The sequence below is a fragment of the Taudactylus pleione genome, unplaced genomic scaffold (genome assembly GCF_031769625.1).
Source record: "Taudactylus pleione unplaced genomic scaffold, aTauple2 ptg000573l, whole genome shotgun sequence".
Classification (NCBI taxonomy): Eukaryota; Metazoa; Chordata; class Amphibia; order Anura; family Myobatrachidae; genus Taudactylus; species Taudactylus pleione.
In genome coordinates this window covers 2,362,230-2,636,461 of record NW_028284975.1, presented here as the reverse complement: position 1 = coordinate 2,636,461, position 274,232 = coordinate 2,362,230, and the positions used below count along the sequence as shown (strand labels likewise).

Below are 274,232 nucleotides of genomic sequence, written 5' to 3'. Positions count from 1 at the left end.
TTAACCCCCTATTAAGCCTTTCCCTCATAAACCCACCAATTCCCACTGAGAATCCACTAACATATTCCTCTTCATTCCATCATCATGTCACCCTTCCAGCATCCAGTAACACTTTCATCCCCTCTATCAGTGAATATAAAGTTCTCCCCATACAGCATGCATCAATCTATTTACTCATTACCACCCCCACAGAGCACCTAATAACTTCACTCCATCCACCCATTAAGCTATCATGTCACACACATCTCAGCATCTATTCACCCTGTCAGCACTCATTTCCCTCAAACACACATACACAGAGACACACCTATACACACACACATGCATACATACACACACACACATGCATACATACATACACACATGTATACATACACACACATGCATACATACACACAGCACACATACATAGATACACATAATTTCTCCTCACCAAGTAATCTGACAGCAGCTCCTCGATGTCCTCATGTAGTCTGGAGGGGTGGAGCTCCAATCGTGATTGACAGGCTGGATCTCCCAGGTAAGGAGAAGACCAGAGGAGAGGGAAGGGGTAATTTTCCCCCATTTTCAAACTATTATAGCCCTGACTGTTACATCTTTTGCCATCTCACTATTTTGTGGCCTTAGACAGTTAATTCTATTTAGGTTTGTATATTGGGTGTTCACAAGCCCTGTAATAAAGACTTGTAGCTGTAATATAATTAAAAATAAACATTGTTTTTTATATATATAAAGTTTAAAAATTGTATTACGCCGAGGTCTTTTGAAGATATTTTCTAAAATCAACCTGATTCCCGCTGTTATGAATGTCTTATATTCAATAGTGAAGCTCTCCTTATTTAAATGATGGTCAACTCTCTTCAGACCCAAATCATGTTTTATGACCGTGTAAAGTAGGGGTGGGCAAAAGGCAGCCCCTATATGTTGTAAAACTTCACATCCCAGCATGGCCTGCCACAGTTTTGCTATTTGGCCATGCTAAAAATGCTGCAATGCATGCTGGCTGGAATTTGTAGTTCTGGCATCTGAGAGTTGTCTAATGATCTCCATGTTGTAAACCTCTCTATTGAGTAGAACAGCTCCCTTATCTGTATAGGAGGGGACCTAATCTGCGGGATTTATTGATACTGCCTAATATGACCCTGAGAGATGAGAATGAAAGCTGGCTACCTACAACCAAAACCGGGTGCTTTAGATGCCATAATTGCATGACCTGCAGAAGCATGAAAGCAGGAGGTTTTTTTCTCCCACTCACACAATTGGATTGCCATTAAACATCAACTTAAATGTTTGTCGGACTTCGTGGTCTATATTCTTATATGTCCATGCTCATTGGTATATGTGGGCAAAACGGTTCTTCCGTTTCGTGAACGAATCGCTCGTCTATAAGATTGGCTTTGAAAACTGGCAATTCTGACAAACCAGTGTGACACCCTACCTTCATCGCAGATATCTGGCAGGTGTCTTACCACACAACGTGAGATCCCTTTAAGGACACTCATCCGGCTGGTTATCTTATAACAGAATAGAAAGCATTCTGATCGCCAAACAATATATATCAGGCCATTTGGTACCAGGAACTGTGGTATTTTATTAATGGTAATAGTCACATCTTATGTATCTACTATATAACTATAAATTGCCAAGTCTCTACAGTTCATGAATTGCTGGCCAACTATATATAGGTGGTGCATGGTGGTCGACTGCGGGATCCTATAGTCTCCTGAGAAATGTATATAAATAGTTGAATTTAGTAAACCAGAATATATTCCGATACTGCTTCCTGTCTCTCTCTTGGAATCTGCACTGTTCAATTATTCACAGTTTAATCCTGTTCTGTGCTAATTACAAAGTTGCTAATCTCCAAGGATTGGTCCGTTTACTCTGCACGGACTGCAATGCTAATGCTGTATGTAAGGGTAAAGATTGCTGTAGCCTCACTTGCTTTGAGTAGCAGTTAAAGTGATATTCTCAGTTGCTACATCAATAATATTGCTTCTGTGAGGGCTTGTAAAATCCAGATATGGGGTGCTCTCTACGCAAACAATAAGTGTGGATAATAAGGCTGACTGTTGGCTGTCACTAAGAATTGTTCTGCTGAGCCTGTCAGTTAATACAGTAGCTGGATAAGGCACTGAAGCAGTCTGTGATGGGGCAAAAGTAATCCTGATCTCTTATAGTAGCTGCTCCTAGATTTCAGTCTACTCAACAGAACATGCAGGACTCCCGGCCCTAACAATTAAGTTGCAGTGAGGATTGGCCCTTGAGGGAAAGCTATTGGTTCTATGGAACTGACAGCTTATGACTGAAGTAGTAATGCTCGGTGGTGCTGGTTTTATTTTCAGACCTCTCCTGCAGTAGTGATGAAAGTCTCTCTCACCACCCCTTCCAGCCAGCTCCTCCGTTCAGGTCCCAGCCTCCTTACTTAGCCGCCGCCCCTGACTTGCCTCCAGTCAGCTCCGTCCTTCCCTAGGCTGCCTCTTCGACTTGGCCACTGCCTCTGGCCCACCTCCTTACTTGGCAGACCCGCCTCTCCTCTGCAAACTCCAGAAGCCTGTCTCCGATGCCTTGTCTGCTGTGACAGTGCGGAGTCACTGCTTCTCCAGCAGGTCTCCGCGGTCCGCCCAGTAAGTGCGCTGACCCTGCGCCTGACTCCACTGCCGCAGGGCTCGATCCCCGTAAAGGGGTGAGTCCCTTTTACAACTAGCGGTCATGTGCGGGTCCTCTTCCCGCTCACCCACACACCGCTCCAACGCGTCACTCTCCTTGCCATAAGTCTACTATAGGGACAGTTCTCCCCTGTGTAGGGGTTCATGCTAGCGTCCGGTGCCACGCTCCATTCATTTCTTATAGCCCAGGGAGGGCAGCCTGCTCCAAAGTCCCCCACAGCGGGGGGAGGAGATCAACACCCGAACAAATGGACTGACAGCTCACTTTTCTTTTCACAAGCACTGTGCAAACACATCAACCAGCATGACATTAAAACCACTATGCATTCTATACACTATTATGTACATACATATATGGTTGAAAATTAAACAATATATTTACATATACAAAAGTACTCAGCATAAGATACTCCCAGGTTCTGGGCTACCATACCAGTAGCGCAACATTTTGTGCAAAACCACCATCAATTGTCTTCACTGCGCTGTATGATTATCGATAGGGTGCCTCCACCACAGAGGGGTTTGATAGAGCTAAAATGCTCCTACGCAGGGACGCTCAGTGGATATATAAATTGGACACAGTCTGCCCAAAAGGCCTGAATGATTCTATACATCTAAACATCTTCTTGTAGAGGGCACTCTCAGACATGACCAGTCAATGTGGTCCAATTGATTATTGGAATCCTTTTGCAGTCTGTATCTCTTCATAACAATTTTTCTACAATTTTTCTATTTTTACAATTTTTCTATTTTTATAATTTTTTATATTTTGTTTCTATTTTTAATTTTACTACAATTTTTTTCATTTATTTTTTCAGTATATATACTTATTTATGTGTGGCTACTTATTTGTATCAAAAATACTATTGTGGTCTATAGAGGTATAATGTATATCTATTGGATAATTTATTATTGTTGTGATATATCTATATGGTTGTCCTGCTATATATATATCCTATGAAGCTACCATTTTCTCCTGATATTATGTCAAATAGAATATTTGTTTGCTGTATGTATATGAGACCTTCTGTGCTTTATCCATAGATCCACACACTACATATGTGTGTTGTTGCCTAGCGACTACAGATCACGTGATGAGTTTGTTGTCATGCTAAACATCTACAAGTGATGCACTTATAGGTCGAGTTGATAGCCTATTGATGGTGGCAGCCTAGCGATGATGCGGCATTATTTGCCGTAAGGTATGCATCCTCTATGGGCTGATCTGTAGTGCACATGTGACCGGACGACAGGTGATATGCTTTCAGTAGCGCGTGGTCCATCGGCGCGGCACAGGTAATGACAGGTGCTACACGAGGCTTGATGTGTTCATATAAGCCCTGGATCTTGGATGCACATTTGATTGATCTCATATATATTGAGTATATGGTAATTGTCTATATATATATTTATATATATATATATATATATACACACACAAAACATCTTGTGCTTAGATATATTTAATTAAAACATGCAAATAAAAATGTCAGCACAGCAAGTAATATAGCAGAACTTACAAACAATTAATCTGTGCCCCCAATAGGTCCAGCCCTCCCTGTCTCTCACCCCCAAAGTAGCTCCACCCACATCCACAGCTCCGTCCACTGCGAGGGAGGCCCTGCCTAATTTGTCAGTCCCGAGCCCCACCATTTCTGATGGCAGCCATGCCTTGATGTATGGTCACTTTATCTATCTTTATTATAATATGATGTTGTTATTCTGACCATGTTCGTACGTGGTTGATCGACCTCAATAAAAATCTTTTATTTTAAAAAACTAATGAGGACATACAACACACACCAGCATCCATAAATTTGGATGTCTATCTATAGACTGCTGAGAAGGGGAAGTCCTAGGAGATCCAATCACCATGAGATGAATTGGGAACAAGTTTTTTTAGAAAGAAAATGAATGCTACCTTCAGTTTAGGTAAACCCTATAAATATAGGAAAAGGGAAAAGAGAGAGGGTGTTCATTGGATGTTATCTGAAAAAAAAAAATGTCAAACAGAGACAGGAGAATACCAAACAAAAGTCAAGTGATGTGAAAAGGAAATCAACTTTCTTTCCTCTGTATAAAAAAGGTTGCTTCATTGACACCTCTGAGAAACTGGTCAAAGAGGACTTAATCGAGTGATCTGCAGATATATCTGCAGATGATTCATACACACTGAACGACCATAATCTGTCTCTTTCACCATGGGTCCGCTGGCTGGGGACAGGTCACGGGTATGTCTGTCCCCCTCCCCGCAGCCTCTGCTGCAAGTTTGGGTCGGCAGTCCGCTCGTACACACTGGCCGCTGGACAGATATATCTGTCCATCAGCTGTGCAGCAGAGCCGATGCAATATGTCTGTGATTGACATTGTTCACAGACATATGGCTGGTACACACTGGACGACAAGGTACCCAATATATTGGCTTATCAATTGATCGGCCAATATATCAGCCAGTGTGTACCCAGCATTAGAAAGTACAGTCTTTAAGAAAAATAAGAAAGTCAATCTGACTAGGGGTCAAAAGAAAGCCAAGGAGAATGATCGTGGTGATTAAGCCTGCAGATAAGGGGGGAGTTGTTTTACTCAATAGGAAGGATTACAACATGGAGACAACTCTCAGATGCTGAAATTTACAAGAAATTAAGAGGGGACCCCACTAGAAAAATACAGAACAAATTAGAGGTATTTCTGCTCTTTATACATCAAAACAAGTTATCATGGAAGAGGAAAAGGAATATATGATAAAAGAGAAACCATCTATACCTGTTTTACACATATTGTCTAAAGTGCATAGATGTACTAACAAACCGCCTGGATGCCCTATAGAGGCGGGTGTCGATTCGATATTCTCGTATTTGTCCTGTTTCCTTGATCATCAGATTCAGCCCCTAGTAATGAAACTCGTTCATATGTTAAGGATACCATTTCGGATATTAATAGTTTGTCTGAGGTGAAATGGGAGTCAGGTTGGTTCCTTGTAACTGCGGCTGTAACGTTCCTTTACATGGTCATAAAACATGATCTAGGTCTATAGGGAGTTGAACATCATTTAAATAAGGATAATGTAACCATTTAATATAAGAAATTCATTATTATTTTCTGGAATGAGGGGGACTTCTTCTTACAACTAATGTGCACAACTATGGGTACCTGACTGGCCTCCAGCTATGCCAACCTCTTCATATCCCATTGGGAGGATTTAGCAGTGTGGACTGGGCATGAGCTGGGGTCCAGTCTGGTACTAAGGATCAGACACACAGATGACAACCTGTTTCTTTGGAAAAGAGACAAGGCATCATTGGTTGCATTTTGTAATCACCTAAATCTGAATGAAAAGAACATAGAACTCTCTTTTCAGATAAGTGAAAATGAAGTAAATTTCTTAGACTTAGCAACATATATTGAAAATAAACATTTGTTAACAAGAAATTATACAAAACCCACAGACTGCAAAACTTATATCATCCACAAGAATAACTATCATTGTAAATGGATACGGAGTATCCCTTATGGTCAATTCCAAAGATTGAAGCATAATTGGGCTCAAAACTGGTGGTTTTTTATGATCAGGCTAAAGTCATGAAGGAACAATTTTTGGATAAAGAATATGATCCAAAAATTGTGGACGACGCCCTTAGTAGAATTAGGTAAATGACAGGACACAGTACCTCAAAATATCAAGGTAAGCATGGAAGCAACATCTTTATTACAAGATACACTAATCAAGACAAACAATTAGAAAAACTTATAAAGAGACATTGGGGTATACTGAATAGAGACCCTCTCCTTAAGGAATACATCACTGAAAGGTCAAAATGTATATATCGTAAAGCTAACAATCTAAAGGATATGCTAGTAAAGAGCACTTTATCTGCCCCTAAAAGGTTAATTCCTATAAGTCTAATGTAACTGAAGAATCACAACAGATCATAGAGTTCATTACCTGCAATAGCAAGAATGTAAATTACTTATTAGGGTGTGAGTGTGGAAAACAATATATTGGTAGGATAGGGAGGACTTTGAAAGAAAGGTTAGCAGAACCTAACCGTAATATAAAAAAAGGATACGAAAACCACAGTGTAACCAATCACTTTAGAACATTTCACAATTGTGATATAAAGCATCTTAAGTAATTTTCTGGGATTTGTAAACCGCAACTTGGCTGGAGGACTAATTATACAGAGAGGGCTCTAGCTAAGCTGGAAATGAAAATGATTTATACATTGAGGACCTTGACACCAATGGGTCTCAATCTGGACTTTGAGATCAAGTGGTGTTTATAAGTTTTTTATATTATTGGTATGTAGGTCTTCTAGCTGATTACAGTAAACATATATTTTGATCGAAAATGTTTGCGGCTCTAATATGTCCTATTCCCTACAAGTTCCCTATGAATTCTACACCTTAGTTTTTATGTTTAACATTCTACAGGTAGTAATGTTTGATGAACAGGATGTATAGCGCAGTAGTTGTACTTTTCCCTTTTTTTATTCTGTGTGCTCAGTCGGCAGGAGTATCAACATATATGTAGGTATTCCATCTACTTACCTAGACATTCATTTAGTGAACTTTTTGCTTGTCAAATTGAACATCTTGCCATATTTTAGAAATAAACTTTTTTTATAGGCTCTTGAGTAACACTATTGTGAGATACTCTTAAATTAGTGTATAAATGTATGTTCTATTTAATGTCATACTAGTTTGTCTGTTAGCTTTTTATATGGTATTGTTATGTGCAAACTGCAGGTTTTCTGGTTAGCATATATAGTAGTGATGCAGGACAGGGCAATAGGGTGTCTTCTCTCATCTAAATAGAAGATGATTTCTCAGTCGGGGACCCTTATGTGTACATAGGGCATTGTTATATATGTCAGTTTTTCATTCCAATTCTATAGACCTCTTTGGACCCAAAACCACACGGTTAATATAGGAACTGTGCGTCTGAAAGGTTTTTTTAGAGTGTTGGTATTTACTTATTCATATGTCCAGTTTCTTTGACCTTAGTGCTGATGTCCTCTATATGTTAATTTGGAAACAATAGATTAATGTCAAACTCGGAGGGTACCAAGCCTGAGGCCAGGGCTCAGCACACCCTTTCCCATCTAAGTATGCACCAAAACCCGCAGAGTCCAAAGCATCTGTAAACAGCTGCAAACAACGCTGGCCATGGGCAGACCTGACCAAACCCTAACCCCATAAAAATCCCTCAAGAATGAGAACCACATAGTCAGATCATCCTTGACTTCCCTAGATAACCTTGTGATGCGGGGTAGTAAGTCCAGCCATGGCTCCTTCTACTGTAGCTTTCTACAAAACATGGTATCACAAGGAAAATGCTTTAAGTCCAAAAGAGATTTCACCTCCTTAAGCTCAACCATCAATCTCTGCACTTTGTCCATTGGTAACCGACAACATCCTTCAACTGTGTCTATTATACCTGTATGTTAGTGCATGTAGTCTGAGATGGCAATAGATGGCTACATCAGGCTGTGTGCGCTTTTAGCAGGTCTCTGAAATCAATACAGAAATTGAAGCATGTCACACTGCATATTTGTTCTCAGAGTAGTGTTTGATTGCACACAGCCTGCAGCACATTATACTGGGGGGTTGGATAACAGCACAGTTATTTTTCCTTTACTAATTAGTACTGTAGGTAAACAGAAGCAAATCAGTATACCTATACAAACACTGATCACTTAAAGCAATTTTTTTAGGCATAACTTTTAAAAGACAAGCATACTACCTGGAAATCACAGTGAAAAATGACAATGCAGTAATACTAGTTCTCTCCTCTTATTCTGTGTTTGAAAATGGGTATCTTACTATTTATTCATGTTCTCTGGGCTTTACAAGCTAATAGTTTTATATGTATGTAAAATAGATAAATTTACATTCTAACCAAGACTAGCAAATGTGTCATGATGGGTATAGCAGCACATCAATGTCCACCTAGATAGAGCTTAGATACAGCAACAAACCATCTCAGTCTGTGTCTGGGATCATTGCAGTTCACATTAATAGACCCTTCCATTTGATCTGACTGCCTGTATAACCATAGGCGAAACCAGTGCCAGATTATGGTCCACATGGGCCTGGAGCTGAAATTTATGAAGGGCCTATTGTGTGTCATTGCTTGGGGTGTGACCAGCACCATAGGGGTGTGATTAGAGATGTGGGATGTGTGACCAGTATTTTTTGAGGTGTGGCCTGTACTCTAGGGTGTAACTAGCACCTACCTTCCCTCCCTTCTTTGCTTATATCAACAGTGTAATGCAGGGCCGGACTGGCCATCGGGCACTTCTGGCAAATGCCAGAAGGGCCGATCGGCAGATGGGCCGATTTTGGCTGAAGCGCTGAGCGCAGGCTTACCCGGCCGGCGCTGCAGTGTTCAGCGTTTCCCGTTATTTACATATGCCGCGGCTGCATCATAACGTAATGACGGCATGACGCGGTAGCGTCATGACATCATTGCGCTGGCGGCGGCCGTGTGAATTGGGTAGCTTTATCCAGCTCCCGAGAGCTGGCAACTTGCCGGGTAAGCGGGCAGCGTCATGACGTGCTGGGCTTGATGCACGGCGGGGGCGGGGCATGCCTTGTGTGAGCTCAGCTGAGTGTAGGGGGGCGGGTCCGACTGGTGCACAGGCAGCGCGACACCCACGGCGGTGCCAGCGGTGGTGTGACGTCATTACACATCTGGCCCAGGCGCTCAGGGATAAAAAAGCGCGGCGTGGGCGGGAAGCCTGAGTGGACTGGATGCCATTTTGGGACTGCATGAGTTGCCAGCTGAGAGACGGATGCCATCTGAGACTGCAGCAGAGACCCCAGTGCCCAGTGAATCATGTGTGCAGTCACATTGTCAAAGTGAGTGTGCACAATTTTTATTCCCCTTGGTGTGGTGGGTGGGCTGCTCTGTGCAAGCTAGCAGTGCCTGGCCAGGCAGTAGTCAATTGGTGTGGTGGGTGGGCTGCTCTGTGCCAAACTATCAGTGGTCACTAAGGAAGTAAACTACTATAAGTACTGTAGGCTACAGTAGTGTCTTGTATTTACTGAGGCTGTCAAGAATTCTGTCACTATTTCAGTTCTAAACCTTGAACTTGGTTTCTCTAAATGGAAGTGTAATGGTTGGTTATTTAATAAAGGTATAATCTATTACTAACATATGCATATTGTTAGAAGAAGAATATTGTATGTTTTGGTACCTAACCCTGCTTCGCATTTTTATTACCTGGTTCTCTGCATAACAAGGGAATTGAGAGGGGTGGGTAGAAGATCTAATAAGCATGTGCCAGGACCAAAACTAGGATTTTAGTCACCTGGGGCAAGACAGTAATTTGGCGACCCCTTCAGCAGTGCACCTATAGTAATACCCCCTGAGGTAATGCCCCTGTAGTATTACCCATATGGTAATGCCCCTGTAGTGCCGCTTTCAAAAAAATCCCCACAATACTTGCCTTAAACCCCGCTCCTGCCTCTGCCACCATCCGGTCCGCCCAGCTGCTCCTCGGAACCATGGGAGAGACGTCATGACATCTCTCCCATAGTGTCCATGGGGAGAGCCGGAAGCTGGAGTTCAGGGGAGAACTCCAGCCTCCGGTTATCATGGCGCTGCAGGGAAGGAGCCAGGCTCCCGCTTTTTTCTCTCTTTTTCTCCTGGCTCCCCCCTTTCCTCCTCTCTTTTTCCTGTCTCTCTATTCCTTTTAGTATGTTGCTATTTCAAACCTGCAGATCCATGTAGTATTAATATTAATTGTATACAATATATTGTTTATTATATTTCTATTTTATAATCTGTGCAAATATTCATATATGTGTATGTGAATAAGGGACACTATTGTGTGACATAACGTGAAAAAGGGACACTACTGTGTGACGTAACATGACTATGGGGCACTACCGTGTGATGTAATGTGAAAAAGGCACACTACTGTGTGACGTAACGTGAAATATTAGGTGGCTACGCCCCTTCCCAGCAAAACTACGCCTGAATTTTTGTGCGCGTGCTATCCCTGCTTCCCCTATGGTCGGCGGCACAAACGCTCTTTTCTTAAAATTTGTAGCTGTGGCTCTGCTTTGGTGTGCACAGAGGTGTCCTCTGCATTCAGCACCCCTGCCCTAAAAAAGTCCTGCAGTGAACACTGGCCCTCATTCAGAGCCGCACGCAAGCGGGCGCACGTACGTTAGGCGTACGTACAAAAATATTTAAATTCAATGGCTCGCTCGTATTTTCGTTCGCATCTAAAATTCCTCCCTAAACTCTGACGACCCCTCCTCTAACTAACGAGCGTACGAAATAGCGAGCGTACATCCCCGAAATGGCTTGAAAGGAACGCACGCACAAGTATAAACAGGAAGTGGCCTTGTCAGATGTCGATTACCTGCTCCTTTATTCTGCCTACCTCCATCAATCGTATCATGCCAATCAATGTATCAATTAGCTTAATTGTTTGTTTTTTTTCAACACAATGCAAGAAACTTTACTCTTGTCTGTGTTTGTGTTTACCCGCAGAATACGTACGGATGAAACATTCGCTTTTATTGTTTAAAAAACATGTGAACCACAATTAAACAATTGTACTATTGCTGTGTATCCCCGCATATTTCCCTGGGTTCATTTCTTTATTTAAATTTGCTTACGCATGTCACTGCATCAAGCCTATCCTAACTCTCCAGAGATTTCTGGCCCTGTCGAACACATGACTCATACACTAACCAATAAAATTGCTCCTGTTAATTTCCAAAATACATTAGCCAATCAGAAAATTTTTACACACTTTATCAAAAATGATTTTTAAGAAAAACACCATTGCCATCATGAGAGCCTCCGCATTCACCAGGCGTGAGCTGCTGGTGCTTACGGAGGTCATGGATCGCCGGATCACCAGCCAGCCAGAACCCATGACCAACCGGCAGAAGCGCTCCGCGTATGCGGAGGTACGGTCCCGCCTGCGGTCCTTCGGATCACGCCGCAACATCGGGCAGCTGGAGCGCAGGTGGTCCGACCTGCAACGGCGAACGCCCCGCTTGCTGGCATGCTTTCGCATGCAGATCCTGGCAAGTAAGTGTTATGTATTGTGGTTTTAATGTTTGTGTTTGTGGGGCAAACTGCGTGTGCATGTTTTCCTGTCTGTTCTATTTATTATTTGTACTCATATCTGCGTGTGCATGTTTTCCTGTCTGTTCTATTTATTATTTGTACTCATATCTGCGTGTGCATGTTTTCCTGTCTGTTCTATTTATTATTTGTACTCATATCTGCGTGTGCATGTTTTCCTGTCTGTTCTATTTATTATTTGTACTCATATCTGCGTGTGCATGTTTTCCTGTCTGTTCTATTTATTATTTGTACTCATATCTGCGTGTGCATGTTTTCCTGTCTGTTCTATTTATTATTTGTACTCATATCTGCGTGTGCATGTTTTCCTGTCTGTTCTATTTATTATTTGTACTCATATCTGCGTCTGCATGTTTTCCTGTCTGTTCTATTTATTATTTGTACTCATATCTGCGTGTGCATGTTTTCCTGTCTGTTCTATTTATTATTTGTACTCATATCTGCGTGTGCATGTTTTCCTGTCTGTTCTATTTATTATTTGTACTCATATCTGCGTGTGCATGTTTTCCTGTCTGTTCTATTTATTATTTGTACTCATATCTGCGTCTGCATGTTTTCCTGTCTGTTCTATTTATTATTTGTACTCATATCTGCGTCTGCATGTTTTCCCTCTTTTTATGAATTTTTAATTCTACTGCTATTTTTTTTGGTTTTATTTCTTTTTTCTTTTTTTTTTTTTGTTTGTTTGCCCGGATTTGTCCATAAACTAAACGCAATTTATTTGACATATTTTAGGGGGACAGCCAAGACTCCGCCGTCAACGTCGGCGTTCCCGCCCACTCTCCCCAACCCCCAGCCAACACTCCACCCCAAATCTTTCGCCTATTCCCCACTCCTCCCCATCCTTCCCAGACCCTCTCCCGGAAATGTCGGGCCTCCTTCCCCTCCGTCCCACTTCCCCCTCTCCTCCACCCACCCCTCTTCCAATTACCCCCTCCCCGGAGTCCAGCATAACTCCGCCCCATTCTTTGGGGAATGACGGATCCTCCGAGGAGGATCATGGAGGTTTTGCCGGAGCTCCCGATTTGTTTCCCGGTATGTTTTTTATTATTTTTTTTTAAAGCACAAACTGTTTGTATGTAATCATGTGTCGTGCCTTTCTTCGTGTTTTTGTGGCTTGACTTTTGTTGATTGTGAAGGTTTGCCTTTACCTCTTCCTGGTGATTTAAGCATACACATATCATACCTGTGGGAATTTGTACCTAGGCCTTGTATTTTTGCCAGCCCACCCTTTTTATTTATGTTTTTGGGTTTAGGAGTGATTTGTTTTTTTTTTAATGTTTTTCTGTGGAGTCCCTATTGTTGTATTAACCCACACACTTTTCTCACCCACAGAGGAACAGAGGCGTCGGCAAGAGGTGGCGGATGTTGTGGGGCAGATGCGCCACCATGTAATCGGCCTTCTGGTGGCCCTCGACCGGCTGTCTGGCCTCCTTCGGCATTAGTTTTTTTTTTTTTGTTGTATTTGCCAAATAAATTTTTAAAGACAAATATACGTTGTGGCTCATTTTTAAAAACCAAAACCAAGATAGTTTAGCCTGACATAAGTTCCTGCAAGGATTTCCCTTTTTTAAAAGTTAGATTGTGTTTTGTCTTTGTATGTCAAACAGACACCAGAAACACATAACAGTAACAATGTAATTTCCCTTTTTGGGTGTAGTGTCAATTTCAGATTTCTACATTTTCCAGGTTCCTACTTGGTGCGCAAGCTGCTTAGGCCAATCTTACAAATCCCAAGGTTGGGCCAGGCTTCCTTTTGGTGTGGATTGGAAAGCTGAAAACATATTTCAGTTTTGCTCAACTGGCGTCAGTACTGGTTTACCCCTTAGTCAAATGTAACTTGTGTTAACCTGGTTACACTTGCTGTTAACGTCCCAAAAAAGGAAGACCATTTCACTCTTCAAACATTTATTCACCACATAACAGAGAAAACAAAGTGGTCACTCCCAAAAAAAATACACAGTGATAAATTCAAATACAACACATACCAAGAAAAAAATAAATAAAAACACAAAATCAAGAACTGGTTGACGAAGGACCATGCCAACATGATTCCACAAACATGGCGTTGCGATATGGGTTCCAGAATATATGCCCAAAAGGACCAGATCCAGGTTTGGTAAGGGTAGCAGGAAGTAGTGAGCGTTGGAGTGCCAAAGATTATGTGAACAAACAGAAGATGGTGAGAAAATTAAAAATAAATTAGATGTTTGCCAAAAAAAACAAACACATTAGGTATAAACACTGGAGTTTTGAACAAACTTACCTAAAAAATCTGGCCACCACATCATCGCGTATGGCCCCCCCACATACTGACCTTCGACCAACCTCGGGGGGGCCATCCTCAGGTAAGGCATCCTCTGGCTGCATTGGGACACCACTCCTTATGGCAATGTTGTGAAATATCCCACACAGGACCACAATTTTAGACACCATATCCGGCACATACATGAGCTCGCCACCAGAGCGGTGGAGGCATCTGAATCGGCCTTTTAAAAGGCCGATACAGCGCTCCACCACTTGCCTGGTGGCTGTAAGTGCGGAATTATACTCACTTTGTGGCCCTGGTGTGGGAGCCAAATAAGGAGTGAGCAGCCAGGACATGCAAGGGTATCCACTGTCTCCTGTGAACAAAAATAGACCACATCAGGAACACTGTGTATCAAGCTTAACATTGTTATGTACTAAAGGTCTCCACTTACCCAGAAGCCACGCATCACCAGCTTGTAGGTTGGTTAATTTCTGCCATATCCCTGATTGCCGGATGACGAAGGAGTCATGTGCACTTCCTGGTAATTTAGCATTCAGGGACAGGATCTGGAGGGAGGCATCACATACCACCATTACATTCAGGGAGTGATAGTGTTTCCTGTTTCTAAATATTGCCTCCAGCCGTGCTGGAGGCTGAAGTGGTATGTGAGTACCATCCACAACCCCTATGATGTGTGGGAAGCCAGCTATTTGGTAAAAATTGGCCTTGGCCACACTAAGGGCACCCATATCCAAAGGCATTTTAATAAAATGATGGAGGTGCTTGAAAAGTGCCTCCATCACTGCCCTCAGGATCCGGGAAAAGGAGGATTGGGAGATGCCCGCCACTATTCCCACCGTTGTTTGAAACGATCCTGAGGCACAGAAATGTAACACCGCCATAAATTGCGTCAGTGGTGGTATTGCAGTTGGACTGTCAATTTGCCGCTCAAGATCACTTTCTATTAATGAGAGAGTGTCTATGATGATTTTGGGAGGTAGACGGTAGCGTCTTAAAACCTCATCATCGGGCATTCCAAAAAGGGTGACACGTGTTCGAAATATCTGGGGCCTTGCATGCCTACGATGCCTACGCCTGGGACGAGTTTGAGGTTGGTCGTCTTCCGGGAGCAGGGCCAGAACAATTCGCCCCAGATCTACCTGAAATTCAAAGTTTACAATGTAAGGCTTTTGACCCACCCCAAAAGTAAGAAAAAACAACTTAGCTTTCTGATACCATCCATAGCTGCTTACATGCCGGGGTATTGTCATGATACGTATAAACTGTAAAAAAGGCAACAATGAGACTTCAAAAATTTAGAGGGTCTTTTTTTTGTTTAAAAATTGTTGCAAGCCAACACAGAAAATAGCGGAAAAACACATTTGGCCATCGATGAAAACTACATTGCACACCGTACGTCAAATAGGGTTCAAATGGACCCAAAAAATGGAAAAGGGAAAAGCAAAACTGGATTATATGATGAATAAGCCGTCAAAAATGCGGTAAATTATTCGCAAATGCAAGTCACTACACCAACAGTCAAAAATGCGGTAAATTATTCGCAAATGCAAGTCACTACACCAACAGTCAAAAATGCGGTAAATTATTCGCAAATGCAAGTCACTACACCAACAGTCAAAAATGCAGGAATTCATTCGCAAATGCAAGGCGCTACACCAACAGTCAAAAATGCCGTAATTCATTCGCAAATGCAAGACAAAAAATGGACTTACCCAACTCGAATATATAAGATGTCCTCAAAAAACTTCTTTGGGTCCAAAAACAAAAAAAAACTAAAAAAGATGAAATGAGTGTTAAACAAATTAACTAACCACAAAACAGAAGAATACACCAATTGGCCACAAATTTGAATGCACAAAACTTACCAAATCAGGAAAGGATGTTGAAAAAATGAAAAAAATGCGAACGGAAAAACCAAAGAAATGTAGCAAAAACAAACAAAAAAACAACTCTCCAAAATCCTCCAAACGCAACCAACCAACCAAATCCAAACCACTTAACCGACAACACTCCAACAACCCCACCTCGAATCCACACACACCAAGCCATAAATAGTGTTTATTTTCCCGCACAAATTAAGGATGAATCATAGGGACGCACAATCAATGATGCGGCCGCAAACTAACGACGCATGTATAAATACGTCACGAAATCACATAGAATTTCTGGATGATTTCATGCTGGAAGCAGAGACATGGCTTCAAACCAGGGAAACAATGGTCAAAATTGCGGCGGTAAGGCCTTCATGCATTTTGTGTCAATGAGTATTTTAAAACATAATATTGTGCAAGTTGTGAAGTGGCTAAATCTGCATATTTACCCAAATAGGTGAGGAGGATGACATGGAAGAGACTGCTGGCCCCAGTCAACCCGCCAAAGCTGCAAAAAAAAAAAGGCAGCCACATTTCACAAGCAAGGAGATGGAGGTTTTGATCCAGAAGTGCGTTGACATCCTGCCCCAGGCAGCCAGGAATATGAGCCAAAGCCAGAAGTGGAGAATGTGGGAGGAGGTCGCCGTTGCTGTCAATAGGGTGGGTGATTATGTCCGTCTAGCCCGGGATGTCAAACGGCGGTAAGTAAACACTTTCCCATCCTATAAACAAACCCCATTGTAAAAAAAAGGATAATGGTTCCAAATTCATTCCACAGATGGGCAGACTTCAAATATCGTCTAAAACAAAAACTTGCCGACAGGGCTAGGCATGCAAGGGGGACAGGTGGGGGTCCCACCCCTGTGTCATTGGAGTTGACAGACTTAGAAGAGATGGCACAGGGGTGTGTGCAGGCTGTGGAGGTGTTTGGCGTGTCCAACATGGATACGGACATGCCAGACTTTGCGGCTCCTCATGTTGGCCAAGGTAAGTCTTGTGATGTCACCAACTCAGAAATGCTATTGTGCCAATATGTAGATTCTAATGTGAGTCTTTTCTCCAATTTCCTAACAGAGACAGAGGCGGATGAGTCTGCTCCAGAGGGGAGCCTTGGCCGCAGAATTTCTGCTGACTCTGCAGGGGAGGAACCAGTACATCAGGCTGAGGACCCTGCAGAAGCCAGTCCAGGGCGTGCCCCCTCGCAGGCAGTGGGCCTCCTCACAGAACTCAATTTTAAATCGGATTGCCATACGGAGATTCTGCAGAGGATGGACGCCAGTCTGATACGGGTGGCTGAGGCCCTGGAGCAAAATGCTGCGGCCAACGTGACCATTGCTCAGGCCCTGGCGGAAAATACCAGGGCCAACATCCGCATCGCCGATGCCCTGGAGCAGCTCGTTCGCCAGCACATGGTGGAGCCGACCTCCCTTCCTGCCGGAACATCCAGATCCTCTACCTCTGGCACAACATCAGGCAATCCTCCAAATGTGCCTAGCCCTGTGCCTAGTCCAGAGGCCACAACATCTGCCTCTGGACAGGCCAGCCCGATGGCATCCCGGACCCGGTCTGGCGCCCACCCGCACCCAGCCAAACGGGCGAGAAAACGGTGACAGCAATGGCGACTTTTCCCACTTTCCTTCTGTGCTTGGCTCATATTCCTTTCTGGTCAAAACTTCCCTCTCCTTTCTTGTGAAATGTTTTTAAATTTTGTATTTACGCTTATGTTAGTAGTTATGTTTTTTTTTTTTTTTGATCAAATATCTTGGCCACAAAAAAAGGCAATACAATATTATGCCAATTTGTTTGTGTGTAAACAATAAATTAAAAACAAAACACTGACATTGTATTGTGACATTATTGTACAAATGGGTTACATTTAATCCTGGCCTTAAACGCAAAAACTGACCCTCTTTTTTAAAAAAAAAGGCCTCTTTAAGGAACGTTTAAAAAAACACATAGCGATGCAAATTCCACAGTAAACCAAAAAAAAGGGGAGCTAATTAAAAGATGATGACATTATTGTTACAATAGGCCATAACCACCAAATTGTGGCCAAAATAAAAGCCCAAAAATGTACGCTAATTGATTATGTAATCATGACATTAGCAGCTCTGATTTCCACCTGCGTACGCTTTTGTGCTATCCCAATAAACTGCTTTCCAAACACATACCAAGCCGGATTTCAATCCAACACTAATTACTTTACTGACCAGCCACGATTAATCGCTGCACCATCGTGGAGTCCCGGGACGGAGGAGAAGGCCATCGCCAATGTGGTCGAGTAATCCTGACCCTAAGCTGTGCGAGCATTTTGAAGGGAAAGCGGATGTTTCAGTGACGTATGAGACGGTCCGAACACATTTGACGTTCGCATCTGCTAATGTATGTACGCCCCAAAAACGCCTCGCCACGCCTGCGTTTTTTCATCTCCACCCCCGTCAACACCCAAAAACGCCCTGTTCTGTCAATCACATTTGACATGTCACTTCCTGTACGCTATTTTAGGAACGAGAGAAAAAAAGCTCGCAATCTGCCGTACGCACATGCGCGGTGTAACACCGACGCATGCGCGGTTAGTCAACATCGGAACGCAACGAGCGTACTGTTGTTAACGTGCGGCTCTGAATGAGGGCCACTATCTAATCTTCTACAAATGTTAAACTATCGCTTGGGAAAATGCTTTCCCCTTTCTTGTGTATGACCTACACCAGTGAAGTGCCAGCTTTACCTATAGATATCTGTCCAATCTGTCTGGTGGGAAAGAAAATCTGGTCCATTTTCCAGCATCTGGGAGCAAATTGCTATTGTTATCTGCTCCCACACATTCCCAGATTTTCTGTCCCACCACACGAATTGGACAGATATATCTATAGGTGTCTGCACAACTTAACAGAACCAACACAATACCAAATGTTTGACTCCCATGCAGGATGTGCTCTGTTGTATGTATTTTAATAGATAATGATGTGTACTTGCCTGTTGTTCTAATATTAATTAAATTTGTAAGAGCATAGAATAAGAAGTGGGAGGGGTCAGGAATAGTTTGGGGAGGAGTCTATGCCAGGAGTCAGATGCTGACGCGAGGTGGGCCTGTGTGCTCTTTAAATGCCAGGGCCTATTTTTAGTCCCAGTCCGGCACTGGTGTAATGTGAAAATCTATTAATGAACAAAGGGAAACAATCCTTGTTAACGTGTCTGTAATATGACAAAAAATGGCACTTAATAATGAAGCACATGTAAAACCCATCTACTAAAGAACATACGGGTCACCTAGTGATATTCATGAATGTGAAATATAAAAAAAAGACACCTTACCTTATTATAAGCTACTGGGGTATATTAATTAAATTATGAAATTTGCCCTCTGAAAATTAAGAATCTTTATCTCCTCAAGGGTTCTATTTATCAAGCAGTGAAAGCGGGGAGAAGTGGAGAAGTTGCCCATAGCAACCAATCAGCGCCTGCCTATTATTTTATAGACTGTACTTGATAAATGCTACTTCAAAGCTGATTGGTTGCTATGGGCAACTTCTTCACACTTTTCACTGCTTGATGAATAGACTCCCAAATCTCAGCAATAAGGATTCTTGTTCCATTTTAATGCATCAATCTTAATCGCCAGGACAAGGGCTCCGATGAGAGCCTGTCTGTGATCACTTTACTTCTATCTATGGACCCCCTTAAGGCTACTGCAACTTTCCAGCTGTGCGATGTGGAAAAAGCTGCAAAACACTTTGGGACGTCCTGTATCCCACTAGAGGGATCACAAGATCCACTCCAGCAGGGTAACCCCATAGCAGGTAATGGGCTGACGCCATCCTGCGCATGAAAAATCTGCAAAGCTTTCCTTTGTGGATCTTATTAAGTACCCTTCCAATTAAAAACTATGGGAACAGCTGCTGTTCAAAGGGTATGATGTCAACATTGTTCAACTGTTGACAGGAAATATATCACCATCTGCAGAATGTTGCCATGAATTTTCGTCTTTGGTAGAAGGGTTAGACTACGGGGGGGAGGATTAGGGGTAGCAACTCACAGCTTGGAACACTGCATCAGCTGATACCCAGACAACACCACTGCACTGACACCCAGATGACACCGCAGCGCCGCCAGACCAGATAAGAAGATTGCCGCACCACAGGGACTATAATGTTGACATTATTATCCTTTATTTATATAGCGCAACAAGTGTTCTGCAGTGCCTTACTCAGTACATAACCATATAAGTGAACAAGATACCAGTGATTAATGGTGTCCATCCAAAAGGCGATTAGACCTAACGATTGAGCTATAACGACCGTCATTATCACTCAATCGTTTGGTAATCGCCCACAAATCGTGCAGTTTAATGTCTAATACGACCAGCGATGCGCGTGCATGCTGGCTGTTTTGGACATCTATCATCGGGCAGATCAGCATGTTACCAGATAATTGAAGTTCCTACACTGAACATCTGCTCGTTCAGTGTAGGCACATCACAGACATAGAAACGACAGCATGATTACAATTCGTAAGCGTGCTATCATTTCTATGTTGTGTAGTGGATGGGCAGCATTAAAGTACAATACAATGCAGGACAAGAACATGGTATTATACAAATTGCTGCATTAGCGATTAGAACACTCAAAATAAGCAGCAGGGAGTCATCAATCAAGTGTTAGGTGCCCTTGTGGGGAGAAAGGAGTAGAAGAAAGTATGAGGATAAGCACAGGAGGGAAGAGGGCCCTGCTCATGAGAGCTTACATTGCAATCATGTTGACATTTCATCAGTGTCAACTTGATGAATGTCAACTTAATATACCAAATCCATATGTACAGTATATGTAATGTTTAGATCTTTCCCCTTCAATTCGTATCTGACATGCCCCTTATGGGCTCCTCAGTTGTCCCCACATTCCATCACACCGCTATTCATGCCCCTGCAAAGCCCAACCAAGTAATTGTACAGACCTCTGTGTAGTGTTCAGGCAGAGAGGGAGAAAACCAATGGCCACCAGAGAGGGGACATGCAGGTTGCCGGGACAGTGAAGAAAAGGTGAGATCAGCCAGCCACACAGAGGGCCTGATTCAGACCCAGTCGCAAGTGCTGAGCGCTCGCAACCGGGTCGATGGTGGCCCAGAGCGCATGCGCATGACCGAGCCAGCTCCGTTGTGCGCATGCGCGAGACCCTGATAGCGACGGGCAATCCGTCGCTCCGGGTCTCGCACCAAAGGGGATGTGCTGTCGATGTTGAGTGACAGCGCGCCCCCTTTGGTGGGCGGGCAGGGGGGGTGGCTGCCCAGACAGAGGCGTTCCCATGAGAAAGCCTACATTTTGGGGAGGCCCCACTGACATCATAAGTGATGTCAGTGGGAGAGCTTTCGGCTCTGTTTGAGCCGAAAGCTCTCTGGGGCTTGCGGCCACGAGACCCTACCACAAGGGTCTCCTCGCAAGCCCGATGGTCGCGATGGTCTTGACCATCACGACCATCATCCTGGCCGCTTGCATTAGCTGTGGAGGCCGCTCCATACAAAAAAAAAAGACGCCCTGATTCAGAGCGAACGCTCGTTCAGAGCGTCCGTCTCTGAATCAGGGCCAGAGTCCATGCATTCCAATCTCCTCTGCACCTGTAACTAATCCCAGCGCTGCCTGTTAAACTAGAACATATATATTGGTGTTCTATCTAATTCATCCACTGTATATACAGTACATATATATATATATATATTAGGGGTGTGCACCGGCCACGTTTCGTGTTTTGTGTTTTGGTTTTGGATCTGGATCTTTCTTCGTGTTTTGGATCTGGATTGGTTTTGCCAAAACCACCCTTCCGTGTTTTGGGTTCTGGGTTTTGTGTTTTGGATCTGTATTTTTTTGAAAAAAAGCATAAATACAGCTAAAATCACAGAATTTGTGGGTTTTTCTGCTCCTATGCTATTATTAACCTCAATAACCTTAATTTCCACTCATTTCCAGTCTATTCTGAACACCTCACACCTCACAATAGTGTTTTTATGTCCAAAAGGTTGCATCGAGGTAGCTGGATGACTATGCTAAGAGATACGAGTGGGCGGCACAAACACGTGGTCCATCTAGGAGTGGCACTGCAGTGGCAGACAGGATGGCAGTTTGAAAAACTAGGCCCCAAACTATACATAATGCAAAGAAAAAAAAGAGGTGCAAGATGGAATTGTCCTTGGGCCCTCCCACCCACCCTTATGTTGTATAAACAGGACATGCACACTTTAACAAACCAAACATTTCAGCGCCAGGGTCTGCCACACGACAGTTGCTGAAATGATTGGTTCGTTTGGGCCCCCACAAAACAAGCTGGCAATTAATCTGTCCCTGCACAAACTGGCTCTACGGAGGCAAGATGTCGTCCTCATCCTCCTCATCCACCGATTCCTCACCCTCTTCAGTGTTGTGTACATCCTCATCCTCACAGAGTATTAATTCGTCCCCGCTGGAATCCACAACCACAGGTCCCTCTGTACGTTCTGGAGGCTGGTCTCCCTGGAAGAGTTGATAATTAATTTTATGAACATCATCTTCTCCACATTTTGTGGAAGCAACCTCCTACGCCTTTCGCTGACAAGGTTCCCGGCTGCACTAATCACTCTTTCGGAGTACACACTGGAGGGGGGCAACTCAGGTAAAATAGAGCCAGTTTGTACAGGGACCTCCAAATTGCTTCTTTTTCCTGCCAGTACAGGTACGGACTGTCTGACATGCCTACTTGGATGCTGTCACCAATGTAATCCTTTAACAGACAGACGCACGCTTGTCGCTGCTGCTTTTAGGATGCAAGTGCGGCTACAGCCCACACAATTCACAAAGACAGAAAAAAGAAGAAGAATATTTTTATTGTTTGTGTAGCACACTTTGAGGGTGTCACCACCCTTTAACAGACAGACGCACGCTTGTCGCTGCTGCTTTGAGGATGCAAGTGCAGCTACAGCCCACACAATTCACACAGACAGAAAAAAAAAGAATATTTTTATTGTTTGTGTAGCACACTTTGAGGGTGTCACCACCCTTTAACAGACAGACGCACGCTTGTCGCTGCTGCTTTAAGGATGCAGGTGCGGCTACAGCCCACACATTTCACAAAGACAGAAAAAAAAAGAACAAAATTTTTATTGTTTGTGTAGCACACTTTGAGGGTGTCACCACCCTTTAACAGACAGATGCACGCTTGTCGCTGCTGCTTTGAGGATGCAAGTGCAGCTACAGCCCACACAATTCACAAAGACAGAAAAAAAAGAACAATATTTTTATTGTTTGTGTAGCACACTTTGAGGGTGTCACCACCCTTTAACAGACAGACGCACGCTTGTCACTGCTGCTTTGAGGATGCAAGTGCAGCTACAGCCCACACAATTCACAAAGACAGAAAAAAAAAGAACAATATTTTTATTGTTTGTGTAGCACACTTTGAGGGTGTCACCACCCTTTAACAGTCAGACGCACGCTTGTCGCTGCTGCTTTGAGGATGCAGGTGGAATCTAGACGGGATTTGGAACTGGGGACACACTACCTCCATCAATTGTCTAAATCCCACTGCACTAATGGCGGATACCGGACGCACGTCTAACACCAACATAGCAGTCAAGGCCTCAGTTATACGTTTTGCTTCAGGATGACTGCTGTCGTACTTCATCCTCATCGCTAGGGACTGTTGGAGGGTCAATTGTTTAGTAAAAGTAGTGATGTTCCTACTTCCTCTCTGGGATGATGAACAACTCCCAGCAGCAGCAACAGCACTAGGAGGAAGTGGTTCTTGATCTTTCCCTAATTTATTTTTATCGGAGAAAGTTTGGTCCTCCATTTATGTTATATTGATATATACGTGCGGCTAAAGCGCACACAAACACAGAAAATATTTTTTTATTTTTGCTGGAGAGTAGTGCACTTTGTGGGTTACACCACCCTTTAAGAAATGAGCCAACCAGCTCTTTACTTATGGGACACAGGCGCACGCTTGGCGCTGCTCCTTTGTTGATGCACGTGCAGCCACAGTGCACACAATTCACAAACACAGAAAATAATTTTTTTTATGGTTTGGACTGGAGTGTACTTTGGGGGTTACAGCACCCTTTAATGGTCAAGCCAGCCGGCCCTTTACTTATGACACAGGCGCACGCTTGGCACTACTTTGTTGATGCACGTGCGGCTACTGCGCACACAATTCACAAACACAGAAAATAATTTTTTTTTTAGTTTGGACTGGAGTGTACTTTGGGGGTTACAGCACCCTTAACGGTCAAGCCAGCCGGCCCTTTACTTATGACACAGGCGCACGCTTGGCACTACTTTGTTGATGCACGTGCGACTACTGCGCACACAATTCACAAACACAGAAAATATTTTTTTTTTTAGTTTGGACTGGAGTGTACTTTGGGGGTTACAGCAGCCTTTAACGGTCAAGCCAGCCGGCCCTTTACTTATGACACAGGCGCATGCTTGGCACTACTTTGTTGATGCACGTGCGGCTACTGCGCACACAATTCACAAACACAGAAAATATATTATTTTTTTAGCACTTGGGGGGAGCACCCCTGATGGACAGAGCACCCCCTGGACAACACTACAGCACCCTTTAGGACTGGGACACTGCACAGGACTTTGGAGTGGACACAGCCCCTATGGAGAACTGACTGCACAACACAGTCCAGCCAGCCCCTATGGACTTTGAAGTAGTGGACACAGCCCCTATTAACAACAGCAGCACAGCACAACACAGCCAGCCCCTATGGACTTTGAAGTAGTGGACAACAGCAGCACAGCGCAGCACAGCACAGCACAACACTACTCTGCACTACACTACACTACACTACACAGCCCAGCCAGCCCTAACTCCCACCCTCCCTCTTCACTGTCCACAGCCGAATGAGAAAATGGCGCCGACACAGGTACCTTATATAGGATCCAAAACCCGCGAGACTCGGAAGGCGGGATGATGACGTTTTGCCTCGATTTCAGATCCGAGTCAGGCGGGAAAAGTCGAGCCTGACTCGGATCTGCCTCGGATCGGTGGGGCTCGGGGGGGTTCGGATTTCTGAAATCCGAACCCGCTCACCCCAAATATATATATATATATATATATATATACAGCACACAGTGTGTACATATATATAAATATATATATATATATATATATACACACACTGTATATATGTGTGTATATATATATATATATATATATATATATATACACACACTTACATATATACTGTGTATATATATATATACATACATACATCACAATATAAATACCTTTCATTACTAAAATCTTCAGCCAGAGTCAGTGGCAGAAGGAGCATACCATTACTGAGGCACTGCAGGACACCCCATCCAGAAACATCAGCAGCCAGCAGGTTGTCCTCGATCACCATCAACAGCCCTCTAAAGTCAGAGCTGTGGCAGTTAAGTCACTCACGATCACCTGGGCCTCCTTCCCGGAGCTGAACTTGGCTGCTGCTGCTGTTCAGCACTGTTTTGGGGTGGCGCTCGTATCATGTCATATGGCATGTTGTCACGGAGCAGGGGAGGCGCGCCACAGAGAAACTATGCAGCGCTGTGAAGGGTTGCATTGTGCTGCCACCATTAGCAAATTTATTATATCCGGTATTTCAACCTCAGATGGGAGGGGGAGAGGGCTTGGTGTTGCGGGGTATTAGGGGCTGCAGCTTGATTGGGTGCGGCCACCGGCGGCTGCTGCCAAGGTATAACAGGATTTGTTTTTCCTGTCTCCAGTGCAGCACAGCAGATGCTGTGGGCCTTTTTTGATGTGGGGCCTGGAGCTGCAGCTCCACCCGCCCCATTGTTAATCCGGCCCTGGGCGAAACTACGAGGTGGCTGTGCACAGGACCACCCATTAGAAAGTCAGATCAGGAGAGCTATGGGCCATCTGGTTGTCTACTTTCAACACCCGGTCACATATGTCACATCAGAAACTAATAGCAGTGACTCGGGTTGGGGGACTCAGCAGACCTGCACACTGCACTTCCTACCTCATGGTGCTGTTGCTATGTGCTGTGACTGCACTGCTATCTGTCCACTTGAATCCCCTCCTTCCTTCACTGGCAAGGCAATGGGAGCTCACCACTTCCTAGGCAGAGCCGGCTTAAGGAGGGGGGTAGTGCTTATTTTCCCTTCATGCTAGGGACCTGGAAGTGACGTGAGTGAGGGCGGAAGTGCTGTTCATGCCCCCTACCCTCCAACGTGACCCCTTCCATTAGGTACAAAATGTTCTGCTCCTGGACTTCCCACCTAATTAATGATTGCAGTCACCTGTGTTTAACTAGGTAATTGATGAGACAGGTGTTTCAGCACAGGTGGCTGCAATCATCAATTAAGAGGGAAGTCCAGGAGCAGAATATTTTGTACCTAATGGAACGTGTCATGTTGGGGGGTATGATGCCCATGAAGGCCAGCTAAACAAGTAAGTTGTACCCACTTATAGAAAAAAGTTGTCCCCTCTCTATGCTCGCCACGCTTCGGGTTTGGTTGGCTCTCTACACTCGCCACATGGTTATATTCCCTCTCTATGCCCACTTGGATTGTAGGGAATGACGCTGGACACTGGCTGATGACGTCAGGGTCCTCTCTGTGAAGGGGATTTAGACACTACCTTGAGGAGAGGGGCTCACCTTGCTGCTGGCAGTTTGCTCACTTGTTATTAGTACTGTAAAAAAAACGGACTTATGTCCAAGTCTAATTACGTGGTTGATGGGGCCAGATCAATCAGGTCTCCTGGGACTCCCCTTAAAGCTTTTTTGGCCAGCACAGGGCTGTGCAGGATGCTTGACAGTCTGGTCCATCCAAGGGGACCAGTCATCTCAGTGCATGCAGCAGCTCTCTCCATTCCTGCCTGCTCCTCTTTGTGAGTCTGTGTCTCCACCCCCTGACAGCAGCACACACACAGTCACAGTCACTCAGGAGTACGGACAGCAAGAAGAGAGGCAGAAACGTTTCCTTTGAAATGTTTAGTGCTGCATGAAGAAAGGTAAATGTGGGGCTCTGGACCTGTAAAATAATCTTATGAAGTGTGTGGGATCTTAAACAAAGGCTTGTGCTGGTGAAAATGTTGCAAATGACAAAAGTCAAATTGGAGATAATGGAGCCTAATCACATTCAACAAATTGACTTTTTAAAATAGCAACAAATAAAAAAATTAAGAATGAAAAAATTACAACCTGCTATACAGCACCCTGTATCTGTAAACCATCCCCACAGATAATATTATGGAAAGGAAACGGTGTCCTGTTAGTGATAGATATCCAACCCAGTAGTTTTGGAAACATACTTTCAGATTAAATACAGCATATTTGGGAACTCAATTGAATACATCCATGTGTCCCTTTGGTTACATAGTTTCAAATAGAAAGGTTGGGCAGCACAGTTTGTTACCATAACTGCATCACACACCTCCCAAATGTTATGTTTGAGGAAGCAGGATATCTCGTGCGCTGTAGGCATGTGTCCAAAAAGGGAGTAAAGCCTCGGGTAAAGGGCGCAGAGCCTCAGGGAGATGGAACGGAGCCTTGTGGCACCCCTGTTCACATCACTGTGGGGGCGTGCCCAGCACTCTCAGAGACGCTGGGCTACCCCCAGGCTCCCCTTACACTGTGAATAGATACCGTACGCATGCCAACATCGTCTATTCTCCCGCTGCTCTGTTATACGGAGCAGCGGTGTGAGAACACTGCCCCACTGTGGGGACACTAAGGGCCACGGGTGGGACAATGGGACAGTCCCAGAAAAATGGGAGGTATGATATCATGAGATCAATTCCCGATCGCGGACTATGGGGCATATCCAATTAGCAACAGGGTTTACCCCGCGGCTAATTATCGCGCAGGTCCGGATTCAATTAGCCCGAGACCCCACCCACGAGTCCCCGCTGTCAGGCTTTACCTCGCACCTCATGTATTTGGCCTCGCACGAGCATGAATAACACACTGATTCCGCAGTTCTCTTGCGGAATCAGTGTGTTCTCGCGTGGAAGTCCTGTTTTTAGACGCGAGGAAAAAGCTATTTTATTGAATAGCTTATCCCCACGCCGCGGGACTTTTACCCCTCAATTACTCGCGGGAGAATTACCGCGGGTAATTGGATATGCCCCTATGTGTGTGGAATTTGTGTGTTCTCCCTTGTTTGTGCGGGTTTCTTCCGGGTGCTTCAGTTTTCTCCCACACTCCAAAACTATGCTGGGACATGTCCCCTGAACATATTAGGCAGAGAATGAATGTTATTAGAGTCAGTCCTAATGAGACAGAAACAACTTCATTTATTTAAAACAGAGCTGTAATGGGGTTTAAATGGATCCTGTGCCGGCCTCCTCAGTATCCAACATCATATAAGTGACTGGAGCATCCTGAGGACGCTTTGATCAGCTGCACAGACTGCAGAGTGTCTGTCAGGAGCATCTAAAGGAAGCATCGGCAGCACCGCAGCCATTCCACGCACCCAACTAGACAGAAGCAAGGCCTGCGGGGCATCAATGGTGCAGCAAACAGAGCCCTGGGTTCTGCAATGGCACTGGTCGCACATCTATAGCTACAGTCGTGATTCAAAAAATCAGTTATTCTTACATACAAATATTGTACGCTGCCTATCATTCTTAAATCAATCAAAATAGTTAAAACCCCAATGGTGTCTGAAAATTCAAACGGGGCACCTATGGTATAACCTCCGCATTGCAGATAGCATATACATTTCCGTTATGGTGGCCATCTTCCTCGGTTGTTAGAAGAATAGTATTGCGGTGTAGGCAACGTGATCCTGAGCTCAGCCACAGCTATTTCCAGGTTGATCACAGGTTGTATGTTGTGGATGAGACACATAGGTTGATAGAAGCAGAGACCGCTGTTACGCTTCAATGCCGTTCAAGGAGCCTTTCTCCAAGTGGGTTATTTTACATCTTATTTATTTATGCTGACTGCCAATGCAAGTATTAATTAATGTTGGTGAGGTCAGCTCTTAACCTCAGTGTCGTTATTGGTGGAGTCCGCAGGTGACATTAGTGTCAGTGTTGGTGAGGTCAGCTGGTGACCTTAGTGTCAGTTTTGGTGGGGTCCACTGGTGACCTTAGTGTCAGTGTTGGTGGGGTCTGTTAGTGACATTAGTATGAGTGTTGGTGAGGTCAGCTAATGACCTTATTGTCAGTGGTGTCCATGGGTAGCCATCAGTTTAAGTGGGGTCATTGATCTTAGTGTCAAAGTAAGTGGGTGACCTTAGTGTGACTGTTAGTGGGGCCCATTGGTGACCTCAGTTGCAGTGTTAGTGGAGTCATCTGGTGACCTCAGAGTTGGTGGGTCTGCTTGTGTTCCTAATGTCAGTGTTGATAAGGTAATTTGATAATATGGTCCTAAAATGTGTACAGTAAATCTGCTCATCTTTTTGGAATGATGATGCTGACCATTTCCTGAATGTAACATGCTTCAGTATCATTTTTGTTTAGAATATAGATGATTATTTGATTATACAGGTTGAGTCTCCCATATCTAAATATTCAGAATTACGGAATATTCCGAAATATGGAATATTTTTAGCATGACTGAGATAGTGAAACTTTTGATTTTTGATGGTTCAATGTACACAAAATTTATTAAGGCACACAATTATTAAAGGTAAAGTATAAAATGACCTATAGGCTGTGTGCATAAGGTGTATATGAAACATAAATGAATTTCATGTATGTACACAAACTTTTTTGAGCCACAAAATTATTGAAAATATTGTATAAAATTACATTCGGGCTGTGTGTATAAGGTGTATATGATTCATAAATGCATTCTGTGTTTAGATTTGGGCCCTATTCCTAAGACATTTCAGTATGGTATGCAATTATTCCAAAATACGGAATATTCCAATATCCAAAACACTCTTTTGGATATGGGAGACTCAACCTGTACTATGCTCTTCATTTTGGATTATAACCACCCCCCCCTGTATTAAGTGCCCTGGGCCCCCCAAAGCCCTGTTCCAGCTCTGCAGACGAACTAGAAGCACCTATATGCCTTTGTCTACTGTCTCACAATTAAATAACTACATGTGCCTGATTCAGAGTCGCACGCTATGCTTATATGAGTGCATTTGGCCGATGTACAATTGTTACTGCACTGAGATGTAGACCAAATTTGGATGCAGGGAGTGTGGATTTTAGTGGGCGTTTGTGGGACCTGGCGTGTCACAGGTGTGTCGCAGATAAAATGTGGGGCTGAAGGATTTGGGAGCATTGAAATCTTATCAGATGTGGTGGGCTTTGCGAATGACGGGGTAAGAGGAGAATGTATATTCTTGTGAGCACACATTTGGGTTGTGCGGGCTGAGGGGTTGGAACTGAGACCACCCATTACCAAAACTCTAGTTTCGCCTATGTCTATAACCTGACTGTTTGGTGATTGGACCAAGCATTAGGACAGGCAACTTTTATATCCCAATACAGGGCCTGATTCAGAGATGGACGCACATCAGAAAGCTGCTGCATCTTTGTGCACAATGGCTGTGCGATAATATGCTAATGCCGCAGGAGGCATCCTGTGTAAATAGACGCCTTCTCTGACCAGCTGCTGCATCTGAGGATGCAGCATTGGATCATCTGCATGAATACTGGTTATCTGAGTAACTCTCAGCTTTCTCAGCATGGTCAGGAAATTTACCCTGCACGATTTTCTTTGAATACATTCCTTATTTGAGAAGGAAGATCTGTTACCACTGAAGTACACCTGGATCACTTCAATGGGTTCCTCAATGGGAAAGTCACAATTTTCATACATGCAATTATCAATAAGTTTAACAATAGTGTAATAAGTACAAACAAAAGATCAGTTCCTTGTGCATTGAATGTAGTTCATTTGAAATGATCCACCACCTTTATCCTAAAATGATTCTATAGGGAAACCCTGTCATTGCGCTAGAGGTTTGTTGATTCAGGTCAGAGACCCTTGTGCTAGCTGTATGAGCTGAAGTGAGGATGAAGCTGGGTGGTTTAATAATGCTGTTCCTCATGCAGGTATGACTGCTGCTAATATACCTGCAGACTGTAGACTATAGACTGATGCTGGAGGATGGTATTGCAGACAGATGCAAGTTAACAAGATTACCTGTGACTCCAGCATAATGTAGAATTTTCAGAGACAATGGCCTAGAACTGGGTGCTGGAAGCACAATTGAGGCAGGCTGCAATCCAATATGCTGTGAAGGAGTACTAACCAGTAACCACCAAAATCAGGATGATTGGCATGTCACCCTCTAAAAGCATCTTGGGTGCATGGTTACACCTGTAAATGTCCCCCTGACCTCTTGGTGAGCCAGTTTGGATCAGTATCTCTGGCCTCCCTGCACCACTGAAGTCTCTATCACTGTATTATATTTCAGTGATGTTTTTCATTTTTTAGACATTGATAAACAATTGGAACTAAACTGTGAAAACATCTTACTAATGCTGGGCATACACGGCAAGATAAAATGCCTGTCAGACCGACAGACATCTTATCTGGCCGGCTGCCAGCCGCAGATGTCCGCAGCATACACTGTGAGAGAAATCTCACAGTGTATAGCCCGACATCTGCGCTCCACCCCCGGGTGAGGAGACATTTCCCTGTTCCTTCCGTAGGAAGGAACACAGGAAATGTCCGTCTGTCGGCTGCGCTGGGCATACACTGCCCGATGCGGCCGACAGTTACCGGGTAAATATCGCATCGGACGGGCATGCTGGACAATCCAGCATGCCCGACCGAGCAATATTTAACCCTCGGTCGCCCACCCCCCACGCTACAATTATCGCGGCGATCCGCCGATATCGGGCGGATCGTCCCGATAATTGCAGCGTGTATGGCCAGCATAAGTAGTTTTATTTCTTTGCATCCTATGTTATCCAAGATCTCTGCAGAATCTCTGCAACATTACCAAGCCCACTCATAATTGCATAAAATTATCCCAGCAATGAAAATATAATTTAAAAACTGTATTTTCTCATAATTGCATACTTTCATCTAAGTATCAGTTGCTAAATGTAAAATGCAAATGTAAATAGACCAGCTAATGTTATCCAGTTATACAAATTTATTGCAGTAAGAAATCTTAAGAAGGCAAATGAGGTTTTCAAGGCATTGTTAAATTTAGCAATCAGAAAACCTGCAGTATAAGCAGTGGAGAACAGAAACCTCTCTAATGTTCAACAAATATTAGGACTGTTCTGTCATTAATGCAAACACTAACTCTCACATGGGTTTTATTTCTATAATAAACAAGAAAGTGTGTGTGTGTGTGTGTGTGTGTGTGTCTGTTTGTCCTTAATGCACGGCCAGAGCTTTGTACCTATCTCCATCACATTTGGCATGGTTGTATTGTTTGACCAGGACTAGGTTTTTGGCTATGTTTGAAGTTCCTCAGGGCCATGGAGGTTCATGGTGCCCACCAAGCAGAGGCGTAGCTATAATGGGTGCAGGGTGTGCGGGGTACAAGGGCCCCTGGGTCCAGGGGGGCCCTGCACCGCACACCCTGCACCCATATTGTTTAAAACTCACCTGTCCGTGGTCCCGTGTTGGGTGTCAGCGCTGCACAGACCACCAAAAGAGTCAGCCGTGGCCATTCTTCTGGCGTTCTGCGCATGCGCAGAAGACCTGGGCACACTCTGGTGTCCAGAGTTTACTGCTTCTGTGGTGGCCGGCCAGCCGCGTCAGTCAACTACCGGCCGCTGGGGAGAGAGGAGGGGGCCCTGCACGGTGAATGCACATGGGCCCCCTCATCTCTTAAGACGCCCTTGCCACCAAGAAAGTCTCTGATTTGAAATTTTTGTTTAAGCAAATTCACCCAGAATGTTTTCCAGTGCCTAAAAGGCACAGGCTGATATGTACCAGTGGGAGGCAGGCAGAGCTCCAACAGAAGAGCAGTGAGTCGGAGGATCAATGATCTCTGTTGCTTTCCTGGGGCAAGAAAATGACAGCTCTGCCCCTAGTAATGCCTTGCTAGTTGATGTAGTCGAGAGAAGCGCCAAAACCCTGTTAGCTGTCATTGCTGACAAAATAGCTGAGGGTTTCATCATTTATCGTCCACCTGGACCAGCCAATCAATTTCTGGAACATTTTTCTGCCTGGCTCCCTCACTTCCTATCCTCTGACATCTCCACCATTATTATGGGTGATTTCAATATCCCCATTGACAGTCCAAAATACCCTCATGCCTCCAAACTTCTCTCCTTAACATCCTCTCTCCCAATGGACTGACTCCTCTACTCATCAAGATGGCCACTACATTGATCTTGTATTTACCAGACTATGCTCAGTCTCTGATTTCACTAATTCTCCTTTCCCTCTCTCAGATCATAATCTTATCACCTGCACACTCTCCTCCATTACATCAACCTCAATGCCAAGCAAATCAACCAAACCTCCTCAAACCTGCAGAGATATTAATGCTATTAATTTTGAACAACTATCCACCTCTCTGCAACAATCACTCTTACCTATTTCTAATTTCACTTCTCCTGAGACTGCTGTATCACACCTGAACCAGACCCTAGAACTAGCCCTTGATGAAGTAGCTCCAGCTACCCATCACATTCCGCGTAGACTTAGACGTCAACCGTGGCATTCCAAATTCACAAGACACCTACAAAAACTCTCACGTAAAGTAGAACGTCAGTGGCGAAAGTCTCATACTCCAAGTGACTTCCTCACATATAAGACGATCTACCACTCTTATCGTAATGCACTGGATAATGCCAAACAGACTTATTTCCAATCTGTTATCTCTGCCCAAGCCTCTAACCCCAAGTGACTTTTTAATACATTTAAATCACTTCTTACCCCTCCATCACCCAACCTACCTGCTACTATCAGTGCACAAGATCTTGCTGCCTATTTCAAAAACAAGATTGATAATATCCGAAATGAAATGGTATGCACTTCCTCAGCCAGGGTCTTGTTCAATTCCCTAGCTGAACCCAGTGGCACGTTCTCATCATTTGACCCCACTAATGAAGATGAAGTAGCTACATCCTCCTACTCTACTACCCTCCTACTCTACTACCTCTCCTCTTGATCCTATACCCTCACAAATCAGCAAAGCTCTGTCTCCTGTGCTCATCCCACCCTTAACTAAAATCTGTAATCTCTCTTTCTCTACTGGTATCTTTCCATCACTGTTCAAGCATGCAGTGATCACTCCCATTTTGAAAAAACAAAATTCTGACCCTAACTCTCTCTCAAATGACCATCCTATCTCCCAGCTACCTTGCCCCTCCAAGCTACTGGAGAGACTTGCCTACACTCACCTCACACACTTTCTTAACACCCACGACTTATTGGATCCACTTCAGTCAGGCTTTCATTCCCAACACTCCACTGAGACAGCACTGACTAAGGTAGTAAATGATCTGGTCACTGCCAAGGCTAAAGGCCATTATTCACTTCTAATTTTTCTAGATCTCTCAGCTGCCTTTGACACTGTTGACCATTCTCTTCTCATACAAACACTACAATCCATAGGTCTTCACGACACAGCCCTTTCTTGGTTGTCATCCTAACTATCTAATTCTCTTTCACTGTTCGCTTTTCTGATTCTACCTCCACTTCGCTACCTCTATCAGTTAGGTCCTCTTCTTTTCTCAATATATACCACCTCTCTTGGCAAACTAATCAGCTCTTTTGGTTTTCAGTATCATCTGTACGCGGACGATACTCAAATTTACCTATCCCCCCAGATTTGTCACCATCTGTGCTGGTCCTTGTCACTGAATGTCTCTCTGCCATTTCATCTTGGATGTCATCTCGCCACCTCAAACTTAATATATCCAAACAGAATTAATTATATTTCCACCGGCCAATAGCAGTTACCAACCTGATATCTCTATTACTGTTGACAACTCGACAATCAACCCCACCCCACAAACTCGCTGCCTAGGTGTGATCCTTGACTCTGAACTGTCTTTTGTTCCCCACATTCAATCTGTCTCTAAATCCTGTTACATACATCTAAGAAACATAGCCAAAATTCGACCATATCTTACGCAAGACACTGCAAAAACTCTAATACACGCACTCATAATTTCCCGCATTGACTATTGCAATAGTCTCCTTATTGGTCTTCCCCAAAACAGGCTCTCCCCACTACAATCCATTTTGAATGCAGCTGCGAGGTTGATCTTTCTCACCAAACGTTCAGTGTCTACTGATCCACTCTGTCAGTCCCTCCATTGGTTGCCGGTTTTCTACCGTATTCAATTTAAAATACTTACACTCACACATAAAGCTATTAACCAAACCACACCAACATACATCTCTTCACTTATCTCAAAATATCTTCCAACCCGATATCTCCGTTCTGCACAAGATCTGCGTCTCTCATCCTCACGCATTACTTGTTCCCATACACGGTTACAGGACTTTTTTCGGGCTGCACCCACCCTGTGGAATGCCCTCCCATGCACAATAAGACTTTCCACTAGTTTCCAAACATTCAAGTGTTCTCCGAAAAGTCACCTCTTTAGACAAGCTTATCGGATTCCGAGACCACCCACCTAACCTTTTATAGCTGCCTATCTAACTCTCTTCTTATAGTAAACACCTATCACATCTTCTCTTCAATTTAACATCCTCCTAACCCTAGGCCAACTTTCCAGTGTAATTGGATTATACAGCCCACCAAGAACATCTGCTATCGGGCTGGACCAATTTGCAATATGTAGCACCTCTCCTTGTGTATCAACACCTATTTCCCTATAGATTGTAAGCTTGCGAGAAGGGCCCTCTTACCCTTATGTATGTCATGTATGTATGTCTTTTACAACCCAGTATTATGTTAATCTTGATTCAAATTGTAAAGCGCAAATCCAGCCAGTCAGCCTCCTGGCTCTGCTCTCTCTCTGACAACTTAGGAACACCATTTGGCAACAAACCAGCCTTTTTACAAGCTCTGCTTCTCCGTTTCCTGTCAGGTCTGACTCTGCACACTCTCTGCCCCTGCATTACTCAGCTGCAAGTCTGTATCAAGTGGAGCTGAAGGCCTTCTAGTAGCTAAGCAATGACAATCTTGTTGTAGTACACACTTGTTGTAGTGGACACTAAGGGACATATAAAATTGGGTGGGAGGTTTAGCAAGGTAAAAAAAACCTTGCACCCCATTTTGGATTAACACGGGTATGCTCACTCCTGAGACCCGCTTTATCCCATTAAAAAAAGTGGTCACTAAAAACCCTGGGGTGCATAAAAAAAAATACTATAATTTTCAGGGGGTCTCCGGTGGTCTCTGAAGCTCCCAGTGGCCTCCCCTCCATCTTGTCACTGGGCAGGGGGTGCTGGGAGGCTCTGGGGGTGCTGGGGTAACTTCTTTGTCTTATTCTAATAATTTTTATAGACAAAACTCTGGAGTAAAAAGTGTGTGGCAGATGAGGCACTGCCTCCCCTGTCTACCATTTCCGCACATCCCTGATCAAAACACACTAAATTTCCAGCACTATATTTCCAGCACTATATACTGCTGCACCTTTGTATAATGCCCTGGGGTTCATATATGTATGTGTAAATCTGGCTCTGATACTAACCAGTGCCTCCCCAGCCATTTACCTCCCCGCACGTCACTGGTACACACTTACGCAACAGGGGGGGGTCACACACACCAAGGGTCACTCGCACACACACACACTCACTCACTCATACACACTTAATTGAACTTCCACAGCCGCTGAAGTCTTCGACATACAGTTGCTGAATGTCAAAAGATCCAGAAATTGTTATGGCCCCAGACAGCATCCCCTGTATGCCCCTTTCATTTTTTTAAACAATTATGAACCACCAAATTGATTGGGTGGGCAAAACATGGAGGATTTTTAAATGTACCCAGATTTTTTCATTGTACCCCTCCCCCCCAACCCAAAACGGTTGCTCCAGCACCCTGGTGAATTGATAGACTGTAATAAAAAATGGTTCCGCTCAATAAACGCCTGCCTCCTTTGTATGTAGGTGACTCCAAGCAGAGTACATGGATAATGTAGATGGTGGGTGTCAAGCAAGAAACCAGAAATATGAGCAGCAGTAGAGAGAATCTTCCTGCCAGGATGTGTGCAATAAAGTGCAAATACATTTAATACAAAAATTGGTTGTGTATATTGGTCACATACATACAGATTTACATGGTACATACTGTGTGTAAAGCAGGCTGAAGTAACCTGAGGCATGCCACCCGTTGACAAACAACTTCCAGCAGGCCCGGCAAAGAGCACGGATGCTGGGAGTTGTAGTTCAGCCGGAGAGCTACAGGCTGCTTTCCTCTGATGTAAACAGCAAGTCTTTGTCCCTTTATCCATAACAACCTGCCTGAGCACAAAGTAAACGTCTGTTTACAGTGTGTACTATTTACCAGCACCTCCACAAGCAAGGCTACCACATTCTTTTTAGATGTATAAAAAACCTCCTCCAGATAAAATATTTATTTCAGGAACTGAAGAGCTTGATCCTACATTGATCCTCCCTCATAAATTTTCTTCAGAATCAAAACTTTACATACTAAGCAATCCTTCTGTCCTTTCCGTATCTTCAGTCCATAAACATGCTCCAACTCCCTCGGGTCTCTGACCTAGTTCTTAATTAATGTAAACTTCCTATGGGGTCGTATAGTTTATTAAACTGCCATCCTGTCTACCACTGCAGTGCCACTTTGTGCCATGTTGGAAGCTGAACTACCACATGTTAGTGCCGCCCACTGCTGTCACTTAGCTTAGTCAGCCAGCTAGCTCCATGCAACCTTTTGGCCTAAACTGGATGAAAACAAAACTGTGAGGTGGTCAAAATTGATTGGAAATTACTGGAAATAAATGTTATTGAGCTTAATTATACTGCATGAGCAAAAACAGGGCCAAATTATGTGATTTCAGCTGTTTTTAGAAAAAATATAGATCCAATACACGATGGAAATACAGATCCAAACCAAAACAGGGGGGGGTTTAGGGGGGGGGGGGTTCAGCGCACATCTCTAAATATTACATACACAATTTCTTTGCTTAATTAATGTCTCAGAGTGTCATTTCTTCTGCAAGTGATATACTATATATATATATAAGTATATATGAATATATATATACAGTATATATATATATATATATATATATATATATATGTTGTATGCGTTTAGCTTGGAGCAAATAATCTTACTGAGTGTAAGATACATTAGCACTTGAGATAATGTCAGCACTCACATGGTTAAAAAATTATAATTTTATTAAGAACAACACGTCTACACGCCAAATGATTTGAGCTTCCTGTGAAGAATTTAAACAATACATCCCCCATGCCCTGAACTCCCAGCGGGAGCTTGTGCATTTCCTCCAGTTCTTTATCAGCCCTAAAATAAGCAGAAAGAGGCTGTGCCTGTACACACCTTTTCCACATGATAATTAAGTCCTGCCTTGCCTCAGAAAAAAAAAACTTAAAGAGACAATGTGAGTGGGTGTCACAAAGAGCCATGAAGCCCATCGGAGCTGCTGTCTTGGTCCTATGTTTCATAAACCTCCACACAGGTAATGCTCGAGAATTTGCATATAGCTGTCTCATGTGCTGTTACTGTACTGCATAAAGCCATCTGTTCTCACTTCCGTAGTCTAAATTACTAAATAAAGTGTGCTGGAACCATCGTTACCCCAAGTTACAAAGATTTATATTTATTACTTCCAACATTGTATAGATTGTTCTCTTACAATATGACAGTTAAATATACTATCTATATATGTGGGGTTATTCCAACAGGCATCCACTGTGATCGTTCTTAAATATGGTGATATGGTAAACTGTCTGCCAACCATATACTATATTGACCTATAGCATGGCAGGAGTCAGAGGCAGCTACAGTATGTATCTAGACTGTAAGCTCTCCCCTCTGTCTCATCTTCTCATCAACCTCATTAGTCTTTTGCTGTTTCCATGTATTATGTTTTAAATGATGTGATTTGTTGTAGAGACAGTCTGCTGCTGCTGCAGTGTTATGGTGGCACCTTATATGTAATCAGTGGTGATGAACAGATTAGTTCATTACATTATTATTTTGACTTTAAGGGAGATAACTGACAAATTCACAAAAGTTGAAGTAATTAAAAAAAAATTAAAACAAACTTTATTTTTAATAAAAATGTCAGGGTTTAGGGTTCACTTGAATAACTGGGATGTGTTTCTGAACTTTACATCTGTAAGTGCTCAACTTTAATGTGCAAAATAAAGCTGAAGCATTTTTATAACATTTTATTTTAATTGTGATATACAAAGAAAACTTTTTTTATTGTGAATTTAACTGAAAAGATTAAATTTTTTAAAAATGAATAAAGCAACCTTTACAGGCGTAGCTATGTATTTTTCCAACCGATATTTTTTAATAGGAATTCAGAAACAACACAAATAGTAAGAAAGGAACAGAACAATATTATCCCATGAAATCTAGGGGAGAGAGAGTAAGAATACTGTATATCAATATGTGTGAGTACAATTCCTAACAGCTCTGGGTTGATGTGTTTGATTCAGACCAAATTCTGCCTGATAGGAGTTGGTATGTTCTCCCATTATTTGCATTGATTTCTTCCCACAGTTAAGCTGGCCATACACAGTGCGATATGCACCATGCGACGCGACGGGGGATCCGACGTCTGACATATCGGACACATACGGTGCGATCAGGTGGCCAACTGCCCAATATGCTGGCTCCCCCATCCCCTACCCACATAGCACTGCATGGGATCACACATCGCATCCCCTGATCGACTGAACCTACAGTAAGATCTGGGGGTGTGATGTATGACCTCACGGGTGCACGCACTATCCGATATCATGCCCACACATGGTACGATAGAGCAGCCAAATCGCACCAATCCATTGGATCAGCTGATATATAGCACTGTGTGTGGGCACCTTAAGATAACTGATAGGTTAATTGGCTTCTAACAAAATGAACCCCCTCGTATATCTGTGCAAAAAGGACTAGAGTAGGTAAATTATGCAAATATACCCGGCATACTATGTTGTCTCCTTTGCTATATATGTTCTCTGGCAGACTATGGGGGAGGTATATCAAAGCTTCTAAAGAATACAGAAGTTGCCCATAGCAACCAATCAGCTTCTGTTTATCATATTTTAGAATATACTTGATAAATGCTAGCTACAAGCTGATGGGTTGCTATGACTCTTCCACCTGTCCACTTCTCTCTCTAGAACATCTGATACATTTCTCCCTATCACTAGTGTCTAGCTTTCTTGAGTGGGACAGGAATATTCAGTCTTCTGCCTACTACCTGCTCCACATCTCAGACTCAGTGGCTTCAGGAAGTGAATTGACTTTGACCAGATTGTGATAGCCATCCAGGTGGGTGTAGACAGAAGACTGAAAGATGAAGAAGCTACAGGAAAGGTAAGTACTAAAACATTTGCTGCTCCTCAGTGAAGATAATTTTATTTATACATGTATATCACAGCACAATATGGTTTTGCTTAGGTGTAAAATCGCTCTTACTAGGTGAATACATTCCAAATTATGAATCTTTATTTACCCAAAATTCAGACTTTTGATGTACTGTTGGTATGTTTTACCTAATTTAGAGCCTAAAATAAATGATAGGATGGACTCTGTGGCATGATTAACTGGCAGGTCACATTGGTGTCCTTGTTTTGCATCCCAAAATTAGTCCTATGTAAAAGTAGTTTACAAAGCTGCAAAAAGTCTGTGCTGTGCAATATCTATTTATTTTTATTCATGTGCCTTTGTCCCCTAAATGCAGAAGCCTTAGCACATACTAATATTTATTCATAATTTATACACTCATTAATGCAGTAAGGTTATATTTATAAAATATGCATTGTTGTCAGTGTAAATTGTGCAGTCATAAAGAGTAAATGTCCAGGACTGTTATTACAATTGGCATATAATAATAATGGATGCAGGTAGTATGATATAATACCGCTGCTCTCCTTGGCCCTCCCAGCACATATTATGGTGCACAACTACTTATTCACTTGAGATCTGACTTCACAAACTAGAATTGTACCTCAATCTGCAGAGAAGCTGAAGATTCTTTACAGCAGTACAGTATATCAAAGTCTTATCTTCTTCTTATTTATTCTAATGTATGGTTGAAATTAATCATGAAACTTTGAGGATATACTGTAGAAACTGTCTTTATTACATCAAGTCTTTTGTTTGAAGCCTTTTATTACACTGCTCCGAGTGCACCGAGAAATGTTCTTCTACACCAAAGTGTAATATTGGAAATGGAATGTAAAACATCATATTAGAAATGTAGGTGATTAGATATAGATGTGACTTGTGCCATCTTAGAGCATTGTTTTATTGAGTGGACATGATGTGTCTTTCTGCTTGCTGTGGAGTACTAATGAAAATGCCCCTTTCTATCCAATTATCAAATTACATAAATTTTGACCGACATAAATTTTGACCCACAAAATGAAATCTTATTACTGCACGTCCGCTAACCCTGTGTGTCTATTCTGTATTTTAGAAGTAACACCTCAACTGTGTCCAAATGTTCCCCTATGCCTGTGAAAACTGATGCTCCTTCTCTATTTCATCCAGTTTGCTGCGAATAGCTATGAACTCTAAGGGGCACATTTCCTAAAGTACAATTTTTAGAAGTGGAGATGTTGCTCATAGCAACCAATCAGATTCTACTTAACATTGATCTAGCTCCTTCTAGAAGATAATAGCTAGAATCTCATTAGTTGCTATGGGTAACATCTTCACTTCTAAAAACTCGCACTTTAGTTTATATACCCCTAGGTGCATTTGCACAAAGCTGGCTCAGTATCCAGCAATGGTTTAGTCAAGGTGCCATTAAAAAGAGGAGAACATACAACTAACTTTGATGAACTTTAGTGCAGAAAGCATTCTTTAAGACACAATGATGTTATAGAGGAGGTTGTTGTAAACAAGCAGCATTTGTATTACTATTTTTATTTTTTACACATACACTAATAGTATGGTTATTTCAAATGCAATTTTCACTACTTACTGTACTCTTGAGATATTTACATTTCTTTGGAAAGTGCCCATTCAGAATTGTATCCATTTATGTAAACCTACTTTGTAAGTAAACCATTCAGAGAATGAACAATGTAAGTAAGTGTTTAAATAGGTTTATGTAAGATGCTCAGAAATCGTTCAGCTTTTCTTTAATCTGAGAACATTGTATGTGTAGCCATAGAATCAAAATATATGATTAAACAGAAAAGAAAGACTGCCTTTATATCATGTTGGTATTAAATCACACATATTTTAGATTACCTTTCCTTCAATTGTTAGTACATGAATCTCTCTATTCAAAAGGAAATCTCTTAAGTACTGCCAATTCTTGAAGCTGGCATATATTTTCCTCTTTCATCTTTTTGTGTTATTCACAAATAATATAAAAAGGAACAGAATACAAACATGTATATAACAAGAAAAGCTATTTTGTAATAATCAGGACAGCTGAGAAAGGCACCTTAGTGTAGGATTTAGCTAAATAACAATTGTACAACAGAGCCTGGCAGCGGTACAGTTTTATAGACTTGTGTAGTTTCAATGATATCATTTTCACATTCCTCTTTTGCTACAGCATTTGATGGAATGCCATTCCACATTGTGATTTGTAAATGTACATGGAGTTTGTAGTATGTGAATAGAGATGGGCCATTAATGATAAATTGTACTGTTTGGCATGATTGAGGGTAGGATTGGGAACAATAAACATCAAACTCTGTTGATGAAATTCTGCGAAACTTTGCAGCCAATAACCAATTGCAGCAACGAACGGTGTAGGAAATGTTGTTAATCTTTACACTACGGTAAATGACCTTCTTATAATACAGTCCTGCAGTAAGTCTTTTCTTCTGTCATTTTACTATTACACTTCCTGGCATCTATAGATGATGTTGAGCAGAAAAACGACCTGTATGGCAGGGTGGCAAGGATGCCTCTTTTGAAAACATGCCACACTCAGACATGTTTGCACATTGCAAAAAATGTCATGTGGCAAAAGGTTGAAGTTCAAATAAGACCAAGATGGAACTTTATTGTCTGAACTACAACCACTATGTTAAAAACCAAGCACAGCACACCATCCAAAACACACCATACCTACAGTGAAGCATGGTGGTGTAAACATTATGTTGTGGGGTGTGTTTCTCTTCAGCAGGGACTGTGCAATTGGTCAGGATAGAAGGGAAGATGGATGCTGCCAAGTACACCCAAATTGTTAAGGAAAACCTGTGCTTATCGATAGGAATATAAATATCCTTGAGTGGCCAAGACAGAGTCCACATCTAAATCTGATAGAAAATCTGTGGATGGACATCAAGAGAACAGTCCATCACTGCTCATCATAAATTTTAACAGAACTTGAACAATTTTGCAAGGAAGAATGTTCTCCAATCTAGGAGCTCAAAGCTGGCAGAGATATATCCAAACATACTGATGGCTGTAATTACAGCAATAGGTGGCTCTACAACGTATTAAAGCAGGGGATTGATCACTTTTCCAACAGTATTACTCAAGTTTAAAAAAATTTTACTAAGTTTTTAATTAGTTGAATGTTGTAAGGCAAATGTGTACATGAAAGTAGAAAAAAGTTTGATTTCTTCTTCCTCCACTAGGGGTCACATGGAGGACGATGGGTACAGCCTAGAGAGGAGAGTCTGGGAACTAAACAATTAAATTAATTGCCCAGCAGCACAGGGCTCTCTCTCCCCTATACCCCGCCAATGGCCAATGGGCAGCCAGTTTGCAGTTTTGTGCCAGCAGGAATGAGCATCGTTTGCAAGGGGAATGCTTGTAAGTGGTCCCCTATTATCTTTTTCTCAATAGTTTACGGAGGGGCAGTGAAAGACGACCTATGGATGCCCTCACTATCACTCCAGCAACCCAAATGCCAGTGCAGCTGCACCGGAAACTGGGTTGGTGGCTTGGTGACCGTGGGGCTCCAGAGAGGATTGGACTCACCTTTTGCAGCCTGCAGCCACAGTCAGATACAATAGGGGCAGGTAATACTACTGGCTAGTGTTTGTCCGGAGGTCCTATCTCTGTACACTAGACCACCAGGGCATTTAGAATGGGAATACTGCCTATAGTGGTGGTGGCTATAACCCTGTTGAGGCAGGCTACTCCTGGTAGCCCCTCCCCACACCTGAGCACACTCCCTCAGTGGAGACAGGCTGTCTCAGGTGTTCACTTCTCCTCTCTCCACCAGGTGACCAGTTCAATTGCATTGCCTGATTGGCACATGCAGGAAGAGAACCTTAGACTCCTGTCTCCACTTATACCTTGTTCCTAGTAGCATGGTTATAACTTTAAGGTCCCTCCTGCTGTTGCTGGATTGTTGGGCAGAATTTGTCCACTATTCTAATGCATTGAGTAGTTCTGTGTGCTTGTCAGAGTTAAGTGCTTTGGGCCTATGGCACTGATGCAGAGCCGCTCGCTATTTGCGAGCGCTCACTCTGTAACAGAGCGGGACATTTTTTTATTAACCCCAGAGCGGGCGGCCTGCTGATGGTCTCGATTATCGCGACCATCGGGCTTGCAACGAGACCCTTGTGTAGTTCACTAATAACATCACGTGTGATGTCAGTAGGGCCACCCACAAATGGCAGGAATTCTTAAGGAAATGCCTCAATTTGTGCAGCCACCCCCCCCCCCGACTTGCCTACAAAACGGGAAAAGCTGTTGATCAACATCGACAGCCACCCCGTCTTGTTGCGAGCCCTGGAGCGAGTGATTTCTCACTCGCTCCAGGGCTCGCGTGTGTGCACTGCCCGGCCATTGACCTGCTTGCGAGCGCTATGCGCTCATGAGCGGGTCTGAATCAGGCCCTATGTGTGCATTGCTGCTGTATACTGGTCATACTGAGAAACTCCAAAGGTCAGTTTTATTTTCTTATTTGTGCAGGCTATTTATGGTGTATTGGACCTGCTTACTGTATTACTCATACTTTATACACCACTGCTTCAGCTTTTGTGTGTTGGGACACCCCTGAATTACTATTACTATGTATTCTAGAAGAAAGCTTCCAAGCAGGTTAATGCTCCTGTGCCACGCACCTGTCGGACCTGTGTTAACATAATGAAAATTGTGAATGTTGCTACATAGGTAAAGACAAGGAAACTCCTTCAGCTGTGGTGTCTGGGCAGGCTGGTTGCAGAGTGGGCTAGGTGGGAGTCTCCAGTTGATGCTCACATTGCTTGCCTTGTTAGAAGTTCCATTCTTTCTATTCCTAATATGGCTTCTCTTTAGGGATCCTATGGATAGGAAGACGGAGAGATTTCTTAAGCAATCTATACCAATGTGGGGGCTATTTCATGCCGCACCCTGGCTTTAGCTTGGATGGCCAAGTACGTTGTCAGCTGGGCAGAGGCATTGGACACTGGCCTCAGCTCTGGTACCAGCAGAAAGGAATTATTGCCTCTTGTGGAGCACATTAAGAAGGCGGGTTCCTACTTGGGTGAGGCGGCCATTGGCATGGAGGTCTTAACCTCTAAGGTATCGGCGTCTATTTTTGTGGCTAGGAAAATCCACTGGCTACATTTCTGGTGAGCTTATACTGATTCTAAGAAACCACCAGAATATGCTCCCATATTCTGACAACATCTTCTTTGATCGGGAATTGGACAGGATTGTTTCTACAGTGGCAGCGTCAAGGATGGCCTTTCTGCTTTAGGTGGCACCTCCAAGCTCCAGAAGTCTACCTTTCATTCTATTCATCCACAGGGAAAGGCCAGAGATCAGTTGTCATCTAGATTTCAGAGTTCCTCCTCCAAGGGATCTAAGCCACGTGGTAAGCAATCTTGGCCCACCTGACATCCAGCTACCAAGCCAGCTGACAAATCAGCTGCATGATGTGACAGACCTCCACCTAGGGGACCCCAGTTTGGGAGGCTGGCTTTTGTTTTTCACCGATGTTTGGATGGGACTATTACAAATGCGTGGGTCAGGGGTGTAGTCGCTCATTTGTACACACTCACTTTCCGAAGTGTCCTCTCACACAGTTGTTTTCCACAGATTTCCAGCAGATCCAGGAGCAACATTCTCTTCTGGCTTCCAGGGTCATCACACTGGTTCCCCCATCTCAAAGAGGTACGGATTTCTACACCAGCCTGGTCCAGAAATCGACGTGTCATTTTGGCCCATCCTTAATTTGAAGGCACTGAACATATATCTGCAGTTTCCCAGATTCCACATGGAGTCTCTTTGCTCCATAATTCTGGCTATGACTGGGAGATTTTATGGCATCTTTGGACATCCAGGATGCCTATTTACACATCATCATACTAGTCAGCCACCAGCACTTACATCAGATTTGCGGTGTGGTTGGAACACTGCCAGTTTTAGGCAGTACCATTAGGACTGTCCACAGCTCCTCGTGTATTCACAAAGGTCATGGCATTCATGACAGTGCACCTTCATTGTGGTACCAGCTTTCAGTTTTTTAGGTTCTTCACCAGGGGAGGCCTCCCTGGATATGATGAGGGCTCTCTGGATTTATGTAGACAGGCCCAGAGATGTTTGTCTTTTATGATTTTCACAAGCAGGGCTTTACAGCCTCTACACAGACTTAGCCAGATGGCTCCACTTGATTTTCCGCCACGCCTATGCAACATGACACTCCCTGCAGATTTTCCTGCCCCTGTCATGGTAACTGCTCATACCACTAGTTCAGTGGCAGCCTCATGGGTAGCTCAACATGGCACTTCTGCAGAGCAACTATGTAAGGCTGCCACGTGGCCATCTGTCCATACTTTCATTTGTTTCTTTTCCTTTGATACCTTCGCCTTTGCAGATGCAGCCTTTGGGCAACAGTGTTCTTTGCACATCTCAGAAGCATCCCCTCCCATAATGGGACAGCTTTAGGATGTCCCATCGTTCTCCCTGTGAAAAATGATAATCAGCATGTGTATTTCAGTGAATAAAAGTGATTAGTGTATTTGGGGGGTACATTTCAATGTTTGTATTGTGTTTATACAGTTTATACAATATTAGTAAAATATTAGTATATAAAAACATGTGCAATCAATACAAGGCTTGAACATGCATGTCCCCACATCATTAAACCCATCGCTCTGCTTTTCAGGAAAAATATTACAGGAAAAAATGATTTGTCTTTATTTGTCATATTTTACGGTTTAAACACCTTTAAATACTGTATAATTCATTAGGAGGGTTGTACCAAAAGTAGTGCACTTTATCCTGATATTTTTATATTAAAATAAAGACTTTGATTCTGTTCGATAACTAATTGCTGGCACTATAGGGGCAAATCATGCATATCGTTTTAGATGAACTTACCCTAAACCCACAAATGTTTCCAGCCTCAATTAAACAATGACTAAAATATTTTGCTAGCCTGTAGCTATTACAAAGGAACTCAGGGGGTGATTCAAGCTGCACGCAGACAGTTTTGCAATTTCGTCCTTGCTGATATGCAAATGCAGCAGAAGATGTATGACACCCCCTGCTGCATTTGTGATCCTATCACTGCGACCAAGGTCGCAGGCTGGGATCACCATCGCGACCATCAGCAGAGGCATAGCAGGGGCTGCGTGCGATCGCACAGGTCCTGCTCTGCGCACACGCAGATTCACGATAATTCCTCAGTACCTAGAAAATAAACTCCTGCAATCAGTGGATTGCCATAACTATTCACTCACCCAAATGTAAATAAGTCCTTTCCTGTCACAGGATGATGTTATGTAAACTTAATAAGAACTACATGTATTCTATGTAGCTGTGTAAGCACGCAACATGCTTATGTATTTTTCATGCAGTGTTATGAGCAAAACATGTCCTTATACATTTGCCATTACTGTATATTGTTCATAGAAAATCATTTGTGTTATCAACTTAGCAGAAAGTTTGTACATTCATTACAAGTGTTATCCTTTTATGTTATGATATAATTGTTGCCTTTCGATTTTGTATTGTCTAAAACTGTTTATGCAAAAATTCTCTTTTTCTCATTTGTATAGTATCAGCAAATACTATCACTGGCGTAAGCTCTACAACTGCACAAACAACAACAGGAGGTATTTACTAATCCTTAGTAATTGTCATTTTGCATTACTGTAATAAAGATTCTGAAAATATAATATGCTGCTATGTGAAGCAAACTAATTATTACTACTTGTGGCCAGGGACCTGAGCCATGTAGCTAAGATGGCCACTACTGCATAAACTGCAAGGGAAAATGTTAGTGCTAAATACCTAATATGGACGTAATATATAAAGCTAATGTTGTGCAAAGTAAGTTTAAATATGTACATCTTTAATAATATGTTAGATTTATTGATTGGTAGTACTGCTGTGAGGAATAGGGTATTCACTGCTAGTGCTGTGCACAGTTGTAGTATTGTATAAACATTAGAAATGTGCGTAAACCTCAGTTTTTTGGATTTAATTTTAATTTAAATCATAAAAGTGTTTTGGTTTTGGCAAAACCACCCTCAATTGTGTTGGATTTACTTTAAAAAATGAAAAAGAAACAGCTAAAATCGTGTAATTTGAACCTCTTTTTTATGTTCCTACAGTATTATTCACATAAATAACATTAATTTCCAGTTAATTTTGATCAGCTCTCAATATTGTTTTCACCAATATTGGTCAAAGGCTGCAGTGAGCTGGCTGGCTAAACTAAGTGACAGAGTAGCGGCTCAAATACATGGCAGTTTAAAAGAATATAGTACATCTATGAAACATAGTGGCACTACAGAGGCAGACAGGATGGCAGTTTAATAAACTATATGACCCTATAGAATGTTTTCATTAAGCAAGAACTAAAATAGCCTAAAAGTAAAAGCCTAGTAGAAAATATAACATATTACCAACATGCTTCTCCAAACAGCAAATCACAGGCCTCAGGCCAATACACTCAAGTCAAACCAGAGTAACAGCCTAGTAGAAAAGATAATAAATTAATAAGTTAATTAATTAATAACAAACTTCTTCAAGCAGCAAATTGCAGGCATTGGGCCAATACAGGTGATTGGAGGTGGATGGAATTAATGAATCAATTAGGGGGAATATAAAAGAGAATCTCATGACCAGAAGGCCATTATTAGTATTTCCATTAATATGGTTTAGCTAATCTGCTGACTTCTTTATCTGCCATAATAGTGTACACATATTTATACTGTCACTGTCACTATTCACATTCACTGTACAAAAGCATAGTGGTGATAGTCACGTGGAGACTTGTAACCTTGTGTTCATGTGGTCAGAATTTAGCTTTGCAGTAATATCATTTTGGTTCAGGGCTAAACTCCCCCAGTAAACTACAATAATATACACTGCCTGACAGACACACACAATATAGGCAAAGCCCATAATGAAAGTGGTGCACAATGGAATTGTCCTTGGAAATATTATTTATATATTGTATGGGCCCCTGTCAGCATCTCCTACATGTACCTGTCATTTTTTAAGAAATTCAGAAACACCTGGGACCTGATTCAGAGCCGCTTGCAAGCGCTGTGTGCTCGCAAGTGGCCTGATGGTATGCGAATGCGCATTCACACGCTTTGTTCTGCGGGTGCGTGAGCTACTCTGTGCGAGCGCAAACCACTTGCTCGCCAAGCAAAGACAGGCCAGTGAAATGAGTGACAGGAGAGTCCATTTGTGGATTTTAACAAGGGCAGGACACTAATAACGGGGGAGTGGAGGTGCGAACGCAGGCATGCCTGAGTGTTCCAACGCCATTTTAAAGGCGTGCATAATTAACAGGCAGCGTCATAGTACATGTCACATGCCTGTTTTTTACACCTGAAGTCCTCGCAGTGCTTGTGGTAGGGTAATTCAACCACAAGCACTGCGTTCGCTTCCGATGGTCCTCGATGTACCAATGTCTTAAAACACTTCCTGGAGATGACGTACGCTAGTGGGCATCTCAACATATGCTAATGGGTGTCTGCATACACAGAGCGATCGCTTGCACAGCCAAAGTGGGCATGCTAATGCCTTTCCGAGCGAGCGCCTGCCGTGACATCACTTTGCCGAATTTGCATACTCTGGATGCGAGCGATCGCTTCTAGCGAGCAGCTCTGAATGAGCTCCCTAGTTTATTGTGTGTACAAAACATGGTACGCATTCAAATTCACCCATTTGTAATGCTGGTACAGTCTTACTTGTGTTATGGAAATGACAAACCTTCAGGAGAGTCAGAGTGGGGTAAGCCAATCTGCTGTCTCATCTCTGAGTTTTCCAATAGATTAACACCAGTTTCTTATTGACACCAGTGATACAGAGAGTAGTCTGCCAGTGAATGAGCTGGCATTGTGTGTGTGATACTGTTGCTGCTGAAGGTGATACACCCACCCAGTGGACTATCACAGTCATGTCATCCTTAGTTTGACCAGTGCCACCTGTCCACATATCTGTAGTCAAGTAGGTACTCTGGGCCTGATTCAGAGCCGGACGCTCTGACAAGAGTGCTTGCTCTGAATCAGGGCTGTCCTACCTATTATTGGAGCGGCCTCCTGGCCGCTCGCATAGCTGTGGGTGACCACCCACAGCTTATGCGAGCGGCCAAAAAGATGGTCGCGATGGTCAAGACCATCGCGACCATCAGGCTTGCGACAAGACCCTGCGGTAGGGTCTCGCTGCCGCAAGCCCAGGAGTGCTTTTGGCTCTATCAGAGCCAAAAGCACTCCCACTGACATCACTAGTGATGTCAGTGGGGCCGGACCCATAGGAACGCCTCCGTCTGGGCAGCAACGCCCCCGGCATGCCCACCAAAGGGGGCGTGCTGTCACTCACCATCGACAGCACGCCCCCTTTGGTGCGAGACCCATAGTGACGGCTATTCGGGTCTCGCGCATGTGCACGACGGAGCTCCCTCCGTCGTGCGCATGTGCACTAGGGCAACATCGACCCGCTTGCGAGCGCTCAGCGCTCGCGAGCGGGTCTGAATCAGGCCCTCTGTACAATGGCATTTTCTAGACGAAGAATAACTTTTTGTTTTATGTTCCAGTACAGGTGAGGAATTGCTGTTCTGGTAAAATAGAATCTAGATGGAATTTGGTAGCGTGGAAACATGACATGATATTGGATGGAGATCCAATGCAACATTACTTATATATTGATTATCAGTTATTTATATAGAGCACACATATTCTGCAGGGCTTTACATTTGCCATCATGGCTTTAGTGATCTGCTGTGCAACAGGATGGCTGCTGTCATACTTAGCTCATCATGCAAATGATTGTTTCACAGCCAATTGTTGAGTGAAACTACTAGACTTCTTGGTCCCCTTTAGTGATAAAGATTCACCCCCAGCAGCAGCAAATCTTGGATATGGGAGTAGTCAGTATGCCTTTGCAAATTGGATGCAGGACTACCTCCGATCATTAAAGAGGAGGTGTTGATGGTAGAGTTTGCCTGTGCTGGTAGCAGATGCTGGACTGCTTGTTATTATTTTACATGATTTTTCATATTTTGATAAATAATTTGAATTATTTAACAGATTAGAGGTGCATAAATGCAAATGGCTTATCAAGGAAGACGTACATTGTTGGGTAACATTCCTACCTCTACTTACTGTGGCACTATAAATGGTACAGATACACAATTATCCCACTCATCCTGTTGCACTTCCACAGTAGGTCCTACTTTCATTTCTATGTCTAAACCATCTTCATCATCATCATTACTATTACTAGTAAGCCTCACATTTGTAGAGTGTTGAGAAATGGTGGAAGGAGGCTTCTCTAGGATTTCATTGTCAGAATCAGCAATGTCAGCCTCGCACATTTAACTTGTTGACACCCTTAGAGACTCCTCGGGATCTGTGAAGCTTGTGAACACACAGTTTGTTCTTCAACCTTAGTGTTCTTTTTGTGCACTGATTTGACTATTTTAATGGTGACACATCTAAACTCAGAATGAGAAGGTGATGCAAAAAGCAGTAGAAGGACCACACCTCACAAATAAAGTCTATGGTCTGAGCCTTTCCTTGCCACTGTGTATGGTGTAAGGTGTATTTGCAATTTTATGGAATTTTGGTAGTAACTATCACATTTTATACAGGTGATTGTCAAACACTCTTTAAATTTGGAGTGTCCTTTTGTCACAATCCGGTGAAAGTGATCCTCTGTGGAGGACGGTGATCCGGGAGGTTCAGGTGACTATCGGAGTGACTGTGGCTAGGTCTCCTATTTGCGGCTGAACCCAGGTTTGGCTAGACCTGTCTAGAGGCGCGGAGTCTAACTCACTTGGTGGTTTTCTCCAGTGACCCCTCCAATTGGGATTTGGTTTTCTGCTGCACCAAGTGAGCAGGTCGCGGCCCTCTGGACAGGTACCTGGGAATGGCAGAAGACCGGAAACCATATTACGTTAAGTTATTGCTAGAACACTGGAGATACACTGGAACACAAATAGAAATCCTGATCACCGGCTTGCATGAGATTACTGAGAATGTACTGAGAATCACTAAGAAATCCAGGAGCTGACTAGCTCAGCAGCTCAGGGAGATGTGGACACAGGCAGGTACTGGAGTTTGCTAAATATGCAGGAAAGCACAAACATATACTGGGGATTGCACATACAAGAGTAGAGTGGACTCAAGGAATATATTGGGAATGCTAGAAATGTGGTACTGGACAAAGGCCAAATACTGGGAGAGCTAGAAATGCTGGTACTGGGCAAAGGCAAATACTGGGAATAATTATATATGCAGGTGCAGATTGCACAGACAAGACATATAGAGAAGATAGGCATACACTGGGAGAGTGCTAACTGCAAGTGCAGATTTGCACTGACAAGACACAGAGCAGATTGACACAGACATGTGCTGGGGGGTCCAGCTGTGAGCTAATTAATACCAGCAGGTAATCTGACACTTCAGTGATACAGGGTAATAGCCATAGGAAAGCTGCAATAGAATTAGCAGCACATATACAAAGACACACAGGGAAGGGACATGAAACACTGAAGTACTGTGAGAAAGCTAAAGTCTCAGAGTACGGTTTAGCATGGAAGCTAATACAGGAAACTGGGAAACTGTGAGCAGGCTGAAGCAACACGCTGAAGGATTTAGCACAGAGCAACAGTGGGAGTAACACAGGCGCTTGGAATAACGAAGTTGATCAGCAACTTCCTGGAGTTCTGGAGGTGGATTTATACCCAGAGGTAGCAGATTACTGGAGCACAGCATCAGCTGACTGAAATCATGCTACCATAGGTTAGGAGTACTGTCACATGAGAGGAACTGTCATGGCAGCACCCATGATGGGAACTCTGATCCCCAGCACACACAGCCGACCATGGAAGCTCACAAAAAGCACCTAAGGCAGAATACTCAGCCCCACATCCATCACTGCACCAGACGTCTGACCGCAAGGAAGTCAGGGGAAGCCGGTAAGGAGGTGAGAGAGGCCGATCCTAGGCTGAACCCTGACAGTACCCCCTCCTTTTAGGGTGGGCACTGAACACCCATAAAGGCTCAACTGGAACTCCTCAGAAAGACACAAAAAATATACTTGAAAAACACAGGATACTCCAGCAGACTAGAAAAAATAACTTTTCAGATATCCTCCCAACTTTCGTATCTGTTTTTAGAGACTGGAAGTACTGGAATACTACATAAGGAGGCTTGTTCAAGAAGTAACTGTTTGCTGAAATAAATGTCCACCAATTCAAAAAATGTATCCTCATTAATGACTTTGACCCCCAAATGTTTTGCTTTTGCTCGCCTGGATCTCCAACCATCATGACCCAAAATAAGATAATTGATTTTACTGCTGAGTTTCTCAAAAACTTTGCCTCCATAAGTTTCTATTAAAGATTTGGCTTTATTATTCTCAACAGATTCTAAGACTCCCGAGATCACAAAAGACAAGTCCTTTAGGCAATTATCTGTTCCCAAAAAATTTTGCTCAGAGATAAGGTCTTTAGTTGAAGAACTGGTTTTATCCACAGAGGAAGGTAGGGGAACTGGTTGTGAGCATGAAATTTCTTTGGTCTTTGATTTAGGGCTTTTCCCTTTTGGAATTGAAGATACCTCAGACACTTTAGTTGAGCATACTGGAATGGACAAAACACAGTTAGGAGTGGACATGGAATTATACTGGAGATCCATCGATTGATAAACAGGAGATGTAATTTCATTAATTGATGTTCTTTATCTGCACCAGAATTAAAAAAATTGTTATTCTCAGGGATTATATGGTCAGTACCTACTACGTCATTGGACGAAGAATACATTAATTCAAACAATTGGTCCTCATCGATGACCTTGATACCAAGATTTTCTGCCACTTTTGGTTTAGATTTATCACCGTTGGGGCTCATGTTGAGGTCATTGGTTTCTTTACTAAGACTTTCCACAACTCTACCTCCAACTGCCTCAACTAGAGACTTGAGTCCTTTTTTCCCCAGAAGCCCAGGGACCTCTGAGATCACAAAAGTCAAATTTTTCAAGTGGTTATCAATCTCCTGGGAAGTCTGTTCAAAAACGCTAGACTCCGATTAAAAAGAGCGTGAGGCTTGTGAAGATCCCCTGAACATAGGAACAGAAGAATTTATAACTGGGATGGACAAATTAGCGGAAGTTGTTCTTTGAAGTATATTACTCCAAATCCCCTCCTGGGGAATGACACTGGGAACCCCATCCTGGAGTGAGACACTTGAAGTCCCCACCTGGGGAAGGACACTAGGAACCCTCTCTCTGGGTAAGAGGCTTGAAACACCCTCCTGGGGTGAAGAACTTGAAACGAGGATTTCCTCTTGGGGTGTAACACTTGAAATCCCCTCCTGGGGTATAACACTAGAAACCCTATCCTGGGGTGAATAACTTGAAACAAGAACTTTCTCTTGAAACATAACACTGGAAATCCCCTCCTGGGGTATTACACTGGGAACCCCATCCCGGGGTGAGACACTTGAAGTCCCCTCCAGGGGAATAACACCACGAACCCCATCTTGGGGCATTACATTGGGAACCCCATCTTGGGATGAGGCACTTGAAATCCCTCCTGGGGTATAACACTGGGAATCCCATCTTGAGGAACAACACTTGGAACCCCATCCTGGGGTGAGATACTTGAGGTCCCTTCTTGGAGAATAACACTTGAAATTCCCCCTTGGGGCACAACACTGGGAACCCCATCCTGGGGTGAAGAACTTGAAACAAGAACTTTCTCTTGAAACGTAACACTGGAAATCCCCTCCTGGGGTATTACACTGGGAACCCCATCCTGGGGTGAGACACTTGAAGTCCCCTCTAGGGGAAGGACACTAGGAACCCTCTCTCTGGGTAAGAGGCTTGAAACCCCCTCCTGGGGTAAAGAACTTGAAATGAGGATTTCCTCTTGGGGCGTGACACTTGAAATCCCTTCTTGGGGTATAACACTAGAAACACCCTCCTGGGGGATAGCAATTGAGGCCCCTTCCTGGGAAACAAGATTTTAAACCTTCTTTTGGGGTGAGAGACTCAAGGCCCCCTCCTGGAGTACAGAACTTGACACTCCCTGTTGGAGTATGGGACCTAAAACCCCCTTCTGGGGAAGCTGACTTGGCTTTTCCTTTTGGGGTATGCAATATGAAACCCCCTTTTGGGATGCAAGAACAGAGACTTCCTCCTGGGGTGAGTGGCTCAGAACCCCCTCTTGAGGTATGGAACTTGAGACCCTTTCTTGGGGAGTAACACTTGAAATTACGGTCCGCTCCTGGGGCATAACACTCGAAATGAAGGCCTCCTCCTGGAGCTTGAAACTCAAAACGAAGGCCTCCTCTTGAGGCATGTAACTCGAAATGAAGGCCCCCTCCTGGGGCATGAAACTCAAAATGAAGACCCCTCCCTGGGGCGTGAAACTTGAAATGAAAGCCCCCTCTTGGGGTACAACACTTGTAACCCCCTTCTGGGGTGAAAGATTTGAAACCCCCTCCTGGGGCATGAAACTTGAAACAAAGGCCCCCTTCTGGGGCGTGGAACTTGAGACCCTTTCTTGGGGTGCGAGACTTGGGACCCCCTCCTGGGGTGCGAGACTTGGGACCCCCTGCTGGGGTAAGGAAGTTGAGACCCCTCCTGGGGCTACTGACTGGAGTCCCATATTGGGAAAAGCAGAATCCGGACTGGGACCGGAACAGGCAGAATCCGTGCTGGGACTGATGGAAATGGAATCCGGGCCGTGACCAGTAGAAGTGGAATGAGTAGTGTCCCTGACTTTAGAAGGTTGAAATATCCTCCCAATATTTCTTAGACGAGGGTTGAAGCATCTTGTAGCAGGGCCCCAATCGAAAACTTGAACTTTATTTTGCTTAGTGGACATCACCTCCTTATCTGTAACTGAAGAAACGGGAAACACTGATGGATGATGGGGAGAACTGAAAATGCAGACATTAGGAGTCACACACTTGTCACCACTTCTCAGTGGGCGTAGAGTACAGTCCTTAAGAAAGTGATCGTCATAACCGCAATATAAACACAGATGCAGTTCCCGGTGTCGCTGACGTTCAACCTCAGTAAGTTTAGGGTGCAGGTAACTTTGATGCTTTACTTTAGTTTGCTTGGAAAAGCTGTTAGTCAAGTCAGGAGTGGCACTAGAAAGCTTGGCAATAACTTGAAAAATTTTGGGACGGAGATTTTGTAGTTGTTCTAGAAGCCAGTAGAAACTCTTGAAAGGTTCAGGGTCACGAATATCAGGAAATTGGGGAACCAGAGGACACTTGAGAGGATCACTAGCTTGCACAGAAAATTTTTCATCTGTAGGGGTAATTGAAACTTCGGAACGAAACTGTGGAGAATTCACTGGCTGAACTTGTGGTGTGCCTGGGGACAAAGCAGCTAGAACTGAATGAATAACCATCATTTGACTAGAGAGTTCTTGCAGCTGCTGTTTGACGGATTGCAAAGCTGTCTCCTGTGCAGACACACGAAAGAGTAAATCCTGAAAACCTGCTTCAACCTGGAACCCAGTGGCTTGCATATTAGGCTGTTTAAACTGTCACAATCTGGTGAAAGTGATCCTCTGTGGAGGACGGTGAGCCGGGGGGTTCAGGTGACTATTGGAGTGACTGTGGCTAGGTCTCCTATTTGCGGCCGAACCCAGGTTTGGCTAGACCTGCCTAGAGGCGCGGAGTCTAACTCACTTGGTGGTTTTCTCCAGTGACCCCTCCAATTGGAATTTGGTTTTCCGCTGCACCAAGTGAGCCGGTCCCAGCCCTTCTGGGAATGGCAGAAGACCGGAAACTATATTACGTTAAGTTATTGCTAGAACACTGGAGATACACTGGAACACAATTAGAAATCCTGATCACCGGCTTGCATGAGATTACTGAGAATGTACTGAGAATCACTAAGAAATCCAGGAGCTGACTAGCTCAGCAGCTCAGGGAGATGTGGACACAGGCAGGTACTGGAGTTTGCTAAATATGCAGGAAAGCACAAACATATACTGGGGATTGCACATACAAGAGTAGAGTGGACTCAAGGAATATATTGGGAATGCTAGAAATGTGGTACTGGACAAAGGCCAAATACTGGGAGAGCTAGAAATGCTGGTACTGGGCAAAGGCAAATACTGGGAATAATTATATATGCAGGTGCAGATTGCACAGACAAGACATATAGAGAAGATAGGCATACACTGGGAGAGTGCTAACTGCAAGTGCAGATTTGCACTGACAAGACACAGAGCAGATTGACACAGACATGTGCTGGGGGGTCCAGCTGTGAGCTAGTTAATACCAGCAGGTAGACACTTCATTGATACTGGGTAATAGCCACAGGAAAGCTGCAATAGAATTAGCAGCACATATACAAAGACACACAGGGAAGGGACATGAAACACTGAAGTACTGTGAGAAAGCTAAAGTCTCAGAGTAAGGTTTAGCATGGAAGCTAATACAGGAAACTAGGAAACTGTGAGCAGGCTGAAGCAACACGCTGAAGGATTTAGCACAGAGCAACAGTGGGAGTAACACAGGCGCTTGGAATAACGAAGTTGAACAGCAACTTCCTGGAGTTCTGGAGGTGGATTTATACCCAGGGGTAGCAGATTACTGGAGCACAGCATCAGCTGACTGAAATCATGCTACCATAGGTTAGGAGTACTGTCACATGAGAGGAACTTTCATGGTGGCGCCCATGATGGGAACTCCGATCCCCAGCACACACAGCCAACCATGGAAGCTCGCAAAAAGCACCTAAGGCAGAATACTCAGCCCCATATCCATCACTGCACCAGACGTCTGACCGCAAGGAAGCCAGGGGAAGCCGGCAAGGAGGTGAGAGAGGCCGATCCTAGGTTGAACCCTGACACCTTTCTTACATCTTCTTCTTACCCCTTGACCTTCTTTAAAAGTAGATGACGAAGGAGTACTATGACTGTCATCATTAGTACTGGGTTGTTCCTGTTCTTCTATCAACTAATCCATAATTGATTTTTACACTAGGACAGGAGTAAAGCTACTATAGTTGAACATAACTGCCAACACAACAAGTGGATGTACAATGAGATAGGTAAATAAGGGACTGTTACCTTTACCATTCAGTTTTATAAAATGACTTGTGGTGATTTTTGATACCAGAAAAAAAAATCTTTTTTTGCACTAATTATTTTTGGAGTACAGCTGATAGGGACATTACCACACCCAGTGAGTACAGTAATATATGCTGTCTCTCTAAAACACACACTCTAGAAATATAATTTAAATGTATTTCTAAAAGACTGGAGATTTTTTTAGGCACCAGAAAAAATTCCTGTTTTTCACTTATTATTTTGGGGTGCCGTTGACTGGAACACAACTAAATTCATTAGGTACAATAATTTATGCTGCCTCTCCAAAATACACAATATTGAAATATGATTTAAATTCAAGTATAATAGACTCCCAGGTAAGCTGGCTCTCAATTCGTATGAATTTATGTATGTGCCTTTATCATGAGGCCTTACATTTGCCAAAAATATATATGTGCCTTTATTATGAGGCTTTAATTGGCATACATTACATTTGGGGTGAGCGTTTGGGCGTAGGGCCCCCGAGGCTGCTCTGGCTGGGCCTCCTGAGGGCATTACCACTTAATACACATAGTTACTTTTCACATCACCTTTTTATGTTTGTTTATTATTCATGTAATTTTTCACATATATTTTAACCCCTTAACACTTAGTAATTACTTGCACACATCTATACTTGACACTGCACTGTCACTCTTTTTCCATTTTTCATGTGATGCCCTGGGGGTCCTGGGCTGGACTTTATTTTGGGGTGCTTTGCGCCCCGGATGTGAACCGTTTAGTGTATTGACTGCTAGTGACAGAGAAGCCTTGACGAGGCCTAGCAGCATCCCATGTATTTGCAAATGCATGCAACTAATATCTCTGAAATTCTATTACCATATAGTGTTCATATATTGTTGCTAGTATAATTCAGTGTGCTGAGGAACAATAGGGGGTTAAACCCCCCTCTCTTTTCTATGAAGGGCCGCTGCAGGGAGTGTGACAAGCTCTGCAGTGATGTGACTAGTGATGTGGGGGCATGACCAGTGTGGTCTACATAGGGATGTGGCCTGTGTTGTGGGTGTGGCTACCTCCATGGAAGGCATAGCTAGGGCCTACTTACAACCACTTTATAGTGGGAATATAACATGAAAAAATGTTTAGGTTTTTTTTTGTGAAAGGGTGTGAATTGTATTGTCTGCCTTTCCTAGAGTTCTAGAATAGTTCAGATTAATAAAAAAAAAAAGAAAAATAAATCCAAAATTGTTCACTGATTATTGGCATATTTATATAAATTTTCATCCAACATCCCTAGCCTCTGCATTAAATTAATAACTGAACTGGCCTCTTAAATTGGGTACTATAATACACCTTTCACATTGGAATGCTGGGTCACACCCGGGATTTTGTTCATCGGTCCATCCTGGGTGCAAACCGGCAGAGACCCCTTTCAGACGTGGCCCGACCTACCACTGATGCCAGGTCAGTAACATCACCGATATCACAGGCTGAGCCTGCAATTGGAGATGAGATCATCTCCAAGTGCCAGCTCTTCCTATGCAGTGAATGGCACCCTGGTCGCATCTACCTGGGTTATCTGTTCACAGGTAACCTCTAGCTGGGTTGAACATGTGTTCAACCCTTCTCGTGACCATGGTTAAAATACTATGTTGGCTTATTTCAACCAGGCCCTTTCACACTGCATTAACCTTGGTTGTTTTGCATTCACGTGCAATAAACTGGGTTATTGTTTGCAGTATGATAGGGGCATTAGATAAGTGATATAAATCCAATAAATGCTCTTATTAGACAGAGTGATTATCAGATCGGTGTGCACCCATAGACACTGAGCAATTTCTTAGTCAATGTGTACTTTCTTTTGATTTCTTCAATAGGATTGGGAAGTCAGGAATAATAAAGTGTGTGCAGCATCTGACCGTTGCAGGCAGGGGCATATTGAGAGAGGTGGGGGGCCCATATGCAGTCTCCCCGGCGGCTGGCAGCACACCGAGCGCAGCGGAAGATTCTGGGCAGTAGTCTTTGTATAGTCTACTGTGCATGCATAGGTCACCGGGAAAATGGCAGGGCAGCCATTTTTCTGGTGATTTCCCTACTGTGCATGTGCAAAACTTTGGGAAAATGGCTATGGTGGCCATTTCCAGGTGATTTGTATGGAGCTGCTACCGCTAACATGGGACTGCACTGTACACCCTGCACCCATGATTGATATACCCCTGGTTGCAGGAGCATTTGAAGCTGTATCCTGCATATACACAATCTAATTATTGGGCCAATCAACCAATTATAAGCTAATCAGCCCAATAATTGGATAGTCTGTACCCGACTTTAGTCGTTGCCTCTTTTAAAAAAAATAAATAAATAGCTGCAATGGCAATACTGGAACAGGCTAGTAAGGGTTAAATACAAATAAAGTTTTAAATAAAAAATATTTAACATGATTAAAAAAAAAGTCAAAAGTCTTTTATATTTTTAATAGATATATTTTTAAATGCAAACTGTTATTGTCATCCTGAGATAGCACTAACAGAACAGGTAATGCTGCATAATACCAGTTAATTAGGCTTCCCTATGCAAAGACTGTCCGAAGCCTTCACCAGGTAGCAGTGTTATCACATACCAGTGGTAACTTTCATGTTTATAGAAAAAGTCACTGACTAGGATTCTTCTTCTTTTTTTCTTTTTCTTTTTCTTCCCCAAACAGTGCATGTTTTCCATGTCCCCTCACAGAATCACAAGTGAAATAATGATCTCTATCTGTGAATCTTTTAAAATGTGTCAGTGAATTCTGAATACATCTGTGCACCTGCTGGGTGACCTGGAAAACGTAAACTGTGTGGAGTCCTGAGGACTGAGTTTGAGAACCACTGGTGTAGCCCAATGAGATCAACACAATACTACACAATTGAAGCTTTGTAGTAGACCAAGTTTTTCAAATAAAGTAAAGGATTCTCACATCTAAGGATTCTTTCGTTTTCAGTGGGATGATGTTAAATGTGATCTTCAGTTCACAGATATCAATTGTACAGTATCTGCATTCAGATTGGTCCTGTAGTGAGACCCTTAGGCACCCAAAGAAAAATGACCAAAGCCTTTTAGCATATAATAATCCAATTCGATTTATTTATAAAAATCTTTTGTTCAAAAATATAATAAAAAGCTTCTAGATACATTTTCTGACCTGTTGCGGACAGGAGATCTAGTGCTGCCTATTTATTATTTTTATTATCAGTTTCATATAGTACTCCAGGGGTGGGGGAGTCAGTTATTCAGGTGACAGGGGATTCACACAATATGGGGGCAGAGCTTCGCGTGGCCCCGTGGGTAGGTGGGCCTCAAACAACCGTGGCAGGGTAGGGATGGATTGATGATGGTTCGGATGACCGGGAGGTGAGTGAGCTGGGCTGTTGGTGGTGACAGGAATAAAAAATATATATTTCCTGTCAACACTGTCTGCTCTGCAATGGATACTGTGGGCCTATTTTCATGGGGGGCCTGGACCTGCAGTTCCACCTGCCCCATTGTTAATCCGGCCCTGCTACTACTACTATTACTAATGATAATAATAAAATATATGCAAATATTTTAAAACTAAGTTACCCAAGAAGAGCACATTACTTCTAGACCCCTGAATTATCAAAATAAATGTATCTGTCATTATTAAAGAGGAAGTTGGTGACTTAACAAAAAAAAGCTCCTGCGATTAGTGGGCTGCCATAGCTAGTCAGTCATTCAAATGTAAATAAAAGATTTCCTGTCACAGGATGATGTTATGTAAACTTAAATAAGAACTACGTTATTTCTAAGTACCGATGTATGCACGCAACATGCTTATGTTTGCTTCTGTGCACTAATGTGAGTATAACATGTCCGCTTATACAGTACAGTACATCTACAACTAGACTGTTAGACTACTAGCAAAAATGTGACCTATATGATTTCAAAATTACTAAAACAGCATAGATAGTTTGTAAATTATTTTCAGTATTTTGAGTTTACAGTGTTATACCTGTTACATGATGATATAGTTGTTGCCTTACTATGATTATATTGTATGAAAGCTTATTTGAAAATGCTCTTTTTCTCCATTGTACAGTATCATCAATTACTTCCTCTGGAGTAAACGCTGCAAGTTTACAATCAACAACCCCAGGTATTTGCCCGTACTTAATATTTTTAATTTTCCATTACTATCATATTTGCTTTATTTTCATTATTCCTATCATATACTGTTATATGAACCTAAAAACACCACAATTATTGATAATTTAAAATGCTAATAATAATAAATACATGAGAAGAGCATGTATAACCCTTTCAAGACTAATGGTAGTTTACACCTCTGTGGCCATTCCATTTACATAATATTCCGGGAACTCATTTCAAATTTCTACTACAAGCCATTCAAGTTTAATAGTGTTTTTGAAGACATTTAGGAGTTTGCTTTGGTTACACAATAGTAGATACATTTACATTTTATGGACCGACCTCATTTACAATTTGACAAACAAAAATAGGAACAGCGCTGTGTGTTAAAATCACTTTAAGCCTAAAAACAGCTATATCTGTGTGGAACTTATCCAATTTTGGAATTGACTTAAAACAACACTTATTATTTTCCAAACTGCATATAACAAATGATTATTAAAAACACAACATGTGAATTAAAAATTAATACCATATAGAAAAATATATGCAAAAATGCACTACTATAAACTAGAGATGAATGGTTAGGTACTGCTGAAAACTGGACACACCCGAACTCTTGGGTTTTGAGTCCTGGTTCGGGACTTCCCACAAGTTGGACCTCTGATCTAAATACCAGATCATCTGGTGTTTCTGGTTGCATGTAAGTCTCTGCCTCATGATTTCAGGTGCCAAAATTGGTAAAAAAAATAATTGCCAGGAAATTAATGTTATGGATGTCAATAATACTATAAGAGCAAAAACAGGTACAAGCTACATGATTGTAATTGTTTTTATTAATTTTTTAAAGAAAATCAAAACGGAACCAAAACATTTGAGGGTGGTTTTGCCAAAAACAAAATGACGATGATTTCGAACCATAACACGGGAGTCTGTGCACATTTCTACTACTGTATAAACTGTCAATCCTAAAATCACCAAAACATAATAATTAGAAACTAAAGAAGTCCTCAAATACCAAAATTAAATAATGTACTGTGCAAACTCTGTGATATAAATAACTTGCTTAATATTAGAGATTTGCACCGACCCCCGTGTTTTGGTTTTGGATCTGTATACCTCTTCGATCTGGATTTGGTTTTGCCAAAATCGCCCTTGCATGTTTTGGATCTGTATTTTTTTTCTAAAAAATCATAAAAACAGCTAAAATCACATAATTGGGGCCTGTTTTTGTTCAGTATTATTAACCTCAATAACATTTATTTCCAATCATTTCCAGTCAATTTTGACCACCTCACAGCTCACAATATTGATTTCATCCAGTTTAGGCCAAAAGGTTACATCGAGCTAGCTGGCTGACTTAGCTAAGCAACAGCAGTGGGTTGCACTAACATGTGGCAGTTCAGCTTCCAACATGGTACAGAGTGGCACTGCAGAGGTAGACAGGATGTCAGTTTAAAATACTGTACGACCCCATAGGAAGTTTAAAAACCAAGAATGTTTTCATTAATCAAGAAATAGGTCAGAGGCCCAAGGGAGTTGGAATATGTTTATGGACTGATAACAGGGAAAGGAAGGAAGGATTGATTGGTTTTTCATTTATTTATTTTAATGTTTTGATTCTGTAGAAAATTTATGAGGGAGGAACAATGTAGGATCAAGTTCTTCAGTTCCTGAAAGATATCTTTGATCTGGAGGAGTTTTTTATACATCTAATAGAAATGCAATGACCTTGCTTGTGGAGGTGCTGCTAAATTGTACACACTGTAAAAAGATGTTTACTTTGTGCTCAGGGAGGTTTTTAGGGATAATATGACCAAGACTTGCTGTTTACATCAGAGGAAAGCAGCCTGTAGCTCTCTGGCTGAACTACAACTCCCGGAATCCGTGATGTTTTCCGGGCCTACTGGAAGTTGTTTGTCAAAACGGGTGGCATGCCTCAGGTTACCTCAGCTTACTTTATGCACTGTATGTAACATGTAAATAATATGTATGTATGTGACCAATATACACAACTAATTTTTGTATTAAATGTATTTGCACTTTATTGCACACAGCCTGGCAGGAAGATGCTCTGTGCTGCTGCACATATTTCTGGTCTCTCACATGATACCAACCATCTACATTATCTAGTTATTCCTCTTAGAGTCACCTACATATAAAGGGGCAGGTGCTTATTAGCTGAACTGTCATTTATAATAAAAGCCTATCAATTCACCAGTCACTATTCCTGGGGCAACCGGTTGGGGTTGGGAGGGGGGCAATTAAAAAAACTGGGTAAATTTGAATATCTACCATGTTTTGCCCACCCCATCAACTTGGTGGTTCAGATTCTTTTTAAAAAAATGAAAGGGTCATACAGGAGATGCTGTCTGTGGCCATATTTCTGGACAATATCATGTAGAATATTTCAGTGGCTGTGGCAGTGCGACTTCCAACATGGCACATCAGGAAACAAATGTTTTCATTAATCAAGAGGCCTGAGTGAGATAGAGTATGTATGTAGTTGAAGGCATGGCAATGAAGGGCTCATTTGTAGTAAATTTAATTTAAGTTTTGAATTTCGAAGCAAATTTATGAGGGAGGAGTGGAGTCATTTACAAAGAAAATTAACTCACTCACATCAGTCCTTGCTCCAGTTGAGCTCTTCAGTGGTTCTGCATTTTTTTTTTTAAATGAAAGGGAAACAGGAAGGGGGCCAAGGGATTAAAAAGTCTGGTACTAAACACACCTTATCACTGTGCTTCTGTGATTATGTATGGAAAGGCTGGGAGGAGGGAGGGGAGAACATCTCCAGATACCATCACAAAATAGCCTCTTTGGTGCTTGAGTTGCATCTGACCAAACATGGCAGTTATGAGCAGCGGCACAAAAGCACGACAGTTTAAAAAATATAGGACATCTATGAAATATTTGGCAGACAGGATGGCAGTTTAATAAACTATAAAATTAAAAATGTCAGGCAGCAATGTCCCAAACAGCACATAATGCAAAGTAACAGGTGCAAGATGGAATTGTATTTGGGCCCTTCCTCCCACCCTTATGTTGTATACATTAAACAGGACATGCACAGTTTAACAAACCAATCACTTCAGCGACAGGGACTGTAAATTGTGGCTGAAACTATTGGTTTGTTTTAGCTCCCACAAAACAAGCTACCAATGGGCAGTTGACATTGCTGGCAATGATCTCTCCATTCACAAACTGGCTTTACAGAGGCAAGTTGTTGTCCCCATCATCATCCGATTCCTCACCCTCATCAGTATGTACATCATCTTCACACAATATTAATTCGTCCCCACTGGAATCCATCATCACAGGTGCCTCTGTAATTTTGGGATGTATTTTGCATTTTTTCCACATTTTGAGGAAGTAGCCTCCTACGCCGGTCACTGATAAGGTTCCCGGCTGTGCTGAAATTTCTTTCTGAGTATACACTGGTGAGTGGACAGCTCAAGTAAAGCAAAGCCAGTTTGTGCAAGGACCTCCAAATTGCCTTTTTTTCCTGCCAGCCATCAAATGGACTGTCTGACATGCCTATTTGGATGCTATCATTAAAATGGTCCTCAACTATTCATTGAATGGTGACTGTATCAGATGGAGTCACGGTAGAGGTCTCATATATCGTAGGATATTGTTTTGGACCCAACCAGATGTCAAAAATTGGTTGTGTTGACTCATCTGCATCACCAGTGGGTCTATTGTTGGGAAAGTTTAGGTTTTTCTTAGCAGAAGGAGCCACCACTGCATCATGTGCCACTTGAAGTGACAATTTACTTACCAACAGATCTTTGCATCTCTTCAGATCTGTGTCCATTGAGAAGAAAGACATGACATATAACTTAAACCTAGGATCTAGCACGGTCGCCAAAATGTATTGATCTGATTGGAAGGTCCTGACAACCCCTGTATCGTGGAGAAGCGAATAAAGGACTTGATCTACAAGTCCGACATACTTAGCGGAATCACTTTGTTTCAGCTCCTCCTTCAGTTTTTTAAGCTGCTTTTCCAACAGTCTAATTAGGGGAATTACTTGAATCGAGCTGGCAGTGTCTGAACTCACTTCACAGGTGACTACTTCAAAGAGTTTCAGCACTTTGCACAACACGGAAAGTATTTTCCACTGAGATTGAGTAAGGTACATTCCTCCTCCTCTTCCTATGTCATAGTTCATTATATAGCTTTGGATGGCTTATTTCCTATTCATCCATCCACTGAAGCATATAGAGGGTGGAGTTCCACCTTGTAACTACCTCTTGCTTCAGCTGGTAGCAGGGCAAATTCAACATTTCTTGCAGGTGCTGCAATCATCTACATGCGCATGCTGAATGGCAAAAATGTCTAGAAATTTTTCTGGCCACAGAGAGCATCTCCTGCATGGCTCTGTCATTCTTTTAAAAATATTGCACCATTCCAGAAATCCTAAAACTGATAGACTCCTTTAGTAAAATCGCAGGATACTGTATTAATATTTCTAAATCTGAATTATTACACTTAACCAACCTAACGACACGAATAATCTTAGCCCCCTCTATCCATATTCAAAATGGCTCCTAATAAACTCACTTACCTGGGGATCCAGATTACAGCCAATCTCTCTAAGCTTTATGAAGAAAATTTCTCTCCCATGATTTCTAGGGTACTGGGGATGTTAAATAATTGGTAATTACTCCCTCTTTCACTCCAAGGCAGAATGTTGGTACTCAAAAGCATTATCTTTCCAAAAAATTTTTACCTATGAGGATGTTACCAATTTTCCTGAAAAAAAAAGACGTTTTTGCTTAGATGCAAAGAGTAGATGTTGGCCACTGTATAATTGCTGGATTTGGGAAGTTTGAGTGTCTAGTCGGGAAGCTGGAACTATTCCCGAACGCTGTGGCATCATACTGCATTCCTACAAAGCAAGTCTGCAAAACAGACTTGGCCATGAATAAGTTTATGTGGCGTGGGAGAAAACCAAAAATAGCTATGACTAAACTCATAACTCCCAGAGGAAGGGGGGGATTGGGAGTCCAAGATCTTGCGTCCTATTCTATCTCAGTGCTAGCTAGATATGCGATAGACTGGATCTTAGGAAAGAATACATACTCCACTCAAAACCCTCGCAAATTCCCTCTAACATCCTTCAAAATATACTATTTTGTGACATTTATTATACATGGATCTCTCTAAACAAGAAATTTAAACAAGACCCACTCTACTCCGCATATATTCCTCTATGGGGCAACCCAGCCTTCCCTCCTTCCCTGTCCAATAATTACTTCTCATTCTGGAGAGAGAAAAGCCTAACAAACTAATCTCAAGTATTTGACCCGGGAGGACAAATATATAAATTTTCAGACATTAGGGAGAAATACAACATATCTCAGTCACACTTCTATATGTATTTACAAGTGAGCCATTACCTTTCATCGGTACAATATATAAAAAGCAGATATTTCACAAATACTGACTTATTACAATCCACCATAAGCCTATGCGAAAAACTCAACTGTCGCATTAAATTTATATACCTCCCTCTAGTTAACAGCCTCGCGAGTTCTGGTGGGGACAGAACGATGAAACAATGGCAGAAAAACCTCCCAAATCTATTGTCTTCAGACCAATTGCTTGATCACTATGACTCGACGATGAAAATCCTTAACTCCTTGTACCTACAAGAAGTACATCTGCGTACTATACAAAGAGCATATACCTCTCCTGCACAACGCTCCCATTTCTCCCCACACCTTACAGGAGAATGCCCTAAATGTCAATGTACACTCGCATTTTTCTTTCACTGTTTCTGGACATGCCGGAAAATTAAACGTTTCTGGAACAAAGTTATAGCCTTTATTAATGAGTTATTATCCACTCGGTTTTCACCTGACCCTCTAGCCTGTCTATGTGTTGACCTCACCAACTGGAACATAACCCACTCCACTACCCCCCATATTTCTATTATTACTATGATAGTGACGATATCGAAAAAGATCATATTGACACATTGGATTTCCAGATCCTCTCCCTCTCTCGCTGAAGTTAAGGTAAAACTTCTCCAATTTATGTATTTCGATAGGAAATCCACACAACCACATATAGAAAGAGGGGCTGTGACCTTTTATAAAAAATGGGGTCTCTATATTGATAAATTGGAACAATCTACTCAAACACAAATATATAAAATTTTTGAGAGAACAGAGTGGTTTCTCCACCGACAGCTTTCGATAGCCCCCTAACAACCTCAACTATATCAACAATCTCAAGAGCATTTTATATGTGATTATTCTTCATTGTAAGGTCACAATTGTGGAAATTCTCAGGCCTCACGTCAAGCCATCTTTATTAATATAATGTTCAATCCCCTATCTTCCCCCCGTGTTCTTTCCTACCCCTTTCTATATTTGTCTATATGTTGCTTTACTATCCTGGGTATCTTAATCAATTACTTCAGAATATTGTTACTCCTTTAACAATTTACTCATTTTTCTTCATACATCGGAATGTAAGATGATACATGCCAATGAGGAGTCCAAATATTATCTGTCTTAGCTAACACCTTTTATCCCTCTGGGACACTATGTTTATGTTTATTCGAAACAGACGCTCAGCAACAATAGGATATTATATTATACAATGTTATTATTGTTGTGGCTTTTAAGCAATATCTCAAGCAACTATGTAAACCCTATAGTAACTGTAACTTGCTATATGTTTCTCTTTTATTTGCTGTATGTCTTATATCTTTGAAAAACTTGAATAAAAAAGATTTAAAAAAAATAAAAATATTGCACCACCAAGTTGATTGTGTGAGCAAAACATGGGACATGTTGGAATTCACCCAGCTGTAATACTCTCACAATATTGGTGGCAATGTCAAAAATCACAAATCCCGAGGAGAGTTCAAGCGGGGTAAGCCATTTTGCAATGACTTCCCTGAGTTTTTCTAAGAGGTTGTCAGCAGTATGCCTCTTAGTGAAACCGGTTATACACAGAGTAGCCTGCCTCTGAATGAGCTTCTTTTTCTTAGATGCTGCTGCTGCTTTTGGTGCCACTGAAGGCAATACACCCACCCAGTGGGCTGCTACAGTCATATAATCTTGCATTTGCCCTGTTCCACTTGTCCACATATCTGTGGTTAAGAGGACAGTTGGTACAACGGCATTTTGGAGGACACTAATTAAGTTGTTTTTAACGTCCCTGTACAGGCTGAGAATTGCTTTCCTAGTGAATTGGAATCTAGATGGGATTTGGTAGCGAGGACACAGGACCTTAATTAACTGTCTAAAACCCACTGCATTAATGGCAGATATTAGATGCACATCTAATACCAGCATAGATGTTATAGCATCAGTGCACTGTACAGCTGTGACTGCTGTCATACTTGCTTCCCCTTGCAAAGGATTATTTAACAGTCAATTTTCTTTAAACTACTACTAGTAATCTTCCTGGTCCCCTTACTCTACCAGCAGCAGCAGGCGTAGCGCTCAACAATTCTTCTGAGGAATCCTGGATAGGGAAGGACTGAGTTAGCCTAATCAAATTGGATGCAGGACTACTTCTGATCATGATTAAGGATATTGTTGATGAAGGTTTTGGCGTTGAAGATAGCAGGACTGCTTGTTTTTTAGCCAAAGTTTCTGAATTTGGCAAAAACTTTGGATAGATGTACTGCAGATAATGTAACAGGGAGGAGGTTCCTAGGTGGTTAAGGTCCCTACCTCTACTTACTCTTGCTTAACAAAGGGTACAGATGGCTTGGCAATTGTTGTCTGGATTTGGGAAGAAATAATTAAACACATAAGAAGTGGACTTTTTTGTCTTATGCCCAGGCATGACAAAGGGCTTTTCCTTATCACGGTTAACAACTCTTTCCAATGGAGCTTGATTTATATAAAAAACGTCCTCATTAACAACATCGTTATCATCAACATCCTTATTAGCACCAGCTGCACAAATATCCTTCGCATCCTGGTGCACTTCCATAGCAGCATTCTCGATTTCTATGTCAGCATGTTGACTTGTGCTGCTCATCCCCACATTTACAGATGGTACACAAATGGTGGAAGGAGGCCCCTCTTTGAGTACAGTATTGGAAAGGTCAGGCTCACACATGTCACCTGCAGACACACTTGGTGCCCATCAACTTGTAGATGCGGGGACAATGGCATGATTACAACATCATAATTATGCCAGCATCTCCAGTGAGGTGAAGTGCATACACTGAACATTCAGACATTCAGTGTATGCACATCAATCATCCCCGAACATGGGCAACCTGACGACGGTCATCAGGTGGACCATCATGTTTGGGTGATGATAGATGTTGGAACCGACCAGCGGGCGCATGCCTCACTGGTCATTCAAGACATTTAAATGCCTGATTTGCAGCCGATACCTGAGCAATTGCACTAATACAATGTTGTAATCGTGCAATCACTCAGTATTATTGGCAAGTGGTTGGGCACCTTAAGACTCCCCTCAGGGATTTGTGAGATTTCTGAGCACACAGTTGGTTTCTGTGCCTTAACGATTTTCATTTTTTTGAAACTTCTACAGGGAGAAGTGCTTACATCATCATAAGAGGCAGAACCACCAGTCATAAATAAAGTCCATGGACTTAGGGCCTGATTCAGAGCTGGACGCTCTGACCAGAGCGCTCGTTCTTAATCAGGGCCCTCCTCCATTAAAATGGAGCGTCCTCCTAGACGCTCGTATAGCTGTGGGTGACCACCCACAGCATATACGAGTGTCCAAAAAGATGGTCGCGATGACCATCGGACTTGCGACAGAAACCCTGCGGTAGGGTTTCCCAACCACAAGCCCAGGAGTGATTTTGGCTCTATCAGAGCCAAAATCACTCCCACTGACATCACTAGTGATGTCAGTGCGGCCGGCTTCAGACGGTAGGCGTTCCCATGGGAACGCCTCCATCTGGCAGGCACGCCCCCGGCACACCCACCAAAGGGGGCGTGCTGTCAATCAACATCGACAGCACGCCCCCTTTGGTGCGAGACCCGGAGCGTCAGCTTGGCTGTCGCAGTCCGGGCCTTGCGCATGCGCACGACGGAGCTCCCTCCGTCGTGCGCATGCGCAGTGGGGAACATCGACCCACTTGTGAGTGTACTGCCGCTTGCGAGTGGGTCTGAATGACCCCCTTAGCCTTTTCTTGCCACTTTGTGTGGTGAAAGGCATATTGCCAATTTTGTCTTTCTGCAGCTAACTTTCCCTTCGATGTTTTTTTCTTTACCACTGTAAAAGATTGGCTCTTTGATTTTATATACCCTGATGTGTATTTTACAACATCAACAAAAAACTTGTCTTGACCAAGCACATAGCAGCGAAACGTGCATCGGCACGTTCGCTGTGTGCTCCTCTGGTTCTCTATGATGTTGGTGTTGTAAAATATGTTCAATGTGTACTGTATACTACTGTAGCGGAGTGGTTAAATGTGAAACAGCACCACATAATAAGAGCAATAGATTGGTGGTTTATGACTACATTAGTTACCACCTGAGTGAGACAGCAACATTGTTGCCAATATATCCTTGCTGCACAGATTACCATTATATGCATGGAGGCTATGTGATATGACAACTCTTTAATAGCAGCAAAGGGAGATGGAACATCTCAAATGAATAATCAATGATAAGACACTAATTGATAACCCAATAGGGAATCAGGAAAAGATATAATATGTTTTAACCTCTGAAAATAATCAGACCATTTTCACTTTAAGCACCGATGTTGGTTTCAATATGTATTAATTAATAATTGAATAATAAATCGTGTGTGAGGTCTGGAAATGAGAATTAGTGTGATCATATACGAAAATATCAAGGAAATGGTGGAGACCTGTGCTAGGATAGTTATGTGGCTGTATATGTTGCAGTGCTTGCTGCGGACCTCTCTGGGGATACCCACCCCAAATTATACAGGATAAACAATTGTGGATTAGAGGTCGGCGCTACACTTGGTGTGGTACGTAAAACTGACACAGTGGATGAAAGTATAAAAAGGGATTTGTTTATTAATTAATAAGATAGGGGGTCACAATGCCCCTTACGTATATAGCTTGTTGCAGAGTGGTGAATCTCAGTGGGGGAACTGGAATTCGGGGCAGGGGATATATAAGATGGCGATGAATCTCAGTATGGGAACTGGAATTCGGGGCAGGGTATATATGAGATGGTAGGGGTATGTATAAGCTGGGATGCAGAGCAGTCAGTGATACTACCTGGGGTAGTGTACATGGAAGGTGTAGCTGTGAGTCAATCGAAGTCCTAAACGCGGGGTATCCAAGTCTGTGTCTGGCGGGGCGGCGTCCCGTATCCCCCAGGTGCACAAAACTTACCCTCGAGGTGCTTATCTATTCACCTCCGGGTGAATTAAGTCCTCTTCTCCCGTCTGGGGTCCTCCGGTCCTTGGCTCCACTGTGTAGGGCAGCGCGTGTCAGGACGCGCCGCTGGTGAGCGGTGTCCCCACCGGCGGTCCGCGAGACTTCCGCGGACCAAGGTGGGGGAACAGCAGATCTCCATTCATGCACCAATATAAAGATTATTTAACCCCTGAGGAAGGCAAAAGCCGATACGCGTTGGGAACTACACACCAATCACACCGATCTGATCAGAGACTCATCACCACAGCGGAGTCCCACTCCTTAGTCTCCTCGCGGCAACGAGTCGAGCCGCCGTGCAGTGTCTGCTGAGCCCAGGAATTGCACAATCTCGCGAGAGTGCATACACCCGGAAGCCTCGCGGACCGCCGGTGGGGACACCGCTCACCAGCCGCACGTCCTGACATGCGCTGCCCTACACAGCGGAGCCAAGGACCGGAGGACCCCAGACGGGAGAAGAGGACTTAATTCACCCGGAGGTGAATAGACAAGCACCTCGAGGGTAAGTTTTGTGCACCTGGGGGATACGGGACGCCGCCCCGCCAGACACAGACTTGGATACCCCGCGTTTAGGACTTCAATTGACTCACAGCTACACCTTCCATGTACACTACCCCAGGTAGTATCACTGACTGCTCTGCATCCCAGCTGATACATACCCCTACCATCTCATATATACCCTGCCCCGAATTCCAGTTCCCGTACTGAGATTCATCGCCATCTTATATATACCCTGCCCCGAATTCCAGTTCACCCACTGAGATTCACCACTCTGCAACAAGCTGTATACGTAAGGGGCATTGTGACCCCCTATCTTATTAATTAATAAACAAATCCCTTTTTATACTTTCATCCACTGTGTCAGTTTTACGTACCACACCAAGTGTAGCGCCGACCTCTAATCCACAATTGTTGATCATATATGAAAACAGAAGGATTTTCCTTCATCATAATAGTTAAAATATATACACACTGGTCAATATAAGAGGGTACTATATCGAATCCCTAGGGAATTAATCAATTAGGAGTACTGATAATAATTTATATTATATGAATTGGTTAACTATTCATATGCCACAAAATATCAAGTGGTAAATAATTATATGCCCACACAATTTAGAGGTTTCAGTTGAGTTGTCTCTCCATTTTTTTATTTCTGTAGTATACAAACTTGTTATCCTTAATAATACCATAGAATTAATAATACAAGAGGACACACAACAGTGGTTGACCTGACCTGCCGCAGTATTTTGTCAGCTCCCTGTGTACAGCTTACTGTATGGCTGCGTATTCTGCTGCACTGCCTTAGTTATGCATGCCCCTATAACAGTGTTATAATGCCTGCGTTTGCCTGACCACCCCCCATCACCACCCATAAACAGCACTTCCTGTCAATCAATATTGGAAGGGTCTGCGTGCACACTGCGTGTAGTCTGCGTACCATGACCCGATTGCACTGGCTAGTTCATGCATGCGCAGTGCAATGCATATGCATGTGCAGATCAAAAACATTGACCAAGTGCATGCATTCTTTCCTTTGCATTCCTTGCTGAATTAGGCACCTTGTCCTTTACATCTGTATAAGTAACCATCTGCCTGCAGTCTCACTCCAGCTAGTTCCAGTAGTGGAAGGACAGCCACTCCTCATCTCTGCCTTGTTTCCAGTCAGTAGTCCTGCGGCCTCTCGTCGGTTGTGTAAGGCTCTACTGCTGGAGGCTTAAATCCAGATGGCCACCTAATTACTGGTGTCAGTATAAATCACTAAGGGATACAGTGGGTGGCTGTTATTGGTGGGAGATCCTCTCCTTGGCTCTAGAGGTCTTACACAACCGTGCGAGAACCGTAACACAGATGGGTGAATAGGAGTTTTCATTAACCGTTGTCTATTCTGTTCTTTCAGGGACTACACGTTTTTTATGAGAATTTAGGTAGCTATCTGTTTGGATTAGACTTTCTTTCTCAGTATGGATAAGCCAGACAAGGGTTCTAAGAAACAAAATGCACAAAATGTGAGAAAATATTTGCAAAAGGTACACAGGAAGAAGGGGAATTGGCTTATGACTGGGAGGACACATTCATCAGTTTCTATGTTGATAGACAATGTCAGGGGAACTCTGCAGTTACAGCAGATAGGAGGCAGCTAAAGACTACTGCAGTTTCTTTCTTTAAACGTAAGAAGAAACATGTTTTGAATCTCCCAGAATTTTTACATTTTGAGGAAATATTAAATGCCTGGTTAAAGCTTGATTCCAAGTTTCGAATTCCGAAATAATGTAAGGGTCTTTATTCATTTTTGGAAGAGGATACCAAGCTGTGGGAAATTCCTCCAGTGGTAGATGCTCCTATTACTAGGTTGGTCTGGAATATGGTTATTCCCACTATTCATTCTGTAATTCTTTAAGATCCTATGGATAGAAAGAATGTGGCTGCTCTGAAATTTTTGTTCTCCTTGTCAGGAGCCTCGCTGCGCCCCAATTCTGGCCAGCACCTGGGTGATAAGGCTATCGGTCCCTGGATGAATCAGATGATTACTGGTTTTCATACAGGGGATAAATCTGCAGCTGATCAGATTTCAGACGCTCTAACCTATATAGGTGACACTTTATTAGATGATTCAGGTACAGTCTCATATTTCAGCCTTCGTTGTTTCTGGCAGGTGTTCGCTATGGCATAAAACATGGAAGGCAGACATAGAATAAAAACATTGCTTTAGAGGCATTTCCTTTTGAAGGAAGTTATATGTTTGGTCCAGAGTTAATTAAAATTATATCTCAGGTTACAGGAGGAAAAAGTCCGTACCTTCCTGTATCTACACCTAAAACAAAATCTTCTAGGTTTTGTTCTTATTGTAATTAAGTCAGAGGAAGCCTTCAGGCTTTCCGAGGTGCACATATGGGTCCCTGAAGAGGGACTTTTAGGGCACCAGGTGGCCCCAGCACCAGTCGGCCTGCTGCTAAGCCAGCAGGTAGATCCACATGACTGTCACGGGACTGGGACCCATCATCTGGTGGGAAGTCCCTTACCCAAGTCCCCCGTAGATTGGATCCTTTCCAATCCAGATTTTTTTGGGTCAAATAGTCACCAGGGGTTACATTTTGAATTTTGGAGGGTCCTGTTCCAAAAAGATTTTTTTCCACTCCTCTCCCTGTGGATGGTTGCAGAAAGTCATCTCTCATGCAATTTCTGCGCTTTCCGACTCCAGAGTAATTATTCTGGTTCCAGTACTACAGGAAGGCCTGGGTTCTACTCCAATCTTTTCTTAGTAGACAAATCAGACGGGTCATTCTGACAAATTCATGACCTCAGGGTGTTGAATGATATTCTTTACTTGGAGAAATTCAAGATGGAGTCAATAAGGTCAGTCATTTGTTCTATAGAGGAAGAGGATTTTCTGGCCTCTATAGATATCAAGGATGCCTATCTTCATATTCCTATGTGGAAAGGTCATCACCATCTTCTGCAGTTTGCAGTAGGGCATCTGCATTTTCAGTTTCAGACCCTGCCATTTGGTTTGGCCACCGCCCCCAGACTATTTACAAAGGTTATGGCACACATGATATTCCTACTCAGGAGAGGGAGGATAAATACGTTGGCTTATCTGGATGATTTATTGCTAAGGGCTCCCTCAATAGCTCTATTGCAACAACATCTTCAGATTACTATATGATCCAGAGATTTGGCTGGACCATCAATTTTCCCAAATCAAATTGAGTTCCATCCCAGAAGATGGTATTTTTGGGTCTTCTCTTCAACACATTCAATTTGGAATTCCACGGGTATGTACACTCCCGATACCCGTGGTATCCAATTAAATAAAAGTGGTCACGCTCCTGATACCTGCAGTATCCAATTAAAAAAAAGGGGTCACTGGGTTTTCAGCTCTGAAAACCACGAAGAAAAAAAAAATATTCTGCACTTACCTGCCTGGGGGTCTCCAGTGGTCTCGGCGGCTCCCTGTGGCCTCCTCTCTATCTTCTCACTGGAGAGCGGGCTGCTGGGAGGCTCCAGGGGCTGGTGGAAAGGACAAGGACTGCTGGGAGATATAGTTCTCCCAGTGACCATTCCAGGGGGCCACACTGACACTGGGGGGACACACATACACCGGGGGTCACACACACTCATGCACACACACATTAACTCATACACACTCACGCACACTACATACTCACCGCTGGATGCAGAAGACAGCACTTCGGAAAGTAAGTAATTACTGACTAATTAAGTTAATTGGAAACTTCCAAAAGCTTAATTAGTCATTAGGAGGGGGGACGCAGGGGTCCCAGAGCAGGTCCCACTGATTTTTCCTAAAATTTGCGATTTTAGAAAAAAATCACACTTGCTCTGGAGGTGCGAATATAAAAACCTCCCAGCGCTCAAAAAAGAAAAAATGATCATTGTGGATTTGTCATCCTAATAAGAGGACCCTCTATAGGAGAAAAACTTCATGCATGACCATAATAGTGTGACATATTGAACCAAATGACAATCTGTGTCTAATACATATTGGAACGAATTATAATATAAATATAGGCAACACATTTTTCTTTTAAATCACTTTATTATATTTGTTTGTGTGTGTTATTTGTTTATATTTCGCCAGTAATTTTAATTATACTAATAAAAGCTATTTTTTAAAATAAATGTTGACTCTCCGATGATAAATATCATCATTAAATACTAATTCTTGACTCATGAGTGCCCCGTGTAGGAATACTTCTTTTTCTTGTTTCAGTATACTTTATTCCTGGGTGCACCTCCGTAATAATATGAGAGGTACATATATTGATTAATAAATGCAAAAATATATAGGATTATAGGGAAGAGCTGAAGAAATATAAAAATTTAAAGACATATTTAAGTCTGTGCGGGTGTTGTGTGTTTTTGGTCGGTGGTTCTTGACAGACACATACAAGTGCTTTGGTCTGTCCAGGAGACCGCTCTTCCTATCAATATACTGGAACTAAGGGCAATTCGATATACATTGATTCAGGCTCAATGCTATCTAAAGAATTTACCAGTACGAATCCAATCAGACAATGCCACATAAGTTGCTTACACAAACAAGCAGGGTGGCACACAGAGCTGGCTAGCAATGACAGAGGTTTCCCACATCCGTCATTGGGCAGAAAATTGGGTTCTGGCTATTTCAGCAGTTTATTTTCCAGGGGTGGACAACTGGGAGACGGACTTCTTATGTTGCCACAGTGTGCACCCAGGAGAATGGTAATTACACCAGGAGGTGTTTGCAGAAATAGTTGCCAGATGGGGAACTCCAGAGAAGGATCTAATGGCTTATTGTCTCAACAAGAAGCTTCCATGGTACAGATCTCGGTCCCGTAAACCTCAGATAATTTGCATCACTTGGCTTTGACGGCATGTTTCTTGAATCCAAAATTCTGAGGGCCAAGTGGTTTTCAGAGTCTGTGGTGAAAACCATGATACAGGCTCGTAAACCAGTTACTTCCCAGATCTATCATCAGATATGGAATATATATAAGCTCAAACCAGAAAAGTTCTGAGTGTCTCGCTTCTTGTCTTTTCTGCAAGAGGGGTTGGTTAAGGGTCTGAGTTTGTCCTCTCTTAAGGGACACATTTTGGCCTTATCGATCCTGTTTCAAAGGAAATTGCCCACCATTCCAGAAGTTCAGACCTTCTTGCAGGGGGTTCTACGCATACAGCCTCCTTATGTCCCTCTGGTTTCTCCTTGGGACTTGAATTTAGTTTTGGAGGCTCTCAAGAAGGCACCATTTGAGCCTTTGGAGACTGTAGAATTGTGATATCTCACTCTGAAGGTTGTTTTCCTTTTGGCCATTGCCTCAGCCAGAAGGGCATCTAAATTAGCGTCTCTATCCTGTAAAGCTCTGTTTATTATTTTTCCATGAGGATAGGGTAGTGTTACACACTAAACCTTCCTTTCTGCCAAAGGACAATATCTTGATTTCCACATTAACCAAGATATTGTCCTTCTGGCTTTTTTGCGAGAATTCAGTGACTAGTGAAGCTTCTTCCTTAGCACTGTTGTATGTGGTACATGTGTTACGCATTTACCTGAACCGTACTGCATCTTTGAGTTGTATGGATTCCCTGTTGGTGTTGATCAATGCACCAAAAAGAGGCTGGCCTGCCTCAAAAGGCAGACATATTTGTCCTTGAATGTGACTGTTCCGGCCTCAATTCAGGCTCACTCCACTCATGCTGTTGAAGACTCTTGGGCTGTATGGCATGGTGCCTCAGTTGACCAGCTCTGCAGAGCAGCTACCTAGTCATCTGCACACACAAAATTTTAGTGCTTCCATACATTCAGCGCAAGTGATGCCAGTGTTGGGCAGAAAATTCTTAAAGCGGTCGGTTCCGATGCTCCCCCTCCCCTTAATTGGCTTGCTTTGGTATATCACCCAGCTGGAAGGCATCCCCCGGGTGGATGAAAAAGAAAATACAATTTTTACTTACCATAAAATCTCTTCCTGGGAGTCCATGAGGGGGATACCTAGCACTCTCCGTTGTTTGGCTTTCATACTGGATACCTGTTGATCTCTGGTTTTCTCAGTTCTTTCCGTGGCTCTCCTCTGGCTTTGTTACACATTATACTGAGCTTACGGTGGAAAGGGAGGGGATATATAGGGGGTGGGAGCTAATTTTCAATTAGCTAGTGTCTGACTCCACCCAACACTATACATAAGCCAGATGTAAGGCATCTTCCAGTAGAACTCCAAGGAAGAGATTTTATGGCAAGTAAAAATCTTATTTCTACAGCCCGTAGATGGACAGCACACCCCTGGATTGGACACACAGCTCCCCTGGATGGAGCACAGTACACCCCTGGATGAGCAACACGCCCCCCCTGGACAGAGCACAGTGACAGCACACCCCTGGATTGGACAACAGCCCTGGAGCACAGTGACAGCAGCAGTACACACCCCAGGATTGTACAATAACTCCCTTGACACACAGCCCCCGATGGTGTGGTTGTGGAGCACAGCACAGCCTGACAGTCCAGGACTCAGCAAAGAAATGGGGCCAATCACTGCAGGGAGGGACTTATATACAATCCAAAACCCACGAGAATCCAATAGTGGGAGGATGACATTTTGCCTCGTTTTGGATTCTGAGTCAGGAGGGAAAACCTGAGCCTGACTTGGAACCTACTCTATCCCCTATGTTCAGGTGAGTCCAGTTCTCTGAGAACCGGACCCACTCATCTCTACTGAATATACATAAAAAAAGAAATAGTATGTCATGATTTGTCATCAGATGTGTTTATTCCTTTTATTTTCAAATGTAATAAGAATTCTTAACAAATTACTAATTAGATAAAAAAAAAAAAAACCTTTGTCTTATTGAATCAGGATATTTTAAAACCATTACTTGAAGTTGGACTCTTCTAACTGTCATTTTACAGACTGCTTGAAAAATGACAGGACCTGGTTGGTTGGTACTTCCTCTCTCTACACCTTGGGGTAAATTTAAGTTCAATTTTGATTTTTGAGTGATTTTGCATTCGATTTACATTCGATTTTGCATTTGGTTAATTACTAAAGGCCAAATCGAATGTATAATCAAACTTAAAACTGAATTTTACTGAAATCGCACTCAGGGCCTGATTCAGAGCCGCTCGCTAGATGCGATCGCTCGCACGATGTGTATGCAAATTGCATAGGCAGTGCTACCGCACTGCAATACTTTAGCATGCCCAGTATTTCTTAGCGAGAGATCACATAGTATATGCAGACATCCACCAGCCTGTTTTAAGATGCTCACTTGTGCACGTCATGTCCAGGAAGTGTATGCAACCATCGGTACATCAGGTAACAGCGGATGCTATCGCTGCGCTTGAGGTTGACCATACCCTGCCGCAAGCACTGCAAGCACTTCAATGTAAAAACAAGCCAGGTGACGTGTACTATGATGCTGTTCTTTTAATTATGCACACCTCTAAAATTCCATTGAGATGCTCAAGCATGCCTGTGTTTGCACCTCCACTCCCTCGTTTTTAATAGCCAGCCCCTGTTACCACCTACAAATGGCTTCCCCTGTCACTCACTCTGCTGGGCTATCTATACACAGCGAGCGAATGCATTGTGAACTTTCACTAAGGTATGTGCATGCATACACACTGCACACCATCGGCAGCAGTGAGAGTATCAGTGGTGTAACTAGGGCAGGACGAGCAGGGGGCGTGCCCTGGGTGCCTTGGGACCGGCGGCGTGGGGGGGCACCGTCGGCCATGGTCCGGCCCACCCTAGTTAGCCACCAGTGTAGCGCCAACCGCAGTGAGTGCGGTCAGTGGTACACATTTACACAGGACCGGCGCTAGGCTTCCAGCACCGGTCCTGTGCTGCACACCTGAGCCCGTTCCCTCCCCCTGAGCGCTTGCCCAATAGCGCCAGGAGGCGGGCTCAGGCTGTGCATAACACACGCATAGCCGCCAGCGCTGGCGGCGATGCGTGTGTTAAACAGCAGCCAATGAGAGTCAGATAGACTCTCATTGACTGCTGCAGCACCCATTGCAAGAGCCGGACTTCCGTCCGGCTCCTGCAGTGGGTAATGAGACAGACATCATGACATCATGACGTCTCTCCCATTATGCTGAGCGCGCCTGCCCGGGAGGACTGGCGGGCAGCGGCGGCGGCGGGAGCGGTGTCGCAGTCCAGAGCAGCAGTGTGGATTCAGGTAAGTATGCTTTTATATTTAAAAAAAAAAAATAAACCTGTCAGCACTACTGGGGGCACAACGGGGGAAGGGGGTGGCTACTACTGGGGGGACCTCTACTGGGGTGGGGGCACAACAGGGGGGTGGCTACTACTGGGGGCACCATTATTGGGAGGACCTCTACTGGGGTGGGCTATTAGTGGGGGCACCATTATTGGGAGGACCTCTACTGGGGGGGCTATTACAGGGGGCACCATTATTGGGAGGACCTCTACTGGGGGGGCTATTACAGGGGGCACTTAATCGGGAGGGGGAACCTCAACTGGGGACCACTACTTGGGGGGGAACTACTACTGGGGGCATTATAAAAGGGGCCTACTACTAGGGGCACTGCACTAGGGGGACCACAACTGGGGGCAATAACAGGAAGGACCACTGCAGGGACCACTGGATAGGGGGGGTCACTACTGGGGGCCTGCATCAGGGGACCACTACTGGGGGCACTGCATGGGGGGGGGGACTACTGCTGGGGGCACTGTATAAGGGGCTTACTGCTAGGGGCACTGCGGGGACCACTACAGGGGGCACTAGATAGGGGGGATCACTACTGGGTGGCTGCATAAGGGGGACCACTACTGGTTAAACTGCATGGGGGGGACTACTGCTGGGGGCACTATATAAAGGGCACTGCATAAGGGGATACCGCTACTGGGTGCACTGCATTGTGGGGACTGCTACTGGGGGCACTGCATAAGGGGGAACACTACATAGGGCACTGCATTTGGGGGGACCACTACTTGGGGCACTGAGTAAGGGGAACTAATTGGGGGCTGTATAAGGGGGACCACTACTGGGGATACTGTATAAGGGGCACTACTATGGGCCTGCATAAGAGGGACCACAACTGCATACTGGGGGTACAGTATAAGGGGTACTACTGGGGTTAAGGTGCATATGGATAGGAATGTTCAGCATGAAAATAAAGGGGTGTGTCATGTTGACACGCCCCATTTTTAAGTGACCACGCCCATTTTTTCCCCACACATCTCGGGATGTTGGGGGGGGGGTCCCTTTTCAAATTTGCCCTGGGCTCCAAATACCTTAGTTACGCCACTGGAGAGTATGCATCTTAGCAAGCGGGTCTGAATGAGGTCTTGAAATCGAACATCGGAAAAACATTGGTGCTTTTACATAGATCAACACACAAATCTGTTATTTACTATTATTCGATTTGAAATCGAACACAAAATCGAATTTCAAATCGAGCTTCAAATCCCCAAATGAATAGACCTGCTTCATGCTTTCGATTTGAGCATGAGCAGGTCAGATTGACACAGATACATGCATACATGTATCTTACTGTAAAAAGCTTAGAAAGAGTTAAAAAAAAATGTAAATTATGTGGGGTCCGCCCCTGCAACAGAAACAGCTCTGGACTTTTCATAGGCAGTCCTGGTTGTCTATGTACAGGGGAAAAATTGCATAGGGTTCCCCTGTAATCTCCAGAACCAGCCCTGAACCATTTCTAATGGGGGGCTGATGCCACAGCCAGGGGAGCCCTATCACTGGGCCCCCCAGTCGCAGCATCAGCCCTGACCGCTAGTCTGCCCAGGCCAGGGAGTTGGGGACCCCTCCAACATAGGGGGACCCCTCCAACATAGGGGTCCCCCTCTCCAGGGAACCCCTAGCCTAGGCTAATAGCCCTGGGCTATCCCTGTGCTATCCCCGCCTCCCCTGGGCGGTGGTTGGCAGTTTAATAGTGTAAGTGTAGTGTAAAACTAGAAAATTGTAAACATTGCCTTTACAGTAGAACTGCAGGTCCCAGCAAGCCTCCCCCACATGCAGTTATTTTGGGAATTCCCAAGTACCAGCATGTGGGGCATTAAGGGCCTGGTGCTACCTGTAATTCGCCTGTAAAGAAATGTTTAAATAAACACAAGACACACACACCGTGAAATTAAAGTTTTAATACATACATACACACTCACACATACTCACCAGATTACCTGGAGTGGTCCACTTCTCCCTGTAGGCATCCATGGTCTTCTTAAAATAAAAAAAAACAATAAAACCCGAACCACGCACTAAGTAACAACCACGATGGTCAGTGGCAAATGCAGGATTTTGAAGTGGGGGTTACCGAATACAGAACCACACACACTGACACAGACACACTCTGACACAGACACACACATACACTAACAGACACTGCTTTCACTTAAAAACATGAACGCAGGCAAACAAGCATAGCATAATTTATAAAAGAACCATGGAAACCCGCCACCAGGTGACAAACTGCGCTACCAGCAGTGCCAGATTAAGGACCACATGGGTCTGGAGCTGAAATTTATCAAGGGCCTACTGTGTGTCACTGCAAGGGGTGTGATCGACACTGCAGAGAAGTTCTCCCGGGCGGGCAATGGGAGCACATCACAACGCTACCGCTCCACACTACATCACAACGCTACCTCTTCACACTACATCACAAATCTACCTCTCCACACTACATCACAATGCTACCTCTCCACACTACATCACAATGCTACCTCTCCACACTACATCACAATGCTACCTCTCCACACTACATCACAACGCTACCTCTCCACACTGCATCACAATGCTACCTCTCCACACTACATCACAATGCTACCTCTACACACTACATCACAACGCTACCTCTCCCCACTTCATCACAATGTTACCTCTCCACACTACATCACTACGCTACCTCTCCACACTACATCACAATGCTACCTCCCCACACTACATCACAATGCTACCTCTCCACACTACATCACAATGCTACATCTCCACACTACATCACAACGCTACCTTTCCCCACTTCATCACTACGCTACCTCCCCACACTACATCACAATGCTATCTCTCCACACTACATCACTACGCTACCTCTCCACACTACATCACAATGCTACCTCTCCACACTACATCACAATGCTACCTCTCCACACTACATCACTACGCTACCTCTCCACACTACATCACAATGCTACCTCTCCACACTACATCACAATGCTACCTCTCCACACTACATCACAATACTACCTCTCCACACTACATCACAATACTACCTCTCCACACTACATCACAACGCTACCTCTCCACACTACATCACTACGCTATCTCTGCACACTACATCACTACGCAACCTCTTCACACTACATCACTATGATACATTCATGCACTATATCACTGCACAAGCTTCCCACACTATATATACCTACACTACCTCCCCACACTATATAACTACACTACATCACCACACTAGCTGTTGTGTGTATATCAAGCTATTTAGCCCTAAATACACTATGGCAACTGAAGATGGTCACAATTTGATTTTTTTTTTATCATTTAAACTTGACGCTAACTGAACAAGTTATAAATAGTTATAGAAAATTGTTGCTTGAAGATATCTTTGCCTTTCTGGGCAGAAAAGCTGAATTATGATTGGTTTATGACTAAGACCCAGCACCTTGCTTTATCTGGAAAAGTGGAAGAAGAAGGAGCACTGCTTGATATGGAGTGATCTGTGTAGTAGTGCTAGGTATGAAGGGTCAATTATTTAGGGCTATGTGATGTAGTGTTATTTAGGGAAAAATCAATGATGTAAGGGGGTAATGCAGGAGTCAGGGAAGTGATGCAGAGAAGTAGTGGAGTCTATGAAAGTGTCAGGGAGGTGATGCAGATTAGTATTGGGTGGGTATGGAGGGGTCAGGGAGCTGGTGTAGGGGAACACACAGACTTTGGAGCAAGCTATGACATGGCTCCACCTTTAGCTGCATGTAAGTTAGTGACATGTATGATAGGTGACAGTTACACCTAAGCCAGACAGACACTAGTCACAACCCTCCCCCTTCCCCAATGATTTCATGCAGGTGGGCAGGGGGTGAGAGAGTGAAAAACTGAATGGGGAACATTTTGAACTGGAGTCAATTCCACATGAATGGGGCTGAGACTGCTGGGAGAAGGCTCGAGGTACCTGTTGCTGCTCTGCATGTGGTGACAGGCTGGGAGGAGGGGTCTGCGTCTGCTTGTGTAGGAATGGGGATCTCTGCTTGTGCCTGTGCATACTGTGCCTCCCCTGTGCATTAGGAGCAGCTACTGGAACAACCAAATTACAAGCATCTTACCTGTAGATTTCACTTACAGTTGCTACTTCCACCCTGCTCCTTCTGCCTCTCTGTTCTCCTCCGCGATGGCTGGATGCATGTCAATATGGGCGGGCACTGTGCAGGCAGCTTTCTTCCAGCCGCCAGCGACACAGTAGTCTGAACTCCGGTTGCTCCTTGTCATTATGATGAAAAAATAAAAATCCTTCAGCTGCATGGTGATGGATTGGCAGCCAGGGGGGGGTTCCAGGTACCCCCCCCCCTGCGTGCGCGTATGATGGTTGTTACATCCCAAATGAAGCACTCAGATGCTGCTTCTGCCTTTGTAGAGCCGTATCTGAGCATTCATTGGCTGAGAAAGGTCAGCCCATGCCTCTCAGCCAATGAACGGCTCCCTCCATTGAAGTCAATGGTGGGAACCACAAAATAAGCTTTAGTTACCCTGCAGCTCTCCATTGACTTCAATGGAGGGAGCCGTTCATTGGCTGAGAGAGGCAGGAGCTGACCTCTCTCAGCCAATGAAAGCTCAGATACGGTTCTACAAAGGCTAGAGCCATGTCTGAGTTCTTCATTTGGGAGATAACAACTATCGTGGTTGTTATCTGTTGCGTGGCTTGTGTTTAATCATTTTTTTATTTTAACAAGATGCCTATTTTGGACCGAAGAGGACAGATCCGTGCATAGGAGGTGAGTATGTTTTTTTTTACCACAGGTATCCTGTGGATAATCTACTGAAGAAGGGGACTGATGCTACAGAGATACATAGGTGAGTATGAGTACATGTGTGAGTGAATGTATGTTTAATAAACTGATACTAGTGTAACCCAGGTGTATGTATATATATATATATATATATATATATAAAAATACACACACACACACACATATATATATATATATATATATGTGTGTGATTATATATCCTTATATGTATCATACGCTATGTAACAGGGTGGATTGTATTCCCAGAGAGGGTGATTAAAAATTCCCCCATTCAATTCATTTCAATGGGAATATTCTAGAAGGGGTGCATGGGAGAGAGGGAGCCTAGTGTGGGAAGCAGCAGGGAGAACCGTTAGCTGGACAGTTGGAGGATTAACGGCAATCAGACTGAGAGCTACGGGTCCTGCACCAGCAGCACCAGCAAGTCCTATAAGCTTGCTTTCTGGAGTTTCAGGAAAAAATAAGAAACTTAAAGCAGTGACTGGGATTAACCCACCTTTAAAGCCCAGGATGGCTGTGAGCAACGGTGATGGAAGAAATACACACTTCAGCTGGCGGCTGTGAGCAGCGGTGACGGAGGTAGTGTAAACCTTGGCTGCAGTCAGCTACAGAAGCCAGACTACGGAGCCAGGGCAGGGGCTGATACAGTGACACAGAGTGTGAGACAGGAGGCGGAGTTTGCTGTGAGATCTGCCTGCCAGGTGGAGCTGATAAAGCCCTATCAGCCAGGAGTGGTGAGCAAGTGATACACTTTGTCACATCGCCTAATATCAGGAGAGGAAGGGGAAATTACTATACAAAGAATAGATAATTAAATGTGAAGGGGTGGAATTGGTCTAGGTTTATCTTACCCTATTAACCACTCTCTGGTATTATAATCCACCTTCAATTGTCCTTATAGTTTAGGATTGTTTAGAGAAGATAGCTATTTAAACATACAGGTTCTTATGAATAGAGTCGCTGTCATCAATACTTGAGTGGCATTTACCCTTGGAGCAACAAATCGTTTGTCCAACAGTAACTAATGCCCTAAAGTGTAACAGAGTGAGACTGGACTCTTGAGACTTAGGGCCTGATTCAGACCCACTCGCAAGCGGCTGTCCGCTCGCAAGTGGGTCAATGTTGTGCACTGCGCATGCGCACGACGGCGGGAGCTCCGTCGTGCGCATGCGCCAGACGCGATGAGCGAAGGACTTTCCTTCGCTCGTTGTGTCTGATCAAAGGGGGCGTGCTGTCGATGTTGATTGACAGCACGCCCCCTTTGGTGGGCGTGCCTCCCTGACGGGGGCGTTCCCAAGGGAACGCCTACCGTCAGAAGCCGGCCCACTGACATCACTAGTGATGTCAGTGGGAGTGATTTTGGCTCTGATAGAGCCAAAATCACTCCGGGCCTTGCGGTTGAAAAACTCAACCGCAGGCTCCGGCTCGCAGTGGCGATGGTCGCGATGGTCAAGACCATCGCGGCCATCAAACTGCACGCTCGTATAGGCTGTGGGTGGTGACCCACAGCTATACGAGCGTCAAGGAGGACGCTCCATAATTATGGAGGGAGGCCCTCATTCAGAGCATGTGCTCTGCTCTGAGCGTACGGCTCTGAATGAGGGCCTTAGATCAAACCTAGGAACTTCTATAAAGAAAACCCAAACATAAAGGTTGGATTACTTGGCACCCTGTAACCAATGGGACCACATTGAGGAGCACAGATAACCAATAGCCTTTTGCAACCTTTGCTCAGACAGGACTGAACTGCTTACAGATGTCATATGCTTTAAATGGTATGTAATGGTTTCATGCGGGAAAGTGAAAGGGTGAGTTATAATAACCTACATGGTTGTGAATCTTGTGATAGATATATTTGCATGTGATGCTCTGCTATATTCGCATTTGAATAGAAAGGTGTTCAATGTTATGTCATATGTTACAATAGTTTGATGCACCATATACTGTATAGAGGGAAATTTAATTATTTGTTGTCCTAATGTTTAATGGCTAATATTGAAATAAATTGTTACATTTATTCGATATATTAAATTTACAAAGTTGAAACTCACCTGAATACCAGGATCGACAAGAGAGAGAGATGTGACGTGTAAGATCTGTAAAAGAAAAAACAGTATTAAGATTAGTTAGCTATAATTAGCCTATATTAGTGAAATAAATAATCTGATAATTTATATGATTTATTATTAAACTTAGCTTGGGTGGAGGCCCTAAACGGAACGGTCACCCTTATAACAGGGTTACACTGTGTACAGTGTGTGTGTCTTGTGTTTTTTTAATATTGCTTTAGCAGTGGAACTTCAGGTACCAGTGGGCCCGTAATGCCCCTAATGCTGGTACTTGTGGTGCTCCAAGTACCAGCATGAGGGGGAGGCTTGCTGGGACCTGCAGTTCCACAGCAAAAGATAATATTTGTTCTCCCGCCACACACCGCCCAAATTGAATTTGGTTGAGATTTAATTTCAATTTGATTCAGTTTGAGGTGAGTTAAATCGAACTTCAAAACGAAAGTAAAATCAAACTTTGATAAATATACCCCTTTATCTCTCTCCAAGCTTTGATAAATCTCCCCCTATATACCTTACTAGGGTTTATTTGGGAAATTTCAGATGGAACTTCTTGAAAAGATAAGGGACATGAATATTTAAAGAAAGTACAAGTGCACAACTCCAACATTACTAATTATATATAATACATTATGCAATAGAATTTTGCAATACATAGAGGTTTTAGCATAATCATGGCCATGGTTATGGGCCTACCCACCGCGCCCAGGTAACCTCTGAGGGTAGGTCCCTAACCTACTGGGGTTGAAATCCAGAGCACAGGACCTACCCTCAGAGGTTACCTGGGCGCGGTAGGTAGGCCCATAACCATGGCCATGATTATGCTAAAACCTCTATGTATTGCAAAATTCTATTGCATAATGTATTATATATAATTAGTAATGTTGGAGTTGTGCACTTGTACTTTCTTTTCTTGTGTTTGCAAAACTTTCTCTTGAATACAGACAATTTTATTGGAGGGCTTCTGTTTTACAGCACTAGACAGCAGCCCATACCACTCTAAGCATGCAGATTTAATAATGTCAGGAGTGTGATGATCATGAGTAAGTACATCATCCACAAGCAAAGGAAGTTAAAACATCCTGCTGTAGACCTGTTTGCCTGTTAGGGATGAAACAAAATGAGCACTGCCAGGCTTCTATACACAGAACAAATAAGTGACAATTGAGGGCATACTTGAAATGTGACATAAATAAATACGAATGGGTAAATGGGAATATTACAGACATAAAATATTTAACAGCTGCTTAAGGAAGTAATACTTCTATTACAATAAAACAGCCTGGGGAGTAAGCAAAACAGGAGCAGGGCACTATTTCACCATTAAGATGGCTCTTGTACTCAGTCATCCTACAGCACGATACACAAACTCATGTATTTATTTTAACACAGCCTCAAGATTTTAAGCAGATCATTTTTTAATTAGTTCACCACAAAAAAGTAGGTAGCTCTTAGAGAACAAGCTGGAATAAAAGAAAAATAGTGTTAGAATGTGAATACAATGCACATAAAGCCAATTTTATGCTGCCGAGAACAGAGCATATATTTGTGAGAAATATTTATCTGCACACAAATCTGTAATATATTTATATATATATATATATATATATATATATATAATTATATATATATATATATATATATATATATATATATATATATATATAATGTACCACAGGGAGTAGAAATAAGGTCTCATGACAGTCAGGTACTCGGTAAAGCATTGTCTTTAATGGCAGCAGGCACTGCACTTTATCAAACATAGGCTTAGGCCTGGACACATAGGTACATAAAATAAATAAACAGGTGAAAGTAAACATCCCAGGACTCCCAGTGCTAAATGCTTAGTCTGCTGCAATGGCCTGCAGCCACAGTCTGCCATGTCTTTTAGCACAGCCACTTATCAGTCCCTGGCACTAAAGAGACTTTGGCCTACTAAACTGGCCGCTAGCCTATGTCAATGCACAGAGTACTGGGTGTATGAGAGTTTTAAACTCTTCTTGTTCTCCAGTGATGATTCCAGTTGGGTTTGTGTAAGTCAGAAAAACCGGAGTTCCACGCCTCCACTGCTACTGCAGAATGCACAAGCTTCACTATAGCCTCCCTCGGAGCGAGATGATACCAACAGGAATGTGGGCAATACAGGTGAGAGACAAGCCCTCTCACCACAAATATATATATATATATATATATATATATTATATACCCATGAGGTACAGTGTGTTTTTGTGCTAACAACTTTGGGTCTCAACTTGTCAAAAGGTTTATGTGCTGATATTGAAAGATATGGGGAGGTCCAGATCAGATCTCACCTGATACCAATGCTGTTAATTGCAGTTTACATGTAAGCTTCTATTACATCTCTGTAACACTAGCTCTAGCAGTGTGCTAAGGAAATCTACCAACTCCTCCTCCTACTGTAAAATGTTTCTTACAATATAAACTAAAAATGCAAAAAAGATAAATATATTCACTATAACATAAAAGACAAATTCATGACAATTGGAAAAAAACAAGAATAAAATTAGCTCATTCTTTCTCCAATCCTTTCCCCTTCCCTCATAGTAAAACCAGTCATAATTATTAATAAATATAACTGCATGAATGTCACAATGAATGATGGTCGCCACAGACCTTCACAAATGGTGCTAACCAAGGTTTGTGCTTCTGGGTACATTAGGCAAATAGGTACATAACATAAAAATATATAAAATGTACTTATAACTTACAGTATTTCCTGAGAAATTACATTTATTTCATGTGGAATGGGCATGTTCTGTCCTCACTATATGTTTCCGTTTTGTCTACATATAATTAGACAGACATCCTAACCACTCCTACTTTTTAATAATACAATCTAGAGGTGAAGATCTGAAGAATGATGTTTATTGTAGTAATAGGATAAATATGATAAAACTGTAACTAGCAAAGAAACATTCAACGAACAGTATGATTTTCATGAATTACAAACATAAAAACTAACATACTGAACTGTAGCTAGTCTAATGATGGCAGATTTAGGTTAGAGTCCTTACCATCGATGTTGTGCTGAGGGGAGGATATATAGCATCTGTTTGCAGTACCATGAGGAAATCTAAGATGAGATAGAGACCTCCTATCCTCTACCCAGGGCGCATTGGGAAGATTACTATGGAGGCTTGAAAGGTTCAATTTAATCTGATATAAGGCTGGCCACTAGGAGGAGTTTACACAGAAATAAATGCATTTTACAAAACTTACGCTGAAGGCAAGACCAGGCGATTTACCAAAATTTGGTGAATTGGTCTGGTCAGAAAGTGATTAATTAAAGAATTGAAAGTCATTCCTATTGAAACTCAAAACTGGAAAAAGGGTCATGTCTTTGAGGTTAAAATTATTTTCTTGCGTTTAAAGGAGTTAACAGATTATATATTTTAAAAATCCTAGAATTGCTTTGAGTTCTGAAGATCTGTAAAATGACTTCTGAACTTTGTCTTTTATATATTCACTCATTGTTAATTAAATTACTTAAATTATACATTTTAAACAGAAAAATGACACAATTTAAAGGGCATAATAAGTTATGCATTATAAATTGTGATCTTGTGCTGTTATTCTTAAATTTAATTAGCTCCTTTCTAACACTAGTTTGCCAACTTTTAAAATGTTATATCCAATAAATCTTTACTATAATGAAGCTCTACAAATATCTTCCTAAAGCAATTATATATGACTGGAAAAATTGCTATATATTAGTCTCACTGCATTTATTACATTACTAGCAAATGAGACAAGTACCTTGAATTGGAAACATTTATAAGGATATAAAGGTTGTCAGTTGACGGAATTCACTTCCTTTCCCCATGACACATTTATAGTCATCATGCTTAAGAATGGGACAATGAAGTCCTAACATCTATGCTGCCATCAATACATGACCTCCATGGTGGGAAAACATGGCTTCTCACCTTCCTTACTGATATGAATATATATATATATATATATATATATATATACATATGTAGAAATTAAAAGTTGTACGTTTTTTTTTGTGCTTAATCACAGCCAAACCTTTGAATTGATTGACTTGAGAATTCACATAAGAATATTCTACAGGCCAGATTAGAACATGGGCTATGTGATTTTCCTTACCTCCCACTCACATTTACATTTTTTATGCACTAGCATACTAACTCCAACCTGCATGCACTGCAAGGAACCCGCCACACAGAGCACATAATAGAGAGATCTGTACTGCTGCCAGTCGCGCAGACATTTATGTGTGACCCAGAATAGCTCATTTGAAATATAATGCACATTTTAATCTACACATACAATTAAAGATATATACATACCAAACATGTTACATTCCAATGACTAATGCCATCCCAAAAAAACATTTAGCACAATTAAATTGTTAAAGTTAGTTTGTATCAGAGAGATGCTAAGGTCAAGTAATAGATACAGTATATACAAATACACAGGTTTTAGGCAATGTGCTGCACAGTAGTAAGTAAGTCTGATATTGCTTACCACAGAACTTCAAAATGGAGTAGCTGCATGTAGTAAAATTCACATTGTTTGTAACTTATAGTATTTCACCATGTATAGGCATCTGCTACAATAAACATGTAATGTTTACAGATTGTTGTTCATTATAGATAGTGTGTAGCCATCAATGGACATGGAGATACTGTCAGAGACAGCTATTCATGAAAGCTACAAGCCTCACAATGAAGATAACTTGAAAGTGGCTCGAATTACAAGGAAATCCTAAGAAAATGTGGGGCTCTTTCTAGAAAAACTGTTGACACAGTCCTGGTACTTTGCTCGCAGCTGCAAGAAATCTGCCAGATGGCAGTGCTAAGGAGCACAAACAGTATTCTGCCATCAAGGCTCGCTGTTCTCATTCACTTTTGGAGATACTTGCGTACCAACTTCAACATGCATGTGGCTCAGACCCCTCTACTCAGAGCACATAATGAGAAAGTCTTTAGTGTTGACAGTCGCACGCCCATTCACATGTGAGAGCGCAGTGACGATGCACGCCAGCCCTTTTCACTTTGTTCAAATTTTCACAGTAACCATTTTTTATTTATAGTTTTTACTACTTTAAATGTCACTCAGATGTCTGCATACAAAATCCCCTTTTAATTTCATTCCAATGATGTTTGTTTTCGGATTTGCCCGGGAAACGCCTGGAAAAACAGCTAGTCTATGGCTAAAAACAATGAAACCCACAAAGAACAATGACCACTAAACAAAACATTGATGTTTGCTAAATGTCAATGTACTATATCTGGCTGTCACTGTCTTCTCTGAGAAGGTACTGTAGATAATAAATACGCAGCAGGAAGGAGAAAATAAACTAACATCTGAAAAGCAATGAAGGAAAAATCAACCTCTCACAGTTGATGGGTAAAAAAATTACAGATCCTTCAACATGATCCGTTCCATTAGGTACAAATTGCTCTACACCTGGATTTCCTTCTTTATTGATGAATGCAGTCACCTGTGGTGAAACACCTTTCTCATCAATTAACTAGCTCAACACAGGTGACTGCAATTATAAATTAGGTGGAAGTCTAGGAGCAGAGCATTTTGTACCTGATGGGAGGTGTCATGTTGGAGTGTAGGCGGACTTTGTTCTTGGAACATCAATGCCCGTGCACATGGCCAGTGTTTGTGTCCTCCGGCACACATTTACTGGCCAAGTAAGTGGGGAAGTAGGTGGCCATTCTGAAAAAGCTTAGATTTACTGATTGTTGCAATGTTGATTTGATCCTGCATCTCGGAGCTGAGATGCAGACAGATGCAGCTGATGTGCAAGAGCGTCCATCTTGGAATCAGGCCCTGTGTTCCTCTCATTTACCTAATTCAGAGGTTGATGCAGTTTAGATTCAGTCACAAATGACAGATGTTTTGTGGTCTGTATATGTGTCAGAGCTGCACTGCACAAGTGCTGCTATGGTATTGCGATGGCGATCGCAGTATGGATTAGGATGCAGGGTGATTGACAGACAGTGACCATTTAGTGGAGGTAACGAGGGAGTGGCAACAAAAATTCAGGCATGCCGCAACCGTTTAAAGGGCATGCCGCAGCCAGCGACTGCATCTTCGGACACAATGTCATTGGCCATGGCGTCTTGCATGCCATAGGGTTGCTCAGAGGTCCACTGGTGCAAGTGATGTTTTTGATGTTCGTCTGATGCAAGTTGTGGATATGAGAAGCTGGCGGCAGACGTCTCTTCTATGTAAGAAGAAGAGAAGTAGATGCGCCCAGACCACCGTGTTTTAGTTTTGGCAAAACCACCCTCAAATGTTATGGTTTTGTTTGCAGTGAATTTTGACCAATTTTGGCACCTGAAATCATGAGGGAGGGACTTGCACGAGAGGTAAATTTTTTTAAATCCAAGATCTGAATTGTAGGAAGAACCGAGCTGGGACTTGGTTCTACTCAGAACCTCAAACCTGATACAAGCCCGGACTCAGTTTGACTCGGAACCCCAACGTTTGATGTGTTCTGTTTTCAGAAAATCTGAACTGCTCACATGAACACCTAGAAAAAGGCCAGCATGGCTGAAATGCGTTGGAGACCTAAGACCCACTCTACATCCAAAGGAGAAAACCCCCATACGAATGTACTGCAATCCCTTTATTCTTATATGCGTGACTGAAGAATTACCATGATCACGTGACTAAACCCGGAAGTATCAGATGGATCACAGAGGACAGGACACGATCACATGATCCAAAACAGAAGACCACCGAGAGGGAGAAAGAACACACGCCGAAAGACACCACAGCCAGCTAGAGGAAGGAGCAGTCAAGCGACAAGGCACAGGAAGGTAAGTCTCTACTGTGGAGGAGGTGCACGGTGAACGGCTTTAGCGAGCCCTAACCGTAACATCCCCTCCCTAGTTGCAGCAGCAACTCCAGTGTGCACTAAAGGCAGGCGTCTGGGATCAGATGTGCTGCCGGCAGATGCATCAGGAAGGAAAAGCTCATTTTTTAGGTTAACCCTTCACTTGCCAGTCAGATGCGTACTACCTTCCTCGAGAAGATCATCCCGGGCGATCATCAACTAGCGCTGCACTTATACTGTCAATCACCAGCAGGACACCGCTGGTTGTCACTACTACTCAGGACTGCATAATCCTCTCCCAGGACCTAGGTCCTCCGCTGTGCAGTATGACTTATTAGACCTACCTGGACTCAACACCAGTTACAAGGTTGCGGCCCATTGAACAATTTTTAACATAGTTCCATATATTGGTTTTCTCCTTGGGTTATTGGACTTATTTTGATACTATGACCCTCATTCAGAGGCGGTTGCAAGAAGCGAGCGCTCGCTCTGAATGAGGGCGGCTGCTTGTTTTTTTAAGTGCGGCCTCCTGGTTGCTAGCTGAGCTATGGGTTACAACCCACAGCTTTAGTGACCGACCAGGTTGATGGTCGCGATGGTCAAGACCATCGCGACCATCGGGGCTTGCGACGAGACCCTAAGGTTGGGTCTCGGCAACCGCAAGCCCCAGGGAGCTTCCTGCTCTGATCGAGCAGGAGCTCCCCACTGACATCACTGCTGATGTCAGTGCGGCCGCCCACAAAACGCATTCCTTAAGGAACGCCTCAGTTTGTGAAACCACCCCCCCCACCATGCCTACAAAATGGGGCGAGCTGTCGATCAACATCGACAGCCGCCCCCTTGGTAGCGAGCCCCAAAGCGAGAGAAATTTTCTCTCGCTCCGGGGCTTGCGCATGCGCATTGTGGCCACTGCGCATGCGCAGGGCATAGACATCAACCCGGTTGCGAGCACTCATGTATATGTATTTGCATCCCATATATTATTTATTTATTCATGTATTTATTTAGTGCTATTATGCCATTTATTTGTATATCAGTAAAGCATTTTATTCTTTCACATTTTTTCCTTCATATTTGTGATTGAAGTTGCTTATTCCCCCTCCCCCTCTTGATATTAGTAGGGGCAATACCTGCATTAGTATATTCACTATTAATCCCTTCTCCCCACTACCTCCCACAATCCACCAGGGCGAGCGTATTATAACATTATAGTGCTATATTGCACAAACGATATTTCACATACTTAAGGTGCCCACACACATTGCGACATTTTACACGATCTGGCCGATTTCGACGAATCGTGACGACGAATCGGGTATAAAAAGTACAAATCGTGAGTTTATACTCACGAGCACGATGCCGATGCGCGTCCCTGCTCGTCGTACATCGCATCTTCTGATCTGCCGTGCTGTAGGGCAGATTAGCCAATCTGGGATACAATGCATTGGCTGCAAGATAGATCTTTAGTCAGATTGGACTATTTTAACTCCAAATCGTGATCACGACGGCAAGGGAGCTCCCGTGAAAGTTCATGAGGAAATAGGCCATAAAATCGTATCGTGAGGACATCGGTATGTGTGTGGGCACTATTACTACATACCTTACCAGAACATTCTAGTATACCGTATCACCAGGGTAGATAGAGCTGAGAACAGTATACATTTCTATTTTGATTTACCTGCTTTATAATAGAGTCAGCTATTATTCCCTATACTGCAGCGCGCAAAAAACCCAATTCATTCTCAGTGCGCAGGCATCCACCCCTCCTCCTTTTTTACAAATATAATAGCAAAACTTGAATTACCCTCAGTAAAGGGAGATAAGCACAGTAAATAAAATGCAATCATACCCAGAAGGTTACTGTTGGGACCCACCTGCCAACAAGGCTCTGTGAGTTCAAGATTTAGCTATGGAATGGAAAGGTGGGTCTCAATGCATAAGTCTTCCTGATATTGTCCAAAACATACCATTGGGTAAATGATGCAACCCTGAGGTGGCCCATACACATAATTCCTTAGCAGTTGAAACAGTATCCTCTGGTAACTAGGTGGAAACAATACAGTGGAAGACTGCAATTATATACCCTATGGACTCACTGAAAGTGCCACAGATGTCAAATTGAAAGCAGCAGCACTGGGGTAATCCTCAAACCATTTCCCCAAACACTAGAAATACTGTATATTCTTTGGTAACTAAATATAAGTGAAAGGACATTGGATAAACCCTCACAGAGTGCCTAAAACACCCGACGTACCATACCGCGGGTACACATTTGAGCGACGTAATGAACAACAGAACAATCTCTTGTTCCATCCTTCATTACTTGCAACTAGGTCACATGCAATATTGTCTGGTTGGACGTGCAACGCGGGCAATTGGGCAATGTCTAGGGAGCATGCATATTGGCCGTACACACTGAGCGATGCAGCCGATATGTCGGTCTGATTCAGCCAGAAATGACGTATCATGCTGATATCATGTTGGTGTGTACCTAACTTAACTGAGTTCTCATCCTGCCTCCCCACACTCTAGAATTTGTGATGTTTTGATGTTTTGAAAACATAAAGAAACGTTGTAGAGATAATAATTGGATACAGTTACAAGTTACACCTCAAGTTTTGAAAACTTGAATGAAACCCATTAATGCAATGTTTTCTAGGGGCCTATTCATTATGTTAATTATGGGGGGGCTGGACAGCCCCCGACAATTATCCAACTCACTGCGCATAGCAGCAGTGGATACACAATCTCCGGAGCAATTCAACATTGCTCCGGTGATCCAAAAATCAGCTGTCCTCGCGATCCCCTTCACTGATACTCCTGTATTGGAATTGAGAGGTAGGCAGGAGATATCCATGATATCATCTGTAATACCTTTATAATGAATAGTCCTGATACTTAATTTCTACAAAAGTAGGTGAAAAGGTTCATTTTTACATTATTATACTCTTCTATTCATGAGGAAGGTAAACTGAAATGATGGTATAACCTTTCTTCTCATTATATTTATTAGACATCTACTGCTATTTAATTTTCTACTACTGATTTAAAGGTTAAATCCACATTATACCAAGAAGAGAAATTTCCTAATTTCCTCTGCACTTTGCATACTGTATACTAATTCTTTTTGTTTCCAGTTTATTAGTTGCTAACACATTGGCACAAAGAATAAGATACTGTTAAAACAATTCAAGATGTAAAAATGAAAAGTGCTATTACTGGTAAAACAAAGTAAAATAAATAATTTTAATGGCCTTAGGAATTCAAAATACACATGGAAAATACACTTCACATTAACTACAACTTAAGACATATTAGTCACTTAATAAGCTTGCACAAACATCAACACATTGTTCATGTATTTAAAATGAAAAGACTTAAAGATACATTTAGTAATCATATATTGGCTTTGTTTACTAGTCGAAATGTAGATTTGCAAATTTTTTACGGCAAAAATATCAGCAGTGCCAGAATAAGGTCCAAATGGGCCTGGAGCTGACATTTATTTAGGGCCTATTGTGTGCTGCTACCGGTGGTGTGATCAGCGCTATGCAGTGTGACTATTGATGTTGCATAACTAGTGGTGTGGATTGCACAGGATGAGTGGCCTGTGCCGTGAGGTCTGGCTAACTTCACAGAGGGCATAGGGCCTGATTCAGAGCCGCTCATAAGCGGCCGCTTGTTCGCTCCGAGCGATGTTCGCACAACTGCGCATGCGTATGGGTTGTATAATACGCATGCGAGAACCAGTCATTGCGGTCGTATATTGTGTGCTCGCAAAATAGCGAATGCCTGCTAATTTGAGTGACAGAATGAGGAGTTTGTGGGTGGTAACAGGGGAAGGTGCTTGAAAACGGGGAGTGGAGATCCGAACGCAGGCATGCCAAACGGTCAAAACGGGCGTTTTAAGGGTGTGCATAATTAACAAAGCAGCGTCATCGACCATGTCACTTGGTTGTCTTTTAGCCTGAACTGCTCGCATGATTGCTGTAGGAAAATCCTACCACAAGCACTGCGAGCAGTTCATACGCCTTTCGATGTACTCGATCAATCTAATAAATAGCGTAGATGACGTAGGATGCGAGCAGCCAGGGGGCGTTTTTAAAAAAATAGCGAGCGCATGTTTCGTTCGCTCGTTCTGACATAGAGGCGTCAACAGACCGCAAAGAGCGAGTGCTCTATTTAAATATCCGGACCCTTTTTCTGAACGAGCGAGCGCAAATAGCGTCCGGCTCTGAATCAGGCCCATAGCTAGCTCCTACCTTCCACCCATTTTATAGTGGAGCTATAACAAAAATAATGTATTTTTTGAAAAAGGGTTGCGACTGATTCAGAGACAGTCGCAATGCCAATGTTTTTGCAAATGGCTGATCTTTTTCTACTATGCATGCATATATGTTACAATATACCAAAATGGTCCTGTGATCGCAGTGAGGATTTTTTTGCAAAGTAAATGACAGACAGGATGGCAATGGTAGATTTAACCACTTAATTGCAGATGTGCCACGACCATTTCTGCGGCGTGTCACATCTTGTGACTGCGATCCCCTACACAGTTAAAAATGGCTCTGGTGTCCTTCTTCCTACAGCCATTCTGCGTGACCATAGGGTTACTCGGACGTTCAATGATCGGTTAATGTGTGTCCAATTGTTGCATCCTCATGCACAAGCGCTGGATCGGAGATGCCGACTGTGGGCATCTCAGTAAAATCCTTGAGGCTGATACATTTGCAAATTTTTGCACATCCGTTGTGTACGGGATCGCAGCTGCAATGCCATTTGCGACTGTCTACGTTTCCTTGAGTTCTAGAGTAGTTTGAGTTATTAAAGAAAAAATGACTGTTCACTGAGTCTTGCCATATTTCTATAAATGTTCATCCCACATCCCTAGCCACTGTAGTAAATTAATAAATAATCTGCCTTCTTAGCTGTAGCCTTTAAAAAAAAAGCCACAATCGCACTACTTTATCAGGGCAGTAAGGGTTAAACTACTTCTTTGCATCATCATCATCTTTCCCCATCATCATCTGGTATTTGCCCCCACCCTTGAACAACCACAGATAACACCGCTTGCTCAGAAGTATATGTGTATGTGTGTCAATCTGAATCTTTGCATTGACATGAACGCATCCTTACTGAACTCTGCCTACATTAGAAAGTCCCAATTATCCAGGTACTGGCAGGCCTAAGTGCCAGAATCATGCAAATCTGCATGGGAACATTGCTGTGCGTCCACTTTCTGGGTATGTACAGAGCGATTACATGCATAATACGCTATGCAAACTTCCATATTGCTCACTCCCCTGCCTGTTAATTATTTACTAAGTCATGTCACCTGCATAATACAGTCTTCATAGTGGAGGTACAGTGAAGGTGATTTTTATATGAATGGCTTTCATCCCACTGAGTTGTCTTAGGTTCTATACACAATGTAATATGTAGGTATGTTACAATTAGGGGTGTGCACCGGCCACTTTTCGTGTTTTGTGTTTTGGTTTTGGATCTGGATCTTTCTTCATGTTTTGGATCTGGATTGGTATTTTTTTTTTTTAAAAAGCATAAAAACAGCTAAAATCACAGAATTTGTGGGTTTTTCTGCTCCTATGCTATTACTGACCTCAATAAGCTTAATTTCCATTCATTTCCAGTCTATTATGAACACCTCACACCTCACAATAGTGTTTTTATGTCCAAAAGGTTGCAACGAGGTAGCTGGATGACTATGCTAAGCGACACGAGTGGGTGGCACAAACACATGGCCCATCTAGGAGTGACACTGCAGTGGCAGACAGAATGGCAGTTTGATAAACTAGGCCCCAAACAGTACATAATGCAAAGAAGAAAAAGAGGTGCAAGATGGAATTGTCCTTGGGCCCTCCCACCCACCCTTATGTTGTATAAACAGGACATGCACACTTTAACAAACCAATCATTTCAGCGCCAGGGTCTGCAACTCGACTATGGCTGAAATGATTGGTTCGTTTGGGCTCCCACAAAACAAGCTGGCAATTAATCTGTCCCTGCACAAACTGGCTCTACGGAGGCAAGATGTTGTCCTCATCCTTCTCATCCCTGAGGGCCTGATTCAGAGCCGGACGCTCTGACCAGAGCGCTTGCTCTGAATCAGGGCCCTCCTACATGAAAATGGAGCGGCCTTATGGACGCTCGCATAGCTATGGGTTACCACCCACAGCTTATGCGAGCGTCCATGATGATGGTCGCGATGGTCAAGACCATCGCGACCATCGGGCTTGCGATGGAGACCCTACGGTAGGGTCTCGCTGCCACAAGCCCTGGAGTGATTTTGGCTCTATCAGAGCCAAAATCACTCCCACTGACATCACTAGTGATGTCAGTGGGGCCGGCTTCAGATGGTAGGTGTTCCCATGGGAATGCCTCCGTCTGGCAGCCACGCCCCCGGAACGCCCACCAAAGGTGGAGTGCTGTCAATCAACATCGACAGCACGCCCCCTTTTGTGCGAGACCCGGAGCGACGGAGAGCCCATCGCTAGCCGGGTCTCGCGCATGCGCACGACGAAGCTCCCTCCGTCGTGCGCATGCACAGTGGGGCAATATCGACCCGCTTGCGAGCGTCCTGCGCTCGCGAGTGGGTCTGAATGACCCCCTGATTCCTCACCCTCTTCAGTGTTGTGTACATCCTCATCCTCACAGAGTATTAATTTGTCCACGCTGGAATCCACCACAACAGGTCCCTCTGTACGTTCTGGAGGCTGGTCTCCCTGGAAGAGTTGATAATTCATTTTCATGAACATCATCTTCTCCACGTTTTGTGGAAGCAACCTCCTACGCCTTTCGCTGACAAGATTCCCGCTGCACTAAACACTCTTTCGGAGTACACACTCTGAGTACACACTGAGGGGGGGCAACTCAGGTAAAGTAGAGCCAGTTTGTACAGGGGCCTCCAAATTGCCTCTTTTTCCTGCCAGTACAGGTACGGACTGTCTGACATGCCTACTTGGATGCTGTCACCGATGTAATCCACCACCATTCTGTCAATGGTAACAATATCATATGCAGTGACAGTGGACTTGTCAGAAATTGTTGGCACGTCCTTCAGTCCGGACCAGATGTCCAAACCGGCCCTTGACTTATGACACAGGCGCACGCTTGGCGCTGCTGCTGTGTTGATGCACGTGCAGCTACTGCGCATACATTTCGCATACAAACACAGAAAAAAAAGAATTGTTTATTTTTTGTGGAGTGCACTTTGGGGGTTACACCACCCTTTAACAGACTTATGGGACACAGGCGCATGCTTGGCGCTGCTCCTTTGTTGATGAACATGCAGCCACAGTGCACACAAACACAGAAAATATTTTTTTTGTTTTGTTTGGAGTGCACTTTGGAGGTTACACCACCATTTAACAGACGAGCCAGCCGGCCCTTTACTTATGACACAGGTGCATGCTTGGTGCTAATTTGTTGATGCACGTGCAGCCACAGTGCACACAATTCACAAACACAGAAAATATTTTTTTATTTTGTTTGGAGTGCACTTTGGGGGTTACAGCACCCTTTAACAGTCAAGGCAGCTGGCCCTTTACTTATGACACAGGCGCACGCTTGGCGTTACTTTGTTGATGCACGTGTGGCTACTGCGCACACAATTCACAAACACAGAAAAAAAAAATATCAAGACCATCGCGACCATCGGGCTTGCGATGAGACCCTGTGGTAGGGTCTCGGTGACCGCAAGCCCAGGAGTGATTTTGGCTCTATCAGAGCCAAAATCACTCCCACTGACATCATTAGTGATGTCAGTGGGGCCGGACCCAGACGGTAGGCGTTCCCATGGGAACGCCTCCGTCTGGCAGCCACGTCCCGGCACGCCCACCAAAGGGGGCGTGCTGTCACTCAACATCGACAGCACGCCCCCTTTGGTGCGAGACCTGGAGCGACGGCTTCCCCTATGCTTCCTATGGGAAGGACGTCCGCCTTTGCACTTTAAGACCTCAGGTCACAGCTGCAGTCAGCTGGGTTGGTGGGGGTAGTGTAAAGGTGGGTACTACACACTAGATGATATGCCTGCCCGATCCCATGGATGGGGCTGACATATTGGGCACATTGTTTAGTGTGTACCCACTTTGCGCACCCCCGTTGTCCATGCATGCAGGGACGGTGAAGCGACCCAGCTGCCGATGCCTCCAAGGTCAATGGTGCTGTTGAACGACATACTGTATCAGGTGGTCAGTCACCGGATTATGCAGTGTGTAAGAGATCACAGGGACAGCTCCGGGAGATAAGTATCCACCGCTGCAACTCGCAGCAAGTTGAATACTTAATTATTAGTGTCTGAGATCAAAATACGGAATATAAGAAGGAGATAGATTAATATATATATATATATGTATATATATAAATAAACTGTGTGTATATTATATATATGTATATATACTGGAGAAGTGGGCAAGTCTGCTGGCACCTTTTTTGTCTGTGGAGCCACAAAAGGCCTATTTCGACTTATGCCTGGCTGATGCCAAGGACTATAAAAAAGTAAAACAGGAGATCCAAACTCGCTTGGGAGTCACCACCTTTGTTCGTGCCCAACGGGTCCACCGCTGAGAGTTCCATGTGGACAAGCCTCCACGTTCACAGATGCATGACCTCATCCATCTGTCCTCAAAATGGCTACAGCCCGAGACGCTGAAGGGACCACAGATCGTGGAAAGGGTCGTGATGGACCGGTACCTGCGATCATTACCTGTGACTCTGCGCAAGTGGGTGAGCCATGCAGACCCTAAGACCACGGACCAGTTGGTCGAGCTAGTGGAGAGGTACGTGGCGGCTGAGGAGCTGAGGAGTATGCCCCACCAAGCCCCGATGGCACACCGGCAAACTCCCACAGACACTGGTAAGACTGTTCTAGGGGAGAAGGGTGCTGGGTGGTGGAATGTACCTAAGACTGAGGGTGTAGAACCTGGAGACAGGCCTGCCAGGCCAGGAAGGTTCTTGCCCCGTAAACGACTAGACATTAATATGATTCAGTGTTTCCGGTGTGGTGACTTCGGCCATATTTCCGCTAATTGTTCACTTACAACTGAACCTATGCAATGTGATACTGCTCATGTCTACCGCAGGGGGTCTTTCTTTACACAGACAGCCTGTACGGCTGACCGGCAGGCTGAGACTGATAAGCATATGTGTGTACTCACTGTAGATGGCAACCGAGTAGAGGCACTGTTAGACTCTGGTAGCTTGGTGACACTGATGAAAGCTGAGCTGGTGAACCCCTTGAGGCGTAAGGGGAAAACTGTTGGTGTGACCTGCATACATGGGGATACTCGATATTATGTTACTGCCGAGGTGAACATCGAGACACCATGTGGCTCTGCCATAGTTTCTGTGGGTTTGGTGCCTGGTCTGATGTGCATGCAATATTGGGGAGAGACTTTGCTCACTTCTGGAAGTTGTGGGAAAGCCGTTTTGTTCCAGAAGTGAACAACCCCGATCCATTTGAGAAGGTTGTCGGTGTAGTGGAGGAGGGAGTTTCTTCTGAGTCAGAGGTACTCCCTTTTTCTACTATGATTGGCGAACTAGAGAATGCGGAGCGTGACGGTGGCCCGCCAACTGATGTGCCTCCCATTGAGGTGGGAAGTGTTGTTGGGCCAGGTGATCATCTGCCTGATTTAGAGGTCAGAAGAGAGGTCTTTGCCGTGGAGCAGTTGAATGACCCTACTTTGGTAAAAGCCAGGGAGAATGTAAAAGTAGTTGATGGTAAACCCGTAGACCCTGATAGTCCTTTGTCCTATCCCCACATGGCAATGTGTCAGGATTTGTTATATCAGGTGACTAAGAAGGGGGAAGATATTGTGGAACAACTAATAGTTCCCAAAGCCTACAGAAGCACCAAGAGAATCGGTGTCGAAAGAAATTAAAAATATGCTAGAGTTAGGGGTTATTGAAGTATCACATAGTGAATGGTCAAGTCCCATTGTGTTGATTCCAAAGCCCGACGGGAGTGTGCGTTTCTGCAATGACTTCCGAAAGTTGAACAGGGTTTCAAAATTCGATGCCTACCCGATGCCACAGTGGAGAAGGAGGCGTTGGCCATAAAGTGGGCGTTAGAGGCTCTCAGGTACTACTTGGTTGGAAGAAAGTTCAAATTGATCACTGACCATGCCCCTCTGAAGTGGATGTCCGAAAATAAGGACAGTAAAGAGAGAATTACGAGATGGTTCTTGGCGTTACAAACTTTTAAATTTTCAGTGGAACACAGGCCAGGGGGCCTGTTGTCTAAAGCAGACGCGTTGTCACGCGTTCATTGTTTGGGGGCTTCAGTTGTTCCGCCCCATAGGTCGAAATAAAGGGGGGGGATATGTGATAGGATCACTGGTAAAGTGGTCTGTGGCAGGGACATTTATCCCAGATTCCTGTCCTATGTGTTTAAAATCCCCAGGAGAAAGTCTGCAGTGTAGCAGGCTTGAGTCTCGGCTTTTTGAAAAGCCGGTTGGGACCTGGGGGTTGTGGGTGAGAGGAGAGGGAGGGCTCCACCCACGGCCACTCCAGGTTTTGGTTCTCGCAGCCTGGTAACAGGCTTGATTGGGTTCCCACCTGAGGGTGGCCAATATAAGCCAAGTGTGTTGAGGGCTGATTGTCTCACCTGGGAGAGCAGACAGGGAGTTTGCTCAGAGACACTTGAAAACCTAACTGTGAGTGTTGTGCTGTGCCTTTTGTTGCTGGTGAGGGCATTAGGCCCTGCCAGGTTCTGGTAATGAGGGAACCACCTGTGAAGTTAGTGCCCCGACAGGGCTAGGATTTATGTTTATGTATTCTTTATGTTATTTCTGACATTTGTACAATAAAGACTGGCGCCGACCAGCTTGTACTCGCATCCAGACTGGTGTGCTGCTTCCCTGCTGCTGTGTGTGTGTGTAAGGAAGGAGTCCCCTACCCAGGAGAGGGACCTCCTAATCTGACTGTGTCACAATATATATATATATATAAACACGCACACAGTATAAATACATATATATAATTTACACACACGTTTTATATATATATACATATATATATATATTAAACCACACACAGTATATATACATCTATATACAATATACACACACACAGTTTATATATCTATCTATATATATATATATATATTAAACCACACAGTATACAGTATATACATTTATACACATGTATATTTTTTTTATATTTTATAATTTAATAGTATGTATATGATTAATATGCATACATATGTAACTATCAATACATATACTACTACACCAGCAGCAGCCTGGCCAGAAGAAATGAAAAGCAGGCAGCTCAAAAGATCACACCCAGTGCTGCTGCACCCTAAGCAGAGGAGCTGAGAGCATGTGACGGAGGTGGTGCCAGTGGTCAGTGCACAGCCTGGGACGAGCTGCGTGAGGACGCGGTGCGGTGGCAGCAGCAGCGGCGGGCGGCACCTATGTGACATCACATGCAGTGACATCAGATGACGCGGAGGCTCCGCCGCTGCAAATTCACTGTTACTAGCGCTGGGAGGGCATTAGAAGCACAGCCCTCCATTCGCTCTATTATGGTTATTCACCGGGGGTCCGGTGTTGCGACGTAGGGGGAGATGGGGGTGGTTTGCATTATGAGCGGCCGATGCGGGGGCGTGGTCGTCCCTCAGGCTGCTGCAGAATGAAAGAAAAATTCCTTTCTGCAGCAACGCACACACACATCAGAAGACTGTGGGCCTATTCTGATGGTGGGCCTGGAGCTGTAGCTCCATCATCCCCATGAATATTAGACATCATCTTAAACACATATGAAATGCACACATTCGTGGAAGCTATGTGGTCAGTTCACAGATATGCATGCAATATGGTTAATATTGAGAAGATTTGGTAAAATATTTTGTTTAATTGCTAAACAGTTCAACTAGAAGTAAAGGAGATTTTTGGAAGAAATGAGTTCCTTCAGCCAGTGGCAAGAAGGGAGAGTTTTGTAATCTACTGGTAAGAAGGGCCAGTGCTACCATTAGGTGAAGTTATGTGGTTGCCTAGGATACCAGTGGTTAGGGAAGGCTCCATCTAGCACTCACTATAGGGGCTATGGGGTCTATTTACTAAGCAGTGTTAGGAGAAAGAGTGAAAAGTGAGAAGAAAGCGATAATTTGCTAGCCAATCAGCTCCCAACTGTCATTTTTCAAACACAGCCTGTGAGATGACAGTTGGGAGCTGGTTGGCTGGCATCTTATCACTGTCTTATCACTTTTCACTCTCTCCTAACACTGCTTAGTAAATAGACCCCTGAGTATTTAACAAATAACAGTAAGCTTAGCTTTCCCCTGTTTGTCACTATACCGCTTACACCATCTATAGATGCCATTAGCAGTAAGATCCCCATTGCCAGCAATAAAGCCTGCCGTTTGGGGGAGGCCCCACTGACATCACTAGTGATGTCAGTGGAGAGCTTCCGGCTCTGACAGAGCCAGAAGCTCTCCGGGTCTTACGACAATCGCGATGACCATCGCGACCATCACCCTAGCGGTCGTTAGAGCTGTGGGTGTAAACCCAGTGTCGGACTGGGGCATGAAGAGCCCACCAGGGAAATGCAACAGAAGGGGCCCACTGAAGGGGCGTGACCAGCCATTACATAGGTGTGGTCATCAACTGGAGGGGTGTGGGCAGAGATAACTTTAGGAAACTAAAAATGAAAAAAATATGAATGGAGGCCAGGTTGTTGCACAGATCGAACATTACAGAATGTGTACATCAATGGGGGAGAGGGAATTGAGTAGTTGTGGCCAGATTACTGGCAACCAGGAATAGGATCAGGGATAGTAAGTACAGTAAAGGATCCAGGGGGAGGTGTGTTGGGGGGTAATCACGGACCCTTTTCTCAGCAGAGTAGTGCCCATGCAGCAGGACTTGGATTTTTTCTTAGCAACCAGGTATATTAAACTGAAGCATTTCACCCTAAGTGCTGATTCCCCAAAAACTACTGGAATCGGTATGATATAGCGGCTGCCGTATGGCTGAAGTTCGAATCCCGGCAGCGGCAGCCCGACAAAACAGCAGAGCCCGGCAGCGGAAGCCCGACAGCGCTGGAAATCCCGATTGTCACTAAGGTAAGCATAAACTAATCTAACCTAACCCCCCTAACGGGTGCCTAACCCTAACCTCCCCCCCCAAGACCCAAATCCCCCTTTCCCCGCTGCCTAAACCTAAGTCCCCCCCCGGGGGTGCCTAACCCTAACCCTCCCTCCCCCTAGCCTAACCCTCCCGGGGGGGTGCCTAATCATAAGTCCCCCCCGGGTGCCCTAAACCTAACCCACCCCCCCACGGCTGTCCGCTCGCGGCACCCGGCATCCCTTCGCTTGGGATGCCGGGCGCCGGTCTCCCGGTGTCGGGGAGATAACAGGCGTCTAGATATAGATGCTGGTCATTTATCCCACGGCGGGATAAAGCAGTCGGGGAGCCGGCTGCCGGCTTCCCGATTGTATACCAAACTACTAGCCTTGGCTTAATTTAAGGCGTTTTCTATGCCATTCACACTTCTGGTGCAGCTGTGGCTATTTGGATCCTCCTCCTTGTTGTCTTCCTCCCCAGACCTCACACCTCACTGGAGCGGGACATCATTGCTGGTTCTGGGTGGGTGTGCAGAAATTAGTCAACTGCTTAAAGACAAGTGTACAAACAAATAACCACATGCCTACACAGGTATCCACATGCCCATATAGACAGGGCACAAGTAAGCCCATGCCCGTACAGGCAGGGCACAGGTAAGCCCATGCCCACACTTGCACAAGCACAGTGCACAAGTAAACACAACACACTACCACCCTATTCTAGTCTGAGAATCAATATATAAGGGATGTGAACGGTGACACTTTTCCTCTTTAAATACAGTAAACCAGTAGAAAGTGTAATTTGTTACAAAATACATATTTCTTTAAATGCAGGTAGATTGGACATTTTATTTTACTTTTCCAATTTCTGATATGCCAGGGTTGCCATGTGCATGAAATAACTGCTCCAGCAGGACGGCATAGTCTTAATGACTGAGTGCTGTTAAGGCGCACACACATGTAACCTCAGCACACATCTGCGCACACAGAGTCCCAAGCAATCATGCACACTGACAGAGATCCAACACACATGCACACCCGCAGAGTCCCTGCACTCATGTATACCCACAGAGTCCCAGCACACCCAAAGTCCCGGCACACATGCACACCCCACGCATTCTCCCGGCACACACACAAACATACATGCAGTCTCAGCACACACACCTCATGCAGTCTCAGCACACATACATAAACACACATGCAGTCTCAGCACACGCACCCCATGCAGTTTCAGCACACACACCCCATGCAGTCGCAGCACACATACATAAACACACATGCAGTCTCAGCTCACACACCCCATGCAGTCTCAGCACACACACCCCATGCAGTCTCAGCACACACACACCCCCCATGCAGTCTCAGCAAACACACATGCAGTCTCAGCAAACACACACACACCCCATGCAGTCTCAGCAAACACACATGCAGTCTCAGCAAACACACACACACCCCATGCAGTCTCAGCAAACACACATGCAGTCTCAGCACAGTCTCAGCAAACACACATGCAGTCTCAGCAAACACACATGCAGTCTCAGCACACACCCCCCATGCAGTCTCAGCAAACACACATGCAGTCTCAGAAAACACACACCAGTAAAGAAGTTAGCAATGGTCCGGCAGCTTAATGAGGAGATCACACTTACTTGAATTACTGTAGTCTGACTCTGTCGGGTCTCTGAGTGCAGGGGATGGAGGAGGCCAGATGGGAGGAGCCTGCTGTATACACTGAGAGAGAGGAGTGCACCTGCCTATGCTTGTTGCTTGCCGAGTTTGTTGTATGCCGCTGGTCACTCCCTGCTCCTGCCGACGACAACACCCAGAAACCTTTGTATCATCCATGATCCATCAAAGGGAAGTTCTGCAGGGGTTTGTTGGAAACGTAGTCCCTTCCACCTCGGTGACTGACCACAATGAGTCAGACGGAACCTGCCGCTTGCAGTAGCAACTGCAGCCGGCTATAGTAAGGTTATAGTAAATGGCGGCGGAGGGGACCTAGGCTAAGCCCCGCCCTCCTTTAATAGTGGGCGTGTCTAGAATCAGCGGGGCCCACCGGGGATTTCCCCGGCTCCCCGCTGGGCCAGTCCGAGGCTGTGTAAACCCACAGCCTAACGACCGAAACAGAGGCGGACGGTCAGGATGCAAGCGGCCGCCCAGTTTCTGAGCGACCGCTTGCATCCTCCGACCACCTCTGAATGAGGGCCATAGACTTATAGGGCCAAATGTAACAGGGTGAGAGTTAAGCAGTAAACTCTCACACTTTTTAAACTCGGCCAATGTAATAGAGTCCGAGAACATGATAACTCGCATGTTTTTAGACTCAAAAAACTCTCACGATTTAAACTCTCATCCAGATGTTTCCTGTTTTAAAGATAAAACTCAACCAATGTGAGAGATTACTGCTAAACTCTCACATTTTCTAAACTCTTACCCTATTACATTTGGCCCTTCCTGTCAGCATCTGCGATCCGAATGCTGCCATCAGATCAGACCATCTGAGAAACCCAAAGGCTACTCAGAATGGAGGTTTTACCTGAGTTGCCAAGGCCAGAAAATCTGCATCTTCCAATGCAGAGCCTGGATTCGGCACTCCCAAAAAACGAGGGGAATACGCCCCCATTTGTGGGAACACTGGCTCTTGCCACCCCTCCCTGCCACCCAAATGGCCAAAGCCTGTCAATCAGGCTGTGGCTGTCGGCACTGCAAGCGTGATTGCAGGACTCGTACTGCACATGCGTAGAATGGGTCCTGCGCATGCACAATTCATCCACCCTTATGTTAGTACGTAAACCATTGGGTTTCATACTAAACTGAATCAGACCCTATGTCGGGTCACTATAATATAAAACAAGCTGCATGACCCTATTTTGAAAAGTCTGAGGCATCTGGGCCTTATGAGCAGGGCCCTCTAACCTCTTGTATTTCTCTCTACGTTAGTTTCATCTACTTCTTACTCACCACTAGGGCACCTAACACTTGGCTGCTTATGCTCTATTGCTTATCTGGGTGTTACGGTCACTAATGTAGCAATATATATTATCCATGTACTGGTCCTGTATTGTATTGTTCTGTAAGTCACTTGTCTACAACTTGTTTATGTGCTTTGTAAGGCGCTGCGGAACTTTTGTGGCACAGAGTGTGTGTGTGTCACTGTGTGGGAGAGACAGAGAGTGAGAGTTAGTGTGTGTGAGAGGTACAGAGTGTGTATCAGTGACTGTGAGTGGCACAGAGTATACATATATCATTAGACTAAAGTGGGTACTGGTTATTATTATTAGACTAAAAAGGACACAAATTATTATTAGACTAAAGGGCACTGTTTATATTTATTAAACTAAGGGGAGATTTATCAAAGCTTAGAGAGAGATAAAAAGGGAGATAGAGTGGAGAGAGATAAAGTACCAACCAATCGGCTTTTAACTGACATTTTTTAAACAGCTTGTAAAATGACAGCTAGAAGCTGACTGGTTGGTACTTTATCTCTCTTCACTAAGTCTCTCTCCAAGCTTTGATAAATCCCCCCCCCCCCCCTGATAATGGATCAGATTAATATTATTATTCTGCAAATGCTGCCACTGATTATTATTATTATTATTAGACTAAAGGGCACACAGATAAAATTTACTAAATTGGGCACAGTGGGCCTGATTCAACACGGATTGCAACTGCGATCGCAGCTACATAATCGCATGCAATGAATCTGCGAAACAATGACAGCAGCTCTGACCTCTCTGAGACTTTGCAAGTCTCATCGCACGCAGTGAGCACTCAGGCTGCGTAGGCAATCGCAGTGGCTAATTTATGCATGCCCATGCAACGGCATTCAAACGGACATGCACACCTGCATTTCTGCAGCCACTCTCCCATCACCACCCCCAAATGCTCATGTCACTCACTCTGCAGTGAATTCCACAGTGCATCCGTAATTGCAGTGCGATCGCTGTGCACACGCAGTTCGGTGCAAACACAGTCCACAACAATTGGCCAATCTGTGTACGCTGTTGCAATTGCAATCCATGCTGAATCAGGCCCCGTGTCTGAGAATCTGATATGCCGTGTCCTTTGTGAGATAGCCATGCCCCTCTTATGAGCAGGGCCCTCTAACCTCTTGTATTTCTCTCTACGTTAGTTTCATCTACTTCTTACTCACCACTAGGGCACCTAACACTTGGCTGCTTATGCTCTATTGCTTATCTGGGTGTTACGGTCACTAATGTAGCAATATATATTATCCATGTACTGGTCCTGTATTGTATTGTTCTGTAAGTCACTTGTCTACAACTTGTTTATGTGCTTTGTAAGGCGCTGCGGAACTTTTGTGGCGCCATATAAATAAATGATAATAATAATAATCTTGGGAATGTCAACAATACTATTTAAAAAGTAGCAACATACCAAGTAAAACCATAGATTAATGTAATAATGGTGACGTAAGAGCATGCCTAATAAATGTAAAGCCTTCAAGGCAATAAACACAAGATTATGACCCGAATTTATTTAACTGCAGAAAATGGCTTATCATGTAAATTTATACTTATCGGGCAATCCTATTGGCCGCAGTTTTTGTATCTACGAATTTTCCATAGCCAAAAGCGGCAAAAAGTTTTCTCCACCACCAAAGAAGGTGATAAGGTGCAAAACCCCTATTTTATGGTAAAAATGTCAGGACGGTGCAGAACCCCTTAGACACCCCCTTAGGGAAAAAAAGGTTTTAATTACCATAGTTTGGGCAATAATGACATGTCATTTTTGGGGTAAATTTTTTTTATGGAAAATGGGTTTAAAGTACCGGTCAGGTATTTTGGGGGGCTGTATGTAGGTGTATTTTTTTTTTTTAAAGTGCCCTATAATGACACAAAAATATACTTGCACCCATTTTAATGTACCTCTAATTTAACTGCAGCATTTATTTTGCCCCCCCCAAAATAGTTTTTTTTTATAATTTTTCCACTATTATATCAAAATGCATATAACAGCTATTTGACACAACTTAAGAACCCCAAATTATTTTATTAGGGCCACTAATACACTTCTATATATCGTTTTCCTATCTCAGTTTGCCATTTTTGGGGTACAGACAGATTTCCCCATTTTCTGCTGTACTTTTTGCCGGTTACACCACGGACAGTTTTTGGGAGAATGCCGCATCACCAATTTTGGTATTAATTTTGGTGCGAAAAACGGGAGCGCTCATAGGTAAAAGAAGCTAAATTAGTGCACAAAAATTCCCGGAATGTGCAAAAACTTAACATACTGTACATTAAGTTTTCGCATTATCGCAGCTAATTGAATTCGGCCCTCTGTGTATAAAAATCAGTATCATTGAACGACTTGCATTTGGTGCTTCACTAAAAAGCTTATTATAATAATTTAATTTCTTGCAGGTATTTTGATTTCACATATCAGCACTACCAATGCTACATCAACTAGTAATGCATCTGCAAATACAGGTAAAAGTAAGTATTTTCTATTGACTTAAAGCATTACATGATCCTATATAATGTAGCAATGCAGCCTTCATTGTTTTATTGCTTAAAAAACAGTAATCTTTCTGGCAGTGGAAAGCAATCTCATGTAGAATAAACAGCACATTTTGTAAGATTTTACTTGGAATGCCATGGGTTTACTGTGGTTGTCCTCTTTACTTTGAAACCACAAGGAATTTAGGTCATGTCGGTAACACGAGGTAATACGTATCAGAAACCTGACGCTGCCCTTCAGCTGAACCCAAAGGTAGATACCCTAGAGAAATTGCTATGAAGTGGCTACACTTTTTATTATGACACTATTAAACACAGGCCAGCAAGTAAAACAACAGAAAGTAAGCCAAATAAGACTCGGTGGTAATCTTTTGTGTGTAACATAGAGTGAAAACCATCCCACATAACATTACAGTATTATCTACCATAATTATTATTTGTTTGTCCTTTATGTATATAGTGCTGACATATTATGCTGTGCTTTACAGATAATTTTTTAATCAGCATAATAGTCGTTCCTCTAGTGGAGCTTACAGTCTAAATTCTCTATACTAACACAGGTTGATTTCATCATTTAAAACAGAGGAATTAGGAAGCACAGATAGCATGTGCAAAAATCAATATATATTATCTAAACCACAGAAAAATTGCAGGTACAATAATAATTCAGCGCTGAAAAATCAAATATAGCATAATATGAATTGGTATTAAAAAAAATAATCGATACAATATACACCACAAATAGATATCTGTGTATAAGTTGGTCATTAATGCAAAAAATAAAAAAAACAGCCTTAATACTGTATGTTGACTAAGACCAGGGTTGGAATGGCTTGGTGGAGGGATGGATATATTCCCGGTGGGCCCCTGCTTTGGAGCGCCACCCACTATCATCGAGCATGGGGAAGGCTGGTACCAGGGCGGCAACAGAAATCTTGGGGCCCGGTACACACATTGTTTTTAGCCCACCCCCAATCCCTGGGTGAAGCAGAAGGTGACAGGGAAGAGGGTAACAGGTAGAGGAAAAGGGTGAGAAACAGAGCATAATAGGGAGAAACAGAGGGTGATAGGGAGAAGCAGTGGGTGACAGGGTAAGGGTGAGAGGTAGTGGGTGATGGGTAGGGGTTAAATGAGGGCTCAGTAGGACGGTGTACAGGGGTTAATTGGGTTGGAAGAGTTTACTGGGACATGAAAGGAAAGGAGAGAGAAAGAGAGATCTGACTTTACCTTAAATTCTCTGGCTGACACAACAGGGTACTCTGCACCTCAGCTGTTAGCACAGTAAGCCGAGTGGTGCAGCTGGGTGCGGGGAATGAGCGGCAGCTGCTGTATGTGTGCTGTGTGTCGGGTGCTGCTCGCAGATAATGCCGCCAGTTCCCTGGCCTCATGCTATTGCAGTTTGAGCCCCAGCAGAAGGTGTAACCCCTCACATGACAGCACTTCCTACATGAACAGCACTCTCTGTGCCACTACTTTCCACCAGGTCTGCATACCCTTTGTGCTGGGGCCGGTCACTACATTGCAGTTTCAGAGAGGAGAAAGGAGGAGATGGGAGGGGAGGTTACGGCCCTTGGCAGTGTACAGTAGTTAGTCAGTTTGACTCATTACAGTACTGCTGTCAATACCACTGCGGGCACCCTCATTACCACGGGCCCTGGTGCAATGCACCGGCTGCTCCTCCGGACATTACGCCACTGAGCTGGTGATGGACCATGCAGTGACAAGGCCCATACATGCCTGTAGCAGAGCAGGGAGCTGTTACAGCTGGGTTTGTCTCTGGGCCCCTCTGGGGCACCTATAATCTTGGGGTCCAGTACGGCTGTGCCCCCAGTCCCCCCCTTCGCCGGGCCTGACTGGTCCCTATGGGACTGCCTTGGTCCAGACAAAATGTTTCCATGTACATACAACTGCTGTGCTGCCCAGTGCCCGGTAGTGTTGAGGAGTTTCTTGATTAGTGCAGGAACTCCTCAGCAGTATCTGCTGTTCTCCAATTGGCACTCAGTTACTCAGTTAGCCAAACGGAGCACAGACACACCCCACAAATACAATGACTGTCAGAATAGGAGGAAACAGGAGGCTGCTGGGTGCTGGAAAGGAAGCTGCACACAGAACACAGGTGTGTGTCTGTGTGTTGGTGTGAGTGTGTGTGAGGCACATTGCCTGTGTGTGTGAGAGGTATTGTGTGTGAGAGAAATGCACAATGTGTCTGTGTGTGAGAAATAGAGAGCGAGAGAGAGAGGCACAGTGTGTGTATGTGTGTGTGTGAGAGGCACAGAGTATACGTCAGTAGGTGCATGAGGCACAGAGTGCACATCAGTTTTGAGAGGCACAGGGTATACGTCATTGTGTAAGGGAGGCAGAGAGTGCAAGTCATTGTGTATGAGAGGCATAGAGTATGTGTAAGAGGCACAGAGTGTGTTTGTCAGTGTGTGAGAGAGACAGAGCGTGCAAGTCAGTGTGTATGAGAGGCACAGAGTGTGTGTGTCAGTGTGTGACAGACAGAGAGTGCGAGTCAGTGTGGTGTGTATGAGAGGCACAGAGTGTTTGTATCAGTGTGTAAGAGAGACAGAGAGTGCGAGTCAGTGTGTATGAGAGGCACAGAGTGTGTGTGTGTCACTGTGTGGGAGAGACAGAGAGTGAGAGTTAGTGTGTGTGAGAGGTACAGAGTGTGTATCAGTGACTGTGAGTGGCACAGAGTATACATATATCATTAGACTAAAGTGGGTACTGGTTATTATTATTAGACTAAAAAGGACACAAATTATTATTAGACTAAAGGGCACTGTTTATATTTATTAAACTAAGGGGAGATTTATCAAAGCTTAGAGAGAGATAAAAAGGGAGATAGAGTGGAGAGAGATAAAGTACCAACCAATCGGCTTTTAACTGACATTTTTTAAACAGCTTGTAAAATGACAGCTAGAAGCTGACTGGTTGGTACTTTATCTCTCTTCACTAAGTCTCTCTCCAAGCTTTGATAAATCCCCCCCCCCCCTGATAATGGATCAGATTAATATTATTATTCTGCAAATGCTGCCACTGATTATTATTATTATTATTATTACACTAAAGGGCACACAGATAAAATGTACTAAATTGGGCACAGTGGGCCTGATTCAACACGGATTGCAACTGCGATCGCAGCTACATAATCGCATGCAATGAATCTGCGAAACAATTACAGCAGCTCTGACCTCTCTGAGACTTTGCAAGTCTCATCGCACGCAGTGAGCACTCAGGCTGCGTAGGCAATCGCAGTGGCTAATTTATGCATGCCCATGCAACGGCATTCAAACGGACATGCACACCTGCATTTCTGCAGCCACTCTCCCATCACCACCCCCAAATGCTCATGTCACTCACTCTGCAATGAATTCCACAGTGCATCCGTAATTGCAGTGCGATCGCTGTGCACACGCAGTTCGGTGCAAACACAGTCCACAACAATTGGCCAATCTGTGTACGCTGTTGCAATTGCAATCCATGCTGAATCAGGCCCCGTGTCTGAGAATCTGATATGCCGTGTCCTTTGTGAGATAGCCATGCCCCTCCCAGTAATGACCACCCTTACCCAATGGTTGGTCACACCCTTTCAGCAGGCCACTGCACCTATATTTCCATGGCGGGCCCTTAAAGACTCAGTCAGACACTGAATAGGACTCTCTGAAAACACAACCATAAAAGATCTACCTGATAAGGAAATAAATAATTGCCACCTATTGGTTGAAAGTAAGTCAGTCTCTCTGTAATAACTCTACAGTATTAGTTGTTTCCACAATTGTACCCATAATATGACTTCATGTCACATATACTCTAGGGTGGCATGTATCAAGCACCGTATTTTGTATGAAATCCATCCCCCCACTTACCGTATGCATAGCAGTGTTTATTAACGCTGCATGAATGTAGAATAGCGCTTCAAATAGCAAAGGACAGCTCTTTCGATAAGACCAGTCCTTTGCAGTGTGGCGACTTCTGATGGTGTTGCCTATCAGATGCAAGCTCTGGAAAGCGTGACAGAGAGAGAGATAAACAGGAAACAGGGTGGAAACAGTTAAGATAGTAAACCAGCTGTATGGTTTTCTTGATATATGCATAATATTTAATTTTATTATTATAGTTGTCTTTGACAATATTACACCAGAGCTAATGGCGTATCTATAATGGGTGCAGGGTGCAAAAATCATAGGAAAAATGGTGGTGGCCATTTTCCTGGTGACTTGTGACAGTAGAGATGTCCCCGGGAATAAGGTGTGGTAGCCATTTTCCCGGAGACCCGTGCATAAGCAGTAGATTCTGGCACGAAGCCAGAATTTACTGAGAGGAGAGGGCATGCGCTGAGTCTGTATACGGGCCCTCTCCTCTCTTAAAATGCCCCTGACCAGAGCATTGGTGCCCCCCTCATTTTTCAAATAGGGTCATAAGGCATGCTCCCAAAAAAGGGTGCTTGGCTTCATGGGGAAGTGGCATGATAAACTGATTTGTCCCGTACGATGATGAAGGGGTACCAATTCCTTCATACCACTGTTATCCAGGTGTTGATGCCAAATACAGTGTGAATCCAATGTGATGATACACAATAATTATGAAGTATAACAAACCAGCTCTAGATGTATGAGAGCACTGGTGAAGCTGCACCAGCAGGATTTGTCCATTAGAACAGTTGTGCACAAGCCTGGAGCTGGTAGTTTAGATCACTGGCTCAATGTATAGAAAGAGAGTTGCTTGTAGTGTATATACTGCAAATATCAGTGGAGGGTTTGTGTCTCGGGTATGATCAGAGGTCTAGTTAGATACCATGGTGCCCGGAGCAAGGGTATGTTGCGGCGCCTCACTCCACTGTACTGAATTTAAAGAGCTCTGGCCCATAACTATCCTATTCAATCTGCTCTTTCCAAAATAGTAACGTTAAAGAAAATACCAAGGATCGAAAGTTGTGTGTGTTAATATATATTAGGGGTGTGCACCGGCCACTTTTCGTGTTTTGTGTTTTGGTTTTGGATCTGGATCTTTCTTCGTGTTTTGGATCTGGATTGGTTTTGCCAAAACCACCCTTCCGTGTTTTGGGTTCTGGGTTTTGTGTTTTGGATCTGTATTTTTTTTTAAAAAAAAGCATAAAAACAGCTAAAATCACAGCATTTGTGGGTTTTTCTGCTCCTATGCTATTATTAACCTCAATAACCTTAATTTCCACTCATTTCCAGTCTATTCTGAACACCTCACACCTCACAATAGTGTTTTTATGTCCAAAAGGTTGCACCGAGGTAGCTGGATGACTATGCTAAGCGACACGAGTGGGCGGCACAAACACGTGGTCTATCTAGGAGTGACACTGCAGTGGCAGACAGGATGGCAGTTTGAAAAACTAGGCCACAAATAGTACATAATGCAAAGAAAAAAAAGAGGTGCAAGATGGAATTGTCCTTGGGCCCTCCCACCCACTTTTATGTTGTATAAACAGGACATGAACACTTTAACAAACCAATCATTTCAGCGCCAGGGTCTGTCACACGACTGTGGCTGAAATGATTGGTTTGTTTGGGCCCCCACAAAACAAGCTGGTAATTAATCTGTCCCTGCACAAACTGGCTCTACGGAGGCAAGATGTCGTCCTCATCCTCCTCATCCACCGATTCCTCACCCTCTTCAGTGTTGTGTACATCCTCATCCTCACAGAGTATTAATTCGTCCCTGCTGGAATCCACAACCACAGGTCTCTCTGTATGTTCTGGAGGCTGGTCTCCCTGGAAGAGTTGATAATTCATTTTTATGAACATCATCTTCTCCACATTTTGTGGAGGCAACCTCCTATGTCTTTCGCTGACAAGGTTCCCGGCTGCACTAAACACTCTTTCGGAGTACACACTGGAGGGGGGGCAACTCAGGTAAAATAGAGCCAGTTTGTACAGGGGCCTCCATATTTGCCTCTTTTTCCTGCCAGTACAGGTACAGACTGTCTGACATGCCTACTTGGATGCTGTCACCGATGTAATCCTTTAACAGACAGACGCATGCTTGTCGCTGCTGCTTTGAGGATGCAGGTGTGACTACAGCCCACACAATTCACAAAGACAGAAAAAAAAGAAGAATTTTTTATTTTTTGTGGAGCGCACTTTGAGGGTTACACCACCCTTTAACAGACAGATGCATGCTTGTCGCTGCTGCTTTGAGGATGCAGGTGCGGCTACAGCCCACACAATTCACAAACACAGAAAAAATTTGTATTTTATTTTTTGGAGGACTTTGGGGGTTACACTACCCTTTAACAGACTTATGGGACACAGGCGCATGCTTGGCGCTGCTCCTTTGTTGATGCACGTGCAGCTACAGTGCACACAATTCACAAAGACAGAAAAAAAAGAAATTTTAATTTTTTGTGGAGAGCACTTTGAGGGTTACACCACCCTTTAACAGACAGATGCATGCTTGTCGCTGCTGCTTTGAGGATGCAGGTGCGGCTACTGCGCATACATTTTACACACAAACACAGAAAAAAAGAAGATTATTTTATTTTGTTGGAGCGCACTTTGGGGGTAACACCACCCTTTAAGAGAGACAGATGCACGCTTGTTGCTGCTACTTTGAGGACAGTCTCATATGCAGTGACAGTAGACTTGTCAGAAATTGCTGGCACGTCCTTCAGTCCGGACCAGATGTCCAAACCGTCCCTTGACTTATGACACAGGCGCACGCCTGGCGCTGCTACTGTGTTGATGCACGTGCGGCTACATCGCACACAAGTCACAAACACAGAAAAAAATGTGTTTTTGTTTTTTTGGAGCACTATGGGGGTTACACCACCCTTTAACAGACTTATGGGTCACAGGCGCACGCTTGGCGCTGCTCCTTTGTTGATGCACATGCAGCTACAGTGCATACAATTCACAAAGACAGAAAAAAAAGATTTTTTTATTTTTTGTGGAGAGCACTTTGAGGGTTACACCACCCTTTAACAGACAGACGCACGCTTGTCGCTGCTGCTTTGAGGATGCAGGTGCGGCTACTGCACATACATTTCACACACAAACACAGAAAAATAGAAGATTATTTTATTTTGTTGGAGCGCACTTTGGGGGTAACACCACCCTTTAACAGACAGACACAAGCTTGTCGCTGCTGCTTTTAGGACAGTATCATATGCAGTGACAGTAGACTTGTCAGAAATTGTTGGCACGTCCTTCAATCCGAACCAGATGTCCAAACCGGCCCTTGACTTATGACACAGGCGCACGCTTGGCGCTGCTACTGTGTTGATGCACGTGCGGCTACATCGCACACAAGTCACAAACACAGAAAAAAAATTGTTTTTTATTTTTTGGAGCACTTTGGGATTTACACCACCCTTTAACAGACTTATGGGACACAGGCGCACGCTTGGCACTGCTCCTTTGTTGATTCTCGTGCAGCTACAGTGCACACAATTCACAAAGACTGAAAAAAAAGAACTTTTTATTTTTTGTGGAGAGCACTTTGAGGGTTACACCACCCTTTAACAGACAGACACACGCTTGTCGCTGCTGCTTTGAGGATGCAGGTGCGGCTACTGCGCATACATTTCACACACAAACACAGAAAAAAAGAAGATTATTTTATTTTGGTTGGAGCGCACTTTGGGGGTTACACCACCTTTTAACAGACAGACGCATGCTTGGCGCTGCTGCTTTGAGGATGCAGGTGCGGCTACTGTGCATACATTTCACACACAAACACAGAAAAAAAGAAGATTATTTTATTTTGGTTGGAGCGCACTTTGGGGGCTACACCACCCTTTAACAGACAGACGCATGCTTGGCTCTGCTGCTTTGAGGATGCAGGTGCGGCTACTGCGCATACATTTCACACACAAACACAGAAAAAAAGAAGATTATTTTATTTTGTTTGAGCGCACTTTGGGGGTAACACCACCCTTTAAGAGAGACAGATGCACGCTTGTTGCTGCTACTTTGAGGACAGTCTCATATGCAGTGACAGTAGACTTGTCAGAAATTGCTGGCACGTCCTTCAGTCCGGACCAGATGTCCAAACCGTCCCTTGACTTATGACACAGGCGCACGCCTGGCGCTGCTACTGTGTTGATGCACGTGCGGCTACATCGCACACAAGTCACAAACACAGAAAAAAATGTGTTTTTGTTTTTTTGGAGCACTATGGGGGTTACACCACCCTTTAACAGACTTATGGGTCACAGGCGCACGCTTGGCGCTGCTTCTTTGTTGATGCACATGCAGCTACAGTGCACACAATTCACAAAGACAGAAAAAAAATAATTTTTTATTTTTTGTGGAGAGCACTTTGAGGGTTACACCACCCTTTAACAGACAGACGCACGCTTGTCGCTGCTGCTTTGAGGATGCAGGTGCGGCTACTGCACATACATTTCACACACAAACACAGAAAAATAGAAGATTATTTTATTTTGTTGGAGCGCACTTTGGGGGTAACACCACCCTTTAACAGACAGACACAAGCTTGTCGCTGCTGCTTTTAGGACAGTATCATATGCAGTGACAGTAGACTTGTCAGAAATTGTTGGCACGTCCTTCAATCCGGACCAGATGTCCAAACCGGCCCTTGACTTATGACACAGGCGCACGCTTGGCGCTGCTACTGTGTTGATGCACGTGCTGCTACATCGCACACAAGTCACAAACACAGAAAAAAAATTGTTTTTTATTTTTTGGAGCACTTTGGGATTTACACCACCCTTTAACAGACTTATGGGACACAGGCGCACGCTTGGCACTGCTCCTTTGTTGATTCTCGTGCAGCTACAGTGCACACAATTCACAAAGACTGAAAAAAAAGAACTTTTTATTTTTTGTGGAGAGCACTTTGAGGGTTACACCACCCTTTAACAGACAGACAATCGTTTGTCGCTGCTGCTTTGAGGATGCAGGTGCGGCTACTGCGCATACATTTCACACACAAACACAGAAAAAAAGAAGATTATTTTATTTTGGTTGGAGCGCACTTTGGGGGTTACACCACCTTTTAACAGACAGACGCATGCTTGGCACTGCTGCTTTGAGGATGCAGGTGCGGCTACTGCGCATACATTTCACACACAAACACAGAAAAAAAGAAGATTATTTTATTTTGGTTGGAGTGCACTTTGGGGGCTACACCACCCTTTAACAGACAGACGCATGCTTGGCGCTGCTGCTTTGAGGATGCAGGTGCGGCTACTGCGCATACATTTCACACACAAACACAGAAAAAAAGATTATTTTATTTTGGTTGGAGCGCACTTTGGGGGTTACACCACCCTTTAACAGACAGACGCATGCTTGTCGCTGCTGCTTTGAGGATGCAGGTGGAATCTAGACAGGATTTGGAACCGGGGACACACTACCTCCATCAATTGTCTAAATCCCACTGCACTAATGGCGGATACCGGACGCACGTCTAACACCAACATAGCAGTCAAGGCCTCAGTTATACGTTTTGCTTCAGGATGACTGCTGTTGTACTTCATCCTTCATCACGTCTAACACCAACATAGCAGTCAAGGCCTCAGTTATACGTTTTGCTTCAGGATAACTGCTGTCGTACTTCATCCTCCTCGCTAAGGACTGTTGGAGGGTCAATTGTTTAGTAAAAGTAGTGGTGTTCCTACTTCCTCTCTGGGATGATGAACAACTCCCAGCAGCAGCAACAGCACTAGGAGGAAGTGGTTCTTGATCTTTCCCTATTTTATTTTTATCGGAGAAAGTTTGGTCCTCCATATGTTATATTGATATATACGTGTGGCTAAGGCACACACCAACACAGAAAATAATTTTTTATTTTTGTTGGAGACTAGTGCACTTTGTGGATTACACCACCCTTTAAGAAATGAGCCAACCGGCTCTTTACTTATGGGACACAGGCGCACGCTTGGCGCTGCTCCTTTGTTGATGCACGTGCAGCCACAGTGCACACAATTCACAAACACAGAAAATATTTTTTTATTGTGTTTGGAGTGCCCTTTGGGGGTTACACCACCCTTTAACGGTCAAGCCAGCCAGCCCTTTACCTATGACACAGGCACACGCTTGGCACTACTTTGTTGATGCACGTGCGGCTACTGCGCACACAATTCACAAACACAAAAAATATATTTTTTTATTTTTTTTGGAGTGCACTTTGGGGCTTACAGCACCATTTAACGGTCAAGCCAGCTGGCCCTTTACCTATGGGACACAGGCGCACGCTTGGCGCTGCTCCTTTGTTGATGCACGTGCAGCCACAGTGCACACAATTCACAAACACAGAAAATATATTTTTATTTTGTTTGGAGTGCCCTTTGGGGACTACAGCACCCTTTAATGGGCAAGCCAGCTGGCCCTTTACTTATGGGACACAGGCGCTCGCTTGGCTCTGCTCCTTTGTTGATGCACATGCAGACACAGTGCACACAATTCACATACACAGAAAATATTTTTTTATTTGGTTTGGAGTGCACTTTGGGGGTTACAGCACCCTGTAACGGTCAAACTAGCCGGACCTTTACTTATGACACAGGCGCACGCTTTGATGCACGTGCTGCTACTGCGCACACAATTCACAAACACAGAAAAAATATTTATTTTTTGCACTTGGGGGGAGCACTCCTGATGGACAGAGCACCCCCTGGACAACACTACCGCACCCCTTTAGGACTGGGACACTGCACAGGACTTTGGAGTGGACACAGCCCCTATGGACAACTGACTGCACAACACAGTCCAGCCAGCCCCTATGGACTTTGGAGGAGTGGACACAGCCCCTATGGACAACAGCAGCACAGCACAACACAGCCAGTCCCTATGGACTTTGGAGGAGTGGACACAGCCTCTATTGACAACAGCAGCACAGCACAACACTGCCAGCCCCTATGGACTTTGGAGGAGTGGACACAGCCCCTATGGACAACAGCAGCACAGCGCAGCATAGCACAACACTACACTGCACTACACTACACTACACTACACAGCCCAGCCAGCCTTAACTCCCACCCTCCCTCTTCACTGTCCACAGCCGAGTGAGAAAATGGCGCCGACACGGGTACCTTATATAGAATCCAAAACCCACGGGACCCGGAAGGCGGGATGTTGACGTTTTGCCTCAATTTCAGATCCGAGTCAGGCAGTAAAAGTCGATTTTAGGATCCAAAACTGTTCAGTACTAATAATATATATATATATATACATACATACATACATGGCAGAAGCTTGGCACTATGTAACCATGTAGCATCTGCCGTAACAGCTATGCACGTTCAACGTTTTGGGGTTTCCCATGCCCCCGTCTGCAGAAAAAAACAAAGATTATGGCGTATCTATAATGGGTGCAGTGTGCCCCGGGTTCAGGGGGCCCCACACCACACACCCTGCACCCATATATAGTTATACTTTCCTCTCCGCAGCCTCCCAGCAGCACTGGGCTTAAGCACCTACCTCAGACTTAAACCCTGCTTCCTGCTGCCGTCTCTCTGGTGACATCACCATCAATCACCAGGAAGGCAGGAAGGAGAGGGCTGGATAGGAGGAGAGCATCACTTCAAGTGGGCGTGGCCTCGGGCAGGCGCAATTTCATCCCGTCTGTGGCTGCAGCCTATGACGATGTGACCAGAGTCTTCAAGAACTCAGATTACCGGCATCCAGTGCCAGGATAAGTAATTCAGTAACCGGCAAGCTGTCAGTGATTAGTAGAGATGTGCGCCGACTCCCATGTTTTGGTTTTCGAGCTGGATCTCCCCTAGTTTGAGATCTGGATTGGTTTTGCCAAAACCTCACCTCCGTGTTTTGTTTTCGTGTTTTGGTTTTGGTTTTGGATCTGGATTTTTTCTTAAAAAATCAAAAAAACTGCTAAAATCACATAAAATTGGCCTTTGTTTGTTCCTACAGTATTAATAACCTCAATAACATTTATTTCCACTCGTTTCTAGTCAATTTTGACCACCTCACAGCTCACAATATTGATTTTTTTATCTAGTTATAGGGCCAAAAGGTTGCATCCAGCTTGCTGGCTCAAAACTGATTGATACACAGGTTGAGTCTCCCATATCCAAATATTCCGAAATATGGAATATTCTGAAACACTGAATATTTTTACCTTGACTGAGATAGTGAAACCTTTGATTTTTGATGGTTCAAAGTACACAAACTTTGAACTTAGAATTCACACTTGATCACAACTTATTATTTTACAGCTGAACATCTCTTTACAATAACTACTTTCACAAATTTGTACATTTACCTGAGACTGCTGGTTCACATGTTAACCAAACTCTCTAAATAGCCCTTCATGAAGTGGCTTCAGCTACCAGTCAAACTTCACGTAAACTGAAATAACAACCGTGGCTTTCCACAGACACCTACAAAAACTGCCTCTTAAAGTAGAATGTCATTGGCGTAAATCTTAATTCAACTGACTTCCACACATACTGTAAAATAGGAATCCACCCATCTGTCATCCTAACCCTCTGTCCCATGCTTACTGTCTACCCCATCTGTGTTATCCCTGTCTGTTTGCCCATCCCCTCTAGAATGTAAGCTCTAATGAGCAGGGCCCTCTTTCCTCTTCTGGTTATCCTTTCTTTACTTATATTATCTGCTCTATACTCAAAAGCACCTAACCCGTGACTTTTGCCCATCCTGCTACTGTTGCAGTAATGTTTATATACTATGTACTTGTCTTGCATTGTCTTAAACTGTATGACACTGTTTTCTTGTTCTGCTCAACTGTTTATGTACTATGTTTATGTACTATGTAAGGCGCTGCGGAACCCTTGTGGTGCCATATAAATAAAGGATGATAATAATAATAATAATAATAATAATTGAGGCACAAAATTATTAAAAATAAAGTATAAGATCACCTATAGGCTGTATGTATAAGGTGTATATGAAACATAAATAAATTTCATGTATGTACACAAACTTTGTTTTAGCCACAAAATTATTGAAAATATTGTATAAAATGACCTGCAGGCCGTGTGTATACGGTGTATATGAATCATAAATGCATTCTGTGTTTAGATTTGGGCCCTATTCCTAAAACAATTCAATATGGTATGCAAATATTCCAAAATACGGAATATTCCGATATCCAAAATACCCCTGGTCCCAAGCATTTTGGATATGGGAGACTCAACCTGTAATTATTAATAGAGTTGAGGACTGTGCAAAGATGATGGTTGGGATACCCTTGAGGATTGAAGAATTGATATTTGATAGTTGGTGCAGCCCCTGGCTGTAAAAATTGATAATAAATTAATTAAAAAACAATTAATTGTTGCAGCCCTAAAATGAATAATTAATAATAATTTAATTCAAAAAGTAAAAAACAATTCATTGGGTGCAGCCCCTGGCTGAATAATTAATACAAATAAATTCATTTGTTCAGTGCCTGGCTGTAAAATCGATAATAAATTAATTAAAAACAATTCATTGGGGGCAGCCCCTGGCTGTAAAATTGATAATAAATTAATTCAAGAATAATCCATTGGGTGCAGCCCCTGGCTGAATAATTAATAAAAAGCAATTCATTGGTACAGCCCCTGGCTGTTAAATTGATAATAAATTAATTTAAAAATAAATCATTGGTTCCTGAACCAACCATAACATTAATTAACATCTCTTTGCACAGTTTTAGATTTTTGTCTGTTGAAAAAAAACTCACAAGGTAGGACTTAAACCTAGGATCCAGAATGGTCACCCAAATATATTTTTCAGATTTCAATAGATTGACGACTCTTGGATCCTGGTGAAGTGAATCAAGGGTTTGATCCACCTCCTCCTTCAGTTTCTCCAGCTGTTTTTGCAAAAGTCTGATGAGGGTAATGACCTGACTCAAGCTGGCAGTGTCTGAACTAACTTCACGTGTGGCAAGTTCAAAGGTTTTGAGAACCTTGCACAACACGGAAATTATTCTCCACTGCACTTGAGTAAGGTGCATTCCCCCTCCACGGCCTATGTCATAGTCCGTTGTATAGGCCTGGATGGCCTTTTTGCTGTTCCTCCATCTGCTGAAGTCTATAGAGGGTAGAATTCCACCAAGTTACTACCTCTTGCTTCAGCTGATGGAAGGGAAAATTTGACAGTACCTGCTGGTCATGCAATCTTCGACAAGTGGTCGCCGAATGTCTAAAATGTCTGGATATTTTGCGGGCCACCAAGAGCATCTCCTGCATGACCGTGTCAGTTTTTAAAAAACTTTGCATCACCAAATTAATTGTGTGCGCAAAACATGCGACGTGTTGGAATTTGCCCAGATGTAATGCTCCCACAATATTGGTGGCATTGTCCGAAATCACAAATTCTGTGGAGAGTCCAAGTGGGGTAAGCCATTTAGCAATGATTTCCCTGATTTTTTACTAAGAGGTTCTCAGTGGTATGCCTCTTAGTGAAACCAGTTATACAAAGAGTAGCCTGCCTCTGTATCAGCTGTCTTTTGGTAGATGTTGCTGCTGCTGTTGTAGGCAATACACCTACCCAGTGGGCTGTCACAGTCATGTAATCCTTACTTTGCCCTGTCCCACTTGTCCACATATCAGTGGACAAGTGGACAATGGGTACAATGGCATTTCTGAGGACATTAATAAGGTTTTTTTTTTTAATGTCCTTGTACAGACTTGGAATTGCTGTTCTAGCGAAGTGGAATCTAGAAGGGATCTGGTAGTGAGGACACAGGACCTTAATTAACTGTTGAAAACCCACTGCAGTAATGGCAGATACTGGATGCACATCTAATACCAGCATAGCTGTTATGGCATCATTAATCTGCAGTGCAAATGGGTGATTGCTGTCATACTTGTTTGCCCTTGCAAACGATTGTTTAACAGTTAATTGTTTTTTGGAGTATACGCTACAAGTACTTCTTCCTGGTCCCCTTCTGGGATGAAGATCTACTGACAGCAACAGCAGCATCAACAGGCGTAGTCATCAAGGATCCTTCTGAGGAATCATGGATACGAGAGGAGTCAATCATGCTTCGAATACCCACATTGGATGCAGCAGGATTACTCCCAATGACGAATGAGGATGTTGATGATGCAGGTGTTGGTGTTGGAGATAGAGGGCGCTTGGATCTCACAGAGAGGGAGCAGGTAGATGATAGTGGACTTGTTACATTTTGAGTTTTGGAACTTGGCAATGTACACTTTGATATTTGATGAATGCGATCCAAGTGACGTAACAAGGAGGAGGTTCCTAGGTGGTTTAGGTACCTCCCTCTACTCACTCTTGTATGGCAATGGGCACATATGGCTTGACAACTGTTGTCCGGATCGGGGTGGAAATAATTCCACATGTGAGAAGTAGATTTTTTTGTCTTTTGTCCCGGCATGACAACAATGGGCTTTGGCTTTTTCAATCCATGAGCAACAGCTGTTGCCTTATTTACACAAAGGACATCCTCGGCATCAACATCCTCATCACCGACATCTTCATCATCAACATCCTCATCATCCTTAGCACCTTCAACTACCAAAATATCCTCCTCCTCCATGTGCAATTCCACAGAAGCATCCTCAATGGCTACGTCTGCAAGATGTTAACTGCCCTTCCCCACATTTACGGAGGGCACACAAATGTTTGAACTTGGAGGATCCTCCAGTACACTAGTATTTAGGTCTGGCTCACACATGGCAACAGCGGACACACTTGCACGCTCCTCGAGGATTTGTGATTTTGATTTCTCAGGGCACACAGTTGTTTTTTACGAATGGCTATCAGAATCAGCAGTCTTCCTATAGAAAGGCCAATGCCTTATCCTTTCCTTGCCACTTCGTGTAGTGAGGGGCATATTGCCAATTTTTTGTTTATCTAAAGGCAAATTTCCTTTCAAATTTTTTTTCTTAACTTCAGTACAAGTAGCTTTACCATATCGATGGCATGACTTAAGCCCTGGGGCATGGGCCTTCATAGAGGATGAGGAAGTTGACGGCCTTGCACTGCTGGTGGCAGCTAGAACATGTGGTTCTTGGCCTTGCTCTCCTGTCATGTGACAGCCCTCCATATTTTCTGCAGTCTTGAAGCAGTTGCATTGCATTGCCGACTTGCTAGATCTTGTGCAGCTAAGCTTAACACGCACAGAAACACAGGCAATTATTAGAAAACAAAGACAAGATTTTTTTTTTTTTCAGCTCCAGAACTTGGGCCCATAGCACAGATTGCTCACGACTAGAGTCGGGCAGCACTAGCTTGCATTGCTGACTTGCTAGATCTTGTGCGACTAAGCCTAACACACACAGACACAAAGACAATTATTAGAAAAAAAGACAATTGATTTTAATTTTTTTTATGCTCCAGAACTTGGGCCCAGAGCACAGATTGATCACGACTGGAGTTGGGCAGCACTAGGTTGCAACTTGCGTTGCTGGCTGGATCTTGTGCGGTACCGCGGTAAAGCCTAACACGCATGCACACACACACACACAGAAAAATATAAAAGACACTTTGATTGTTTTTTTTTTTTTTAGCACGACTGGAGTCGGGCAGCAGCACTACTTGCAGTGCTGGCTGGATCTTATGCGGTACTGCGGTTAAGCCTAACATGCATGCACACACACACACAGAAAAATATAAAAGACACTTTGATTGATTTTTTTTTTTACTATATATTTTTTTTTTGTGAGTCCAGAACTTGGGCCCAGATGGACACAGCACCAGCCAAGATGTATCTGCAGTTCTGCACCAGCCTAGATGGACACAGCAGACAGCAAAGCTCTAGCCGAGAATGCATCAGCACCACCAGCCCAGGACACAGAGAAAGCACAGACAGCCCAGATGGATTAGAAACAGCCCAGATGGACACAGCAGACAGCACAGACAGCCCAGATGGATCAGCAACAGCCCAGATGGACACAGCAGACAGCACAGTCTTCCAGCCCTACACTACCCACCCTCCCTGTTCAGTCTCCAGAGCTGGAGTGAAATGGTGTCCGTCGCGTGGTCCCTTATATACTACACTGATCATAGAGACGAAAGCTCATGAACTCTATAGTTTTGCCTCGGTTTGAGATCCGAGTCAGGCGGGAAAAATCGAGCCTGCTTGGATCCGACTCGGATCTGATAAATTCGGTTGGATTCTTATCTCAGAGAACCGAACCCTCTCATCTCTAGTGATTAGACAGTTACCAGAGTTGGACTTCAGCTAGCGATCTTTTATGTTTTCGAAGCCCGGACATCGCGCTCTGCCGCAACCACCCTCTTTACACCCGTGGGTATGACAGTATTGTAAAATTTGTGTGTTAAATATAGGATGATGTGACTGAAAGTCATTTGGGAGGTCTCCACATGGAGGGGGAGTCAGCCACAGAGGTGATAGGGGGGGCCAGGCGATGCCGAGGTCAAAGAAGAGTAAGCTACATAGGATGAAGGTAAACTGAAAACTGACAGGCTCTGTCGAACAGCGCCACCTGCCCTCCGGTGTCCTGTGTAATGGCACATGATGCACCTCACTAGTTATGGACCTTATTACATAATTTGAGCGTATGGCTGCATTTAATTTTTTTATATGTTTTATATGTTATAAGGACTTTTTCAGATGAACTTGTGGGGGACACCTATTTGGACACAGACTGTCCAAATTGGGGTACCCCACTTGCATATAGTATATTATACATTTTGATATGGGAATAATTTATATCAACTTAGAAAAGCCAATTAAACTACACCAGAGGGTGCCTATTGTCACTTATTTCCCTATCGACCATTTCACACCTGATGTACAGTCAGTGTTTCTGAAGGGCCTCTGCCACCTTACCACATAAAGGAAGCATACTTGCTTAAATACTGAAAGTTTGAAGTTGCTTTATTATTTCTTTATGAAACACTGTGGACTAGCTTGCACTTACGAATATGCTTTTCATCAAGTGGGTGCATCCTCCAAGATCCAGGAATCATAACAGCTCCAAGTACACAGATATATAAACAGGAAAAGGGCACTCACCAATGTAAGAAAATAAAAGATGTGTTATTACCACCTCATTGGTTCACAGTAGGTATCTTTTCAACATTTCAGATCCATCTCCACACCAAGCATATCTTGTTCATGATGGACCCTATCTCAAATGACAGCTTACTGCAGCTCATTCCCATAAAAATGGATGGACATGCTCTGATTGGTCAGGACATGGCCGTTCCCACACTCTAGCCAATCGGAGCACACCCATTAATTTTTAAGGGAACAAGCAGATGTAAATGATCATTTGTGGAGGTGTCCATCACTGATAAGTTCAGCATCATCATTGTGTTTGATTTTTTTTTGGAGGTGGGGAGAGGGGGGTTGTGAGGTCCTGGTTTTGTTGTGGACCCGGGGTGGTTATAGGAGCAGACATAGAAGCAGATTTAAATGAAAATGTGGAACTTTTAATGAGTGGTTTAGTAGACATGAATATGGCAAAAGTAAAAGTACAGGCAAAGCACTGAAGTGCACTTGGGAACTGTAGTGAAGCAAATGGGAGAATGTCCAGAAAGTGACAGGCAGGAAACAGTCCAGTATGCAGGTATGGTGAGCTGAAATGATATGCAGGCAGAGGAGATATAATCAAGCAGAGTGTAAGTGGAGGCAAGGTGCAGGGAGACAGCAGACTCAGAAACTCAGGCAGGAGGAAGATAAATGGAGGGTGCAGGGAAGTCCAGCGGTTGGAGCAGGCAATGTAACAGACTAGGTAGCATTTCCAAGATGGCACTTAATGAGCACAGGAACTCTCTCTCAGCTATTGCTGAGAAACACGTTGCACTGGCAATGAAGGGAGGCTCTGAACCTCCCTAAATACCAAGTACCGCACTGTGACTGGCTGGAGAGAGCATGTGACCCACCAGGATTGGACAAGTGAATCACATGGCCGGAGGCAAAATGGCGGTGCCCATGCCGGGTGGAACGGAAGCACCGCCAGGCCTCACCAGCCCAGAGTGACAATGTGCCAGCACAGAACCACGCACAGCCAATGCCCCATGCCAAACACCAGCACCACAGTGACCTCACAGGTGTTACCCATCGACCACCATGCCGAGAAACCCTGGTCCTGACAATACCCCCCCTTATGGGTGGATTCAGGACACTAACCAGGCTTCTCAGGATGGGCAGCATGGAACTTCTTGATGAGTGCGGGAGCATGGATGTCTCGGGCATCAGTTCAACAGCGCTCCTCCGGGCTGTAACCCCTCCAGTCCAACAGATATTGCAATCGCCCTCTTCGTACACGAGAATCCAGGACCTGGGAGACCTCAAACTCTACGCCTCTTTCAGTCTGGATATGAGGGGGAACAGGGAGAACTCTGCAGAATTTGTTCAGCACCAGGGGTTTAAGTAGGGCACTATGAAAAGAATTGGGGACTTTCAGATAAGAGGGCAAATGAAGGCGATAAGCCATAGGGTTGATTATTTCTATGATGGAGTTGGGTCAGATGAAACGTGGAGCAAACTTCATCGATGGTACTCTGAGCCGTAGGTTCCAGGTGGACAACCAGACTTGGTCTCCAACTTGCATGTGTGGCACCTTCCTACACCTTTTATCTACCTGATGTTTGTAGCGAGAGGACGCCTTCTCCAAGTCAGTACGTACTTGAGTCCAAATAGATGCAAATCTCCGTACAGTATACTTCACGGCTGGTACATCGAAGACAGGCAGGCTTTGAAATTCAGGAACCCGAGGATGAAGGCCGTAGGCAACTTGGAATGGAGATTGGTTTGTAGAAGAATGATAGGAAGCATTATGTGCAAATTAAGCCCATGGTAGCAATACAGATCAATTGCCTAGAGAAGATGACATAAAAATCCTCAGGAAGGTCTCAAGGTCTTGATTAACCCTCTCTGTGGGTCCATTGCTTTGAGGATGATAAGCAGTGGAGAAGTTTAGTTTCACTTGCAGAACAGAACATAGGGCTCTCCAAAATCATGCTACAAATTGAGCACCACGATCAGAAACTATTTCAGGAGGAAGACCATGGAGACGGAATATGTGTTGGACGAACAGATGAGCCAAGTCAGGAGCAGTAGGCAGTTTCTTTAGAGGTACATAATGGACCATTTTCGAAAATCGGTCTACTATGACCCAGTCAGTAGTGTACCCCTGAGAGCTCGGTAGAACCATTATGAAGTCCACGGAGAGATGCGTCCATGGACGTGATGGAATAGGTAATGGCAATAACTCACCAGCTGGAGCTTGACATGAAGACTTATGCTGGGCACAAGAGGTACATGAAGAAACAAACTCTAATACATCAACCTTCATGGATGGTAACCAATAGCCTCTCTTTAAAAGTTCCAGAGACTTCCAAGTACCTGAGTAGCCTGCAAAGTGAGAGGAATGAGACCAGGTGAGGAGCTGCTTCCTTAACTCGGGGGCCACAAAAGTCTTCCAGACTGTAACCGTATGGTGGCGAACACTCTTGACTCCAAGACAGGGGCATTACGTTGGATCTCTGAATTGTCGTCACAGAGGAGAGATCTAGACAGAGCATCCGCTCTCTGATTAAGGGCTCCAGACCAGAAGGTCAGAGTGAACTGAAAATGAACGAAGAATATTGCCCATTGGGCCAGACGATGGCTCACACACTGGATATTCTCGAGGAAGAGGAGGTTCCTATGGTCAGTGAAGACAGTGAAGGGAAATTTTGCCCCTTCCAGCAGGTATCTCCACTCTTTTAATATCAACTTCACTGCCAAGAGTTCTTGTTCACCTATAGCATAATTCTTTTTGGCAGGAGAAAATTTTTTGGAGAAAAACCCACAGGGATGAACTCGATTGTCTTCATAATGCTGGGATAGGACTGCTCCCACAGCTTCAGATGGCGGATCCACTTCCAATAAAAAAGGCCTATCCAGATGTGCTTGTCGTAGAACTGGAGCAGAAATAAAGTCTTGTTTTAAAAGCTGGAAGGCTGTTTCTGCCTCAGGTGACCATAGGGCAGGATTAGCGCCTTTACGGGTCAGAGCTGTAATGGGAGCCATCAATGACGAAAATTCCTTGATAAAGCGTCTATAGTAGTTGACGAACCCAAGCAGTCTCTGAATGGCTTTCAAGGTTTGAGGTCGGGACCAATCCAAAATCGCCTGCACCTTCTTGGGATCCATTTCTAGACTGGAGCCAGAGATGACGTAACCAAGGAATGGCACACTGGGTACACTAAAGACACATTTGTCCAATTTGCAATAGAGGTGGTTCTTCCTCAGACGGGATAATACTTCCTTCACATGTTTATGATGTTCCACTAAAGAAGACAAAAAAATCAGTATATAGTCCAGCTAGACAACAACTGAGACATATAACAAGTCCCGGAAAATTTCATTAACAAAGCCCTGAAAGACAGCAGGGGCATTGCACAACCCAAAGGGCATCACAAGGTATTCAAACTGTCCATCTCTGGTATTAAAGGTGGTCTTCCATTCATCACCTGCGCGAATACAGATGAGATTATAGGCCTCTCTCAGATCTAACTTTGAGAATATGATGGACCCCTTAACCCTGTCGAACAACTCTGTGATCAATGGAAGCGGATATCGATTCTTGACTGTTATATTGTTAAGGCCCCGGTAGTCTATACAAGGTCTTAAGCCACCGTCCTTCTTGCCGACGAAAAAGAACCCAGCTCTGGAAGGAGAGGTGGAGGGATGAATAAATCCTTTCACTAGGTTCTCCTGGATGTATTCGGACATAGCTTTGGTCTCAGGCAAGGATAGAGGATAGGTGTGACCACGAGGTGGCATCTTGTCAGGCAACAGATCGATTGGACAATCCTATTCTCTGTGAGGAGGTAAGACATTTGCCTGTTGTTCGGAAAAAACATCAGATAACATCTGGTACTCCTTAGGAATTGCTGAAAATAGTAATGAAACTGTTTTCCTTACAGGTCGTATCTTGAGAAGACACGATTTTTGATAGTCAGCCCCCAATGAAAGAATTTGCTTTGAACACCAGTCTATCCTGGGATTATGCTGGTGTAACCAGGGTAGACCTAAAATGAGGGAAGCCTTAGGTATCACAAAGAACTTTAAAGACTCAGAATGGAGTGCTCCAATACGGACTAGTACTGGTTGAGTTTCTTTGGTGACCACTCTATTAGCTAGAGGACGTCCATCTGCAGCGGTCAAGTAAATCGCGTGATTGAGAGATGTACAAGGAATCTGTAGTTTGACAACCAAGCTGGAAGTCATGAAATTTCCGGCTGCTCCAGAATCTAGTAGAGCAGTAACAAAGACAGGTTTAGGCTTGAGATCTATAGCTAAGATAATTATGAAATCATTAGTATTTGGGGACGGGCTCATAACTCCTAACTTGATGTCCCCAGGGTCAGTTAGGAATGGGCGTTTCCCAATTTACGGGAGCAGGAGGCCACCAGGTGACCCGAAACTCCACAGTATAGGCACAGGTTTTTTAGTATCCTTCTCTGACGTTCCTCTTTGGAGAGATGGGTATGGTTCACCTGCATAGGCTCTTCATCCATAGGTGAAGGGGATGGACGAGTAGGCAAGGGAGGAGTAAATTACTTTTGCCTGTCAGTCAGTTCTATGCTTCTCAGCCTGACGTTCTTGGAAGCGTAGGTAAATCTTGTTGCAGATTGAAATCATCTCGTTTAAGTTAGTGGAAACTCATGGGTGACCAGATCATCCTTTAGTCAGTCCGAAAGTCCATGCCAAAAGGCTGAGGTAAGGGCTTCCTCATTCCACTTGAGCTCTGATGCCAAAATTTTAAACTGCACTGCATATTGGCTGACAGGATGGATTCCTTGTGTCTAGGTCATGATACTGGATGATGCTGATACAGTGCATCCAGGTTCATCGAAAATCCTCCCGAATGATGATACAAAGTCTGCATAGTTATCCAACAATGAATCTGAATGCTCCCAGAGTGGGGAAGCCCAATCCAAGGCCGGGCCGGACAACAGAGACATGATGTATGCCACTTTAGTTCTTGCAGTGGGAAAGTTATCAGGCTGTAAGGTGAAGTGTATATCACTCTAATTCAGGAACCCACGACAGAGCTTAGGGTTGCCGTCAAATTTGATTGGCATGGGAAGGTGTAAACGGGGGGGATACCCTGTTCCCTGTATTTCCAGGCACAGAAAAAGGTGTAATTGCTGATACCCCAGGGGTGGATAATGAGGTTTGCAGATTATCTTGTTGTTTAGACATCTCCTGCAGAAACTGAGCCATTTGGTGCTGCATAGCTTCCAGGTTTTCCAAACGGCCTGCAATACACTGGAATAAATCCACTCCAGACTCCTGTTCCGTGGCCAGATCCATGGGGCTAGTGCAAACTGTGAGGTTCTGGTTTTGTTGTGGACCCGGGGTGGTGATAGGAGCAGATTTAAATGAAAATGTGGAACTTTTAATGAGTGGTTTTGTAGACATGAATATGGCAAAAGTAAAAATCCAGGCAAAGCACTGAAGTGCACTTGGGAACTGTAGTGAAGCAAATGGGAGAATGTCCAGATAGTGACAGGCAGGAAACAGACCAGTATGCAGGTATGGTGAGCTGAAATGATATGCAGGCAGAGGAGATATAATCCTGCAGAGTGTAAGTGGAGGCAAGGTTCAGGATGACAGCAGACTCAGGTACTCAGGCAAGAGGAAGGTAAATGGAGGGTGCAGGAAAGTTCAGCGGTTGGAGCAGGCAATGTAACAGGCTAGGTAGCATTTCCAAGGAGGCAGGTAATGAGCACAGGAACTCTCTCTCTCAGCTGTTGCTGAGAAACACGTTGCACTGGCAATGAAGGGAGGCTCTGGACCTCCCTAAATACCAAGTGCCGCACCGTGACTGGCCGGAGAGAGCATGTGACCCACCAGGATTGGACAACTGAATCACATGGCCGGAGGCAAAATGGCGGTGCCCATCCCGGGCGGAACGGAAGCACGGCCATGCCTCACCATCCCAGAGTGACAATGTGCCCGTACAGAACCACGCACAGCCAATGCCCCACGCCATACACCAGCGCCACAGCCAGACGCTCCCCGCCACAGCGACCTCACAGGTATTACCCGTCGACCACCATGCCGAGAATCCCTGGTCGTGACAGGGGGTTGGTAAGCATGGACATAGATGGTACATGGGAAGAAGTGCACCATCCCAGAGATTCTTAGCGAGTAATTATTTGGTAAACAGGGGCAATGTGGGGAAGTTTTCTTTAAATAAAATAATTTGCAATTTAGTGTATACTGTCATTATTTTATTTGTATTTTTCTACAGATGCATTGTGTAACAGAGGGCATGCAGGCCCTTGTGGTTCTTGAAGCACTAGCATGCCCTGGTCGCCATTAAAATTAGGAATGACAGCGCTTGCTGAAACCTGTACTGTGTCAGTAAATGTTACTTCTAATATTAAACTACTATTATTACCCCACAACCTCCGCTACATGGGTTTGGGGAGAGGCTATCAGCACAGGGCTCAATTTTATTAGGAAATACAGCTCTAGTTGGCTCTATGCCTTTGGCACCCTATGTTGTGGGGTACTGGAGTGGGAGCACATATGTAGAACACAATTGATACTCAGGCACTGGAGGAGTGCACTAAGCAGACTCTTATGGTGACTGGCTGATGGGTGATTCCCCACATGAGTCATCAGTGCTGGAGGTTAGTGATAACATTTAAGAGAGGTGTTCTATCATCTCTAGCCTGAGGCTGAGCCCAGCTGTGTTCTGTTAAGGATTCTAATTGGGAAGGCCAGCAGTGGCCTGCTGAGTGTTGGAGGCAGGCCAGTGGTATCCATGATTGCTGATACTGAAAGACCTGTTTTTGGGTATCCCTTCTGATTGTGAACCTGACGTTCAGGTAGTGTTTTAACATGGAATCTATACTTGCTGACGTGTACTTGTTTATGTGTGTGTCTCTTGTAATTTCTTTTATACAACCTAGTAGAGTAATCTCTATCTAGGGGCAGTAATCTCTAGATTTTACATCGAAATCCATTACCATTTTGTAACGGTCCCTTTGAAGACATTTAAATCTGTGCTGAAAGTATTGCAGTGTCAACCAATAAAAAGAGAATGGGTCCACGTCCCAGTCAAAGACCTTACCCCCAGTCAAAGAGAAGTTTAAAGATCTAAACGTCTTTGATAAATGATTTTTTTTTTTGGAATACCAGTGTTGGTGTGTTACACTGGGAATGGGATAACCAGCACTTCTACTGCCTGTTGTGGCTCTCACACATGCAGTGATCCTATGCCGTACTCTCACTGACTAATCTGATGTTGCTCTCACACAGGCTCTGACTGGCTTTGAGGCTTCGACTTCTCCTGCAGGCACTTTTATTTTCTCCCTTTTCCTAAGCTCTGTGACTTTCCTGCTTGCACCACAAGCCATTTCCTTTCCTGGCCCTTCTCAGCTCGAGCAGGCAAGGTCTTTACAGTTTAAAGGCTTGTGCCACTGAATGGGGGGGAGCATACATAACACTCCAGCACTCAAAGTTGGTCCAGCGGCTGCTCGCATGTTATTGAATCAGTGACAGATTTTTGTAAAAGCAGTTTTTGATTGACTTTTTGCTGAATATGAGGTAAATCTTGGAGGGGGGAGTTTTGAGATGGGGTATACTGTAAGTGTATTACCCTTTAGCAGGAACTCGTGAGACATTTTCTTGCAACTAAAAGTTTCATCACTTCAGTCACAACTGTATGGAAATCAGTTCATGTCTACTTGCATAAACAGTGAAGAGCTTATAGCTGGCATGTATTATGGGCTTGATTCAGAGATGGTTGGTAATGCAGCTGTGCTCGCTGCCACTCTTGTAATAGTGGTTGCAGTAATATGCAAATGCTAATCTCAGCCTTCCTTTTGTGTTCCACCGTGCAATGTAGTGTACGAGCTGTGAGGCACTCACTTTCAGGCTGTGTGGTCTGTGCATTTGCAATGGAGTTTGTAAACACACCAACATTGATGCAATATCAGTCATACCTTCATCATTTGCACTTGCCAAGGGTCTACAATAGCTACTCTCCTCTAATCCAACTAGACAAGGCCTCTGAAGCGCAGTGTTTGTGATTGGGAACCCAGCAGCAATCCCTAACACAACCATGACACTCCCATAAAACGCCCATAATACAGACCCTTTTTGCGATCACTTTAAGGTCACCTTACACTAGCAGAGTTGTCATATCATCCATTTTATAGGAGACATATATGAATTACACAGATTCTGAGGCTGGCTGACTTCAAGTCTCCATTTCACCTGGTTTTAATCAGCCACAGAACCTGTGTAATTCATATGTGTCCCTTATTAAAGGGATGATCTGGCAACCCTACCTCCCAGTCGCCACCCCGATATACCCCCAGGGATTGCAAACCCCTTCTCAAGCTTTAGTGATGCCGTACGCAATTTAAAACTGTATAGGACACTTGGGTTCACGTGTGTGCGGTAAGGGATCCCTTGACCTCATGTGCACCAAGAAAACATCGCTCAACTATGGAAACATCTAAATAGCGGCAAGCTCTGAATCAGGCACTACAGCAGGGGTTCCCAACCACGGTCCTCAAGGCACACTAACAGTCCAGGTTTTAGGGATAGCCATACTTGAGCACAAGTGACTTAATTAGTACCACAGTTATATTGATTTAACCATCTATGCACAAACATGGATATCATTAAAACCAGGACTTGAGGACCGAGGCTGGGAATCACTGCCCTACAGTATATTGCAGTATAGATTTCTTATAATCAGGGTTGCTGATATTTGGCTCCCTCCTTCTGGGATGGAGCTGTCGGGCAACCACATCGGTAGCCTGTTTTGCGGCGAAATGGGTCCGTGGCCTGGAGCATAACGCGTCATTGGGGCAGGGCATATTGCGTGACAGCGCGAGTGTATCGTGGCCCCGCCCACTCTTCACAATGCAGAGATTAATGGCTTTGTAATGCAGGGGGTGGGGCTACGATGACGTGATTCAGCGTGACCGACCCCCTGCTGCCGGGGTTTATACAGCCGGCTTGCTGGGGCCGTGCTTTCTGGGGGGCCGGGAGCAGCACCATATTTTCAGGAGGCTCCCGGCCGAATCGGGAGGGTAGGCAAGTATGCTTATAATATTCTACATAGTGGGAATCCAATTAACTGCAGGAGGAAATGCTCCTCAATATAATAGCTTTTTCTACGTTCAGTAAAACAGGGCTTGACATGTGGAAATCCACTTATTCTGCGTAACGTATGAGATCAATGGTGTTTTCCTGCACCTTAATCCCCCCTGGGTACCTTTTCTCCCAGACATTTCCTGACAGCTCCTGAAGCTGCGAGGAAAAGTCCACCTCTGGGAAATGACGTTCGGGGTTAACCCCCACTACTTGAATTGCTGGCCGCAGGTAATTAGATTCTAATTGGATCTCCCCATACTGTATTTCTACATTTGAAGATTACATTTATCATTTCTAAATGGGAATGTATTAGACAACTAAAGTGCTTATTACCAGGAAGCATAAAGAAATAGGTAGGACTGTAACTTATGGCTTGAAATAATGTAGATATGATCTTGTTGCATTGTAGCTGGGCGAGAGCAGCTGGGGACTTGAGACTATCATGTAATAACAGCTATCTTTTATCTTCCTGTATTTGAAGTACCTTTAACTTGCTGAAATCATATGTTCTGATGACATCTTATTCCCCATCTAATAAGCAGACAGACCCTTGAGTCTGTTAGTAACTTTTACTGTCAGGTTGCCAGAACTACTTCCAGAATATTTCTAATACAAACTGTACTGGTGCACTGATATCATGGCTGCTATTTGGTGATAAGGTAATACGCACATGCAAATTTAAATGTCTGCTACAGTCACTGTGCTAAACTATTTATGGAGGAGAGGAATGATAGGAACAATATGGATAAAATGGGTTCAATTTAAATTGATGTAGGTATATTCAAGGCATTATTTTCCTAAATATAGAAACCCTAATCCCCAAGCATCCAGGATAATAAACTGTGTACTTATTTAAATGAGATATATTGTTAGAATAAACTGTGACAATATATTGCTAGACACAGAATTAACAATGTCGAGACTTTGATTGTACAATGAACAACTGCCATTGGTCAATAGTACATTCTAATATGGAGTTTGCACTGTCTATGGGTCTTAACTATACTGACTTTAAACCTCTGAATAATCCCGCCTATACCTTCTAAACCTTTATACGCTTCTGCCTATACCTTCTAAGTTGATGCTATTTGCATACGCAGTCATATAGTAAAATAAAAACCTTCAGACATTGAAATGTGTTTCCAACGCACAAAGTGTAATATTCAACATAAAAACAGTAGGTTACACGCTGTGATCTAAAGACAATTTAGCGCAAAGAAATTATACAGACCCAAGGTACAGTTATACATACGCACGCGCACTGGGACCAGTTACCGCCATCCATAAGAAACCTCCATCAACAGCATCAGCATGAAGACTACAGATTGGAGTCGGTACGCACATTTATACTCTTACAGGGATAAGCAACACAAGAGAAGAGTGTGGCATGGTTCCATTGGTTCCCAGTACACGTGCATCTGTAACAGGATATTTAACAGGTTGATTCAAATGGACACAGATCAGCCTCCGACAGCCTTTTGTCTCCTTTTTCCCGCCGCATGCAAATCTAAGCTGTTAATATTACAAAGTACATTTTACTGTTTTAACTCTCTACAGTCCATAAGTTGAGAATGCATGTTGCGATCTTCTCACCGATGATACCGGAAAGCTGTTGAGACAGAGTAGATCAGTACAACACCAAATACAGTTTGTTTATCATGTACTAAACCTTAGTTGCAGAAAACAGTCATTTCTTTACACGCTGGCATTGTGAATGAATCATGTAATAATAACCCTTTTGCGCTACGGAACTATTGCTTTAAGTGTATGTATGCAAGGGAGAACAACAATAAATAGCGTTGTGCATCTGGTGGTCTGTGGGGTACTTAGCGAGCAACACTAAGCTGGAAAGGTATCTCTGAGTGTATGGGACTAAGGGCCTGATTCAGACCCACTCGCGAGCGGCTGTCCGCTCGCAAGTGGGTCGATGTTATGGACTGAGCATGCGCACGATGGAGGGAGCTCCGTCGTGCGCATGCGCTAGACGCGACGAGCGAAGGAAAGTCCTTCGCTCGTTGTGTCCGATCAAAGGGGGCGTGCTGTCAATGTTGATTGACAGCACGCCCCCTTTGGTGGGCGTGCCGGGGGCGTGCCTCCCTGACGGGGGCGTTCCCACGGGAACGCCTCCCGTCAGAAGCCGGCCCACTGACATCGCTAGTGATGTCAGTGGGAGTGATTTTGGCTCTGATAGAGCCAAAATCACTCCGGAGCTTGCGGTTGAAAACCTCAACCGCAGGCTCCGGCTCGCAAATTCGATGGTCGCGATGGTCTCGACCATCGCGACCATCACAATGCACGCTCGTATAGCCTGTGGGTGGTGACCCACAGCTATACGAGCGTCCAGGAGGACGCTCCATGAAAATGGAGCCCGGCCCTCATTCAGAGCGTGCGCTCTGCTCAGAGCGTACGGCTCTGAATGAGGGCCTAAGTCGGTATTGGTTGTGTAGGGATCGTTAAAAAGCTGAACGTGCTAATAATTAGCTATTTTGCGTTGTGCACTGTTTAACATCGCGTGTATGTGTTAATGTGAATGCAGGGAAAACACCACAAATTTGATACTTTTTAGTGCTGTTCATATTTAAGTCTGTGGTGATTTTAATGTGTTGGAAAGTCATTTTTATGTAAGTCAGACACCATCGGTATGTGTTTGGGGAAGATTGTTAAAAAGCTGGCCATGCTACTTATTAGCAATTTTGTGTTGTGTTTTGTGTACTATGTGGTTTTGACAAAATGGCGCTGTGTGACCTATCTCTAAGATGGAGTCTTGTCGCCATTTGCAAGATGGCGTCGCTCCGATCTAATTTTAAAACTGATTCTGTCGCCAATTATCCAGCTACGACAGTCTGGAAAAACCTCATATTGTAGATATATAAAGGGTATGGATAGGAACATTATTAAAGTCATTACATAGGCTTTATTTAGATGTTTAATAAATTTTTTCATGTAATCTCCTTTGAGTCTATTTGTGCAATTTTTGCACTTGTCACATTTCTAAATCAATATCATTACATTTTTTTATGTAGAGCCCACAAATATTTTTTGAGTTTCCAGAAATGACTATACACCCTGCCATGTATACAGCTGCACTGAGTGTCTTCCAGACATTCTGAACTTTGCATTGCTGGGGGGAAGCTGCAATGACGCAATTCATAGCGAATCACTTGACCTGTGCCTCACCCAGGGCTGGTGCAAGGTTTCTCAGCACCCTAGGTAACATATCAGCCTACTGCCCCCCACAGCCCCACCCCACACACACACACACACACACACTTTAATACCTACTTTCCAGCTCCTCTGGTGAAAGTGTGGAGGAGACATTTTAAAAGTTCCACAGCCGCCACCTACATTAAGTACAAGAAGGATTCCTCTTTCAAAGACATCTTTCATTTTTTCATAGGCAGACTCAGTGGTGCCCCCCAGATACCGGCACCCTAGGCAGCTGCCCAAAGCTGCCTAATGGTAGAACCGACCCTGGTCTCACCCACTTCACTGGGAGTCTCTGTACCAAATTCGGCAGTCCCCCAGAAGTTCCATGAGAGTGGGCAAGTATGGAACAAGCCCTTACTGTACTCAGCCTACACTTGCTCACCTCTACCTATTTTGTTCCACCTTTCCGTTTTTAAGGTGACCCAAGTCAGTGATACCCTAAAATGAAAAAAAAAAACCATGAATGTTTAGACCTTTTTATATATATACACAGCAAGAAATGAACTTTTTACAGAAAAAAATGATTCCTTATACTTTAGAAATAGCCATTGCACCATGTTTAGGAGCAGCAGACCCAAAGAATGCAGCAAATGCCCATCTTGACCAGCCTTTTCAGCTGGGCAGCAAATGACCAACCTATTATCATGGGAGCATCTAATATACTTACTTGATATTCCTGCATGGCACAAGCATAATTTATGATTTATTTGTTCAGGAACTTTTAGAAGGCGGCATTTTAACTACATTTGCTTTATGCAAGACAGCAACTTGTAAATGTGTAACACACCATAAATAAATAGAGTTCATATCATAATCCATTCTGTTAGTAGATAGCTTTCTTTGCCTGTGCTGATAAAATGTAAAGAAAAAAGCTCACAGCTTGAGATTTAAATTATGTATGCTTGCAGCATTTTTATTATTGTCCTTAAATAACCATAAATTTATTATTTTCAATAATAAGTCTGAATTATTCATGTGAGATTTGTAATACACTTGTCGAGTTTGTTTTTCTTTATAACTTTTTTAATGGTGCATATAGTGAACAAGCATCTTTTTAATTTAATTATAATTTAGAAACTGTTGACTTACATAACTTGTAAAGTTTCATGTTTTAACAAGTACTTCCATTTTGTTACACATCATGAACTAAAATGAATTACTGTACTTACACTGAATGTTGTTTAGACCATCGTGATCTGGAGATCAGGTGCTATCCCAGGTGTCACCAAAGGCAGCATCCCCTCCCCCCACGGTTAGAAGTGGTTCCATCCCGTCTTACCTAAACAGTACATGTACAGTAAAAAGCCACTGGCTTCTTCTTTTTCATGTCAGCAGCTGGGAATTCAGGGGTGAGGAAATGAGTGCTAAAAACACATGACAGGTGACATTATGTTACACATTCAGTGTTTTAGATATCCGCTAATTTTAGGGTTTTAGATAACCCTCAGCCATCACTGGCATTTTATAATGACTACGTCTCTGGGGTGTAATTTATATCCCGGGGGGAGGGATAGGCACTAGGGGGAGGTTTAGGATTAGGCTGCGTGGAGGTGGAGGGAGGTTTAGGGTTAGACTGTGGTGGGGGAGGGTTCGGTTTAGGGGTAGGGTTAGGAAACTTATCGACAGGTGTCAGTATCCTAACCCTGTGGGGCTGCCGGCATCGGGATCCTGAGCATCGGCATTCCGTAACCAACCCACGTCACTTACTGCCATCAAAATAATTAGCATTTAAGGTAAACATGTTTCTCCTTCTGTATGCCGTCCATCTTTGATCATAGATTACATTATTATGGTTGATAGGCCCAGTCTCAACACAAATGGATCACTGAAAATAGTCTTGACTATCCAGAACCTAGTTATGAATATTTAAACACAACTATAATGTTAATTTTAAGTTACATTCTCCAAAAACAAGAATTGACATTTCAATTATTGCTGTCCAGGTATTTCCATGATGAGGGCAGCATGTCACTCAGAAGCCGGGGTCCCGATGCAAACTTTGGGGCACCATAGACAACTTTTTCATCCCCCTTTGTTAGGCATGCCGCTGTGAAATCTCAGAAAAGCAAAATGAAGGACTTACTAGCAGACAGGTCAGCATGGACAGGCCCCTTAGCGGACATGTGGTCTGCACTTGCTGTGTCACTAGTTATGACTATGTGATTGCACTTTACAGTACAAAAACTATTTGAAATGTGATGTAATCAGAATTAATCCAATAGCCAATCTCTCTTAGTCTTGGATTTTGTAGGGGAATTAGAGTTTTATTTATTTTTTTGTAGGCTAGGAAATATGTGAGTGCACAGTATAACATTTTTACGTTGTTCATCTAGTTTATAGCAAATTCTGTTTCTTTTTGGATATTCTGTTTCTGTTTCTTTTTGCATATTATCAAACTTCTTGCATCAGCTCCCTTGAGGCCACCATCCTTAGTGTTTGCTTGTGATCTAAAAAGATGGTATAATAAACTAGGAGTTGGACCCACAGTAGATGTAGCCCTTCCTACGTGGTAGATATATAAGTTAAAAAGACTTGTGGGCAGATTTATTAAATCCAATCCCCCAAAAAAGATGCTTATAGTGGATTGACACAATATTGAGCTTTGAGACTATTTAACGTAGCATATCGCAGAAAATATTGGAGATATCTTCCACAGACCCCCTCTTTACGCTTGCAAAAGCAGTCCCCATAGTTTTCTGTACCAACTGCAAAAATGCCTCATTTACCAAACACTGAAAAGCTCGGCTTATTAGATCTTGGTCCCATTAGCTAACGCATTCTGAAATGGCATTAGCTATTGTAGCCTATAAATTACATTACTACATTGATATTCGGAGAGGGATCTGAATGCTCTTCCTCCTGTAATGACTGCTTGCACATGCCCACACTGCCATCTCCTCCCCAAGTGCTAATGCTGCACAATTACGTTCCAGTACAGCACCTGGCTTCCTGGTAACTGAGGAGGAGCTGGCATTTTGGGGTCACCCTCTAGGATGGTGATATACACACAGTGATGTCCCTGGCCAGGACAAACTTTTATCGAAGTCCGTGTCCCAAAGCATGACTAATTATAAATATCCCTGAAAAAGCTTTCCATAGTACTGCATTATGAAGTAATAAGGAATGCTAATTTTGGGGATTTAAAACAATTTAATTATACATGAATACAAGTGAAAGCATAGAAGCAAGAGTTTGGTAAACATTTATGGTAACATGGCATTTTAGCAAAGCTCAAAGTGAACATTTACTAAAGTGCGGTTGTGCTATACTGTAGTCTTTGTTTTATGCAGTTTTTAAGACATGGGATTTACTAAAGACAAGTGCCAGTTCTGAAACCACCTTCCTGACATTTATACTTGGAACAATACAAACCTTTGCAATGTATCAAGTGTGGTTAGCAAAACCGCATTTCAAAAAGACAGCGTTTTTTTTTCACATGGTCCAGAAACTAAAGATATGGGGAACATACTGTTTAAGCTATCTGACCTATCTGAGCAGAAAAAAGGAATAAGGTATGTAAGCATTTATTATGGAGACAAAAGTGACTTGTTAATTAAGCAGCCAATATTATGTAACCCCCACTGTTTTACTTAAATCAAGAATTGTTAGTGAAGGGGTCAAGGACTCAAAGCTAAGCTTGCAGTGCAGGGAGCAGATCAAGGAGGTTGCCATAGAGACTGTGCATGAGCTGGGAAGTTTAAAATGTGGCTGTGTACAGTGATAGTGGGGGTTGGAGACAATTGGATATTGGATTTAAGGCCCCCATACATCAGCAATCAGTTGGGGCAATTCTGCATTTTCCAGATAATTGTGTAAAAAAATCTGCAATGTATTATTAGCCTTTACTTTTATGGTGCCAGAAAGGTTCTGCAGTGCCTTACAAATTAGCAAAACAAGAAAACAATGACTTACAGTACAAAACAATACAGGACAAAGACAAAGTTTATAAACATTGCTGCATCCGTGATCGTAGCACTCAACTAAGATAGTGTAAGTACATACCTCCCAACATTTGCTGGGAGGGAGTCGGGACCTGGGCATGCGCGCCTGAAAGGGGGTGTGGCCTAAACGTAAAGGGGGTGTGGTCAGAGGCCACGCCTCCATTTACATCACTAATGGGGTGTGCCCAGCATCTCCGAGATGCTGGGCAGCCCCCGGGCTTCCCCCTGTACTCTCAATAGATGCTGTGTGCATGCTTACAGAGTCTATTCTACCTCTGCATACACGCTGCTCTGCACAGCAGACCAGTGTGTATGCTTCCCCCAACTACCCCCCCATCGCGGGACACTGCGGCCCGTGGGCGGGACAGCGGGACAGTCCCAGAAAAACGGGACAGGTGGGAGGTATGTAAGTAAGGGAAATTGAAAGCGCATGAGGGAAAAGTGCTCTGCTCGTGAGAGCATTGGGTTAGGTCTGGATGGCTTTGATGGAAAGCTGGATGGCTTTGATGAAGAAATAAGTTTTGGGAGCCCTTTTGAAGTTTAGTAGAGAGGTGGAGAAACTTATAGGGAGAATGGAGAGAGTTCCGAGGTAGGGCGCAGCACGGGCAAAATCTAGGAGGCAGAAGTGTAAGGAAGTAATCAGTTGGCAAGAGAAGTGGCATGCATTTGTGGAGTAAAGTGGGCTGGCTGGAGTGTGAAGGGAGATAAAGTCAGAAATATAAATGGGATTGGGTGAGGGCTTTGTAAGTGAGTGTAAGAAGTTTGAATTGGGTTCTAAAAGGGAAGGGGAGCCAGTGAAGGCCTTGCAGGAGAGGGGAGTCAGATGTAGTACATTTGGAGAGGAAGATGAGCTCGGCAGCATCATAGAGGACTGATTGGAGAGGAGAGAGTTGGAAGTGAGGAAGTCCAGATAGGAGGCACTTTACAGTAATCCAATTTTGAGATGACTAGTGAATGGATAAGGGTCTTCATTGCCTCCAGGGTGAGAAAGTGTCTTATACTAGAAATATTTATGTGGTGGAAATGGCTGGACTGCGAAAGGTACTGAATGTGTGGTTTGAAAGAGAGGGAGGAGTCTAATAACTCCAAGACAGTGCACTTGGGGGCTAGAGGAGATGATTGTACTGCCAATAAATAATGACATTGTGGGAGTGAGGTTATGCTTAAGGTTGGGAAGATGATCAGCTCAGTTTTAGACATGTTAAGTTTAAGAAAGTGCTGGGACATTCATGAAGACATAACAGAGAGACATGAGCTTAGATATGAGTGAGGAGAGAGGGGAAAAGGTCAGGGGAGAAGAGGTAGATCAAAGTGTCATCAGTACTGAGATGATATTGGATGCCAAAAGAGCAGATGAACTCATCTAAAAAGGACATATAGAGGAAGAATACGGGTGGTCCTAGAACAGAACCTTGAGGGACACCTACTGTTAGCGGAAGTTGGGGGGAAGTAGAGTCATGAGAGCAGATGGAGAAAGAGCAGTCAGAGAGGTAGGAGGACAGCCAAGAGAGGGCAGTGGGCCTGATTCAGACCCGGTCGCAAGCACTGAGCGCTCGCAACAGGGTCGATGGTGGCCCACAGCGCAAGTGCATGGTGGAGCTGGCCCCGTCGTGCGCATGCACGAGACCCGGCTAGCGACGGGCAATCCGTCGCTCTGGGTCTCGCACCAAAGGGGGCGAGCTGTCAATGTTGAGTGATAGCTCGCCCCCTTTGGTGGGCGGGCCGAGGGGGTGGCTGCCCAAATGGAGGCATTCCCGAGGGAACGCTTGCCATTTGGGGGCGGCCCCACTGACATCATGAGTGATGTCAGTGGAGAGTTTCCGTCTCTGTTAGAGCCGAAAGCTCTCTGGGGCTTGCGATGAATGAGACCCTACCACAAGGGTCTCGTCGCAAGCCCGATGATTGGGATGGTCTTGACCATCGCGACCGTAATCATGGCCACTCGCTATAGCTGTGGGTGGTCACCCACAGCTATGCGAGCGTCCGGCTCTGAATCAGGCCCACTATCCCATAGACTGAGGGAGTGAAAGATTTGCAGGAGAAGAGTGTGGTCCATGGTGTCAAAAGCAGCAGGGAGGTTGAGAAGAATGAGTAGAGAGTAGTGGCCCTTGAATTTGGCAGCAAGGAGATCATTGCTGACTTTCATGAGGGCAGTTTCAGTGGAGTGGAGAGGATAGAAGCCAGACTGAAATGGGTTGAGCAAGTAGTGGGATGATAGAAAGTGAGTAAGGCAGTTGTAGACAATCTGCTCAAGGAGTTTGGAGGCAAATGGGAGCATAGACATGCGGTGGTAGTTGGAGAGAGTGTTTTTTTTTTTAAATGGGGGAGATAAGGGCATGCTTGAAGGGACAGTGTTTGATTTAAGGGGAGATATTGGAGAGGTGAGCATGATGGGAACAGGAACTTGAGAGCAGTAGCAGAGGAAGCGGAAGGGGATAGGATCAAGAGGTGAGGTGGAAGGGGGAGGACCAGATGAGGGCCATGACTTCATTGCCAGATACAGGGGAGAAAGATGTCAGAATTGTTAAGATGGATAAGAAGGGATGGTCTGAGAAAGGAGGGTGCAGGCTGCTGATGGTCTGGTTTGATTGGATGTCCTGATGTATAGAGTCAGTTTTAGATGTAAAGTGGGTAGCAAAGTCAAGGGCAGAGAGTGAGGAGGGGAGTCAAGGAATTAGGGGGCAAAGGAGGGAGTTGAAAGTAGTGGAGACAATGGGGAAGAGGACTGGAAGGAGATAAGGTTCTTGATTCTAGGCTAGGAGGAGACAATCAGGAGGTAATGCAGATGAGGAGCTAGGTGCTACAACAGCTGAGCTAAGTGGAGGACGGTAATTACTAATGCCCCACAAAACTACATTTATCATACAAAACTACATTTTCAGGGAGCATTAATAAATGGACTAAGCTATTTCTTGGAGGGATATCAGTTATTGCAGATCCCATTACTGACTAAATAGTCAAGTGGAATTTTCTTGAATGACAGGGTCTACTTAGTCTCACCATCACACAGCCCTATATCCTCCTCAGCATATATAGCAGTCCTAGCAGCTTTAGGTACTTCTGAATAGCGATCATATGCAGTGGACAGAGAGGTGCTCAGAGTCAGTTATGCTACACTTGCTTAAAATAAGCCCTCATCAACACAACTTCTGTCAGAAACATATAGCAGTGATCTACCTCAGTGACCAGGCACTGCTACAGCTGCTACTTAGCTCACCTTTATTGGCTTCAAATAGATCCTAACTTCAGGAAACTAAAGTTAAACAAGCCAGGGTTTGTGACTGAAAATAGTAAATACAGTAATATATTCACTTATATACCCATGAGTATATAAGTCAATATATTACTGTATTTACTATTTTTAATCAAGTAGAAAACATTATAAAACTTAAGTATGTGTAATGGTACCGGTCACCACCATATTTTTAGGTATAGAAGCTATTTTCATTGTAAAGTAACAATATCTTATGGAGCAAGAGCAAAACTGGTATAAATATTTACAGTATATAGCAACATTATTGTTATAGTGTTAGTGTTGGGATATACTATTAAAGGGATAATGATGATTTAGACTGTGGATTATGGGAGGAAGGAGTAATGAGATGAAGATCTTTAGTCTGCACTTATAGGGGATGTAAATGGGTAATGATATCTGATGTTTATTTAGGGTAAGTCAGTTAGATAGTAGTATTTATGTAGACAAAAGTGATTGGATACCACTGCACAAGCGAAATGCATACCATGCATACCATTGCACATGAGTTCCAAATGGCCAATAATGTGGCAGTTTCGACAAGAACACTTTGTAGGAAGGCCCATGCTCTTACAGTTCTACGGAAACAACAAATGCTTTCATCAAGACGACAATGCCACCTGTCATGTTTCCAGGGCGATGCTGTACTGGTATATAGAAAATGTAAATTTGGATGGACTGTCCAGCTCAGAGTCCAGATCTTATCCTCATTGAAAACCTCTGGGACAAATTGGAGCAATGGGTGTTTTCTACGCTGACTCAACTTTTTTCACTGTCACAGATGGTCACTGTACATAAGTTGGAATGGTAAAACATACCGTCTGCTGTTGTCCAGGAACTTGTGGACAGTTTGCCAAGAAGGGTTTCTGCAGTAATCACTGTACATGGTGGGCCTACAGAGTACTGACGTCAATAAAATCTTGTTGATCTATTTGCTGCCGAATCACGGCACCCTAGAGTATCAGCATTTCTTCCACGGCACCCCTGGGAAAAAGTTTCTTATTGAGAAATTCAGCAACAATTTAATGAAGTAAATTGTGCTTATATCTCACCCTTAAGTTTAGTTATGTGGTGGTTGACAGGGCTGCTCTTCTTTTTGTCCACATATTGTTTGATTGGTAGCCATGAGCACTGGTTTTGCCTATCACACTGACTAAAAATTAGTTTATTTGGTACTGGACCACCTACCCGAGGCATCCCTGCAAGTGCCCTTAGGCACCCCAGGGTGCCACGGCACACAGTTTGGAAACCACTGCCTTTAGTACATTAATATTTTTTATAAATTATTTTCTCTCCACTTACCCAGGCCAGCCCCTGGTAGATAAATATTGAGTTAAAAGACTTGGGTTGAGACACTAAATAGACCAGAGCGGAAGACTTTATTCTTTGGACAAGACCCAGTGGATCTAGGGGTTACAGTTAATTTAATGTATTATTAAAGGACCATAATTTGTTTATTACATTTACTTTATTTTATTATTGTGGCAAACATAATATTTCATAATGAGGGCTCCATTTATAGAGTATACTAGTGGCACTACAAGTGTCAGCATGCATTTGCACCCACTTTTACATTTATTACGAATTGTAACTTCTACAATTTAGAGGAAGTGAATAATGAAATGTAAATTTGATTTGTACAGTAGAAAGTAACTTGTCTCCAAAATCTTCACAAGCACATCCTACGCTCAAACCTTCTGGTAGGGTATAAATGTTTTCATTGAAATATATATGATGTTCTCAGAAAAAGTACATGTTGGGCAAATAAACTGTTTGATTGGTAAATATGGAGAAATCACTGTGAAACACATTTGCTTCATTTGCTTTTTGATGCAATTGGCCAAATGTTGTAAAAACAAATTATATTGTTGTTCCAGATATATCAAACAATCAAACAAACAATGGATTTGACACATCAACAAGACTGACCCATACAAATGGTAATACAAATAATCTGTATTTCATTATAATCTGGAAATTTTAAATCTACTATAAATGAAAGTACAACTAGAATGGCAAAAAAAACAGTAACTTACAATATCCATCCATCCATCCCTTCCCAATAGGCTGTATCTGTCCAAGCCATAGATAGATAATTTCTTCTAGTAAGAGATTTATTTATTTATTTTTAAAAATTTCTGTTTGCTAAGAGCAACTACAAATCATGTGTACTTTGTTGTCTGTTCATTTGAGAACATTGTAACACCCTTAAGTACAGTAAATTATCTGTTGAAGTTAAGTTGTAAAATTTATATTTTACATTGATTGTGTACAACTAATTACACAGAGATTCATCTACAGCTTTACTTGGTAACTGTAGCAAGAGTAGCATGCATACATTGGAAAATGTCATTGCTCAGACATAACTGTTTACTTATCTTGCACTATTCCAACAAAATGTATATACAGTATGAAAAACACAAAAATAATTTAAATTAGGGTCAATGGTGCCATTTATTTGTGTTCCAAAATGTCAGTGTGTCATTTAAAGTTTTGTATGTGGAACAATGTCTTTGTAATACATTAATGCACATTACTTGTACACAGCATCACACAAAGGGGGCAGGGCCTCCAGCACTGGAAGGTGCAGTAATACCCAGAGGGTCCTGAGGATGCTCAGAGTGGCTGACCTGACTACATGGTGCGTGACTGAAGCATCTAGGGAAGAGGCCTGGATCTCCGTTGGCTGACGGAGATTTCCTGGACTCTTTCCTGAACTGCGATGGCCGGCCTGCATGACCCCATGGTCACTCAGCCGAACGAGGATCACATATATGGATCGGATGCTGTGTCCATAGATGCACCTAGGATCATTAATGCATGCAGGAAGCATGACACCTCCTGCTGCACTAACATATTAGAAAGGACGGAATTGCAAATCTGCTTGTGTGTGGCTTTGTAATTCCATCCTGTGCTGAATCAGGCCCTGAGTAAGGACCTTTATGATAATGTAACTTATTATAGTAAAGCCACCTATTCTTAAAATGAGATAAGCAATAAAAATATGGTACCAGCATGCAATAATAAGACAAATGTTTCATATTTTTCATTTTATTTTACAGATCATTACCATCCTACAGCTACTTCTAGCAAATTATTACCTTCTGTCATTCTGACTACACAAAGAATGTCAAACACTACATCAAGCATCACTACAATCACACCAAGAGGTAATTTGGTTGCTGTCAGTGATATATGCAACAGTAAAAATATTATATACTCCAAATAAACTATTGTAGATGTACAGTAGTTTATTACCTTGCCAACCTTTTTACCATCTGTGACAATAATAATATATTGGGTGTTAAGTAGAATGATGGCTGCAATAGGTCTAACACCTTGAAATCATTCTTCCTATCCTAAAAGTGGACCTACTGAAAATATGTTACAAAAACATCATGGTGGCCATTACAAACACTATTCCTACCTACAGTTTCTATTTACTTTCTGGCTATTCTTTTAACACTGAACTCTTCCTTCTTTGCTTAAATAGACAAATTAAAACGTTAATTGAAAAGTTTTTTTATTTAATTTTATTTTAAATACAGTTGATCATAAAAATAATTCTAGCAGTATTTTCTGCACACCAGCATGCAATCAGGTGGGAATAAATGGGAGTCTGTTGGAAATAGTAGTAACGGCTGTTAACTACTGAAACTTTAGACTAAGCTAACAAAAATAACAGTGATCTTCACGTGTGGATAAGGGGTTTTACTATATATTACTTTCCCCTGATAACAGGACAAGCGGCTACACATATATTTGCTATGGAGAATTATTATTTTTGCTATATCTGCCATGGAGAAATGACTACCTTTAGTAGCCATAATCTGCACAAATTACACAAATAATAAATAAAACACTTGTTAGCATTATTAGGATATATCTCTATAGCCCTTGAGTGCCTGTTATAAATATATGACCAAGGATTTCAGAATTTATTTAACCTTTTCTGTCCTGGGTAAATGCATGTGAACAACTTATAATACAAACAGCTAATATAGGCCCTCATTCAGAGCCACTCGCAAACAGCAGTACGCTCATTGCGTTCCGATGTTGAATAACCGCGCATGCGTCGGTGTAACACTGCGCATGTGCGTACGGCAGATTGCGAGCTTTTTTGGTCTCGTTCGTCAAATAGCGTACAGGAAGTGACATGTCAAATGTGATTGACAGACCAGGGCGTTTTTGGGTGTTGACGGGGGTGGAGATGGAAAAACGCAGGCGTGGCGAGGCGTTTTTGGGGCGTACATACATTAGCAGATGCGAGCGTAAAATGTGTTTGGACCGACTCATACGTCACTGGATGATCCTCTTTCCCTTCAAAATGCTCGCACAGCTTAGGGTCTGGATTACTCGACCACATTGGCGATGGCCTTCTCCTCCGTCCCGGGACTCCACGATGTTGTTGCGATTAATCGCGGGAGGTCCGAAAAGCATTTAGTGTTGTATTGAAAACCGGCTTGGTATGTGTTTTGAAATCTGTTTTTTGGGATAGCACAAAACCGTACGCAGGTGGAAATCAGAGCTGCTAATGTCAGGATGACACAATCAATTTGCGTACATTTGTGGGGGTTTATTTTGGCCTCAATTTGGTGGTTAGGGCCTATTGTAACAATAATGTCATCATGTTTTAATTTTCTCACCATTTTATTTTTGCCTCTTGAATTTGCCTCATTATATGAATTTTTAAACGTTCCTTAAAGAGCCCTTTTTTTAAAAAAAAATTTATATTTTTTTTGGCAAGTTTTTGCCTTTTGGGCCAGGATTAAATGTAACCCATTTGTACAATAATTTCACAATACAATGTCAGATTTTTGGTGTCAATTTATTGGTCAAACCAAAAATAAATTAATAAAAAATTTGGGGACATCTTTTTTTGGCAAAGATCAGTCCCAAAATCAAACAAATTGGCCCAACATAACTGTTGACATAAACATACAACAAAAAATTAAAAACATTTCACAAGAAAGGAGAGGGAAGTTTTGACCAGAAAGGAATATGAGCCAAGCACAGAAGGATTGTGGGAAAAGTCGCCATTGCTGTCACCGTTTTTTCACCCGTTTGGATGGGGAGGGAGGGCGCCAGACCGGGTCCGGGATGTCATCGGGCTGGCCTGTCCAGAGGCAGATGTTGTGGCCTCTGGACTAGGCACAGGGCTAGGCACATTTGGAGGATTGGCTGATGTTGTGCCAGAGGTGGAGGATCCTGATGTTCCGGCAGGAAGGGAGGTCGGCTCCACCATGTGCTGGCGAACGAGCTGCTCCAGGGCATTGGCGATGCGGATGTTGGCCCAGGTATTTTCCGCCTGGGCCTGACCAATGGTCACGTTGGCCACAGCATTTTGCTCCAGGGCCTCAGCCACCCGTAGCAGACTGGCGTCCATCCTCTGCAGAATCTCCGTATGGAAATCCGATTTGAAATTGAGTTCTGTGAGGAGGGACACTGCCTGCGAGGGGGATTGCCCTGGACTGGCTTCTGCAGGGTCCTCAGCCGGATGTACTGGTTCCTCCCCTGCCGAGCCAGCAGAAATTCGGCGGCCAAGGCTCCCCTCTGGAGCAGACTCATCCGCCTGTGTCTCTGTTAGGAAAAAAGAGAAAAGACTCACATTAGAATCTACATATTGGCACAATAACATTTCAGAGTTGGTGACATCAAAAGATTTACCTGGGACAACATGAGGAGCCGCAAAGTCTGGCATGTCCGTATCCATGTTGGACACGCCAAACACCTCCACAGGCTGCACACACCCCTGTGCCAGCTCTTCTAAATCCGTCAACTCCAATGACACAGGGGTGGGAACCCCACCTGTCCCCCTTGCATGCCTAGCCCTGTCCGCGAGTTTTTGCTTTAGGCGATATTTGAAGTCGCCCCATCTGTGGGAAAAAATGGAAGCCATTATCCTTTTGTTTAAAATGGTGTTTGTTTTTAGGGGGGGCAAGTGTTTACTTACCGCCGTTTGACATCCCGGGCTAGACGGATATAATCACCCACCCTATTGACAGCAACGGCTACCTCTTCCCACATTCTCCCCTTCTGGCTTGGACTCATATTCCTGTCTGCCTGTGGCAGGATGTCCACACACTTCTGTATCAAAACCTCCATCTCCTTTCTTGTGAAATGTGGCTGCCTTTTTTTTTTGGCAGCTTTGGCCGGAATACTGGGCCCAGCAGCCTCTTCCATGTCATCCTCCTCACCTATTTGTGTAAATATTCAGATTTCACAAATTCACAACTTGCCCAATCTTATGTTTCAAATTAATCATTGATACAAAATGCATGAAAGACTTACCGCCTGACTCTTGGGCATTGTTTCCCTGGTCTGTCGCCATGTCTGAGGTCCAAACAACAAATACACCAGAATTTTAATGTGTTTTCGTGACGTATTTATACATGCGTCCTTATTTTGCGGCCGCATCATTGATTGTGCGTTCCTATGATCCCTCCTTAATTTGTGCGGGAAACGAAACACTATTTATGGCTTGGTGTGTCTCGAGTCGAGGTGGCGTTTTTGGATTGTTGGAGGTTACCTTGGTTGGAGTTTCTTGTTTGCGGATAAAGGAGTTGGCGTTTGGAGTTTATTTTGTTTGCTAGATTTGCGTTTTTATTTTCCGTTCTCTATTTTGGTTGTTTTTTTATGGCCTCGTTTCTTGATTTGGTAAGTTTTGTGAAGTCTAACTTTTGTTCAATTGTTGTTTCTTCTTGTTTTTAATTTTTGGATCCATAATTTCATATATTTTAGCTTTTTATTAATTTCGGACCCAAAGACCTTTTGATTTGGACTCTTATATATTTGCTCTTGGTAAGTCCATTTTTTATCTTGTATTTGTGAACTAATTAGCGCATTTTTCTCAGTTTGTATAGTGACTTGTATTTGCGAACTAATTAGCGCATTTTTACTACTTTCTATTGTGACTTGTATTTGCGAACTAATTAGCGCATTTTTACTACTTACTATTGTGACTTGTATTTGCGAACTAATTAGCGCATTTTTACTACTTACTATTGTGACTTGTATTTGCGAACTAATTAGCGCATTTTTACTACTTACTATTGTGACTTGTATTTGCGAACTAATTAGCGCATTTTTACTACTTACTATTGTGACTTGTATTTGCAAACTAATTAGCGCATTTTTACTACTTACTATTGTGACTTGTATTTGCGAACTAATTAACGCATTTTTACTACTTACTATTGTGACTTGTATTTGCGAACTAATTAGCGCATTTTTACTACTTACTATTGTGACTTGTATTTGCGAACTAATTAGCGCATTTTTCTCAGTTTGTTTATTAACTTGTATTTGCGAACTAATTAGCGCATTTTTAAATGCTTATTAATCCTGTAAAAATTTTTGTGGTTGCCCTTTCGCTTTTTTGGCAAACATTTCAACCCATTTTGATGTACTGTGTGCAATGTCGTTTTTCTCTTTTGCCAAATGTGTTTCGCATATTTTAAGTTTTGTCTAGCACAAAATTTAGAAACATAAATGCACAGAGTGAAATTTGTCAAATTATTTTTGTGATTAATTTCAGTTTGGACGTATCATGACAATACCCCGGCATGTAAGCAGCAATGGATGCTATCATCAAGCTAAGTTGTTTTTAATTTTCTTTTGGGGTGGGTCCAAAGCCTTACGTTCCAATCTTGCCATTTCAGGTTGATCTTGGGCGGATTGTTCTGGCCATGCTCCCGGAAGCCGACCAACCTCAATCTCGTCCCAGGCGTAGGCATCGTAGGCGTGCAAGGCCCCAGATATTTCAAACACGTGTCACCCTTTTTGGAATGCCCGATGATGAGGTTTTAAGACGCTACCGTCTTCCTCCCAAAATCATCATAGACACTCTCTCATTAATAGAGAGTGATCTTGAGCGGCAAATTGACAGTCCAACAGCAATACCACCACTGACGCAAATTATGGCGGTGTTACATTTCTGTGCCTCAGGATCGTTTCAAACAACGGTGGGAATAGTGGCGGGCATCTCACAATCCTCCTTTTCCCGGATCCTGAGGGCAGTGATGGAGGCACTTTTCAAGCACCTCCATCATTTTATTAAAATGCCTTTGGATATGGGTGCCCTTAGTGTGGCCAAGGCCAATTTTTACCAAATAGCTGGCTTCCCACACATCATAGGGGTTGTGGATGGTACTCACATACCACTTCAGCCTCCATTACGGCTGGAGGCCATATTTCAAAACAGGAAACACTATCACTCCCTGAATGTAATGGTGGTATGTGATGCCTCCCTCCAGATCCTGTCCCTGAATGCAAAATTACCAGGAAGTGCACATGACTCCTTCGTCATCCGGCAATCAGGGATATGGCACAAATTAACCAACCTACAAGCTGGTGATGCGTGGCTTCTGGGTAAGTGTAGACCTTTAGTACATAACAATGTTAAGCTTGATACACAGTGATCCTGATGTTGTCTATTCTTTTTCACAGGAGACAGTGGATACCCTTGCATGCCCTGGCTGCTCACTCCTTATTTGGCTCCCACACCAGGTCCACAAAGTGAGTTTAATACCGCACTTACAGCCACCAGGCAAGTGGTGGAGCGCTGTATCGGCCTTTTAAAAGGCCGATTCAGATGCCTCCACCGCTCTGGTGGCGAGCTCATGTATTTGCCGGATATGGTTTCGAAAATTGTGGTCCTGTGTGGGATCTTTCACAACATCACCATAAGGAGTGGTGTTCCAATGCAGCCAGAGGATGCCTTACCTGAGGATGGCCCCCCCGAGGTTGGTCGGAGGTCAGTATGTGGGGGGGCCATACGCGATGATGTGGTGGCCCGATATTTTAGGTAATTATTGACCAAACAACAGTGTGTATACCCAATGTGTTACGGTTTTTTAACGTTCATCTTTTTTTATATTAATTCTTGCACCATCTTCTGTTTGTTTGCATAATCTTTGGCACTCCCACGATGACTACTTCCTGCTACCCTTCAAAAACCTTTATGTTGAAACTTCGGGAATATATTCTGACACCAATATTGCAACGCCATATTTTTGAAATCATGTGGGCATGGACCTTCGTCAACCAGTTCTTGATTTGTTGTGTGTTTGTTTAGTGTTTTTGGTATGTGGTGTTTTTCTGATTATCACTGTGTGTTTTGTTTGTGAGTGACCACTTTGTATTTTGATTTCTGTTGTGAATAAATATTTGGAGAGTGTACTTTGTTTCCTTTTTGGGCACGTTAGAAGCAAGTGTAAACAAACTCCCAAACGTTAATTTTACCTAAGGGGTAACCCAGTAATGAAGCAAGTGGAGCTAAAATGTAATATGTTTTCGGGGTACTAACCAACACAACAAGGAATCGTGTACAATCAGTTGCCTTCGTAAGATTGTCCGAAGCAGTTTGGCCACCAAATAGGAACCTGAAAAATGGTGTAAACTATCATGTTGACCACCACAAGAAAGGAAAATGACATTGGTACTGGGAGGTGTTTCTTGTGCCTGTTTGCATTCAAAATACAACACACAATCTGTAGTGAGATTCTGTGGCAAACCTTGCTTGAAGAGTCTACTTATGTCACTGTAAAGAATCTTGGATTTACTCCAAACGCATGAGACAGAGCTTGATTTAAAACTGATTTATTAAGAAACAATTTGAAAAAAAATAACAAAAAAAAACTAATTCCTAAGGAGGACCAACAGATGGTCAAGGCCCTGCATAAGCCCGGTGACCTGCTCCCGCATACGGCCCACACAATTCACTAGCTCTTCCCGACGCCTCTGTTCCTCTGTGGGTGACAAAAGTTTGGGGATTAATAAATCGATAATGAAGCAACATTCTAAAAAAACACAAAACAAGCAAACCAAAACTTACAAGCTTGTGGGCCAAAAAAACATTACACGGATAAAACCCAGCACCCCAAAATGTCTAAGGGCAAAAATACAAGGGCCCTAAAAAAAGGCACACAGGTGTGATATGTGTATGGTGACATCAGCAGGAACAGGTAAAGACAACCCCCAAAAATACCCTAAGGCGACAAAAAGTCAAAAAAAATGGGGACGACACATGATTACATACAAACAGTTTGTGGTGTCCAAAATAAACTTTAAAAACATACCGTTCTCCAAAACCACAGAGCCAGAAGCCACTCCCTGGACCACCTCGGAGGTGGCTACATTCCCCAACCCTAGGGGCAAGGTGTTTTCGGAATCCTGGGAGGGGGTATTTGGAGGAGGGACGGATGGAGGAGAGGGGGAATTGGGCTGGAGGGGAAGAAGGCCTGAAATTTCGGCCACAGGGTCTGGGGAGGAGGGGGTAATAGAGGAATTGGGGGTTGGAGAGAGGGGCCGGGACCGGCGTCTTGTGTGGCGATGCCACCGTAGTGTTTGCTGTGCCCCTAAAAAATGACAAAAATATTGTGGTTAGTTTCAACAGGAATCCAAAAAAAAAAAAAAAAATGACTCAATAGGACAGACATGAAAACATGCACATGCAGATATGACTACAATGACTCAATAGGACAGACATGAAAACATGCACATGCAGATATGACTACAATGACTCAATAGGACAGACATGAAAACATGCACATGCAGATATGACTACAATGACTCAATAGGACAGACATGAAAACATGCACATGCAGATATGACTACAATGACTCAATAGGACAGACATGAAAACATGCACATGCAGATATGACTACAATGACTCAATAGGACAGACATGAAAACATGCACACGCAGTTAGGGCCCACAAGATAAACTTGAAAACCACAGTCCAGAACACTTACTTTCCGCAATCTGCATGCGAAAGCATGCCAGCAAGCAGGGCGTCCGCCGGTGCAGGTCCGACCACCTGCACTCCAGCTGGCCAATATGTCGGCGTGAGCCAAAGGAGCGCAGGCGTCGACGTACCTCCGCATATGCTTAACGCTTGCGCCTATTGGAGATGGGTGGAGGCTGACTGGTGATCCTCCTGTCCATCACCTCCGTCAGCACCAGCAGTTCGCGCCTGGTGAATGCGGCGGATCTCATGATGGCAATGGTGTTTTTTTGACAAAATATTTTTAATAAAGCACCACAAAAAATTTTGATTGGCTAATGTATTTGGGAAATTAACAGGACAAATTCTATTGGTTAGAGTATGAGTCATGTGTTCGACAGGGCCACAAATCTCTTGAGAGTTATGATAGGCTTGATGCAGTGACATGCGTAAGCAAATTTAAATAAAGAAATGAACCACAGAAAAATTGTGGGGAGACAAACAAATAGAACAATTGTTTAATTGGGGCTAACATGTCTTTTGAACAATAAAAGCGAACGTATTCGTATACGTATTCTGCGAGCAAATACAAACACGGACAAGATTAAAGTTTATTGCATTGTGTTGAAAAAAAAAAAATTAAGCTAATTGATACATTGATTGCCATGATACGATTGAGGGAGGTAGGCCGAAAAAATGAGCAGGTAATCGGAATCTGACAGTCCCACTTCCGGTTTGTACTTGTGCGTGCGTTCCCTTCAAGCCATTTCGGGGATGTACGCTCGCTATTTGGCACGCTCGTTAGTTAGAGGAGGGGTCGCCTGAGTTTGGGGCGGATTTTTAGCTGCGTACGAAAATACGAGCGAGTGCTTGAATTTAAATATTTTTTTACGTACGCCGAACGTGCGTACGCCCACTTGCGAGTGGGTCTGAATCAGGGCCATAGCCCCAGGATTTCAGAATTGATTTAACCCTTTCTGTCTGGGTTAAATGGATGTGAACAACTAATAATACAAACAGCCAAATACAGCCCGCACGTGAAATTACCGCTCCTGACTGTATTAATTCTCTCCACGGAGAAACGCTATCTTTATAGCCCTTGTGTAACTGTATTAAATATATGTCCAAGGATTTCAGAATTGGTTTAACCCTTTCTGTCTTGGTTAAATACGTGTGAATTAACAATCTTAACAGCTAATACAGCCTAAGGATAAGCTGTCGCTCCTGACTATGTATTATACCTATAATATAGAATAGGAATATAGAATAATATAAGTATTCCAACATAATTATACTATACAGTGAAATATGAATTATTATCACATAAAAATCTTTGAATATACCGGTATGTGTTATAAACAGTATAATGTGCGAGTACACAGCCTTGACTGAACGATAAACAGCCAGGCTTTGAATTAGCTACATCTTTGGCTGAGAATAATTTCTAGTTGGATACTTTTGTGTCTTTAAAACCAGACAGCAAATATATAAATTTTTTCAAAGAAGGGATACATATTTTGAAACACACACAGTGACTATACTAAAACAGACTAATAAATAAAGACAGCACACAGCTTTGGTTTTAAACAATTCTTTATTCACTTAAGAAACTTCTTTTCTTTATCACTCTATACTTCTATAATTTTAACAAATCATATTTCACTTGATGACCTTATTTAAGGGTAGATAATTATCATATAAAAATACCTCTGGTCACTTATAATAATAGAGTAGGACCCTTATACTATTATTATATATAGGCCAAAAGATATTGGTCTTTTTAAGGCATACCTAATAAAAAAAGTTTATATATATATATATATATATATATATGTAAATGTTACCCGAGGATGTGAGTGCACCTGATAAAACTGATTATCTTTCTTTTTTGAAAATTTTGGAAATAATCTTCCCCCTGAAGCACTGCGCTATTATACTGGCCCAGGTGTGGGGAATTACTACGTTTACTGTAATATTATGTTAGCAAATCTGTCTACACAAGCTATTCATTCAGTTGTGTGACAAGCTGGACTAGCCAGCTGCAGGCTTTATCTCCCATTATGGGCTGGGTTTAATTAAAACTAATTAATGTATCCGTAATATAGTGTTTTTTTCTGACTGGTCTATCATCACTGCTTTATTTCAGCTGATATTGTTGGCACTCAGCAACGCTTTCTGGAATAATAATTGGAACAGTAAACAGAGCACAATATTTGTAAAGGAGTGGGATTTCCATCCATCTTTACAGATTTCAGGTGCTCAATTAGTGTATATGTACATTATGTATGACTAATTGTCTTTTGGGTTAGGAGTAGGCTTTGTGAGGCACCTGTCCTTTCCAGCAGAGTTTGGGGATGGTCTGATAATGATTAAAGTGACAATATTAGTCTATTATAGTACATACTAAAACTGTTTAAAGACATTTTTGAAATGTATGACAACTCCACATCTGTTGCTATTTCACAGTGATCTATAACTCTGTGTGCACTTTAAAAAATAGTGAGCTGTAGAACAGTGGTACTCTGCTTCCAGGATTGTCCAGCCAGCTACTCCTGTTCTCCTGCAACCTTTTATTATAATTAAACCCACTTCCTTGTGCTTAATACTTCTCTCAAGTCTAATTTTCCCTACACCCGATACCCTCATCCCAGAAACATCTCACCAGCTCCCACTTATCTCAGCTCATAGTGCTCTGTAGTGGTAGGAAGGTGCACTGTTGGATCACATGGTTTAAGCATGTGGCCTTAGGAACTGCAAAACCACTCCCACCCCAAATGTGACCTGGTTATTATTTTATATCACTTAGGGTAGATTACTTTTCATCACTGAGGCTAAGCTACTTTGGATATATATTTACCAGTGTTATTTGTTAAAAATAATTATTTAATAAGATATATACAGAACCATATATGTACATGTAGTCTGTATGAGATATACAATCAGGATGAAAGACAGATACTTTTAAAACACTGTATGTCATAACATTTCAAGTAACAGCAATTGTAATCCATTATATATTATTATGAAGTGAGGAAATGAGATAAGAAATAAGGAGGGAGGAGGTTAGGGTATGGTAAGGGGAGGGAAGAGGAGGATGAGAAGTAGGAGCCATTTGAAGCAATCAGGGGAACATTAAAAATAACCCATAAAGTACCTTGATAAAGCATGATTGATCTTATTGTTTGGTATTACTTATGAAAAGGAAGTATTAGTTTGACGTTAATGGCTCACATAATATAGTATGAGATTAATGGTCACAATTTATTTTCTGACAATCCAGTAGCAATAACAGGTACTCATTATTACAATATTTAGGGATCTATGTAAAAATACTTCATGGTAAGGCCGCTTTTCTCATACCTCTTGTCACCTTCTCACCTGATAAATTCTACCTCTGTTATACCGGCCTGAAGTGGTAAGGGTTAAGTTACTGCTTCACAAGGTCAGTGTGAGGGGATATGCACAAGAAGTCCACTTCATTCGAGTTTTCTCTCCTCTCCATCTCCGTGCTATCTATCACCTCCTGGCTCTTCCTCACAATTCCTTAACTATATTTCTATCTTGCTTTGTTACTCCCTTTCCTCTGATTTACCCACTCATTATCTGTGACTCCAACATCCCTCTAATCCCTAAACCACAATGTCTGCTTGCATGTTGCTCACCTCTTCAGCCACTCACCTCTGATACATTCTCAAACCACTGTAAATGCTCTCATTACCTGATCATCAAGAAATTCTCTCTTGACCTAAATTCTCTCTCCAGTTACTGTCCCATCATTTTTCTCCCTTTTCCCTGAAAATTATATACAGTACAATTACATAACCCTCTTTCTCTCTGTTTACTCTCTACTTTACCCTCTAGAGGCTTCCACCCTCCCCATTCTACTAAAACAGTGCTTACTAAAGTGACCAATTGCCTGCTCAACGCTAAAACTAAGGGCCTCTTCTCCATATTCTCTTCAGCCTTTATCCACCTTTTTATCCTCAAAACTCTTCATTTCTTCTGCCTTCCCAAAACGGTCCTCCTCTGGTTCTCCTCCTACCTTTCCAAATGCTCCCTTAGTGTCTCCACTTATACAGTATCCTCTCCTCCACTCCCTCTTTCTGTGTAAGTTTCATAAGGCTTTGTCCTGGGGCCCCTTGCTCTTGCTATACCTCTTCTCATGATGAACACATATGCTATTTCATCTCCAATACCACCTTTACACTGGAGACACACAAATCTACCTCTCCTCATCTGACCTATCTTCTGTTTTCTATGCCTCATTTCCAGCTACCTCTCTGTCATCTCCACCTGGATGTCCCAGTGCTAACTAAAACTTAATATTGACAAAACAAAGCTCATTATCTCCCCACCTCTTAAGTCATTACTCATTCCCTAGTCTTCCACACAGTTGATAATATCTCACTCTCTCCTGTTACTCTAGATCTTTGCTTTGGTATTACTATTGACACCTTTCTCAGCTTGACCCCCCATATACAGTCATTCATCCTATCTTCCTGCCTCCTCTTTCACAACATTGCTATAATATGCCCCTTCCTGACACCAAATGTTGCCAAAACAGTTTTCCACTACATCATCATCTCTGACCTAGATTATTGCAACCTCCTACTGTCTGGATTTCCCAATTTTTGAGGAGTGCCCTCTGCACTGTCTCCTCTTTGCGACAGAGTCACCATAGTAATGGAGGTGTGCCACAGCTTATGCATGACCTCTGGCCCAATGTGCCTTTTGCACATGAGTTCCTTACCATGCATTCTTCTTCTCCCATCCTCCACACAGATAGGATGTACCCCTGAGTGTCTTAGTGAGACTTTACGCCAGATATACTGGTGCCATATATATCTATGGTGATGCCACTATACACCACCATGTCACTGCTGCTGGCCACACTGCAAGTCCCTCTGCCATCACTGAATGTACCTGCAGGTGTGAACTACAAACAACACACACCACCTGCATAAACCCACTCTGTCTCCCATTACATGTTCCTGCACTGTGCTGCATTAACCCTGTGTTGACTCACCTGGTTAATAAACCAATCCCTGTTTAAGCTATTTATCCTGTGGATTGACCCTCCATCACACACCACTGACACCTGCCAACATAGCTTCTGCCAATACCAACTACAGCCATGGCCAAAAGTTTTGAGTATGACACAAGTATTAATGTTGTAAGATTGATCTTTATTTCTTGTTGCTCCACTATACCACTCTGTAAATCCCTCCGCAGGCTCCTTTTTCAGATAGGATTCAGTTTAAGATACTCACCAGCTCTTATCCCTCCTTCCATACATTTGACTTTTTCTGAAGATACATTTTCTCTTCCTTGAACTTAAACCTCTTCTTCCTCCTGGTAATCACCTCACTCTGCTGCATCCAAGACTACACCTGAGCTTCTTCTCACCTGTGGGACTCCCTACTCTGCCTGACCAGGCTCTCCCAACTTTCACTCCTTCAAGTTTTCCCTTTAAACCCAATTCTTCAGTGCTTTCCTCCTTTCTACTTCACTTCTCCTACCTCTTATCCCATCTGTCCATGTCCCTGCAACTTGTACAGTTTCCCTTTACCCCCTCCATATAGATTGTACCCTCTTATGAACAGGGCCCTTTGAACTTTATGTATCTCATCTGTCTCCGTGTGTCTACCCATTCACATACTGTCCATCCTTTGTGCTATCTCTAACTGTATAATTGTTACATTACAATTTGCACATGCTCTGAATTTAATAATTACACAATATAATACCCTCTAATAATAATAGCTACAGATTTGCTTTGCTTTTTCTGCCACTACCTGACACTGTCAACTAATATTAACCCTAAAAACTTTTCATCTGTTTTGCCCAGTGTTATACTGTTTGATGTGTAAGTAGTTATTACCCAGGACTAGGTGTATATTATAACCTACATTTATCCACAATAGATTTAATCTGCTATGTCGCAGCTCAGTTGACCATTCTGTCTAGATTTTTACTACAAGTTACTATCTCTCTTTTTGCTAATAACAACCCTGGTTAGCTTAATGTTATCAGCAAAGTATGGCCACCTTATAGTCTATGTCACCAACAAGGTCATTAATAAGAAAATTAAAAGAGACAGGACCCAATACTGAACATTGTGGTACACCACTGTTACCTATAGCCCATTGTTAGTATGTTCCATTTATAACTATACATTCACTTCTATCTTTTAATCATTTCTCGACCCATGTACATAGTTTTCCCTTAGAGACCTATTACTCACTTATTATGTTTTCTGGAAGTCATGTAATATTTTTGCAAAATTCAAATATATATCATCATTTGCACTACCAACTTCTAGTTCAAACATTTCTCCTTATAGAAATGTTTTATATTTATTAAGCTTAACTAGTCTTTTGTGAAACCAGCTAAGCCATTTTATTGTTCCTCTATAGTATGTGTTACAAGTGCACACTGCTGGCACCATCATTATTAGGCTGCTTTTGCAAACGTGTAACAAATAAATGACAGTACCCTAATTGAACTACATACCACATATGAGAAGCCTTGTTCTGTCTGTCATCTTAATTCAATCGCTTTCTATACTCTTAATTTGAGTGGAATAGCTGTGAAATAAAGCCAGGAATGCAACAGTGATTTTCTCATAATTGGACAGTACACAATTGACTGCCTTGTAAGTCATTTGCTTTATTGTGTTAGCAGCTGCAGTATTATTCAGTCCTAACAAGCAACTTTACAATGTATCCCAAGACACATACTGTACGTTACAATAATATGGCAATAGTGCATAGCCAAGACATTTGCCCTATCAAATAAGAATGAAAACACAAATCATGGTCTAAAGTGTAACAGTAACACTGGAACAGCTGTCAGAATATAGATTTTTTTTTGGCCAACTGGTTCTGAGAATTTAGATCCACATGCAAACCTGCAGCTTTTTATATCATCAGTGAATTTTAGTGGCCAGGGCTAAATCCATTCACTGAAGTGCAGAAAGCTATATTCAATCTTTTGATTGAGATCACCTACAGAGCATACATGAAGGCAGCTATTTTCCGGAATGAAGTAATATCTTTTAGAATGTAGTCTATCAATTTGCTAAGAGCTAGTTACCTACAGTACCATGAGACATTTTGTACCTCATACTTTAATGATGTCACTTTATTACCGGGATATGGGCGGTAGCATTGATTTAGATCACATTTTTGCCTCCTTAGTGAACAATTTTAAATTCGATCATTATACAATTTATAATATAAAACTAACTGAGATGAATATGGAATAACTTATGTGTGAATTCCATTGATGATAAAATGGATAAATACATTTCTGCAGAAGCATAAGTTGAATAAAGAAATGAGAAAAAGGCCAACATTGTTTTACTAAACTTTCATTCAACTGTAAATAAAATGTCACAAACAATCACATTGTAGCAGGGTGTCAATGAATACTTTAAGACCACACAAGCGGCAAAATAATACAGTTTGCATTAATGGTAATTTAAAAAAGAAATTTTACTAAAAGTAAAAGACATCTTTTTTTTATTTACTTCACATTTAAACATAAAAAATATTCAAACAGATGCAATGTTATTCTCCTCTATCTTTTTGATGTGCATGCTATCTCCTATACAGAAATTAAAGGAGATAGCTACAGCCAAACAAATTGCATTATCTGTTGTGATTGTCCATGTGGTTTGGCAGCAGTAGGGCGTACCTGGTGGAAGAGGGTTTGGATGTGAGCCAATCAAGTGATGCCCACATGCATTCATGTGACACCATTTTTGCACCCGATAAGTTCCAATGCCATCAAGCTTCCAGGCCTTTTGTAATAACTGAATTGATTTCTGCTTGGGGAATCCATCTCCTTTAAATTGGCCATATACAGTATTTTGAAATCCAAATTATGTAGCTAAAATATATATTTCTGCATGTTCAAAATCCAATTCATATCAATTTTTTTGATTAGACTGGCTAGAAATTTTGCTGACTGGTGACCACATTTGCGATTTCATGGCACACAGGTCAATAAGAATTCATAGGCCCTTTGTGATCCAGTCATTCTGTTCTGTTGCCCAGTGGCCACCTCTGTTCCATCAGTCACTCCACGAGTGTGACCAAAGTGATTACAGATCTAATTGCAAGATGCCTGGATTAAATGTTGTATGGTAATCTTTGTTGTATTGCTAAACATAGTATAGTGTTGGCATTACAGCATATAATTATTTTGTTTCCTATATAACTTTTAAAAACTACTGTAAATTATGTGCCAATTGGCAAGGGATCAGAAAACTGCTGAATTTACTATGAAGCATATCTCCTATGATACATAGTGGAATTACATTAGATAGCCTTAGGTACCTACACTTGCCAATCCCTGATTTGTTTTAGTAATCATAATGCAATATCAATTTGTCATGCATATAAAATACATATTACATATCAAGCTAAGAGCAAGGGAGGTCTGTTTAAGGCTATTTGATGAAATTACATTTATTAGCTTTTTCCAATGCATGTAGCTAATACTGTATCTATATAAAATTCTACAGAGTTTAACAGTGACTTGCTAGTAATATAAAAGGACAATGATCATTTTTAAATACTTGGAAGGTAATAACCCAAACCTGCCTGTAGGATAAATGTCAACACACCACACCTACAGTAATATTAATTGTGGTTGAACTTCACCTAGAGGACATGTAGGAAATGACTTAATTAGAATTTTTATTCACAACATAAATGCAAAAAAATAAAATAACATGTGTGAAAGATTCCTAAAATAGGTATATGTAGGTATAAGGCAATGACCTGTACAGCATTTAGGGGCCTATTTATCAAAATGGCCCAAGAAGAACAATTTTCTATTGTCACTACAGCAGTGTTCTTCAAAATTCTAACATAAAAAAATTAAAATAAATTTTAAAAACATAATAAAAAGGAATGGGGAAGCTATTGCTGGATATAGCAGCCACCAACAATAGATGGTTATGTCCACTCTCGGTGGTTTAGTTACATTTCAAATAACCCTATAGATAGTACATTTCAGGGTTTCATAAATAGGACCCTTAGACACCATCATAAATAGTAGGTATATGTTTAATAGTGAAAACGATCCGATTTTGGCTTGGATCTTCTATTACCAAGATATTAGTATGTCAAAGTAAGGAGCATTTTTGTTAAAAAAAAATTTTTATATAATCACAAACATATACAATATTCACTATCACAAAATATACAGTATTCTGTTATGTACAAATGACAAAATAAAATGGATAAATCCTTCTGGAAACAATTTAACTTTAGAATGCAAATCAAAGGAATAGTGGAAGTGTAGATAGACATTAGTCCCAATCAGCAGTTGAAAATATAAGTAGTCAATTATGAAAATAAGGGTTAAAAAGAGGGATTGCACCAATTAAAACTATATACATACATATATAAAAATATTATAGCATGATAAAGGACCTTTGTGGTCTGATTCTGCAAATAAACCTGAGTGTTTTTGCAATTGATGATATTGGTGTGCCGTTCTTTTCCTGCTGCTACATTATACTAATTTGGTTCTGGCGCCATCTCCTATAATACCTTTTGCTGGAGTGCCCACTTTCTCCAACTACTTCTATATATACACTCACACATATGTTCTATGTGCAAAACTATGTAACTGCTGCTTTGGGGCTTATTAACATTTGGACACATTTATGTAGGAACTAACCGCAGCTGTTGGGTTGAATCACAGAAGGTGCAGTTAACCTATGAGATTACTATTTTACCAATCACCATAAGCCTGCAAACTGGGAGCTGTGGTTGCTGTGATTGGCTTGGCTTGAGCAGTCACTGAGTTACTTTCTTTACAATTTATCTCTCTACCATCCAACTAATAATCAAATGCCACCAATAACAGCTGCCACTGATTTGGGGAGAAAGAGAAGTAGTTGGAGATGTATCAAACCTTCAAAAGAGGACAAGTGGAGAAGTTGTCCATCTCAACCAATCATTTATCTAATACATTCTATAAAATGATAGGTAGAATTTGATTGGTTGCTATAGGCAACTTCTCCACTTGTCCTCTTTAGAATGTTTGATAAATTTTCCTCTTAGTGAGAAGAGTGGTAGCAGGTTGATCAGATAACAATATAGAGAATTAGTTGGGGGAGTGGGGGCAGAGTGAACAGTAAGAGGGAAAATAGAGGGATTCCCAATATAAAATAGAGATATAGACAAGAGAATAGAAGAATGAGATAGAGAGCCGATAGGACAAAGAAAAGAGGGCCTGATTCATTACAGATCGCAACTGCGATTACGCACACAGAGCAATTGTTGCTTTCTGCGCTTTTGTATACATTGCATTGCGCATGTGCGAACCAGTGCGATTGCAGTGACTACACAGACCCATCGCAGAGTGGGAGGTGATGGGAGTGGTTGGCAAAATGCAGGCATTCCAGCGCATTTGAACGCCATTGCATAGGCATGCATAAATTATCCACTGCAATGCCATACGCAGCTTGACTACTCCCAGCATGCAACAGAGTTAGCAATTCCTGATTAAGGTCAGAGCTTGTACAAGTGTGCGTGAGGCTGCGATGGTACTCGATGTTACCGATGGATTAGCATGCTATCGCAGTGAGACTGCGTGCATAATCGCTATTGCAATTGCAGTTGTGATCCATAATGAATCAGACCTAGAGATGGAAAAAAATAGATGAGGGGAAAAATCCTGTTTAGCCAGTTGAGAAGGACTGGAGGAGAGTGTACTTGATGTAGAAATGTGATGCATCTGTGGCAGATTATGGACCTCATTCAGAGTCGGTCGAAGCGGCCGCATGGTCGTACGCCACCGATGTTCGCTATACTGCGCATGCGTAAAGTTCACAATGCGCGTGCGCAAACTAGCCGCTACGATCAGAAATTTCTCTCTCCTTGAACACAGCCAGGTGGGTAGTTTGAGTGACAGATTGAGGCGTTTGTGAGTGGTAACAGGGGAAGGTGCTTGAAAAGCGTTTTGTGGGAGTGCATACGGTTTATGGGAGTGCATAATTAACAAAGTACTGTCATGGCACATGTGACATGGGAGGTTTTTACAGTGACATGATCGTAGAGCTTAAGAGAGGGTATGGTGAACCTTAAGCTCTACGACCAGTTCCCGATGGTCTTGATTAATCCTTATATGCCCGGAGATGACGTGTAATGCGTACGAGAAGGGGGCATATTTCTTTGTCTTCCGACCGCTTCCTCCCCTTGGTCGGCCAGCTACCGATCTGAACTTAGGGACGCAACTTGTGAGGGAATCATTTGCATATGATTTTTCCCGTACGACCGAGCGGCCGCTTCGACCAACTCTGAATGAGGTCCCATGTGTGCCGGTGGAGAGTTCACTGTTAGTGGACATGCAGACCAATTACAGTGGAAAAAAAAGGTATTGGATCAGCTGATACCAATGGTATATGCACAATATGCAGCCTTGTAGTTAGTGTGTGTTTGTGTGTATGAATGTGTAGAGCATGGTAATGTAATATTTTGCAAAAATGAAATGAAATATACTGTTTTTTTCATGTTCCCTGTATGGCGCCCATTGCTGTTTTATACAGTTATCACTAGGTTGTGCTCAATATTGTGTGATAGTCACAAGAATGTTCTCTGTATTGTATGGTAATCACTGAGATGCTCTTTAAATTGTATGTCATTACTAGAATGCTCTAAGTATCATGTGTCCATCACTAGCCTGCTTTTGTGTTTGTATGGTGTACACTGGGATGCTTTCTGTATTGTATGGTTGTGTACTGGATACCTTCTGTATTTTACAAAAGGATACTCATTTTAGGTGACTAGAATGCTCTCTGTAATGTATATCTCAAGTATGCTCTGTATATTGTATGGTAGTCACTAGAATGCTATATGTGTTGTATTTTATGGCTGTCATTAGGAAGATCTCTGAAGTGTATGGTTTTCAGCCTCTGTTGTTTGGAGATCACTAGAATGCACTCTGTATTGTTTAGTGGTCACTAAATTGCTCTCTGTATTGTTTATCAGTCACTTAAATGCCCTCTATATTGTATGGCAGTCAATAGGATATCCCCTATGTGTTGTATATTGATAATTGGTATGCTCTCACGCACACTTGCCCAAGGTCTGATCTTACTCAGAAATTGCTAACTTCATTGCATGCTATGAGGGCCTGATTCAGCTTGGATCGCAACTGCTAATACGCATGCAATAGACCAATTATTGTGTACTGCGCATGCGTATGCACTAACCAGCCACTGCGATCGGGACTGTGATCGCAGTCACTATGCAGGCCCTCACAGAGTGATTGACAGAAAGTACCATTTGGGGGTCGGCGAAACACAGGCGTGCCAGTGCATTTGCACGCAGTTGCATTAAATTATCCACTGCGATGCTTTATGCAGCTTGAGGACTTATAGCATGCGCTGAAGATAGCAATTTCTGAGTAAGGTCTGACCTTGTGCAAGTGTGCGTAAGGCTGCGATTGTACCAATGATTTTGCAGTCTTGCTAAACATTACAGTTGTGTGTAAGGTAAAATGGGCGTCCTTATGTTGTGCTGCAGCGGCATAGCGATCGCAATGGATTAGCATACTATTGCAGTTGAACTGTGTGCGTAATCGCTATTGCATTCGCGGTTGCGTTCGGTAGTGAATCCGGCACTGAGTCCTCAGGCTGCTTAGGGCATCACAGTGGCTAATTTATGCATGCCCCTGCAATGGTGTTCAAATGCACTGGCACGCTGGCGTTTCGCCGACCACCCCCCGGTCACCACCCGCAAATGGCACTTCCTGTCAATCACTCTGCGATAGGTCTACGTGGACACTGCGATCACAGTCTGTTCGCAGTGGCCGGCTCACGCACTGTGATGCTTACGCATGCGCAGTACGTGTCAATCGGCCGATTGCGTGCATAATTGCAGTTGCGATAATGAATCAGGCCCTCAGTCTGCTCTTGCTTTGAATAATGCAGTACATACCTTACTGAGTCAAGACAACGTCACAATAACTAGCTAGATCTTTTTAGCCAAATATTTTATTTTCATTTAATCATTTGCTACAATCTTTCATTTTAGCTTTACACATCATACCAATAATGTTCAAGTCAGAATAAAAATAAATGTTGCCATCACTTAACTTTGTAAAACATTCAAAATAACCAGTTAACATTTAAAAAAAAATTTACATTGTAACATATTATACTACCTTATTATTTGTGTATCATGTTAGAGCTGAAAATCTCTCAAGGGTCTCGTTGCAAGCCCGATGGTCGCGATGGTCAAGACCATCGCGACCATCTTCCTGGCCGCTCGCTATAGCTGTGGGTGGTCACCCACAGCTATGCGAGCGGCCAGGAGGCCGTTCTAAAAAAAAATAGCCCGACCCTGATTCAGAGCGAGCGCTCTGTCAGAGTGTCCGGCTCAGAATCAGGGCCTCTGTCCTCATCCTCATGTCTCACACTAGCTGCTTTGGTTTGAATTTTTGGATTAATAAATTAAGTGAGTGTGTTAATAATAATGAAATGCCAGTGTTGTCTAATGTGTAGTAACTGTCTGATTTACAGTGTTGGAAGTTGAGTTTACATTTATCTTGTAACACTTTTGTGTTTCAAGCTAGTTAACATTGGACAAAATGTCCCTAGAATAAACTGGAAGGTGCAAAATGCATTCCTTATGAAGAATAGGATTAGACCAGATCTTGGCCTGCTCACAGAGGGGGAGATGAACAAAGCTTAGGGGTCTATTTATCAAGCAGTGAAAAGTGTGGAGAAGTGAACCAGTGGAGAAGTTGCCCTTAGCAACAAATCAGCTTTGAACTAGCATTTATCAAGTACAGTCTATAAAATAATAGGTAGAAGCTGATTGGTTGCTATGGGCAACTTCTCCACTGGTTCACCTCTCCATGCTTTTCACTGCTTGATAAATAGATCCCTATTAGAGAGAGATAAAGTGGAGAGAGTACCAACCAATCAGCACCTAACTGTCATGTTACAGGCTGTGTTTGAAAAATGATAGGAGCTGATTGGTTGATACTTTATCTCTCTTCAAGCCTTAGTACATCTACCCCAGAGTGAGAAATTCAAGTCCTTTTTCAAATTGGAAATCACTGTGTGGCCTTCCACCACAGCTCATGAATTTCTCCAAAATGTTAATATGTGTGAACTATTCTGTGGTATACACAAGGTGAACAATAGTAAACACCAGCGGACTCGGGGCCTAATTTATTACCGTTCACAACTGCGATTATGCACGCAATCGGCGCAGTGCATGCGTGCATTACACTCCTCTGCGATCAGGACTGCAATCTCAGTGACTACGCAGACCCATCGCAGAGTGATTGACAGGAAGTACTGTTTGAGGGAGGTGACGGGGGGGTGGTCGGTGAAACACAGACGTGCCAGTGCATTTGAACGCCCTTACAGGAGCATGCATAAATTAGCCACTGCGATGTCATATGCAGCTTGGGCTTTCACTGCTGCGATGAGGTTCCTGAGTAAGGTCACACCTTGTGCAAGTGTCCGTGAGGCTGCAATTGTACTCAATGTTACCGATGGTTTTGCAATCTTGCTAAGTATTATGAATGTGTATAAGGTAAAGTGGGCATCCTTATGTTAGGTTGTGTAAGGCATTACGATTACAATCATCATACTGAGTCAAACCAGGCAGCGAGGAGTTTGGGTTTATTGCAGTGCAAAGTTTGTACAGCCGTACTCACGGCAACACCAGCAGAGAGCAAGAATGGAGCGGAGCATACAGCAGATGGTCTGGTCATGTATTTGCAGCAGTAGTATGGGATAAAGAATGGGGTATCCCCAGATATGAGTACTACATGTCAGTGTAGTACAGTGGTGCTCGAACACAGTAAAATGATGGTGCCGCACATGCGCAGTACCGCTGTCGGCCGCTATCTTGTTAAAGGATTTAAGCTTCACTAAAAGAGCATCAGGGAGATAGTGCACTCCATCTACCAAGACTAAAACTGCTATCTCTTCACCCCTTTATCTCCTCTCAACAATCTCACTCTGCAATCTCGGTCACTGCTCTGCAAACCTAGGGTAACCAGTGGGCCTACACAACACTTCTTATGTAACACCCTCACTCCACCAAACTCCTAACTTTTCCCCTGCTTACGTTACCATCTTGTTCATCATGTTCATGCGCTTTGGCAAAAGCAACATCAAGCTTAGACAGTAGAGTGCAGACATAGACTGTCGAGCAGATAAGTAGAGAGTAGAGAGCCAGATTGCAGGCCTCTCATATTACAGAAATGTGCGGTGGCTGTTAGACGACTCGATGGTAATACAGAGTGGCCAGGAGGGTTGAGGATATGTATCAGTTCCAAAATTTGGTGTTGTGATGGAGAAGAAGAGAGTTTTAATCTCTGGCAGGAGCAACTTTGCAGCAGAAGAGTCTGGTGAGTTTGCGGCAGGAAAGCCAGACAGGACAAGTATAAGCGTTTCACAGTGCCAAAGGTCAGGGATAAGGCTGCAGAGTTAGGTCACTAGATCTGTAGGGAGTTAGTCACCAGTGAGATCATCTGTGGTCATGACAGGGTCAAGTGCAATAGGCCTAAGTTGCGTGCAGTGTCCGGAATTCTCGCAATTTGGAAACCAAATTTAAAAAATGGATTGCATTTAAGACCCTCCCTCGTTATTTCAAATGCTGTGAAGTGGACAATGGTACAATGGTATTGATGTTAATAATACTAATGGAACAGTTCCAAGTTACATGATTTTAGCTGTTTTTATAAATTTTTAAAGAAAACCAAAACTGAAGGCCTTATTCAGACCCATTCGCAAGGCTGCGTTCGCCATTTCAGGGCCGTGCTTAATTAAGACGCATCGTCAGCATACACATCACATGGCTGAATTACACACAGCAGCACTCACAGTGCTTGTGGTAGGGTATGGTCAGCCACAAGTGCTGCGTATGGGTCCGATGTCAGCTGATGTTACCGATTGCTTAATACACTTCCTGGAGATGACGTATGTTACTAAAGGAAAGTGGGCGTCTTGTGTCAGGCTGGTGGGTGTCTAAATACATACCGTGATCGCACGGCAAAACATAGTGAACATGCTAATGTCTTGCTAGCGAGCACGGGATATGCATACTACGGATGCGGTTAGCTGCGTGCGAACGCAGCCTTACGAACGGGTCTGTATCAGGCCCTGAATTCAAACCAAAACACTTGAGGGTAGTTTTGCCAAAACCAAAGCATGACGATAATTTAGAATCAAAGCTAAAACACATGGGTCTGCGCACATCTCTAGTTTCATTATTGTGTTCAGAAGCAGCAAATCAGTCCTGTCACCACACTAAAATGGCAATTGCAAGGGTTCTGTGAGTGAGAAGACCAGCCGAAAGCTACAATCTTCTTATTTTCGATTATTACTTCTCTTCCCACCAGTCTTCCCCAGTTTTCCGTTAGGGCTGTAAAAGAGGCCATGTTTCTTATGATTCCGATTAGGAGGAGGAGTATATTAGTATATTTTAATAGTGCTGTTAGGGCAGCTTTAATATGTTCTATTTGAAGACTCCTGGGGGTAAATTTACTAAGATTCGAGTTTGGTCGAGATGACAATCTCGGGTGAGTTTAGGCATGTTTTTCATCTCGCAAATTTAGTAAGGACAAACTCGAGTGAGTTTGGGAGAGAGTTCTTTAATCTCACTCGTAAAATTCGGGTGAGATCGCAAACTCGGGTGAGATCGCAAACTCAAATCTTCTCACCATCGTGCAATCTCAGAAGTACTCTTCATGAAAAATATGCAGCTTGCAAATTTACTAAGATTCGAGATTTCAATCTCGGGTGAGATTACAGCAAACTCGCAGAGAAATTGAAGTTTCGCATAAGTCAATTTCTTATTTTGCCAAGTACGTGGATTCTACGGAGAGCGACGCCAGGATTGAGATGAGTATGGTATCTTTTTTCAAGGTACACCCGTGGAATCTACATGGGACAAAACGAAAGACAAGCTGGTACAGGTAAGTATGTGAGAGTGGGTTACAGTAGGTGTATGTTATAAAGTTTTACTGTATACGGTGTGTGTGTACTGTGGCTTTTTATTTATTTTACATTGGGGGTACGGGTGCCGGCACGGCCGGCTCCAAGGTTCTGAGCACCCTGTGCCGGCTCTTGAGAGAGCGCCCTAACCACGCGCGCTGTGAACCCGCGCGCGACCGAATTTGGGGGCGTGGCCTAATTACCATAGGCCACACCCCTGTGTGACATTATTTGGAGGCGTGCCCGCATGGCACGCCTCCAAATAACGTCAGGCAGGGGGTAAAGCCTACACTCCGTCACTGGCTGGGCTTCCCCCAGCCCTCTCCCATCAGTTAATGGTTGCTGCGCGCATGCGCGTGGCATCCATTCGCTCTCTGGGGGTCCGGCACCGCTGGACGTCTCTCCCATAATGCAGAGCGGCCTGACCCAGGAAGACGAACGGAGGAGCGGATGTCTGCGGCAGGAGCGGGGATTAAGGTAAGTGTTTTTTTTATTTATTATGTGTGTCTACTGGGGGGGCAGGCAATACTGGGGACACTACAAGGGGGAGATCACTACTGGGGACACTACAAGGGGACACTACTCCTGGGGGCACTACAAGGGGGGGACTACTCCTGGGGGCACTACAAGGGGGGGCTAATACAGGGGGCACTACAAGGGGGGGACCACTACTGGGGGCACTACAAGGGGGAGACCACTACTGGGGGCACTACAAGGGGGTGACTACTACTGGGGACACTGAATAGGGGGTACCACTACTGGGGGCACTATATAAGGCTTACTAGTGTAGGCACAAGGGGCACTGCACAGGGGGGACCACTACTGGGGGCACTGTATAAGGGGTACTGCATAGGGGGATCACTACTGGAGGCACTACTGGAGGTCTGCATAAGGGGGTCCTCTCCTGGGGCACAGGGGGCACTGCATATGGGCACCACTACAGGGGGCTGTCCCATATCTTTATTGTTACTTTACATTAATTCCATATGGTCCCGCCTCCTCCCAGGAACACTTGAGGGGAGGGGCGCCGTAGCACGCACGTGGGCATCCTGGCTACATGCTACTTCTCTGCCAGGGCCACCTGCATGCATTTGCCCCCCAGGCTAAAAGTTGCCAGTCAGCCCCTGTGCATGAGCGTGTGTCTGTGTGAGTGTGTGACCCCCGGTGCGGTGTTTGTGGCCCCCCCGGAATGGGCGCTGGGAGAACCACATCTCCCAGCAGCCCTTGCTCCTCCCATCAGCCCCCGGGACTCCCAGCAACCCCCTCTCCAGTAAGAAGAGAGAGGGGATGCCACTGGGAGTCGCGGAGACCCCCTGCCAGGTATGTGGGGTTTTTTTCATTTTACACGGCGCGGGGTTTTCAGAGCTGAAAACCCCACGACCACTATTTTTTTAATTGAATACTGTGGGTAGCGGGAGCACGCATACCCGCGGTATTCCGGAATTGGGCGCGAGGTGAGTGAGGTTTTTAACTCACTAAACCTCGCGCCCAATTGTATATGCCCCATGGTCCTCAAGGCACCCTAACAGTCCAGGTTTTAAGGATATCCATGGTTGAGCAGAGATGGTTAAATCAAATTGACTGAGGTACTAGTTAAGTCACCTGTGCCCAAGCATGGTTATCCTTAAAACCTGGACTGTTAGGGTGTCTTGAGGACCGAATTTGGGAACCTCTGTTCTGTAGCATTAAATTTAATTTGTACCTTTTATACCTTTATACATTTGCTGAAACAGGGCCTGATTCAAAGCTGCTCGCTCGCGCTATGCGCTCGCAAGCGGCCTGATGTTCTGTGTATGTGCATGCGTAGGCTTCGTTCTGCGTTCGCAACCCTCTTGCTTGCTCAGCAAAGGCAGCCCAAGGTAATGAGTGATAGGAGAGGCCGTTTGTTTGTGGTAACGGGCAGTTGGAGATGCGAACGCAGGCATGCCTGAGTGTTTCAACGCAGTTTTCAGAGGCGTGCATAATTAACAGGCAGCATCATAGTACACGCCACTTGCCATTTTTTTACCCTGATTTCCTTGCAAAGCTTGCGGTGGGGTTAGCATACGATGGTGTTCGATGTACCAATGTTTTAATACAATTCTAGGAGATGACGTGTGCTGGTGGGCGGCTCTGCTTTTGCGATTGGGCATACGCTCACATAAAGTGACCGCTCGCTAAGACATGGTGGGCGTGCTTATGCCTTGGCGAGCAATCGCTTCCTGTGGCGTCACTTTGAAAAATTTGCATACTCATCTAGCGAGCGTACGCAGATAGCAACCGGATCTGAATCAGGCCCACAGTTCAGATAAATAATTGTATCTGAAAACTGCAAAACTAAATTTTTGCTAGGTATTAGGTTAGTTGTTATTTTCTCTCTCCTACTGTACATAATTTCACAAATAATGACAAAACTTATCAGGTTATATTGGCTAGTGCAGTGCTCTAATGGGGTGCCTGAAATTAGAAGTACAGTAAAAAGACATCCAAGGATATCTATAATATTTGGCAAATGTAACAGACTCCAGTGTGCCAGGACGTTGATGTCAGCAAGAAACTAATGAGGATACCTCTAGCCAAGTAAATGTAATTGCTGCAGAGAAATGTGTGCAGCAAGCAAGCACTAAAGCACATTAAAGATATACATTATACATTATTATAAGGGCACAGTCGTTGTCGGCAGCGGGACCCATTGGCGGTGGAGGGTCCGGCGGCGGTGCGGGCGGTGGCGGCAATCACAGCTCGCGGCAGCCATCTGAATTAAAAAATGGCTCTGAGGCACCGTTTTTGAAATGGGCGCTGCTGCCGTACTCAGCAGAATGGCTGGCAGGGACTGGATCCTCTAGGATCCAGGCCCGCCGCCAATGCCCACACAGGCGATGGTCCTGCAGCTGCCAGGTGCCGCCGCCGATGATTTTCAAAGATGGCCGTCGCGAGCCAATCATGACTCGCAACATCATTGTTGGCGGCGGCATCTGAAGAGGACCACAGAAGCCTTGGGGAGGTGGCAACCACCCCCCATGTGAAAACGCCAGAAGCCCTGGCAGGTGGGTGCCTGCCAGGTTAAGACACCAAAGCCTAGTGGCAGGTAGCCATGAAAAAGAGCTAACACAGGCTGCTGCCCACTAGGCAAAGATACGAAGCTCTGGCGGGTTGGCGCCTGCCAGGCGAAGATGCAGGAAGTCCTAGTGGAAGGCAGCCATGAAAAAGAGCTGACACAGGCTGCCACCCACTAGGTGAAGACGGCAAAGCCCTGGCGGGTTGGTGCCAGTCAGGTAAAGATGCCAAAGCCCTAGCGGGATAGTGCCCGCCAGGTGAATACGCCAAAGCCCTGGCGGGTTGGTGCCCAGCAGGCGAAGATGTTATAAGTCCTAGTGGGCGGCAGCCATGAAAAAGAGCTAACACAGGCGGCCGTGCACTAGGCAAAGACACCAAGGCCATGGTGGGTTGGCGCCCGCAAGGCGATGCCGGAAGTCCTAGTGGGAGGCAGCCACAAAAAAGAGCTGACACAGGCTGCCGCCCAATAGGTGAAAACGTCGAAGCCCTGGTGGGTTCGTGCTCGCCAGGCAAATACGCCGAAAGCCCTGGTGGGTAGGCATCCACCAGGTGAAAATGCTGAAGCCCTGGCAGGTTGGCGCCCACCAGGCAAAGTCGCCGAAGCCCTGGTGGGCTGGAGCTTGCCAGTCAGAGAGGCCTACGCCCTGGGATGGTGGCGGCCACGTAAAAGAGCTTAAAGGTGAAGACCTGTAAAATAAAATATTACAATATTAAAGTGTGTTGTGTTATTTTAAGATTTTTTTTTACAAGTGGACTACAGGTGGCAGTGGGCCCTAATGCCCAGCATGCTGGTGCTTGTGGTTTTCCAAGTACCAGCATGCAGGGAGGCGTGCTGAGACCTATAGGCCCTCATTCAGAGCCACTCGCAAACAGCAGTACGCTCGTTGCGTTCCGATGTTGACTAACCGCGCCTGCGTCGGTGTAACACTGCGCATGTGCGTACGGCAGATTGCGAGTTTTTTTGGTCTCGTTCATCAAATAGCGTACAGGAAGTGACATGTCAAATGTGATTGACAGAACAGGGCGTTTTTGGGCGTTGACGGGGGTGGAGATGGAAAAACGCAGGCGTGGCGAGGCGTTTTTGGGGCGTACATACATTAGCAGATGCGAGCGTAAAATGTGTACGGACCGACTCATACGTCACTGGATGATCCTCTTTCCCTTCAAAATGCTCGCACAGCTTAGGGTCTGGATTACTCGACCACATTGGCGATGGCCTTCTCCCTCATCCCGGCACTCCTCGATGTTGCTGCGATTAATCGCGGGTGGTCTGAACAGCAATTAGTGGTGGATTGAAAACCGGCTTGGTATGTGTTTTGAAAGTAGTTTTTTGTGTTAGCACAAAAGCGTACGCAGGTGGAAATCATAGCTGCTAATGTGATGATTACACAATCAATTTACGTATATTTGTGGTAGTTTCTTTTGGGCTCAATTTGTTGGTTAGGGCCTATTGTAACAATAATGTCATCATGTTTTTTGGGTTTTTACCTTTTTCTTTTGGCCTGTTGAATTTGCATCGTTATGTTAAATTTGAAACGTTCCTTAAAGAGCCCATTTTTGGGGGGGGCATGTAAAATGTGGTTCTTGCCAGTTTGTGCCTTTTGGCCCAGGATTAAATGTAATCCATTTTGACAATAATGTGAGAATACAATGTCAGTTTTTTATTATTTTTTTATTGCTCAATTTTTGGCAAAGTTTTTTTGCAGGGTTCATTCCCAAAGTTACAATAATTGGGCCAACATAAAAGATTTATGAAATGTAGAACACAAAATTAAAAACAATTCACAAGAAAGGAGAGGGAAGTTTTGACCAGAAAGGAATATGAGCCAAGCACAGAAGGAGTGTGGGAAAAGTCGCCATTGCTTTCACCGTTTTTTTACCCGTTTGGCTGGGGGAGGGAGGGCGCCAGACCGGGTCCGGGATGTCATCGGGCTTGCCTGTCCAGAGGCAGATGTTGTGGCCTCTGGACTAGGCACAGGGCTAGGCACATTTGGAGGATTGGCTGATGTTGTGCCAGAGGTGGAGGATCCTGATGTTCCGGCAGGAAGGGAGGTCGGCTCCACCATGTGCTGGCGAACGAGCTGCTCCAGGGCATTGGCGATGCGGATGTTGGCCCTGGTATTTACCGCCAGAGCCTGACCAATGGTCACATTGGCCGCAGCATTTTGCTCCAGGACCTCAGCCACCCGTAGCAGACTGGCGTCCATCCTCTGCAGAATCTCCGTATGGAAATCCGATTTGAAATTGAGTTCTGTGAGGAGGGCCACTGCCTGCGAGGGGGATTGCCCTGGACTGGCTTCTGCAGGGTCCTCAGCCGGATGTACTGGTTCCTCCCCTGCAGAGCCAGCAGAAATTCGGCGGCCAAGGCTCCCCTCTGGAGCAGACTCATCCGCCTGTGTCTCTGTTAGGAAAAATGAGAAAAGACTCACATTAGAATCTACATATTGGCCCACTAACATTTCAGAGTGGGTGACATCACAAGATTTACCTGGGACAACATGAGGAGCCGCAAAGTCTGGCATATCCGTATCCATGTTGGACACGCCAAACACCTCCACAGGCTGCACACACCCCTGTGCCAGCTCTTCTAAATCCGTCAACTCCAATGACACAGGGGTGGGACCCCCACCTGTCCCCCTTGCATGCCTAGCCCTGTCCGCGAGTTTTTGCTTTAGGCGATATTTGAAGTCGCCCCATCTGTGGGATAAAATGGAAACCATTATCCTTTTGTTTAAAATGGGGTTTGTTTTTAGGGGGGGCAAGGGTTTACTTACCGCCGTTTGACATCCCGGGCTAGACGGACATAATCACCCACCCTATTGACAGCAACGGCTACCTCTTCCCACATTCTCCACTTCTGGCTTAGACTCATATTCCTGTCTGCCTGTGGCAGGATGTCCACACACTTCTGAATCAAAACCTCCATCTCCTTTCTTGTGAAATGTGGCTGCCTTTTTTTTTTGGCAGCTTTGGCCGGAATACTGGGCCCAGCAGCCTCTTCCATGTCATCCTCCTCACCTATTTGTGTAAATATTCAGATTTAATTTGTGCGGGAAACGAAACACTATTTATGGCTTGGTGTGTCTCGAGTCGAGGTGGCGTTTTTGGATTGTTGGAGGTTACCTTGGTTGGAGTTCCCTGTTTGCGGATTAAGGAGTTGGCGTTTGGAGTTTATTTTGTTTGCTAGATTTGCGTTTTTATTTTCCGTTTGCTTTTTTTGTTATTTTTTTTTTTGCCTCCTTTCTTGATTTGGTAAGTTTTGTGAAGTCTAACTTTGGTTCAATTGGTGTCTCATTGTGTTTATTCTTGTTTTTAATTTTTGGATCCATAATTTCATCTTTTTTAGGTTTTTTTTTATTTCGGACCCAAAGACCTTTTGATTTGGATTCTTATATATTTGCTCTTGGTAAGTCCATTTTTTAACTTGTATTTGCGAACTAATTAGCGCATTTTTCTCTGTTTGTTTATTAACTTGTATTTGCCAACTAATTAGCGCATTTTTCTCTGTATAGTGACTTGTATTTGCGAACTAATTAGCGCATTTTTCTCTGTTTGTTTATTAGCTTGTATTTGCGAACTAATTAGCGCATTTTTCTCTGTTTGTTTTTTAACTTGTATTGGCGAACTAATTAGCGCATTTTTAAATGCTTATTAATCCTGTAAAATTTTTGTGGTTGCCCTTTCGCATTTTTGGCTTACATTTCAACCCATTTTGATGTACTGTGTGCAATGTCGTTTTGCTCTTTGCCCAAATGTGTATTTCGCCTATTTTATGTTTTGTCTAGCACAAAATTTAGAAACATAAATGCACAGACTAAACTTTTACAAATTAATATTGGGATTATTTTCAGTTTGGACGTATCATGACAATACCCCGGCATGTAAGCAGCAATGGATGGTATCATCAAGCTAAGTTGTTCTTAATTTTCTTTTGGGGTGGGTCCAAAGCCTTACATTCAAATCTTGCCATTTCCAGTTGATCTTGGCCGGATTGTTCTGGCCATGCTCCCGGAAGCCGACCAACCTCAATCTCGTCCCAGGCGTAGGCATCGTAGGCGTGCAAGGCCCCAGATATTTCGAACATGTGTCACCCTTTTTGGATTGCCCGATGATGAGGTTTTAAGATGCTACCGTCTTCCTCCCAAAATCATCATAGACACTCTCTCATTAATAGAGAGTGATCTTGAGCGGCAAATTGACAGTCCAACAGCAATACCACCACTTACGCAATTTATGGCGGTGTTACATTTCTGTGCCTCAGGATCGTTTCAAACAACGGTGGGAATAGTGGCGGGCATCTCCCAATCCTCCTTTTCCAGGATCCTGAGGGCAGTGATGGAGGCACTTTTCAAGCACCTCCATCATTTTATTAAAATGCCTTTGGATATGGGTGCCCTTAGTGTGGCCAAGGCCAATTTTTTCCAAATAGCTGGCTTCCCACACATCATAGGGGTTGTGGATGGTACTCACATACCACTTCAGCCTCCAGCACGGCTGGAGGCAATATTTCACAACCGTAAACACTATCACTCCCTGAATGTAATGGTGGTATGTGATGCCTCCCTCCAGATCCTGTCCCTGAATGCAAAATTACCAGGAAGTGCACATGACTCCTTCGTCATCCGGCAATCAGGGATATGGCACAAATTAAACAACCTACAAGCTGGTGATGCGTGGCTTCTGGGTAAGTGTAGACCTTTAGTACATAACAATGTTAAGCTTGATACACAGTGATCCTGATGTTGTCTATTCTTTTTCACAGGAGACAGTGGATACCCTTGCATGCCCTGGCTGCTCACTCCTTATTTGGCTCCCACACCAGGTCCACAAAGTGAGTTTAATACCGCACTTACAGCCACCAGGCAAGTGGTGGAGCACTGTATCGGCCTTTTAAAAGGCCGATTCAGATGCCTCCACCGCTCTGGTGGCGAGCTCATGTATTTGCCGGATATGGTTTCGAAAATTGTGGTCCTGTGTGGGATCTTTCACAACATCACCATAAGGAGTGGTGTTCCAATGCAGCCAGAGGATGCCTTACCCGAGGATGGCCCCCCCGAGGTTGGTCGGAGGTCAGTATGTGGGGGGGCCATACGCGATGATGTGGTGGCCCGATATTTTAGGTAATTATTGACCAAACAACAGTGTGTATACCCAATGTGTTATGGTTTTTTGGCGTTCATCTTTTTTTATATTAATTCTTGCACCATCTTCTGTTTGTTTGCATAATCTTTGGCACTCCCACGATGACTACTTCCTGCTACCCTTCAAAAACCTTTATGTGGAAACTTCTGGAATATATTATGACACCCATATTGCAACGCCATATTTTTGAAATCATGTGGGCATGGACCTTCGTCAACCAGTTCTTGATTTGTTGTGTGCTTGTTTCCTGTTTTTGGTATGTGGTGTATTTCTGATTATCACTGTGTGTTTTGATTGTGAGTGACCACTTTGTATTTTGATTTCTGTTGTGAATAAATTTTTGAAGAGTGTAATTTGTTTCTTTTTTGGGCACGTTAGAAGCAAGTGTAAACAAACTCCCAAACGTTAATTTTACCTAAGGGGTAACCCAGTAATGAAGCAAGTGGAGCTAAAATTTAATATGTTTTCGGGGTACTAACCAACACACCAAGGAATCCTGTACAATCAGTTGCCTTCGTAAGATTGTCCTAAGCAGATTGGCCACCAAATAGGAACCTGAAAAATGTTGTAAACTATCATGTTGTCCACCCCAAAAAAGGAAAATGACATTGGTACTGGGAGGGGTTTCTTGTGCCTGTTTGCCTTCAAAATACAACACACAATCTGTAGTGAGATTCTGTGGCAATCCTTGCTTGAAGAGTCTACTTATGTCAGTGTAAAGAATCTTGGATTTACTAAAAACGCATGAGACAGAGCTTGAATTAAAACTGATTTATTAGGAAACAATTAGAAAAAACAAAACAAAAAAAAACTAATTCCTAAGGAGGACCGCCAGATGGTCAAGGCCCTGCAGAAGCCCGGTGACTTGCTCCCGCATACGTGCCACACACTGACAGATTTCTGCCCGACGCCTCTGTTCCTCTGTGGGTGACAAAAGTTTGGGGATTAATAAATCTATAATGAAGCAACATTCTAAAAAAACACAAAACAAGCAAACCAAAACTTAAAAGCTTGTGGCCCAAAAAAACATTACACGGATAAAACCCAGCACCCCAAAATGTCCTAGGCCAAAAATACAAGGGCCCTAAAAAAATGCACACAGGTGTGATATGTGTATGGTGAAATCAGCAGGAACAGGTAAAGACAACCCCCAAAAATACCCTAAGGCGACAGAAAGCCAACAAAAATGGGGCGACACATGATTACATACAAACAGTTTGTGGTGCCCAAAATAAAATAAAAAAACATACCATTCGGCAAAACGCCAGAGCCAGAAGCCACTCCCTGGACCACCTCGGAGGTGGCTACATTCCCCAAACCTAGGGGCAGGGTGTTTGAAGAATCCTGGGAGGGGGTATTTGGAGGAGGGGCGGATGGAGGAGAGGGGGAATTGGGCTGGAGGGGAAGTAGACCAGAAATCTCGGCCACAGGGTCTGGGGAGGAGGGGGTAATTGAGGAATTGGGGGTTGGAGAGAGGGGCCGGGACCAGCGTCTTGTCTGGCGATGACGCCGTAGTCTTTGCTGTGCCCCTAAAAGATGAAAAAAATATTGTGGTTAGTTTCAACAGGAATCCAAAATAAAAAAAATAAAAAAAATGTACAATGACTAAATAGGACAGACATGAAAACATGCACATGCAGATATGACTACAATGACTAAATAGGACAGCCATGAAAACATGCACATGCAGATATGACTACAATGACTAAATAGGACAGACAAGAAAACATGCACATGCAGATATGACTACAATGACTAAATAGGACAGACATGAAAACATGCACATGCAGATATGACTACAATGACTAAATAGGACAGACATGAAAACATGCACATGCAGATATGACTACAATGACTCAATAGGACAGTCATGAAAACATGCACACGCAGTTAGGGCCCACAAGATAAACTTGAAAAGCACAGTCCATAAAACTTACTTTCCTCGATCTGCATGCGAAAGCATGCCAGCAAGCGGGGCGTATGCCGGTGCAGGTCCGACCACCTGCGCTCCAGCTGGCCAATATGTCGGCGTGAGCCGAAGGAGCGCAGGCGGCGACGTACCTCCGCATATGCGGAACGCTTTCGGCTATTTGAGATGGGTGGAGGCTGACTGGTGATCCGCCTGTCCATCACCTCCGTCAGCACCAGCAGTTCGCGCCTGGTGAATGCGGCGGATCTCATGATGGCAATGGTGTTTTTTTAGAAAATTATTTTTAATAAAGCACCCAAAAAAAATTTGATTGGCTAATGTATTTGGGAAATTAACAGGACAAATTCTATTGGTTAGTGTATGAGTCATGTGTTCAACAGGGCCACAAATCTCTTGAGAGTTATGATAGGCTTAATGCAGTGACATGCGTAAGCAAATTGAAATAAAGAAATGAACCACAGAAAATTTGTGGGGATACAAACAAATAGAACAATTGTTTAATTGGGGCTAACATGTCTTTTGAACAATAAAAGCGAAGGTTTCAGCCGTACGTATTCTGCGAGTAAACACAAAAACGGACAAGATTAAAGTTTATTGCATTGTGTTGAAAAAAAAAAAACAATTAAGCTAATTGATACATTGATTGGCATGATACGATTGAGGGAGGTAGGCAGAAAAAACGAGCAGGTAATCGGAATCTGACAGGCCCACTTCCGGTTTGTACTTGTGCGTGCGTTCCCTTCAAGCCATTTCGGGGATGTACGCTCGCTATTTGGCACGCTCGTTAGTTAGAGGAGGGGTCGCATGAGTTTGGGGCGGATTTTTAGCTGCGTACGAAAATATGAGCTAGTGCTTGAATTTAAATTTTTTTTACGTACGCCGTACGTACGTACGCCCAATTGCGAGTGGGTCTGAATCAGGGCTATAGTTCGCCTGCAAAAGAAAACATTCTTTAAAATGCACCACATCACACAATCAACCTGGCACCCACTGCCCAGGGGTGCTGGGGATAGCCCCGGGCTATCAGCCTAGGCCTGGGGTGCCCTGAGGAGGGGGACCCCTTTATTGGGGAGGGCCCCAGCTTCTCAGGGATCCCCAACCTGGACTGACTAGCGGTCAGGGTTGATACTGTGGCTGGGGGGTCCGGTGAAAGGGCTCACCTGGCTGTGGCATCAGCGCCCCCTGTTAGAAATAGTCCGGTGCTGGTCCTGGAGAATACAGGGGGACCCTACTCATTTTTATTCCCCTGTATTTCCAGAACCAGGACCGGATCAGAGCCCAGTGCTGGTTGCATAACTTTTGGGGGACCACTACGTAATTTTTCCCCCTTATTTTGGCAACCAGGGCTGGTTCTGACTAGCCCGGTGCTGGTTGTGCTTAAATACAGGGGAACCCTATGTCATTTGTCCCCTGCATTTAAGCACAACCAGGACTGGCAGCCTGTGTTTGAAAAAAAAACTGTAAAAAATGTTGTGGCCCCACCCGCCAATAAACAACCAACGCTGGGCTTACGGTTTCACATGTCCCATTAAGGCTGCTTAGGCATGATCTGAAAATTCACAAAACCTATTGATTTTCTGCCACTCAAACTTTAAAAAAGCAATGAAATTATGATCGTTAAGACTGACACCTTAATGGATGTGTTCCTTGTGCAATACAGATATGGTATGCCATCACACCCTGTGGGTAACTGCAGATTCCGCACTCTCACAGAATGAGATTGCTGTTACTCAAAAAATGGTGGAGCTGCTAATTCACAGAATTGTGTGCTCATTGGAATACACACATGCAGTCTATGCAACTGAGGGCCTGATTCATTGCCGCTCGCTCTGACAGAGCACTTGCTCTGAATCAGGGCCGGGCTTTCTTTTTTTGGAGCGGCCTCTTGGCCGCTCGCATAGCTGTGGGTAGCCACCCACAGCTATAGTGAGCGGCCATGATGATGGTCGCGATGGTCAAGACCATCGTGACCATCAGGCTTGCGATGAGACCCTCGTGGTAGGGTCTCGTTCATCACAAGCCCCAGAGAGCTTTCGGCTCTAACAGAGCCGGAAGTTCTCCACTGACATCACTTGTGATGTCAGTGGGGCCACCCCCAAACAGCAAGCGTTCCCTTGGGAACACCTCCATTTGGGCAGCCACCCCCCTGGCCCGCCCACCAAAGGGGGAGAGCTGTCACTCAACATCAACAGCTCACCCCCTTTGCTGCGAGACCCGGAGCGACGGAGTGCCCGTTGCTAGCCGGGTCTCGCGCATGCGCATGACGGTGCCGGCTGGGGATGCAGGGCGGTGTGGATGGGGAAAAACATTGGTGCGGATGAGGGAACACAAGCTATCACAGTTAGGAGACCACACAGCAGTAGGGATTGGGGAATGTATAGCAGCATGGAGGCATATAGGGGAAGATAGTGTACATGCATAGACACAGTATGATATGTTTAAAAATAAGGGAGCTGTACATGTATTCTAAATTAGATAAATGTATGCAGTGAGAAGGATGTTGGAAGCCAGTGAGATTGTTTTGGTGATCAAATGGGAAGATTATGGGCACTGAGTGGGATGTGGGAGCAACATAACTGCTCAAATCTCCGTTGCATAGTAGTGTGTATTCCAATGAGCACACAATTCTGTGAATTTTGATTGTCAGAAAATCAATAGATTTGGTTAATTTTCAGATCATGTCTAAGCAGCCTTAATGGGACATGTGAAACCGTAAGGTTTTTTGTCTATGGAATATATTAGAGTTATACAGCTCATAAAGTCGACTACAGTAAAGGTGCGCATCCACTACACGAGAGTGGAACGACTGTGCAATTACAACATTGTAATCATGCAATCGTTCTTCATCCTGTGCAGTGGATAATGTGCCCACACTGAATGATATTTATTCAGTGCAGGCACCCTTCCTCATCCCCGAATATGCACAATCTGTTGATATCGGCAGGTCGGCCTGCATGTTCAGGCTATGGTAGATGTTGAAAAAAAAACTGCGGGAGCGAGCATCGCTGGTCGTTATCAACATTTTACTGCAAGATTTATGATTAAACGATTAATGAGTGATTGAACGATAACGATGACGTAATCGTTCAATCGCTCATTTTAATTACTGATAATATATAAATGCAATAACATTTTGCAATCAACAGAGGTTTTTAGCATAATCATGGCCAGGGTTATGGGCCATAGCTGCTCTTACTTTTTTTACATCACTTTTCTCACTATGGCAATGCCCTGGGGTGGCTAGGCTGCGCTGATTTAGGGATGTCCTGCGCTCTGGATTTGAACCCTAGTATGTTAGGGACCTACCCTAAAGAGGTTACCTGGATATGGTGGGTAGGCCCATAACCCTGGCCATGATTATGCTAAAATCCTCTATTGATTGCAAAATGTTACTGTATTTATATATTATCAGCAATTTGGAGTTGTGCACCAGAGACTTTGTCTGTTTCTGTGCCTGCTCTCTCATGTGTACAGAAGAACTCCCCAAGAGTATGCACATAACATTTGCGCAGACAATTAAATCCACCCAATTCCCATTGGGTTCATCAAATGAATAAAGGTTCAACATTAATTATCTTGGTGATTATACAATGCATATCTCAAAACAGAGGGCCTGATTCAGACCCGCTCGAAAGCACATTGCGCTTACAAGCGGTCGATGGTCGCCCAGTGCACACGCGCGAGCCCTGGAGCGAGCGCAAAAAGCACTCGGTCCGGGACTCACTACAAAAGTGGCGGCTGTCGATCAACATTGCCCCATTTTGTAGGCGTGGCGGGGGGGTGGCTTCACAAACGGAGGCATTCCCATGCGAACGACTGCCGTTTGTGGGCGGCCCCACTGACATCACCAGTGATGTCAGTGAGAGAGCTTCCGGCTCTATTTGAGCCAGAAGCTCTCTGGGGCTTGCGGCCACGAGACCCTACCACAAGGTCAAGACCATCGCGACCATCATCATGGCCGCACGCAAGAGCTGTGGGTGGTAACCCACAGCTATGCGAGCGACCAAGAGGCCGCAACTAAAAAAACCTGCGCCCGCCCTGATTCAGCGCCTCTGAATCAGGCCCAGAGTCTAGACTGACAGTGGCTACACAATGCAGACCCCTCATTTCTGATGGAAATACTTTGCAGACTTCAGACTTGAGCATATACATACTTATTTAAATACTTTTGTGGGACATCTAAAATAAAAATAAACCACCTGCTTCCAATTGGGATCCTCGTGAGCACATCATATTATATTCCCCATGATGACCAGCAACATGACATCAAAGAATAACGTCCACAATCCTCTGAAGTCAGTGCAGAGAAAAGGCATACTGAATCATATCAACAGATCACAGTGCCACAATAGGCTATCTTATTAATTAAAAAATAGAGATCAAGGGGCTGACTCTGAGTTGAGAGCAAAGAAAAAAATGCAAGGAAATGTGGGCCCGATTCATTATAGGTCGCAACTGCGAATGCAATAGCGATTATGCACGTAGTTCAACTGCGATAGTATTATAATTAATTGCGCTCTGAATGCCACTGCAGCACTACATAAGGACGCCCACTTTACCTTACACACATCTGTAATGTTTAGCAAGACTGTACCATCACAGCCTCACTCACATTTGCGTTAGGAATTGCTAACTTCATCACTTTTCTCAGGCTGCGTATGACGACGCAGTGGCTAATTTATGCACACCCTGCCCTCTACAACGGCGTTCAAATGTCCTGGCACGCCTGCATTTTCCCGACCATCCCCCTGTCACCACCCACAAATGGCACTTACTGTCAATCACTCTGCTATGGGTCTGCATAGTCACTGTGATCGCAGTCCCGATCGTAGTGGCTGGCACGCACACTGCGATGCATATGCATGCGCAGTATGCAACAATCAGCCGATTGTGTGCCTATTAGCAGTTGCTTTCCTTGCTGAATCAGCCCCTGTATCTGGAACAAACCATGTAGAAATGCATAAGGTGAAAATACATTTTATTATTTTTGCATGCAGGGTAAATATTGACTGCTTTTGTATGTAGCCCACAAATGCTGGACAGCTTTATTTTTACATTGCAATTTAGATTTTAATTTTGAACATGCCCTTCCCAAATCTAAATCTCTCTGCACATCTTACATCTGCCCCACCTGCAGGGCCGGCTCCAGGTGTCCCCTCCCCTTGGAAGGGGGGTTGTTCTGGCTGTAGGGACTTGGAAGGAAGGTGGATTTCTGTCTACAGGGGAAGGGGGGGTTTGGCTACACTGCAGGGTGAATGGGACATATGGCTGCAAGGGGACTTTTCTGGCTGCAGGAAGGTTAGAAGGGCTGTGGGGAGGGAGGGAGAGAGCAGGTCACGGTGGCTGTGAGGCAGGTGGAGGCAGGTAGGGAAGTGCACACTGTTCACAGATGGACTCCAGCTGTAGCAACTTTCACAGGGGATTTCTCCTGCATCAGCGGGTTCACGGAGTACAGGTGCCCGCACTGAGGAACAGACAACCGGGAGAGGGGAGAGGAATAGCACCTCCTGTCACAATGGCTGTGGGATGGTGGAGGACCTGGGCAGTGCGCTTATAATGGCTGTGGGGAGGGAGAAGGTGGAGGACCTGGGCAGCGGGCTTACAAGGGCTGTGGGGACTGGGTGGGAGAAGGCGGGCAGATAAAGGCTGCGGGAAGGAGGAAGGTGGGCTAAGTGTGGCGGAATGGGTATGAAATAGCGCCGGCCCTTGATTCCCATCAGCGGCAGCCCGACATGAGCAGAGTTCGAAGCAGCGGAAGCTCGACAGCGCTGGAAATCCTGATCGTGGATAGGTGAGTATCTACTAACCTAACCCCCCTAACCCTAACCCTCCTTAGGGGTGCCTAACCCTAACTTCCCCCTCCAAGTGCCTAACCCTAATCCCCCCTCTAAGTGCCTAACCCTAACCACCCCCTTCCCCGCTGCCTAAACCTAAGTCCCCCGGGGGGGTGCCTAACCCTAAGTCCCCCCGGGGGTGCCTAACCCTAACCCTCCCTCCCCCTAGCCTAACCCTAACCCTCCCGGGGGGGTGCCTAGCCCTAAGTCCCCCCCGGGAGCCCTAAACCTAACCCTCCCCCCCGCGGCTGTCTGCTCACGGCGCCCGGCATCACTACGATCAGGATGCCGTGCGCCGGTCTCCCGGCGTCGGGGAAATGCGGGCGTCTACATCTAGACGCCCGGCATTTCACCCTTGCCGGGATATGACAGTCGGGAAGCCGGCTGCCAGAATTTAGGCAGTCGGCTTCCCGATTGCATACCAGTGTGGCTGTGGGGAGGGACATGGTGTATAAATAAAGGCTGCGGGGAGTGAGAAGATGGGCTTAGAATGGCTGCGGGGAGGGAGAAGGCGGGCAGATGAAGGCTGTGGGGAGAGAAAAGACGGGCTTAGAATAGCTTGGGGAGTTGGAGCAGCAGGTTGGGACACTGCTGGTTGCACTGCGCCCCCAATGGGGTGGCGCCCCTCGAACCGGCTCTGCCCACCTGCAGTGCAGCATGGTTTTACCTAGTTGCATAGTTTCTTGCTCTTTTTGCTTTGCTTCCAACTCAGAATTAGCCCCGATATGAGCATATTTTACAGAAAAAAATTACAAATAGAGTTCTTCATACAATCCATTCGGTGATCGTATTGATACCATATGTCCATCATGATTCTTTTTGTGATAAGCTTTTATTTGTAACCCCTCCTCACTGGAGGGATGGCAATTGTTCAGTTGGCATACATCTAAACTCCCTGTCACAGTGTTCTGAAACCTGGCATCTAGTTACCGGGTCCGGCATCACTTGTGCACTACGGGGCAGCTGGCAGGTGACCCCCGGCACCCGCTGCTGCAAGCTCTACCACTATGCAGCTGCTCGGGACACGCTATGTGGGGACCCGGTGGCTTGTTCCTCCTGCTTCCGGTCGGAGGCTGTGGCTCCCATAGGGCCATGCGGGCTGCTCAGAAAGTTTTAAAGAGCCAGGTGCACCATTGGTGACATCACATGGGCACCAAATTCAAGTCTCCTATATAGAGAGGTTCCTGGGGACACTCTGGTGCCAGAGTATAGGCTCCCAAACCGTACTCCAGCATTCTCTGTGATTACTGCCTGCTCATTACTGACCTCAGCTTGGTTTTGACCTTGGCCAGTTTTCATCTGCTTCTTGGTACCATCTTGTCTGTTTAGTTCTGACCCAGCTTGTCGACTACGTGATATGGCTGTATTGTATTGAATGGATATAGTCAGTTCATTTTCAAAAGAATCTTAACCTTGCTCAATAAAACATCTACCCTTTATTTTTAAGGACTTGAAATAATTCAGCATTATCCAAGGTAATCTGCATGTTACGCAATAACTGAGAAACGGGCAATCCCTTTTTCATTGGTTTAGGATGGAAGCTTGTTTCAATCAATTAAGTGTTTTTTTTAATCAGTGTTCTTCCTATATACACCAAAAGAGAAACAATTTGTTGTGCGCTAGTCAGGGATACCTGTTGCTGAGGGGAACAAATGCCCCCATCTGCAGTGGTTATCAATGGTTATTAGGGGGTGTGACCATATCTCACGGATTTGGCCACGCTTCACCCAGTACCCTTGATTTATCAACTGCCCTAACAATAGTTTAATCAAGAAAATGAATAATACAGAAACTAAACTATAGTTCATTGTGACCTTAAAGGTTGTATCCATACCATATATGAAGAACACTTATGAATACATGCTTTTTTGATGGTTGTTTTTTTGTATATCTGTATCTATAGAATTCCATAGACAAAAAAACTTTACGGTTTTACATGTCCCATTAAGGCTTCTTAGACATGATCTGAAATTTCACAAAACCTACTGAATTTGTGCCACTCAAACTAAAACAAGCAATGAAATTACGATCATTAAGGCTGATGCCTTAATGGACGTGTTCCTTGCATAACACAGATATAGTATGCCTTCACACCCTGTGGTTAACTGCAGATTCAGCACTCTCAAAGCACTCTTTCTTCCTTCATCTGCACTACTCTGGTCCCCCCCACCCGTGCAACTTTGTCTCCCACCCCCACCGGCACCGCTCTGTCTTCCTCCCTATCCACACCAATCTGTCTTCACCAATCCCTACTGCTGTGTGGTCTCCAAGCTGTGCTAGTCTGTGTTTTCTAATCTGCACCAATCTGTCTTTCTCCATCCACACCACCCTGCATCTGTGCCACTCTGTTTCCTTCTGCACCACTGACCTCCCCTAAGCCATGCCGCTCTGTCTTCCTTTCCTCTGTGGCACTCTTTCTTCCTCCATCTGCACCACTCTGTGCCCCCCCAACTGTGGAATGCTGTCTCCTCCCCCCACCTGGCACTACTCTGTCTTCCTACCCATCCACACCAATCAGTATTCCCCAATCCCTACTGATGTGTGTTCTCCCATTTGTGTTAGTCTGTATTCCCTTATCTGCACCAATCTGTCTTTACCCATCTGCACTGCTCTCTCTTCCCATGTTCATGCCACTCTCTACCCCCATCCACGTCGCTGTCCCCCCAAAATGTGCCACTCTGTTTCCCCCCATCCACACCACTGTTTTCCACCCATCTGCATTACTTAGCTCCTCCACCCTATCTGCATCACTGGTTTTCATCCATCTGCATCACTTTGGCTACCCCCCGCCCCCATCTGTACTGCTTAATATTTCCTCCTCTACACTCCTTTTTGTCTCACCTATCCATGCTGATGTGTCTCCTCCCCCCATCCACACCACTTTTATCCCATCTCTACAGCTCTATTTTCTGCTTAGACCTCAGTTGCATAGAGTGCATGTGTGTATTCTAGGGGTGAGCGGGTTCGGATTTCTGAAATCCGAACCCCCCCGAGCCCCCCCGATCCGAGGCCGATCCGAGTCAGACTCGACTTTTCCCGCCTGACTCGGATCTGAAATCGAGGCAAAACGTCATCATCCCGCCTTCCAGGTCTCGCGGGTTTTGGATCCTATATAAGGTACCCGCGTCTGCGCCATTTTCTCACTCGGCTGTGGACAGTGAAGAGGGAGGGTGGGAGTTAGGGCTGGCTGGGCTGTGTAGTGTAGTGTAGTGTAGTGCAGAGTAGTGTTGTGCTGTGCTGTGCTGCGCTGTGCTGCTGTTGTCCACTACTTCAAAGTCCATAGGGGCTGGCTGTGTTGTGCTGTGCTGCTGTTGTTAATAGGGGCTGTGTCCACTACTTCAAAGTCCATAGGGGCTGGCTGGACTGTGTTGTGCAGTCAGTTCTCCATAGGGGCTGTGTCCACTCCAAAGTCCTGTGCAGTGTCCCAGTCCTAAAGGGGTGCTGTAGTGTTGTCCAGGGGGTGCTCTGTCAATCAGGGGTGCTCCCCCCAAGTGCTAAAAAAATAATATTTTTTATGTGTTTGTGAATTGTGTGCGCAGTAGCCGCACGTGCATCAACAAAGTAGTGCCAAGCGTGCGCCTGTGTCATAAGTAAAGGGCCAGCTGGCTTGACCGTTAAAGAGTGCTGTAACCCCCAAAGTACACTCCAAACCAAAAAAATATATATTTTCTGTGTTTGTGAATTGTGTGCGCAGTATCCGCACGTGCATCAACAAAGTAGTGCCAAGCGTGCGCCTGTGTCATAAGTAAAGGGCCGGCTGGCTTGACCATTAAAGGGTGCTGTAACCCCCAAAGTACACTCCAGTCCAAACCAAAAAAAAAATTATTTTCTGTGTTTGTGAATTGTGTGCGCTGTGGCTGCACGTGCATCAACAAAGGAGCAGCGCCAAGCGCGCGCCTGTGTCCCATAAGTAAAGAGCCGGCTGGCTCATTTCTTAAAGGGTGGTGTAACCCACAAAGTGCACTACTCTCCAGCAAAAATAAAAAAATATTTTCTGTGTTTGTGTGCGCTTTAGCCGCACGTATATATCAATATAACATAAATGGAGGACCAAACTTTCTCCGATAAAAATAAAATAGGGAAAGATCAAGAACCACTTCCTCCTAGTGCTGTTGCTGCTGCTGGGAGTTGTTCATCATCCCAGAGAGGAAGTAGGAACATCACTACTTTTACTAAACAATTGACCCTCCAACAGTCCCTAGCGATGAGGATGAAGTACGACAGCAGTCATCCTGAAGCAAAACGTATAACTGAGGCCTTGACTGCTATGTTGGTGTTAGACGTGCGTCCGGTATCCGCCATTAGTGCAGTGGGATTTAGACAATTGATGGAGGTAGTGTGTCTCCAGTTCCAAATCCCGTCTAGATTCCACCTGCATCCTCAAAGCAGCAGCGACAAGCGTGCGTCTGTCTGTTAAAGGATGGTGTAACCCTCAAAGCGCACTCCACAAACAATAAAAATATTCTTCTTTTTTTTTCTGTCTTTGTGAAATGTGTGGGCTTTAGCCGCACCTGCATCCTTAACGTAGCAGCGACAAGCGTGCGTCTGTCTGTTAAAATAGGGAAAGATCAAGAACCACTTCCTCCTAGTGCTGTTGCTGCTGCTGGGAGTTGTTCATCATCACAGAGAGGAAGTAGGAACATCACTACTTTTACTAAACAATTGACCCTCCAACAGTCCCTAGCGATGAGGATGAAGTACGACAGCAGTCATCCTGAAGCAAAACGTATAACTGAGGCCTTGACTGCTATGTTGGTGTTAGACGTGCGTCCGGTATCCGCCATTAGTGCAGTGGGATTTAGACAATTGATGGAGGTAGTGTGTCTCCGGTTCCAAATCCCGTCTAGATTCCACATGCATCCTCAAAGCAGCAGCGACAAGCATGCGTCTGTCTGTTAAAGGATGGTGTAACCCTCAAAGTGCACTCCACAAACAATAAAAATATTCTTCTTTTTTTTTCTGTCTTTGTGAATAGTGTGGGCTGTAGCCGCACTTGCATCCTCAAAGCAGCAGCAACAAGCGTGCGTCTGTCTGTTAAAGGGTGGTGACACCCTCAAAGTGTGCTACACAAACAATAAAAATATTCTTATTTTTTCTGTCTTTGTGAATTGTGTGGGCTGTAGCCACACTTGCATCCTCAAAGCAGCAGCGACAAGCGTGCGTCTGTCTGTTAAAGGGTGGTGTAACCCTCAATGTGCTCCAAAAAATAAAAAACTATTTTTTTAATGTGTTTGTGACTTGTGTGCGATGTAGCCGCACGTGCCTCAACATAGTAGCAGCACCAAGCGTGCGCCTGTGTCATAAGTCAAGGGCTGGTTTGGACATCTGGTCCGGACTGAAGGACGTGCCAACAATTTCTGACAAGTCTACTGTCACTGCATATGATACTGTCCTCAAAGCAGCAGCGACAAGCGTGCATCTGTCTGTTAAAGGGTGGTGACACCTTCAAAGTGTGCTACACAAACAATAAAAATATTGTTCTTTTTATTTCTGTCTTTGTGAATTGTGTGGGCTGTAGCCGCACTTGCATCCTCAAAGCAGCAGCGACAAGCATGCGTCTGTCTGTTAAAGGGTGGTGACACCCTCAAAGTGTGCTACACAAACAATAAAAATATTCTTATTTTTGCTATCTTTGTGAATTGTGTGGGCTGTAGCCGCTCTTGCATCCTCAAAGCAGCAGCGACAAGCGTGCGTCTGTCTGTTAAAGGGTGGTGTAACCCTCAAAGTGCTCCAAAAAATAAAAAACTATTTTTTTAATGTGTTTGTGACTTGTGTGCGATGTAGCCGCACGTGCATCAACATAGTAGCAGCGCCAAGCGTGCACCTGTGTCATAAGTCAAGGGCTGGTTTGGACATCTGGTCCGGACTGAAGGACGTGCCAACAATTTCTGACAAGTCTACTGTCACTGCATATGATACTGTCCTCAAAGCAGCAGCGACAAGCGTGCATCTGTCTGTTAAAGGGTGGTGACACCCTCAAAGTATGCTACACAAACAATAAAAATATTGTTCTTTTTATTTCTGTCTTTGTGAATTGTGTGGGCTGTAGCCGCACTTGCATCCTCAAAGCAGCAGCGACAAGCGTGCGTCTGTCTGTTAAAGGGTGGTGTAACTCTCAAAGTGCTCCAAAAAATAAAAAACTATTTTTTTAATGTGTTTGTGACTTGTGTGCGATGTAGCGCACTTGCATCCTCAAAGCAGCAGCAACAAGCGTGCGTCTGTCTGTTAAAGGGTGGTGACACCCTCAAAGTGTGCTACACAAACAATAAAAATATTCTTCTTTTTTCTGTCTTTGTGAATTGTGTGGGCTGTAGCCGCACTTGCATCCTCAAAGCAGCAGCGACAAGCGTGCGTCTGTCTGTTAAAGGGTGGTGACACCCTCAAAGTGTGCTACACAAACAATAAAAATATTCTTCTTTTTTTTTCTGTCTTTGTGAATTGTGTGGGCTGTAGCTGCACTTGCATCCTCAAAGCAGCAGCGACAAGCGTGCGTCTGTCTGTTAAAGGGTGGTGACACCCTCAAAGTGTGCTACACAAACAATAAAAATATTCTTCTTTTTTCTGTCTTTGTGAATTGTGTGGGCTGTAGCCGCACTTGCATCCTCAAAGCAGCAGTGACAAGCGTGCATCTGTCTGTTAAAGGGTGGTGACACCCTCAAAGTGTGCTACACAAACAATAAAAATATTCTTCTTTTTTCTGTCTTTGTGAATTGTGTGGGCTGTAGCCGCACTTGCATCCTCAAAGCAGCAGCGACAAGCGTGCGTCTGTCTGTTAAAGGGTGGTGTAACCCTCAAAGTGCTCCAAAAAATAAAAAACTATTTTTTTATGTGTTTGTGACTTGTGTGCGATGTAGCTGCACGTGCATCAACATAGTAGCAGCGCCAAGCGTGCGCCTGTGTCATAAGTCAAGGGCTGGTTTGGACATCTGGTCCGGACTGAAGGACGTGCCAACAATTTCTGACAAGTCTACTGTCACTGCATATGATACTGTCCTCAAAGCAGCAGCGACAAGCGTGCATCTGTCTGTTAAAGGGTGGTGACACCCTCAAAGTGTGCTACACAAACAATAAAAATATTGTTCTTTTTATTTCTGTCTTTGTGAATTGTGTGGGCTGTAGCCGCACTTGCATCCTCAAAGCAGCAGCGACAAGCGTGCGTCTGTCTGTTAAAGGGTGGTGTAACTCTCAAAGTGCTCCAAAAAATAAAAAACTATTTTTTTAATGTGTTTGTGACTTGTGTGCGATGTAGCGCACTTGCATCCTCAAAGCAGCAGCGACAAGCGTGCATCTGTCTGTTAAAGGGTGGTGACACCCTCAAAGTGTGCTACACAAACAATAAAAATATTCTTCTTTTTTCTGTCTTTGTGAATTGTGTGGGCTGTAGCCGCACTTGCATCCTCAAAGCAGCATCGACAAGCGTGCGTCTGTCTGTTAAAGGGTGGTGACACCCTCAAAGTGTGCTACACAAACAATAAAAATATTCTTCTTCTTTTTTCTGTCTTTGTGAATTGTGTGGGCTGTAGCCGCACTTGCATCCTCAAAGCAGCAGCGACAAGCGTGCATCTGTCTGTTAAAGGATTACATCGGTGACAGCATAAAAGTAGGCATGTCAGACAGTCCGTACCTGTACTGGCAGGAAAAAGAAGCAATTTGGAGGTCCCTGTACAAACTGGCTCTATTTTACCTGAGTTGCCCCCCATCCAGTGTTTACTCCGAAAGAGTGTTTAGTACAGCCGGGAACCTTGTCAGCGAAAGGCGTAGGAGGTTGCTTCCACAAAATGAATTATCAACTCTTCCAGGGAGACCAGCCTCCAGAACGTACAGAGGGACCTGTGGTTGTGGATTCCAGCGGGGACGAATTAATACTCTGTGAGGATGAGGATGTACACAACACTGAAGAGGGTGAGGAATCGGTGGATGAGGAGGATGAGGACATCTTGCCTCCGTAGAGCCAGTTTGTGCAGGGACAGATTAATTGCCAGATTGTTTTGTGGGGGCCCAAATGAACCAATCATTTCAGCCACAGTCGTGTGGCAGACCCTGGCGCTGAAATGTTTGGTTTGTTAAAGTGTGCATGTCCTGTTTATACAACATAAGGGTGGGTGGGAGGGCCCAAGGACAATTCCATCTTGCACCTCTTTTTTTTCTTTGCATTATGTATAGTTTGGGGCCTAGTTTTTCAAACTGCCATCCTGTCTGCCACTGCAGTGCCACTCCTAGATGGACCACGTGTTTGTGCCGCCCACTCGTATCTCTTAGCATAGTCATCCAGCTACCTCGGTGCAATCTTTTGGACATAAAAACACTATTGTGAGGTGTGAGGTGTTCAGAATAGACTGGAAATGAGTGGAAATTAAGGTTATTGAGGTTAATAATAGCATAGGAGCAGAAAAACCCACAAATTCTGTGATTTTAGCTGTTTTTATGCTTTTTTTCAAAAAAATACAGATCCAAAACACAAAACCCAGAACCCAAAACATGGAAGTGTGGTTTTGGCAAAACCAATCCAGATCCAAAACACGAAGAAAGATCCAGATCCAAAACCAAAACACAAAACACGAAAAGTGGCCGGTGCACACCCCTAATATATATATATATATACACAAACTTATTTGTACAGGGGGAAGAGATGTGTGTATATATATATATATATATATATATATATATAATATATATATATATATATACATATATGTGTATATATATATATATATATATACACACACACACACACATATTTATTTGAACCAAAATATCAAATATATTATATATATATATATATATATATATATATACATATACTGTATATATATATATATTAGGGATGAGCGGGTTCGGTTCCCTGAGAACCGAACCCACCCGAACTTCGGGGATCCGGGGCGATCCGAGCCCAAGCTCGGATCTCCCTGTCTGCCCCGGATCCCTCTCCCGAGGCAAAACCTCGAGATCTGCTGTCGGATCTCGAGGTTTTGCCTCGAGCGGCCATTTTAAAAAAAATGCCTTTGCCTTTAATGGGCAAAGTGCTGATTGGCTGACAGAGCCGTCTGTCATGGCTCTCAGCCAATCTGCATTATGGTGCTCATTTGCATGTAGCACGGACTCGTGAGATCCGTGCTACATGCATCTGTGTGACTGACAGTGACACAGAGCACAGATGGGTCAGTGAGACCCGTCTGTGCTGCTGTGTATTTCAATGACACAGATGCATGCATGGACCAGGAGATCCATGCTACTTGCATCTGTGTCATTGACACAGAGCACTGACGGGTCCGTGAGACCCGTCTGTGCTGCTGTGGTAAAAAAAAAAAAAAACCTGTGTAAAAAAAGAAAAAAATGGCGTGCCCCCCCCCCAAAAAAGAGCAACCAGCCCCGGGCATTAGTGACCCAGTGCTGGGTGTGCTTAAATACAGGGGACAAACGACGTAGGGGTCCCCTGTACTTAAGCACAACCAGCACGGGGCTAGTCAGAACCAGCGCTGGTTGCCAAAATACGGGGGACAAACGACGTAGGGGTCCCCTGTATTCTGCGCAACCAGCTCTGGGCTCTGATCCGGTCCTGGTTCTGGAAATACAGGGGAAAAAAATTAGTAGGGTTCCTCTGTATGTTCCAGAACCAGCACTGGACTTTTTCTAGCGGGGGGCTGATGCCACAGCCAGGGGAGCCCTTTCACCAGGCCCCCCAGCCGCAGCATCAGCCCTGACCACTAGTCAGCCCAGGCCGGGGATCCCTGGAGAGTTGGGGACCCCCCAATAAAGGGGTCACCCTCTCCAGGGCACCCCAGGCCCAGGCTGATAGCCCGGGGCTATCCCCGCCACCCCTGGTGGCGGTGGGTGGCGGGTTGATTGTGTGGTGTGGTGTAAATAAAGAATATCAAACATTGTCTTTACAAGTAGAACTGCAAGTCCCAGCAAGCCTGCCCCGCATGCTGGTACTTGGAGAACCACAAGTACCAGCATGCAGGGCATTAAGGGCCCACTAGTACCTGTAGTTCACCTGTAAAAAATTAAAAAAAAAAAACACAGGACACACACACCGTGACAGTATAAGTTTATTAAACATACATTCACACACACACACACATGTACACATACTCACCTATGTAACCTGTAGCATCGGTCCACTTGTCCGGTAAAGTATCCATAGGGGACCTGTGAAAAAAAACATACTCACCATCTCCTATGCGAGGTTCTGTCCTCTTCGTTCCAAAGTAGGCATCACCGGACTTGGCAAAAAAAAAAAACGAAAATGCGATCCACGAACTTAGTACCGTTCTATAGAACGGTACTTCCCGAATGAGAGCTTAGCGGCGGGGTATCACCATGGAAACCCCGCTGCTAAGCGTTCATTGGCTGAGAGAGGTCATCTCCCGTCTCTCAGCCAATGAACGGCTCCCTCCATTGTAGTCAATGGTGGGAGCCGCAAGGTTATTAAAGTTTACCCTGCGGCTTAGCAGCGGGGTTTCCGAAAAGTGGCCGGTGCACACCCCTAGTGTATTCCAATGAGCACACAATTCTGTGAATTAGCAGCTCCACCATTTTGTGAGTGACAGCAATCTCATTCGGTGAGAGTGCTGATTCTGCAGTTAACCACAGGATGTTATGACATATCTAATCTGTATTGCACAAGGAACACGTCCATTATGGCGTCAGCCTTAGTGATTGTAATTTCATTGCTTTTTTTAGTTTGAGTGGCACAAATTCAGTAGATTTTGTGAAATTTCAGATCATGTCTAAGAAGCCTTAATGGGACATGTAAAACTGTAAGGTTTTTTGTCTATGGAATTCTAATTTATTAACCACCAGGGTTTTGATAAGCAAACCGGGCCACCTGCAGGGCAGAAGGACAACAAATAGGTACACTAACACGGGTGGAGGAGCAGACAGCACACAGGAGATGTTTTAAGCTTGCAGAGGGAGAGACGGCTGCGGGGGCAGGCTGCAGGTGTGTGGGGAAGTAGCAGCAGTGGAGGTGCTGAGCAGTGGCAGCAACGGGCAAGCACAGAAGCATCAGCGGGCGACAAAGGGACTCACTGGTGCTGGGCATGCACCTGAGAACATCAAATCAATAAGACACTGATGCATGAACGTTTCAGTGAGATCCATCCATGCATTGTTTTAAAAAATGAATGTGTAATATAAAAAAAAAAATTACATGCCTCCACAGCACAACCAACATCAAGCTTTGTAGCCCCAGTGCTGGTTGTGCTAAACACAGGGGACAAACAACATAGGGGTTCCCTATATTAAGCACAACCAGCACCAGGCTAATCAGAGCCAGTCTTGGTTGCCAAAATACAGGGGGTGAGCGACATAGTGGTCCACTTAAAAAAAAAACAGTATTTTCCCATAGAGAAATCCCGAAGGGGCATGGTGTTTAAGGGGCTATTCCTCAAAAGCTTGAGGGAGGTACAGTGCTGAAATTTGTCATGGGCTGGTAGAACTGTTGCTCGATGCTGCATGCTAAATTTCAGGGCAAAAACTTAAAAAATTAGGACTTGGGAGTTATTTCAGTTTCCAACTGTCAGTATTTTCTGACATTCAATGAGGACCACTTTTCTGCTGTTCTCTATGGGGAATTTTGGGGAAGGCATAACTCGGGTAGGGGGCAAATTTACACTTTGGGTTTGTTTTATTAGGTAGCCAATGTTCAAGGTTAGGTGCTTTTGGGGTTTAGGTAATTGAGAAAGTTATAGTTTTTAAACTATTACATCACAAATCCGCCATTATAGAGATTGGAAGTTTCAACTTGATGTGCAGCCTCAGTAGGTGCCTCTATCAGGTGTATTCACTGTGGCTTCACTTGGGTGCACCAAGATGGCAGGTTAGTGTGGGTGGTAGTGGCGGTGGGCTGGGGGAAGGAAGCAGCCATAAGCTGTGGCTGGACCTGGGGGATAGCAGGCGTTAGTTGCAACTGGGACCCATGGGTGTTAGCGGCGGCAGTGGTGTAGGCGGTAGCGGTCGGGGGAGGTAGCAGCAGACTGATGCAGGCTCAACTGAACGATCTGTAATACCTGTATTTAAATAAACACAGAAGTAGGGACGGGTCAGTGAGACTGTCTGTGCTTCTATGTTTAATTTAAAAAAAAACCTGTTTAAAAAAAAAATGGCATGGCCCCCTTTCCAAAAACAAGAACCAGCACCAGGCTTTGGAATGCCAGTACTGGTTATGCTAAATACAGGGGACAAATGATGTAGGGGTCCCCCATATGAAGCTAAACCAGCACCTGATTGCCAAAATATGGGGAACAAATGACATTGGAGTCTCCCGTATTCAGCGCAACCAGCAATGGGCTCTGAACCGGCCATGGTTCTGGAATACAGGGGGAAAAGATGTGCAGGGTCCACCTGTATTTACCAGAACCAGCACCGACTCTTTCTAGGAGGGGGTGATGCCACAGCCAGGAGAGCCCCACCGGGCCCCCCAGCTGCAGCATCACCCCTGACCATTAGTCAGCCCAGACCGGGGATCCCTGGGAGCCCCCCAATAAAGGGGTTCCCCTCTCCATGGCACCCTAGGCCCAGGCTGATAGCCTGGTGCTATCCCCAGCACCCCTGGGTGGTGGGTGCGAGGTTGATTGTGTTGTGTGGTGCATATTAAAATATAAATATTGTCTTTTGCAGTAGTTCTATAGGTCCCAGCAGGCATCCCCACATACTGGCATTTGGAGAACCACAAGTACCAGCAGGCGGGGCTTTAAGGGCCTGCTGGTACCTATAGTACCCCTGCAAAAGAAATATTAAAATAAAACAGACACCGTTTTTTTAAATATTTTATTTAGCCGCACCTTCACTTGAGGTGCAGCAGCCTTTAAGTTTTTTTCATGGCTGCCACTCCCCCCAGGACTTCTACGGTGTCTTCACCTGGAAGGCAGTGGCCCTTAAGCTCTTTTTCACGGCCACCACCATCCAGGGCTTCCGTGGCATCTTCTTTCTTCAGCTGGTCTTCTCTCCAGCTCCCCGGCCAATGACTGAGTGGACGGCGCCTCGTGCTGGCTGTATTTAAGCCAGCCAAGGGGGTGAGGCAATGACGTCATGAACCGTGATTGGCTCGCGGTGACCATCTTTGAATTTCAAAAGTCCACACTTGGTTCTCACCAATGAAGTCAATGTTGAGAACAGCTCATTGGCTGAGAGGCGAAAGGCTTGCCTTTCTCAGCCAATAAGCACTCCGCACCGGGATTTCTGACCTGAAATGCCGGTTGGAGCTGTCATTCGGGTAGTAGTGTCCTTAGAGAACACTACTAATATCCGTGGGTCCGGGTATTTTGCGGTTTTTTTTGCCAAGACCCGGGATTACCTGAAGAGGAAAGATCCACGCATAGGAGGAGGTGAGTATGGAATTTTTATTACAGGTACTCCTTTGGATTAACTACTGGAGAAGAGGACAGTTTGGCTTCAGGGATACTAAATGAGTATGTGAGATAGTGTGAGTACATGTGTTTGTGCATGTATGTTTTAATAAAATTCTACTTTTCTACGGTGTGTGTTCTGTAATTTTTTAATATTACTTTTGCTGTGGAACTACAGTAGGCAGCAAGCCCGTAATGCCCCACATGCTGATACTTGTGGTTCGCCAAGTACCAGCATGCAGGGGAGACTTGCTGGCAACTGTAGTTCCACAGCAAAAGACAATATTACTTGCACAACACTACACAATCAACCCGGCACCCACCACCCAGGGGGGCCAGGGATAGCCTTGGGCTATCATCCTGGGGTGCCCTGGAGAGGGGGACCCCTTTATTGGGGGGATCCCCAGTTCTCCAGGGATACCTGGCCTGGGCTGACTAGTGGTCAGGGCTGATGCTGCAGCTGGGGGGCCCGGTGAAAGGGCTCCCCTGGCTGTGGCATCAGCCCCCCGCTAGAAAAAGTCCAGTGCTGGTTCTGGAACATACAGGGGAACCCTACTCATTTTTTTCCCCTGTATTTCCAGAACCAGGGCCGGCTCAGAGCCCAGTGCTGGTTGCGCAGAATATGGGCGACCCCTACATCATTTGTCCCCCGTATTTTGGCAACCAGGACTGATTTTGAAAAGCCTGGTGCTTGTTATGCTTCATAGGGGTTACCCCAACGTCAATTGTCCCCTTTATTTAGCACAACCAGTACTGGCTTTCCAAAGCCCGGTGCTGGTTCTTGTTTTTGGGGAGGGGGCTAAGACATTTCTTTTTTTGAAACAGGTTTTTTTTTATTAAACACAGAAGCACAGATGGGTCTCACTGACCTGTCCCTGCTTCTGTGTTTGTTTTCTTTAAACACAGATGCAGGTATTACAGATATTCCAGATCCAAACCTGCATCTGTGTGCTGCTACCTCCACCGGGTCCTAATGCCTGCACCACTGCCGCCCGCACTGCCACTGCTAATTCCCGCTACCATCCCTGGTTCCTGGCCGCAGCTAACCCCTGCTAACCCCTACCCCCTCTCCCCCACCTCTCGGCCACAGCAAACGCCTGCTTCCTTCCCCCCGGGCCCGGCCCCTGCTACTGCCCGCAAAAGGCAGCCATCTTGCTGCACCCAAGTGAAGCCACAGTGAATACACCTGCTGAAGGCTCCTGCTGTGGCTGCACAACAAGTTGAAATTTCCTATCTATTCAATGGTGCATTCTTGAGGTAATAGTTTAAAAACTGTACCTTTCTAATTTACCTGAACCCCAAAAGCACGTACCCTGGCACAATATCTACCTAATAAAAAAAACCCGAGTCTAAATTTGCCCCCCTACCCTGAGATATGCCTTTCCCAAAAAAACCTATAGAGAACAGCAGAAAAGTTGTCCTAATTGAGAATGTCAGAAAAAAGTGACAATGGGAGTTTAGATTACTCCCAAATGCTAATTTTTTATGTTTTTGCCCTGAAATTTGGCATGCAGCACTGAGCGACAGTTCTACCTGTCCTTGCCAAATTTCAACTTGGTACCTTCTATAACTTTTGAGGTGTAGCCCCTTAAACACCTTGCCCCCCCTCCAGAATTCTCTATGGACAAATACATTTTTTTAGATGCAGCCTTAATATAAGGGCACGACTGTGCCCTTATAATAAAATCAAATGTCCTGACTGACTGACTGACTGACTGACTGACTCATCAATGCTGAGCCCAAGCCCCTGTACCTAGAAATATGAAAATCGGGGAGTATATGCCTTCCATGACATAGCTACCCACTAAGAAGGGATTTTTCAAAATTCGAGTCCAAAGTAGGTGAAAGAGCTAAAATGTTTCCTACCCCTGTGCAATGTCCTGACTGTCTGACTCATCGTGGCTGTAGCACAGTTCAATACTCAAACACCACCTGTCTTCCCACGTGCTGCCAAACATCACTGGCAGTTGGTGTGGCTCCCCTATTTCAATATTGAGGGAAGGGAATGTGTTACAACAGAGGTGAGAAAGGAAAATGTGCAGCAGTGAGAGAGGAATGTGTTATTATAGAGGTGAGGGAGGGGCATGTGTTACTACACAGATGAGGGAGGAGAATGTTTTACTAAAGAGGTAGGGGGAATAAGCGAGGGAATGGATTAATTTATTACCAGTGTGAGTGAGGGTAATATGTTACTACAGGTGTGAAGGAGATATTGTATATCTACACAGGTGAGGGAGGGGAATGTCGAATGTGTTACAACATGGACAAGAGTGGGAAATGTGCTACTACAGAGGTGAGAGAGGATAATGTGTCAGTACACAGGTGAAGGAGAATGATGTCTTACTATAGCAGTCATGCATTACTATAGTGGTGAAGGATTAATGTGTTATTGGAGTGGTGAGATGTAAATGGAAATAGTAAATACCTAAGGTCTACCCAGGTGAAACCGGGTAAATCAGCTAGTCTTTCTTTCTTTCTTTCTTTCTTTCTTTCTTTCTTTCTTTCTTTCCTTTTCTTTTCTTTTCTTTTCTTTCTTTCTTTCTTTCTCCTGACTAACTTGCTGACTCAACAATGCCCAGCCCAAACTCCTGGACCTGGATACATGAAAATTGGGGATTATATTCCTTCCATGACATAGGTAATCACTAAGCAGGTATTTTTCAAAATTCAACTCCTAAGGGGGAGGAAAGGGCTAAAATGTTTCCTCCCTTGTGCAATGTCCTGACTGGCTGACTCATAGTGGCTGCAGCACAGTTCAGTATTAAAACACCAACTGTCACCCCAAAGTGCTGCCAAACATCACTGCCAGTTTGTGTGGCATCCCTATTTCAATAGTGAGGGAATGTCAAATGTGTTAAAAAGGGTGAAGGAAAAGAATGTGTTACAACACAGGTGAAGGAGGGGAATGTGTTACTACAGGGGTGAGCAGGGGTAATGTGTTACTACAGAGGTGAGGGAGTGGAATCTGTTACTACAAAGGAGAGCAGGGGTAATGTGTTACTCCAGAGGTTAGGGAGGGGAATGTATTACTCCAGAGGTGAGGGAGGGGAATAAGTTACTACAGGTGTGAGTGAGAGTATGTGTTTTAACACCGGTGTGAGGGAGGGATCGTATTTCTACACAGGTGCAGGAGGGGAATGTCGAATGTGTAACAACACGGGCGAGGGAGGGAAATGTGTTACTACAGAGGTAAGGGAGTAAGATGTGTCAGTACACAGGTGACCGATGGTAATGTCTTACTATAGCAGTAATGTATTACTATAGAAGTGAAGGATAAATATGTTACTGGAGTAAATATCTAAGGTCTACCTGGGTGAAACCATGTATATCAGCTAGTATTATTATATAATTGTTCCCTACTAAAAATTAGGTAATCATATTTGTGCAATGACCTACATGCATCTGCGGACTGTGCATGCATGTCACAGATAGCGTGCATGGCATACACAGCTCCCACTGCACATGTCATAGAAATGGTGAGTTCTGATGTCAGTTCTGATGGCTTCAATGTACAGTAGGCAAACTTCTACATTATTAATACTGATGCACACCCTAAATGATTACAGAACATATTTTAAACGTAACCTCAGCTTTACGTGATCTATGTAAAAGCACTTGTTCTGAGTCCCTCTGTATCCTCACTGTTCTACTCTGTGGTGTATAATATCCAAATAATTTACAATAGGGGGATTAATTTTCCTATATATAAACAATCATTTGCATTTCAATCAATAATATTTTCAAGTACAAGGGTCAAATTTATATAAAAACTTCTAAAGGCCATTATAACTCATTCACACAAATATACTGGGAAAATGCTTGAAACACATACAAACAAAGACACAATTTAGGTGCTTTTTGGTGATGCATTAATGCATTTTCAATGTGCTTTATATGGACTGCTTTTACCAATATAATCAATTGTACTATTACAGTACCATGTGGTAATGCATGGTAATAGGTGTGAAAAAGATCATTCTAAAATGTTACACATTTTTAAAAGTAGATCAAGTGTTGGTGCTCATGGTCAGAATGAACTTATTAGAAATTACTCATCCAAAATGTAACACAACTATAAAGTGCACTAACAGTGGATATGTATGAGTGAGCTTTTAAGGTTAGAATGTCAAGTTTTATGTATAATAAACGATAACAATATTTCTATAACTTGAGGTTCATTGACCTAATGCAAGCAGATGGTGTATAATCTAATTTATTAAAGTTTTATAATATTTCATAAAATATATTTGTTTATAGAAAACTATGAAACTATGGTAGATATTGGAACAACAGAGAAGAAGACTAAAGACAATGTAACAGCTGGTCCTCAAATTAATGATAAAGTACCTGGCCTAGAAGGTAAGTGAATATCCTAAATTAATTTAATAAATGATTACTTTGATTTTTACATTACATGTACAGTATGGGGTAAATTTACTAAGATTCGAGTTTGGTTGAGATTGCAATCTCGGGTGAGTTTAGACATGTTTTTCATCTTGCAAATTTACTAAAGACAAACTCATGTGAGTTTGGGAGAGAGTTTTCATTTTTCACTTAAAAACTCAGGTGAGATTGCAAACTCGGATCAACGCACAATCGACCAAACTCTGAAGTACTTTTCATGAAAAAGATGGAACTCAGAAATCTACCAAGAATTGAGATTACAATCTCAGGTGAGAATGTAGCAAACTCACAGAGAAATTTAAGTTTCAATTAGACCACCTCCTGAGCTGCGAGTTTTGCAGAAACATACACAGATCAGTGTGATTTGTGTATGTTTCTGCATGTGTAGTTAATGTATAGTGATTTTCGTAAAAAAAAAAAAAAATGACGTTGGGTCCCCTCCCAAAAAGCCATAACCAGCCCCGGACTGGTCAGTCAGTCCTGGTTCCACAAATTATGGGGAAAAAAACAAGTAGGGTTCCACCATAATTTAGGAACCAGCACCTAGCTGCAGGGCCAGTGCTGGTTTTAAATATAGGGGGGAAAATATTGCGTAGTGGTCCCCCTAAATTTAAAACCAGCACCGGACCCAAACCGACCGGGGTGTAATGCCACAGTCAGGAGACCCTATTACCGGGTCTCCATGGCCAAAGCATTCTCACCCCAAGCCAGTCAGGCCAAGCCAGGGATCTCAGGATCCCTCCAAAAAAGGGGTCCCCCCACTCCCAAAACCCCAGACTTGGTCTGAAGCCCAAGGATCTTACCTGCACCCTTGGAGTAGTGGGTACGGGGGTAATAAAGTGTTAAATCATAGAAAACAATTTTTACAGTGGAACTACAGGTGCCAGCATGCCTCCCCTTTGGCACTTGTGTCATTACAAGTGCCAGCAGGTGTACAGCTCCCGTCCCCCCACTGTAAAATAAATAGTTAAAAAACCACAGTACACACACACCATATCGTAAAACTTTAATACATACACCTGTCCCAGTCACACATACTTACCTATACCAGGAGGTCTGTCATCTACTTCCATGTAGATTCCATGGATGTACCTGGAACCCTACTCGTTTTGTTCCCTATAATTTTTTGAACCAGGACTGGCTGATCAGTTTGGGGCTAGTTATGATTTTGGGAGGGGGACCCTACATAATTTTTTTTTAAAAGTGACCCCTTCTTTTACAGGTATAACACAAGCAGCCATCACATATCTCACTGATACTTGCAGGCTGCTAGCTCGGGAGAAATTTGCAGAGAGAAAACACTGCAATCTCGGTTGAGAAATTCATCTAAACTTGCTACTAGGGGGAGAAATCTCGATCTGCTTCACCATTGGAAAACTCACTTTCAGCTAAACTCACTTCTTAGTAAATGTGCAAGATGAAAAACAGGTAATTCACCTGAGATTCAGTGAGGCAAATCGAGATTAAAAAAAAAAAACTCAACCAAACTCGAATCTTAGTAAATTTACAGAACATGACCAATGTATATATGTGATGACTACAGATGTGCTGATGTGGGAATAGATACATGGAGTGATAGTAGACATCAGGGAAGTGATTTAATAGAAAACAGTAGGAGTTGTAGGGAGTAAAGAAAATTTACAGAACACATTGTTAGTGGTTTTGGTTGTACAGTAGCTTCTCAAGATTAGTGTTCATCATTGCACAAAGACTAGTAGTCTGTACACTCCTGTGTAAGCATCAGGGCTGTTGAGACATCTGGTGGTCTGGTTGATGCTCAGAAGGCGAAATCAGGGAGGCATGGTCACACCTTCTCTCCCAAAAAATTAAAATACTATGCTTGCCGCCACAAAATTGAATTCAGTGCAGAACAAGGAGGGCAGTATGCTAAATTGTACTCTTGTCTACCAGCAATATGGCAATATGTTTTTGAGAAAGGGCAAATCTATCTTCTACTTTAATTTCCATGTTAATTATATAAATAATTTGTTCTAGTTGCCTGTGATAACATTATGTCTTGCTGTTGCTTTTTTTTAAAACAGAAACTAAGGAAGATATCAATAAAAATGACAGTGATGCTGCAAAACAGACATCACTAGAGAGAAAGAAAGGTATGCATCACCTAAGCCGTATCTTTGTGATTACATTTTACCTGGTGTAGCACTGACCACAGTACACTTACAACGAGTCAGAGCTCTTCTATCTCTAATTCTCCATACACAAACATGATCAGCTATGTATCCTCTTTGAGCACACCTGATGCTTGTGGTCATGATGTGATAGTGAGTCCAGTAAAAAATGATTTATTAATAAAGTTGTATGGCCAGCTCTCACTCCTGCCTCTCAGAGCCAAGACTGTTACTTTTTTATGGGATGCGGTCAATATCCCGGTAAAAGAGGATGCCGACCGCCAGCATCCTGAAGGAAAGTAGCGGCATTAAGGGAAGGGTTAGTGTTAGGGTTTAGGCGCTAGGGGGAGGGTTAGGATTAGGTACTAGGGGAGAGGTTAGGGTAGGCAATGGGGGGTGGGTTAAGTTTAGGGTATGGGTAGGGGGAGGTTAGGTTAAAGCACTGGGGGAGGGGGTTGGGTTTAGGCATCAAGGAGGGAGGGGTAGGGGTAGGAGAAGGGTTAGGATACCTACCAACAGGTGTCAGTATTCTAACCCTGTTGGGATGCCGGCATTGGATTTTGACAGCCGGGATCCCAAGTGCCAGCATCCGTTACCCAACCCCCTTTTTATAGCTAGTTCATTTGTGTGGTATTATTAGTGTTTTAGGATAGGTGTCAGGATGTGTTTTTCTAAACACCTACTAGATGCTAGTAGCAGGTATGTTACTGAGCAGGGAAATAGAATGCTTTGTTTGACTGACAAAGAGAACAACGGAGACAGCCATGGTTCAGAGCAATGCCCGATTAAGAACCCATAGGTTCCCAGACAACATAATGTTTTGGTCCCTTCCCATACTGATTTTTCTAAGGAAAACATATATTTGAAAATGCATTAAGGAAATCCGGGACCCTCAGAATCTACAAAATTCTAGGTAGAAACCTATGTTGCTGAATCAATGATCAGGTTATTGAGGCAGTAAAGTATAGTGACAAGTTAACACTTCTGTCACCCTCTATCAGGAACTAACACTCTAGTAATAGGAGTGCATTTCCCAGTACTATGAGTGGGGTGCAAGGATACTACTCCACAGCAGAGTGTAAGAAGGACAGCCGCAGTGGAGGAAAGCACACGCACATGGTGTCCACATGTAACTGAAAACATGTTTCTTTCTATAAACAAAATGTTCTAATTTGGCGGTTTCACTTAGACATAGTTGTATAGGAGTATTGGTGATATTTTTTTATATTATTTAGTGTCACCAATACAAATACATGCCAGCAAAATACAATTCTCTCTATACTCCTAGACAATTATCTTAGTGGTTTACTTTTCTACATGAAGTAATTGAGTGGATGATATGAAATCATTATGGGGTTGTTCCCAACATTTTGCTTCATCAGAGTCTTTGTGGAGACAGTATGGATCTAGAAAATCAGCTACAGTAAATTCTCACTTTATGCCAAGCTGAACTCCTTTGGTACTGGTCCTTTCCAAGTGTACATACTGTGAATAAAGCACAGATATATGTGGTCGTACTCAGAGAAGTAGCAGAATTGTATTTTGTGTGTTTCTCCAGTTGTACAGTATTTGCCATAAGTGTGTTATTTATATGCATAAACTTCCAGTAAGATTATTAAAAAAATGTCTATTACAAATTAAACACTAATTAACTGGAGTGTCTGCTAAGTTAGGTGGAGTAACTTTATGGGTATATGCAGGGCCGATGCAATCCAGTCCGTGGGGTAAGCATTGCAGGGGGGTGCCAGGCTGAACAAATTTAATTGCCCGGCATTGCCTGCCTCTGTGTGGGAAGTGCTAACTTGTTCTCCTGCCTTGTTAATAAGCAGCGCCACTGCCAGCATTAGTAAGTATACCGGCAGTTTACAAGCGCGACACATATGATGACATCAAACCTGTTCTCTAAGTGTGTGGTGTGCTGTGCCATGGAGGAGGGATTGCCTCAGCTGTGCACTGCAACACTAGGATGAGGACCCTCTGCACAGTGAGTGAGTGAGAGAGAGAGAGAGAGAGAGAGGGACAGAGAGAGAGAGAGAGAGAGATTGAGAGAGACATCTGGAAGCTGCCTGTCCCTGATGGAGGTGAGGAGGGTGCAAATTTATAGCTTGCAGGGGGGCACCAAACACCCTAGCACTGGGCCTGGCAGAGCCGGCCCCAGCCACTTTGGTGCCCTAGGCAAAATTTTGGCTGGTGCCCCCTAGCAGATAATCCCAATAAAAATTTTAAGGCTCATAGACATTTAACGATATGCTCCATGAGTAATATCATTAAGTGTTTCCACTGCACTGCCGGGCTCAATGTCATTCCCGTACTTGCAGAACCTGATGATATCGTCAGGTTGCCCAGCAAGTACGGGCGATGAAAGACATCATCCGCGCTGGAGCGCGCATCGTTAACGATGTCTTGCATACACACTGGACGATATTGAACACGATGAACGATAACGACATCGTTATCGTTCATGTCATCCAACTTATCGTCTAGTGTGTATGTGGCATTACTGTTTAGATGTAGATATATATCAATAGTTATATATACAGTCAGGTGCATAAATATTTGGACATTGACAGAATTTTCATATTTTGGCCTCTATTCACCACCACAATGGCTTTGAAATGAAACAAACAAGGTGCTTCAACTGCAGACTTTCAGATTTAATTTGAGGGTAATTACATCCAAATCAGGTGAACGGTGTAGGAATTACAACAGTTTCTATATGTGCCTCCCACTTTTTAAGGGGCCAAATGTAATGAGACTATCAACTCAAAAGCTATTTCATGGACAGGTGTGGGCTATTCCCTCGTTATTTCATTATCAATTAAGCAGGTAAAAGGTCTGGAGTTGATTCTAGGTGTGACATTTGCATTTGGAATCAGTTGCTGTCGACTCTCAATATGAGATCCAAAGAGCTGTCACTATCAGTGAAGCAAGCCATCATTAGGCTGAAAAATCAAAACAAACCCATCAGAGAGATAGCAAAAACATTAGGTGTGGCCAAATCAACCATTTGGAACATTCTTAAAAAGAAAGAATGCACCGGAGAGCTCAGCAACACCAAAAGACCGGGAAGACCACGGAAAACAACTGTGGTGGATGACAGAAGAATTATTTCCCTGGTGAAGAAAAACCCCTTCACAACAGTTGGCCAAATCAAGAACACTCTCCAGGAGGTAGGTGTATATGTGTCAAAGTCAACAATCAAGAGAATACTTCACAAGAGTGGATATAGAGGGTTCACCACAAGATGTAAACCATTGGTGAGCCTCAAAAACAGGAAGACCAGATTAGAGTTTGCCAAACAACATCTAAAAAAGCCATTACAGTTCTGGAACAACATCCTATGGACAGATCAGACAAATATTAACTTGTACCAAAGTGATGGGAAGAGAAGAGTATGTAGAAGGAAATGAACTGCTCATGATCCAAAACATACCACCTCATCAGTGAAGCATGGTGGTGGTAGTGTCATGGCGTGGGCATGTATGGCTGCCAATGGAACTGGTTCCCTTGTATTTATTGATGATGTGACTGCTGACAAAAGCAGCAGAATGAATTCTGAAGTGTTTTGGGCAATATTATATGCTCATATTCAGTTAAATGCTTCACAACTCATTGGACGGCGTTTCATAGTGCAGATGGACAATGACCCGACGCATACTACAAAAGCAACCAAGTAGTTTTTTAAGGCTAAAAAGTGGAATGTTATGCAATGCCCAAGTCAATCCCCTGACCTGAATCCGATTGAGCATGCATTTCACTTGATGAAGACAAAACTGAATGGAAAATGCCCCAAGAACAAGCAGGAACTGAAGACATTTGCAGTAGAGGCCTGGCAGAGCATCACCAGGGATGAAACCCAGCATCTGGTGACGTCTATGCATTCCAGACTTCAGGCTGTAATTGCCTGCAAAGGATTTGCAACAAAGTATTAAAAAGTGAAAGTTAGATTTAGGATTGTTTAGTTTGTCCCATTACTTTTGGACCCTTAAAAAGTGGGAGGCACATATAGAAACCGTTGTAATTCCTACACCGTTCACCTGATTTGGATGTAATTACCCTCAAATTAAATCTGAAAGTCTGCAGTTAAAGCACATCTTGTTTGTTTCATTTCAAAGCCATTGTGGTGGTGAATAGAGGCCAAAATATGAAAATTCTGTCAATGTCCCAATATTTATACACCTGACTATACATATACACAGTGTCAGACTCAGTTGCACCCCTCCTCTTGTCACCCAGCCACCCAGCTTGAGCTAGACCTAGCTTACCTTTAGAGTGAGAATCACTCGCCCTGCTGCCTATCTTCATGTTGGTTTGATGGGTGACAGCAGTGGCGCCGGCAGCTAATCTGGAGGCGGAGGGAGAGCTATGAGTTGTCACTCATGGCTCTGCTCGGCAAAAACCCATGGGAGGAGTGGCAGCGGATGGGCATGCGCAGCATGTCATCCTGTGGCCATCTTCTGTGCAGAAGCTCATTCTGACGGTGAACTGGCTCAGCTGTTAACCTGATTGGCTGGCTGCTGCGCTGCCTGATCAGAGCTGAGCTCCAATCATGGCAGCGGGGGGACAAAGCCATGGATGCCCCTAGGCATTTGCTTAGAATGCCTATGCCTAGGGCTGGCTCTGGGGCCTAGGTATACGTGGTTTTCTGCCTAGGTATTACCTTTGTAGCTATATCATGGTGAAAGAAAATAATCTTTGCTCCTCGAACATATACAGTAAAGTTGTTATATTTTGCATAAAACACACATATTTCTGGCCCTGTAAGCAAGATAAATAACATAACACTTGGGAAATGTTTATACAGTAGCATTAGTTATGTAGTCATATTTATTGGTACAATCAATTAAAAAGACTCTGGGCCTGTTTCAGAGCCGCTAACTAGATGTGATCGCTCGCACGATGTGTACGCATTAGAACGCCCAGTATTTCTTAGAGAGCGATCACATAGTGCAGACACCCACCAGCCTGTTTTAAGATGCCCACTTGTGCACATCATGTCCAGGAAGTATATGCAACCATCGGTACATCGGATGCTATCGCTTTGTCAAGGTAAATGCAATACCACATAATGCTCAAGCCATCAAATAAAGTGGATTGATGGCTTAAGCATTGTGTGGTATTGTATTTACCTTGACAAAGGCCCCACATGCAGTGGCAAACGCAGGATTTTTAGAGGGGGGTTTCCAAATGCTTGATTTTAGAGTGAGTGTGGCCAGTCCATGAATAATTAGCACTTAACCATCTTTAATATGTGTCATACAAAGTGTAATGTGCATCAAAATTCCAGCATATCCAAGACCAGCGATCCCAGTAAGCCATTAAATGTGGCAGTAGGGCCATCCTGCCTGAGCTAAATGTTTTTATTTCAGATGGGGGTTCAATTCCAGAGCATTGGAGCAAGTCTGGGAGTCGGGGGGTGCAGCAGAAGAACCTAGCACTACCCTGGGCATATATGTACATATTGGTCTTCTTATGCACTGAATAGTGTATTATATTATATTAATAATTTACCCTATTGATGGTCTATAGCATTGCACGCCTAACTGCATGTTTTCCAGATCTCCTAGTTGGTGCACAGGTGTATTTAATACTGGCTGACACATATTAAAAGATCAACAGGGGGTGCTATTTATTTAATTTGTGATTCTGAGAAGAACATGCAGTAAAATTCTATTATTTTACAATTTCTATTGTGGTTATGGGCTGGGGAGGGGGGTTTCCAGGCAACCAGAAACCCCCCCTGCGTGTGCCTATGACATGGGGACCGAAACGTCGGACTTATCCTATAACACTGGTGGTATGTGATTAATAAATAGCTGTCTTATTTCTGCAAATTGTGAATGCCCTCTACTCTTTTAATATGAACCTCAAGTTTTTGTGGGTCTCATTGAAGTTGAACCCCAGAAGGATGGCATTGCTGCTGTGAGTGCGGACTTTATTGCAAAACTATATATATATATAATATATACAGTCAGGTGCATAAATATTGCTACATTGACAGAATTTTCATATTTTGGCCTCTATTCACCACCACAATGGCTTTGAAATGAAATAAACAAGATGCGCTTTAACTGCAGACTTTCATATTTAATTTGAGGGTTATTACATCCAAATCAGGTGAACGGTGTAGGAATTACAACGGTTTCTATATGTGCCTCCCACTTTTTAAGGGGCCAAAAGTAATGGGACTATCAACTCAAAATCTATTTCATGGACAGGTGTGGCCTATTCCTTCGTTATTTCATTATCAATTAAGCAGGTAAAATGTCTGGAGTTGATTCTAGGTGTGACATTTGCATTTGGAATCAGTTGCTGTCAACTCTCAATATGAGATCCAAAGAGCTGTCACTATCAGTGAAGCAAGCCATCATTAGGCTGAAAATTCAAAACAAACCCATCAGAGAGATAGCAAAAACATTAGGTGTGGCCAAATCAACTGTTTGGAACATTCTTAAAAAGAAAGAATGCACCGGAGAGCTCAGCAACAACAAAAGACCCGGAAGACCACAGAAAACAACTGTGGTGGATGACAGAAGAATTATTTCCCTGGTGAAGAAAAACCCCTTCACAACAGTTGGCCAAATCAAGAACACTCTCCAGGAGGTAGGTGTATATGTGTCAAAGTCAACAATCAAGAGAAGACTTCACAAGAGTGAATATAGAGGGTTCACCACAAGATGTAAACCATTGGTGAGCCTCAAAAACAGGAAGACCAGATTAGAGTTTTCCAAACAACATCTAAAAAAGCCATTACAGTTCTGGAACAACATCCTATGGACAGATGAGACAAATATTAACTTGTACCAAAGTGATGGGAAGAGAAGAGTATGTAGAAGGAAATGAACTGCTCATGATCCAAAACATACCACCTCATCAGTGAAGCATGGTGGTGGTAGTGTCATGGCGTGGGCATGTATGGCTGCCAATGGAACTGGTTCCCTTGTATTTATTGATGATGTGACTGCTGACAAAAGCAGCAGAATGAATTCTGAAGTGTTTTGGGCAATATTATATGCTCATATTCAGTCAAATGCTTCAGAACTCACTGGACGGCGCTTCACAGTGCAGATGAACAATGACCCGAAGCATACTGCAAAAGCAACCAAGTAGTTTTTTAAGGCTAAAAAGTGGAATGTTATGCAATGGCCAAGTCAATCCCCTGACCTGAATCCGATTGAGCATGCATTTCACTTGATGAAGACAAAACTGAAGGGATAATGCCCCAAGAACAAGCAGGAACTGAAGACATTTGCAGTAGAGGCCTGGCAGACCATCACCAGGGATGAAACCCAGCGTCTGGTGATGTCTATGTGTTCTAGACTTCAGGCTGTAATTGCCTGCAAAGGATTTGCAACAAAGTATTAAAAAGTGAAAGTTAGATTTAGGATTGTTTAGTTTGTCCCATTACTTTTGGCCCCTTAAAAAGTGGGAGGCACATATAGAAACCGTTGTAATTCCTACATCGTTCACCTGATTTGTCAATTGTGTAACCCACAGCTATGCGAGCGTCCTGGAGGACGCCCAAAAAAAGAAAAAAAACGCCCTGATTCAGAGCGGGCGCTCGTTCAGAGTACTGTAATTGCAGGTTAGACTCATACAAAAGCAGGACAAGCCTGTGCAGTTTGCAATGCTATAGTGTCTGCCCCTTTATCTCCCCTTTGTTAGGAGTGTGTTCTAGCACTTTCTTTTACTATGCTGCATTGAAGCCAACCAGCCACCTTTACCAAGATGGCAGCCAGGACATGTTACTGCGCATGTGTGACCCCATGTCCTTGCACCATCTTAGCCTGTGTGATGAATACTGCAAGAACATGCAGTACATATTCATCTAGGGTGTGAATATAGCTGATACCATTGCTGTTACCACTGCTTTTACCATCACTGTCTCTTATAACATATACTGCTTACTGTTTATTACCACTGTTACCGCTGACATCGCTGTTATGTCTGTTTCAACTGTTATCCGTAATTAACATGGAAGTCTGAATTAAAACAAACTGTGTGGCCTAAACTCTATTTCACAATTCTGCTGGTGCCCATTGTTAACTTTACAGGATCTACACCAAAAGGACATAATTATCAACACCCTTGACATGCAGTTTCAAATACTGTGCTTTTTTAGCCACCAAGACGCAACACTGATCAGACTAGATCTTTTTTCAGCTAAGCTTGCAATCACAGTACTGTCTCTGCCCTCATACACAATATATACTGTAGATAGAAACCCTTGCGAAAACAATTGTACAGTAAGTGCAGCGCATTTTCAAATGAACACAGGAGGAGCCTATATTGCAGATAGCTTGCTCTAGTGTCTAAACCTTACATATGCACAGATTAGAGGTACCTTCTTTTCACCCTGTTCAGTGTTACCAACCACCCCAAACACTTACAACTCTCTCGAATGGCCACTATTGGAGCACAGCTACAGCGTGTTATGCAATCCAAAACTAGCAAGATCTGACTTTTCAAGGAAAATTTTATTTTGCCTTGTTTTGAGAACTGAAATATTTGGCGGGAGAAACCAAACCATGACTCGGTTTGACTCTGTAACCTCAAACTTCGGTTCTGTCTGACTTCTCCGAATCCAAACCACTCATCTCTAGTTATCACAGGCTATTCATTAAGTATTGGTTAATGTTTTGCTGTCCATTGGGGTGAATTTCTCTTTAAATTTGAGTTAAATAAATATAAGTAATACCCTTATAAAACTTATTGTAAGAAACATCAATTTAGACCATTATTTAAATAAATTCAATTGTACAATTTCAATAGTCTTTGAGTGGGATTTTCCTTAACGATCTCTCTTGTGGGGAGATGTACTAAGCTCTGGAAAGTGATAAATTGGAAAGTGATAAACTATCAACCCATCTGCTCCTAACTGTCATGTTACAGGCTGTGTTTAAAAAATTACAGGAGCTGATTGGTTGGTAGTTTATCACTCTCCAATTTATCACTTTCCAGAGCTTAGTACATCTGTGCCAAAGAGACAGCTTAGTTCAGTACTGTAATAGAATAGAACTAATAGAAGTCTTCTCTAATGTTAATTCTCTGACTCATTATCTATTTCTTAACACAGTAGGATCAGATTTAGGGGTCTATTCATTATGTATCGGAGCAGTGACTCAAGTGTGCATGCCGCATGTGGGACCTCCAGGTCACGCATGCGTATAAGAACCCAGATGTCTGGCGAAAGGAGCTGGACAGGATTCCTCTTCGCAACCAGGACCTCCTTCCCATAGGGAAAGAACGGGTTGCTCGCAGCGAGCCAGAGCAAATGCCATCTGAAGATGGCGAATGCTCCCACAGTCAGCTACAAAAAATTTATATTTTCGGAGCTTGATGAATTCTGTCCCCATGCTAGTTTATGATGACAGCGGGCCATTCCTCAAGAGGAAGGTAAGCAGGAGATATCTGTGATATCTACTGTTTAACCTTCTTGATGATTGGCCCGAATACTTAATTTGTACAATTGCATGTGAAAATGTTAATTTTCACCTGCTTTTGTAGAAATTAAGTGACGATGAATAAACCCCTTATTCTTGAATGATGCTTTGCTTTTTCAATGACCTGATAATAGATAATAATAATAATAATAATAATAATAATAATAATAATAATAATAATAATAATAAATATATGTTGCATTGTTTTGAAAACATGTCATTTTATTATTAGGTTGCTGTAATTTTATTCTTAGGTTATAGAAGTGTAATGCTTATAAAATATTACAAATGGTATGAATATTATATATTATTTTGCTTATATCTTTTATAATTAAAAATAATGTTGAAAATATGATGATGAAATGCCCTAATCTAGATTCTTATTACTGATTGCATGCACAGATTTAGCCTATAACAGAAATGTCCCTAGAGGTAACGTAATAAAGTGATACTTTAATAAGTCACATCTGAGAATACTATAATACTAGATCTGTGCTACTAACCATCTTTCCCTTTCAGGGATTGTGATTGGAGTGGGCTGTGTCCTGTCTGTGATCGTTTTGGTTGTCTTAGTATTTCTCTACAAAATGTGCCAGAAAAAAGCCCCAGGTAGGAACATTCCTCATAAGAGATCAATCATTCTGGGTACATAAATGATTGCGTGTAGCTAAAATATAAATTAGATTGTATTCAAAATAATTCAATTGTATGTACCCTGTTCAGGATCACAAAAGAAAAATGTAGAAGCTCTATAAATTAAGATACAGTTGTCTCCGGTAATAAAAGATGTATTTTCCTGATTGGCTTGCATTTCTGCGTTACCTTGCACCTTGGCAAAATAGTTCATGTGAAAAGAGTAAAATGTAAACTAATGCAGAAACTGGAGCAACAAGACTTAATTTGTTACAAAACATTATGCAATTTAATATAAACCTAGAAACACTTTAAGAGGAAAGCCCCTGGCTAACATTTGAAAAACATATTCCAGGGAAGCTGTGATCCTGGCTGGTGAATCTCTATACTTATTGTAGCTCTAGAAGCGTTGCATGGACTTTTTTTTGCATAAAATGTTCATTTCCGTACTTGCCATGTGCACGATGAATACATACATTCTTATTTGGACACATATTGCACTTACTACACTTTGTGCTTAGAGAGGCGGTATGGGGAAGAGAACAGACATGCAAGCATAGGTCATGTACAGTGAGGGCGTGCTTACATAATTGTGAAACAATCAGTAGTGGAAACAATGCCAGAGACACCTGTCCGGTGGAATATCTGATGCAGATGCTCAACCACTAACTCAAGATTCGTATTTATGAAGATTTTTAAAATGTATCTATCCACTACATTGTACCAATGAGTAATCTAACTGTTACTATCTATACAGAAACTTCCTGCCCTAGGGGGATCTGCAAGGAGCATTATGTTTTCTCATTTTTTTCATTTAAGTTCCATGAAAATTGAGTGGTTTTAGGCGATTAATAAATTAGTAATAGAGATTTTGGGAAGTCATATATAAATAAAATATATTTTACATGGTTAGCATGTTTTTTATCAGTATTTTATGTGGCAGTACAGGTGTCAGAGGGCCCTAGATGTCAGGGTATGCCAAAGCTAGTAGTTCTTCTGTCTCCAGCATGCTGTGACAGTCATGGGATTGCTGACACTTGTAGTTCTACAAATGCCAGTAGGTTTTGACTGCCTGTTCGTGGGACCAGAAGTACCAGATACAAAAATGCTGATTTCTTACTTGTAACTGTTTATTACCCCAACATTCCTTGGCAAAGCATGCTGGGAAGAGCCTCTGTGCTAGGGGAGGGGGCCACAATTTTTATGTGGGACAGATTACCCAAGAATATTCAGCCTGTGCTGAATAAATTAGGGATATATCACATTACAGCAGTGAGAACCCTACACTAGGAGTTTCCCCAGTTATAGTGTCACCAGACCAGCTTGTTATAGTTTTTGCGGGAGAACCCCCCATGATTTATTCCCCTCAACTCTTGTCACTAGACCTGGCTGGGAGACATTTTTTTACTTATTTATTTTTTACCCTGAACAGTAAAACTCCTGTCATCATTATCAAGTTGATGATGGTGACTGTCATCTCTTTTACATGATGATCGCTTACAGTATTTTCATGGGGCGCACACACTGTATTATAAATAGTATGTACTTACAGTATGCTGAGCTGCACAATGCATATAAAGTTTCATTTTCTCAGATACATTTTGCTACTGGATTTAAAATGTACTCAATAATTTTAATTGTGTTAATTCAATTGGATTTTTACTAGGAATTGTGAAAAATCTGTTTGAAGTATGACCAGCCATTGCTAAGTGTGTGGGGGCATTGTTCAATCAGCAAAAGCACCACGACATGCTTTGTGCTGGGAACTAATACATCACCTCTGCAACCAAACATACTAATACATCATCTTTGCAACCAAACTTACTATTACATCACCTCTGCAACCAACCATACTAATACATCACCTCTGCAACCAAACATACTAATACATCACCTCTGCAACCAAACATACTAATACATCACCTCTGCAACCAAACATACTAATACATCACCTCTCCAACCAAACATACTAATACATTATCTCTGCAAACAAACATACTAATACATCACCTCTGCAACCAAACATACTAATACATCACCTCTGCAACCAAACATACTAATACATCACCTCAGCAACCAAACATACTAATACATCACCTCTTCAATCAAACATACTAATACATCACCTCTGCAACCAAACATACTAATACATCACCTCTGCAACCAAACATACTAATACATCACCTCTGCAACCAAACATACTAATACATCACCTCAGCAACCAAACATACTAATACATCACCTCAGCAACCAAACATACTAATACATCACCTCTGCAACCAAACATACTAATACATCACCTCTCCAACCAAACATACTAATACATCATCTCTGCAACCAAACGTACTAATACATCATCTCTGCAACCAAACGTACTAATACATCATCTCTGCAACCAAACTTACTATTACATCACCTCTGCAACCAAACATACTAATACATCACCTCTGCAAACAAACATACTAATACATCACCTCTGCAACCAAACATACTAATACATCACCTCTGCAACCAAACATACTAATACATCACCTCTGCAACCAAATATACTAATACATCACCTCTGCAACCAAACATACTAATACATCATCTCTACAACCAAACATACTAATACATCATCTCTGCAACCAAACGTACTAATACATCACCTCTGCAACCAAACATACTAATGCATCACCTTTGCAACCAAACATACTAATGCATCACCTCTGCAACCAAACATACTAATGCATCACCTCTCCAACCAAACATACTAATACATCACCACTGCAACCAAACATACTAATACATCACCTCTGCAACCAAACATACTAATACATCACCTCTGCAACCAAAAGTACTAATACATCACCTCTGCAACCAAACGTACTAATACATCATCTCTGTAACCAAACATACTAATACATCACCTCTGCAACCAAACATACTAATACATCACCTCTGCAACCAAACATACTAATACATCATCTCTGCAACCAAATATACTAATACATCATCTCTGCAACCAAACATACTAATACATCACCTCTGCAACCAAACATACTAATACATCACCTCTGCAACCAAAATTTTTTTCAATATCTTACCCCATCAGGTTTCCTTGTAATTTGACCCTTGTTATAGCCATCACATAAGGTTGTATAAATCAGGACTATTTCAGACATTGAATATTTTTAGAAAAAAATTGCTAACATAAAGTGAGGGTAATGTATTGTACAGTACCTTATATGTAAACCTCATGTTTATATACAGTATGTTTCCTTTTATTTCATTTAGTTATTTGTACATTTTAGGGAACATTTTTAGCAGTATGTGACAATTTATTCTCTTTCAGTTTCTGAAAACAATGGATTAAAAGGGTAAGTAACCATCTGCCAACACCTTATTAAAATGTATAATTAAATGAAGACAACCAGAAGTAAATGTATTTCTAAATTGTCTCTCGTGTTCTACGGACAAGCTGAAGAAACTATCAGAGTGTCACTTGCCTTTTACAGCTTACAAAGGACACAGCACGCTTAACGCAAGATGAAAATATATTAACATAAAATGTTCAAAATATTCAGTAAAGAATGTTCCTCTATATTTTGACAGATGAGTTTTATGCCACAGAAATGGCATGAGAAATAGGTAATAGTAAATAATAAAATATACTTCAGTAATACAATAATAATTACAGTAATGCTATATGAAGAGCTAATAACTAGTTCCAGCAAACATTATAAACAGACATCATAATATTCCCCAAATGTAATGAATAATAGTAGCTTTTCTCCTAACACATTTTAAAGAATTGTACTTATATATAATTTATTGTGAAAAGATGGCAGTTGGAAACTATTTAATCATGGAGTGAAAAGTGCAATTGGGCTCTGACCCATATATTTTCTGTCTGCCCTCATAAAACTACATATGAGCAATTATTTCAAGCACCTTCAGAAGGTAATTTTTTTTCTTTTGTCTAATACTTTAACCTATATCTTAGGAACCTGTTCAACGATATTACCACATGTCTATTATGCAAAATATTTTAACCTCATCTTCTTAAGTTTTAGGTAGTTTTATTTATACCAAGTTGAAGCTTAAATTCCGATTGACGTATTAATAGTTTCCCTGGCTTATTCTAAATCTGGGTACACATTTAACAATGTGTATCTAGCCGACCTATCATGCGACGGCATCCGGCTGGGTCCCAGCATCGGCAAGTGCAAACACGCTTGCCAATGTCGAGACCGGCAGCAGGGGCCATTTTTTATTCGGCAGCATGTCCCTCGCTGACGACGTCATCCGCGATGTTGCAGATGATGCACAGGAGCACATCGTCATTGACTTTGAGGGTACACACTAGACGATGTTGCCGACTTGTCATCCGATCCGGCCGGATTGAACGACATATCGCCTAGTGTGTACCCGGCATAATACTAAACAATGTGATATTGTTTTTTTCTTTACTTTTTTTCTTCCAGCTCTTATTAATGTTATTAATTAATGTTATTAATTCACTTATTTACATAAGTGTTATATCACTACCATGGTGACCACAGTCACATGACATATAAGGCAGTATTCAATTGTTTCGCCCCTTTAAGCTCCCATCAGGAGCTATTCCATTGTTGCTCCTGGGGGGGTGTGACCTGAAATGTGTGAAAAGTGACCTGTTTATGCACCCAAACAGCATTTTTCCCAATCGCGCCCAGCACTTTGGTTGGGGGTAGCTGTTTTACACAGCTAAACCCGAAAACTTTGGGCGCAATCAGAGTGAAAAACAGCAACAATCCCGTCACTTTAGATGGGAGATTGGGCGCGCTATAACAATTGAATACCGCCCATAATGTAGTAAGCAGTGAGGGTTTAGAACATTCCTCTTCTCTGCATGCTCTTTTACAGCACAATTACCCTTCCATCACATTCCTCGGTCATCATGTACATTAGGAACTGGCCCTGACTCATAGATTGACACCCTCTCATAGGGAACAAGCATAAATACAAAAACTAACTGTGCAGCCATATAATTCTACCACGTGGATATTATTTTGAAAAAGTAAGACTTATATAAAAGAGGAGAGAAAAAAAAACATTACATTATGTAGGTTTGTAGTTATGTATCTACTGTCTTTGATGATATTCATTTTGTGTCATCTTTCATTTTGATCTATGATTCCACTTTTATAAATTTACATTTAAACTGATAATATGATTTGTTTGAATTCTATATGTTTACAGAAGTAATTAAATTAAAATTGTTAACGTCTATTTATTTCATTTTTCACTCTACATTGTAAACAACATTTTGGCATTGATACATTTAATCAGCCAATAACAAGAGATGAAATAACAATAAACTGTTCTGTTTGGTGGGCAGCCGTAATATTACAAGGACTTTATTGTTATTATTATTATTATTTATTTATTTATATGGCGCCACAAGTGTTCTGTAGCACCTTACACAGTACATAAACAAATAAGTGACCAGTGACTTACAGTACAATACAATGCAGGACAAGGACATGGATAATATACATTGCTATATTAGCGACCATAACACCCAAATTAGCAGCAGAGCACAAGCATCCAAGTGATAGATGACATAGTGGGGAGTAAGGAGTAGATGAAAGTAAATTAAGGAGAAGCACAAGAGGGTAGAGGGCCCTGCTAGTAATAGCTTACATTCTAAAGGACTTACAGTACATAACACTGTTCCACTGCAAGCAATATTAAGTCTAATAAAACAAAACCTTAATATTTTTTTGGATTCCAGAGTCCTTGAAATCTATTGTTTTTAAAACAGCAGGATTCCGAATCTTGTGTGGATTGTTGACCTCCAGTAAGTTGAGGCTGCTATTTAAATTAAAAACCTAATACCTAACGAGTTAATTTACACTACTATTTTTTTACTTGGGAAAAGTATTATCATGTACTAGCAAATATAATAGCTAAGGCGCCAGTGGGGGTATATGGTTGACTCCGTCTGCTGGTGTTCAGAGCTGCACACCTATCGGGGGTCTTGCCAAACCACCAGCAGTCGACCAAACAAAAAAAAAAATAGATAAGTGGCGCTAATCACTCACAGCAGATCGTATAAAAATGTTTATTAACAAATACACATAAATATATCAAATAATCCCTATTTAATTCCCGGGAAAGGGATACTACAATAAAAAAACTCAATCAATATAATCATAAAAATACAAACATAAATAAAATAACAATTAAAAGCATATACATAAGCATAAATCAGCATAAGACAACCAGCCGGTGGTTAATGATGTCCAACATCCATATGATGTATTGTAAATACAAATTGCAGATGCTCCTCTCCAGGTAAAACAGCTAAAAGTTGTACATGGTGACAGCTCTACAAGAAATCATGTGTTACATACAGTTCTGAGTCACTGTCACAATAGTATCAAGTGGGCCAAAAAGCAACAGTGTTGGTAACACTTGTATCCAATCTGACAAACACTCCAGCATAAATTATATTGATTGAGTTTTTTTATTGTAGTATCCCTTTCCCGGGAATTAAATAGGGATTATTTGATATATTTCCGTGTATTTGTTAATAAACATTTTTATACGATCTGCTGTGAGTGATTATCATGTACTGTATGAATTTTCCAGATCATTTATAACATTAAAGGGCCTATGCATAAAGAGGTACCACTGTACATTTTGTTTTCAATTAATTTCATCATATAATGCCCTTTCGTTCATAACTATTTATAAAACCATAATCTATTTAAGAACAAAAGTAATACTGATTGTAAAACACAGGAAAGTGCAATTAAAGCAAGTTCTTAATGTCTCTTAGAAGAGTTTCTAATCTTCTACTTACATTAGAAAACTACATAACTGTTTAACTTCAGTGACAGTACTTTCTCCATAAACAAGTAGCATATAATATTTGATAGGGCATTTTTCAATCAGAAAATGCACCATGACATGTTCTGTACAGGGATCTAATACATCACCTCTGCTACCAAAATACTGTACTTGTTTTTGTAAAAAAAATATATATATATATCTTAGTCCATCAAGTATCGTTGTAATTTGACCCTTGTTATAGCCATCACATATGGTTGCATACATCAGAAACTACTTCAGAAATTTAATATTTTTAGAAAAAAATTGCTAACATAAAGTGAGGGTAATGTATTGTACAGTACTTTATATGTAAACTTCATGTTTCAGTTTCTAGGCAACAATTTTGTTGCTTTGTTTGGAATATGGTATATGTGCTATATTGCTGTATGATTTCACAGTAAATGCTGCAGACAACATCATGTACTGTATGTTAACTAATACAGTGCAGTATGCTTACTGAAGTTGCTAACATTTTATAATTTTTGCAGAAGCACCTTACTGCTGAACCACTGATGCTGTATTGCAGACTTTGAAGCACCACAATACCCATCCTACCAAGTTTACTGAATTTAATAATAGTGTACTTTTTTGAATTATAAATAATAGCCAGCCTATCAGTATAGATTATAATATTTACATTAAACATGCATGATATGGTGATTTTATTATGCATTTTGTTAAAAATGAAAAATAGAAAAAAAGAAATATATATATATATATATATATATACATTGAAAAAATTTAATTAGGGAAACTTTTATGAAAAGAATGTAATGTGTATTTTATGTGTGTCAGGATTTAACAAAAATGTAATAAAAATGAATAAAAAAGTGGAATAAAAGTGAAATAATGGGAATAGTAAAATAAACATTAAAGGTGAATAACAAACACCTACACAATGCATTGTTATTTCATGATTACTGCTACTTATCTTACAATGCCTGGATTTAGCTTTTTTTGTCCTACAGAACTTTGGTTTCCTCTCTCCTTTCTCTAAGTATAATGGTTAATCATTCTAACCTCTCACATATCTTTAAAAAATATCAGTAGAAGTAAGAATATTGAACTATTAATATTAAATCAAATTATTTTTTTATGCTGGCAGATATACTGTATATAATAAAACAAGACCTTATAATCCAAAAAAGTACAGGCCTTGGGTCTATGTGGTCTTTCTGCAAATCATGACCTGTCTATACAATAATATTTAAAAATTGTTTGTGTATTTAATTTATTACATTTTTATTTTGTATAATATAAAATAATCATATTTGGTAGTAAAGCATAGTTAATAATAGTGACATTTACTGGACTAGTACTCTTTTACACATAAGCTCAATTTGTGTTTAAACATTGTACTTCTAAACAATTGCAGTTTTATTATATATTTGATTTCTATTACATATAATATAACTATGTACTATGGTACCTGATTCAGAGATTTATGCTAATGCAATCTCAGCTGATTTCTCTCATGGATCGCAGTTGCTAAAATATGCTAATGGTTTCCAAAGCACAGCCAAGCATAGGGACGCCCACTGCTGCCTTCTCATATCCGTCCGACAAAGTGCAACAGCGTAAACATTGGTATCATAAACGCACATAGGGCAGTCACACAGTATGTAAGTCATGTCTGACCAGCCACAACCACTGCAGCTCTCCTGACACGCAGAGAGCTCTCATGCTATGAAGGCGATCGCAATGGGTAATTTATGCATGACAATGAAACAGTGTTTACACAGGCCGAAACACGTGCATTTTCCTAAACCTCCCCTGTTACCTTCTCCAAACACTGACTACCTGTCAATCACTTAAAGAGTAGTTTAAGTGCAGCTTTCACACATGCGCATTAGCAAACCATCGTTCCATCTGCAAAACTATCGGCATTGCGTAAATCTCTGAATCAGGCCCGATGTTCGTATTTTAACAAGTGAGCCCTGGGATCATAATACAAGAAATATAATGTATTCTTCTTTTTTACTGTTATAGATCTGCTCAGAACAAGGACAGTGTTAAACTGCTTTCTGTAAAATCAGCAACGCCCTTGTCTGGTAAGTGTCGCAGAGTGCTCTGTGGCAGCTCACTGCCCTTGGAAGCAGAATCTAAATATTTAAAATTATGTTATATATAAAATATTCTAATGTTGTAATAATGGCATGAATATACATTTTGGCAAAGAATCTTTTTTATTTGAACTAAAATTGCCCACAAAGTGAAAACAAAGTTGTATATAGGAACTTCTTCCGTACAGAGAAGAGTTTGACACCACACTCCTCCAGCAACAGTTTGACAATTGGACACTGCTATCTCCACTATGATGCCTACACATGATGTGATCTTGCAGCCGATATTGAAAACAGTCTAGTATACTGTAGGTTATATACAAATGTGGTTTTCTAGCTACACTAACAGGCCCCATTGTTGCTGGAAATGATCCACACACTTAATCTGAGAGGTCAAACAGTTGTATTTCATCTGAAATTTGATGATCCTCATGTCTCAGGTGGGAGAATTGGCTTCACTCTGTATGTGTGGCCAGCTTTACTCTCAGACTGTGACTTCTTGCTTGTCTCCATTAACATTATTGTATCACACTGCCCTGCTACATGAAGCCCTGTAATCACTTAATAAAAGTGGGCAGGTTGCTGCTTTCCATGAGATCAGATCACCTATCTCCTGAAATACTTTGGTGTTGTGAACATTCCATTTGTCATGTATGAGATGTATTTATAGTTCCCACCTATCAAGTAATGTACATAAAAAAATGTTTGGGCATAGTTTGAACCATTTCCATGTGCAGGTTGAGTCTCCCTTATCCAACATGCTTGGGACTAGAAGTATGTTGGATATCAGAATTTTCCATATTTTGGAATATTTGCATGCTATTACGAGATATCTTGGGTATGGGACCTGCATACACACAGAATGGATTTGTTTTATATACACCTTCTACACATAAACTGAAGGTAATTTTATACAATATTTTTAAAATGATTTTGGTCATCAAAGTTTTTGTACATGCTCAAAATTAATTTATGTTTTATTAATTAACCTTATATGCACAGCCTGAAGGTAATTTTATACAATATTTGTAATAATTTTGTGCATTAAACAAAGTTTCTGTACTTGAACTATCATAAAGCAGAGGTGTCACTATCGTGCTCAAAAATTCAATTTTCAAAATATTCCGTATTTTCGGGATATTTGGATATGGGAGACTCAACCTGTATATCATTTGTTGGCTTCTCCATATACTCACTTATAGATCTCTAGGTAGGGTAATAAACTCTCTATCAACTTATGTCAGCCTACTGTACATTCAGACACAGGTTCAATTAAAACTTACCTAAATTAAAGACAATGACACTTATTGGCAAGGAAAAGGGTCTCCTTTATTTATTTATTTGTTTATAGGGTAAGGGGTATGGTGGCGAAGAAAGAGTGGCCTTACATACAGAGCACCATCAGCTCCAAACAAGATAGTCTCAAATGTGGGCCAACTGCCAGCCCATAGCAATTAATACACAAAGACTGGATGGGGGCCGATGGCCAGCCCATCACCAAAATAAATTACTAGATCGGGCAAACTGTCAGGACATCACTAGACATTACTAGATGGGGGTCAACTGCCAGCCAATCACTAATCACTCAAGATATTTAACTCCACTCTCAATAACACAAAGAAGCCCACCTGGACTGGTGGTGCTGCTGAACTCAGTAGGGTAGACTAAGCCTGATCTGTGTATTGGTGTGGAGAGCACCTCAAGACCTGCAAAAGACAGCACCTTCTACAGCTCTTTCCCGCCAATGAATGTTCCCCTCAAAGAACCGCAGCCACCACCATACTATAACAAAACTAAAATCCTGCAAGACCCAACACTAAATTCCTAATAAACAAAACACACCCTCAATAATAAGATGCAATTAATTTAATCTATAAAGATGAACAAACCTAAATGTGAATGGCTAACCACAAAATCTCCCAGACTCGCAATCTTCTTACCCACCTCAGCATCAACTCATTTACAGGCCAAATCGTCAGCAAAATTGCTATGATGACAGTGCCATATACATCTGGGGATGATATGCAACCAGAAAAAGGGACAGAAAGGCAGCAACGCAGTCAATCTCTCCAATTCTCCTATGATAGCCATCAGCAAAATTAAAGAGGTTCGATTTGTCAAATCATTACTGCCTAAATTAACTATCAAAAAAAGGGGGAAGCCAAAACAGGGCAAGGATTGAAATATGCAACCAAAAATGGCATCCCCCTACAACCGAACCAATAAACAAAATGCAACTCAGGCAACATGGAAAAGAAACACCTCATAAGGAGTAACACAAATGAAATCTAAAATTTCTAACAAAAGTGAAAGCATGTACAAGTCAGTGGGATATCCCACTCCTGTAAAGCTTTTGCTAAAATCGAAGGCACCCCACAAGCAAAGAAAATAAGAAATGCCCACCAACAACTTGCCTACAAATGCACTGGACTTGCTATCTAACTATAACTTCCAAGCAAAGATAAGGATCAAATTATGACAACTCTCCTTCATTACTGCTGTGGTTCTTGATCCACTGCCATCAGTCCAGGGGGCAAGCGTACAATGGGCTAAAATGCCTGATAACCTGTCAGACATAAGAGAGGCACAACTGACCAACTAAATTAGCATTTTGTGCAAGTTCCCAAAATCGACCCCAGGCAAATCGAGAACCAGAAATGCACCAAAGCAAGAAGGTACTGAACTTTTCAAAATATGCGCAGTACACAGAGCAATCCATGGGCAGACACCTATCCACATAAAAACCCTTTACCAACCATAAGCTCATATATCTAATTGCATCAGACACAAAGGCAACCAATGAAAGGCAGATTCAATTTCTAGATTACCCATAAGGGTGCCCAATCCAAGGATTGGACTATAACAAAAGCATCCTCACAAAATTGATAATATATATGGCAATAGCTTTCTGGAATGGCATCATTAACTGAAGACCCCTCTGGATAAGACAGGTGCTGGATAAGCCCGAATTTCCAAGGAGTTTTCCTAGGGACCACTCCAACAGGGGAAACTAGGGTCCGATCATAATACCTAATTGCACCGCCTTTAAGTACCTTCCTTAAGTACCTTCTCCTGCAGAACCACACAAAATTCTAAGTTGTGCACATGTGCACTTCTCCAAACATGTGCAGTGCAAAACCCATGGTAAAACAATCCCGCAAAAAGCAGCAACCTTGCAGTGTGAGTAGGCATGGCAGCTACATGCACATGAACATGAATTGGAGCTCTACTTTGGACCACCAACCCTGCCCGCACTACTAACGGCCCGTAGCTCCATCAACTGATTGACTGCAATCCTTAATCAGATGGAGACACCCACAACGCACACTGCCCATGATTAAAGGCAAAACACTTACAGTATCCATTCCAGGAGAAGAATCTGACGGATGAGGAACTACAGGTGTTCGCTGTTGCACAGTGGAATCCAGCAATACTTGCTGGTGCTGTTTGAGATGGCATGGCCATGTTGTTTCCTATGAAAATATTCATCATAGGAGTGCAACGCGGGGCTCTGTGCATATCAAAACAAATTATGTTTGAGATGATAAGAGGATCACATTCACTACATAGCCGCCCTTTCAGAATTCTCTCTTTGCTTCGAGAGCAAACTCCATGCAGAACTGCTGTGTTCCCTTTATGCAGCAAGTTGACAGTCAAGTCTCTTGAAGCTATGCTGCTACTACGGGAATGTCAAGCAGAATGATCCCGCTGTGTGACCTTTGTCAATACAGCGCAAGATCCAGAGGAATTTGTGAATGAAGTAGAGTGGAGCCACTGGACGATCCATTCTGCACCCAACCCTTGAGAAAAGTGCACTTGCTGGCATGGCTAGAACTATCTCAGGCAGGCCCTCTCTTGGAGCTATCTAAGAAAGAGGTCATGCTGAAACCCCAGTCAAGATTAATACCAGACTCACTGGATGGACTGGGAAGTTACTGCCCAAGCATGGCATCCACAGCATTGTTGACTTTGACCAGGTGATCCACAACACACAATCCAAAGGAGCCTGCAAAACAAGTAGAAACATCTAACACCACCTGACAGCCAATTTTCTAACTCGCTAAAGCAGAAGCCAAAACTGATGAGACAACAGAAGGACCTACCACAGAGGGTGATGACAATGTTCTCAGCAGTGGGGCAGGTCTTGCAAAAGGTGCATAGACAGGAGGGACCATCTACCCCATTCCCAGACCTTCACCACCTGGAACAGTGGTCAAGAGAGAGGCCAAGGATAAGGCCAGCAACACCAGCAGTGAGGACACCACCGTAAAAATCCATCACATCTGCAAAGACACAAGTGGTGACAAACCAACAGCAGTAGCTGATGAAGTCCCACCAGCATAAGCAGATGAATATAGAAAGTAATAGACACCTGTCGAATCACATCAGCATAAGAGTGCAGCTGTGCACCTGCCACTAAGGTTTCCTCCACAGCACCAGCAGCAAAGAGCACAGACTGTGATATTTTGCAGCCTGTGATAGGCTGAACACCTGGGATACCAGCAAAAATATTCCCCAGAAGCTCAAAGGCCACAGAGACAGCGGTAGCCGTGGACTGACAAGAGGCCCCGCCCCTGCCAGCAATGTGGGGTTTATCAATATTAAAAGACACACTTTCATCAGTAACCACAGAAATGTAGCTGCGACTTGCCAGCGCTAGAGCCCCAGGAGCTGCCACAAACGTAGACAGGCCCGAAGCTCCACTCCCCAACATTTGCACCATGTGCTGAGTGACACATCCAGTGTTTTTCTCCATGACTGACCTCTGTTGGCCCTCTGATTACAGTAATATGAAACACTAGCGTCGTAACAGGGTGGCAATGCGCCCTGCGTCGGCCTCATCCCTTAAGCTCAAGGCATAATAACTGTGCCAAGTGGGACAGGCCTCTAGCACCAGGAAGTATTGCGTTGCCCAGAGTGGCCTGAGTTGCTCCGAGCAGCTATATAGGCTGCAGGGTGCGCGTCCAGAATGGTTCAGTCTTGGTAAGGATCTTCTTACAAACTTTGGATCGCAGAACGAGGCAAAACATAATCTTGCCAAGTTGTATTTGAAAGATGACGTTTTGCCTCATTCTCAGATCCGAACTTAGTGGGAATGAACCAAAACTGAACCACTTATCTCTAATATACTGTACATATTTATACCTGGCCATTGCCTTTCTAAGCATTAGACATGTGTGACAATTGCTCAATGAGTTTGTGTGCTTAAGTGAACTATGAGATACATACTAATTGACGTCTAACACATAGTGGTGGGTATGGACAATCGCAGTGTGTTTGGTAGAGTGTTTAGAAAGTTGCTAGTCTGGGTATGTGTTGAGTAGATTTCAGGAAAATAGGTAACCATGGCAACTTACTGGGTGGATTTGGTAGGTTTCCACGTCAATTTAACAGGTCGTCTATTGATTATATTTGAGGCTTTGAAACTTTTAAGCTGTCCTCCTTATTACAAACACATTACAATGAAGCCACAAATACCTCAATGGTTTGCAGAGACATGAGTGACTTTACACCCATATTCCATATGACCATTTCTATTTGTTGTTATATATATTAACTTGTTAACAGATGCGAGTGACAGGTTATGAAATACTGTTGCCTAATTTGTGCTGTTTTGTATTGTATTAGATGCAAAAAGGATGTCATCAGACCAAATGGAATGTATCGAATGTTGATGGCTGGTTCCCAGGTGGCTACAAATGTTTAAGCAAAACTCTATTTTACGTGCTATAATTGTAAAGTAACCTAAATTTCATTTGTACATGATGGATGAAAAAGTATGCCTTATTTGTGCATTGCAGTACAGTTGAAAAACTAAAATATACTGCTTTTTAAAAAACAAAATGAGGAAAGTTATTCTATATTTTGAAACATTTTTCTAAATTGTATTTGTTTGATTTATTTTACTCTGTAATTGTGTTTCCATTTGTCAATATGTTGCCCATCATTACAAACTATATATTGCTTTTCATTGCGTTGTGTGTGTGCATTTTTGGACAGGAAAATATTGGGAAGTATTTGACAATAAACAAATGTTTGGCTAAGAAAGAACAACAAAAGATAATTAGTTTTCCTCGTCTTCTTTACCCCATAAAGATGCTCCCATTTGTACTCCGTAAATGTGATTACCAACTCATAACTACGGTCCTGACTAAATTAATTTGGGCCAACAAACGCCCTCGTATATCTCTATTCAAATTGCAGCAGCCTTGGCGGTATTAACCTCCCGCGTCTTCAAGATTATGAGCTAACTATTAATCATAGATACGCACTAAACTGGATTGTTGGAGGAACAGCTTTGTGAATAAGGCAATTAAACAACAATGTAGCCCTCACATTGGTTTGATTAGTTTACTTCATAGGAACCATTCTCGGTTTCCACCTTGTCTTATCAACAACCCACTAATCTCCATTACTTGTCATGCCTGGCGCGTTATCAGGAAACGACTCCATCTCTCTACCTCCTACTCGTTAATTTTACCTATTGATTCTAATCCTGATTTTCAAAATGGTAATCTTTGTGGTATTATCCTCGTGGGATTGTGAGTGCTCATCGATATTTCTATAGAGTCTGCATGAACATATTACTATAATATTCACATCCATACAGTATACCGTGTATTAAGCCAGCAATGATCAGAGAACCATATTAGTGCTTTATGTTGACATCTTTAGTATATTGGCTTATTTTCTGCACATTGTTTATTAGTGCATAATAACTGATCGTGCCATTTTACATACTATGACCCAGTGCAATTGGAATGGCATAGGTGTATGTATATTTATGTTTTTTTAAATTGATGCTTAATAAAATATTTTAATTGACTCGTCAATTGATTCAGACTGAGCACTCAATGTTTTCTCTTTGTTGTGCATTCTAGTGGGTAGCAGAACCTAAGACGCAAGTTGCTACTTGTAACAGGAGTGTTTGAGGCTAGTACATAGCGCACTGTTGTTTTTGTACACACCTGCATGATATCAGCCCAATTTGGGCGATTTAGCCAAATCGGAATGACAAATCAGGCATATCGTGCAGTGTGTATGCCCAATTTGCATGCTCCCACGGTTTCATGCGATATCGTGTGATTGACCTGCTGCACAGCTAATCACACGATATCGCATATGGCGCCATACATATTAATGAAGGACGGAAGTGACCGTCATTCATTAAATCGTGCAGTGTGTACTGGCAATCATGCGATGTCCAGGGTGAAGGCAAATTGCATGATTGCCGGTCGTTTAGGTGTGTACCCACCCTTAGTGAGAACAGACATGCTCTGTCTATTCAAGGGTGCAGTACATAAAGGAGGGGTGCTGCTGTGTCACTGTTATCCTGTCAATCAAGGGGCTGCAGTACATAAAGGGCTGCTGCTGTGTTGTCCATAAAGGGCCTGGGGCTGCAGTACATAAAGGGGGGCTTCAGTACATAAAGGACTGATACTGTGTTGTCTTGTCCATCAACGGGCTATGACTGAAGTACATAAAGGGGTGCTGTGTCCTTCAGAAGTGCTCTGTCAATCCAAGGGTGCTCTTCCCCAGTGTAAAAAAAAGTAAAAAGTTAATTAAAATGAATAATTATCATTCCACAAAAAGTGACAATATCTGGGTTTTTTTTGTGTGTGCTAGCTATGCTATTATTGTTCGGTGACACTGCCTGCCAGACTTACTATCTTTGTTTTTTTCCACTGCCAGCCAGACCACAGTTTATCATCCATGTATTTGTGACTCTGCAGGTGGCCCATCTGCACTCCCGCAAGTGTGCTTTGTTGTCCATAAAGGGGTGCTGTGTTATTCATCAAGGGTCTGCTGCCTTGTCCAGGGGTGCTCTTCCCCAGTTTAAATAAATGTAAAGCTTAAAAAAATTTATTGTTCGGTGACACTGCCGGCCAGACCGCAGTTTATCATCCATGTATTTGTGACTGTGCAGGTGGTCCATCCGCTCTCCGCAGGGGTCCTTTGTTGTACATAAAGGGGTGCTGTGTTGTTAGTGGCGTAAATTCATCCCAGATGCCCGGAGGCAAGTCATAATTTGGTGCCACCCCCCACGTCACAGCCGCTGATACTGTACTTTAGCAATTTGCATGCAAACAGGCTATAGGCAGCAGCTGATGGTCTGACATGGAGCTCTCCACTAGTGTATGGTCACTTCTCAGGTGCCAGGAAGGGGTGCCATGTATTGGGCGGCTCTGACGGTGCACTCCAGGTACATAGTTACAGCCCTAAGTGGGGTGAATATGTTGTAGACAATGGAGGAAGTGCTCCTTCAGAGCTGGAGCCTGGCGGCATGCGCCTCCATTGTCTCCCATAGTTCTGCCCCTGTGTGTTGTTCATCAAGGGGCTGCTGCCTCGTCCAGGGGTGCTCTTCCCAAGTGTAAATGTAAAGTTAAATAAAATTAGCATTCCACAAAAAAAAGATCACATAAAGGGGTGCTCTTTCCCAGTGTAAAGAAAGTAAAAAGTTAATTAAAATGAATAATTATAATTCCACAAAAAATAAAAATATATTTTTTTTGTGTGTGCTAGCTGCGCTATTATTGTTTGGTGACACTGCCGGCCAGACCACAGTATATCATCCACGTATTGTGACACTGTAAGTGGCAGTGCATTGTTTTACTCATAAAAAACTTGTGACACTAAGTGGTAGCGCAGTGTGCTATTCTTTTCTTATTCATAAAAAATCTTGTGACACTAAGTGGTAGTGCAGTGTTTACTAAAAAAAAATCTTGTGACACTGTAAGTGGTAGCGCAGTGTTTTACTCATAAAAAAATCTTGTGACACTAAGTGGTAGCGCAGTGTGTTATTCTTTTCTTATTCATAAAAAATCTTGTGACACTAAGTGGTAGCACAGTGTTTTACTCATAAAAAATCTTGTGACACTGTAAGTGGTAGCGCAGTGTGTTCTTTTCTTATTCATAAAAAATCTTGTGACTCTGTAAGTGGTAGCACAGTGTTTTACTCATAAAAAATCTTGTGACACTAATTGGTAGCGCAGTGTTATTCTTTTCTTATTCATAAAAAAATCTTGTGACACTGTAAGTGGTAGACCAGTGTGTTATTCTTTTCTTATTCATAAAAAATATTGTGACACTGTAGGTCATTGATACCACAGTGTAATATTTAAAATTGCTACCAATTGTCATGTGTGCTGTAACCCACTTCATTCATGTTTGTTGATATGGAGAACAATCAGTTGAGAGGAGAGCAGGAAACGCATACTAGGGCTGTAGCTGCTGCCAGTGCCACCTGTCATGACAATACTAATCTGTCTACATCATCTACTAAAGCCAATGCCCAAGGGCATACAGGGCTTAAGTCAGGGCATTTAAGATCAAAGAACCAATTTTTTACATTGGTAAAGAAAAAAACATAGCTGCAGAAGATATAAAATTGGCAATATACCTTTCACCACATGAAGTGACATAAGGATAAGGCCATGGCCTTTATTTATTACTGGAGGTTCTGCCTGTTGTGAGGATGTAAGCCCTTCTCCCTGTAGACATTTCAAAAATATGTGGCAGTGCACCAGGATGAGGAGGATATTTGTATAGCTAACGCTAATAAGGATGTTGATAAGGAGGATGCTGATGATGAGGATGTTGTTTGTGTAAATCAGGCCCCAGTAGAAACAGTTGTTGCCCATGATAAGGAAAAGCCCATTGTCATGCCTGAGTATAAAACAAAAAAATTAACTTCTTATGTGTGGAATAATTTCTACTCAAATCCAGACAACATTTGTTAAGCCATCTGTGGTCATTGTCATGCCAGAGTAAGTAGAGGTAGGGACCCTAACCATCTAGGAACCTCATCTCTGTTACATCATCTACAGCGCATCCATCAAAAGTGTTTGCAAAATTCAGAAACTTTGGCTAAAAAAGTAACAACAAGCAGTCCAGCATCAGCTAGCTCTCTTCTCTATACTAGATCCAAGCACCTAGCATCTTCACCACCAACACCTTCATCAACAATATCCTCAATCAGATCAGAAGTGGTATTGCATCCAATATGATAAGGCTAACTCAGTCTTCCCCTATCCTGGATTCCTCAGAAGAATCCTTGAGCACTACACCTACTGCTGGAAGAGTGGATCTTCATCCCAGAAGCGGACCAGGAAGACTACTAGAAGTAGTTCTAAAATTCAAATTGACTGTTAAACAATCCTTTGCAAGGGGGAGCAAGTATGACAACAGTCACCCAGTTGCACAGCTGATCACTGACATCTATGCTGGTATTAAATGTGCATCCGATGTCCGCCATTTGTGTTGTGGGTTTTAGACAGTTAACTGAGGTCCTCTGTCCCCACTACCAAATCCCATCTAGGTTCCACTTCACTAGAAAAGCAATTCCCAACCTTTACAGGGTCATTAAAACTTAATTAGTGTTCTCCAAAATGCCGTTGTACCCACTGTCCACTTAACCACAGATATGTGGACAAGTGGAACAGGGCAAATGCAAGATTACATGACTGTAACAATCCACTGGTTGGGTATATTGCCTTCAGTGGCACCAACAGCAGCAGCAGCATCTAAGAAAAAGCAGCTTATTCAGAGGCAGGCTACTCTGTGTATAACCGGTTTCATTAAGAAGCATACTGCTGACAACCTCTTAGAAAAACTAAGGGAAGTCATTGCAAAATGGCTTACCCCGCTTGGACTCTCTTTGGGATTTGTGATTTCTGAAAATGCTACCAATATTGTGAGAGCATTACAGTTGGGTGAATTCTAACATGCTTTGCTCACACTATTAACTTGGTGGTGCAAATCTTTTTTATAAATGATAGGGTCGTGCCTTCTCTGTGGCCCGCAACATTTTCTGTTCTTTTTCACCATTCAGCAGGTACATGTAGAATACACCTGCAAGAAATGTTGAATTTGCCCTGTCACCAACTGAACCCTTTATATGCTTGAGTGGATGGAGCAATACCAAAAGCCATCCAAAGCTACACAATGAAGAATGACATTGGAAGAGGAGGGAAACTCAAGCTCAGTGGAAAATACTTTCTGTGTTGTGCAGAGTGCTGAAACCCTTCGACGTAGTCACCTGTGAAGTGAGTTCAGACACTGCCAGCTTGAGTCAGGTAATTCCACTCATTAGACTGTTTGAAAAGCAGATTGAGAATGAGGAGCTGAAATGAAGCAATTCTGCTAAGCATGTCGGACTTGTAGATCAAGTCCTTTATTTGCTTCGATAGAATCCAAGGGTTGTCAGGATCATCCAATCGGAGCAATACATTTTGGCAACCGTGCTCAATCCTAGGTTTAAATCATATGTTGTGTCTTTCTTCCCAATGGACACATATCTGAAGAGATGCAAAGAGCTGTTGGTAAGCAAATTGTTAGCTCAAGCGGCACGTGATGCAGCGATGGCTCTTCCTTCAGTTTCTCCAGCAAGTACGGCTGTCAGGAAAAAAATAAACTTTCCCAAAAAAAGACCCACTGGTGATGCAGATGAGTCAACTCAAATGAGTTTTGACATCTGGTTGGGTCTAAAAGAATTCCCTACAATTAATGAGACCTCTACCGTAACTCCATCTGATACGGTCACCATTCAAAGAATGGCTGAGGACTATTTTAATGATAGTATCCAAATAGGCATGTAGGACAGTCCATTTCACTACTGGCAGGAAAAAAAGGCAATTTGGAGGCCCTTACACAAACTGGCTTAGAGGGCGCACTCTCCCAACCATTCCCAATTTCAGCAGGACAGTCCCGTTTTTCTGGCACTAGCCTGCTGTTCCACCCATGGGGCAAAGTGTCCTGCAGGTGGTCAGGAGGTTGGATACCTCCACTGCCACCGTGTGGAGGTGCCGGCCACGGGGAAGAGGAATGGATGCCGCACACATGCGCACAGCTTCCATTCAGTGCAGGAAGAGGGTAGGAATACAGGCATTATAATTATGGCATGCCACATTTTTGGTCATTCATGGTTCGCTGTGCGCAGGTAACGGGTGCCTGAGTCCAATCCCCCTGGAGCCGGCACTGAGGATTGGTTGAGATGGGAAGCAAGATATAGAATACAGAGATACAGTTAAACTAGTTGGATCTTGATAGGCAGAAGGCAAAGAGTTTACAAATACTTTCCATAATGAGAGTTGCAAATAACAGACTAAAAGAGAGACAAGTCGGGTTCGGAGCAGGCAGCTGCTGAGGAGAAGTCCAGAATCAGGCAGAGATCAGGATGGGGAGATCAAAATGGTCAGAAGCAGTCTAGATCAATAGAAATTGTCAGGTAGCAGTAGCAGGTTCAGGCTAAATTACAAGGACAGGCAATATCATCAGCACATGATGTATTCATTTCCTGCTTTGTATAGTCACAGCCTGCAGGAGATTAGCTTTGACCAGAAAGTGGGCAGAGAGCAGGGACTGTTAAGGAATGTCAGGTAAACTAGAAGCAAGGATTTGCCAAATTGTCTCTGTTATGGCTCAATTGGCTGGAGTAATGGCCTCAGTCCTGAGATCAAATCCTAAATAGCTCACAAAAATATTTAATTAGTATGTTTTATAATTTATATATTATTGCTGGAAATGGTCAGAAGGGAGAAAAAAGAGGAGTTTTTAGACCTAAATCAACATTTACAACCAAAATAGTTTGTGATGAAATTGACCAGATAAAACCCAAATGGGGGAAATAGTAATTTAAGCAAAAAGAAGAGATCAACATTGGATGAGTTGTGGAAAAATAGAGATGTAACAATTAAGCCCGCAGACAAAGGGGGATGAGTATTAGTAATGATAAATCAAAATATGATAAAGAATTATACGGGACTGAACTAATCCAGATAGTAAAACCGAGAGAGATATTGGGCCAAATGTAATAGGGTGAGAGTTTAGAAAATGTGAGAGTTTAGCAGTAAACTCTCACATTGGTTGAGTGTTATCTTCAAAATGGGAAAACATCTGAATGATATTTTAAATCTTGAGAGTTTTTTAAGTCTAAAAAAACATGCAAGTTCGCTCTGTTACTTTGTTTTTGGACTCTATTACATTGGTAATGTTTAAAAAGTGTCAGAAACTTTCACTTTTCTAAACTCTCACCCTATTACATTTGGCCCTTAGTCTCCAAATATAAAGATGCAGGAACTTCATCGGCATCAACAGGAAGCTAAATATTTTAATAATAAAAGAAGACCCAATGTTTCCAGTATTTTATATATTACCAAGGACGAACAAAAAACACTGGTAGATCCAATGTAATGAACAAGAATTCAGTTACCTTCAACTTTTCACTCTTCGTGGACTATAATTTACAAACAGAAGTGGTCAAAATTCAATCCTATTTAAACGACACCTTGGGAACCTCTTGAAAAAGCCACCTAGTGCAGAGAAATGCATTGAGGACACAGGAGCATTGGCAGAGTATTATCTGAGATTGATCTGTACCACCGCAACAGAGTAGAATCCACGTGGCATTACTAAAACCTGCTAATAACACCTCACAGTAGTTCACTGTGGAGACCTGGGTAGAGGAGTGCCACGCTATTCTATATGGTGGCTTAATTACCCCACTGGTGACCGGAGGATTTACCGATCACCTGCGCTTTAAGCTGAGTATTATTCACACCGGCTGGTTGGACACTGTGAGTACTGAGGCTCCCGGTGGCTCCTTACAAATCACTTTTAATCTGCAACAATATTGCAACAATGACAGTATTGGATACTTGTGATCAATAACTTCAGCTAGTGCACACTGTAATGGAATGCTCCATTGGACAGTGAGATATTTATACATATGCACAGACTATTGACCACTCACTATATACCTGCCAGTACTCATTATTTACCCACTTGTTATTGATTTGTTTTATTTTTATTATGTGTCTGATATACTGAATGTGCTCTTATTTTGCTGATACAGCATTTGATTATCTTTTTATTGTATGAGCATTTACTACCCTACTCCCGGGAGTTTTATAATACTGGTTATTTACTGCTAATAACACTTTTTATATTTGCATTAATAAAAGCATATTAATAAAAGTATATTTATCTTTTACTTGGTGTCCTGTGTGATAAGCACCACCTATTATTATTTTTTGGATATATACCTTGGACGTCCAAAAGGATGTAGAATGGAGGGACAAACACATACTTGTTACAGCAGACGTATGCTCTTTATACCGTTATAGATCACTCAAAAGATTAAAAGCAGTGAATTATTTCCTAAGGAAGAGTGAGATGGGCAATGACAAATTTCAGTTTATCAGCAAAGGAATCCAGTTTATTTTAGATAGTAATTGTGTCTGGTTAAAGTATATATAATAATATGAAAACGGGCACATCTATGCCACTCCATTTACTCATGTTAATGGTGTTTGGGAAGATGAGGTTATTTGGAGTAATAATAGATTCCTTATGAACATAGTCAAATGGGTTCTGTTTATAGATGAGATATTGTTTATTTGGGAAGGAAATAAAGGTTATCTAAAGACTTTTGTGAGAAACTTAATTGAAACTTGGTCAACACTAAACTTATTTTAACATTAATACGAAAGAAGTTAACTTCTTAGATTTGATCCATTATATTCAGGACAATAAGTTGTTTACAAAAAATAATTGTAAATCCATGGACAGTAATTCCTAAATTAACACAATGAGCAATCATTATCCATTGTTTCTAAAGAATATTCCTGAGGGCCAAATAAAACGAACAAGAAGAAATTAACATTTTAAAGAATAGGTTAAAGAGCTAAAACAAAAGTTTATAGCTAAGGGTTATTCGTTGTCTGCTATAGACCTGTCCATAAAAGGAGATGTCCAACATCAACAGGGAAGAGCTTCCCATATATAAAGATAATAAATCAGAAAAAATAAGAAGTTTCACTCCCCTTTATCACCACGTGTAATGGACTGCATAATTTGGTCAAGAAAATAATAAAACATTGTAATTTACTAGAAAAAGATCCAATACTTAACTCCATCATCAACTTAATCATCCCTAATAAACCCAAATTCATTTATAAAAAAAAAGTGCACAATCCTAGGAATAAATTAGTAAAAAGCTTAATTCCAGAAAAAAAGGGTGGGAAGAATTAAAACCAAGGGGTTCCATAGGTGGGGGACTTGCATTATATGTAAAACACATCTTAAACAACAGAGCAAAACAGATGATATTACCTCCACAGAAACTAAATGCATTTTTAAAATACAGGATTTTATTGCACGTAATAGCAAGAATGATGTGTGGTCAGGTGAGGCAGAGCCTTTCCTGTCATACTTAGTTATTCTCCAGAGTTTTGACTATAAAAATTCTAATAAAAATGTAAAGAAAATATTATAAATATCATCTTTGTATTACTCTAATCATTTGTATTGTTAAAACTCTAGAGTAAAAAGTGTATGGCAGGTGAGGCACTGCCTCCCCTGCCTACCTTTTCTGCACATCCCTGATCAAAACTCACCAAATTTCCAGCACTATATTCTGCTGCACCGTTGTATAATGCCCACATGAACCCTTGGGTTCTTCTATGTATCAATAAATCTGGCTCTGATACTAGCCAGTGCCTCCCCAGCCATTTAGCTCACCGCACGTCACTGACCTTATGGATTGTGTATGCGGATTACAATATATTTGGAGGAAAAAAGGCACTGAAGTTATATTAGTCCAATATGAGCTTAAATTGATTAACAAAGTCAAATCCCTGGGCCATAATGGATTAAACAATGAGTTGAGATCAAATAGTTTCTATGATCTCTAGACCTTCACCCCCAAGATACATACAGTATGTTGCCTATTTTTAAGAAAGTTTTTAAATTTTTTTCTTAGACAATATTTATATAACAGTTTATACAATAGACAAGATATAAGTGGGCATAACTTGTTAACCAATATCCCATAGTTAAATACATTTCTTTGCTTACATTAATTTATGGAGAAGTATTAGTCTTGCATTCCAAACTGGAATACAAGCAGCTGCTGCTACCGGGATTATTGAGGCTAGAAATGGCTTGCTATTCAGAGATGGAATGCAAGCCAAGGAAAAGGTTTGATGGATATGGTCACATTGAAGTGTTTAACCTAGCTAGATATGGTGTGCGTTCCAGCGGTTGAAAGCAAACACCGAAAGTAATCTGGAAAAATTGGAGAATTATATGTTACTCAGTCTGGAGATAATGGTAAGTGTGTATATTTGCACACTTATAAAGGTATAGTTATGGTAGGTTTATATGCATAATTGCTTTTTAATGTTATAAAGTTTATTGTGATTTGGATTATTAATAAAGAACTTGCCCATTTGTAATTAGTCTGGGAGGAAGCACAGTATAAATAGGAAGTAAGTCCAAAATAATAACACATCTTTAGAAAGATTGGTCAAGTCGAAATGTGTCGGTGGAGAGACTTGTGACCGGAACTGAAGTAGCGAGGAATAATCGGAAACACTCATAAACTCATGGTTTACCAGGAAAGAGCATCCCCCACTATCATTGTATGAAGGTTTATTAACCTCAACTATTTGGTAAGTCCTCTCATCTCACTAGCTATTGGCTGCTTTATTAAATGTTATTTTATGATTTTATATATATATATATATATATTGTCAGAACCCAAACTGTATCCCTGTTGAAAGATAAACTACACTTGCCTAGGTTCCGTTGTGGTAGCTGGAGTATCCTTCCGGGCGGCTGGCGTGTATTGCATGGAGTATACAGAGAGTTAAAGTGATCCTCTATTCCTTGGGAGTCGTCTGCTTGCTGGGGTCTGTGATTACTTGGTTTTCTAAACCTGGTTCTGTCTGGGTCACATGCTTTAACACTTCCAATGGATTTCATGCATCTGGTATAAAAGTCTGTTACTAACTGAGCATTGTTGTCTGTGCAACGTTACCTTCAGGTTCCTCCTTGGACTCCTGCCAGATCCTTGCTGTACTTGATATATGCTGTGGACTCTCTTTGCCCGGTACTGCTACAGATGCTTGATGGCACTACAGATCCCAGTGCTGCTACTGAACTCTCTGCTGCAATACTAAACCTAACTCTGCTGGTAGTCTCTGCTGTACTACTAGCCTAGCTTTGCTGCCGTTTCATGGTCTCTTCATGTTTACCTTCAACTAACAGTTGTCAACTGCATCATAAAAGTTTCTTCACTCCAGGACCTCTGCCTCATCTCAGGGCTCAACCCTGCACCTCTTCACTCCAGACCTCTGCCTCATCTCAGGGCTCAACCCTGCACCTCTTCACACCGGTCCTCCGTCACGTCTTGGGGCCCAACCCCATACCGAATCTTCACTGCACTTCAGGGTTCAACCCTGCACCTTTCCACACTAGACCTCAGTCACATTTTGGGACTCAACCCCAGCACCTCCTCATACCGGATCTCTTTTGCACCTTGGGGCTCAACTCCATACCGGATTTCAGTCACGTCCCGGGGCTCAACCCCGCACCACTTCATACCGGATCTTTGTCACGTCTTGGGGCTCAGCCCCATACCAGATCTTCGTCACCTCACGGAGTTCAACTCCGCACCTGTTAGTTGGTATGATATGAACTTTGTGCTATATGAACTTTAGTTCTTGCGTGGCTATTCTGACGCCTGCTTGTTGTGATAATCTGAACTTTGCTTTATGGAGACTTTATGCTTAAGTATCTAGAACTTTTCAGCACAGTCTTGTCTTTGAATAAATCTTGTTTACTTTTAACATTGCGTGTCGGTGCTATTTCATGAGAAGGTCATTCCTTAAACCCCCTCAGTTTGTACCACCTGCTAAGCCTGTTTCTCCTCAGGAATCTCAAGAGTCTGAAGCCATGACATATATATATATATATATATATATATGCACAATAGTCCAGCACTCACAATAATCCAGGATCCTTATGTGCTCAGGTGCCTCCCACTGAGAAAAATGTATATAGCATAGAAAGTAGTGGCACTCTGAGACTTGGAAGCAAATAACAAACGTACAACGTTTATTCCATGAGCTGGAAAAGTAGACCAACGTTTTGGGGCAACACCGCCCCTTTGTCAATATATATATATATTATTCTTTAATTAAATAGTAGTACACTATGAGGAGCTACTCCTTGTGTTTTGCTTGAGGAAGACTTCAGTTTCTAAGCATACAGAGAACCCGTTCTAGAATATATATACTGTACATGCATCTACACAAGAAAGTAGTTTGTGAGTAGTTCCTGAATTCAACCTTTCTTGGGAGTCTATCATTTGTACACATTAGATTTATTTTTTGTTTATTTCCTGAAAGTTTATCCATGGAAAGACATCTACTTTGATACCCATACTAAAATCAGAGACTGTGGGCCTGATTCTGAGGTTTACAAAAGTATAACATCGGGTGCAAGTGCCCGATGTTTAAATTCTGCGCTTGCATCTGAGACACATGCGCTCCGATGGTTACAACCGGAGGATGCAGATCAGGACTGCATGGAGATCCATGTAATTCTGAGGGGCGTTCCTGGGTGGTGACTTGGGGGGTGGATATCGGTGGCAAGCATGTCGGCTTGTGTGTTGGGGCCATGTTGGTGTCAGAGGCTGCGTGCAAAATTACCCTAACAAATGCTTCTCCTCTCCTATATGCTCAAGACCCGATGTTGATTGACAGCACGCACCCTTTGGTGGGCGTGCCGGGGGTGTGGCTGCCAGACGGAGGCGTTCCCATGGGAACGCCTACCCTCTGAAGCCGCCCCACTGACATCAGTAGTGATGTCAGTGGGAGTGATTTTGGCTCTGATAGAGCCAAAATCACTCCAGGGCTTGCGGCAGTGAGACCCTACCGCAGGGTCTCCGTCGCAAGCCCGATGGTCGTGATGGTCTTGACCATCGTGACCATCATCATGGACGCTCACTATAGTTGTGGGTGGTCACCCTCAGCTATGCGAGCGTCCAAGAGGCCACTCCATTTTCATGGAGGAGGGCCCTGATTCAGAGCGAGCGCTCTGGTCAGAGCGTTCGGCTCTGAATCAGGCCCTCTGTTTGCTCTGGAGAATTTTGCTGTGCTATTAAAATACATTTTTAAAATACTAAATATGAAAAAATAAATTATATATATATATATATACTGTATATGTACATATATATATATATATATATATATATATAGTAGTGCAAATGAGACCAGCAGCACCCTCTTGGTAGCAGCAACAATGCGGAGTGCAAACACATAATATGATATGTAATAAAGAAAGAAGGAGTCAGCACATCCATATCAATCCATAGAAAATGTATTAATCCAGTATAGAACAAATGTCGAGGTTATTTGAGGGGCTTTTGAGCAAAGTCATAGCAATAGTTCATCATGGCACAAACAGCAGGCAATCATGAAAATACTCATCACAAGTCCTCCCTCCAGAGTGTAGCGCCCGACAGCCGTTTCGGTGTCAATCTGACACCTTCATCAAGGGCATATCATACAAACAACAACCCCTGCCTACATATACACCCAACAATCAAAGTAAAGCATAATCACCTGTACATAAACGCACAGCGGCGGGTCATGAGACCATAGCTCAGACGCACGCCGGGTATGCCGGAAGTGACGCTCCTGGACCGGAACTGGTCACTGGTAACCAAGGCAACCTAACAACAACGTGAGCACCGGAAGTGATGATCCGAAAAACGGATCGAGTCACTAGTAACCAGGGCAATGCAACTCGATGAGCAGTGTAAACTAAATTAATAATAAATAACTCCTTAGGTAATAGCTCAAATAAACACTGTCTACAAAGAGAGCATCAGTATAAAAGCGCCATGTACTCCAAAAGGTTGGTAACTCCAGCATATTGGTACATAATGTAACGTAGCGAGCATGATCCACATCATTGGTGGGTGTATAATAGACAAAAAGATTTTTACAAATGAAACCCAAAGAAAAAAGGTAGAAAACCATAATACAAAAACAATACAGTGAAAAAAACAACAGCAACATTTCCGTTACAGCGAAACCACTAATATAGAGAGATTGAATAAAGTATGCAAAAAACTATAAAAAAACAACTCAATGACAGCCCCTCATTAAGTCCGTGCGGGGTCACAGTGTTAAGTCGACTAATCCAGAAACATTCACGTTGTAAAAGCAATTTATTACAATCTCCTCCTCTCCTTAATGGAGCAATATGGTCAATAGGAAAAAATAAAAAATCTTTCATAGTGTGACCATATGCTGCAAAGTGTCTCGCTACCGGAGGTGTATTGGCATCAACAGCCCATAAAGCCTTCTTAATGGACGACCGGTGTAAGGCAATCCTCTCCTTAAGGAGCCTTATGGTTTTACCAACATAGAGCAATAGACAGGGGCACCTGATGAGATAGATAACGAAACGGCTGTCACAGTTCAGATGGTATCCAATATCATATGAAATGTTGTTACTTGGATTAATGAATTGTGCTCCAGTCTGAAGAAACGGGCAGTTCACACAACCATGACATTTGAAAACTCCATTCTTTCGTTGCAACCACGTATTGAGCTTCGTGGTTCCAATGTCTGTTTTAGCCACTGCATTTTTAACATTACTGCTACGTTTGTAGCAGAATAGAGGTTTTTCTTTACAGAGATGCCCTATGGTATCATCAGCTTGAATGATATGCCAATGCTGTAACACAGCTTCTCATATACGCTTAGACGCAATGGAATAAGTGGAAGTGAACACCATACGTGAAATCTGATCACCACGGTTGCTGCTGACCAATGCTTCGTCCTGCGTCAGAGTTGCACAATATGAAATGGCCTCTTGAATCTCACTAATAGGGTAACCCCTGTCTATGAACCTCTTGCCCATCTGTTGTAGTGCTAAGGGAACCTCAGTAATGTACGAAGTAATCTGAACAACTCTCAGTAGTTGTGATAGAGGAAGTCCTTTTTTAAGTGATAGAGGATGAAAGCTATCAGCCTGTAACAACGTGTTTTTGTCTGTGGATTTCCTGAATAATCTAGTCGATAATCTGCCCCCAGATTTATAGACACAGACATCCAAATAACAAATGGTGGTTTCACTGTAAGATAAAGTAAATCTGATACTGGTATCCAACCTATTGAGTGAATCAATAAAATCGGTGAGTAGGCTCACACTGCCAGTCCACACAAAGAAGAGGTCATCAATATAGCGTACAAAAAATGTATATATTGAGAAAACTCTTCATGTGCAAAAATATGTTGATTCTCGTACATATGCATGTACAGATTCGTGAATGCCGGGGCCATATTCGACCCCATCGCAGTTCCCTTTAACTGCAAAAAGAAAGAGTTCTCAAAAAGGAAATAGTTCTTTCGTAAAACTATTTCCATAAGTAATAGCAAAAATTCGATATTAGAACCTCCATAATGTGGACTGCCAGTAATGAGACCCCTCACTGCATCTAAACCGTCTCTGTGTCCAATGTTAGTATAAAGGCTAGTAATGTTGAGAGTTACAAGTAAACTGGATTCAGGGAGCGAACCCAATGCTCTGAGTTTATTAATAAAGTCTGTGGTATCTCTAATATAATATTTAGTATGTTGTACCACTGGTTGAAGCCAAAAATCAATGTATTGTGATAAGGGTTGGCACAAAGACCCACACGATGAAATTATAGGCCTCCCTGGAGGCTTAACAAGGGTTTTATGCACCTTGGGCAATACATAGATGAAGGGTATCCTGGGATGCGTTTGTGTAAGGAAATGAGCAGTAGGTTCATCAATATAATCATTAGAGAGGCCTAATGTAATCACTGCATCAATCTCCTTTTTATAAACATAAGTAGGATCATATGTAAGTTTTTTATAGCAGTTAGTATCATTCAACTGCCGCATAATTTCTGACACATACTCATCCCTATTCAACAATACAATACCACCACCCTTATCGGAGGGGCGGATCACTATATTAGAATTGTCCCTAAGTGTATTAATAGCTATATTTTCTTCCTTAGAGAGATTACAGTAAGAAATCCTTTGATTATCCATAAAAGATAAAGTATCGCGTTTAATTACATGAATAAAGGTTTCAATTGAGCAATTTGTCCCTGGAGGGTCAAATGTACTCTTGGGTCTGAAATTGCCACCAGCATCGATGGGTAAAGGATGCTTTCAGAAAAAATCTTTCAATTTAAGCAATCTGTGGAAATGATATAGCTCAACCCCAAATTTAAAGGAATCCTGTCTAAAGGTCCTAACAAAAGAAAGGCCCCTGGATAAGACCCCCAACTCCGGGGGAGTGGGAATATAGGAAGACAAATTAAAGATAACTACTTCCTCCTGCCCCTTTGATTCGGATTTCTGTTGTTTGCGGTGTCTAGCCCCTCCCCTTCTACAGGGTTTTTTCCTTTTGGACCCTTGAATTTGGGTCGAGTTGCATCTCCCTTTAAAAAAGGCACTTGTACATGAGAATGATCTGAATCACTAGCAGAGGTATGAGTATCGACCTCAGAAAATGACCGATCCACTCTGTTCCTCCGGAACCTACTGCCACCCTTATACCCAGGTTTGAACTCGCCCCCCTGCATCCAGGTATAGACTCGTAAATCCTTATAATCCTCTTTCACACGTTTATATTTACTTTTTTTGAACACAAGGAGATCAGAGTAAAACTGATCAACACAAGTCTCAATTTTAGTCAACCAGTCAGTACCAGTATCAGCTTTCAATATACCAAGACCAGTAGATTCACATACAAAAATTTCTTTGTCCGGTGTCACAATGTCAGAATTAACTTGTTCAATTACCAAAACCATCGACTGAAGAGAACATTCATTCAGAATTTGGCACCATTGCTTGCCAAAGGCCACATTTGATCTCCCTAAGGTGGGTTGATTCTTGATTCTAAAACCCCTAGGAATAATTTTCTCCTTGTAATATTGGGAGAGAGTCAAACCATGAAGATTTAATTCTACTTTTCTCTTTCGTAACTTCAGTAAATCTTTGGCCTTTGATGTGGATTCCCCCTTGGAAATTTATTCAGATTTGAAGCTGTGAAGCCGGGGGCCATTCTGTCTGGGTGTGGGACTAAAACCTGTTTAGGATTCAGACAAATTCAATTGTATAGATCAATGCCTGGGTTATATTACAATTGCCACAACTATACTTGCCTACATACAGAGTTTCCCAATTTGTATGTAAAACACTCACAGTATCCTGGTGCATTGTCTATTCTGTTTACTTTTCTCAGGGGCTGCATTTCTAGTTGTTTTTGGTAGATTATCAAAAACATTGCTATCTGTACTTAGCTCGTGAGTTGTAACTTAAAATGGCACTGGTCGCAAAATGGCGTCTTGCAGATTCTTGTTTCTAAAATGGAGTCTAGCTTCCATTTGCAAGATGGCATCACGCACGCCAATTTCTACGCTGATTCCATCTCAGCCATTAATCCAGCTTTGACAGTCCACCCTTTGATAGCGAACAACATGCTATCACATCCTGATTTAAAATTAATTTAGGCATACATTTATATATATTACTTAATGTTATTAGGGGATGGCACAAGGTGGTTCTTAATCCATCAATAATGTGTCTCTAGGAGGGGACATAAAACTACCATTATACGCACACCGCTGACCTTGGGAGATCATGTGAAAGATGTGGGGATGCACCAGTCCTACAAAGGAAGTTTTGATGGGGAATTAGGGACTTACATTATTTGAGGTGTTTTTAAAATAACATTTTGATAATACTTTTTATGCACATCTAAATATAATACATTATATGATGGTATTTCTAGTTCAGAGTTGTAATGCAGTTCTACATTTACCTCAGTATTCATATGGGTACTACTAACCACCATCATAATTTTGGTCTTCCAATTTACCTTATTTTAAAAAATGTTCACACTTCAACACATTAGGAACACACCGGACACATATGCCAATTATTATGATGACAATCAGTATAAGAATGGTGACATAGGTGCAACATTTTACTCCAAATTGGGTGGCCAACGTTATGCAATACCCTCCAGTAACAGCAGTTAAATAATTTAACACTAGCCTGTGTTGCACCAGTTCTTTCTTGTATGCTTGCAATTCTCTCCCTGTATACCTGAATGTGTCATCATACATCTCGGTGATATTATCTATTAATTTAGCAAGTTCCTGAATATATCTAAAATTGAATGTACCCCGAGCGATCCTGGTGGGATCCAATGAGACTAAAACTTGAAATCCAGTTGTCTCACTAATTAACTGAGTGGCTTTATGCACATCACCAGGTTTCATATTTCGTTTGCCTCTGTGTTCATACTACGTATGAAGATATGGTGATGGTGTGTTTTTATAAATACCAAGCATTTCACCATGTGTAAGGGTCATAATTTCTGGAAGTAGTCTTCCCAAATAACATAACAATTACGGTACTACGATTGGTCAGACACTCCCCTGATTTGGCATAGCACTCCTCCTCCTGACTCCACTCGATCAGCACTGCCATCAGCTCCCATCTCCTCTATCAGTGCTCCATCATCATAAAAACTGGGTATCCCTAAACAAACCAAGATGACGGAAACTCTGGAAGAATACAAAAATTAACACAGCAGAACAATCCCTTGCTGCGACACTGATCTACAGTTTTCTTTTAGCTCAGGTTTCTCACTGTCACCTTTTTAATCCTCCCGGCACAAGCTCGCAATCGACAAGTCCACGTTATTGGCCTCGTCTCCATTTTGTATCTCCACCGGTTGGTTAACCTCCCTGTAGTGAGTGGAATGGACCCATTTATCTTCCCCGGCCACCATGTGAGGATGTGGTACTTTGTCAACAACGTCAGATACAGATCTTTCCACCGATCAGTCAAACAACCTGAGCAAAAAAAATTCGGATCATAACAAATTCCCCAGGTTTGACATCATGACAGTTTGCATCAGATATGTTGGAAAATAACATTTTAAATTTCAGTTGTTCTTACTCATCTTCGTGAGACACTGCACAGTAACCTCATTATCATATTTTCACATGAGGCTGCCTGTTAAACAGTATCTCAAAGGGGGGACAGAAAAAAGAAATGACAGTCTGGAATGATCTTGGTTTTATTACCCATCACCTTACACATGTTCTGGGAAACGTCACCTGTAAAATGAGTCCTCCTATCACTTTTAATAATACTAGGGATATAGGACCTCATTCAGAGTTGGTTGTTGCGGCCGCATGGTCGTACGCCACCGATGTTTGCTAAACTGCGCATGCGTAAAGTTCGCAATGCGCGTGCGCAAACTAGCTGCTACGATCAGAAATTTCTCTCTCCTTGAACACAGCCAGGTCGATAGTTTGAGTGACAGAATGAGGCGTTTGTGGGTGGTAACAGGGGAAGGTGCTTGAAAACGTGGGAGTGGAGATCCGAACGCAGGCATGCCTAATTATGCGAACGGCGTTTTATGGGAGTGCATAATTAACAAAGTAGTGTCATGGCACACGTGACATGGGTGGTTTGTGCACTGACCTGATCGTAGTGCTTAAGAGAGGGTATGGTCAACCTTAAGCTCTACAACCAGTTCCGATGGTTACCGATGGTCTCGATTAATCCTTATATGGTCGGAGATGACGTGTAATGCGTACGAGAAGGGGGCGTATATTTTGTCTTACGGCCGCATCCTCCCGTTGGTCGGCCAGCTAACGATCCGATCTTAAGGACGAAACTTGCGAGTGCATCATTTGCATATCTGGCCCCATTTCCCTTACGACCGTGCAGCCGCAACGACCGACTCTGAATGAGGTCCTTAGTATCTGCATACAGGTTCTTGCAATTAAATCTTGTTATTAATAGCTACTGCTCTAAATAATGCCTGGGTCCCTGGGTTGGATAGTATTCCGAGTATTTGACCTTAGCCTGGCATGGCTGCCGTTTATCCTTAGCAACCTTGTGTCCTGTGTGTGAGAGATAAAGCACAACAGTTTAATATCATTTAAACATTACCTAAATACAACAATAAATTGTCCACATTTTACATTAGAACAGATCCATTGGCAGGTTGAAAAGATTGTAAACAGTCATATAAGGCCTGGGAGAAGATACTGGGGTTGCCTATGAACCCATGGGAAACCCGTGTACATGTGTGGTGTTCTTCACTTTGCAGTACTTACTTAAATGTTCCACTTGGTGACAGTTAAACATCTTTTTGAACGGGGTGGATGAAAGGATTGTTGTGGGAGTTGAGCAAGAGGGAAAGATGGTGGGTATGGGTAGGAATATGGAGGATAAGGGTATGGTGGGAGGTATGAAGTTTGTGGGTAGCATGGGACCTGTGGTTGTGTATGATATGTGGGGTAAGGATGTGTTTGCTGTTGTGTGGGATTGGTGAGGACATGTAACTGTTCAGGTGCAAGTGTGTGTATAGGTGCAGGTGTATCTGCTGGCTGTGATGTTACCGTCATTCCTTCCAGAGCTTGGATACTGACAGCCATTAGTTTTTCGCTCTGGGTCTCTCTCTTCTTTGAGATGTTCTTATCATGTTTATCATGTTCTATGGCAGATTCTATATGTGTATCTATTGTGACTCCCCTCCAGCCAGGTTGTGAGGTCTGAACCCGAGTCTTTATGTCTTCTTTAGGGCCATCCATGAGTATGGTGACAATCATTCCCCTGTGGTGAGTGCTATCTTTAATATCTTCTAACCCAGTATACTGGGTGATAGTCTGCAGAGTCCGGTCACAATAATCTTCTGCAGATTCACTCTCCTTTTGCTTTATGGTGAAAATTTTGTTCCAGTTAACTACTACTGGAAAATATATACCCAATTGAGTTATGATGCAGGAAATATTATCTTGGTTTACTTGGTCTGTTAAGGGAATGTCACCATCCAATACACAATCCGTGATAAATTTTGTCACGTCGGTATTGCGTGGTAGACAGGCCCTTAACACCACCCTCCAATCTTTATTAGTTGGCTCATGAGAACTACCCAAATTCCTCAAAAATCTTTGACATTTGGCTAGTTCTTTTTTGGGTTCGGGGAAATTATTTATGATGGAATTTAGTTCTGCTCTTGTCCAAGGACAATGCATTACCACTTCCCTCATGGGCACTACACCATTCGCATCTACATTTCCTTTCGGAACATTTATTGTCCGAACAGGATGCAGACCAGTAGCGCTGCTACCTTTGACCTTGTTACCTGGCTGGGGGTTTAGTCTGCTGCTGCTGCTACGTATGATATTAACAACTTCCTCTACGGGTGCAAAGGGGGCTAGCACTTCCCTTGCTGTTACTGATGGAGATGATGGCACCACTCGTGATTGTTGTGGTGCAGCATCTATCATCTGTACAGCAGGGGAAATGGCAGACATTACAATAGGCTCATCATCCACATCATGAACATTTTCTTTATAGTTGCTTAAGAGAGGGTACAAACTGCTTGTTACATTTTTATTGGTATTTTTGATAACTGTACTTGCACCTCCATCCACATAAGGTGGAGGTGGTGTGCATGAACTGCTGGCAATACCTTCTACAATGCTACCTTGCCGCACATACGCGCCATTTTGCGGCTCGCTTGTATTGCAATTTAGCGTCTCAGATGCATTCTCTGGCAATGCGCTCACAAAGCTAGTCTGCGTCGCTTGCATATTTTTAAGCCACGCATCCTCTTCATGCTGCCACAACTTTAAACATTCATAATATTTTACCTTTTTACCTCGAGAGCGCATCAGACTGATATGGTCTCGGACATTATTCAATACATCTTTATCAAAATTACTAATTCTAGGAAACGGTTTAACACTCTTCCTCGTCATATTAAACCATAAATCACAATACCTGGTTGCATTGGCACCGTACCTAATATGCATAATATGCCACGCCGACCCAAATGGCGCTTCCAACAGCAGCAACTCATTTAACATCTCTACCGATCGCTTGGCCCTCATCCTGGGAGAACCCTAAGTTTTTCAATAAAGATTTAAATTGGTGAATGACAGTCTAGATACTCTCACTTACCAATGGAAGAAATTTCCAGATGCCCCCACTCACCTACAGAAGAAATTTCTAGATGCCCCTGCTCACCTATGGAAGAAATTTCTAGATGCCCCCGCTCACCTACGGAAGAATTTTCTAGATGCCCCCGCTCACCTATTATCTCTCAGCTCACAATCACAAATTTCCTAGTGTGGCTCAACTACAATGCTCAAATAACCCAACCTAATTATTGAACACTACAATCACACTGAGAGCCGGTCCCTACAACAAAGACAACATGTACACCTGCTGATGTATATAGAATGGTAAGCTACTTACTGAGCTACTAGGCCAACTCCTGCGCCTAGTACTTAAGGGTCATACAATACCCTTAACCTTTAGGTCCCGTGTTACACCCTAAACAAATACTCACAATCACACACTCTTTTCCTGTGCAGAAAACTACGCGTTAACCCAATTATTGGCAACAATTGAAAAGAATGTAAACCTCAATGGCTTTGTTTAAACACGTGGCAGCACAACCGGAAGTACGTATACATTATTGTGCAACCAGTCGCAAGCACAATAATGCGACTACCACACAACCGTATAACAACCTTTAGCTGCATACACAAAAGTGCGTCTTTACTGTGCGCAAAACTGTGACTCAGCCGCGTGTTCAATACTGCCGCACCCCTTTAAATATTAGGTTCTATCAACAAAGGAAAACAAACTTTTTCCTCTCTTGTCCCTGGATTCTAGTCAGCGTCCCTGGCTCACACGAAAACAGGTAGCGATCTCTCAGCACGGAGCGGTTGCAGGTAAACCCTGCATGTGGCCACTCCACCCTTTGGTGAGATATCGATAACCGTATGTGCCGTGTGAGTGGGTAAGTGACTTCACTACGAGCCCCCAACTAAGGATTCTGCCTTTGAACCTCTATACACCCCTGCCTATACCTTCTGATATCCTGCCTATAAACCTCCATGGATGACGCTATTTTGTGTACGCAGTTATGCAGTAAATAAAGACTCCAGACCTAGAACCTGTGGTTCCAAAGCACAAAGTATTATTCAAGTAAAAGTACAGTCAGTTACACGCTAGTTATAAGTACAATTTAGCGCAAAGGAATTATACAGACCCAAGTACAGTTATACATACGCAGCGCTCTGGACCAGATGTAGGCATCAGCAAGAAACCCCTCGTCAATCAGCATTCAGCACGAAGACTCGAAACCCAGGGTCAGAGCACACATATTTATACCCCCCAGAAATAGACAACACAATAGAGAAGTTTGTTGCTAATACCATTGGTCCTAAAGGAGAAGGCCTATGTTACAATGCATCTAACAGGTTGGTTCAAATAGACACAGTCCAGCCTCTAACAACTGGTGGTCTCTGGTTTCCCACCTCAGATAATGTACATTTTGTTGGTTGAAGTCTCTGCGGTCCATAAGTTGAGAATGCCTGTTGCGATCTCTACATCGATGTTACCAGAATACTGTTGAGAGAGTACGCATCAATACAATACCAAACATGACTTACTTATCACGTATAAAACCTTAGTTACAAAATAATCTTTATTTCATAGCAATTATAGTAAATGTGCATACTTGAATCTTATACCTTAAAGCTTATGGAACCTTGTATGTGAATATGCAATGTGTGAGTATGTGGGGTTTGATGTAAAGATGCTAGTTAGGTTTATCTGATTTGGGGCAGATGTGCACGCATGCAGCTAATAAACAGCGTTCGCATGCAGGATATTGTGCATTCGCTACTGAGCGTCATGTTAGCAGCTTAACTGTGCGTAATGTGCGGTGTTCATGCATGAGATTCCATATACATATATATGTGTATACATATATCTATACGCACGCGTCATTTCCGGTTCCCCGTTTGACGCGTCGCTCTGACATGTGGAGGTTCCAGTGGATGCAAGCTACACAGGTGAGTGTTATGGGACATCATCATTATAGATTTCAGGTGTGCTTCACAGAGGGTATAAGAACATAGGCTGGTAATTGTGTGGTTATGCCCCGTGAGGAAGGTGCCTGAGGGTGCCGAAACAGCAGTCGGGCCGGGCTACACACTATGCCACAGCGATGGGTCACTGACTTGATGAGTATCACATTTAAGCCTCTTTTTTGCACTGTTGCACTTTATTGTGAACTGATGCTGTATTGAAATATGCTGTGGTGATATAAAAAGACTTTTACCTTTTTGCATTCATTTTGGCGTGCTGGTCGTCTATTGACATGGACATTTCTGTTTATCTATCTATTTGGACCAGGCACCCATGAAATATTTTGTTTGAGTGTGCAAGACTTGTGAACTTTTATATATATATATATATATATATATATATATACACACACACGCACACCTCATTCCTTATTTACAGTTTCAAACTGTAAAGCAAATGTGTTACTCCCAGTTGTGAAACCGAGGGCCATTCTGTCTGGGAGTGGGACTAAAACCTGTTTAGGATTCAGACAAATTCAATTGTGTAGATCAATGTCTGGGTTACATTACAATTGCCACAACTATACTTGCCTACATACAGAGATTCCCAATTTGTATGTAAAACACTCACAGTATCCTGGTGCATTGTCTATTCTATTTACTTTTCTCAGAGGGTGCATTTCTAGTTGTTTTTGGTAGATTATCAAAAACATTGCTATCTGTACTTAGCTCGTGAGTTGTAACTTAAAATGGCGCTGGTCGCAAAATGGCGTCTTGCAGATTCTTGTTTCTAAAATGGAGTCTAGCTTCCATTCGCAAGATGGCATCACGCACGCCAATTTCTATGATGATTCCATCTCAGCCACTAATCCAGCTTCGACATGATGACCTGTCCATGCCTAGTTCTAGCTCGAGTTGTCATTCTTCGGGTTCCCCAGAGTGGTGGTTTAAGCTTACTAGGTTGATTGCACAATGGCTGGCTAGGAAGTCTGGTGCATGGATTGATAGAGCGGAGGCTATTGGCCAAGTTGAGTCTGAACTGGGCTCTGATGTGGTTCATTGTGCTAACACCGCTGTGACTAGGGGGTTAAGTTGTTGAGCTGGTATCCCATATGGAAAGACGCTGTGTTTTTGCTTCATGGTTTTTTATTGCTTTCTAGATTTCACTTTGTTTTTTTGTTTACCCATTTCCAGGCAGCTTATTGTTAGGGCGCCTCAAAATTTGAGATCAGTCAGGGACTTGCAGGAGGTTGTTCAGACTAAGGTAGATGCCGAAGTGCGATTGGGCAGGATGTGTGTTCCTTTCCCTTTACTGTATCTCATTTGCCAGATTTATGTATTTCTCATTTGGGGGCAATAACAAGACCCCTGGGAAATACCAGCATGTTCGGCATTTGTCTTAACCCCATGGTGGTTCATTTAATGATGCAATTGAGTCAGTCTGTAGAGTTACTAATTAGTCCTTTGATGATGGTCTGGGGCTGATTCATATTTTTAGCCTGGATGCTCTGAAAGCGAAACTTGGTATTGAAATGACTTTCCAGTTGTTGCCAATGCATCTGGATTCCATACAATATATGGGTTCTAAACCAGGGCAGGGGTTTTAATGTTGATAAATGTATGCCCATGGGCTGTGCAGTTTCCTGTGCATATATTAAGGAATTCAGTTCATTTTTGCATTGGTGCATCCACACTGGCACTGGTCACATCAGCATTTGACCAATTTTCTTTTCATAGATCTGGATGGGAGTGATGTCTCTGCAGATGTCCTCTTTTCTGTACAAGTTTTCATTTGGGTGCTAGATGTGCCGGTAGCACATGAAAGATGGAGGATCCCTTTTGTGCTTTTCTGATTAGGGTATAGAGCTTAATACTGTTGCTTGTGGTTGTTGCCTTCCTGCTGATAAAGTGGAAAAGTTGTTGGGGCAGATTGCTATTGCAAGTTTTTGGGGCAGATTGCACTATACAATCTTCATTGGGTTCCTTTAATTTTGTGTGTCATATCAATGCCATTGGGAAAGTTTTTTGTAAGAAGTTGGAGAGGGCGATGGCCGGGGCATCCCAGGCGCATCTTCACATTCATTTGTCTATGAAGATTAAGGATGATTTGGCATTTGCTGACAGTGGCTAATGCTGCCTTGCAACTTTTTACAGATGTGACTGGGGAGTCTGATATTGGTGCCTACTTTGATAAGGAATGGTGTGCGGCCGCTTGGCCTGCCTCCTGGCAAGCCTAATGGTTTTTCTGCCAACTTATTGTTATTTAAAGTGTTTATGATTATTGTGGCAGAGCAGCTCTGGTTTGCTAAATTGTCTAATCAGCATATGCTTTTCTGGTGTGATCATTTCGGGGTTGTTCATGCTATTAATAATGAGTGGGCCTCTTCTCCTCAGGCTTTGTGGTTGTTGAGACTTTTGGTTTTGCACTGTCAGGAAGTGAATGTTTGTTTCAGGGCCCGTCATGTGCCTGGTGTTAACAATGAGATACCAGATGTTTTGTCTTGTTTTCACTTCGCTAGTTTTGTCTCATTTTAACTTTGCTAGTGCTGGCTCCTGTGGCCTCTGTGGTTGGCTTACCTTGCCCTTCATCTGCCTGGCAGATTATCAGGCAGCCATAGAAGGCCTTGATCCACCACCTTTGCTTAATTTCTTATAAAGGAGTACACTGGATCAATTTAACTCAGCATCAACATTATTACCCTATGTATTTATTTTATTTTGAGTAAATTGGATCAGAGAAAGGAATTGAGATACCACAAAGGAGGAAAACGATCTAACTGAATTTTCCAGTCTATGTTTGCCTGTGGGACTATGACATAAGGACCGCATAGTGTCAGATTCTGGAGCCGTACAGAGGATGTAGAAAATGCCCCACCTGTGACAATGTCTCCAAATGCATAAAACGGTCTATGCCACCTAAAGATGGCCAAACTCTTAAAAGCTTTGTATAGGGATCAAACCGTAGTCCCTATTGATAACAATGGGGACTGCGGTCTGCATCGCTAATTAGCCTGTACATGAGATTTCTGTGAAATTTCCTGCATTGTGCCATTAGTACATAACAACAATTCATAAAATTAGGCAGAAACTGCAGTTTCCACATAATTTCATTAAAAAGACCCTTTGATGTATATGCTCCTAAGGTGGTTATATGTCAATTGGTGGTTTTAAGAACTGCCTATTTTCGACGGTCTTTTATCAGTTATTAGTATTTTCTGTGATAAACTATGTTAGCAAATGGTGGTGCCACAAAACCTGGATGTGTTTCCAGAAAATCCTTAGTGCAAATTTTAGAATACTCTCTCTATGTGTATGTATGTATGTATGTATGTATGTATGTGTGACAGACAGACAGACTGTACACACACACAACTTCTCTCTTAACACTTCATGGCCTGTTATTTGGCAGGCCGTGCTGCAGTATGACTCAAGTTTTACACTGCAGCACATCAGCTCCTAGTTGGCAGGCATTGCAGCTTAATTCTGATGACTGGACAATGCAGGGTTTCTAATCATCTAGAAAGATTTTATTAATATTATATATCTTTTTTTATTACTTCTCTAGCCAAGATGTAATTTAAATAAGTTATTTGGAAAGCTTTGATAACTGTTGCCATTTTATTTGACAAGATCCTGATTTGTATTCTAAATAAAGGCACAAGACCAGGAAATACAATGAACATCAAATGAAGACTAATTTTTATTTTAATATAAATGAATCTTGCAGAAAAAAATACATTTTATACACTTAGGAGTATTAATCATATTACTGATAGAGCATTATGTTTTTGCTACAAAATTTATTGCTATGCCTGCGGAGTATCCTTTTTCATACAGTAAGGCGAAGCATTATATTCTCCCAATGAAGTGACAAATATTGACAACTGTGAAAGGGGCCCGCAGCACTTGGGGTTGGTTGGAGGAGAGATGATAATTCTTCATTTTGCCATCTTTTTTATGTATATTACAATGATCACATAGTACAGAACATTGCGAACTATATTAATCGCATACATTTGGAATGTGTTAAGATATCTAGCAGATCAGCATATTTTTACTGAAATGTATTTATGTTAGTGACAGTGTCTGCTTAAAATTGCATTATCATTGGTGCAGCTGTCAGTTAGCTCCTTTTAAATTCCCAGCAGCATGATGGATTACTCAGCTGCCTGCATGATCACGTTGCTATTTGTTTTATTTCTGCTGAATAGATAGGAAAGCCATGCTATTTTGTGTCTTTTTTTGGCAAAGAAATAAAAAAAACATAAAAGGTCATTTAAGAACCTCAAAAGCAGACCTAAAATACATATAACTGCAGAAAAGTGCCATGCGTGCCCACTTAGAGCATTTCAAGGCACTCACATCTCATTTTGCAGGTTGGTTGGCCTTTGGGAAAATGAAAGTTGGGAGAGCTGTCAAAACATAACATCAAAGCCCAATCTATTACTACTTTGATTCCAGGCTCTTTATTCATTTATATGGTCATGTTTCCCCTCCTAAAATACAGTGAGGTTAGTCTATACTTACCTACTTTTAAATTTTCCTCTCTATGAGAAGCCCGGTGAGTAGATGCAGCAGACCACTTCAGAGGGTTAGGATCACTAGGTCCTGCAGTGATTTGTAGGTCCATGGGATGGGGACGGAGCTAAAACAATACAATTTGCATCATTTTAGCTTCGCCCCCCAGTGACATGCAGTCAATGGCTGGGAAAGCACACATGGAGATTGCTCTGAGTGCTGGTAGACTGTCTCAACCCCTACTCACTGTAACTCTCCCTTCACTACACTAAGCTTCAGTGTCCATTGATTCTCTTACGTTCACCACTGTGTCTTATCTTGCTGCTGCTGACTGAGCTTCAATCTCTAAACACTGCAGTGCACTTCCTGGTCACATGACACTCTTGTTCCTGCATCACTGTGTCTTCTCTCATTACTGTTGACTGAGCTCCAATCACTAAACACTACAATGCACTTTCTGGTCACATGACACATCCAAGGTGTCCATCAGTGCTCAAGGCATGCCCTCCATGCTCTCTTTCTGTGCAGCTTACTGTTTGTGGTATGGCCCGGCTCCCAGCTATTGAAAACAGTGTCTGACTATACAGAAGCGAGGCCGAGCTGTTGCTGTCTCATCTCTCGTCTCCCTGCAGTCCCAGGGAGCTCCACAAAGCTGGTGAGTGTTAACTATAAAAATGATTACAATAAGCAAATAAGATGTTTATAAGTTATAAAAATCTTCTTTGCATTATTCTAATCATTTTTATATCAAATCTCAGGAGTATGACAGGGGAGGTTATGTCTCCCCTGCCTTTCCTGACTGCACGCCCCTGTCACCCCCTTCCTACCGACCAGTGAGTCATGTATTTTCTCCCCTTTCTGCCCACTAGGAAATGGACAGTATGCGGGAAATCCGGCCATTCTTCTGGGGGTGTGAGGGACTGCCTGAAAAATCATTCAGCTGAATTGGTCAGAATGCTGCAGGTAAGTAAGGGTTAGTTATGTTCTTTAGTTCCTCTGTCTACCGTATATACTCGAGTATAAGCCGAGTTTTTCAGCACAAAAAATGTGCTGAAAAAGTACCCTCTCAGCTTATACTCGAGTCAAGTGTAGCGCTGACCAGACGGAGTTCGGTCAGCGCTACACACTGCCAAACACACAGCCGCCGGAGCCGGCAGCTGTGTGTTTGGTGTAATCAGCAGCTGCTGAGAGTCTGTCAGACTCTCAGCGGCTGCTGCTGCTCCCACTGCGGAAGCCATCTTCCGGCTCCCGCAGTGGGTGATGGGAGACACGTCGTCATGACGACGTCTCTCCCATGCAAAGCGGCCGGAGGAGCGGGCAGCGGTGGGACCAGGAGCGGGAGTTTCAGGTAAGTGATTTTTTTTTTTATTCTTGTCACTTCTCTCTCTACTGGGGGGACGACTACAGGGGGCACTACCAGGGGGCGATTACTATAGGGGGCACTACCAGGGGTCGATTTCTACAGGGGGCATTATCAGGGGGCACTAAAAGGGGGCATTACCACTGGGGGAACTACCAGGGGGGATTATTACAGGGGGCACTACCAGTGGGGGATTACTACAGGGGGCACTAAAAGGGGGGATTACCACTGGGGGTACTACCAAGGGGGGATTACTATTGGAGGCACTGAAAGGAGGGATTACTACTGGGGGCACAACCAGGGGGAATTACTACTGGGGGCACTACCAGCTGCTGCCATTTCCCACACTAGGCTTATACTCGAGTCAATAAGTTTTCCCAGTTTTTTGTGGTAAAAGTAGGTACCTCGGTTTATATTCTGGTCGGATTATACTCGAGTATATACGGTATTTACAAAACCATTACTCACACATCAGTTAGACCAGAATGTGATATATACAGATGAAGCTGACTTTAAATGGCTGAACTCCATAGGTAGAATTACTATACATGCACAAGGCAAGGTGTACAGTAGATTTGAGGGTCCAATCTGTTAGTACATGTTAAAATTCATATAATATAACAGTGACATGACATTGGGGATCAGTTGCAGTTTGGCTGGTAAGAGGACCACAGATGCTGTTGTGATATAATAAAACTGTATTTGTGCCTATTTTTAAGTGATTGTATACATTTTCACTGCAAAATGACATACATTGTAAATTGGGTAAATCATGGGATTGATAATGGGAAAACTGGGACAGACCGATGCAGGATGGGCACAATAATGTACCAGGCTTTGGGCTTCAGCTACATATAAAGGATTTATGTTTGTAGGAAGATTTATGTACATGCAGAGAAATACAACTTGATGCTGTTACTGACTTTTTACAGCACTCCATTAAATCCTTTTGTACAGTAACCTTTGAGGTGGTGGAAATTTATATTTTCCTACAAACTTCAACATTCCTTGCCTCTGTCCAGCACAAATAATGTACGATTAGCAGAATGTAAACAAGCTATTTTCCAAAAGGGTATTGATATATTTGTTACATGGAAATAGAAAGCCTAAATGAGCCCTTATTGTTATGTGGTATATGGCATACAAACAAGGTTAAACCATCAGTATATAGCAATACAAAATTACGTGTTTACCTTAACATAGAAGCATATAGATCCTGGGCTTTATGGTAATATTTTCAATTGTGCAAGATACGTATCTTTGAGTTCCACTATGCGTATCATATTGGACAATGGACTTCAGTGGCGCACCCAGGGGGAGCTCTGAGTACCAAGAAACCCCTCCTGATAGACATGAGAGCAGGCATCATGTTATTAAGTCTCACCCCCTCACAGCAAAATGCCACAATTCATCAACCTGAAACAAATGGAAAAGTAAGTCACCGAACCACGCCACATGTTGCCAGTTCTCCAGGGTAGCCCAGGTGAGGTGATGTGTCCTGTGTTGTAGTGTTAACAGGGGCACTCTGGTGGGTCTTCTGTTTTCTATAACCAATGGAAGCTAAATAAATCTTCCTTGACCTGTTGAATATGTTTCTGTTACCTCCTGCATTGAATATGGATGTGATTTGAGCCAGTGTGACATGTATATTACCACTGACATTTCTGGCCAGACACAGCTGGTTATGATAATTAAGCACCCGTGGTTGGCCACTGCACTGTCCATGGTGGGTGGCAATGCCTTCCTTGAGCTATTCCTGGTGCACACATGACACTGTAGATTGAGGAATGTTGACTGTCCGCACATCTTCAGAAATGGAATGGTCCCATCTGTCGGGCACCCACTATGATGACCCATTCGAACTCCGATAGTTCACGATGCCTTGCCATAAGCAGTATAGCCAGTGTTCAAACTGACTCACAAGATGTCAGATTACAACTGATACAGTGATACAGGTCCAGGCATTTCCAAGATGTCACAGTACGGTGACAACAACTACCATTGAGTTTACACACTGCTATCCCATGACTTTTGGCACTTAAGTCTGTATATATATATATATATATATATATATACATATATCTGGAAAATGTGGGGTGGAAAGGACAAGCGCCAAATAGTTTGATAAATTAAAAAATAATTGTGCCCGTGCTCAAATAATAATGTGCGTACCAAAAGATAAATCTTTAAGGCTTATCTGTAAATCTTGTCAGTCAATTGAGTATACAAAGCTGGACCCGGGTTATTGGTGCCAGATAGGACCTTAGTAGGGAAAGGCTCTTGACAGAGCCCAATAGATTCTTGTGTAGAAGCATATAGTGTTAACCTTTGGTAACTTTCTCCAGGTTTCTTCCTTATTTTTCAGCCCCAAAAGTACCCACATAAAGTGGTGATGGTCTTTAAATAAAATAAATAACCATCATCAGCACTGATGTACTTAAACAGGGGGACTTTATTACATAAATGGGGTAATAGACAAAGTATAGGACAAGTTAACACAAAAAGTAAAAAAATTAGCTTATCTGTAAGGTGGTGTCAAGTCTGTCTGAGAGAGGCTGGCAGTGCCCAACGCGTTTCGTCCTTTGGACTTCCTCAGGGGTAGTGGTATAAATGTAAATGTACAGCCTTATATACCCTATGGTGGAGGTAATCAATGAGTTTTGAATTGGCGCTAATCACCGTTTGGCGCATGCGCAGTGTACCGTGGCCATCTTGGTGACATCATCCATGATGTCAGGGGCTTCCCAAGATGCCGCTCATGATGCACCGCGCATGCGCGACTCGCGGCAAATACATCGCGGCTAGTAATAACAGGTTCCGCCTTGTGTGCTGCGTGGGTGAAGTGGGAACACCCAGCGACAAGTAGACAAAAGGGAATAGTCATTAAAGTGTGGCACAGTGCTTCTAGAGGCTCATGTAGGCGGCGGCCATCTTTTTGGTTATCCATAAACAATTTGATAGCTGGCGGCCATTTTGTTGGTTAGTAACAGGCTTCACTGGTGACATAATTTAAACGGTGGCCATTTTGTTGGTTTGAACAGGCACACAGTACTTTAAGGAATAGATTCTCAGCCTAAATGCATAATCCAAACTTATTACATACAAATCTAATAGTTATAGTCAATGTCACGTTGACATAATAAATTAATAAATAGACATATAAGTTAGGATATTACAAACAGATAACCAGATAAATTATGCAATATAAAATGTGAAGTGTAAAATAAAAGTGGGTTTCAGTCCCCATTAATAACACTTAAAAGAATAATATGGCAATAAAAGTGACCTGGTTTTAACATAAGATAATAATAGATATAATAGAGCATAAATAAATGCAAAAAATATATACATAAAAACATATATATATATATATATATATATACAAAGATTTTTTCTAAAACCCTTTCTATATATACATAAAATACCATCGGACATTGTAGTATCACATATGGGGAATGGGAGTAAGAAAGGGAAGACATATACAGAAACAAGTTTAAAACCACTTAAAGAAACGGAGCAATTTCATAATTGTCATTTAAGCCATGGGGTAATAATGTGTTTAATTCAAAAATCCAGTACATCTCTCGCTGAGACAATTTTGTAGCAAGATCTCCTCCTCTTATGCCTAATTTGACATGCTCAATGCCCCTAAAAGATAGGTGCTCTGGGTTCGCATCATGTTGTATTTTGAAATGTTTGGATATCGAATGGATTTCAACTTTATTCTTTATGTTTCTTACATGTTCTTGAATTCTTAGTTTAAGATTCCTCTTAGTTTTGCCCACATACTTTAATCCACAAGGGCATTCTAACAGATAAATTACTGAGCAAGTATTGCAATTGATGAAGTGCTTCATGTTAAACTGTTTAGAGTTGTTAAAATTAAAGAATACCTTTCTATTGGGATGTAAATATCTGCACATATTGCAATGACCACATTTATAGGCCCCTACGCACTTGAGAGCTTGCTTGGTGGATGGGATTTGCTGGAGCATGCTCGGGGCTAAAATATCTTTGAGATTTTTAGCCTTCTTAAAAATAATAGTAGGTTGATTAGGTAAAATATCAGCTAAAACGGGGTCCATTTTAAGTATTCCCCAATGTTTGTTGAGGACACGCCTAATTCTTTTTTCTTCTTTATTAAATTGCATTATGAAGGGTACCTGATCTTCTTTTTTGGATCGAGTCTTATATTCCAGAAGTTCTTTTCTATTCAAGTTTTCTGTTTTGGAAATGGCTTCCGTAATCAATGTGTCTGGGTAGCCCCTTTCCTTAAACCTGTCAGCATAGATGTTAAGTTGTGTATGGCAGACAGTTTCATCACTACAATTGCGTTTAATGCGGTGAAACTGGGAGTATGGAATATTGTCCTTCCAACTTTTTACATGTCCGCTTTTATAATGTAGATAACTGTTAGTGTCCACTGATTTAATATATGTTCTGGTATTAATTTCATCGTTGGATCCCCTCAATACAATATCTAAAAACTCAATTTCATCTTTTATTACATTCATCAATATTAATGATTTTAACTTGAGATTCACCTCCAATCTACAAAAAGATGAAATTGACAGGTTTAAGGAAAGGGGCTACCCAGACACATTGATTACGGAAGCCATTTCCAAAACAGAAACTTGAATAGAAAAGAACTTCTGGAATATAAGACTCGATCCAAAAAAGAAGATCAGGTACCCTTCATAACGCAATTCAATAAAGAAGAAAAAAGAATTAGGCGTGTCTTCAACAAACATTGGGGAAT

The 274,232-nt window shown here is 42.9% G+C and overlaps 1 protein-coding gene across 4 annotated transcripts; it reads left to right on the top strand.

The window, feature by feature from the left end:
- Positions 1-38,350: 38,350 nt before the first annotated feature.
- Positions 38,351-240,634, top strand: EMCN (endomucin). 4 transcript variants are annotated; one of them, XM_088453248.1, is made up of 12 exons: positions 38,351-38,429; positions 47,899-47,955; positions 62,478-62,534; positions 113,783-113,848; positions 153,181-153,243; positions 154,366-154,473; positions 212,562-212,663; positions 214,751-214,819; positions 224,800-224,889; positions 228,248-228,272; positions 233,764-233,825; positions 239,466-240,634. In XM_088453248.1, the coding sequence occupies exons 1-12, from the start codon at positions 38,375-38,377 to the stop codon at positions 239,510-239,512; spliced, it is 801 nt and encodes a 266-aa protein (XP_088309374.1). In that variant the 5' UTR covers positions 38,351-38,374; the 3' UTR covers positions 239,513-240,634. The 4 variants fall into 4 exon arrangements, with proteins under 4 accessions (XP_088309374.1, XP_088309373.1, XP_088309376.1 ...); XM_088453247.1 differs by having other exon boundaries at positions 113,783-113,854; XM_088453250.1 differs by lacking the exon at positions 153,181-153,243.
- The last annotated feature ends 33,598 nt before the right edge of the window (positions 240,635-274,232 follow it).

Excerpts from the sequence above, each read along its gene's own strand:
- EMCN (XM_088453247.1), top strand. The coding sequence starts at position 38,375 with ATGAAGCCCATCGGAGCTGCTGTCTTGGTCCTATGTTTCATAAACCTC. Across the intron at positions 62,535-113,782 it reads TTTACAATCAACAACCCCAG|GTATTTTGATTTCACATATC; the intron begins GTATTTGCCCGT and ends AATTTCTTGCAG. Across the intron at positions 113,855-153,180 it reads ATCTGCAAATACAGGTAAAA|ATATATCAAACAATCAAACA; the intron begins GTAAGTATTTTC and ends TTGTTGTTCCAG.